General features: G+C 38.3%; 2 protein-coding genes, 1 non-coding gene and 1 pseudogene across 8 annotated transcripts; 3 read left to right on the top strand and 1 right to left on the bottom strand.

Annotated features, from left to right (window-relative positions):
* The first annotated feature begins 27164 nt into the window (after positions 1 to 27164).
* On the top strand, positions 27165 to 149108 carry GAB1 (GRB2 associated binding protein 1). 6 transcript variants are annotated; one of them, XR_015250196.1, is made up of 13 exons: positions 27165 to 28121; positions 109314 to 109608; positions 120574 to 120799; positions 121151 to 121231; positions 124829 to 125430; positions 126892 to 126977; positions 127157 to 127460; positions 136152 to 136241; positions 137945 to 138038; positions 139054 to 139177; positions 144126 to 144248; positions 147119 to 147362; positions 147930 to 149108. XR_015250196.1 is itself a non-coding variant. In XM_086704163.1 (12 exons), the coding sequence occupies exons 1-12, from the start codon at positions 28050 to 28052 to the stop codon at positions 147275 to 147277; spliced, it is 2256 nt and encodes a 751-aa protein (XP_086560289.1). In that variant the 5' UTR covers positions 27165 to 28049; the 3' UTR covers positions 147278 to 149108. The 6 variants fall into 6 exon arrangements, 5 of the variants coding, with proteins under 5 accessions (XP_086560289.1, XP_086560290.1, XP_025777678.1 ...); XM_086704163.1 differs by having other exon boundaries at positions 147119 to 149108; XM_086704165.1 differs by lacking the exon at positions 27165 to 28121 and adding an exon at positions 28144 to 35072 and having other exon boundaries at positions 147119 to 149108.
* A 5998-nt stretch (positions 149109 to 155106) lies between these two features.
* On the bottom strand, positions 155107 to 177068 carry LOC112858838 (large ribosomal subunit protein eL8-like; annotated as a pseudogene).
* Positions 177069 to 179953: 2885 nt separating this feature from the next.
* On the top strand, positions 179954 to 180060 carry LOC112859114 (U6 spliceosomal RNA). The gene has a single exon (XR_003223433.1). It is a non-coding gene; the product is annotated as a U6 spliceosomal RNA (small nuclear RNA).
* Positions 180061 to 208443: 28383 nt separating this feature from the next.
* On the top strand, positions 208444 to 247434 carry SMARCA5 (SNF2 related chromatin remodeling ATPase 5). Its single transcript, XM_025922448.2, has 24 exons — positions 208444 to 208620; positions 212067 to 212141; positions 216150 to 216316; positions 219780 to 219880; positions 221381 to 221481; positions 222206 to 222385; positions 223994 to 224149; positions 224244 to 224375; positions 226493 to 226561; positions 230344 to 230453; positions 232275 to 232501; positions 234186 to 234307; positions 234389 to 234541; positions 235727 to 235859; positions 238402 to 238550; positions 238959 to 239078; positions 239867 to 239977; positions 240879 to 240992; positions 241093 to 241215; positions 241943 to 242075; positions 242657 to 242775; positions 243197 to 243409; positions 245397 to 245504; positions 246176 to 247434. Exons 1-24 carry the CDS (start codon positions 208444 to 208446, stop codon positions 246239 to 246241), a joined length of 3159 nt encoding a protein of 1052 aa, XP_025778233.1. The 3' UTR covers positions 246242 to 247434.
* The last annotated feature ends 1087 nt before the right edge of the window (positions 247435 to 248521 follow it).

Below are 248521 nucleotides of genomic sequence, written 5' to 3'. Positions count from 1 at the left end.
CAGAGCACATACAACTGTAGTCAATGCAACTTTAAGAAACTGAAATGTTAAACTTGATATTTACATTCAAAGCAGAAGTTACATAAAGTTGTCTTTTACTTACTATGAAAGAAAAGTTGCCTGTATGTTTAAAAATCCAATGGTATGTTTTCCAAAGCAGAATGGATGTGGAGTCCCTTACCGGTAGTAAAAGCTAAGCTTGCTTCCTACTACAGTTGGAAATAGAAGGAGGGGTAAATACAAATAGTGGGGAGAGGAAAAGCAGGTGAGGTCACAGAAAACCCTACCACCTGTTTTTATCACTACTCTGTAATCCGCCCAATCACTGGCTCTTACGGCACCTGCTATAAGGCAGGCTTTTAGTGACATCGCAAGAGTGGGCTACTGCAGATGATTGCCCTGGAGGCCCTCTTCTGTCCATAACATGTATTTCAGTCCCACCAGCGTCCTAGCTATTTCTCTGGTGTACCTCAGGCCCATCTGTCCTTGGCCTACACTCAAGCCCTTTCCTCCTCCAGGTACACACTCAGCCCTCAATCTTCCTCTCACTCATTAAATATCAGTCATTTATCAAGGTCCATTCTTCAGAATGTCTTTCCTGGTCGTTCCCAACAGGAGCATATCTCTTCCTGTTGAGCCTTTCAAGCACTATCTTCATATTTATTGAACAGGACTCTGATATATTGTTCTTTTTGTTTCATATTGCCATATTCCCCCTACCAGAACTCCCACCAGAAGGGAAACCAAGGCATATCCATCCTTGTACTTTTATTTTATTGTTTTAAGTTTATTTATTTTTGGGAGAGAGAGAGAGTGGATGCGTGTGCAGGTGAGGGAGGGGCAGAGAAAGAGAGGGGGAGAGAGAATCCCAGGCAGTCTGTCAGCACAGAGCCAGACACAGGGCTCGAACCCACGAACCGTGGGATCATGACCTGAGCCGAAATCAAGAATCGGATGCTTAACTGACTGAGCCGCCCAGGCACCCCACCCTTGTACCTTCATCAATGCTTGTCACACTGTCTTGAACACAAAAGATAGTCAATAAGTGTGTTTTTTAATGGAAGTGAGAAGAAAATAGTAGCAGGCTAAGGAAGAGAAATAATCCTAGAATATTCCCTTCTTTCTCCCTTGGAAAAGGGAAAGAAGGATGGTTTTTAAGCTGTTCCCATATTTCAGGGAAGTGAAAGGGCTAAAGTCCTGAATATGAAATTCAAGTTATTGTTTTTGTGCTTTCCCCTCAGTTAGTTGTGATGCTGCCCAGGGATGACCACACTCATCCGGAGGGATAAGAGTGGGCACAGGCTAGCGTTCACCATGCAGAAAAAGAAGTAACAGGAGACTAGAATTTAGATAACCAGGATTGTTTATTCGTCTCCCACACTGACTTGCTTAGTGGTTTTGTAGGTTAATCCTACAAGGCTTTATATCTGGTCCAAAAAAATTATACTTGGTGACTTTCTCACCTCTGAGGACCTTCAACAGCAGAGTCTATCATCCTGTGCTTTAGTAATCCTTGCCAGGCAATAGTACAGACCAGCTTGATTTCTTTTGACCCCAATCAAAATGTCCGATTAAACGGCAATCAGGAAAGATTCTCCATGTGAAGTTTTTAAATTTTGCCCGATTACGCTTGAGGCATTTTAATTTTACTAAGTTATTTACCAGTTCACCTTACAGCAAGAGTGGACTTCCCCACCAGCCAGCCTCACCCAAGTTCTGCTGCAGAGACTTTTCCTCCCACACCACCACTGCCCATCAGGGGTCGGGGCCAGCCTTCTGTGCACAGGGTGCTAGCACTCCCAGATGGCCTCAACTGAAGGAGGAGAAGTCCATTTGCGGCAGTGTGCACAGTTTCCAGGAGACTTTGGCCCCTGTCCAAGGGTGATGTGAGGCTAAGGAGAGGCTTGCCCTTGGCTCTCATGCTTCTATCCCGGACATTGCCTCGCAGTATTTTCCAATGCAGCCTCCTTCCTCTTCCTTCCTCTCCGTCCCGCACACACTGTCAACCTCGGCTTCAACCAGTTAACTGTCATCTAGTCCCCCTTTGTTAAGGCATAAACTCCAGGATAATCTATTTCCATTATCTTAAGTCCAGCTTGGAAGTACACACTGAACAGTATCTGGTTATTCTTCAGCTTTCTCACTAACTAGTCCAGATGTTGTTATTGCCCATGACCTCTTGGTTTTCCTCAGAAACAGCCTAATCAGAGGCTCAGGGAACAGACCTGGGAGATCCAGATGATATGGTTAGTGTTCTCAGACTAGAGAATGAATCTTTCTTCAATGGGATCCCCAGGGGCACTTCCTAGACAAGTCAGACCTGAGAAAAGAAGAATCAATTCATTTTAGCTAGCTTGCACGTGTGCCTCTCCTGCATACCCCGAATCCCCCGCTCCCTGCCCATAACACCCATATCAGGTTTTGAACTTTCCAGCCTCAATCATCTCCTCTGTGAGTCTCTCTTCCCACGTGGACCCCCTCCTTTGTTGCCTGGCAATGAAAGCCTGTATAGCAAACTGCTGTCGCTTTCCTATAGGCCAGTGAGAAAACACCCAAAGCCCCCACATCAGCACACTTTCCACCCGTACAAAGAGTGGTGCTACCAAGTGATAGAAGGATGAGAGAGAAGCTGAGGGAGCCCAAGACAATGTCTATCTGCTTTGCAGTTTTTCCTGGGGTCACTCTTGAGAATCTTCAACCATTTCTCTTTAGCTCTCTCCAGTAGAACAAGCTGTTCACAAAGGTGCCATCCCATGCACATCACAGCACACTTTCAGTGGGCATGCTGGCTAGTATGTACAGAAGTGTCAATTACCGGGGCGCCTGGGTGGCTCAGTCGGTTAAGCGGCGGACTTCGGCTCAGGTCATGATCTCACGGTCCGTGAGTTCGAGCCCCACGTCGGGCTCTGTGCTGACAGCTCAGAGCCTGGAGCCTGTTTCAGATTCTGTGTCTCCCTCTCTCTGACCCTCCCCTGTTCATGCTCTGTCTCTCCCTGTCTCAAAAATAAATAAAACGTTAAAAAAAATTTAAAAAAAAAAGTGTCAATTACCTTGAAGCTCCTCAGACACACCTCCTGGGAACTTTTGCCTGGGATGGGAAGATGGATAATTGATCTCTTCCTCACCTGTTTCTCTAATTTGACTTGCTTTGGCACATTTACAAGTGCAAAGGAGTGTGAAGTACAAAGTGTAGTAGTTAAGTGCAAGGGTCTTGCCATAAAAAAAAATCTGGGTTCAAATTGTGACTCTGCAACTCATGAGCTTTATGGCTTTGAGCAGATTATTTTTGTTTTCTTGGCTTTTCTTTTTTCAAGTGAATAATGGAGGTAACGTCTAACCTGCCAGGTGCTGTAAAGATAATACACATCTTTAGCACAGTAAGGATTCAGCAATGGTCGTCATTAACAGTACTGAGTGAGGACTCACGTCCACATGGTAACATGGGTGAGAGATGCTCCCTGGAATTGATCAGCGCCATGCCTGCGGGGAAATTTTATTCTGTAACTCTGGAGAGATGTAAGTAAAAGGGGAGACCTTTCAAAGTCCATGTGAAGCAGAAGTTGAATAGCTAGTGGGCAATTCTCAGCAGCAACAATAGCACTTTCATTTTTGCCTAAGTGTAAATTTGGTTCAGGGCAATTCTGGAGCTAGGGAGGAAGTAACCCCCTTTTACTAATTTTCCCATATCAGGGGAATATAATGATACCTTGTAGAACTCACTTAAAGGAAAAGCTTGCACATTTAATCAAATAAACACCTTGGACTTTTCAAAAGAGGACTGTAAAAATAGAACTTTATTTTACTATAAGTTCACGTCAGGAAACACTAAGATTTTTAAGATGTAATGGGGTATTAGGCAAGAACAGGAGGAATATTATGCAGATTAGACATAATTAGATACAATGATTAGACATAATTGTTGCCATCAAGGAGCTTCCAGTATAAAGAGCAGGGATTCTTAACCTGAGGGTTACGGATGAGCCTCAGAAGATCCATGAACCTTCTGAAATTGTATACACAATTGCATGTGTATTTGTGGGCAATTTCTGTCAGAAGGTCTAGGGCTTTCTTCATAGTCTCAACGAAATAAAAAAAAAAAGGTTAAGAACCACAGATCAGGACTAAAGAATCATTTAATTGTAGTAATTTTTCTATGGAATGCTATAAGAATAGACTATTTACAGTCATCTAATTCTGGGTTTCTCACACTGGTTTGGATAAAGGACCAGCTTAATTCTTGGCCTGCTCAATTTAAAGACAGTCTGAGTCTTTCATTCTTCTGTAAACATGTGATTTTTCAATACATTTGGATTTCTCAGAAATTATTCACAAAACTTGTGCCAAGATCTATGGCCCCCTCGGTATTACATTTGGGCTGCCTTAAGCCGCACAGTAATTTATGACCAGCCCACTGTGTCGAGCCCTCCTCCCTGTATGACTAACAGGAAGAGAAGTTTGGCAGCAACACAGTCTTAATGAATGAAAAATGCAAACCTTGCAAATCCCTCAGCATTTAAATCCCCCAGAGTCCTGATGCAGACGCATTTCCAAAAAGCCTGCATTTCCAAGATGCAATTTACTGCCCTGACAGATTTGTTGTAGGCCACCCAAAGTAGATAGGCCTTATTAAAACAGAATTTTATCAGCCAAGCAGATATAGTGATTTTGATGATAAAATGGGAGAAATTTGTTGAAATGAGAAGCTTCAGTGAGAATGATAAGTCACATATTATCATTGCATATTTCAGCTTGATTTGCACACAACGTCAGGAGAGAGAATTGATCTCTGACTCCACATTGGTTTGCTGCATTCCACCACTGTACCTTGAGGAAGGAAGGAAACTTCCAGCTAGTTATACCCTTATGTGGAATTTTCTACATAAAAGTAAATGTGTGCCAAGGGAGAAGCTACCCCTGAATTCTCACGGGTAGTAGCCAGTAATTTCTTTTCATTTGTTGCTTTGAATTCAATGCCATGAAGACTCTGGGGAGATGCTGGTTACCGAAAGGCTGCTTCTTTGTTAGCATATGAAAAATAAGTTTTCCTGGAACATGGGGGTACTATTCACCCTAGAAACGAGATTTTGTTACCCTATGCAGGATACAAATTATAGTACAGGTCCAGGATCCATGATTCAAAACCCTGAAGGCCAGATGTGTTTCAGAATTTGGAATCTTTCAGATTTTTAAAAGGTTAATATGGGGCATATACACTACTCTCCAGAGAGGATGGGGCAGCACCCCATAATCAAACAGACTCCATTTTTCCCCTTCTTTGAACATTAGAGTGTTGGTTATGTCTCCCCTCATGGTCCCATGATGGGTACAACAACTACAAGAATATTGTTCTCACACAATGATATTTAAGAGCAGGGAGAGAGGGACATGGGTTTCTCCTCATGTGTCTTTCTTATCATGGAGAAAAGTTCTTTCCTAGAAGCCCCAAGGAGACTTTCCTCAAATACCTTTGCACAAAACTGGGTCTGAGATGTATTCAAATATGAATTCCAGACAACATATTCCTTATACTTGGGACGGATATATCCTTCCTGAACATGCTGCTGCCATAGCTGAACAAAAGATCCTTATTCAAGCACTAAGGAAGGAATAGTGTTGGCTAAGGCAACTAATGGTGACAACCACCCAGATTATATCAGAAAGTCAAGGCAGGGTCCTGGTTCCCAGGGGAGGAATGGCAGAAATGGCCTAACTGGCACCTAATTAAAGCATTAACTGTCTAGGATCCTAATCTCTGTGCTTCCTCTAAGAAGCCCCTGTAGACACGTGTTACTCAGGTACATAGATTGGTATAACCAGTGGTAATTAATGCCCTATCTTGGATTTGATGCTAAGGAATGGTGTTTGACTCTAAGCAATATAATAGGAGGGGATGACAATGGAGGAGATCAAAGTAAATGAGTAGAAAATGAAGCAATAAAGGCACAAGTTATAGACAAATCAGGGGGTCAGCGAACTACGGCTGCTGAGCCAAATCTAGCCTGTTACCTGTTTTATAAATAAAGATATATAGGTACACAATCATGCCCATTATTTTACACATTGTCTATGGTTGACTGTATGCCACAACAGTCGAGTTGAATAATTGTAATAGAGATCATATGGCCTGCAAAGCCTAAACATTTGTAATGTAGTCTTTTACAGGAAAAGTGTGCTGATCCCTGAGTTAGACCAACTCGCCAAAGCAAGGAAATAAAAGAACAAGCATAAGATGACATTCTCCATTCTCAGATCAAGGAAGGGTCCCGGAGGAATTAACAGGGATTACAATAGATGGCCTGCGTGGCAACAGGGAATCTAGGTTAAATGTCCTAAAATCTGGGCACAAGGCCATAAGCATGTGGGAACTTGGAAGAAGAAATAGCTAGATCCCAGAGCTCATTGCAGGACTGGAGGATTAAACAGATGACTTGGGTGGGAATTTAAAATGAAAGCCAAAGTAGATGCATGGTTCTTCCAAATGGGCTTTTGCACCAGGGAGTGGGGAAGGGTGTGTGTGTGTGTGTGTGTGTGTGTGTGTGTGTGTGTGTGTAAATTCAAAAATTTGAAAACAACAACCCCATAATTAGGGTGAGAGTCCCACAGACGAGCAAGCTACAAATCAGGAAATTTGGTGGTTAGTAAAGATTTGCAGCATAGAGTCAGCACTTGGATATTATGTTTGGGATAAACGTGTAAGAGAACTAAAAAGTAATCCTTTACTGGTTTGAGGGGAACCTGAGGCCCTTGAAATAATTCCTGCCTGCCTCAAGCCAGAATTGTTCTGGGAACTGACCAGAACACAGCCAGATGGCAAGAGACCAGTAGCTCATCGGAGGGTCACTGGGGGCACTATAGACAGGGACACTGGGTGGCTGAATAAATCTAATTGTTTTCATTGGGAGTAATTACCTGAAATTGTTGATCTAGAATCACCACCCTCTGCCTTAGATAGCACTAAAGAAAAAACAATTATTTCCCAATTCTCTTTTTTCAAGATTCCCTTCAATTTAAGTACAACATCAGCTACATCCCACTTCCCCACTCTGTACTCTAATGATGTTGTTGTAATGTGTTGTTGCAAGATTATATTTTAGGTTAATGTTTCCTGGTGGCAGCTGGAAAGGCACCTTAATACCGATATTAAAAATACTTGGAAATGGCATTGTAAGATGGGCTTCCTGTAGACAGTGAATCCACCCCACGGTGCAAGGATCATTACAGCTCCATCAAAGAGGGTGTTCCCTTCCGGGAGGCAGTGTCCTTGCCTCTTCCTGTTCTTCTGCAGCCCAGATCTCATAGGAAAGCCTCCATATCCCCTGGAGATTTAGGCAGACTTGGTTTGAACTCCCAGCTTGTGTGAATCCAGGGCCTCCTAATTTTTTCCCAAGAACTCCTGGCCTTTTAACCTCCTGGTTCCCTCTCTATCTTTGTTCCTACATCTGTTTGTATAATCTGGGTCTCATCTTGAATGAGTTGAATTACATCCCCCAAGAAAGATATGTCCCCCCAGAACCTCAGAATGTGACCTTATTTGGACATAGGGTCTTTGCGGACGTAGTCAAGTTAAGATGAAGTCATAAAGGTGGGCTTTAATCCAATATGACTGACGTCTTTATAAAAAGGGAAAATTTGGACACAGGGATAGACTTGCAGGAAGGGATGATGAAGTCAAGAGACATAGGAGAAGAAAACCATCTATAAGATAAGAAATTCCTAAAAATACCAGAAGCTAGGATGAATCCTTCCCTAGTGTCTTCAGAGGGAGAATAGCGCTGCTGACACCTGAGTTTTGGACTTCTGGGCTCCATAATGGTGGGACATTACATTTCTGTTGATCTAAACCATTTACTTTGTGGTACATTGTTACAGCAGCCGTAGAAAACTAACACACATGCCCAACAGGCCTGGGCTCAAGGCTCTGCCCATAGCCCACAGAAGACCAAATCTGCTCATGCCAGGCCTCTCCTGAGTTTGCCAGTTAGAGTTCCCCAGAGCAGTGACGTCCCATCCAATTACCCATAAGAGAAGCTGTCAGACACACCGTTCCCCGCCAAACCACCCTTCTCCCCACATTTTCTGGTCATCTCTACATCTTCACTTGCCTCCCCCCTAACTTAAGTCACTATTGACTTTCTGTAGCAGCCACCTAATGGGATTTACCTGTTTCCCAGTCTTGCCCCTCTAATCCATCCTGCAAACTGTAGCAAACTTAAAATACATAAGTCATCTCACTATGCAAACCCTCAAGACAGGGTCTGAAATCCCTAAGTTGATCCAATCCTTTCTCTGGCCTAAAACCCTTGATAATACTTCATTCATGTGGAAATCTCTTCAGTTCTTCACAAATTCTACCCCATCTCTCCTCCCCCAACTTTGCACGTACTGTTCTCCTTGCTTGGCACACTTCTACCTCCTCATCTAGTGAACTCCATCCAACTCATTCACCAAGTCCCAACTGTGAGTTCCCTTCTCTCAACCAGGGGATTCCCTGAACTGGAGACCAGGTTATGTTTCTGGCTCTACATTCCCTGCCCTTCTCCTACCATAGCACTCGTCCCTGGAATGTCTTGTTCAATGTCCGCTTCCCTCACTAGAAGAGGAACTAACTCCTGCTCACTGCTGTAGTCATCACTTCCAATAAAAAGCCCAGCATATCCTAGGTACTTAAGAAATATTTGTCAGAATTAATGAATTATTTAAATGAATTTGACCATAGAAGTACTTATTTGTTTATTAATTTCATTAATTCTAGGAAATGTTGTTCCACTTGTTTAAACTGACCTCCTGGGATTCAAGGCTCTTCAGAATCCTTCCACCTTCCTTATCAATGTTCTCTGTTCTTACCTTCCTGCATCTGGGTCCTAAGGATATTATTCTCTCTACTGGAATGCAAGATTCTGGCCCCTTATCTGCTCAAAATAGAACCACCCATCAAAGCCCAGCTCAGATTCAACCTCCTCCTTGGAGCCCGCTCTGCCTCTACAGCTAACTAACACTAATACCTCCCTTCTCTGAATACTTCTAAGAGCATGAAAAGTCCGCAAGAGTAATTTTGCATTTTGTGTTCATGGTCTTCATGTTTTACCATATATTAACCATTTTTTCATATATTAACCATGATTTTCTCCCTGGATTTTCATATATTAACCATTATTTTCTCCCTGGATTTTCCCAATTCTTTCCTCTCCCTGACCCACTCAAGCACATCATCAGACCTGAGCTCTGACCACAGAGAAGGATGCATCGGAAAATAAATCTCTGGGTTTTATTACCCATACAAGTAAATTTCCAGAATGTTTTAAAAATTAGGTCAAAGAGAAGAAGAGATGACCAAAAGATTCCCACAAACCAGATAGAAGAGTAAGGATGGAGAGGCCTTAAGCCAGGAGACCTCAGTGGATCCCCAAGACGGAGGGTTTCTCCACCTGTTTCAGGGAAGAACAAGACCTCTGAGAGGTATGGGGACTGAAAGCAGCAGTCATCTGCAGGATGCTTACTGCACAGAGCTCTAGGACTCCAGAAATCTGTCTGTAAGATGTGCCTGAGCAAATAAGGACATGAACGTCACAAATACACTTCATCTCAGTTTGGCAAGAAGGAAGCAGAATAATTCCTGGGTCTTCCAAGCATAGCATGGGAGTATCTGAGAGATTTGTAGGACCTAAAAACACCATCCAGGGGCGCCTGGGTGGCGTAGTCGGTTAAGCGTCCGACTTCAGCCAGGTCACGATCTCACGGTCTGTGAGTTCGAGCCCCGCGTCGGGCTCTGGGCTGATGGCTCAGAGCCTGGAGCCTGTTTCCGATTCTGTGTCTCCCTCTCTCTCTGCCCCTCCCCCGTTCATGCTCTGTCTCTCTCTGTCCCAAAAATAAATAAACGTTGAAAAAAAAAATTAAAAAAAAAAACCAAAACAAAACAAAAAAAACACCATCCAGACCCTTTTGGAATGAAGGACATCTTAGTGGCAATCTGTACACAAAAACAACTAGAACCATGGATCCCTCAGGGACAAATGATTCAAGGACAGATGGATCCTTTCCCAATATCCTGGCACTATTTACACCGTCTAAAAGTTAGACAAGCTGGAGATTAACACTACTAGACTATAGGCTTCTTGATGGCAAAGATTTCATAACATTTCCTTTTAGTATCTCCTCACACTGGTGTCTTTTACCAGAAAGGTAAATGAATAACTGAACAAATCATACTCCCTGGAAGGATATGTCCAGTTGTCTAATTAGAGTCTCCAAGAGGAATATACTCCCCTAAGTCCCAAAGTCTAGGTAACTGCACGTTGAATATGGGGACTCAGGAAAAAGACTACTTCATCCCAGAGTGGAATGAAAAAGATATGTGAGTCCTGAGAAGGCCCATTGGTTGCTCTAGAAAACAGGGACTGGTGAATGTGTATTTGGGGGCCATGTCTCACCTAATCCAGATTGTGCCTTCATTATGGACAGTAGGCCATGGAGAATTTTGTGATGATGGCCATTTCAAGTAGGCCTCAGAGCTCCTACTTTTCTCACAGATAACAGAGGAAGTGGACCAAGTGCCTTTACTGAATGTTCTCTTTCTATACTGTTGGCAATGTATGAGTTTCCATCAACTTACTAAAGATGTTTGTTTAGGTATCTAAGTGCAGAGATAAAAGAAAAGGGGGAAAGAGAAGGATTGTTGTTGGAATTCATTCGTGACTAAGTTTAAATAACCTGAGAAAAAATTTTAAAACTAAATCCTGAGAAAGTATGGACAGGTTGTAATGGTTTCATACTCTACTACAAGAGCATACATTTGTGTAGTGATTGCATGAAAAGTCTTAAGGTATGAAAGAAGAGGATGATAAAAATTTGACTAGAAAACAATGCCATTTTTGGAAATCACTGGTAGTGTACACATTTTAAACATGTTAATTTCCTTTTTAGTGACCCCAAATAGCTCACAATTGTAATAAGATAATAACTATGGTTTTGTTTTACTCTCTGCTCATCGCCAGCTTCAACTTTTTGTCGTGCAACTAGCAATCTGAAAATCATTAATCACTTATCCAGGACTTTAAAGATGCAACTATTTCCAGATAAATACATTAGTGCTTTTCAATGAGGAAATCTCTGGACTTAACATTTCATGAAAAGATAGAAAAGGAAAGAGAATCCCACAGTGAAACATGTTTCTAAACCACTCTAATTTGTGCAAGATAACTTTTACAATGAAAACAGTTAGATATTGGGTTCAGGAAAGCATACTTTTTAAACCACTGGGGAGGGAAGAGGGCTTAGAAGTCTGAGGAGGAAGAGCTGGCACCCACAAGCATCCCCAATGCAGCAAAACACTCTCAGGAGCTCCCATGGGTACTTTTCAGACCAGCACCTTGCATTCTCATTCCATTTGGATTCAGCATCTCCTTTTCTCTCATGCTTTCTGACCTCAACATTTTGTAGATTTATAGGCCTAGCAATATCCAGGTCTTTAGTGGCTTTGCTTGGATGTTTCCCTGATCTGTGTTTTTATCAAACAACTTGGAGGAAGGCTGAGGTGAGGGAGAGGGTTGTTCGTGGTGACCAGGTCAGTGAGGTCAATGAGGCAGAAAAGATCACTCATTCACATATACAAGAGCAGTTCTGGGCCGAGTCCTCTATCAGTATAACTGCTTTCCTCATCCTTCCCGTCTGGGTTACTAGAATTTATATCTGCAGTTCCCAATAGTGGTTATTCCATTTGGTTTGCAATTCAGCTTTGCTCCTGGCTGCAGACTTCTGACACCTCCTAAAACCCAGCTCAGTGCCTCTCATAAGAATACCTGTTGCCACCCCAATGTTCATAGCAGCACTCTCAACAATAGCCAAATTATGGAAAGAGCCTAAATGTCCATCAACTGATGAATGGATAAAGAAATTGTGGTTTATATACACAATGGAGTACTACGTGGCAATGAGAAAAAATGAAATATGGCCTTTTGTAGCAACGTGGATGGAACTGGAGAGTGTGATGCTAAGTGAAACAAGCCATACAGAGAAAGACAGATACCATATGGTTTCACTCTTATGTGGATCCTGAGAAACTTAAGAGAAACCCATGGGGGAGGGGAACAAAAAAAAAAAAAGAGGTTAGAGTGGGAGAGAGCCAAAGCATAAGAGACTGTTGAGAACTGAGAACAAACTAAGGGTTGATGGGGGGTGGGAGGGAGGAGAGGGTGGGTGACGGGTACTGAGGAGGGCACCTTTTGGGATGAGCACTGGGTGTTGTATGGAAACCAATTTGACAATAAATTTCATATATAAAAAAAAAAAAAAAAAAAAAAAGAATACCTGTTGCCAGCTCAGCTGTCTAACCGCAGTCCAGCCTTCTAGATATTGGGCAACATCTAATACTCAATCAAGACTCCAGTTGCTGACTGAGTATGCCCCCAGACTGGATCAGACAAGCCTAATCACGCTGGGATGCAATAAAGCCAAGTTTTCAAATCTGTGGATGACACAAAGCTAGGAGAGATGGCTCATATGATGAAGATATTTGAAGCTCTTGAGAGGTTGGAAGGCTGTTTCAAAAGCAACAAAATGAGATTTCAAAATTTTGAGTTTGGGTTCCAAATACCATTTCATAAATACAGACGATGGAAAAAATGGTTTGACTATTTTATGTGAAAGGACTGGGGCTTTTTGTTGATCATAAGTTCAGTGTGATATGACTTAGCTGCTCTAAAAGCTAATCCTCTGTGGGCTGCATTAATAGGATTGTGTCCAAATCACGCAAGGCAATAATCTCAGTAGATTCACCTTCAACTGGTCAGGCAACAGCTGACTACCCAGTTGTAACCTCCATTCTCTAAGAGTTGCTGTCAGCAACCACAGCCAACTCAGGGGAAGCAGACCAGGATGGAGAAGTATGAGCTCTCCACTGTGTAGGGAACAGTTGGGACAACTGCTTAGCCAGAGCAGGAGTTCTATATCAATTAAAACTCTTTTGCCACAGCAAAAACTCAGCTGGTTTAGGCAAAGAGGGGGTCATGAATCCTAACGATAGAGACAGGGCTGCCGTTCAGATGAGATACATAGGTATGGCTGAGCTAGTTGTTTATCTCTAGCATCTGCTCTGATTCATTGGTTCCCATAGAGTACCAGCTTTAAATATTTTGAATATCACCCCTAGAAACAGGAGTGCCTCATAGAATCCAAGGGTAGGAATATAGCTGAGCTTTAAGAAGGGCTAGAGCCAGGAAATGGAATGTCACTGGGAAGGCAGTATTGGCTCTCTCCTCCTCCCCTCTGCTTCATTATGCTTTGTCTCTGTGACACAGCTTTCTCCAGTTCCTAGTCTACTTGCCAAAAACTGGCTTTCTCTTTATCCTAGCTCCATGTTCCCGATAGAAGGGATTCTGTTTGATGTAGCATGGGTCAAGTACCTACCCCTATCCTTATCAATGTGGCCAAGTGGATGGAGTCCATTAGACAAACATGGATGCTAGAAACCCACCACTATGAATTGAGATGGAGATGATTAATGAAGTATTCTGTGGCAGGCAAATACCCAAAATGCTTTGTATCAGCTTCTTAACTTTCCTTGATGTCACATGCCTCTTTGAAAAGCTGAAGAAGCTTGTGTTTTCCTCTACATAAACACACACAATTTTCTTTACCTTTGCAAGAAGTTCCTAGAACCTTGGAATATTTCCAGGGATCCCCAAATAAGACACCCTGGCCAAGAGAATATATCTAGGGATCCCCAAATAAGAAACCCTAGCCCAGATAATGAGGGGAGAAAATATGAATATCTGCCTTCAACAGCTGAAGAATTGTTGCAGGAGGGGGTTAAATATGTAAATGTATGCATAGTAAGAAGTTTAGAATGCTATATAAAAATGAAAATGTGGTTCTCTTTGGGGATAGTAATGGATATTTACTAATGGATAATGGATAACTATCCATTTTTGGTTTGTTCAATCCCAGACGCACAGAACAGTGCCCAGCTAATAGTAGACACTCAGTAGACATTTGTTAAAAGAAGGGAAGAAGGGGCGCCTGGGTGGCGCAGTCGGTTAAGCGTCCGACTTCAGCCAGGTCACGATCTCGCGGTCCGTGAGTTTGAGCCCCGCGTCAGGCTCTGGGCTGATGGCTCAGAGCCTGGAGCCTGTTTCCGATTCTGTGTCTCCCTCTCTCTCTGCCCGTCCCCCGTTCATGCTCTGTCTCTCTCTGTCCCAAAAATAAATAAATGTTGAAAAAAAAATTAAAAAAAAAAAAAAAGAAGGGAAGGAGGCAAGGAGGGAAGGAGGGGAAAAAAGACTTGAAGTGATCAAGCAAAGACATAGCGGATCTCACAGAAAGAGTTCCTGAAATGGGAGGAAAGTGTGGCTTGGACCACTTGAAAGTTTCCTTACAAGTCTAAAATTCTACAGGATAGAGCTCTTCTCTTTTTGCACCACAACCCAGATTTTTACTTACTTAGATTTATTACTTGCCAAATTTCTCAGACAGGAGGCATTTGGTTACAAGGAAGAGAAACCTCCCAAGTTATATTAAATAAAAAGGGAAGTTTTAATTTCATGCATGGATTCTTATGGAGTCCAAGAACAAGAACTCCAGGGTGGCCCCTTGAGAGGCTAAAACCAGGATTGTCTCTTTGTCTTTCTGGTTCTTCATGAGATTCATCTCTCTTTCCCTCAGGGGCATCTCCTTTCTCCTTATTGGAGAATTGCAAGGCCTCTCTGCTCCCGGGCCCATCACTACCTATTACAGTCTCTGTCTCAAATCCAAATTCTTCAAGAGTGAATCTGATTGGCTTGGCACAGCTTATCAGTTGTTTTCCCATATGTCAAATGGTACCATCAGCTGTCATCAAAGACAACAGCATTAGAGGGCACAACTATGACCAAAGAAGCCACCCTGGTGGGCTTGGGAAGGGAGGCAGTTCTCAGAGAAGAAACACATGAGCTGAACAAGCAAACTGGCTAGCATGCCAAGGCACCACCCCACTGGAATCTAACTGCATTAACATTCTGAACAATCTAATTTCACTTCCCCAGCAATTTCCTGTCTGGAAGAGGTTGCTGATTTCTTTGAAGCTAAAATAGGCACATCCCTCACTTATAAAAATAATAAACAGCTTTCTGAGAAACTTCTGAGGAAATTTTTTTACCACCTGGAAAAGCACAATGAGAGGATTCATCTTCCAGAATAATAGTGGCAAAGACTTTACCCTGAAACAGACCTGCAACCTGTCACAAAATTCTGTACTATGATCACACACACACACACACACACACACACACAAATTGTTTTTTATAATAAATAAGCTTTTTTAAAATTGAAGTCTGACATAAATACAGAAGTGTGCACCAATCATGTTCAGCTTGATGAATTCCCAAAAGGAAACATTCATGTAACCAGCAACCACATCAAGAAATCAACATTACCACCCTCCTAAATGCAATTTCTCCCCTGTCCCAATACATAGCAACGATAACCATTCTCCTGACTTCCATAGATCAGCTTTTCCTAAATTTAAGTGTTTGACCCTTTTTTCCTATTAAGTTGCCTATCTTGTTTTTGTTGTTGTTTTAGTTTTCAAAGCAGCTTTATGGAGGTATAACTGATATGCAGTAATTGCATGTATTTAAAGTGTACAAATTTTGGGGGGTGCCTGGGTGCTTTAGTCCATTGAGCGTCTGACTTCAGCTCAGGTCATGATCTCATAATTCTTGAGTTTGAGCCCCGCATCAGGCTCTCTGCTATCAGCCTGTCAGCACGGACCTGCTTCAGATCCTCTGTTCACCTCTCTCTGCCCCTCCTCCCACTTGTGCTCTCCCAAAAGTAAATAAATATTTTTAAAAAGTGCACAATTTGATGAATTTGTACACCACAATCAGGATAGTGAACGTATCCATTCCTCCCAATCCCAGCTAACCACTGATTCACTTTCTGTCATTATAGATTCATTTGTATTTTCTAGAATTTTTTTATAAATGGTATCATACAGTATATCCTTATTTTTGCCTGGATTCTTTCACTCAGCATAATTATTTTAAGATTGATCCACATCATTACATGGATCATTCCTAGTTCATTTCTTTTTATTTCTGGGTAATATCCCATTGTATGGATATACCACACTTGGCTGATATAACCTGCTAATGGGCATTTGGGTTATTTTTAGTTTGAGGCTATTTAAAATAGAGCTAGTAAGAGCATTTGTGCACAAGTTATTGAATTAACATATGTTTTCATTTATCTTGGGTAGATGTGTAAGAGTGGAGTGTCTTGGTCCTATGTTATGTGTATGTTTAACATAAGAAATTACCAAAATGTCTTCCATTTTATACTCTCACAAATGGTCCATGAGGGTTTCAGTGGCTCCGCCTCCCACTAACACTTGATATGATCAATCTTTTTAATATTAGACATTCTAATAGGTGTATAGTGCTATCTCATTGTGATTTTAATTTCCATTTCCTTAATGATTAATGATCTTGAGCACATCTTTTGATGTGTTTATTTGTTATCCATATGCCTATTTTGGTGAAGTGTTGTACAAATATGCTCATGTTTTTATTAGGTTGTCTGTTCTCTTATTATTGAGTTCTGACAGTTATTTGTATTATCTGGATAGATGTTCTCTATCAAATATGTGATTTGCAAATAATTTCTCTTAGTTTGTGGCTTGTCTTTTCATTCTCTTAACAGTGCCTGATGAAGAGAAGAGATTTTTTATTTTGATTAAGTTCAATTTAGTAATTTTTGTCTTTCTTGGTCATACTCTGGGTGTCATATCTCAGAAACCTTTCCCTAACGCAACGTCACACAGATTTTCTTCTATATTTTCTTCCAGAACTTTTACTGTTCAGAGGTTTTACATTTAGGTCTATAATCTATCATGAGCATTTGAGCATGTTCTGCCAAAGTTGGGTTTTGTTTTTTGGGTTTTTTTTTTGGGGGGGGGGGTGGTTGTTTTGCATTTTTATATCCAATTGCTTCAGTATCAATTACTGAAAAGACTATCCTTTCTTTTTTTGAATTGCCTGTGTACCTTTGTCAAAAATCAATTGACCAAATACGTATGTGTATTTCTGGACTGTATTCTGTTCCATTAATCTATCTGTTTATCTTGATGCCAATACTACACTGTCATTACTTTTTTTTTAATGTTTATTTATTTTTGAGAGAGAGAGAGAGAAGGAGAGCACGTGTGTAGGCGCACAAGGGGGGAAGAGGTAGGGAGAGAGAGAGAGAGAGAGAGAGAGAGAGAGAGAAAATCTGAAGCAGGCTTCAGGCTCCAGGCTCAGTCTTAGCTGTCACCACAGAGCCAATGCTGGGCTGAAACCCACGAACCATGAGATCATGACCTTGGCCGAACCAGGGTCAGACGCTTGACCGACTGAGCCACCCAGAGCCCCTACGCTGTCATTACCGATGTGGCTTTATATAGATCTTGGGGTCAGGTATTATAAATTCTCTAACTTTGTTCTTTTTCAAAGTTGTTTTAGCTACTCTAGGTCCTTTGCATTTCAGAATTAGCTTATCAGTATTGCAAACAAACAAAAGCTTTGCTGAGGTATTGTGTTGAATTTATAGATCAATCTGGAGAAAAGTTGATAATAATATCATCTTGTGATTCATGAACTCAGCATATCTTATTTAGGTCTTTAATTTCTCCCACCAATTTGCATCTTTAATCTATGGGTTTACAGTTGCAATAAATTTGGATAATTTTTGGCCATTATCTGTTCAGATATTTTTCTGTGCCTCACCCCTCCTTTGGAGACTCCAATTACATGTACATTAGGCCAGTAGAAGTGGTCACATTTTTATTGATGTTCTGTTATTTCAATATTTTTCTCTCTGTGTTTCATATTGCTGTGTGTTCAAATTCACTACTCTTCTGTGATGTCTAATCTGCTGTTAATTTTATGCAGTATACTTTTCATGTCATTGCATTTTTCATCTCTAGAAGATTTATTTACATCTTTGTAATATCTTTTATGTCTCTACTTAAATGATGTCATCTCTCTATCTTCTTGAACATATAGGATATAGTTTTAATAACTTCTATTTTTATCAACTAATTTTATCATCTGCATCATCTCTGGGTTGGCTTCAGTTGATTTGTCTCTTCATTTTGGGTGATATTTACCTGTTTCTTTGTAATTTCTGATTGGATGTCAAACACTGCAAATTATATCTTGTTGAGTATTGGATATTTTCGTTTACATATAAATATATTGAACTCTTATTTGGGACATAGTTAAGTTACTTATAAACAGTTTGATTCCATAGAGTCTTGCTATTAAATTTTCTTAGACAAGACCAGAGCAGCATTTGGTGTAGTCTAATTTTGCCCCACTATTGAGACAAAATCCTTCAGAGTACCCTATAGCCCTGTGAATTACGATGTTTTTCTCTCTGGCTGGGTGAATAGGAACTCTTTCTACTGTATGTGACTCCCTGGTGATTTTTCCCTGTAATCTTTTCCAATGGTTCTTTCCCTAGTGTCAGGTACTTTCTTCACCTGTACCTGCTGATCAGTGTGCAGCTGAAGACTTGACGGGACCACTTGAGTAGGGGATCTCCAGGGCTCTCTCTCCCTGTAGCTATCTCCTGTCTAATGCTCTGTCCTGTAAGTTCTAACCACATTAGTCTCCTCAAATGCCTAGATCCATCTTCTCAACTCAGACAGAATGCAAGCTCCCAGTGCTGTGAACTAGAAAGTATCTGCAGACAGTAAGCCAGGACCATTGTAATAATCACCTTGTTTGTTTCCTGCCTCCATGTATTACTGTCCTTCAATGTTCGAGGTCCAATGTCATGAAAATTGTTGTTTCACATATTTTGTTCTCTTGTTAAAAAGTTGTTTCAGTACGGTAGGTAAATCTAGTCTCCTTTACGCAATCTTGTTTAGAAGCTGGAGTTTTGAATTGCCTATCATCTTCTTACTGGTTCCGAGGGTGTTTCATATATTCTGAATACAGGCTCTATGGCAAATAGAAGCAATCAAATGTCTTCTTCCATCCTGTCACTTGTTTTTATATTCCCTTAAACAGGGTTTTGATGAAGAGATGTTCTCAGTTTTGATGTTGCCCAATATATAACTTTTTTAATTTTAGGATTAGTGCTTTCTGTTTCTGTTGACTTATTCCAAAATCAAAAAGATAGATTTTTGTTTTTGTTTTGAAACATTCTGGGTTTTTTTCACTTTAATTTTTAAATCCACAGATCATCTGGCATTGATTTGTGCATATGTTGTGAGATAAGGATCAAGATTTTTTTTTTCCATATGAATGTCCAGCTGACCCAGGACCACTTATTGAAAAGTCTATCATTTCCCCACTGTACTGTACTATCAACTTTTGTCATCAATTTAATGACTACATGCATGGGTCTGTTTCTTGATTGTCTGTACACACAGTTTTTATCTCAGTCTGATAAGTAGTACTGTTATGAAGCAATCATTTGATAATTTTCAGTTTAAAAGAAAACTGAGTTGGGAGTGCCTAGTTGGCTCAGTCAGTAGGGCATGCTACTCTCGATCTCAGGGTTGTGAGTTTGAGCCCCATGTTGGGCATTGAGCTTAATTAAGATAATAAATAATAATAATAATAATAATAATAATAATAATAATTTAAGAAAAGAAGAAAAATAAAAGAAAATTGAGTTTTCTTAAGTATATATAACTTTGACTTAGTAGAATATTGTTGCTCATCCAAAATACAATTTTAACTCAAGACGTGTGAAATATAATTATTATATTAAATTACTCTAGTACCATTATATGTAATGGTTTCTTATGTTACAATGACAAAAGTAATTTGGTTTACATTTTACAAAATAAATACTTTCTTTTATCCCAGTTAATTACTTACATTTTGAAGTATTAGGCTAGAGATAAAATTATACAATTCAGGCAGTTTTATCATAATCTGTTTATATTTTTCATGGCCCATAATAATTATAATTGAAATATTCTAAAAACAAACAATATTTTATTCCTTTGTCAAAAGACTGTTTTCTCATTATATCTGTGTAAATCTTATTCCAAGGATATTTTCATTCCAAGAGTATTTAAATAGAACTTCCTTAGAAATGCTTAGGTGTATGAAAGTTTCAACTTTTAAAGTTGAGGTTTAAGTGTTTGTTAATCTAAAAATATTACATGTCTTTTTTTTAACTTGAAATAAAAACTTCCAATTACAAATTTTTGTTATAGAGAAATCATCAAATATACATAAGATAAATGGAAGAATTTTAAAAGAAAAAAATCCACCTTTGGATAATGATACAAAGCATGGTTTGTCACTTTTTGGGGTCTGGTTATTCAGGAGACAACGTCTACCTGTCTTAGTCCATTTGCACTGCTATAACAAAAATACCTTAAAGTGGGTGGCTTATAAATAACAGAAATTTATTTCTCACAGTCCTGGAGGCTGGAGAGTCAAATATCTAGGCACCAGCTGATCTGGTATCTAGAAAGGGCCCTATTTCTGGATCATAGTTGACGCCTTCCTGCTGGGTCCTCCTACGGTAGAAGGTGGTAAGGGAGCTTTTACTGACTTTTTATTAAAGTCACTGATCCTATTCATGAGGACTCTGCTCTTATGCCCTAAGTACTTCCCCAAAGCCCTACCTGCTGATATCATCACCTTGAGGACTAAGATTTTAACATGTGAACTTTGAGGGCACATAAACATTCAGACCATAGCACTGCACCTTGATGCCAGCACAATCTCTTGTTACCATGTCAGCAGTGAGCAAACTTCTGGTTCACTCAGCCACCTGATGAAAGCCCTTCACTTCATCTATTCAGTAACTCATTGGACAAGCATGTGTTTGGTGTCTATTATATGCCAGCATATAATATGTCTGTTGTATGCTATATGATAGGGGTACAAAGAAACTGAATAAACAAAATAGACATGGTCCTTTCCCTCTATAGAGTCCATTGTCTAGTGAGAAAGTAATTATCAATAAAATAACCTCAGAAACAGGTGCAAAATGACAACTGCCATATTTATTCAGAAGGAGAAGACAATAAATAGCGAGGTAAGAGGGTAGAATAGGGAATGTAACTGAACCAAGTTACCAGGAAAAGTTTCCCTGTGGGAGAAGAGGGTGACCCGAGATCTGAAGGGTGGGCAAGAATTAACCAGCCCCAATAAAACTAAATGAAAGTCACACAAGGGGGATGGTGGCATGCCAGGCATTGGAATAGCAAGAAAATAGGCCTTGTTGGAGGAAGGGAGAAGGGTGTATTTGCGGAACTGGAGGAAGGCTGAGTGATTTGGCACAGAAGGAGATAGGACAGTGGTACAAGATGAGGCTGGATACCTGTGGAGGGGAGAGGCCATACACATCTGTAGGCCATGTTAAAGAGTTTTGGTTCATCCTGTGATCAATGGGCTATCAATGAAGTAATTGTATTTGTGTTTTATAACAATTACTCTGGCTGAAAAGTGGAGAATCTACTGATCAGGGTAAATAAAATGTGGATACATTAAGAACATGACTAAAAGTCCAAGTGAGAGATGAAGTAGTTTTAAAAAGAGTGGTAGTACAGAAATGGATGAAATGGGAAATTATTCCACAGGAAGCTCATCTACATTTGGTAGTGGGCTGGTGATGGAAGGTGAGAGATATAAGGAATGACTCCAGGAGAAAAGGAAGGAATCGGAGAAGGACTAGATTTGGTGAGAGCTGGGAGCAGATCAGGATTTTTATTTTGTTGATTCTGTGGAGCCAAGTGGCATATAAAGATGGCAGTTAGATTCACAGAATGGTCTTTCAGAAGGGAAAATTCGGCTGGAATAGAAATTTGCGAAGTGTCTGTGTGGAGATAAAGACGCAGATACCACCACACAAGAGGAAGCATAGAATGAAAAGAGAGGTGAGCTGGACTTTAGAATGCCAAGAGGGAGTAGAAGAGCGTGCAGAGAGATCTAAGATGCAGCAAGGAGACAGGAAGGTTCAAAGCTGCAGTGTCTCAGGGAACAGGGGTACTGAGACTTTTAGGAAGGGGTGATCAAGAAATACGAAGACTGAAAATTTGGTCTGAGTTAGTGATGTGGGGGGTCACTAGTGACGTTGGCAACTAAAAGAGAGAAATTGGGATGGTAGCCAGATTCAAGGAGGTTGAGGAATGATGAAAGATGAACCAGAGAGAGAAACCATGGTAGCATTTAATAATAGTCTGGCTGTGAGAGAAGAGAGAAGAGCTGGTACCTGAAAAGAAACATAAAATGTAGAAGGTTTTTCACATTGTTTTGTTTTTAATATCTATCTATCTATCTATCTATCTATCTATCTATCTATCTATCATCTATCTTGAGAGAGAGAGAGAGTGTGAGTGGGGAAGGGGCAAAGAGGGAAAGAGAGAATCCCAAGGAGGCTCTGTGCTGTAAGCTTACAGCACAGAGCCCAATGAGGGGCTCGAACCCACGAACCATGAGATCGTGACCTGAGCCGAAATCAAGAGTCGGAAGCTTAACTGACTGAGCCACCAAGGTGCCCCTCACCTTGTTTTGTTTTAACAGAAGAGATATAGGTTTAAAATGCAATGGATAATTTAACTTGGTGATCAGTTAAAACTGAAGAGAACTGCAGTCTATTGCCTGTAATCCTTTTGTCACCTACAATGCAGCCAATTCTTATTTTAATTAGATGGTAGTTTATTCAGAAGAATAATGTTAACATTAGGGAAGAATTAAATAATCTGCAATTGCATGTTATCAGCAATTTCATATAAGATTCCCCTCACAATACCTATTTTAAAAGGCATTATAGTAATGGTTCATTTCCATTTTAAAAACGGTAGTGCGTCTTAATGTACACTTGATCAGATCATGATCACATAAAGCAAACTTTGGCAAACTATGGCCTGTTTGCCAAATCCAGCTGACCACTTGCTTTTGTAAATAAAGTTTTATTGGAATACATACATACACAAAAGGTGATGGAAAGGACTGCATTGAGTGTATTTAGATAAAGAAAGAAGAGATCATTTATAGGGTGAGGTTCTTGAGAAGGTGCAGTGGGATGAAATCCAAAGCATCAGTGGAGGGATTGGCCTCTCGTAGGAAGAAAGTGATGTTCTCTGTTTTCCATAGGAAGAAGGGAGAGTAGGAGGAGTGAAGATAGTATGCAGGTTTGCATATTTAATGGCTACAGGTTGAAGAAGTTTCCATCTAAGCACTCTGGCCTTCTGAGGATGCTGTAAGAAAGATCTTCTTCAGTTGATGGGGGGGAGGTAGGGGGGTTTGGAAACTTGAGAAGTCTGAAGGTTTAATTGTTATTGCAAGCATTATTTATAATAGCCAAAGAGTAGAAACAATCCAAATGCCCATCAACTGATAAATGGATAAGCAAAATATGGTATATCTATACAATGGAATATTATTTGATGATAGAAAGGAATGAGGTACTGATATATGCTACAACATGGATAAACCTTGAACACATTATGCTAATTGAAAGAAACCAGTCACAAAAGGCCACTTATTGTATTATTCCACTTATATAAATGTCCAAAAGAAGCCAACAGAAAGATTAAGTGGTTGTCAGGGGCCGGGGGGAGGGGGGTATGGGGAGTAACTACTAGTGGGAATTTCTTTGCTCATGGGGTTTATTTTGGGGGCACTGAAATATTCTGAAATAAGTGATAAGGTTGAAGAGTTTTGTAAGTATATTAAAAATCACTGAATTGTGTACTTCAAAAATGTGAATTTTACGGTATGTGAATTATATCTGAATAAAGCTGTTTGTTTTTTTTTTTTTAAGACAAGTTATTGCAGAGGGTAGGCTAGTGCACTGTCCATCCACTTAAAGAAAGTAGGACTGCTAGGTAGCAGGGACATCCATAACACTAATGTAACTTCAGCACTGGGCCACTCATTTTACAGGCTCCCGTGACAGCAGGGAGCTGCTGGGAGAGGTGGAGTGTCCTAGTCAGGAGGCAAAGCCAGGATGCATTCAGGAATCAAATCTGTGTAAGGATTCTGGTAAATCATTATAGAGCTCTCAAAAGAAAGGCTTCTGTATCTCCATGGCTCCAGTAATATGTTTGAGATTTATTTTTTCATTCCAAATACATATTCATCCTAATTTGTATTTGTTATTGTATATTCTATTGTCTGTTCTAACAAATTGTATATTTGTTATTGTATATTCTATATCTTTTAAAAGAACTCCCCAAACCATAAAAGCTACAGGGCCCAGAAAACTAAGATCTGCCCCTGCAGATAGTTGAGGATCTACTTGAGGTCTTTGGACATGAATTTATAGAGATGCCACTTATCCTGTTGGGTGATTCTCTCCAACAGCACTTGGTTGCTTGGGTGCAGAAGAAAGTAGAGTTGGGCTCATCCAGAGTTGGGTTTTGGGAGTTGGGACCATGTCATTAAAAATGTGCACCATGAAATTTAAACTGGGTAAGGGAGGAAAGTGGAGAAAGGAGAGGTCTGATGGATGGTGAGAAAGAAAAAAGTGTCAATAGGCTAGAAATAGACTAGAAAAGCTGTTAAGATTACATAGATCGTGAAAGGTCAAGTTGGAAGGTATGTGGTTAAAGTAGGATGCTGGAGGCGAATGACAAAGTCCATAGTGGCGATTCTTTGAGGTGATTTGAATCACAGGAAATTATATGATCATTTGCTCTAAGAAAAAGTTTAATCTTCAAGCATCTGGAACCTCACCCAGTCCAATGTCCCTCACATTTGCTTCACTGCTGCCTTCATTCAGGTCCTCAGGAGTTCCCTCTAGCCTGACGACTTGTGCACCTAGCAGTTTCTCTTTTGTGTGGAATACTCTGTTACTTTGCCAAGCTAACTCTACTCAACCTGAAGATCTCAGTTTAAAGTCGCTTCCTCAGGGAAGTCTATCCCTACCTAGCCATTCTCCTGCCTGGGGTAGATTCTCCTTTTATATGCCCAAATCAGTCTCTATTTTTCTTTTACCCCATTTCACACCACACATGACTGTATTGTAGAAGTTATGGGGCTTATTATCTGTAAAATGTTTTTTTCCAGGGTATTGAAGTGCAAGAGTAGGTCTGGCTTTCCTCCCTATTGTGTTCAGTCCTCAAGAACTTGTACATACTAGGATATACCATAAATATTTGTTGTATGAATGAAATTTAAGATACTCATGTATGATGGTTTTTTCTAGCATACATTTTAATGTATAAAGATATAAAATGTGATTTAACAGATAATCTAAAAATGGCATACAATGTAAAAATGCAAATTTTCTTTCTAAAATACATGCATGAAGATGTATCTATATTCAACCTTTCCTCAACCCTTATTTGACCTCTAGAAATACAAATCTAAAACAACACAGTTGAACATAGAGAATATACTTAAAGATTTCTTCAAACATTCTTCTCTCACAGAAATGAGATCATTGAATCCCTTATTTGAAATAAAGAAAAGATTATTTGAATTTTGAAAAGCTAAATAGTACAAGATATACTACAATTTTCCATTTAAAGGACTTTGTAACAGGAATGGATAGTGATAAATTTTCTAAAGCCAACAATTAACTACAGAACAGTGAACTAATGCATGTTAATTATAAATACTCTTGACTCTGTGTACAGACACAGTTCCAATGGGCAAAGTGAAAAACCAATTCCATGATTTATTTTCCTTTGGACTTGTGACAAAATCTGTATTCACACACTTTAAAAGAATTGCTTTGGTTTATTAGCTGCTGTAAAAATTATAATCACTGGTGTTCTAAAAAGGCCTACAATTTAAGAAAAGCAAGCCCCCTTGCTTGTTCTTTCCCTCTGCCCTCCTCATGGTTATCCCTTTTATTTTTTCATAAAACAAGTCTGATTCTCCCTTCTTCACACTATTTTACAAATCTGTCTAAATGCCCCTTCAAGGAAGACTTCCCTCTCATCCCATCTGAGTCCACCCCAGTATTCTTTCACATTACTGATTTGTTTCACATTACTGACTTGTTTCCCTCAGGGCACAACATTTATCACCATCTGTATGCCGACCCTTTGTTTAGGATCCTATGCCACCACAGGAATGCCACCTCCCTGAATGCAGGAATCTTTATCACCACCACAGCACCTAATTCTCCATTGCAATTGTACATCTTCAAAAATAGAGGAACTCCAGACTATGAATGTCATGTTAATAAACAAATCCCTGTGTTAACTTATCTAGTATTTTTAGCGCTTTTTATTTGATTATTTATATTCTGAAATTTGTTTCATAAATAAACTGGAAAAGATATTTCTACTACAGGACAATGTTAAGCTCAGGACCAGGTGTCATAATTGTAAAACACACACAAGTAGGCAAATAGAAGTAGGACATCCAGTAAGTGTCCCCGTTCTAGTCCAACATTCCAAGAGTAGATTTTAAACAAAGTCAAGTGGAAGAAACTGGCAACAAACGGAGGGAATGTGAGACTTTAAAATGTCCCATAGACAGAATCAGTCAAATACTCTGGCCACACAAGGCACTCCCACCACTCTGGCAGGCCTGCTCCCGGGACCAGCCCACGCCAGCCCGGGTGGGTACCCCTTTGTCCACCCGGCCAGGCTAGTCGCCATGGAACGCTCCCCCTGGCCCTCTCCCTCCTGTTCTCGCCCTTACGTCTCCCGGGCCGGGATCCGCGGGGTCGCGGTCTCCCTCCAGGCTGCTTTGATTTGCAGGCTGTCAAGTGGAGAAAACCCGCCCCCCCCCCCCCCAACTCCCGATCTTCCGTTCCGTACAAACTCTGAACTGACATTCGACAGAGCCAACATGGCAAACCACAAACTGACGCTCGAACGTTCCTCGCTCCTCCCAGGGCCCGAGCCCCGGCGGCGCCGGCCTCGCCAAGGCCTCGGCCGCCCTCCCAGACTAGGTGCCTGCTGGGGGCTCTGGCCGCAGCCGCAGCCGCAGCTGGGTGGCCGAGGACCCCGCTCCAGCTTCCTGAACTACAGATCCCAGGGTGCCTCTCGGACTCCCGCTCCCTCCCTCTCTCGCTCCCTCCCTCCCTCCGTCCGCTCCCTCCGCCCCCGGCCCTTGTTGTTTTGGCTGGAAGCGCTCGGCGGAGTTTCAGAGAAAGTCTGGGCTGTAACCTGAGCCGGCCCGAACGTGGGAAGGGGAGGAGGAAAGGAAGAGGGAACCGGGAGGCCGGGAGAGGGAGGGATCGGGACCGGGGGACGGGCCGTTCTGAACCTGCCGCGCGCCCCGCGGTGGGGGAGGCGGCGCGGGAGGAGCGTGAGGGGACGGGACAGTGGGGTCCGTCCCCGGAGCCGAGCAGCCGAGTACCTCGTTCCTCCGCCGCTCCCCGCCCTCTCCGGCGGTGGCGAGAACGGACCCACCCTCCGGCGGGACCTGCGCCCTGCCCTGCGCCCGCCGCCCAGCGACGCCCCGCGCTTCGCCGCCACCCGGGCGGCTCCTTGCGTGGCCCAGGACCTGCCCTGCGCCCGCACGAAATCCTCGCGGCTTCCCTGTTTTCCTCTGTGCGCCCCCCTCGCCGCGGGGAAGTGACCCACCCTCTCCAGAGGAGCGGGAAAGAGAGGATTTCGCCGGGCGCATCGAAACCGAGAGGGGCGAGCCAGAGTGGGCGCCACGCGGGGGCATTGTGTGTGTGTGTGTGTGTGTGTGTGTGTGTGTGTGTGTGCGCGTGCAACGTAGTGTCTGTTTCGGAAAGAGCTCTGGGGAGGTCCTGTTCCTAGGGGGCGGAGCGCAGGGGACCGAGGCTCAGCTCTGTGTCGGGGCACAGTGCCGCTGAGCCTGAGCGCTGCTGAGGCGGCCGGCGGGACGGCGCGCGTGGCGGCTAGGCGGGCGCACTGAAAGGAGGCCGGGGCGCCCTCGGCTCGGCGGCGACCCCTGCCCGGAGGTGCCGGCCTTGGCGGCTCTACCCGCTTCTGTTCACATCTGCGGACCCGCGCGGGAGACACTCGGACACTCAGAGCCAGCGCGCGGCGGAGCGTCCCGTCTGCTCCGGCTGCGCCTCGGAAGAGCGAGGTCCTCGCCACCGCGCCGGCGGCAGGCGTCGGCTTTGTCGGGAGCGCGCCCGCCCGCCCCTCAGCTGCCCGGCCGGGAGCCGGAGAGGCGCGCACCATGAGCGGCGGCGAAGTCGTCTGCTCGGGATGGCTCCGCAAGTCCCCCCCGGAGAAGAAGTTGAAACGTTATGTAAGTAGAGCTTCGGCCGCCGCTCCGTGGGCCTCCGCGCCCGCACCCCTGCCCTGGTCGCACGCGGGACTGGTTCTTCAGCTTAGTCCCCCATCTCTTTCCCCTCGGCCCCTTCCTCCGCAGGCTCGTGACCGAGGCTGTACACTCACGCCCTGGCTCCCTCCACTTTGCCGGCTAACTTTCTTCCTCCAGATTCCAGATGGCCTGCTTTGCGGGCCTCATCGGCCCGTGGGAGGCCCCGGGATTTCCACCTAATGCCTGCTGCGTGTTTTTATTATTCCTTGTAGCAGAGGTTAAGGGGAAGGGCATTCTCCTTTCTTTATATCTGCATTTAATCACAATGGGGCTGCTGTATCCTGAATTTCCCGCAATCGGAAAACCGCTGAGGTTTTAGAGCTCAGCAGCCCTCTGGTGCGCTCTCAGTCATACCCCTCGAGGTGCATTGCGTGCGGGAGGCTTGTGGACCTGAAAAGTTGGTGTTAGAAACCAGCATCTCCAATCCGTGCAAAAGAGAAAGAAAAGTTACTACGCGCCCTGCCGTTTGCTTAGCAAGGGTTCGCATTTTCGCGGTTTTGAATCCTGGGGACCGTGGAGTTTGGCCGGAGAATCTTGGCAGTTTGCTGCGAGAGGAGGGCACTGGGGGGAGCCTGGCGGCTGGTGTTTGGGCGCGTTGGACGCGCTGTCAAGCCTCGCAGGAGGGGGGACAGCTGCGGCCAGTAGGATTTCTGTGTGTTGCGGTCCTTTTCCAGGCCACCAGGGTTACATAAATGGCATTTGTGTAATTGATACAAGATACTGATTGTGTGTTAAGCTATTTTAGCTGTTAAAAATATTCCTTGAAAGAACCAACCTTACTTTGGTGGAAATCTGTGTCCTCTTCAGGGGTCTGGAATCTTATCCCCTTCTCACCCATTGGTTCTTTTGTTGCTGCCCTTTGCAAAGGAAAGAAATGACACGTTCGTCCTGGCGTATGGAGCCAATGTTTTTCTAGTACAGTGTGTTTTCAAAAGCAAAACTTATGCCCCCTTAAATATAAATTCATTGTCAGTGACCAGCACTTCGAATGGAACTTGAATCTTGTTGAAGGATTTTTACACCTGATATTAGAGCCCAAATTAATCCTATTAGTCACTGCTTGGATGGTGGAGTGAAGTGCAATAATTAACTTCAGGGACTCGCTGGAGTTTCTGGTTCACTTTCTGCCAGCCTTTGTTAAAGACAAGTAATTCTCATTTAAGGACTTGATGCCACACATCCGAAGAAAGTTCTCCAGAAATCTTGAACCCTTCCAAATCTTGTCTCCTTGTACTTACCACAGTTTGCCTGAATATTCTGGTGAAGATGCTAACTGTATTGCAAAATTTGGGGGGGGGGGGGTAAGTGGTTTTTTTCAGTTCTTGGTTCTAAAGAGAAGGTTGTGTATGTGTGAGAAGAGGGAGTAGGGAGAGGTGTGTTTGAGAGGCATAGGTTAGGCAACATATAGACCTAAGTAGGTTCTAGGAGGAAGCTTAAGGACAGTACCTTTGCCTAAAAAGTAGTGATTATAGAGACTTAAGGCATTCTTTCACACGGTTGGTTTATGGCTCTCTCAAAAGATGCCTAGCACTGGACTAGGCACCAAAAGGTTAGAAAATACAGTAGGGAAGAAGCCCTGCCTTTTGCCCTGCCTTTTGGGCTTGCAATTTAATGTAAAATGACCTAGGACGAAAATCAGCCTAAAAGATTGTCTTAACAAGGACAAAGAAAATGAAAAGTCCAAATTTAAAAAATGTATATTATTTTATTTGATCATTACACCGGTTTTATGAGGTAGGTGTTATCTCAGTTTTATAGATGAGAAAAGTTTTTGTATCCAGAATATGCCATGGATAGGATTTGAACCCAGATCTGCCTGACTGGGCTATATAAAAGGTTAATGACTCATCTAGTTCATTTCAAGTGGAGTGCAGACTAAATCATCTCTAAAGCTCCTTTCTGATTATAGCTTTCTAGGAGTGTATGAATATTAGTTGAGAATGCAAGGAAGAGGCGAGCTGGGGATCAGATGTGCAATGCTAAAGAAACATAAGACCCTTCAGGCAGTTTTCTGAGTCTTCGGGAAATGAGACAAGAATATGTGAAAAAGTGAGCCCACAACATAAAGTGGTTTCAGATTGTGTGCCCAAGCTGATTGTTATTTATTTTCTTAAATAGATGTTTTGAGGAACAAGCTCAGTGTAGTCTGAAACCGTGGGAATACTTTAGAGACCTAGCAGGATCCCTAAGTTGTGTTTTCAACAGGGGGAAGAATATGCTTTACAGCTGGGGGGAGGTGGGGTTTTTCTTGCTTGGCTGAGCGCTAGTGTTTTCTTTATACATGGCTATGGCCCAGGAAGACAGCGTGCAGGGTGCTACCAGAATTTAAGAGGTCCCTGAGGATGACCAGAATATTATAAGTTAAAGTGAGGTCGGTCTTAATATTTTAGCTGTCAGTTTGGTTGCCCAGAAGATTTTGACATTTCCAGAGTTTTGATCTTTTGGCTTTGGTATTCAGTTCGGATTGTTTTTGCTAAACTAGCTTTGACCCTCAAAGACATTCATATATATATGCATTTCCTATGCTTGTTTTCATATAAAATCTTTATGAAAATAAAGGGTAAAAGGAAACATTGTTGACCATCCAGTACGCAAAATGTTGCTTGATAATGGTTTTTAATGAATGAATTTGCTGTGAAAAGATATCTTGGATGAGTGGTACTGTAATCGTTAAACAAGACATCAGGGAGTTTGAGCATTGATTCTGTTGGGGAACTTTTGGCCCACGGAATTTTGACAGTTGTCTTGCTGTTTACAGTTTTTGTAGGGTATTCAAACATTGATTAAGATGATCCTTAAGGGCTTTTATGTGGCAAAAATTGTTGTAGTTTTATCATTAAAGTCATCTCATGTTATGGCCCCGTTGCATTCCCTATACAACTCCATTTTATGTTTACTGTTTCATAGTCAACTACACAGCATTGTTGTCTTTGCACACTAGTGTGCTCATCTGATATGAAGGCTTTTCTTGAATTTCCTAAAGAGAGTAAAAGGGACATAAAAGAGGAATACTGGAGTAGTGAGTAGTTCCTCTAGCCTTTTCATCTCGTTTTACTTTTTTCTGTATTTATTTGCAAAAGAGTAAGAACCTTTGTATGTGTTTCATTTCATCCTCTGTGAATTTTTTGAAGTCTACTTAAAGCGGAGGTGAAAGTGTTCATGCTTTCTTGCAATTTTGCTACTACCGTGTTTTAGTTTTTGTCCTGTGTTGTATATTAAACAGCTGCTTTTTTACTTTAAGGACCTGAATGGAATCATTTACAGATCACCGTTACTAGGGTTACAGAGAACAAGTAAACTCTCGGTAGTATGCACTAAACAGTGATGTTCAGATTTTTTAAAAGAGTTCTTTAAAGACAAATTGGATGGTTGAAATAATGGTAGGATTTTCATCAGGACTTGAAATTTCAGCTGAGAGAAAATGGAAGTCTGAAAACAAAGGATTGATTCAAGCCAGCTGGCTATCACCCTATCTCTGTAGGGGGAGCTTCCCTATGGCCTGCCTCAAGTCTGGACACTGAGTTTGCACTCCTCCATGGCCCAGCTGTCAGCATTGGGCAGGTATGCAATCTCAGCAGGAGAACCTACTTCTGAGGCTAGACCAAGGTGGCCTATTAGCTGCCAGCCAGCCTGGGAGTAAGACCTTGGCCAGTTCTTGGGTGTGTAATCTGTACCCAGCTTGGGCTCCACTCTTCCACTGTCACTTAATAGGATGGTTCTTGTCTAGAACATGCCCCTGGTTTTGGAAATGGGCCTAGAAACAGAAATAGCCTTTTCCTCCGGGTGGGCATCTGACATGTTACATGGAGGAGAGGGGCACAGACAGGCAGGCTGTCCTATTTAAGGACAGCCCAGGATCTGTGCTGAGCATTGTCTCTGCTCAATATTGTTGCTACAGCAAATGGGACTGTGATGTCTGGAAGCTCTTCTTGCACTTTTTTTTTTTTTTTTTTTTTTTTTTTTTTGCAATTACCAGTAACAATCAGGGGATTCTGAAGCTTTTGCTTGTAGTGACTGAAGGAACATAATTATTCTGTTGAAGGAATTTTTTTTCTGGAAAACTTCACTTTAGTAAACATTACACTCAAATTCTTAATGTTTTCTTTTTACTTTTTCTAATGTGGCAGGAACACTGTTTCTATTAACAAAGATCATCAACTACCAATTACATTAAGCCTTTATGATAGGTAATAATAGTTCATTCTTTGATTGTGTCTGGACTTAATGATGAGTACAAAATTCTCCATGTAAAACTTGCTGGATTCCTAAGTCTGATTGTTGTCTTTTGGGATTCAAAATAACCATTAGGAAGTTCTGTCAGTTTGGAGGGTGGTTTTAGAGTTCTGTGTTAAAAATTGGTTTTTAAATTTTTTAAAAAGATCATCTTTGGACAAAATACAGTAATACGACAAGAGTTACAGTTGGATAATCTGGTTGCCAGCTGACTTGGTTATTTCTGTGTGTTTTGTCATTGAGTCTGCTTTAAAAATAAGAAAGATATAAAATGACAAAGCACTTTTTATGACTAAATAAAATTCCATATTTTGTAGTCAACATAAAAAATATGTAGGTAGGTCTTGATAATTTGCAGATTGAGGAAGTTTAAGAGGTGATAGATTCAGAACAATAAGTGTCATTACTCCTAATTTTCTTACAGAAGCTAACACAGGAGAAGGGACAATACAGCAGGTGGACTACTGCTTTATTTTTTTTTGAGTTTGGGGTAAATTGTGCTGCTGTGGAAGGAACTCTGGACTGAGTGTCAGGACCCAGGATTCGACTTGACTTTGCCATTATCCACCTGATACTTTGACCATTCTGACCCTCAGTTTCCTCATCTGTAAAATGGAGAAATGTTGTAAAAATTTAGATTTTAAACTCTTGCGGCTTAACGTTCCTTAGATATTTGCTTGGAAATGAGAGGCAGAGTGGGGAGCTTCTCAGTAGGCCTCTGTTTTTGGGAAATAAATTTTAATTTCTTGTTCATCTTAAATAGTTTAGTGGATTTATTAGGAACTGCTTAAGCAGAGTTCTTTAGGGACCCTCCAGCATTTGCTTTAACAGAACACAGGCTCACTGAACACAGGCCTGCTGCATCCTGTTGTGGGTGCCTCAGTTGTGACTCTAGCACCCAGAGCAGTGCCTGGCTCAGAATAGAAGAGCAACAGGTACCTGTTGACTGAATAAACAGGTATTTCTGGAGCTTTTGTAATGTGTCTTGTGTGGAATACAATGGACGGAAAGGCCCACTCCCTGCCCTCAAGGAGTTTCTAATCTATTTGTGAAGACAAGCTGTAAATGCACCTACATTTAAATCATTTTCCAAGACATATGTTATAAGGCCATATATGATTACTTGCCAGATGAATGATTCAGATAATAATTGCTTAAGAGTTCAGACTGGGAGGGAATGGAAGGGGGCTGCCAGGGAAGATTTCACAGATGAATTTTTAGGCTCTGTTCTTGGAAGAACAGAGGTACTTACTGTTGGCAAAAATAGCAAATCCTAAGGGAAGCCTGGCTTTAAAGGAAGAACGAAGACTTTGTGTTGATTTTAGACCTCCTAGTTAAGGGACGGCTTTCCGAACACCTCAGTTTCAAGCATGGAGTTTGGATGTCAGCTGTGACATCTAGTTTGAGAAGTTTCTGTTTCTGCCATGACCTAATGCTTCTGATGGGATCCTGACCGCAAGTGAATTTTATGTGTCAGACAAGAAACAAACAAAACAACTCCTTTGGTCACCTGAGCTTATTCAAATTCCAAGGGCTATGTGTTATTTAAGATTTCTTTATGTCTGTTTTGAGCTAAATAATTCATTCTGGCAAGCGTTTAGTTTACAACAGAGAGGGAGCATGTTCTGGTGGGAGGGAGAATAAAGAGCCTTTGATTCCTTTGCTCCTGAGTTCCAGCAGGAGGGCCAGCGCTGCCTTGGGCTAGTGTCTTATTTTGGACTTTGGAAGCCATCTTAGCCCAGCTGTGTGAGTGCCAGCTAGTGTTGGAGGAAAGAGAAGAACACCACTGGGTCTCATTAAACCCCCTCTGACTGTTGATGGAAGGGGTTCTCTCATTTCACATTCCTCAAATTAACATGGTGGCTAATTTCCACCAACTTAGAGCTTCATCAGAATTTGCCATTTGAACTTTGGCTTGAAAGTCACAACGTTTCTGTGTGACTCCTTTTATCTCTGTGTGTGGATTTGAGTACAGGAAACTTATCAAGTCACAGGTCTTTTTTTTCCTCCCCTCTTTGGCTACAAGCACAAATGAAATTAGCATTCTTTTCTTCTTTAGATTACTCCTGGGGAAAAGTGGTTCTTTGTACCAAGGATTTCCACATCCATTAAATAAGTAGCCTCTTCAGTTGCCAACTAAATGGCTGGGGAGTCTTACTGAATAGTAGGTGGCAGTTCAGGCCTGTGGAATTACTGGGAAAAGTCACTTTAGGAACTGGGCGTTTTTGACCATTCCAGGCTTGTACGCGTGAGCACCTTAATACAAGAATAACTGGACTGGAAAAGAGAGTCTTTTATATTTTAAGCAGTTCTTTTATTCATATGTGCAAAATTCTGCTTAACTAAGGGAAGAATTCTCACTGTTAAATGCATATGAAGTAGAACCCAGCAGCTTTTGACTGTGTGATAGCCTGCTTTGTAAAAAATAGTTAACACGGTGCACCGAAATACATGTTTGGTTGTTATCTCTGTTACATTAGCTCTTGAAGCATTCTGATTACAACTTGTAGCTGCCAAGCCCTGTCCTGCAGTATTTATCTGGAACAAAAATTTTCCATGTGGTTGTTTTTAGCAGAGCTGCTATATGCAAACTGCACATGAAGATGTAAGTTGCAAAGAAATAGAGCTTCCAGAAGAGGAAATGTGAGTTATCTTAAATTTTTTCATTTAATATTCTTTCCTTTATGTGTATTTCAGAAATTTTTATTATCTTTCTAAACTGAGGGTTTTTTTTTTTTTTTTATCCTGGAAAGAATGCCAAGTTCACCACGAGTTTTTCTTATGGTGGTGTTTCTTTTTCTTTCTCAGCTTTTTACTTTGAAATCATACTTGGCCTAAAAAAATTCCTGTGTATTCAAAAAGAAAAAAAATATATATACTAAAAGGAAAAAAAACAAATGGGTACATTGTTCCATGAATTAAAAACAATATACAAGAGAGTCCAAACATGAGTCCAAACATTTCTTTTCAATGTAAAAATCTTAGGTCATTTTTTTTTTTAAAGGAAGAAAAACACTAACCTGTGCTTTAACTATCCTGTTCATTGTTTTTCTTTTCCCTTTTTAATTTTTCTTTGACTCATGTAGTTGAAATTTTTTTGAACATAGTTTTATATGTTCTTTAAGAATGGCACTCATGGAAAAAGAAAACCTCAAAATTCCACTTTACATTTCAAGAGAAAAGTGAGAGGAAGGCATCCATCCTGTGGTCTGAAGAGGGGAAAAATTGTCCTTTAGCGCCAAGGCTTTGTACATTACTTTCCTGTTGCTTGGTTGAGTTCAATATTTGTTGGTATTGTCCAGAGATATTTAACTATTATACATGAAATAAGCAGGTAAATATAATATTGATCAAGAGGGTTTGCTTTTGTGAAATGAAGACGTAGGACAGTAGAAGGTTGAGAATTCTGTTGTTGTTTTTATTTTTGTTTTGTTTTTAGTTTATTTTTATTTATTTTTTTAGTAATCTCCAAACCCGTTGTGAGGCTCAAACTCATAACCCCGAGATCAGGAGTCGCATGCTCCACCAACTGAGCCAGCTAGGCGTGCCCCTTTATTTTTGTTTTTAATACATCAATTAGCCAGTTGCCCTAATATTTTATTTGCTAACTTTTTTTAAGTGGGAGAAAGGTAAAGGCACTCTTTGTCCTGCGGTTCTCTATCTAACCTCTTGCTCTTTTCCTCTTTGTTTTCACTTCTTTCTCTCTAATATAAGCCCCGCCACCAGTATCAGAGAATGTTTGTGTTAGAATCTTTACACACACATTCTTTTATCTTTTCTTTAAAAGTGGGAAGTTATTTCTGTCCCTGTACCCTGGTAATCGAGACTGGGAATAATAATGTTCAACCCAGCATGCAGATTGTTTTTCTCTCCTGAAATGCAGTTTTTAGTTACTACTGTATTGGGAAATGTGGTCAGGCCACTTTCCGAGTAGCAGATCTCCTCCCTGAGATGACTACCTGATGAAAGAATTAAGTACCTGGTGTGCTTTCTCAACTCCAGTCCATCACACATTCCCTTTAGTGCCTTGGCCAGAGTCAGAGCAGCCAGGATGAAAGTGCTTCTGGTGGAGGGATGACCATTTGATTAGCGGGAGAGGAGTTTTAATCTTGCACTCTTGAAAGAGAAACACTCGGTAAAATGCTCCCTCCAGTGTTTTGAATTCCAATGGTGTTAGGTAGAACATGAAGAGGAACGATAACCTCATTCAGTTAAGGAGGTATTATTTGAACCCCCTTCCCTCTGGCAAAGTTATAATTGACCCTGAAGTTGTGTAGGAGTATTAAATTTTACAAGTTCTCCCTGACAGTTTCAGGTTTAAATATTTGAAGTGTTGAGAAAAGGTAAAAGGAAATACTGAACTGGTAAGAATGCAAACTATTTGGGAAGGTAATTTGATCCTAGTGATGCTGTTACATAAAACCAAAGCCTTCTGAGTAATCTTCATTTGGTATATAGGTCATTTATCTCCAAAAAACAGGCTGCAAAATTAAACTGGTGCTGTTGAACGGTATTCCTTTTTTTCTTTTTCTTCACTTAAGTAAATAGTCGAAACACGAAAAGAAAGCCTAATATAGTTAATATATTTTTCTAGATGCTTTTCATAATGACCCACAGTATACACAGTCGAAGGTGTGTACACATGATCTGCTTACAAAGAAAATTATGCCTTCATTTATCATTTTTTAGTGTTTGTGATAGGATATTAATTTCAGGAGGACAAAGATGGCATTTGTTCTGTGTCTAAATGTACAATGTGATCCTTTGCATAATCTCTTGAGCAGCATGACCAAATAATTACAGAATTTTAAACCTAAATTTATAAATCATCTAGTTTGTTGTTTCTCAACCTTTCTAACCCATTTCTCTTTCATGTATTGTTTGGATGTCCTTTGGCTTTTAATACAAAAGATTTGGATTTCTATGATTACCAGAGCAATAGCTATATTTCATAAATCTCCTTCTTCCCTAGTCAAGAACCCAACCTCTTCATTTTACAGGGAGTGAAAAATTAGCCTTTGGGAGACTAATTGATTTGTCCCAGGTCATACATGTTTACTACCTGTTAAGGCAGAGCCAGATCTCTCACCTCTTGGGTCACATCCTTCAGTCACCGAGGGAATACCCACTATGAGCAAGGTACTGTGAAGAATTCAGAGGTGGACCAAGAAGGCACTGTCTTCATTTTTTGGGAGTTTATATGCTACATAGGATGCACTCAGTATTGCTAATTATATTATGATCAGTGATGTTTGAGGCAAGACTCCAGAAGAATCTAGCAGAAGGAGGTAAACTCAGGGGCACTTGAAGGCTTAATGAAGGTGGTAAGAAATCTCTTACCACGACCTTAAATGGCGGATTCCATTTTCGAAGATGGAGCTGGAGTGAGACTCTTTTTATTGCTCCTTTTCTAGCCAGACTCTTGAGTAGGTTTTGTACGGTTGACTGCCCCTTCTTCCTCACCTGCCACTCATTTCGTAATGGAATAGAGCCTGGGTCCTTTTCCACTACTCTTACCTAAACAGTTCCCGCTGAGATCCCCAGTGACTCCTGGTTGCCAAATCTAGCAGAACTAGATTTGAACTTTTTAGCTCTTGCTTTTCATGGACCTTCTGACTACATTGTTGAAGAGATGACCAGTCCCTCTTTCCAAAATCTGTTCTTTCCCATGCCATCCTGATACCAGGCTTGGGTTTCCTTATATGTGCGTGTTCTTCAGTATTCTAGTGCTAGCCCTGGATGGCCCATTCTCCCCTCACATGCTGTTAGTGGTTTGTCATCCAATGTGTGTTTGTGAACCCCTATGAAAATTTGATAAAAGCTCTCAGCTCTCAGTTTCTGCAGAATTCTTACAAACTTACACACAAACATTATCATAGCCTTGAACATTTTCTAACCTTTAAAGCCCATCTCTGGATCTTAAATGGCCCTGAATTATACGTGTGGATGCTTTGTAGGCATTATCTCAATCCGTTTCTCACTCCGCATCTGTGGATCTAACTGCTTAGGTCGAGGACTGCTTAGATCTCCCACAGCAACTGAGACTCAGCATGTCCATGCCAGGTCTTATCATCCTGTCATTAAACCTGGTCCTCTTGTTGTTCCCTCAGTCAGTCACTCCACCAACCCTTGTGTATTGGCTTAAGCCAGAGGTGTTCTGTGTTGTCCTTCCCTCATTTTCCACACCCAGTGACAAATCCTATCAGTTTTACCTCCCAGATCTCTCTTTTTTTAATGTTTGTTTATTTTGAGAGAGAGAGAGAGAGAGAGACAGAGAGAGAGACAGGCGTGTGAGTGGGGAAGGGGCAGAGAAGGAGGGAGAGAGAGAGAATGCCAACAGGTTCTGTGCTGTCAGCACAGAGACCAACATGGGACTTGATCCCACGATCCATAAAATCATGACCTGAGCCAAGATCAAGAGTTAGATGCCCAACCTACTGAGCCACTTAGGTGCCTCCACCTCTCAAATATCTCTTGAGTTAATTGACCTCTGCTACCTAAGGTGCCTTTTGCCTTCTCAATTGCTGCAGAAACCAGTGGCCTCTACCTTTCCATTCTTTCACTTCTCCTCCAAACTGGCTTCATTGAGGCAGCCAGAATAGCCTTCTGAAACACCAGTCTGAGAAAGCTGTTCCCCAGTTTGAAGCTGCTCTGCTGTGTCCCTTTGCCCTTAGAAGTGCCCAAACCTTTTCTCTCAGCTTGCAAGGCCCGTTGTGATGAGGGGCCTGCGTGTGCCCCTGTAGTATTTGTTGCTGCCTTCTCACTCTTGCCCTTTGCTTCAGCTGTACCGAACTTCCGCGTCCCAGGCCGTGGGACCTGTCTGTGTGGCCTTTGCTCATGCTCTTCTCCGGAAGTTCTTGGTCCTCGCCTGTCTGCTTTCACACCAGGCTAAGTTCTGCTTGTTCTCTGCCCCCGAAGCCTCCTCTGAACTTCTACCACCACCGTTCCTCTCACACATAGAGCTGGTGGGCTGTGAGTATCTGCTTTATCCTCCTTTGATGCTCTGCTGTTTCCATGGCACGGTGCTTGTGACACCTGATCATACATGCTTGTTTTAATTGTTTACTGCCCTTCAGATGGTGGGACCATATGGTGACTTTTATGAACCCCAGGTAATTTTGCCTTCATGGGCCCCAGTTCCTCTACAAAAAAAAAAAAAAAAAAAAAGGAATAAAAATTGTACTTTGTATCTGTGTCACTATAAAGATGGATGTTCCAAGCTGGTATTGTTATTATATTCATTTTTTATTCTTATTTTTTTTTTTTTTTTAATTTTTTTTTCAACATTTATTTATTTTTGGGACAGAGAGAGACAGAGCATGAACGGGGGAGGGGCAGAGAGAGAGGGAGACACAGAATCGGAAACAGGCTCCAGGCTCTGAGCCATCAGCCCAGAGCCCGACGCGGGGCTCGAACTCCCGGACCGCGAGATCGCGACCTGGCCGAAGTCGGACGCCCAACCGACTGCGCCACCCAGGCGCCCCTTTATTCTTATTTTAAAAGAAATTAATATAAAAACACTTTTTCTGGGCTTCTAAAAAGTTTCATGGGCCCTAGCTCTGTGCCTCCTGTGCCTGATGGGTATGTTGGCTCTGTTACATGGGCATAAATACCTTGGGCCTACTCAGTTATTTTATTGTGTGTCCCTTTTCATAATGGCTTGGATAGCTTATTAAAACAATATTAAGATTTTGTGTTTTAGCCCCTGGTAATAGAAAAATTTATGGAAAAATAGGGTGATATACTCACAAGGCGTATATTTTATATTTATATTTATATTTAAAAGCAGAAATTGTAAGGTTTCTTATGATGTCAAAAATATGTTATATGAGCTATTTTACTAATATGAACTTTTCTTCATGCTGTTTCTGCATGGAACAGTGGTTTTTAGTGGGAGTGGGGAGGCTATTTTGCCTCAAGAGGGGACATTTGAGAATGTCTGGAGACATTTTTAGTTGTCACAACTGGGGGTACTACTGGCCACTAGTGAGTAGAGGCAGGGATGCTATTAAACATTCTGCATTGCACAGGACAACCCCAATAATAAAGAATTATCTAGCCCAAAATATCAGTAGTGCTGAAGTTGAGAAACCCTATGTAGACGAATTCTTCATAAAACCTAGTTTCTACATGTGTTTTATTTAGTTTATTTTCTTATGTCCATTAAAAGCTATACAGTTGACCCCTGAACAGCATGCCTTTGAACCAAGTGGGTCCACTTAGACATGGAATTTTTTCAGTGACTATATTGGAAGATTTTTGGAGATGTGCAACAATTTGAAAAACACACAAACCACGTGGCCTAGAATACCAAAAAAAAAAGAAGAAGGAAAAGGTACTATTGTAAGGATGCAGTATATAATACATATAACATACCAAGTATGTGTCAATCGATGGTTTTATCGGTAAGGCTTTTGGTCAACAGGAGGCTCTCAGTAAAGTTTTGGAGGAGTCAGAAGTTATATGCAAGATTTTCTCTAACAACCCCCGGGTTGTTCAAGAGTCAACTGTATTTTAGGTGTAGGATTGTGTTGTAGCACTGGAGCCAAACTTTTTTTTTTTTTTAACCTCAGTAAGGCTGAGGAGAACAGTCACTGAGATGGCTGAGCTTGTGAACACACCAGAAGCTGCTACCCAGTAACCTTTCACCAGGGTTTATTTGATAGAATTTCTGTCAAATGGTCTGTTGTCATTTAAATCATTACCCAAATACTCTTTTTTGTCCTTGCTAATCCTAGCCAGAATGCAACCAATTGTTGTCTGGGTGGGGAGGGGGATGTTGAGTCATTTATTCATGATTTTTATTACCTCTTGGCTTGAATATCCTCATTCATTGTTCGTAAGCCGCCCAGCTTGTTTACTTTTTATAAATTACATGTAATCAGTCCTCTTGCAGGTCTGGCTACTGTAATTGGCAGTAGCCACAGAGCTGGGCTGACGAGTCTGCATTTGTGCTGATGTCTCACATTCAGCTTATATTCTACTCTCTGTGCTTTCTTGCCTCTTCCATCTGCTTTTTAAAAGGAAGGTGAAGGGAGAATTGCCACCATGCTCTCTCTTCTCAGATGCTCTGATGGTACTAGTTTATAGTTTAGTCGAGTCCCTGTGTTTTGGGAAGAATCAAGGGTTTGGGACCGTGATCTTCAAGCTTTTGTAGTGTGTTTAACAATCACCTGGCTAACTTTTAACGTGAGGAATCTTGAGCCCTACCCACCTTCTGATATTTAGTAAATTTAGGTAGAAGTCCAGAACACTTTTTAACTCAAGGCCCTGCTGATTCTGATGGAGGTGGTCCCTTAAATTATCCTTCGAGAAATCCTGAGTTGGGCATGGAGGGAAAAAGGGAGAAGAAAGAAAATCCAATAGAAGTAAATACGTATAAAGAGTGGGATAGGAAGGCAAGAACCAAAACTCAGAAAGTAACTTTAGCCTCTCTACTGTAAGGTAAAGGAAGTATGCTGCGATTCTGTGTGCGTACTGTTTTCTAGCAGTGACTTAGATCAAACTGTCCCCTAAAGAGGACATATTTAGTGGAAGACAAAAGTGAAAGGGAAATTTTAAAAAGGTTAGCATGTGAGAATACCTGAGACTCTCAAAAGACATTATTAAATCAAGGAAGGTATTATGTAACTATTGATTTAAAAAAGAATGTGCATTCCCGAATCAAGTGTTTATGAATGACTTGAAGACAAAGGAGGGAAGGTGAAGAAGGATTAGCTCTTCACCAGAAGTTCTGGTTATTCTGGTTCTTGGATCTGAAAGCATATTATTAAAGTATGGTCCAGATTTCCTAGAATAGTTCTAATTTCAAACACTCTTTCCCATTGTCTTTATTATTCATGTCTTGTTCACCCTAATTTTGGTTAGTTGAGATGTGGTCGATTTATAAAAGAGCACCAAAGCAGTTATACGCGACTAGAGGTTCTCTTGTTTTTCAGTGTGTGTGTGTGTGTCTCTGTGTGTGTATATGAATGTTTAATCTAAACATTCTAATCTAGCTCTTTAAATCTAAACTTTGATTTTAAAGTCCATTTTAGAGAAAGAGAAGACAAGACAAACAGACAAGACAGACTCTATTTAGAAAACTGGTCAAGAAGTGGACTAGGTGGGAGTGGTTATTTAATCTTAGAGGAATAAAGTAAAACCCTTACTTTATTTCCAGCTGCCTACTGAACTTAATCCATTTCGAGAAAGCTGTCTCTGTTTTTTTGGCATAGGAGTTCCTTAGGGCAACTTTCTGATTCCATTCAGTTACCTTACAGAAAGCTTGTGACACCCGCCCTACCCCCCACCCATAGTAAAAGGATTTTGGAGAGTTACCTACAAAATGATGGCTATCAGATTTTGTTATATCATTCTTTTTTTTTTTAATGTTTATTAATTTTTGACAGAGAGAGAGAGACAGAGACAGAGCATGAATGGGGGAGGGGCAGAGAGAGAGAGAGAGAGAGAGAGGGAGACACAGAATCTGAAACAGGCTCCAGGCTCTGCTCTGAGCTGTCAGCACAGAGCCCGACGTGGGGCTCGAACTCACGGACAGTGAGATCGTGACCTGAGCCGAGGTTGGACACTCAACCGACTGAGCCACCCAGGTGCTCCTTTGTTAAGTTATTCTTTACCCTGCTCCAACCATCTCTGTGTCAGTATGCATTTTTCCATGCTAGGAACCCAGGCTGTTGTAAAGCTTTTCACCACTATGGTATCATATTGACTGGCTTGCTGATCTTTCCTCCCTCCCTTTTACCATCCTTCATGCGGTCTTCCTTCTCCACTTACTTGCTCAGGAATACTTCAGCCTCTTATGTACTCTGTGCATCTGCTTACAAGATCTTCTAGAATCTCCTCCACATCTGCTTTGTAAGTGTCGAGTATCATTACTGTTATTATATGAAGTGTCCACCACACCCTCTCGTTGCACTGTGAGTCCAAGTAAGTTTGGTTAGTAGATCAGTTGGCTCCTGAAGTGTGAGTAGAAGGGCTGTTGCTGGATATGGTGGGGACCTAGAGCCAGCTTCTGCCACTTACGCTTGGCAACCAAGAAAGGCTAGACTCCTGGGACCTCTACTCTGCAAAGAATTGAAAGCAGGACTCACGACTTGCTCTCTTCATTCCAGGTGACCTTATTTCCTTGCTTTCTTGTACTTTTTAAGCCTTATACTTGGTAAACCTCTTTTGTTATGAGTCTCTTAATATTTCTAGTTATTTTTTCAGATTTTTTCCTATAATTTATTCCAATCCATATGTTCTTTACCATAGTGATAGATGCTTCAGATTTTGAAGGATCTATGCTCTTAGGGAGCAAGGTTGAATGCTCTTAGGGAGAACTGTAACATTAAGTAGTCATACAAGTGCAGCATAAAAAAAATATATAGCTTATAAAGTTTCAGTGGGGTATTTTAAATTAAAATTTTCGGGTTTGGGTTTAACTTGGAAAATATATTAGAAAATCTTAGGTAAGCAGGTTTGTTGCCCTTTGCATAAGTTACTAGAGGGAAGTGTTTCTTTAATAATTACATATGATTTATTATTAAAGGAAATCTACATAGATGGACTTAAAATTTATAGTATGTTGATACTTTGGTTATTTATGTTTTAAGGTATAGTTTTTAATGCTCACACATATTTAAATGTTTAATATCTCCCTACTAATTTCAGTGATTCTTAAGCAATTCATGATACTCTTTTATGGTAAGTTTCGTACATACTAAATTTTTGAGGAAATTAGTTTTTATTCCTTAGAGAAATAGTACTTGTTGAGAAACCCATGTTTTTACTAAGGTAAATTGGAGCATGAATATTGAAATATTTTTACTCTTTCAAATAAGGTTCTATTCATTCATGTATGTTTTCAAATAGAATCTGTTGTGTTTCTAAACGATATATTTCCAAAGCAGAATACATTTTCATAGCTTTGAGATTTTTATTGAAAACCTTAGGGAGAAGAAAATGACTCAAGAAAGATAATGGCCAGGTTTTCTTAATGTGATGAAAGGAAAAACACTTTTATTACTCTTCCTATTCCTAATGGGAAAAAATGAGGCCCTAGCCAGTTGAACCTAGGAAATACCCTGAGTCCAAGGCCAGCTGGTTTCGGCAGACAGAGGCATGAGCACAGGCTTCTGACCCGGTGCCATTCCCAGCCTGCCATATCCCCCTCTGTCTGTAGTAGGTTGGTGTAATTTCTCACATTCAAACACTTAGACATTGTGAGAGCATTTTAGTTGTCCCTGAGAGCAATGGCAATATGGTAAGTTCACCGCAATCTCTCTTTTTAATTTTTATTTTTAATTGTAAAAAATACATACCATAAAAGGTACTGTCGTACCCATTTTTAAGTGCACAGTTCAGTAACGGTGAGTATATTCCCACTGTTGTGCCACCCCAGTGTCTCTTGCCTCTGTCTAATCTGTGTAGCATCAGAAACATCAGAAGGGGCTTCATACCAGCACCATCTGGGGAGGTTGTACACCTCACCTATGTTTACTCCTTCACTGTAGTAGGAAGTTAATTATGTGGGATTTGCTCACCTGAGCCACACAGAAGATCCTACTTGAGTGTACATTTGGAAATCCCATGCCCCTTTCTGCCCCTGAGGAAAAATTCTTTCCTGATCCAGAGTCAGTGTTGAATTTAATCCTGAGCGTATGAGAATGAGTCACCCTGGGGAAGTATGTAATCCCATTTATACCTTCCTTCCAACCTCCCTTTAATTTTTAAACTTAAGATACTAGAGCCTGATTTCCTGCGTAAGGTCTGGTGACTGGAGGACTAATTAGGGACTGGGCAATATTGAGATTGAGATTGTTTGTTAGGAACCAGCACTTTCTGTTCTACTGAAAATGAGTCTCTGTGGCCTAAGTTTTAAAATTCAGAGTATGTGTGGAATGTCTGTGTGGATGAAGAAACAAGTTAAATGCTTTTTTGGGAGGCAGGAGGAAAGAAGAGTGAAAATTTTAAGGTAGTCAGATTTTGGGGGGGTGCGATTTGGGGATTTTTAGGATTTATACAAACCAAAGATGACTGACTAGTTGCTCTGTTATTTCTTTATGTACACAAAAGAAATACTTGATTTCGGGCTAAAGGGATATTGTTGGATAGGTGTATTAACTGATAAAATAACTGAGTTCTGCTTTTCATTTCAGTTACTGTTATCCATACAATGTGTAACCACTACTTGCATTTCTTTATAGAAAAATATTTCTTTATAGAAAAATATTTCACTGGGAAATTATTTTAAAAGAATACTTGTGAAGTACTTTGTAATCTTCAAGGTACTTGGAATGTGGTACTTAAAGAATATAAATCGTTAACGTTTATATTTTTATACCCACAGAGGTATATGGGAGTGGAAGTGACTTGAACCTCACGATATCCATTTTTAAAGACAGCATACACTTGAACAAGCCACTCTCCCTAAATGCTTATTTTAAATTGGCAGTGGGTTAGCCAGCAGTCAGTAATTTCACATAGCAAGTGTTTGGCACGCCTGTTTTAACCTGTACAGGTTCACTTCACACAAAGAAAGGAGAGGTGGGGTTGCATGGTGGAAGCACCACGTTAGCCTCATTAACATATTTTGAATAACTGTATTTGAACATTTGCCAGCCAAGCTGGGCTATTTGGATGCCTGCCAAATGAGCAATGGGAATTTCTGAGAGGCCTATAGAGATACGAGCCTGTAAAATGTTTACTTTTTCTTCTTGGAAGGGAAACATTTTAGAAGTTACTATTAAGGATATTTCCCTTCCCCTTCCCACAGAACAGCTCCCCTCCACCCCCAAATGTTTGTTTATTTTTGATAGAGCGCTTGCATGGAGGAGGGGCAGAGGGAGGGAGACAGAGGATCTGAAGTAGGCTCTGTGCTGACAGCAGAGAACCTGATGCGGGGCTCGAATTCACAAACTGAGAGATCATGACCTGAGCTGAAGTCAGACACTTAACCTACTGAACCACTCAGGCGCCCTTTTTTTTTTTTCTTTTTTTTTTAATACTGCAGAAATTTGAGATCTTCTCTTCCCACCACCTTTGTGTATTGTTTTTAGAATATGTACTTTAGGATTTGTCTCAGAAATACCTTTGGTAATCTCTCTTGGATTAGATTGAGTTCCTACTCAGCCTGTTTTTGTTCTTTGCAAAATTAGTCCTAAAGCTCTTTCTGTGAGCTGAGCTGGAGAACCTCTTCTGCAGGCTTATCATGTGAACACAGATGGTTGGAACAGGACAGACAGGATAAGCTAGGGCACATGTAGAGTCAACTCCTACCCCGTGGATGCTTGGATGATTAAGATGCCAGCCTGGCTTGGCTCTATAGAGTACAGAAATGGTCTTTAAAAGGTTCTGGCTTTGTGGCCTACAACTGTGTCCAGAAATATTTTTTTGGCTTTATGTTGACACCTTCTGGCTGAAACCACAACTTGGGGCTCTAAAACTAGTTAAGGGAGTAGTCAGCTAAAACCAGGGGTTCTCAGATATTGTGATGTAGCAGATTATAAAGGTAAGAAAATGAGGCAGCACATATGCTTAGTTCTATAGTTCTTATTTTGGGGGCAGGTCAGGGGAGTATCAGAGTACCAGGGAGCTTTTTCAAAAACCATTCACCTTGATTGTTTTTTCCTGTTCACTTATTGCAGTAAAGGGTGGAATGACAATGTAATGAGGGGGCATTTGAATCTACAATCTGTTGAAACCATGGGTGCTTACCACTGTGTGGTAATTTCCATAGTTTAGGCCAGTTTGCAACCCTGTGTCTCTTATTTTTTTGAATGGAACGATGTAGCCTGGTAACACTAACTCTCACTGCTCCTATGAAAGATTTTAAAATAATATGTTAAATCTATCTTTAATAGGCTTGCCAAAAGAGGGTTTTTTTCCTACTTGGAGCTTTTTTTTTTTTTTCTTTGTCTCATCAAAGATGGTTCTTAAGACTGACTTTTTAAAATCACACAAATACAGTATATTGAAAACAGGAAAGAAAAATTTGATTATAGCTATTAAAAAAAAAAACAAACTTTAAAAAATGAGAACCTGGGGAAGAACTCTGGTACATTGTCAAGTCCTAAATTTTTAAGAAGTATTATAATGAGCGTATGTATTTATATTTTATATGCCAATCATGTATGTGTATATAAATATATATACTTTTAAATTTCTAGGCTGAAGTTACCACATTTCAGCTAGTTTTTGTTGAACTTCATTGATTTACTTGTAATTTTGTGAATAGTGTGTGTGATTTATATATTTACAAAATCACTATCTACTCTTAACCTAGTATATAAATATAACTGAGTCTTCATAGTTTTGTTTTGTTTTTTTTCTGGTTGATTCATAACAGCCCTTTTAAAAGAAGAAATTTATGGGTGAATGTAATCATGAAGCAATGTGATATTAATGAGTACCTTTGATCATCACTTCAGTATTTATCTTTTTTATCATAAAATGTTAAATATTGTGTTCGTGGAGTTTCTCTCTTATGTTAGTTTATTGTGTTATGGGAATAGTTATGGAATATTACCAGTTCCATGTTTTGTACATGTTTAACATCTCTGAGGGTGGTAGATATAAAATCTGTTTCTCAAACAAGTACATGCATGAAACAATTTATTCAAGTCCTGTAACAATGCTAGTGAAACTTGAGTTCTGGCACTAGGCCCACATTTAAGCTGATAGGGTGCGTGTGCTTGTGTGCGTGCGTGTGTGAAAAAGATACTAATCATTGATGGTTTCTTTAGAATGTGTTAATATTTTTAGGTCCAAATATGAGTCATTCAGTAGGTATATAAGATTTTAAAAACTGAATGAAATGTAGATACTGACTTTTGTGTCCCTTTTAATTAATTTTAGTGACTCATTAGGTGGTATTTGTGGGGATACATATAATAATTTCTTCATTGGTTTTTGCATTCTCCACATTTTAGTTACAAAGTGCTGGGAATGAAATGTGAATGAAGAGGCTACCTTCAGGTATAGTGAGGTTTAGCTCATTTAACCATTGCTCTGTCTTACCCTCCTGTTAGGTGCTCCCTAGCTCCCTGGCATATTTACATATTATATAATCCAGACTGGTTTGTCCTGTTTGGTAGGTTTGTTATAAACTGCAGGGCTAAGTAAATGGGTGATAACATTTTAAATGGCATTAGAAGTTAAACAGTACTTGAGGAGTGATGTAGCAGAGGGCCCCAGCTGTCAGGTGCTCTGGGGTCTGCCTTCTTTCAGGCCATTTCCGTTTTCTTGTGGGTAACAGTAAATAAACACGAAACTGTAGTAATGCCTGGCCAGAGGACCACTCCATTTTACAGATGACATCCCACGTGCATTTCTGATACTGAAAATGTCTGATTCTGAAAGTAGGTATTAACTGTGTCCATTAATTACTTGTATACATAGGCAGAAACCACCAAATTGAACTGGTAGAACCATTTTCATCTGGCTTTGCTCAGTATGAAAACAGTGAAGGAGGAAGGTAACTAGATGGGTTTTGTTCCCCTCCTCCCTCCGTGTATAATGAGAGAACATTTCTACATGCTTTGTGGTGAGCATTTCTTATGGCTGCACACTACTGGGTTAAGCCAACATATGGAGCTTAACTTATCCCCAGTTTATGGGGCTATTGGTTTTTTTAAAGCATCCTCTGACCTTACTTGTTTAACTTTGTGAAAGGTATTCATCTCATGCGAGTGCTCTAAACCCTCTGTAGGGCTGTGTCCCCGTGAGCAATGAGTACATCCTTCTCATGTTCACTCATCAGGTCCCCAGCTGGAAACTGGGATCTCCTGGTGGGTGTGGAAGTCTTTCCTGGAATGCCCCTCCCCTCCATACAGGGCTGCTTTGAGGTTTGCACTGTACCTAGTGCCTCAGGGTGTTTGTTAAACTTACAGTGGGTGGTGGTGGTGACAACCCTGCCCTGCCATGCTGCACGCTCCAGTCACTCTACTCTCTCACCTGTTTCAATCTCAGGGGTTCTCTTTGAGCCAAGAGACTGGGGACCCTAACATAGAAGATCCTCAGTTTAACAGCAGCCTGCTTTTTCCTTGTGATTCCATGCTTAGTTTGAAGTATGCTAAAAGAGATTCTCATTTCTGTAGGTCAGGCAGGTTGCAGCCTGCTTGAGTTTTTAGTATCTCTGGTTAATAATGTTTGAGCATAGAAGAGGAAATGGCTCTTTTATGAATGTCGCATAAAACTCTGTGGCCTTGTGCAAATGATCTAACTTCATGTGAATCCTGCCTTATAGACAGAATCTGCATTTGTGTGAGTCGATTCACCACCCTGTGTGCTAGTCTGAAATAATGAGGGTTGGAATCATCCCACATTTAGCACATACACTTATTTTATTTATTTTTATTTTATTTTATTATTTATAAATTTAAATCCAAGTTGGTTAACGTATAGTGTAATAATGGTTTCAGGAATAGAATTCAGTGATTCATCACTCACATATAACACCCGGTGCTCATCCCAACAGGTGCCCTCCTTAGTGCCCACCACCCATTTAGCCCATCCCCTCCACCCAACATCCCTCCAGCAACCCTCAGTTTGTTCTCTGTATTTAAGAGTCTTTTATGGTTTGCATCCCTCTCTGTTTTTATCTTATTTTTCCTTCCCTTCCCCTGTGTTCATCTGTTGTGTTTCTTGAATTCCACATATGAATGAAATCATACGATATTTGTCTTTTTGTCTTTCTCTGACTTATTTCGCTTAGCGTAATACACTCTAGTTCCATCCATGTTGTTGCAAATAGCAAGATTTCATTCTTTTTGATTGCTGAGTAGTAGTCCATTGTGTGTGTGTGTGTGTGTGTGTGTGTGTGTGTGTGTGTGTGTGTGTGTACATACACCACATCTTCTTTATTCAGCAGTTAGTGGACATTTGGGCTCTTTCCATAATTTGGCTAGCACATACATTTTCTTAAAAAAAACAGAACTCAGAGCTGGGAAAATTTTCAAACAGTTCACATTCTTCTGATTCTGATTTTTTTAATGTTATTTTTGCTATTTTAAATTTGCTTTTATTGGTTGAAATCAGAAATACATTTTTTATTCTAATTTTTTATTTTGGAACTGAAGATTTAAAACTTACATCCGTGGACTTATCATTGTGTCAGTGGTTAATTATCGTAATTTATAATCACAAGATGGTGAGACCTTTGGAGGATAAAATGGAAAATAAAATTAGGTTCGGACAAGGAATTCTACTTGGATATTGCAAAAATAGGAAAAAAAAAAAGGGAATGAATAACTGGCAACACAAACCCGTTTTCCTGTAAGTTCCTTTTTCCCAATCCCTTGCCATCATGCTAAAAAAAGTTTTCTTGCAAGTTGATTTTTCTCAGAATCCTGCTGCTTACTGTTAGTAATATTTTTTTTCATGTGCCAGAGTTTTGTTTTTCATGTGATTTCTGCAGTGTGATTTCTTACTGAAAATATTTTTTTAAGTGCAGTGGCAAAAGTTCTTGATAATAAGCCAAAAGGAAAATTTAATACGGACTTCTGTACAGTTTAGTTATAGTGATTAGGGGGAATTAAATGTATTATCCAAGGTGAATGAAGTTAAATTATTATAGGAGAAATAATTCTAATTGAAGAAGAACTATGAGTGCTCATTTTCAGTTTCAGAAATTACATTTTTCAGTTTCTACCTGGTCTTTCCCTCCAAGGATGCATATTTTTAAGATTTTTCTATCAGGCTAACGCAGGGTGATGCCACTAACTGAACCAGCTTAATGGGATGACATCATGGTTTCCTTGGGAATAATTAAGCAGGGTAAAAATTCAAGTTTTTAAGAGGGCGTGATTGGACTTCTTGAGCAGTATGATACTTTAAAATACTTCGAAGATACTCTAAAGTAACTGAATGCTTTTAAGGGGATAGCTAGTGTTCTGCATCTCTCAGTCTGATAGGAAAAAAGAAATCATGTTTTAGATACTGCTATTAAAACAGCATGTGATTTTTTTCCTCCTGTTATTCTTTTAAGAAATGATTTCAGAAATGGTCAAGAACATCTTGTTCAGCAGCTCACTCTGACTCCTTGACTTACTGGGAGGCTCTCACTACATTTGTTTACTTTATAAATCTTACAGTGGCCTTTGACCAAAAGTAATAAAATGTTACCTGACCTGTTATATCAGTCAGGATTCTCAGCTGTAAGCAACAAAAACCCCGGCTAATTTCATGAGAAAAGGAGTTTATTAAAGACATTAAGTAGTGTACAGTGTCTCTGGAAAGCTGAGGACCTAGCTTAGAAGCACATCAGTCAGGAACTCCCTCCACTGGGGGAACACATCATCCCTGCCTCACAGGCCATGACCATAGGCCCTGCGTCTCCTACTACCACCACCGTTGACAACTAGATACTGAACACTGCCATTGCTACCTCTGGAAGCTGCATTTGCTGCCCCAACCACAGACCCAGATTTTGTGCAGTTCTGATTTCTTGAGATTTAAAATCTGGAATGAATTTGGTAGAACCAGTGTACCTGATTGTGTACCTGCACTCTGTTGCATGGTAGCTAAGAAACCAATTATCTGGAATTTTCTGCCTTTGTAGTATTAGGGTTAATGATTTTCCGAAGATAGGGAGGGGAGTGCAGATGCTGGACATCCTAAAAGAATCCTATAAGCCTACAGTTCCAGGCATATTGGGGGTAGAGGTAGAAGGATTCAAAATAAGGACAACAGGGGCACCTGGGTGGCTCACTTAGTTAAGCATACAACTATTGATTTTGGCTCAGGTCATGATCTCAGGGTTTGTGAGTTGAGCCCCACATCTAGCTCTGTGCTGACAGTGTGGAGTCTGGAGTCTACTTGGGATTCTCTCTCTCTCCCTCTCTTTGCCCCTCCCCCACTGTGCTTGCGCACGCACGCTGTCTCTCTCAAGGTGAGTAAAATAAACTTAAAAAAAAAATAAGGACAACTACCCTCCTACAGAACTTACAATGTCTGCTAATAATAGGTATGAGGAAAAAATGTCATAACAAAACCCATAATTTCTCAGTATTCTCATCTCAGCAGCTTCCACAGACATAAAAGCAAGCACTCTGTTTATTAAACAGCTGTTGTGTGCTGAGTGGTGGTTTTTTTTTTTTTTTAATTTTATCTCTAATCCATAAAACAACCTTGAAAAGTAGACATTATTGCCCTTATTTTTACAGGTAAAGAAACTGGTGTTCTAAGGTAACTTCCCCAAATTACATAGCTGGTATATGTCAGTGCTGAAATTCAAACTCGTTTGTGTCTGTTCCAGAACCCCTCTTCTTTCTACTGTTCCGGCTTTGTCCTCCCAGAAATTTTGTGAAAGAGCACATACAGCCTCCCTGATTTAAACCAGAAGTTTTTGTGGGTGCTTCTGCATTGTTTCCCTTAATCCAGTACTTACCATTTATCATGAATTGGGAGACCCTCCTCGGCTCAGGAGAGGGACTGGGGCTAGAGCTGCAGATTCAGGAATGATAAGAGCCTAAGTGTCCCTGGGTGCTTTGGACATCTATGCCATCTTCCTGGAAGAATCTGTTGAGTGAGAGGAGTTGGTGAGACCTTGCAGAACACTAGTTTGTCAGGTGGATCAGGAGAGAGGAAGCAGCAAAAGACACAGTGACGGTCACTTGGTAGGAGGAGATCAGAATAGGGACTTGTTAGAAGAGTTTATAAGAAGGAGGGTGTGGTTGAGAGTCAGGTGCTTCAGAAATCGAAATAGAATGAGGTAGAAGATAGCCATTGAGGTGAACTGGCCAAGCAGGAAGGTATGGTGGCCTTTCATAATTTGGAATAATATTCTCCAAATCTTACCCCGCTCTGTTAACCTACCATAAAGTGCAGTGATGGAAACATCATCCTGTATTTTAGGTTCACATACTCCACGGACATGTAAAATTTTGTGTTTGAATTTTTAATTCCTTTTTAAATAATGCTTTGGTAGTCGTTGGGGCCACACCCGTATAGTGAACAGTCCAGGTGGACTAGAGTTTTCCCTACATCCCATTCCCTACATCACATTTATTTATTTAAAGGCCATCGTGCCTCAAGAGTGACTTAGATTGACTCCCCATCAGTCTTGTTATTTTATGTCTGCCCACATGGAAGCTAATTGTCCACTTTCCTTCCTACTCACGCGGACTTGTGAAATCTTCCAACCTCTTATGCTATTTGTTTGTCTTTTGCAAATCAGAGGAGCATCATGTCACCTTGAAACATCCTTCGAATTAAACTTCAGAAAGGATGAGTGATTAAAATTTAACTTTTTATAGTTTATTTAATTCTTCCCTCCCTAGAGAACCTCTTTAGAGTACACAGGCATAGGAGGAGTGAAAATAAAAGTATTCCTGAATGGGTTATAGAAAATTATGGGGAAAATTGGAGAAGTGTTGGAGTAGATTTTAAAAAACATTTTTTTTTAATGTTTTATTTATTTTTGAGAGAGAGAGTACGAGCGGGGGAAGGGCAGAGAGAGACACACACACACAGAATCTGAAGCAGGCTCCAGGCTCCAAGCTGACAGCACAGAGCCCGACGTGGGGCTCGAACTCACGAACCTGTGAGATCATGACGCGAGCCGAAGTCGATGCTCAACCGACTGAGCCACCTAGGTGCCCCTGGAGTAGATTTTAATGTCTATAAGGTTATATGTCCAGAGCAGAGTCTGTTTTGGATGAGCCCTGAGCAAGATAGCTTTTTCCTGATTGAGGTACAGCTTATCTTGTCTGTTCCTGATCACAGCACAATTTCTCCTTTGTTTCAGAGTGATGGTATTTCCCTCCTCTCAGACCTTTTTGGTTACTATACAGCCCTAGTGTTTGCTAGTTCACTCCTTAGCCCTTGGTCAATGCCAGTCATCTCTGCCCTACACTAGGACGCATTGGGATTTGTTAAAAGGGAGTAGGGGAGATGAAAATAAAAGTTCTCCCTGTATCTCCTTTTTAGTTATTTCTGTCCCTCATCTCTTCTCACCCCAATGATGAAATGAATGTAGGTAAAGGAAGAAAGAGAGGGAAATGATATCTAATATTTTAAAATTCTTTTCCTTTTCTGTTCATCAAACCTTTCCCCTCTCCCCCTCATCCCTATTCTTATTTCTTACCCTTCAATATCTGTCTTCCCTGTTAGAATGTAAGCTCCCGAGGTAGAAAAAAACCCATGTCACACCATGTCAGTTTTGGTCTCTGGTATGCCCCCCATTGCCTAGCATAGGGCCTGATGTATAGAAGGCACTGGGAATGTGCTTGCTTGGTCAACGAGTGAAGAAAGGAAGCCATGGGAGTAAACCATTATTTCTGTCAGTATCATTCTTGACAACTCTATCCTGGTCTGATTTCTTACTCTGCCCCCCAATTCTCTAATCCTGAAGGAACCTGCCTCCTGGACAACATCAAGAGGATGGCTCTCACAGTATGGTGCTGGACACATTTTCCTGTGGTGCATTTTTCTGCATAGTGATTAGTCTGTTGGAACTTTGTACTTAAGGAAGCTTTTGTGGGTTGGTCAGAGAAGTGAACCATTATGTTTACAACATTGTTTCAATGGGCAAATGCATTCGGAGTTCAAATGAATCTACTTATATACAGACTTTTGGATTACAACCTTTCCATTAGTTGGAGACTACCATTGCATGATCTCCCATTCAGACTTTTATTCATTACTAATATATAAATGAACAATAAGCCATTTCTTTGTAGAAGGACCAGAGCCAGAAGTCTTTCTTTCTGAGATTATAAACTATTACATTAAAATGAATTTCATTCATCCAACAAACATGGTAGTTTATTTCAAATGTATTTATAGAGTGCCTAGCACATACTGGGTTTTGTACAAAGGATTCACATGTGGATAAAATAGGGACTGTATCCTGGTAAGGTCACAGCCAGGTTTCCATTTAAATAGGAATTGGATTCATAGAGCCCACAAGGTCACTCCAGCTCTGAAATTCAGTAATTCCTGAGTTTTGAATTGCTCTATTCATTGACCTGTTTTCCTTGTCATATGTGGCTCTATTATAAAATGTATTTTTAGATAATACTAGAGAAAGCATTGGCATTCACGAGTAGCAATTAATGGCAGCAAACCCACCTTTACAGTTTTTAAGTAATTCTAAATCTGTTTTTATTATTAGCAATGAGAAATCTAGGGGGAAAAACACTTATTTTCATTCTCGCTTCTTTCATAGAAAGAATGAAGCAAGATACATCATGAAATTGACATAAAAATACACTGAATGACCGGGACTTTAGTTTGAAAGCATGTATATTCCACAAGGGTAACATATATAAGTGTTGGGATTAACAAATTATTTTTGTTTGTTTTTTCTGAATGCTCTTCTGCAATTTTTGAACAGTTTATAGCAAGTACGTGTCACTTTCCCACCGCCATCGTTGAACATACTCACGTTCATGTGCATACAACGCAGTATTTCTTCAGATAAGTAAACATATTAGTGAGGTATGTGTCTTTCCTCAAATCATTTACCCATGTGTCTTAATAAATAACTTGATGAACAAAATCTAGTTTCTGGGAATTGGAATGTGGAAAATTTGGATATTTAGATAAAAAATTCTATAGATATTTATAAAATATACTAAGAACTCTGTGGAGCAAAAAATAAGACTTTCTTGAGCTTTCTGACTTGTGACTTGAGTTCTGTCAAAACAGTCTTATTCTGCCCTGAAACTTAAAAAGTTACCTGGTAGTTAATTTCAAATATTGGAACCACAAACTTCCTTATTGATAGATCTCTGATTTTTATTGAAAGTTTGTAATTCAAGTAATATAACTTGTTTCTGGCAAGTGAGTTAATGACTGTTTCCTCCCAGCACCTGGAGAAAACAGGTACTATATCTAGCTTCTAGAATTCCGTGTTATGATCAGGGTTATCCCTGAATTAGTGTCTAGAGTTAAATTTGCAAATGCGTTTTAGAGTGTTATTTTTTTTCTCTACAATAACTAATAAACTACATGTTTTATTGCCTTATTGGTTTCCTATTCATCATTTTAGCAGTTTCTTTTAATGTAAAAATCACTAGCTAGAATATGGTCCCCATAATTACAGGAGATTGAAAACCCACATTTGAGGAGTAATTCGGTTTTAGAGAAAGAACAATTTATAAATTATTCATTAGTTGGCTTCTGTGGTCCTTTATTCTTTGTTATTTCATTTAATGCAGAATGGTAACTCATACAGGTATATAACGCAGTGCTTCTGTTGACAGAAAGAGATCATTATCTAGAGTTGGCAAGAATCTTGCATTACTAAAACAAACTGGGTGCATATTAACTTGGTTTAATCAGTACTTGTTAGTGTTTCACCATTATAGGAATTGAAAGTAGAGGCACTTCCACAAGTTTATTGGAAGATTGTTTTTAACTAAAGTTTCTGTTTTAGGAGAAAATCACATTGCAAAGTAATGATTCACATTTAAAATGAGAGGAATGCTTTTCTTGATGACTGGCAAATACTAGGTACACAATAAGTAATAGTTTCATTTACGACAGAGAAGGTAAATATTCAGATTTAGAAGTTAAGGTCACCTCACAGGTCACAGATCTGCACATCATGAGGCATTTTCCTTCAGTTTGTGTACATGGTGCAAAATTGGTAAGCTTTTAATCGTTTTACATGCACTCGTGTTTTTTTCTTTCATTTGCTTTTACTCTTTTTTTTAAAATTTTGTTTTAATGTTTATTCATTTCTGAGAGAGAGAGAGAGAGAGAGAGAGAGAACACGAGTGGGGGAGGAGCAGAGACATAGAGAGGGAGACACAGAATCCGAAGCAGGCTCCAGGCTCCGAGCAGTCAGCACAGAGCCCAACACAGGGTTCGAACTCAAGAACCATGAGATCGTGACCTGAGCCAAAGTCGGAAGCTTAACCGTGCCCCAATTTGCTTTTACTCTTAAAATGAACTTTTGCTTAAGCTAGGTTTTTGCTTGTGATGAGTCAAGCTTTGCTTATACTTAAGTTTTTCTAAGTTCACTGTGTATAGCAAAGCACACAATCAGAAATTTATGACAAATATGACCCTGAAGAGGAAATCTTGAGCTTTCTAAACTCTGAGTCTTTTTCAGGGAGACAGATTAAATTAAATACTAATATGAGGCCCACTTTGTGTAATTAAGAACAAATAAATCAGCTACCAACACAAAACAAAAACCAGCATCTGAAAATATGTGATTTGTCTTTTTTTATGCAGTCTTAGAAAACAACACTCCCAGTATAGAATGGAATGGAATGCAGCATTCCCAGGTTTCAAAAAACAATGCCATTTGAAAATTACACCTGATGCCATGTAAAAGAAACTGATTCTTTATACTAATACTTTTACCTTATGTTCAAATACTGAGCTTCATATAACTTGTGTTTACCATTTATTTAATACCTGAAATGAATCTTGAGTTGGGGGATTAAGAAGATAAGCAGATGCATTTCTTCTAGGAATATTCTAGTGCACTGAATCTTAAACTTAAAAATGTCAACCTGCTATTATGTTCTATGCATATGTGATGTCCTCTATACATAGTTAATACATATATCTGGTGAAAAATCTGTTAGGGCATTAACTAGGTATCAATTCTATATAAACATAAATATTCAAATGGATTAATTTTATTTTTTGTAACAGCTTTATTGAGATATAAATCATGTACTGTAAAGTGTACATGTACCCTTACGTAGTGTACAATTAAGTGGGTTTTAGTATATTCACAGGGTTATATATCTATCACCACTATCTAATTCCAGAACATTTTTATCACCTCAGAAAAGAAACCCCATAGCGTTAGCAGTCATTCTCCATATTGCGCCCCCAGCTAACCCCCCACCAGCCTTAGGCAGTCACTAATCCATCCATGTGGATTTGCCTATTCTACATATTTCATATGATGGAATTATATAATATGTGGTCTTTTGTGTCTGGCTTCTTTCGCTTGGCATAATGTTTTTAAAGTTCCACGTTGTGGCATATTTTAGAACCTCATTCCTTGCTATTGCATGGATATATCACAGTTTGTTTCTCCAAAGTAGATTAAATTATTTTTGAATTGAAAATTTGGCAATCCTCAAAGCCCTCTGTAACTTTCCCAGGCTTCTTTCTCTTTCTTCTCTCTCTCCACATCCCGCACCTTTCATGGCTGGGTTTTCACTGTACTATTTCCTTGTTTGAGGAACGTCTCAAATGCTACTTCCTTTCTGAAATTTTTTTCCTCAATTGCTTGAGTAATAAGTAATCTCTTTCCTTCAAATTCTCACGGCTCTTCGTCTTTGCCATAGTTTCAACTTGTGTTTTGGTTATTTATATACGTGTCTTTCATTTCATATCTTAATGCATCAGACCAGGGACATTTCTGTTGCCATCAGAAATAACCCTGCAGATAGCGAAAAATCAATACATAGTTTTTAACGTAATGAATGAGATCATTGAAGATCACTTGGGTGTCATAAACCAAGGCTGTCATTCATAGTTATTATTTCTAGTTGGGATGCCAAAAACTGTCTTAGGAATTAAAGAAGATGACTATGTTTTTGGAAAAACCTATCTTCTCATTATTAATGCAGTGACTTAGTGTCTGATACATAATTGGAACTCAGTAAATGTTTGTTGAATTGGACCTGGTATCCGGTAGCAGGACTGGGTAAATTTTCAATGTCTCTAGAAAGGAAATTCTGTATTTGTTTATAAAGACATTTAGAAACCCCAAGTTTAAAAGAGAGAGAGTGTGGGGCACCTGGGTGGCTCTGTTGGTTAAGCGTCAGACTCTTGATTTCGGCTCAGGTCGTGATCTCAACAGTTCATGAGATCAAATCCTACGTCAGGCTCTGTGCTGACAGTGAGGAGCCTGCTTGGGATTCTGTCTCCCCCTCTCTCTCTATGCTCCTCCCCTGCTCATGCTGTCTCTCTCTCTTTCTCTGAAAATAAATAAAATTAAAAATAAATAAAAGAGAAAGAGTGATAAAGTGAGAGCATATGTTGGTCAAATGAGGAAAAGGCTTGGAGAACCTCTTTGCAGGAGTGCCACGGAGGAGTTGCTTTTCACTGTCCTATTTACATATGTCAGTAATTATTTGCTTTTTTCTTTTTTCTTCCAGAGAAGTAAATTCTAGTTACTACATAAGACTTAATAAAACAGACTGCAATAAGTTGTCCTGTAAGTGCAAGGTCTGAAGGTACATCTTCTATCTTTTTTGAAGCCCTATTTGGACCAGTCTTACGTCAGGAGTACAATTGTAAATTTGGATGAAGGTCTTTACTTTCCGACAAGGGGGCAGTCCACAAAATGCTCTTCTAGGGTGTGGCAGGGATCTTGATTCTGAACTAGTACTTTCAGCCACATCCATAGGGCTTTGAAGGAAGGAAGATGTTATTGGTGGGTCTAGCTTTTGAAGAAAAAAAGTAAACGGGTTCCTGTCAGCATGGCAAACAATTTCTTATTTTCTAGTGTTTATTACTTTATGTGGTCAAAGATCAGAGAAAGGGAAGAAGTAAGCACCAGACTCTTGAGGTTCACTTAGTTTCTTTTTTCCCCATGACAGTTGTCCCCAGAATAGGACTGTGCTGTTTTTGGAGTAGGTGATGGTACTCCATCATTTTGTGATTATATCTAAAACTTAGATTAATTAAACAATTTGAAAACTCCTTATTGTAGGAATTGTAATATAAAAGTTTCATTTTTATCTTCTCTATTCCCACCCTTCTAAGTTACTATAGATATGCCAAATTTCTATAACTATATACAATCAAAATATTTTCATTATGAAACACATAAGCAGCTGTTCTTGGGAGTAGATTTCCTTTAGTGGTTTTTGGTTATATTTTGTGCAGCTCTCAAAACTTTGTTCCTCTTTATTTATTTATAATGTTTATTTATTTTGAGAGAGAGAGAGAGGGAGAGGGAGAATCCCAGGCAGGCTCCATGCTGTCAGGACAGAGCCCGATGTGGGGCTTGATCTCACAAACTGTGAGATCATGACCTGAGCCAAAATTAAGAGTCAGATGCTTAACCAACTGAGCCACCAGGTGCCCTTGTTCCTCTTCATTTAATAATAACTTACAAAGTTATCTTTATTTTCCTTTGTCTAAATTCATCTGTTTTTATGTGTAATTTTCCCACGTGATCTTTTATTTACTTAATTATTTGCTGTGACTCGAGGACATATAAAGAAACACCGACCCTTCCTAACATTTTCTTGCATTTTAAACCACTCTGTTGGCACTGAGAAAAGGCGGTTTTTTTCCCTCTTGGTACATTCTTTACAAGGTAAGAATCAGGGCAAGGAGAAAATATCCTATTGCTCTAGTAATTCCTGCAAAAGGTCAGCCTCAATAATGAAAGATGAAAAAGAAGTTTTGTAGTGTTTGTTCTTTTACAAATTCCTATCTGGAGAAAACATAATATATACATGATTTCCTGATAACTGCCTTTGGTGTCCAAAATTTGATATTGTTGCATGATAATGTGACATTGCTTCCTGTTTCTGAAGGAATGATTGGATGTGAAGCCAAACTGCTTGCTAAACCAGGAAACTGCTACTTCAAAATGCACAGGAAATCAGACTGCTTGAGCAGTTGTGCTGAGGCACAAGGCTAACTATAAACTGTATAGGCTGCATGTCTTCCCACTGTTGTGGCTGTTTTTAAAAACCAGCTTCAAGGGGCGCCTGGGTGGCCCATGATCTCATGGTTTGTGAGTTTGAGCCCTGCACTGGGGTCTGTGCTGACAGCTCAGAGCCTGGAGCCTGCTTCAGATTCTGTGTCTCCCTCTCTCTTTGCCCCTCCCCCGCTCATGATCTGTCTCTCTCTCTCTCTGTCTCATAAATATTAAAAATTAAAAAGTAAAAAAAAAACAGCTTCAAATAAGTGAAAGGCCTAGTGTTAGTATAATAGCACTAAAACTGATGAATAAGAATTACAGAGTTGACTGAATATAAAGGCGACATCTGTAACAATGAGAGCTGAGCAACAGAGCTCTCCAAAATCTAGCGTGCTCCCTGTCCATTCCTGTAAGCATTCATACAGGTCCTGGATGAGGACCTGCTTAGGTGGTGATTGGTTAGGGGCCTGATGAGATGAGAAGCAGGTGGCAACATCCATAATTTGAAGAGCATTCAATAAAAAGACTACTTCTTAAAATACTGAGTATAGTGAGAATATAAGGGCACATAAATGGGGTGGGCAAGGGCTAGTACCTATTCCTGAAGAGGACAGACGAAGGAATGTTACCAAACCCCCAGAAAGATGGCGATGTAGAAATAGCTGCCTTGTAGGAGTTGAGATCTCCAGTCAAGGGACATGTCCATCCATTGAAAACAGGGATGCAAGCCAATCAGTCCCCTGCCCTCAGGCTCCTCTCTCTATTATCCACATTGGCCAAAGCTGACTGAAAGCCAGAGAACAAGGGTTGAAGCAGTCGTTCATAGTTCAGCCCTCCAGGTTCAGAGCATGATGGAACATGATGGAGGGTGGATCTGGAGCGGTAGATGGCAACTACTACAGATGCCATAAAAGATTTCTGTATTGATTGGGGTATCCCTCTCATCCCTATTGATACAATGGAACTCATTTCTATGAAAAATCCTTGAATCTCAAAAATACATAAGGTTGCCTCATTAGTTCAAGCATGCAGAAAATGTACACTTCCTATTCATCCAACGTCTAGCTTAATGTTTTCAGTTATGGAGAACAAAATCTTCAAGAAGCAGCTTGTTCTGTTGTTAAACAGCTGTAATTATTAGGAAGGTTTTTCTTGCATTGAAACCTACCTTTCTGTAACTTGTAGCGGTTGCCAGTTCTCTCTTTTGGAGCCATGCAGGAAAGGCTACCCTCTTCCTATTTTTCTTTTATCCCCATTTAACTTTGTTGTTTAACAGTCATTCATGGGGCGCCTGGGTGGCGCAGTCGGTTAAGCGTCCGACTTCAGCTCAGGTCACGATCTTGCGGTCTGTGAGTTCGAGCCCCGCGTCAGGCTCTGGGCTGATGGCTCAGAGCCTGGAGCCTGCTTCCGATTCTGTGTCTCCTTCTCTCTCTGCCCCTCCCCCCTTCATGCTCTGTCTCTCTCTGTCTCAAAAATAAATAAACGTTAAAAAAAAATTTTTTTTTAATTAAAAAAAAAAATAACAGTCATTCATTTATCAATCTTGTATTTATTGAATGTCTGCTGTGGGCCAAGACTTGTAGGTGCTGGATATTCAGTGGTGAACAAGACAAAAAACTCCTCTATTCATGAAGCTTCTATTCTGGTGGGTAGAGACAGACGTTGAGCAAATATATAATGTGATGTCCAGCAGTGAAAAGTGCTGGAACTGTCAGCTGTTAGCCATCTTTCACAAGAGAAAACTCTGGTTGAGTTGAGGTCTAAATTCATTATGAGTCCGTTGTGTAATGCAGTTGCCAAAAAGCCTAATTCCATTTTAGGCTATGTACATAGAATGTCCAGCATTGGAGAGGTAGTGTTTCCTCCACTTTCTTCTTCTTCTTTTTTTTTCTTAAAGTTAATTTATTGTTTTGAGAGAGAGAAAGGGAGAGAGTACATGCATGTGCAAGTGGGGGAGGGGCAGAGAGCGAGGGAGAGAGTGAATCCCAACCAGGCTCCGTGCTGTCAGCACAGAGCCTGACTCAGGGTTCTATCCCAGGAACTGTGAGATCATGACCTAAGCCAAAATCTAGAGTCAGATGTTTAACCTCCTGAGCTACCCAGGTGCCCTTCCTCTGCTTTCTTATTGTCCACCTGGACTTGGAGTATTGCATTTACATTCTAGAGGGACATTGACAGACTGGGACTTGTTCAGGAGATGTCCTCATTATAGCCTTTTAAATAGTTGAGGAAGGCCACAGAGTATTCTTTAGGCCAGACTTTCCCAGTTTTTGTTAACAGTTTCTCATGTGATATCATCTGTCTACTTTTGGCCTTCCTAATCTTTCTCAGATAATTAATTTACCCTTAAAATTCTGCTTCTAGAATTTAACTCTGTTCTCTATATGTGGTTTTAACTTAGGTAATGCCTAATAAACTGTTTCTTCCCTTGATCTAGTTATTTAATTTTAGTAATGCAGCTGAGGATTGAATTTCCTGTTGTTGTTTTTTTAAACAGCTGTGTTACTTCTGACTCCCAACATTAAAGTACTGTTAAGCCAGGTTTCCAGCATTTCTGTTTGTACAATTTATGTTTATACTCAAATATAGGACGTAATATCTATCTTTATTAAAATATCATCTCATCCCTGTCCATACAGTATTCTACATTGAGATTCTTTTGAATATTGTCCTTTTTTTTAATGTTTATTTATTATTGAGAGATAGAGAGAGACAGAGTATGAGCATGGGAGGGGGAGAGAGGGGGAGACGCAGAATCTGAAGCAGGCTCCAGGCTCTGAGCTGTCAGCACAGAGCCTGACACGGGCTCGAACTCACAGGCCACGAGATCATGACCTGAGCTGAAGTCAGACGCTCAGCCAACTGAACCACCCAGGCGCCCCTGAATATTGTCTTTAATCGAACTTTTGGTCCTCTGCAAAATTATTAAGCATATTTCTCACACTTCATCTATGTGATTAATGTAACTGTTTAATTAAAGAAAAACAGTGACACCAGATCATTCCTTCAGATTATAACAGCTCAGTAATTAATATTCTCTTAGGATGGTGTTTCAGAGAACTGTGAACACCCTTAATTATGTCATCCATGTCATATTTCTCTCTTTTATCCAGACATTTTCAAGAAATGAAGATATATTCTGTTTACAGTATTTCTCTCTAATACCAGGCTTATCCAAAAGCATATTAAGATAATTGGACATGACATTGGAAATACAATGGGCTGTCGCTGCCCTTCCCATACTCAAGTGTTTATAATCTGTCTACTCGAAAACCCAAGGTAGAGTTTTGTTTGAGTTGATACCAAGCATCCATGTCTGTAATTTCCCCTTTTTGTATGTACCCTTTTCTTCTTTTCTGGAACTCTAGGGAACTTGCCAGTGCTGATTGTTTGGTTCCTGAAGATGAGATGAGGCTAAAATTTAGAAGTGGCCTTTGTTCCCTTTTTTAGGGAGGGCTACCATTTCCAGTTTTAAGTCTCTTCCTTGATCAAATCTATAACATGGAGGCAATACGGAAGCTAGATGATTCTACCCTCTCACTTTTCTGAGGGTTGTGTCATTTTCCCCAGGATTTTAAAAGAAAGTGGGAAGGAGAATGGATGTGTTGCTGTGGTTGCTGCTGCTGGCCATGCCTGAGGTCCTTCTGGGCCCTCTCTAGCCTCCCTGAAGCGCTTGCAGGGAGTACACTCTTACATTCAGCCCTAGGTATGTGTCTAGAGCATTAAGACATGTTTTTGGTTTGGTTTTTAATTTGTGAGCTCCTGTAAGACTACAGTATTTTTTTAGAGGCTTCCTTATTTATGGGTTGGAAAAAAGACAGTATTGACCATATTCTTCATGCTAGTGTTTTTGTTTTCCAAAGAGTTTGGTGTCCTGTTTTCTAGGATTTTCTAGATTTTAAATATATAACATGTTGACTCTACTCCAATGCCTAAGAGCACATACACCTTGCTGGCAGTGTGACTTTATAGGAAAGAGTTACTGAATGAAGCTGTGTCTTGCCTTGCACACAAGTGGCCGTGGACCTTGTAATTAAACATGCCAGACCTGTAAAGTCAAGTGACTTTTAACTCCCGGTGTGCATTGACTGCAAGTACTACAGATGTATGTGCCTCTGCTGATTGGAAGATCATGTATTAGCTAAGTTTCAAGACCAGAAGCTGTTTAACAATTTTTCTTGCTTTTCACATACTGCAGAGAAAAGGCTAACTCCATCTGGTGCATGCTATTGTGGGAACCTTATACATTAGATTCGTAAACAGCATGTTCAGGTTTTCTAGATTTGGCACTTCCCTGAGTGTGTTCTGTGTCAGTTTTATATAAGCATCAAATTTCTTTCCTTTTGACCATCACTGAATTTTAGTTGACTGAAAAGAGCAGAAGTTGTACTTCTGTTTAGTACCTGCAGCTGTAACAAGGCTTGCGTGGCATCGTTGTCCCCTTGGGGTTGCTTCACAAGTGCTGCCGTGGCTGTCATACTTTAGTGAACGCTTAACCCTGTTTTACACCATTATTCTGGCATAACTCCTTCTCAAAAGTGTCTTGGTTTGGAAGAAAAACTATATGGTTCCTTTGGATACATTCCAGAATATCCTAGAAAGCACATGCTTCTCACCATGCCATCATTGCCCTGACCTCTGGCCCTTTCTTACTCACCTTTCCTTACAACAAGAGCCCAGAATGACTTGTAGGACCAGAAAACCCAAAGATCGATGGAATACTGTTTGTCTTCTTGAAGGGGCATTTGATTCCATACTTCCTTAGAAGGATAGAGATGATATTCATGGCAGAGGAGCAACTTGCATCGTTTGGGAGATTGCAAACACATTTTCTTAATGTAACCAAACTTTTTTTGCTGAATGGATCTATTTGAGAACTTGCCAATGATGACTCCTTGGTAATGTCTGCTGTTTAAATGGAGGATCTTTTAAAGAACCATGAACTTTTGCAGGTCGCATTGCACCTTGCTCTGTCCACATACTGACCACCCTTTTCATTTATCTGTCCCCTTCTCTGGATGATAGCACCTGGAAGGCAGGGACCATACCTTATTCCTCTTGCCTCCAAGCACTGAGCATTCAGTAGATACGGCTGAGAGAAAGGGGAAGAAAGGGGGCTGTGAATAAGCCCTATTGCTTTCTCCTTCCCTTTTAGGAATGAAGCACCTGAGCTGCCTGTCTAGGAATATGAAAGGTAGTAAATATTTTAGGAAACGCCCTCTTCAATTTTCTAGATAGGGCACAGCACTTAGTTTCCCAGGGTTGTTACTCTGCCCCAGAGCTTCTCAACCTCTGCACTATTGACAGTGCTGGCCTGGATGCTTCTGTTGTAGGGCTGGCTGCCTGTGCATGGTAGGATGTCGAGTTAGCAGCACCCTTGCTCTCTACCCAGTAGATGCCAGTAGCACATCCCACCCCCAGCTGACGACCAAAAATGTCTCTAAACATTGCCAAGCGACTAGGGGGCAAAGTAGAGACCCACCCTACCCTTTTGAGAACTACTGCTGTACCAGAGCTCCTGTCTGAGATAAATGCTGAGACAAAGAAACCAGCAAATAATGGAAGTTTGGAGTTGGAAGGGAACTTAGAAATCATGTCACATATTACTCCTCTGGTTCTCCTCATCCCCACCCCCATTCCAACACATACCACTGTTTTTTTACCTGAACAAACTATGACCCAGGGGAATTAGTGAATATAAAAAAGAAAAAATAGAAGTATTTGAAGTAATACTGAAATTGGACTGTAGGCTTTAGTTTGTTCACAGACCCTTGGAAAAAGAAGTGTCTCCTTGTAGGCAATTCAAAATAAGAAAACATAACCTTATGATTCATATCACAGAAAAACTAAAGATTAGCACCACTAAAAAAGAATTAAAGATATACATTGAATACTTCTCAGATTAAAAAGAATAGAGCAACTCACTAGGATATGGCTAGATTTCTGGCACAGGCTTGTGAAGCTGTATGGGCTTCATATTAGACTATTTTAAGTGCACATATCTAAAAATAAACAGTGAAGAATATTTAAAGTAATAATAATTTGGCTTTTTCAAAATGACTTGCTTTTTACATCTAGATAATCATGATAATGGCCTACCTGATGAGATATTTCTACTGTAGGTTCTGTTTTATAAGGGTATTTTGTATCTTACTAAGAATTCTCACATAAAGGTAGGAACTCCAAATTAAATATTAGCTGCTTGTGGTTATTTTAAGACTCCTCTCAATAACCAAGAGAATTTGGTTCTCACACTTTGTACCTTTTGATTACAAACAGCTTTAAACAGGTTTATGTTGTACTTCATCAAAGATTATAGAGGATCGACAGACTGAGACGCTTTGGGACTGAAATTGGGCAATTCAGAGTTTCTCATGCATGTAAGCCGCCTTTTGTTTTGATCCCTATCATTCTGAGTCTGTATTTCTTAAGATTCTGCTGGAAGGACTGTCCTGAGTGAGGACACCAGAGAAAATAGCAGGGTACTGAGGCACTGGGGCCACACGATACCTGCTGTTTGAGGTAGGGTAAAATCCAGCTGGCAGACTTTTGTCAGAACTTTTCTGCTGAGAGTGTCCTATTTAGATGCAGATGGTTCTTTCTTGTTTTTGGTTGGGTTTAAGCACAATACAGTCGTGAACTTATACACAGTTAATGTTTCTGAAAAATTGTAGATAAGTCCATTTTTAATAAACTGTTTGAACTTGCCAATTGAATTTATCCTAATGTTCTTGTCCCCTGTTTCCATTAAAAGAACAGTGATTATAACCATGCTCTGATTTATTTCTTTATATAAGCTGGGTTTTTTTTTTGTTGTTGTTGTTTTTAATATTCTTAAACTGGGCACCTTGATTCTCAATGAAAACACTTTGAATCATGCATATTGGTGATTTCTTAAAAATTCATAACCAAAACCTACCATTCTGCTTTTAGTACTTGAAATCCTTTGGCAGGGAGACATTTTTCTCAAAACACATCTTTTGAAGGACCTCACAAAGTTCATTATTTTGGCAAGAAGTCCTTTCTGAACTTTGAATCATTATAATAGTATGCTATTTATGTAAAGAGTGGATTCCGACTTGAATAACTGTAGAGTCCTGGCAGACGTGAACATGTCAGATGTCTTGGCACAGTTTGGGGCAGAAGGGGACTTTCCCACTTCTTTATGTAATCCACAATCATAATATGTGGGAGTTTTATGAAATTTCTTCCGTTATACTGAAATGCTTAGCTTTTCATACCATACATGCTGCTCAGTGAGAAAAGGCTCTGTGTATGTATGCATATATTTAAATGAAATGAAAAAGAAAAATGAAATCCAAGAAATTCCTTAAGTTTGCAGTGGTGATTATTTTTAGACTATGTTCATGTGTTAAAAGATCTCTTTTAAATCAGTTGATTGGAACTTGGAACAGAACTTCCCACAGAAACAATAGTATAGTATGTGTGCTGGTAAATTTTCCAGATGAGGCCTCACAGCTTATTTAACCCATCATATGCTAACATGCTTTGCACTACAAGGGACAGTGATATATAGCTTATCAAAACACTGTTGAATGGTATTCAAACTGCAACCTATTTCAGTGCTAGAAATTAAAATTGAAAAATTTTTAAATAAATAATAAATAAATGTTATTTCTATGAAAAGATGGGCCTGCCAGAAAGTAACTTAAAGAGACTTGGTGATGTGGTAGATGAGCCCCAGACCAACCTAAAGATATAACATTTGTTAGTTTGGGCATCTTGGACAAGTAAATGAACCTCTCGAGCCTCAGTTTCTTCAAATGTTGTCATTGTGAGGGTCGGAACAAAAAGTGCACACGATGGCAATCTGTAATCTGTACAGCTCTTTACAAATATACAATGTAAGTTCTGGTTCTTTCCTTGAAAGAAAATGAAAATGCTATGACCTGATCTTCCTTTTCCTTGACATAGGTGTAGTGGTAGAACTCTTTATGCCTAACAATAATTAGTAAGGTCCCATTTAGCTCACAGACAAAATAAATACATATTATTTTGGCCCACTTGGAAGACAGTAACATTTGCTTTTTTGAGACTAATGAACTCCCACCATAACCTCTCTCTCTCTCTCTCTCTCTCCCTCCCTCCTTCCCTCCCTCCCCTCCCCCTCTCTCACAGACGTTTTTTTAGTCTCTAAATCTCTCCTGTTCTTTCCTTTTCAGAGTATCCCATTCTTAATCACCTTCTCAAGTTTCACACCAGGGCTCACACTCCAGGCTGGCCTTCCAGTGGCCTGGCCTCTCTCTGACCTGTGCCTCTGGCCTCAAACCAGCACCACACTGCCCGAAGACCCTGTAGTTGGCCAGCTCTGACTGGGGCCCTCTTCTGCTTAGGGTCTCACTGGATACCAACCAGAGGCCTAGCTGGGGGACCATGGCCTTGCTATAGTACTGCTGGTGTGACAGGTCCAGTCTTGAACCCTGATGCCAGGAATAAGGCTAGAAGTGCTTGGGCCTAATCTCCGTAGAAGTGGTACCAGGAAAGGAAATGGGGACTCTGGCCATCACACAGCAAAGCTTTCCCATTACCTGCCTGAGGAAGGATGGGCATGGGGATTACTTGTATACTTGTAAGAGTCATATTAACACACCAGACAAAGAGACAAATTGAAAGGGGGGCTGATTAAAGTATTATTTTGGGGGTCAAAGTTATAAATTTAAGATGAAACAAAATAATATTTAATACTAGAAGAAGTATTAGAGATCAGGAAATGCAACGAATTCATTTTAGAGTAGAGGAATCTTAAGGTGGACAGGTTAACTGATTTCCAGGTCTGTCGTGCCTTCCAATCCTAAAGGCTTTCATGGGACACTTTTAAGACACTGACACTTTTGCCAGTCCCCACTACCCCTCTGTTCTCTGTATGAGGTTGGCACTGATTTTGTACAGCTGTATACTGGGACCGTAGGATTTGCCTAACAGTTTACAAAGATCAGAAGGGAATCAGAGATGGTGTATCAGGCTACCCACCTCCTTCCCTTCCCCCACCATAGTGAGAATTAGTAATATTTATTAAGGCATTTTGTAGAGGTTGGAGAAACCAGAATCTTACCAGAAATCAGAACTTACAATACCGTATTATCTTACATCATTAGAGGGAGCTAATTCTGGACCATGTGGCACTCATTGAATTAGATATTAGTGCTCTGGGTTCTAGTTTTATTTCTTCCATTGATTCTCATTAAGACTTAGAAATGGTTTCGTTCTTGGGCCATAAAATGAGATTCAGTCCTGAAGTCCTTATATCTCATACCTTTTGTGAGTCACAGTCTCATGATACTTTTTTATTTTAGTCATCAGTCTCTTGAACCCTATTATTTGTTTCAAGAAATTTTTAGCCAGGATGTAGACACTAATTAAATTATATGCTGATGTGATAGGCAGCTTAACAGTTTATTGAACCACAGGCTGGAAAGAGTCTGGGAATGTATAATGGTCCATAGCTTCAATTTTAAGGCAGAACTAGATCCCAAACCTATGCAAAATAATTTGGGTTGTTATATATACCTCATTAGCTTTATAAAATAGAATATACCTGCTTTTGAGTATTCACAGACTTAGAGAGTAAACTAGAGAATAATTATTATAAAATAATATTTTATAATATTATTTTACAAAGGGATTTGACCACAGAATTCTTTTCAGTAGTGAGTCCTTGTGCACGTAAAATATAACATGATTTGCGGAAGCTTAGTTTATGTGCATCAGAAATACATGGTTTATATTTACGATGCATAGTTGTCTGCATAGTGCTGAGCATGTGCATGCCAAATGTACTTTCTGGGAATTTTCTATGGTTTGAGAGGCTTTTTTGCTGTTAGTTTGGAACTTTACACACCTTTCTTCCCTCACTCTTCGTGTTCCTCCCAGTCATTCAGGCAGCGTTTGTTTGTGAAGCGATTAGCTCAATATGGACAGCATCTCTGGTTGTCGAATGAATTGCCCAGTTAGGAGATGAACTTCTGCCTGGGGAGGTTGGATGCTTTCTGTAATGGCAGGAGCACGGACCGTGTACAAACAGGTTTAGGCTCACTAGCATTAAGCAAGATACTTAACCCTCAGAATCTCAGTTTTTCATTGGTAAAATGGGAATAATAATTATAGTAATAATAGTAAAGTTGATACTACATCATAGATGAGAATGTTTATCTTTTCCGAAGGAGACACTCTGCCTTTCCCCTCCAATCCAGGGAGCAGCCGGAAAGCAGGAACAAAATAGTAGCCCTGGGAGTAATAGCTTCTAAGGCCAGCCTCAGGTTTAGGCAAGCAGGGCTGCTGGTACTAGCAGGATTCAGTGTGAAATCGATAGCCTAGTGTGTTGGTTAAACCCTTGGCCTTCAGAGCAGAGCCTGGGTTCTACTGGACTAGCTCTGTGATCTTGGAAAGATCACTTATCTGGTTAGTGCCTCAGTTTCTTGATCTGTAAACTGAGGATAATAGCACCTGTTTCATCATGTTGGGAGATCACGAGTGTTAATCTGTGTACAAGGCTCAGAACAGTTCCTGGCATATGATAAGTCTTTGTGTTTGCTTCAGTCTGTTGCAGTGAAAATCTTTTTTTGTTAGAGTTTAATGCAAGCTTTAAAAACATTGCGTGGAATGACTACATGCTTTATAAAGATAACCGATATTTTCTATTGAGGAAGCTGTTCTTTCCCAACAGTGCTAGGCCAGGAGATACATTTGCTCTTAGAAGTCTGCATCAGCCTTTCATCTCTTCCTCTCTCCCTGCATGTCCACTCTGTACAGCTTTTGTTATTAATGTGGAGCAGTTGAAGTCACTGACTTGGGTGCAGGCCAGACCAGTGTTTCTGTGGGCATATATTACTTTCCTAGACTCTGGCAGGAGCAGGATGATGGAAGTCAGAGGTACGGGGAAGCTGTCGTTTTAGGCAGCCCACATAAAAGGTGTGTTTGCTGTCTTCGTCACACTGATGCTGATAGATCAGAATCTTATTTAGTGTATGTAATTTTTTTTTTTTTTTTTGTCTTACCCTACAGTCTATCTCTTTGAGCTGTCATTTTGCTTGTTCTCTGCCTGGACAGACTAATGCTGTTTTGTTATGCGTCTCTCTCCATTGTTGTTTCATTGTTGAAAATCTTCTCTTCAGTTAACTAAATATTTATTTAAGGCAGGTAAAATTTCTCCATAAAGCTGTGTATTTGTGTAGGATTTTATATATCCTATATAGGATATATATGACATTTGGGAATTATACAGTCTATATTGTCTTCTTTTTTTTTTTTTTCTCTGTAAATAAAATAATCCTGTGGGGAAATATTTATTGAAATAGCAAGTGAAAGTGTGTTTCCCTCAGGAATAGTGTAATTTGAGAACACATTTTTATTTTCAGCTCTGCTTTTGTGTTTGAGGCTGGGGAGACTTATGTTTTTGTTTTAGAAACGTGATGGAATTTTATCAGACATTTTCCTGAAACTCCCTCCCTTCACCTTTTCCTGAAATATTTCTTTCAAAGTCCTGGTTTCCTTTGTTCCGAGCCTCCATCGTTTAAAAAGTAAAGGAGTTTGGTTAGTTTAGGCCTTTTTGGTGATACCCTTGGCTTTACAAAAGAAGAGACTTTCTGAGAACAGCACTTGGAGGATCATATGACCATTAGAATGAAACTTGGGGCAGTGATTTGTTAGCTTGAGCCGTTAAGATTTTTTTTTTTTTTCATTATCTACAAACAAATAGGTTGCCCCAGATCCTGTTGTGCCTTGTGACTTGGGGAAGGAGATCCCTTCTCCAATTTTAGACTTTATTCTAACTTCTGTTTCCAACTTGTGGGGATTTTCTATGGTTTTAGTAACTCCCATTATGAAATAGAAAGTGATTTCTAGTTGATTTTAGCTACCGCTGCATTGTGACATGTGCGTATTTCTTTTTAATTTGACAGTTGTTTTCTCAATTTGAAAACAGTAATTGTGAATTAGAATTCCTGGAAATATTATTCTTCCATAATGACATGTCACAGATGTTTCAGTGCTACACACACTCCTCACACCATTTTTAATGTCGATTTAGTGGAGCTGAAGTGTGGAGAATAGCTGTGTGTTGTAATGAGTCTGGACCCTCTCCCCAGTGGCTCTTTCTCCGTATGTTATGGTTCTTCCTGAAATGTCCACTGTTGGAACATTGAGATTTGGTGTGTTTAGTATGAGTTTCTGAGATGTTCATATAGAGAGATTTGGACATAAAATAACTTGCACTATTCCCCAGACCACATTCTATATCCAGTTACAGAACACAATGAAAGGAGAAGCCTGTGCCTTTAGTGTTGTGATATTCTTTATATAGTCCAGCTCTTTTAAAAATGTGTACTTTTATGTTACATTCTAGAAGATATTGAAAATGCTGAGAAGAAAATAAAAACCACTTGTAATTTTACCACTCAGAGAAAAACTGCTATTAAAATGTAGAGGTATTTACTTCCGGACTAATTTTCTGTGTATGTTTATATAGATCCATAGTCATTCTTTTATAAGAATGTCTACATACGTTTTTGAAAACTGCTTTTTTTTTTTTTTTTTGGCATAGCAGTATATGTGAGAACATTTTCCAATCCCAAAATATTCTTTTAAAATAAGATTTTATTTTTTTATCTTTTAAAAATTAAAAAAAATATATTGATTGATTTGAGAGAGAGAGAGAGAGAGAGAACAAGCGGGGGGGGGGGCAGACAGAGAGGCAGAGACAGAATCCCAAGCAGGTTCTGCACCATGCACAGAGCCTGATGCAGGGCTCAAACTCATAAACCTTGAGATCATGACCTGCGCCAATATTAAGAGTCGGATGCTTAATCGACTGCGCCACCCAGGTGCCCCTGAAAATATGATTTTAAATGGCTGTATAATTTGGCATTCATTTGGCTCTGGAAATACTTAAAAATGTGCCAAATTAAAAAGTCTGTTTTGGGGGTAAGGTTCTTACTTCCTATTTTTAAATAATTGGTTTAAAAAGTAACTGAGAACATGTTAATTTTTTTGCCTTTACTCAAGATAGACTTATTTATTCTTCACTGCATTTCTGTAACAAAACATTTTCTTTTAACTACATAATCCTTAGTACGGTAACAATTAATTGTAATAATTAATTTTTAATTAGCCTTTTATAGCTGATTAAACATGTGAGGTTTTCAAAACTTATCCTATTAAAAATCACACTGTTTTGAAATAGCTCTTGCCTCCAAATTTGAAATAAGGTTAACATTTCTTGGAACTGAATTTTGGTTTCATCTACCATGAACAGTTGGTGCCATTGGCTATGCTTTAATTTTGGGGTGGATTTGACTTTCCTTGAGCCTCTAGGCTGTACAGAACAGGAAAGGCCATGTGGTCGGGGAAATGGAGCCAGATGGTCCCCAAACGAGTGCCAGGCCCCCAGCAGAGACGGATGCTACACCTGGCAGAGTAGGGTCAACGGCACATGTCGGTGGCATTTCTCACCCTTTCCTGGAGAGAAGAAAATCTTCCCCTCTGCTGGTATACTTTGAAACCACTATGCAGGCTCCGTTCAGCCTGGTATAACAGGTGTCCAGGCGGTTAACTTCTAATGGGCAGTGGAGGAGGAGGTGGTGGCCTTAGCCGGGACCAAGTTGGCAGCCCCCATGGCCGTCTCATCAAATCTGCACTCTGGCATTCTCAGAGTCTTTCAAAAGAATCTGGGTACGTTATTAAACTTGTGTCATTTTGGTTTACTTGGCTCTTTAAGGGGAATAGTAATTAAACCAAATGGAGCTGTCAGCAGATCTTAGTGGTGCTTTTCGGTTTGGAAATTGAAACTTGCAGTCACAGAGCCATCTCTAAATATCACCCTAGAATTGACTACCGTGGCTTGTCCTTGACACAAGGGAGCTGATTTGTGGAAAAGTGTATGTTTGAGAGTCACGTCCCCAAGTTTGTATATCTGTGCAGCTACTTTGGAGCAGTATGACTTTGGGTGTATTTCTTAATGCTGTCTGAACTTTGTCTATAAACATGATCATCATAATACTTGCTTTCAGGATAAATGAGAGCTTATGTTAGTGCATGCCACAGAATAAGCTTTCACTTGGTATTAGTTCCTGTGATGGTGGCAGATTCGTGCAGTCATCTGACCAGTGTGTGGGTTTGTGATTGATCATTTCATAGCCGTGCAACAAAGTCATTTCCCCTTCAGAATACGATCTCATATGCTGAGCTAAACCTGAAAATGCAAAGCTTTATAAAAAGATGAGCCAGAATATGGTGGCTTAATAGGCTAAGAGGTTTGGGGGGCTTTTTCCTTCTTATTCTGTCTTAGAATAGTCCAGATGGTCCGTACTGCTCCAGGACTAGTTAACGGTTCTTCACTAGATAGATTTCTGCCATCTTGTTTCTCTGCCATCCCAAGGATATTGCCCCATCTTCACAGTCAAAGATGACTCACCATGATCTCCTTTCAGCCCCAGAGAAGGGGGCTGATCTAGAAGTTGTACAGATCATTTTCACTCATATCCTATTAGCCAGAACAGAGTCACATGACCACAGCTAGCTGTAAAGGAGGCTGGAAAACATCATCTTTAGCAAGTCAGCCTCCCCGTGAAAGCTTCTGTTATTGTAGAACAGGGGTCAGCAAACAATGACCTGAGTGTCAAATCAGCCAGCTACCTGTCATTGTAAATAAAATTGTGTTGGAACACAGCCACTCCCATCTGTTCACGAATTGTCTATTGCTGCTTTCACACTACAATGAAAGAGTTGAATAGTTGTGCCAGAGACCATATTGCCTGCACAGCCTACGGAAGTTATTATCTAGTCCTTTATAGAAGAAGTTTGCTGGCTTACTATCGAAAAACAGTGTTACTGAATGATCTATCTCAGTTGCTAACTCAGAAAACAGGTAAGCCCTGGCACACTGCCCCAGCCAACTGCTCATTCTCTGGGGAATCCCGAAGGGGGTTGGGCAGATAGAAAGCATAGAATCTGGCTGGGCTTGTCAACACTGGCGAAGAAAATCGGATAAACGTTGCAAGAGAAGCCAATAACTCATGAGATGAGGGTTTGGAAAAGCAAAAAGAGAAATTTATTTTGGATGCCGGCAGATTCAAGCCTTAACAGTCAACCTCTCTGCCCATAAGATAGATACCTAGAGGTTTGTAGGGAAAGGTTCAGGGGATATGTGTGAGAGAGCAGGCAAGGAGCACTGTGATCATGGGTGGGGGTCAGTGTGTGTTCAGCTCATGATCATGGACAGAAAGGGATGTGTGGGTTGTTGTCTTCTAGGCATTAGGTTGCTATCAGGGCTTTTCTGGACTGGTGGTTGGAATCTTCCACCAATTGTCAATGCCTCAGGAAAGTGTCATAAGAAATAGTTGGTGTCTATAGTTGAACAAGAGGGCTCTCTGACAAGAGAAATGAATATAAGAGGAGCAACTGGTAGTCTCTACCCACAGGAAGGGGCCTGGTAAGCAGGATGAGTCACTGCCTTAGAAATTCAGAGTCAGGACTTTCTGCTTATGAAGTCTAGTGACCCATAGAGCAGAGAGTTGGTATGCAACTGACTGTTGAAGAAGCACTATTTAAGGAAAGATTTCAGGAGCTAAGCATAAAGTGATCTGGCAGAAGTAGACGAGGAGGGTACAGAAGTGAACTTCCATCTTTAAAGTAGAGCATGATAGGGGCGCCTGGGTGGCGCAGTCGGTTAAGCGTCCGACTTCAGCCAGGTCACGATCTCGCGGTCCGTGAGTTCGAGCCCCGCGTCGGGCTCTGGGCTGATGGCTCGGAGCCTGGAGCCTGTTTCCGATTCTGTGTCTCCCTCTCTCTCTGCCCCTCCCCTGTTCATGCTCTGTCTCTCTCTGTCCCAAAAATAAATAAATGTTGAAAAAAAAATTAAAAAAAAAAAAATAAATAAAGTAGAGCATGATAGCCCTTTCCCCCACGCTTCCTGCAGACCACTTCTCCATCTTGCATGTGGCTTTGCTGTATTTCCATGGCCAGGGCTGTAGGTCCAGTGTTCTTTCCCCACTGTCTTGTCACTGGTCTCCCGGCGCCTCAGCCTCTTCTATATCCTGCAAGGTAACCTTGTAAGTGTGGCTCTTAGGCTGCTCCCCTTTAAAGGATTTCCAGTAGATCCCATGACCTACTCAATAAGGGCCCAGTCCCTTGGGTTGTCACTCCAGGTCTTCCCACACTTTGGCCCTAATCTTAATTTCCTGTCCTGCTTTTCTTCACAGCTTTCCATTATGGGCTATAGCCTCAGAGAAACACCTCACACCCACTCTGCACTTTGCTGTCTCTGCTGTCTTTGTGTACTTCCTCTGGTTGTCTCCTTAGCCTCACTCCGTTGAAAGACTTTGGAGACCTAGAGACTGTGGCTAGCACACAGTAGGCACATTTACAGCTGAAGCAGATGAGGGCACTGACTTCTTTCTGTTACCTCCCACGTTTCTATTTCCCTTTCTAGCTGGGCCCCCTTCTCCCAACCTTGGTTCCTCCTTGAATGCCTTGTTTCTATCTCTTGTGGTGCTCACTGCTTTTCTGTGTGGTGTTAAGAGTTACTCTGTGTGTATTTCTAGTTTTGCAGAGCCTGCAACATCTCTGTGGCCAGGTTCAGAACTCACTGCGCTGTGCAGTCTTCGCTTTCATCCGGGACAGGTTGGTCAGTGTCACGGTGATGCTGTTTATAGACAGTGCCGTCTGCAAATTTAGGTGCAAATGAACACAGAGCTCTGACAATTGTGTTCAAAATGAGTGCCACTTAAGATCTTAAAAACCCAAAGCCATTTTTAACTAGTTTTTGGTGAAAGAACGCAGTATTTTTGAAGTGTTTTAAGACCTGAACGAGTATTTGAATGCAGTCATATTTGGAAGTTCCTTGGAAAGCCAAGGCTTAGCCAAAATGAGACCATGCTTTTGTGAGGCATAAGGGAGGAGCATGTGGGCAGAATCCCTGAGTGCAGATGGGCCACCTGCAGCAAAGCCAAGTAGGCCACTCCTGGTGCAGGATTGGGGCATTTTTTCAGCTGCGCTGCCAGGGACATACCTTACCACAGAGAAGACCCCTCTAAAATCACGCCTGTAATACTCACAGAAAGCAGTATTTTCACAGCTTCGTCTTTCCACAGTTGGTAATCAAAAGAGCTTTTATTTTTATAGGAATGATTGGCACTATGGAGTGCCAACTCGCTTTTCTTCCTCGGTCTTTTTCACCCAGCCTAAAATGAGGAGGCCCATCTAAATCACGAAACACTTGCTTATGCCGGCCAAGAACTCATACTGTTCGCTCATCTCCTGTTAATTAAAACCTAGTGAGGCTGGCGCCAGTGTTGGGAAGCAGATGGATAAGGATGAATTTTCAGTGTGTATTCGGACCTTGTGAAGGATTGGAAGGAAGGATACGACCTAGACAAAGTGGCAGGGCTTCCCCTGTAAGCCCAGGAGCTGATCCTGGAGGCATAAATACACAGTGCTCACAGCCCCTCTGACAGAGGCAGAAAAAGGCACAAAGAAGGGTTTTCTTTTCTTAGAGTCTCTGCATTTTGCAATTATTAGAATGTAAGGCAATTTATTCTGGAATTTTCACACAAGCTTGAGTTAGGGTAAAAAATCATTACCATTACAAGAAAGTCACGGCTTTACCTCTGTCTCCTAGCACTCTGCTTTTACTTACTGTTCTGTGTCCGTGTCTGATACAGACTCAACAAACAGTGTTCAGTACATATTTATTGAATGAATAAATAAATGGACTCTGGCACTTAATTATAAGAGCTTTCTGGAAGATTAAATGGATTGTTAAAAAAAAAATGGTTTTTTTAAGGCATGAAATACAAAGACAAAGTCCCCCTTGTCCCTTCACCCTGTCAGACCTCTCTAATACATAGATTTCTGGCAAATCTTCTGGTTTGAGTTCAAAAAGTTTGGAAGAAGTGAAGGTTGAAGGTGTGTGGCCTCATATTACTGAAAGGAAAACCCCAGTGTTGTGTAAGTGTTTCATGGGCCCTTTCATAACAAACACAATATTAAACACAGCCAAAAAAAGTTTGTTTTGAATTAATCCTGTGTCTTAACAGCATTGAACTGAGGTGTACAGACTTAGGCTTTGCGTGTAACATGATAGAGTTTTGGAAATGGAGTAAAAAGTTTCAACCAGAAGTTTCAACTTGGCCTGCTGATTCCTTTGAAGTTTCGGGGTTTTATACAAATTTAGATCTTTAGCATAGTAAATTAAAGGCATTTATGAACAAGCCAAAAATAATTTTTATTCCTCCTTTTTGAGCTCATAATGTTTCTGCTCTAGGTATATGAGAGATAACACGGAAGAAAAATCTCAGAGTGAGATACTTGCACAGTGATCATTAGTAGTTTCCTTTTAAGGAACACTGTAGTGTGGTTGGGCATCTGAACTTTGCATCATACAGATCTGCAGTTGACCACTGCACCATCCTTCCTGTTCTTTTCCCTTGGAAAAGCACTCACCCCTCAAGTCTGTTTCTTCAGCTGGGAAATGGGAATAATAACAGTACTTTCCTCAGAGGCGTGTTAATGAGATAATTCACGTAAAGCACTTAGAACAGAGCTACATACAGTGTTTGCATCAATTATGAGAAAGCCTGTGCTGCTGGAACAAAGAGCCCCAAACTATAATGAATTAAAGGAGATAGGACTTTATTTATTGCTCACGTAACAAAGTAAGCCTTCCAGGCTTTGCAAAACAGTCATGCCCCTTTGTGGAAGTTCAGGGAGCCAGGTTCCTTCTGCCTTGTTACTCCCCCCTCAACATTGCAGAATCCATCTATGTGGTTAAGGCAAGGTCATGGGCATGTCCTAGATTGAAGTTGGGGTGGGGGGAGATTGTGAAGACATCGTGTTCAGTGCCCTTAGACCCACACCCTGAAGTGGTACACATCCCTGCCAGTCACTCCACTGGGGAGAATTATGTCACCTGGCCAGATGTGGCTACTAGGGAGCCTAAGTGTCACTACTAGCTGGGACAGCCCTGTCCCATTAACATTGTTTATTTAGTAAAAAAGAACATTTTAATTAAGCGTTTAAATATCCTTGTTCTAGGGGAATCAAAGACCTGCTGCAGCTGAATTTTTTGCCCTGTAAGATGCTAGTTTTTGGGGGGGAAGGGGTCTTTCAAGTATTGAACCTCGAATTCAGGTAAGCCTAGGGGTAGAAAGGGTGGATACTGAGCCTGAGGGGTGGGATTGTGGGAAAGAGGAGTGAATGCTGATTTAAATATGGTCCTCCTTCCTTCAGCCAGCCACTACTGGAAAGGCCTGATGTGTAAATTCAACTTAAGCCTTTATCCGACCTGGCAAGGACAAAGTACACCAGCTTCTAAAGAAACTTTTTATAGGAGCAAGGTGATTATTTCAAAGCAGACAAAAGAAGGCAGGTTCATAGGGAGAACCTCCATCTTTGATTTTTCTCTTTAAAAGTTCTCCTTTGTAGTGTGTTAAGAAACAATTACATAAATAATTCATTGAAATTATCTCTCAGTTGTCACAGTTGTCAAAGAAAAAGCAAAGGTGAAAGGCACAAGTTTTTTGCATTTAGAAGAAAATGCTTCGGGTAAAAATTAACTATAAAGTAAGCAACTTTTCTCAGCAGAAGAAATGTACAGACTTTTTAAAATTTTTTTTAATGTTTAATTTTTGAGAGAGCATGAGGGAGGGGCAGAGAAAGAGGGAGACACAGAATCCAAAGCAGGCTCCAGGCTCTGAGCTGTCAGCACAGAGCCCAATGTGGGGCTCGAACCCATGAACCATGAGATCATGACCTGAGCCAAAGTCAGACACTCAACTGACTGAGGCACCCAGGCACCCCAGAAATGTACAGATTTTTAAGGACAGCCGAATTGGGAGTAAAGATGTAGTGTTACAGCAAATACTTTTAAATTCTTATAAAAATGACTTCTCCAGTCATTTTATTTGTGTGTATTTAGCAATTGCTAAGAAACGATTAGAAGGAATGAAATCATGTCCTGAGTTGCTCTATAGTATATATGTATATATATATATATATATTTTTTTTTTATCTGCATTTTTAGGCTTGGCGGGTAACTTGCACTGGACTCTTGTGTGCAAGTAATGCTCATATGTTTGATAACCCATCATCTTAAAGAGCAGGCATCTGTTTTTGTAAGTAACCCATTGCCTAATTGCTAAAAATAGTTGCAGTCATTTTAAACAGATGGTCCCAAGCTGATAAGAAAGACAGAAGTGAATCTGTTTTTCAGTTTTTATTTTCCCTCCACCAAAATGGCAAAAATAATTAACAGTAGTCCCTGAACCAAGGTTTATCTAGATGTTTACCTCTAAGGAGTTAGGTTTCCTAAGAGGTGGAATTTGTAGATTTATCTGGTTTGGTAGAGTCAAAAGCCAAAATAAAGTGCATAAATTCCTACTTTCTGATTGCATTTATCAAAATGAACACTGCATTGTTGAAATAGAGCTTTTGCTTTTTAAAAGAAAATTAAGCTGTGGTAAAATATATGGAGGCTAAAAATTTTAGAAAATTTTGAAATCATAAGACAGTGCTAAGTGGTGATAACATGTTAATGTGAGTAGAGGCTCCTGGTTGGCTCAGTCAGTTAAGAGTCTGACTTCAGCTCAGGTCACCATTTCACAGTTCATGGATTCGAACCCCACATTGGGCTCTGTGCTGTCAGTGCAGAATCCACTTCAGATCCTCTCTCTCTCTCTCTCTCTTCTCTCTCTCTCTCTCTCTCTCTCTCTCTCTCTCTCTCTCTCTCTCCCCCTCTCTCTCTCTCTCTCCCCCTCTCTCTCTCTCTCTCCCTCCCTCCCTCCCTCCCTCTCTCTCTCTCTCTCTCCCTCTCCCTCTCTCCCTCCCTCCCTCCCTCCCTCTCTCTCTCTCTCTCCCCCTCCCTCCCTCCCTCCCTCCCTCCATCTCTCCCTCCCCCTCTCTCCCTCTCTCCCTCTCCCTCTCTCCCTCTCTCCCTCTCCCTCCCCCTGCCCCCCCTCATGTGCGCACGTGTGCTCTCTCTTTCAAAAACAAACATTAAAAAAATATATATGTGAGTAGGACCTTGCCAGAGGACCTGAAGGAATACCAACTGAAGAAATTCATATTCTTATGGATTTCCAAATTCTTCAGGGGTTTTGAGCTAATAGCCAATTAGCTACTCTTCTTTAGTTTCTGACATGGAAGATCGTGAATATTTTGATAATGCAACGATGAATTAGTATTTAGGAGGGACTTTGAAAAAGACATTTCTTTCATACGCAGATGTTGTTCTTAGACATCAATGAGGAGATTACAATAGTAGTTCTGCCCAACAGATGAAGTAAGGAAGAGGCATATCCAGAGTTTTCTACTTATGAAATTAGGTTGTTGAAACTCACTTAGATTTTTGTTTTTTATTCCCATTTTAATAATCATACCTGGCTCATGTCTGTAAGCTATATGCTGTTGTGTGTGTCCACAAGCCACCTACAATGCTTTGAATTTGATGTTTGTATTTTCTTTACTGTTTCACTGGCAACCCACAATTGATAGCTCTTGGGCATTCATGGACTATGGATTGTAGACTACCTGTCTGGAATCTTTTACCGTTGCTTCTGTCCGAATTTGTCTAAATAAAAAGTAGTAGACTGGCTCGCAGGAAATAATAAAATCATAGCCCAGGAGTCAGCAAACTACAGTCTATAACCCTGATTATGTCTAAGAAGGTTTTTTGCATTTCTTAAAAGATTACTTAAAGAGACAAAGAAGAAAAAGACAATGAGATTAAGACCATGTGTAGCCTGCAAGGTCTGAAGTATTTACTGTCTGGCCCTTTACAAAAATGTTTGCCGCCCCCTGTCATAGATAGACAGTATAACAGTGGTTAAGGGCACGGGCTCTGGGGCCAGGCTGCACTGGTTCAAATCCCGACTTTACTACATCTGGTATGACCTGGGGCAAGTTGCTTAATCTCTCTGTGACTTGTTTTCTCTGTAAACCGGAGTAATTACAGTGCTGACTTCATAGAATTGTGGTGAGGACTATGTTAATGTGTAAAGTGCTTCAGACAATGCCTGGTATTTAGTATTCAATAAATGTTAACGATTATTTTATTGTAGTGGTGGTGGAAAGTCTTTAGAGGATCAAAACTAGTCCTTGCTTTTGACTGATGAATGTCCATATCAAAGATCATTTTCTATTTTCTGCATCAAGAATGAAGGGCCAGGGTTCCTGGGTGGCTGAGTTGGTTGAGCATCTGACTCTTGATTTTGGCTCGGGTCATGATCCCAGGGTCCTCAGATCGAGCCCCATGTTGTACTCTGTGTTCAGCATAGAATCTGCTTGGGATTCTGTCTCTTTCTTTCTCTGTCTTTCTCCTCTCCCCCTTCCCCACCCCTGTCCCTCTCCACAACTCCTGCTCTCAATCTCTCTCCCTGTCTCTTCCTGCCCCTACCTCCACTTTGTCCCCAGCTCATGCTCTCTAGTTCTGTCTCTAAAACAAACAAACAAACAAACAAAAAGAATGCAGGGCTATTTTATTTTTAACAGTGCCTGCTGTACTAAAAAAAGATGTCAAGATGACCCATACTCAAATGTAAAAAAATGCTTGAAAGCATGAGAAGAAATAATAAAGATACCTGTTTTTAAGTTAAGAAAAAGACATTAAATGTGACAGACACTTAACAAAAGCAAATTCTTTGATGTATATATGAAAAGTGTAAGAGGAAATGAACTGGATGAGAGACATGGTTAAAAAGAGAAAGAAAAAAAAGAAACAAGAATAGGAAAAGTAGTCAGTAGAAGAGGAGAAAAATTTAGATGAAAAGGAAGGCTGGGGGTGTCTCCAGCGTGTCCAGTGTTAACATTTCTACTTCCCTACGGAGCCCTCCTCAGTTATTCTCTCTGCCCAATTTAATTACTCCCATTTGAAGGAGAGTGTATTTCTTTCCGATTATTTTTCCTTGGCAGAAGTGAATTTTCAGCATCAAGTAATGTTTATTGAACACATGTGTGCAAGGTGTGTTCCCTCAGGAAACCTGCCATATATACAAAACTATAATACTTTGTTTATTTATTTTTGAGGCCAAGTAATGTTATTATCTTTAGCCACTTGCCTTATTATCATACAACATTTGTTTTTTTAATAACTTTCTTCATTGTCTCTAATACCTCTTTTAAAAAAAAAATTTAATGTTTTTATTTATTTTGAGAGAGCATGAGCAGGGAAGGGGCAGAGAGAGAGGGAGAGAATCCCAAGCAAGCACTGTGCATTAGTGCAGAGCCTGACCGACACGTGGCTTGAACTCACAAACTGTGAGATCATGAGCCGAGTTGAAACCAACAGTTGGACACTTACCCACATGAGCCACCCAGGCGCCCCTCTAATACCTCTTCATTCGCTCCCTTGCTCTCTCTCCAGTAGGAAAAGAGCCAACTTCGTTGGTTACAAAATGTAGAAAATGTTAAAAGAAACAAAAAAATGTAATGAAGGTTATTTCACGTTTTCTTTTTCCTTCTTTTTCACTTGAATTGTTTACTGTGTTTATGGATATTGGACCACAGCAATGAGTGTTCCAGGATTGGTATTCGATGATGTCAAGGGACTGAAGTAATAGCCTCGTGTGGAGATTACAGGGTGAAGCCGCGCATTGATTACTTCATCTCATTAGCTGATGGAAACCTTTGAGAAGACAAGATTGCAGACCTTTCAAGCCTGTCCTCACTCCCAGGATCTATCTGATCCTAAGAGCTTGGTAATTGTCACTGCCCGGTGGGACTGTGTTAAGAGTAGTGGTGGCTTAGAGTACTAAAATGCTTTCCATGAGAGTACTATAAAGTTCCATACACCCTTTGGATTATTTAAATAAGGTTAGGTATTCCAAATCAACTTTAGTTTTCCTTTATAGCAATTGTAGAACTCTAAAATCAGCCATGTTTGCTTGTTTTTGTCTTCCTCCACTAGGAAGTTTGCTGAGGTAGGTGAATTTTTGTTTCTTGAATTACTACTATTCCTCCAGTAGCCAGAGAAGGTAGTCAGTAAATATTTTTGGAGGAGTGAATGAATGAGTAAATTAAATACAGTTACTCATTTGCCACTGAAATACCCTCTTCACACTCCTGTAGATCACCAGTTGATATTATTTTAGATGTTTTTGTGCTAAGAAGAGTATTTTTGATTTTGAATGAATTCTGTTTAACAAGTATACAGTTGTACATAAAAGGGAAATTGAACATGAAGTCCGTGTTTTCATGGGTTAATATTATTGTAACTTAAATGGTAAATAATAAGATTATCAGATACACATGAGTTAGGCCTTTAGTTGCAGCTCAACCCCCAAAAAATGTTTGAAAGAACTTTTATAAATAGTTGTTTCCTTTATTCTAATAGAGTAGCATAACAAATACTCATTTTTTAAAAATGTTGTTTATTTTTGAGAGAGAGTGAGCATGAACTTGGGAGGGGCAGAGAGAGAGGGGGGCACAGAGGATCCGAAGTGGGCTCTGTGCTAACAGCAGAGAACCCAATTTAGGACTCGAACTCATGAACTATTAGATCATGACCGAGCTGAAGTTGGATGCTTAACAACTGAGCCACCCAGCCGCCCCTCCCAACAAATACTAATTTTTAAAACTGTTGTTTCAAATAGAAGTGAATTATGAACATTAGTAACCACTGTCCTGTGCTGTCTCCTTTAAGAATGCCTTCCATGTGCCCTTTGTCAGGATTTCAGTGTAACAAAATGAGGACTAAATCAAGAAGACATGGCGTGCAGGGGTTGGTGGACCCACCCTGGGGAAGCAGTATAGGAAATCCGCAGGTGAAAGCCACAACCAGGCCTCTTAGCACCCAGTCCTGGTGAAGGAGAAGGGTGAGGAGGGGGGAGAGTGGACCTACGAAAGGAAGGAAATTGATAAGAAGTGGAAGTTGAGAAAGACAGTTGGTGAGGTAAAAAACAGAATCTTTTAGACTTTGGCCATAGGAGCGTTCTCTGTTGTGGAACATGGGGTAGTGACACTGACACTGGACAAGTATAGAGGCAAATGCAGTCCTAGCCCCAACTTGAGACTGTAGGGGAACAACACACCTGTCATCATGATAGTGTAAGTACCCTTTGCTGATTTTAAACTCTTGGACTCAACCTATAGAGTGAAAAAACAGAGAAGTGAGGTGGTTATACAACAGCATGTAAATATTATCAGCCTTGACAGTGCAAAAGTATATGTATAGCAGGTGATAACTAGGCAATGGAGGGGGCAGAGGGAAGATGAAAGGAGGGGATGAAAACTGATGGTTCCAAGAAAGTTACACTCTAGGACTGATAACTAAAACCTGCTAAAGTATGTGGCTTGAAATCCCCTCTGTGAGAGACTGGAACTGGTGGTGTCTCTATGTTGGGAGGAAGAAGGAAAGAAGCAGTAGGGGGAAAGTGAGCTGATCGGCAGGGCTGGGTAGATAATGTTGAAAAGTAATAAGTTATATATAAGCATGGTATTTGGAAATATGAGGTATCTTTTAGTGTCTTGGTAAGAGGCTGAATTCAGCTCAGAAGATTCAAATGCAGATTTTAATAAAGGCCTACTTACGGTGCTGTGGGCTGGGTTTAGATGAGGGTCCTTACACCCTTAGGGCTGGAGGGACAAGGGAAGACACAATAAAAGCTAATTTAAAAAACGTACATAATGGGGCACCTGGGTGGCGCAGTCGGTTAAGCGTCCGACTTCAGCCAGGTCACGATCTCGCGGTCCGTGAGTTCGAGCCCCACGTCAGGCTCTGGGCTGATGGCTCAGAGCCTGGAGCCTGTTTCCGATTCTGTGTCTCCCTCTCTCTCTGCCCCTTCCCCGTTCATGCTCTGTCTCTCTCTGTCCCCAAAAAAATAAATAAACGTTGAAAAAAAAAATTAAAAAAAAAAAAAAAAACGTACATAAGACCTGCGAGCTCTGAAACAGTGGAGGAGCCACCGCCCAGGGGCACTGTGCTTAGGAATTAGGCAGCCACCACTGGAAACTAGGAGCTAAAGCCAGGGGAAAAGAGAGTAAATACATTCACCTCTTCCCCAAACACAGAGAAGGGCAGAGAATGGTTAGGGATAGAGCAAAGCGGGGTGGGGGTGGGGGGATTAAAACAAGAATAACCAGCTGGAGAAATTACCAAGAGAAGCCAAAATGAAGACATGTTTGCCTTTAGAACAGAACCGGGGATGTGGATGACACAAGTGGGGATTACTGTGTTAACTGATAGTGTAGAATTTGATGTTTACCCTCCTGTAGGTATGAATTTTATAGGCTATTTTCATATAAATACTCTTATTTATATTATTACTGTTTCATCTGTTGTGCTGTGAGCTTGGTAGCAGGAGTGTACTCAATCTCTGCTCTTAAGTCACTTGTATGTAGTCTACTTGGAGAAAGAAAATGCTAAACAAACCAGCAGAAAAGATAATAAATATGATTACAAATTGGATGAATGCTAAAGTTTAATTTTGTAGCACACAAAAAAGTTAGTGTTGCTTGTATAAACTTAAGTCTACTAACGATACTGCACAGATTTTAAAAATACAATTATTTGAGAGTGGGAACAATTCTGCCTTGAGTAGCTTATTTTGCTCTTTTTAACTATAAATACACAACATACTGCAAATGAGATACACAAATTGAACAGCTGCCTCTTCATTGTTTTGTTCCTTTGTTGTTCATTTTAATGAATAATTTGAGCAGACTCCAAAACATTAAATTAGATGTATAAGCATGCTTTAAGGGTTGTATCATAATGTTAGTGTATTTAAAACTTAGGAGTGATATCATTGCCTAAATATAGTAAATTTTTAAAGTCAATTATTTTAGCTGCTTTACCGTCTATAAATAATCTGGTAGTAAAACAGAAAAGAGATAAACATTAACCCATGGATCCATATCCAAGTACAGAGACTAGGGAAATTCCCCCCCCACCTCCTTTTTCCTGACATATGAACCTTGATGATTTGAATAAGTCTTTTGGGGGTCCCTGGTTGGGATTTGCCTTTTCCTGCTTTTCTAGTAGAGATCTGAGCAACAACAGAGAAATTGGGGAAAGCATTAAAAGCATAAGAGTTGTATCCTGTCTTCTTTGATACTTCCTGTCGCTCAGGGTGTTGTCCAGAGGGGAAAGATAAGCGAACGAGGAAGATGGATGTCAGCTGCCTCCTCCTTCCTCGCGCCTTTCATAGCCTTCACAGCAGTCTGAGAACAGAAAAACAATGTTAAGTCCTGTACTCCTGTATCTTGAGCATTTGCTTATTAAAATAAACCTTTGAACATTTTCTCTCTCCTGATTTAGGCTACTCTGTTTCCTCCATGAAAGAGCTCGTGAGGGTGTTTTAAGCTGATACGGCATACGTGTAAAACGTAGTCATAAATCACTGGAAGCTCACTGCTTTTAGAACCTGCCAGAATTAACGTACTAATGCACTTCTTCAAAGGTTGTTAAAAATGGTCATTAAGTTAACTGTTTTTGTGCCTTTCTTCATCTCAATGTTTTTCAATGGATCCTCTCATTTGATTTTGATACAGTTCTGGGAAACAGAATTCCTACTAATGCAGGAGGAGTCTTACATGTTCAAGTACTTAAATATGGGAGAAAATCTAGAATTGCTTCTCTAGAAATCATTTTGTTTATAATTATCATGAATTATGCATTCTTATTGCTCTAGAAGTTAAGAAATGGAACCACGAGATCACTGTAGCCCAGAAGCTGTGTCTAATACTTGCATCTCCCCTTCAGAGATCATTTTCTGATGTTTTCTTCAGTGAGTGTAATTTGTATATGCTGGCTGGTTGTCTTGCAAATGTGTGTCACCAGTCACGGGGGGATGGAGGGTGCCACATGATTGGTTATTTACATCTGTCATCTTCATATATAAAGAGTGTGCATGTTAGTGCGAAACTCTAGTATAAAATGGGCAGACAGTTTAGAGGAGAGTCGGTTGTTGCTGATGATGAGATCATAACCAAAACCCACACTCCTCTCTAGACAGACAGATCCCATGGAGATAAGCATGCTTTTTGAGAGGAGTCACTCAATCACGCCGCCACTGAACCCTGGTGTCTGTTTCACTTTACCTGTTCCTTGACTTGAAGTATGGCAAAAATCTATAGTTTTCAAGAATCTTTGTTATGGAAATGACTTTGTTTTTAGCTATTCATGTCTGAGATATCTGAAAACCAAAAATAGTGGCCAGATCATGTCAACTTAGAAACTAGCAGTGAGTTGTTTGGTCTTCTTAAACATTGAGAAAACCACGTACTACCTAGATTCAATTTAGAGATGCCAACTCTTCCTTAAAAGGCAATGATCAGAAGTCCAAAGGTACTCAAGGAAATAGTGAACCTACCTAGGTTGATACAAGAGTTTTGTCTTTGGATCATGGTGTTTAGTAGGAATTCATAAATTAACTTTGTGTTCTTGAGTGACTGATTTGTGGGAGTCCAAAGTAAGTGCATCCTGCTTTGTTCTGTTCTGTTCTGTTGTTTTTGTTTGGTTTTCATTTTTGTGCTGCTTTTTGGTTGTTGTTTTCTCTGCTCATAAGGACTCCACTAGGGGGCAGACAGAAGAATGGAGAAGAAACCCATACTGGTGTATGCATTGACTCTAACCTTGAGCCCTATGTTTGCTGCTCCCGGATAGCTTGGGGGAGAGTTTTTCTATTTAGCTGTATTTCATATAGTAGTACGTATTTAAAGTGATTCTTTTTTTTTTAATATTTTATTTATTTTTTGAAGGAGAGAGAGAGAGAGACAGAGCATGCGTGGGGGAGGAGCAGAGAGAGAGGGAGACACAGAATTCGAAGCAGGCTCCAGGCTCTATGCTGTCAGCACAGAGCCCGACGTGGGGCTCAAGCCCACGAACCATGAGATCATGACCTGAGCCGAAGTTGGACGCTCAACGGACTGAGCTACCCAGGCGCCCCTAAAGTGATTCTTAATATGCTTGTTTCTACATTTAAAATGTAAACATTTTTATACAAGTTTAATGATAATTTTTTTTTTTTTAATTTTTTTTTTCAACGTTTTTATTTATTTATGGGACAGACAGAGACAGAGCATGAACGGGGGAGGGGCAGAGAGAGAGGGAGACACAGAATCGGAAACAGGCTCCAGGCTCCGAGCCATCAGCCCAGAGCCTGACGCGGGGCTCGAACTCGCGGACCGCGAGATCGTGACCTGGCTGAAGTCGGACGCTTAACCGACTGCGCCACCCAGGCGCCCCAATGATAATTTTTTAATTAGTCGTCATCATGTTTGTTTTGCTTTCATAGCATGTTTCCACCATCAAATCACTTAATAATTATTTATGGATGACCATAATGATGATCCCTATAAGGTTCACCTTACACATGAAGACTCTCATTCATTTGTTCACCTAACTTTAAGTCCCTCCTTTTTGTCAGGCACTGTGTGTGTCGGGTTTTGAGAATAGAGCAGTGAAGAAAAGAGGTAGAGCCTGGGAAACTGGGCATAAACAAATGGTAAGTTTCGGTTTCCTTCTGAACCATTTGATGAAAGAACTAGGATGAGAGGAACCAGAAGAAATTCTTAATGGCTACAGTGCTGGACACTTTTTATTAATGACTTAATTTTTTTTAACTGCTCATAAATATTAGAATGCCATGTGGGATTGGAGTGGGGACTTCAGTTGTTACGTGAGACAACAAGCCCCTCCTCTTAATCTGTGTCTAGGAGGACAGCCAGAGATGTTGTGTTTTGTTCTTCTTAACCATTGTCTTTGCTCCACCAAGAATTGCATCTTAGTTACCAAAAAGTTGTTTACTTCAGGCAACCTTGGGTTATTTAATCTGTAAGTGAAAATCTCATTGCTTTGCCTTTTCTTGGCCAATCATTCAACAAAATAAAGAGCAGTGCTTTTGTTTATTTCATTTTTTAAAGTCAGTCAAATTTTCACTAGAGATACTTTGTTTCTCCCCAACTTTCCTTCGGTTTTTGGAACAAACTATCCTTTGTTCATTATAGATAATCTTATAAATCTTTTAGTTTTTAAGGTATAAACATGTAAATGGTCAAGAGGGAGAGGTATGTATTCCAGGAATGTCTTTAGGTTACAACGCCTAACATAAGTGAAATATCAAAAGATCTTTCTGGTGGCATAAATTCTTCATCTATTAGATTTAACAAATCGTTCTGTACAGTATGAGAAAGTAATTATTGGTAAAGCAAGTGATAGCCTTTCTGTCGAGGATTATACACATTTGTTCTGGTTATTATTTGTGTATAGCATAAACTGCATGCTGTCGTAAATTGGACAGGACTTAACAGGACATTCTTTGAGTTTATAATTAAATATCTTGGGACACCTTGGTGGCTCAGTCAGTTAAGCGTCCGACTTGAGCTTCAGGTCTTAATGTCACAGTTGGTGGGTTCGAGCCCCACATCAGGCTCTGTGCTGACAACTTAGGGCCTGGAGCCTGTCTCATTCTGTGTCTTCCTCTCTCTCTGCTCCTCTCCTGCTCATGCTGTCTGTCTCTCTCAAAAATAAATAAACATTACAAAAAATTTTTTTTTTAAATCTTAATTACTAACATGTATCTAGGATGCTGTGCTAAGAAAGTCCATGGTAAATAAGTATCTTGTGTTTGTACAGTCATTAAATATATTTTCTTTATCGGGTTTCAGAAAACATTTTAGCCAGGGCTTCACCTTCAATTTCCATAATTCTAGCATGATAAGACAGACCTGGGAAAAGTCACAATAAGTGAAATATTAATGGATTCAAATTTTAAACTTGAGAATTTTCAACCTCTGAAAGTTAAGAATGAAGCTCATGAAACCAGAGATACATTCGGGGCGCCTGGGTGGCTCATTCGGTTGAGCATCTGACTTTGGCTCAGGTCATGATCTTACAGTTGGTAGGTTCAAGCCCCATGTCAGGGTCTGTGCTAACAGTATGGAGCCCGCTTCAGGTCCTCCGTCCCCCTCTCCCTGCCCTCACCTACTGCACTCTGTCAAAAAAAAAAAACAAACAAACAAAAACAAAATAAACAAAATAAAAAAACACAAAAATACATTCATCTTATTTAAAAAGCTAGCTACCTAAAAAGTATATATGTACATGAATAAGAATTAGATGAATTTATGGAAAAAATGTTTTTTTGATATTGGTAGGATTATATAGAATTTCTCCCTAATTTTTCAGTTGAATTCATTGTTCCTTGTAGTTTAGTAATAATAAATTTAAGAAAATGCCTATGTGACTTACACCATTTTATTCTAGAGAACACTTCACTTGGAAATTGGATAACCTCCAGAAATAAAGATCCCACCACAGTACTTTAAATTTCTTTTAATGTTTATTTATTTTTGAGAGAGAGAAAGAGATCAAGCATGAGTGGGGGAGGAGCAGAGAGGGAAGAGACACAGAATCTGAAGCAGGCTTCAGGCTTGGAGCTGTCAGCACAGAGCCCGATGTGGAGCTTGAACTCACAGACCGCGAGATCATGACCTGAGCCAAAGTCGGACACCTAACCGACTGAGCCACCCAGGCGATCCCCACCACAGTACTTTAAAGTAAGAGGTGCAGGGGCACCTGGGTGGCTCGGTCGGTTAAGTATCCGACTTCGGCTCAGGTCATGATCTCACGGTCCGTGAGTTCGAGCCCTGCGTCGGGCTCTGTGCTGACCGCTCAGAGCCTGGACCCTGTTTCGGATTCTGTGTCTCCCTCTCTCTCTGCCCCTCCCCTGTTCATGCTCTGTCTCTCTCTGTCTCAAAAATAAATAAATGTTTAAAAAAAATAAAATAGAGGTGCAGACACTTGAAGTTTCTGACATGAAAGTATAGGGTGAAGTCTGTTGCAGGTTTTTCTTTCTCTTTATTTTTTAAATAGCTGCTACATTTTCAAGATGTCTAAGAATTAAAGGCAGAGGATAAAATTTAAACAAATCCTATCCAAAAATTAATATCAAAAATAATTTCACAGCGGTGCCTGGATGGCTCAGTCAGTTAAGCATCCAACTTTTGGTTTTGGTTCAGGTCATGATCTCACAGTTTGTGAGTTCGAGCCCGACACCAGGCTCCGTGCTGACAGTGCAGAGCCTGCTTGGGATTTTCTCTTTCCCTCGCTTTCTGCCCCTCCCCTGCTCTCTCTTTCTTTCTCTCAAAAATAAATAAATAACTTTACATAACTCACAGAGAACAAATGGACTTTTTTTCTGCACCAATAAAATGCTTCTTTGAATGTTCAAAAGTCTTAGTATAACCCACCCCACCCCCACCAATCCCAGTTGGTTTTTAGTTGGAAAATTTTCCATGTGTTTGGCTTATTTTTTTTTAATTTTTAAGTTTTTAATTGAAGTATAGTTGACCTATAATATTAAATTAGTTTCAGATGGGCAACATAGTGATTCAAGAATTATATACATTGCAAAATGCTCAGTGCAATAAATATATTACAATATTATTGATTGTATTCCCTATGCTGTACTTTTTATCCCCATGACTTATTTATTTTTAACTAGAAGTTTGTGCCTCTCAATCCCCTTCACCCGTTTTGCCTGTCTGCCTGCTCCCCTCCACTTTGGCAACCACCAGCTTGTTCTCTGCATTTATGAGTCTCTTTCTCTCTTCTTTGTTGCTGCTGTTGTTGTTTGTTTTGTTTTCAGATTTCACATTTGAGTGAAATTATAAATGGTGTTTGTCTTTCTCTGTCTGGATTGTATCTCTTAGCATAATACCTCTATGTCCATCCATGCATTCACAAATGGCAAGATTTCTTTCTTTTTTATAGCTGAGAAATATTCCACTGTATGTACATATGCCACATCTTCTTTATCCACTCATCTGTCCATGGACAGGTTGCTTCCATATTTTGACTATTGTAAATAATGCTACGATAAACATAGAAGTACATATATCTTTCCAAATTAGTGTTTTCATTTACTTCAGGTAAATACCCAGGATTGGAATTACTGTTGGTGGGATCGTATGGTACTTCTGTTTTTGGTTTTTTTTGAGGAACCTCCATACTGTTTTCCCATATTGATGCAGTGGCTGCATCAATTTGCATTCCCACCAGTGGTGCACAAGGGTTCCATTTTTCTCCACATCCTTGCCAACACTTGTTACTTCTTGTCTTTTTTGATAGTAGCCATTCTGACTGCTGTGAGGTGATATCTTATTGTGGCTTTGATTTGTATGTCCCTAATGATTAGTGATTTAGAATTACCTCACTTTTTAGGAATAGAATAAAAATTAAACATGCCTATGCTCAACATGCCTTCAACATGCCTACTTTCATGTAGCAGCTGGGATGTGGGGACTTTTTCATATATGTATATGTTCCACCTCACTTCCTGTCTACATTTATGTGTTGCAGCAGCATCTAAAGTCACAGGAATGTGGAAGGGGTAAGAGATTGGATCGGAGAATGAATAGGTTGAATGGAAAAATACAGACAGGATATCCTTTTTCAGAAGGTCATGTCCCACCATAAAGAGTTGGGGGTTTGTGGTATTCTGGAGCCCTCTAATTAACTGGGGGGAAGAGGTACCATCTTTTCCTTTTCTGCTCATCTTCCCCATTCCAAATCTGCCCCTCCTTCACTCTAGTTAAATACCACCAATTGCATATTGAAAATAAAATACTGAAATGTGAGTTTCTGTGGTGAAGTGTGGGATGTCTTGATGACGTCCCTGAAAACCCAAAGCCAATCCTTGTCCTCCAAACTCAAGGTTTATATTTAGAAGACACTGTGGATCCTGTAGTTTCAAAATGCTGTAAACATGTTTGTGTGGTTATTTTTAGCTCTTACAGACTTTACTGAACTTTCAAGTTGGCAAGTCAGACACAGTCAGTTGTCGTCTGTTACCTCAGATGGCAGCACTTTGTGAATGACTCTGATTGTCTCATAGTTTCTAACATATTTAAAGCAGATAAGTTATCTTGTGTTGACTGTGTGTGGTGTATCTATATATGTATGATTCTGCATACTCTACATAATTTTTAAGCTTTTATGAACTGTGTAACTTGGGTAACAGTTTTGCTTGGAGTTCAAAGATGACTTGGGGACTGCCAAATGGCACTGTTACTCCTCTGGCACAAATAGGTGGTCGTTTTCTCCTTCCCCCAGCCCTTTTCTACTAGTCCTCAAGCATTAAATCCTCATACAGAAGTCCTTACGGTCACTGTTATTTTCAACCCATTGTATCTATTTCCTGTGGGTCAAAGGTTATAAGGCTTGAGTGGTGTAGAGGGGGAGATAGAAAGTTGACAGAAAAAAAGAAAGCTAGGCTCATTTTAGGGCTGGCACATCACGAAATAGGTAAGATGGCATTGAATTGTTGAAAACAAAAAGAAGTCAATGATCAATAGCTTTTCTTGTATGAGGAGATCATTATCTGCATGTTACATGGATGAAAAAGTGATTTTACTCAAAGAATCATGTTTTGTGAAACGGTGACCCCCACCCCCAGTGCCATAGAGGGTAATGCGAAGTCACCAGCAGCAGCAGCAGCAGGAGTGCTTAGGCTGGGTCTTCCACGTTTGCATCAAAGATCTTCTTGATTTCATTTATCTGTGGCCTAACTTCTGTATCATGTTCAACTTTGTAGTCAGTTCCCTTCTTTGCATGAGGTTATTCTTCCTTGCATTTTGAACTTGATATGTTTTATAGTCAGTGACTTCAGAATGCGTAACTTATCTATTTGGAAGTGTCTTTCTAAGGGAAACTCTCATTGCCACATTTCTTTGGTTCTGGAAGCTTTGGTGTGAGTTTTATGTTTAGCAGAAAATTGTACTAAGCATTACTTTGGTTTATTATGTATAAATGTAATTATGGAAATTTGAAATTTGTTTCTGTAACACTTCAATGCTTTTCCTCTAGTTCTTAATATGAAAGTGTTGTTTTTGAGCTGTGATCCAAGTCTCAACGTATCTGTGTTTTGCTTTATTGTGAATTGTGAATGTTCAGTAAGAAACATAAAACAGAAAATGAGAACATTTTTTGTATGTTTTGCTGGGAACTCAAAATACAAGCCCTATTCCAGCATTAATTATTTTGGATTGGATAGCTGAACAAGAAATAGAGTTTAGAAATGTGTCAGTTTTATGGAAGATAAATTTCTTAAATTCCAGATTGTTATTGGTATTCACTTTTTAAAAAAATCTCTCTTGAAGCAAGCTTGTTCTTTTCCAAGAAATAATAACAACATAGATTACATGTATTTGTGGGGCATAGTAAGCTTGTGGAACACAGTAAAATGAGGAAATAAGTTCACATAATTGTTCCCATCTCCAGCACAATAACTTACAGTTGCGCTACATGGTTTAAACATTGGTTGTGGGTCTTATTATTTAGAGCTACAGCCTCTTCAGCATTTGGTATTGCCTCTCAAGTCAAAGAATGGACCTTAAAACTGCACTGTCCATATAATAGTTACTAGCCCCATGTGACTAAATTAAATAAATTAGAAAATCAAGGGCACCTGGGTAGCTCAGTCAGTTAAGCGTCTGACTTTGGCTCAGGTCATGATCTCGTAGTTCATGAGTTCGAGCCCTGTGTCAGGCTCTGTGCTGACAGCTTGGAACCTGGAGCCTGCTTCAGATTCTGTGTCTCCCTCTCTCTGCCCCTGCCCGCTCACACTCTTTCTCTCTCTTTCAAAATAAACACTAAAAAAAATAATAAAAAAAAAGAAAAGAAAAGAAAATCAGTTGCACCAGCCACTTTTCAAGTCTCCTATGGTGACATGTGGCTAGTAGCTGCTGGGATGGTCAGCACAGTCATTACCCAAGTTGCAGAAAGTTCTGTTGGACAGCACTGCTCCAAACTGCAATTTGAATTTGTATCTTTGCTGGAAATTTTTGTCACTTTAAGATGTGATATCACCTTCCTACCACTTAATAATGTTTGGCTAAAATTCTCACATCTTGTTCATCAGTTAAACATGTACATTGACATTACTTCGTAGCCCATGGCATTTTGCCCATATTCTCTCTGATGACATTACATTCTACCCTCAGGCACTGGAATATCATTTTACACACATATACGCATATGCGACAGTTCTGAATATATATCGGTATGTGTAGGGAGAAAGAGAATATAACTACGTATAGTTAAATCTACTTCCGCAAAGTAGATGTTCTCCTAATACTGTAGGCACTGTTTGAAGTGGTAGTTTCCTAAGTACATTGGCATGGTTTCATAATGAGTTATTTCTTGATTAAGCTAGTTTCACTTTTTGGTGACTGAACCTTGTGGAGGAGATTTGATAGGATTTATGGCTGTACTCTTACAGAATAAGAAGGCCCACTATTGCCTTTGGTGTATCATGCATTTATGTGGAGACTAAGTTAGTGAACAAAAGAGACAGCATCCTCAGGGTCACCAGGAGACATTAGTCCATTTGTTCAGGTAACAGTTGTCATATGTACCTTTTAAGCCTCCGAGTCCTGGCATGTTGTACCCTGTGCTAAGCACTTCGATTAAAGGGGAATAAGACAGGGTCTTGGGGAGGAAAGCAGCTAGAGAAAGGCCTGACTGACATGCAAGGTGAGAATGCTCTGATAGAAGTTTGCACAAAGTGCTGGGGACACCCTGGAACAGTCAGCTCTGCCTAGCACAGGTGACAGGTAGAACGATACAAAGGAAAGTTGCCAGTATTTCTTCACACCAGTTTCCAGTTACTCCAAAGGAAAAGATTAGTTCCTTGCCAAGATCTCTCAGTGTTTTGGAAACTTTATAAACCATGAGGGGAAAGTCTTCAAAATGCCTTTCAAAAGCATCATTTTAATGACTGTGTAAGACTGCTTTGTGGAGATGTATCCTAACTTATTTACTCGGTTCCCTTCTGTGACCTACCTTACTGGTCTGCTCAGGACTGAGGGGTTTCCCAACTTGTGGAACTTTCAGTGTTCTAAAACAGGGATGGTCATGGGAGAACTGGGATGGTTGGTCACCCTACCTATGGTTGAATATTTAAATTGTTTCAATTATATACTCACATTAACAACACTGTGTTGAATATTTCAGTGCCCACGTTTAGCTGCATTTTGCATTATTTCCTTAGATGAGATTCCTAGAAAGGAATTAATGGCTCAGTGACCCTGGATGTGTTTGGAGCTCATGATAATGCTCACAGCCCTTTATTGTATTTACTTTTTCTATTTTCAGCTAGGTTGATAAGAGTCTGCCTGGACATTTTGTGCTACCTCTGTGTCCACAGATTCTTAGGGAGATATGCAGAAGACAGAGATATGTATATGCTTGCTATATCACTAGCTGTGGCTCCCTTTCTAAATCGCTAACTGGCCAGACTACATATGACATTCCAACGACCTTTTCCTTTTTTTTTTTTTTTTTTTTTATCATTTAACACTCTCATTTTATTTCACATAAATATTTCTCTTTTTTTTTTAATTTTTTTAATGTTTATTTGTGAGAGAGAGACAGACAGTGTGAGTGGAGGAGGGGCAGAGAGAGAGGGAGACACAATCCGAAGCAGGCTCCAGGCTCTGAGCTGTTAGCACAGAGCCCAACACAGGGCTCGAACTCACGAACCATGAGATCATGACCTGAGCAGACGCTTAACCGACTGATCCACCCAGGCGCCCCTCACATAAGTATTTCTTGAAGTCCAGTTACATTTAACAAGTATTTATTACCTACTCTGTGTTTAGTTTCATGCTGAACAAAGTGTGGCAAAATATCAAATAAATATAAAATACTGTCCCAAATCACTGTTAGAGCACAAGACTAATAATAATTGCCGTAAGGCAGTCTAGTTTTTGTCTAGGCCAGAGGCAAGGCTGAAGTCTGATTCCCAAAAGATAGAGTGGACTTCCTGACTCCATTCTCCTATGACCCTTGCTCCTTCTCGGGGCACATCATAGTAAGAAAAGGATGAGATCACATGAAACCCAAAGCTGGCGATCTTTCTTCCCAGTACAGGTTCAGCTGTACGTCACCAAGGCCTCTACCCCTAGTCACTCAGGATGTTGCATACTTATCTTGGACCCACTGCCAGCCAGGATCCTGCCCCTCTTCAGCCCTGGTCAGGGTAAAGAAGCCATGAAAACCCCCAGACTTAGAGTGTGTCCCCTCAACCCTGACAGTTGGGAATATGATGAGATACTTGAACTAGCATTCACAAGTAAAAATATATTTGACTTGCCCCACCATGCTGTATTGAGAGTTAATGCTATGAGGTGACCTACTTTCCTGTGGAACTTCGGTAACTACATTTCCCTGGTTGGGGTCCAAGGTCTCATACCAAACTGTTCTTTGTAGTAAGAAATATTAAAGTGTTGTTCTATTTCAGACATTCTTAACATGTGCCTCAGAGGTCCTGTGAACCCCTAAAACTGTGTACAATGTTATTTATATGCCTTTTTCTAAGAAATGTTTCCATTGCTTTTGTCAGATTCTCAAAGCGATCTATGACCCAGAAAAGGTGTAAAAACTGCTTTGTATACACTGAACACTCAGCAGCTTTTGCTGTTGCTTCTTTCGTTTGTTTGTTTTATGTAGGACTTAGGCCAGGGCTTTGAGGTGGGCATCAGTTTAGCAATGATTTCAACAAGTAAATTATATGTACTTTTATTTAATTGCAAATTCCCTGACTTTCCTCCAGGTACTATAATATTTTTTTCTGAATTGAATTTGATTTTTTTTATTGTTGTTGTTATTAGTTTTGCTATTATGAAGTTGTTTCAGGTCCAGCAGTTTGTTTTTGTCCAGGCAATATATGTAAACTATTTAAAAGGTTTGTGGAACAGTTGTTAGCCTACATCTAGGTATTGTTTTGCATTATTTTTGGTGTATTCTTTTGTTTATATTACTAAGCTAAAGTTAGCACAGATAGCACCAGGCTAGAAAATGGTGACAATAGTTTGAAAACAGGAAATTTTAGGCTTGTGTGTGTTTGGAACAGATGATCATAATGATAGAGCCAGTGGAGTGGAAACTTCCACCGAGCCTGTTTTTTCCTTATTTTGCTCTATGAGAAAAGATGGTGTTTCCTGGAAAACAACTCAAGTCTTTTAAAGCAAATGGTTTTCTTTTGTCCTTGTTTCATGGCTAATTTGTTTTTCTTTATTTTATTTACCTTAGTTGTATTATTATGGAAATTTAATATTCTTACTAGGTAAAGTAATTCCTAAAGTGCTTATTTTTAGATATTTAAATATCTAAGTATGTTACCATTTGCTGACATGGTTTTTAAAGAAAATTAAAATATTAAGACTATTATAACTATCAAAACTTTATGGGAAATCTTTTAAGTGCTCCCAACTTGCCTTTTTTTTAACCCCCTAAATTCCAGTCATTGAAACAAAGTAGTTATACTTTGTCTAAACTATTTCCTGACTAAGAGCCCTTCCAGATGTATCCTGGAATTCTATATTTAAAAGAAAGGCTAAATTCATTCACTAATTTCAGAGTAAGAAGAAGAGTATACATTTCCATACATACGCAAACCCTTTTTGTTTTGTGTACATCGTTCCTAAATTTTTAAATATTAATAGACTTTCTTTTTAGGCATTTTTATTCATAAGCTTTTTAAATATGTAACTTTTACATTATAAGTAATAAATGGGAACTCCTTGAAAAAATCAGACTATACAAAACTATATAAAATGAAAATATGAAACTTGGGTGACCTTCCCATCCCTCTTCCTGGAATTAACCACAGTTAACACTGTCAATGTGTCTCCTTCCAGTCTTGTTATCTAAACATAGTTTGTGTGTATAAGCACACAATCATTTCAGACAAATGCAAGTCATACCATATGTGTAATTCAGAAAGTTGCTTTTTTTTTTTTATTTGATAGTTATCTTGTGGGTGTTTATCATATATATAAATCTATCTCACATTTTAAGTGTTTTGCATCTATTTGTTACCGTATAGAAGTCTCGTCATTTAATTTAACCATTAACCTTATGAAGAAGTTTAGATTAAAACCTGTCTTATTAAAAACAGCATTTTCATCTTATGAAACACATGTCTTCAACTCTAAAATTTTACACATTTCTATGATTATACATAAATTTTGAATTATAGCAAAGAATTCATGGTAATGATTTTCTTTCCTTAACTATCAGTTGTGAAATAAATATCTTTTAAGAGATTGCAAATAAGAACGTTCCACTGTCCTTGCTTTCCCAGTTTCCTAGGATGATGTAGGGTTAATAAAAGTACAGTGATGATGTTTCTTAGGTAGTTGGCTCAACAATGTAGAAACTGCTGTTCTTCAGCTTATTGGGTCCAGGCAAACTTTGGCAATGATGAGAGACCTAAATGCAGGCATCAGAGTTCTTTCTGAAGGGAATGGGCTTGCTAATGGGCTGCTTGGGACCTGTATGCTGAGAGCTCAGAAGAGTGTAGCAGGTAGATGCCTTTAATGAGGGGGAAGCTGAGGAAAGCTTCAAAGAATAGGTCTTGAGCTTGGTCTTGAAGAATGAGTGTGGGAGCTCATTGGGTGAGAGAGAGAGGGTGTGTTAGACTCCAGACAACATAACATGGGTGTTTGGTGCAAGTTGTCTGTGAAGGTGAGAGATTGGAGAGGTGAGGCGGCAGGTAAGTGTGACTTTAAAGAACCTTGTATGCTGTTGTATGAAAGGAGTTTGGAGTTTCCCCTAATAACAACTTTAGACTTTTTTTCTTTCCCTGAGATCTTTTCATTTAAGTTTGCTGACTCTGCAATCATTCTGATGAACAGAAAACTTTAAAAACATCCCATCAAGGCTCTGAGGACTTCACAAGTTGTAAAGTGCTATTGCTGATACAGAATAATTTAAGGAATGGTCTTGGCTTGCCTTTTTTTCTTTTTTTTAATGTTTTAAATCTTTATTTTTGAGAGAGAGAGCGCGAGTGGGGAGGAATAGAGACACACACACACACACACACACACACAGATTCCGAAGCAGGCTCCAGGCTCCAAGCCATTAGCACTGAGCCCGACTCGGGGCTCGAACCCACAAACTGCGAGATTGTGACCTGAGCCGAAGTCGGACGCCCAACCTACTGAGCCACCCATGCGCCCCTTGGAATGGTCTTGACTTTCAAGGAACTTGATGTCTAGTTGGGAAAATAATTCATAAACATTTGGAACATTTGGAAATGTATGTAGTAAAATAACAGATGGTTCCAAACTGAACTGTAGCAATGCAAGAGACATTTCAGAGCAGTAATTGATGAGTTGCCAAGAGTCCAGAGGGAAGGTGTGGAGAGGAAAGGGGAAGGTTAGGATAGAATCTTAAGGAATGGATTAGGTTTCCGACAACAGAAAGGAGTTCAAACGTTCACCAGTGGGATAAATACTCAACAAAAACAAGGAGGGAACTATATTTAACCTCACTGGCAAGAGTAGAAGGCATGAGGAATTAGATAGACATAAGCTTGAAAGGATCTCTGATTGTTTTTGAAATTCCGTTTCGTGGAGCAACCTAATTCTGTCTATTGATTGGACCAGTGGTTCTCAGTCTGGGTGGTACATTAGAATCATCTCTTTAGCATTTAAAACTATGTGCCAGGGCTAATGTCCCAGACCTACTATCTATCTGAGATGAGGCCCCAGGCATCATTTTTTTTTTAAAGTAAAATTCTCCAGATATTTCTTTTATTTATTTATTTATTTATTTATTTATTTATTTATTTATTTATTTTTCATGTTTATTTATTTTTGAGAGAGAGAGTGGGGGAGGGAAGAGGGAGAGGGTGATACAGAATCCAAAGTAGGCTCCAGGCTCTGAGGTGTCCACACAGAGCCCAATGCAGGGCTTCACGAATCCTGACATCTTGACCTGAGCCAAAGTTGGATGCTTCACTAACTGAGCCGCCTAGGTGCCCCCTCCAGATATTTCTTATGAGCAGTTAGAGTTGAGCATCACTGGACCACCCTGACCTCTTCCTTTTTGCCCACCCATATACTTATTTCTTTAATAATTAGTTCTTCCTGTAAAGGAAGGCACTAGGCAGTCTTGGCAAGGGTTACACCAGGCATGTTCTCTGTCAGTTATGCCACAGAGAAGTCAGAAAACATCAGTGCAGCAGTTACAGTGTATTTCTTTAAAACTGAGCCCACTTGCCATATTAGGCAAATTAGGCATATTTTGTGAATTTGTTAATATTATTGCAGGTGATGGTTTGAGGCTAATCTAGATTGAAATTTTTTTTTTCTTCTTCTCACTAGATAATGGGACTCCATCTGTACTTTCTAGCCAATGTATGCACACCGATACTCTGTAGGGTATATGATAAACCTATTTTAAGACCTTGCTTCAATGTGACAAGCTTATCTTCAATTTATGTAATTTGCTTAAATGCAGAAATATGCTTAATTTAAAAGAACAACTCCGGGGCGCCTGGGTGGCGCAGTCGGTTAAGCGTCCGACTTCAGCCAGGTCACGATCTCGCGGTCCGGGAGTTCGAGCCCCGCGTCGGGCTCTGGGCTGATGGCTCAGAGCCTGGAGCCTGTTTCCGATTCTGTGTCTCCCTCTCTCTCTGCCCCTCCCCCGTTCATGCTCTGTCTCTCTCTATCCCAAAAATAAATAAACGTTGAAAAAAAAAAAAATTAAAAGAACAACTCCTTTAAAATGAAGTTTAAAAATAACTATTATCTGTAGAGTTTTTAACACAAGTTAATTTATAGCTTATACACCTCTACCTTGCCCGACAGTTCTCCATTTACAAGTGGTTGGGCAGAGTATAGTTATATCATTATCCCCATGACACATAGGTAATGTGAGAAATTCTGTATTTTTATCCTTGCCTCCTATGATTGGCATATTCAGCAGATGTAGACTGAGTACTTCCTTGGGGTTGGGCAATGGAAAACAAAGATGAAAGGTGAAAAAATATGGCTTCAGCCCGCAGGAAACTCACTTTTGGGAATGTCAAACATCATAATTAGGATCAAGGTGGAAATGGAGAGCTTAGAGGGGTCCACTCAGGGATGGTGCCCTGAAGGGGTCTGAGTTGAGTCTAGAAGTAGATTATGTGCCACAGGGCAGCATGTATCAGGGCCAGAGGCAGGACAGAAGCAGAGCATTAGAGGAACTGCAATAATTTCCATTGTGGTTGGAAGGCAGAGAGGCAAGAAGTAAGGTTGGGGAGACAGAGAGAGGCGTGGAGGGCCCCATGTGCCCTGCCTACCAGAGAGTTTGGGCTTTATCCTGTAGGCAGTCACTGAATGTAGGGAATGGGTAAATGGCAATGCATTATGGACATTTAGTTTGTCATCTCATCTAAATAGATTTCCATTGGCATCCATGGACTGTACAGGCTCTTCTCTTTTGATGTTAATGTAGTAGCCAAAGTTATTCTTAAAACCCTGAGACAAGACCCGGGGACCAGAGTAGGGTGCTTTTAAGCTACTTTAAAACACAGACCTGCTGATGAAGTCTTATTACTGCATCATTTATTCAACTTGAAATGATTATTGCAACGTAAGGAAAGACAACAAAGTAGATTTTTGCATAGTTCCTCTTAAGCAGACCTGCTTGTAATGGAATGCCAGTAGTGAAAATGATTTTCCACATGAATTTTGTTGAAAATTGCTTTGAGTATTTTTTTTTTTTGAAGGTTTCTAGAAAACTTGTCCTCTTTTGTCTGCTACTGCTGCAGGATTGGTGAGGCAATGTACAGCTTTCTCTGGGGCTACCAAGGCAGCGAGGATAAAAATAGGGCAAACTTTAAGAATCCCAGATATTTTCAGATAACAAAGACTGATTTATGTGGGCCCATTTTGTGCTCTGACAAAACATAGAGAAGCTTTTGTGCTGTGATTAGCAAGGGCGCTGATGTCAGTTCTCTTGTCGAGCATCAAGCTTTATTCTGTGGCTAAATTGTGCTTTGTACCATAATCCAGAGAACCTTTGTATCTGCCTTATTAAAGTGTGTAGTTTATGTAATTGCTTTTGTTTTCCAGTTTAATCTGTGCCAGATTCAATAAGAGTGACTCATTTTGTGACTGAGACAAACATTCACATTTGGACCATGTTAAAAATAAATAAATAAGTGGCAGGTGCTGTTGGCTAAATTCTGTGTTTTAATGCTGTAATTTCCTGCTGTAAGGGTTCATCTCTTATCCTCTGTAATCGCCAGTACAGCCTAGCTAGTACTCCCTGATTCTACTCCTGTTCCCCAGTGCTACTCATGTCTTGGCTATTTATTTTAGTTTCCAAGGGCCTTTTACATTTTAACAATATCATTTCAACAGAGAAGCAAAGAAATGGCTGGGGAGCCACAGTTAACCAGAAGACAAAGAGTGACCCATAAGCTGTAGCAGAAGGACACATTCTTTTCCTTTCTTTTTGTCATTTTTTCCAAGGTGTTTTGTGCATGTGTTTTGGTAAAGCTGTCTTAGTTATGTTTATGTTATTATGTGTATGTTCAGTATCCAGGTCTTTTTCTCAAGTGGAAGAGTTTTTGAAAGCACGCCTTCTGTTCAACGTGGCCCTTATATCTAATCTAATATTCGCAAAATTTTACAACTTCAGAGTCTTAGGGGAAATTCTCCTTATCGTACAAGTATTTCTAGATACCAGGTGCTGTGTTATGCATGGAATATGTAATGACAAGTCACTATCTTTGTGGATTTTACAGTCTGCCTAGGGAGTTAGATACTAAATAAATAAATACAAAGAAAATTTAAATTGCAAAATGATAATAATCCTTTAGGTAGTAAGGTACCTTATTACATGGGTAATAAGGTCCCTAAAACTGTGCTCTACTTAAATTGGGGGTCGCTGGGAAGGGAAGGCCCAAAGGTCGGAGTCCGCCTGGCAAGAGAACATACTAGACTCAGGAAATGGCATGCGCAAAGTCTCTTGAGGCAGGAAGCAGTTTGGCATCCTATTAACTGTATTATTAGAAGAGAGAAGTGACAACTGACAAGGCTAACTGTATTAAAAAGATGATAGATCAACTACGCAGGCACAGCAGTAGGGCACTATTTAGTATAGCGGCAAATAGTTGAGCAGCCTCTCAGAGCTTCCCTGAAAGTGCAGTATAGAGATTGATGCCTATAGTACTTCGTCTGAGTCATTGGGGAATGGGTGGATTGTGTTCAATGAATTATGTAGTGAGGCATTGTAGAAAGATTTCGACAAGAGACATTAAAGTTTTAAAAAGTCATTTCTGCATTTAAAGACAGAATCTTTACTCTCTGGAGAAATCACTTACTAAAAGATATGATTCCTTGATGGCCCTAAAGAAGTGACATAATACTATATTTCGTCTCTCTTTTCTTCTCTATTACTTTTTCAGGCTTACCGCTTGATAGAGAGGTATGGCATAACTTTACTAAGAGATGATATTTATTTATTTTGAAGTAAATAAATGTCTTACTAACTAAATGGATTTTTGTAATCCAGAAACCAGTGCTAGAGTCATGTGAATTTAACATGTTAGGATTTTTCAGTGTTCTCTAAAGCATCTAGAAGAACTTCCTACTGCCATCTCTTTCTGGACACGACTAGTTCCTCTTTGCTTGGAGTTATAGTTGGACTGAGAAGTTAATTTAAAACCTTGTTGACATTAAAGAACTACATAATATTTTTAGGCTTTTGTGATATTTCTACTAAATCTTATTGAAGGATTGCATCCAGTTTTTCCATGAAGGAATGCCTCTCCATTTAGCAATAGTTCTGCAGGTATGTTGACAGGTTTGCTGTATTATCCAATATTTTCATGTATTGTAAATATTTGCTTCATGATTAGTCAACTCCTTAAGAGTAGCGATCATGAATTACCTACTTGTAGTTCTCCCCACAGGTATTTACAATAGAATCGATAACTTATTGACTGGTTAGCTCACTGATTTACCTTTTAATGTAGCTACATTTCCTTGAATGGATACAGTTTAGAGTCTATTAAAATGTTAAACCTAAAGTTATCGCCCAAGCTAATTCAGTTATAAGTACAGTTGTCCAGGTTTTAAGAAGGCGTTCGGGGTGTCTGGGTGGCTCAGTCGGTTAAGTGGCTGACTTTGGCTCAGGTCATGAATTCACAGTTCATGGGTTCGAGCCCCACTTCGAGCTCTGTGTTGACAGCTTAGAGCCTGGAGCCTGCTTCAGATTCTGCGTGTCTCTCTGTCTCTCTGCCCCTCCCCTGCTCATGCTCTGTCTCTTTCTGTCTCTCAAAAATAAATAAACATTAAAAAAATCTTTTTAAGAGAAAAAAAAAACATTCAAGGAGGATTAAGACTTAATATTGTTTCTGGGCAGAGTTGTTGGATTTAAAGACTGCTGAAGCACTGTTTCAGTCATTCAGTTCTGTTTTATTATTTAATCAACGAGATTTTAGAGAGTAATAGTAAAAGAATTTTAGGCCTGTTGAGGCATAGTATGAAACCCGTAATTGACCAAAATTTGTGGAGGAAGTACATGGTGAGTATAGATCTAGATTGCTAGTATATGTTTGTTGGGAAGAAAAGGGAAAAGAGAAAGAGAAAGGAGGAGGAAAATTGCAACCCATAAGAATACAGATCTTATCCATGTGGTCTTTGAAAACAGACTCACCGGAAGAAAGACACAGCCCATTTCTTTGCTTGCTTTTCAGGTGCGAAACGAGGAAAGCTTTTAAACTCTTTTTTCTCCATTCCCCTCACACAGGAGTGAGTGAGAAGCTTAAAATACAAAGGAGTCTTTTGAAGAAGTACCTTTATGTATTCTTTTTTTTTTAACATTTATTTATTTTTGAGAGACAGAGCATGAGTGGGGTAGGGGCAGAGGGAGAGAGAGAGGGCTGTCAGCCCAGAGCTGTACGCAAGGCTCGAACCCACGAACTGTGAGATTATGACCTAAGCTGAAGTCAGACACTTAACCGACTGAGCCACCCAGGTGCCCCCCGCCCTTTATGTACTTACTGATGGCTTGATAGTAAGGCATGAAAAACCTTGCCTTTTTTTTAATGTGGTAAGCTGTACCTAACATAAAGTTTACCATTTTAACCATTTTTAAGTGTTCAGCTTCAGTGGCATGAAGTACATTCACTTTGTTGTGCAACCGTCACCAGTATCTATCTCCAGAATTTCTTTATTATCCCATACTGAAACGCTGCCCACTAAACACTGTTATGCCCATCTTCCAACTACGGGCAACCACCATTCTGCATTTGGTCTCTAGATTTTGATTATTGTAAGTCCTCGTATAAGTGGAGTCATATACTTTATCCTTTTGTGACTGGCTTTTTTCAATTAGCATAACATCTCAAGATTCATCCATGTTATAGCGTGTGTCAGATTTTTCTTCCCTTTTAAGACTGAACAGTGTTCTTTGTATATTCCACATTTTGTTCATTTCTTCATTCATCAATGGACACTTGGGTTGCGCCTACCTTTTGACTGTTGTGAGTAATGCTATTATAAACATGGGGTGCAAATACCTGTTTGAGACCTTGTTTTCAATTCTTTTGGATATTTACAACTGGAATCTTTTGTGGAACTGCCATACCGTTTTCCATACTGGTTCTAATTTCTGCCATCCTGGCCAGCACTTGTTATTTTCTGTGGTTTTTATAAAAGACATTTTAATGTGTATGAAATTGTATCACATTGTGGTTTTGAAATCGCATTTCTCTGATGATAGGATGTTGAACATTTTTTCATGTGCTTATTGGCCATTTGTATATCTTCTTTGGAGACTCTGTTTAAGTCCTTTGCCCATTTTTAAACTAGGTTATTTTGTTGTTACTGAGTTGTAGGAATTCTTTATATATTCTAGACGTTAATCTTTTATGAGACAAAATATTTGCAGATACTTTCTCTCATTCTGTGAGCTGACTTTTTACTCTATTGATTGAGTCCTTCAATGTGTACATTTTAAATTTTGATGTAATCCAGTTTACCTATTTTTTTTCTTTTGTGTTTCTTCTGTGTTCTTAATGTCCTGTCAATTGCCTAATCTAATGTTATGAAGCTTTCCCCTGTGTTTTCTTCTAAGAGTTTTCTAATTTTAGCTCCTATGTGTAGGTCTTTGATGATCCATTTTGAGTTAATATTTGTATGATGTAGAGTCCAACTTCTTTTGCATGTGGATATCCAGTTTTCCCAGCACCATTTGTTGAAACCACTGTTTTTTTATATTTAGTAAAAACTCAGTCTTCCTTAGTTTATTGACCTGATATTACATTATGTAATACCATCTAATATAGATCAATATCTTCTAATATTCTATTAGATCTAATAGAAAATAATAAATATGTATACATAGACACATTTTTAAGTTGAGGCATCAGTAAAGAGTGGTAGATTATTCCCTGGAAACAAAGAAAACATGTGTGTGACTTTCAACAATTCATTTGTGAAATGTGCATTGATAAATGTGCATCTTCTTGAAAAATCTCTCTCAAATTAATACTAGATGGATATTTTTGTTTCATCCCTAGGCATGGAAGAGGAGATGGTTTGTGTTACGCAGTGGTCGCTTAACTGGAGATCCAGATGTCCTGGAGTATTACAAAAATGATCATGCCAAGAAGCCTATCCGTATTATTGATTTAAATTTATGTCAGCAAGTTGATGCTGGATTGACATTTAACAAAAAAGAGTTTGAAAACAGCTACATTTTTGATATCAACACCATTGACCGAATTTTCTACTTGGTAGCAGACAGTGAGGAAGAGATGAATAAGTGGGTTCGTTGCATTTGTGACATCTGTGGGTTTAATCCTACGGAGGAAGGTAAGTTCAAGATTTTATTATTCAACCTGAGTTCTCCTTTTTTGCTGCATTTTTAGAACTATTATAAAAGTCTTTGTTATTTCAGTTACTCAGTATAATATTTTCTTTTTTATAATAGCTAACACTATTATAAAATAGCTTTATTTTGGAAATAGCTTTTGAAGAAGCTTTTGAAGAAGAAGAGAGAGACAGAGCATGAACGGGGGAGGGTCAGAGAGAGTGGGAGACACAGAATCTGAAACAGGCTCCAGGCTCTGAGCTGTCAGCACAGAGCCCGACGCGGGGCTCAAACTCATGGACCTCAAGATCATGACCTGAGCCGAAGTCAGACACTTAACTGACTGAGCCACCCAGGCGCCCCAGGAAGTAGTATTTCTACATAAATGAAAAAAGGGATGTAGAACCCTCTAGGCTTAGGGGCAAGGGAGAGCAAGGACCCTGAGGTGGAACAGAATCATATGTGACTAGAGCAGGGGGCTGTGAATGATAAAAGTGGGGGTGGGAGGAGAGGAAAGAGAGTTGGTTGAGGCACTGAGTTCTGGAGTATCTGTCCTGGGAAGAACTGAATGATTGAGTAAAGGTCTCATAAAGAATTTTACACGTGGGGGCACCAGGGTGGCTCAGTCAGTTAAGCGTCAAACTTCGGCTCAGGTCATGATCTCACGGTTTGTGAGTTTGAGCCCTGCTAGGGCTCTGTGCTGATAGCTCACAGCCTGGAGCCTGCTTAGGATTCTCTGTCTCCCTCTCTCTCTGCCCTTCCCCTGCTCACCCTGTTCCCCTCTCCCTCTCAAAAATAAGTAAACATTAATAAAAAAATTTTTTAAAGATTTTTACAAGCAGAATTCCTCTTCAGGTGCTTATATAGCTGTCTTGACCACTTATTCCCCGTCCACTTCTCTACTTCTCTTACTTTGACAACAAACACATATCTAGGGGACCCCAACACAAATTTAGGTCTGTAAACCCAAAAATCAGAAAGAAAGGTGCCCTCAGGTCTTTGAACTTAGCATCTTCATGGTTATACTGCCATTTACAGTGTGCATTTCCAAATATCTATATTTAGGAGTGTTGGGGTTTCAGTGAGGGCTGGAAAAATTGCGTCAACAATCAACATCAAGTTTTGAATTGAAGTGAAACAGCAGTCATCTCTAATTAGCTCAGGTCAGCATGCTGCTTCCTCTCTGGCCAGTCAGCAGCCCACAAGGAGGAGCCTTCCAGGGCTGGGATTGGCCCAGTGGGGTGGGGAAACCCCTTGGTGAGAGAATCCAGAATCCTGAGAGGGAGCAGCACTGAAACAGGCAAGGAGGCATCCAGTTTAGACAGGAGGTGGCTGATGAACTAGAGCTTTTCAGCAGAGTTCTAGTGATTAAAAGCCTCAAGAAATTGTTTCACCTGTGGAATTAAGCTTTAGTGGTTTTTGTGAAATTACTAATAAGTATGTTCACATTTAAGTGCGTGTGGAGGTATGACTCCTAACTCCAGTTAAACTCCTTTCCATTCTTGCATATAAGGTCTATATTTGAGTGCAGTAGAGGATTTTTGGGGCGCCTGGGTGGCGCAGTCGGTTAAGCGTCCGACTTCAGCCAGGTCACGATCTCGCGGTCCGTGAGTTCGAGCCCCGCGTCAGGCTCTGGGCTGATGGCTCGGAGCCTGGAGCCTGTTTCCGATTCTGTGTCTCTCTCTCTGCCCCTCCCCCGTTCATGCTCTGTCTCTCTCTGTCCCAAAAATAAATAAAAAAAGTTGAAAAAAAAATTAAAAAAAAAAATAAAAAAGTTAAAGTCACAAATAAGATAGCTCTCTAATGGCTGTTTAATGACCATGCAGTAATGATAATTTTTGGATTAAGATACCACATTAATTTCATTATGTGATGGATTTTCAGTTAAAATAGTTTAAGTCCTTGTATACGCTTTTTGGTGATGACTTTCTTTTCAATTTAGATTTTGTTTTTAGGGACATAAAAGTAGACTTCTGTCTTCATCGGTTGCCTGTATAGATTTAGTTAATCTGAAAGACTAAGTAGTAGGGATTCTTCCGTCTCTTTTTGTTTTCTGTATAATTCTCCTAAATATATTACCAAAGGAAATGAGATACCCTCCAAGAGGAGATACATTCTTCAGTCAAGGAATATGTCTAATTTTTGGAAGCCCTTTCAGGGGTGGGTAGAGTTGAGAACCCCCAAAATAAGAATTTCAAATGCACAAGTATCTGAGATTAACTTTGTGAGTTTCAAGGTGTGGAGTCTGGTCCATTTGTCCACCTTAGAATGACTCTCATCTCATCATCTGGAAGTTTAATGAACACCCAGTCATCTCTGGGAAGAAGGAAGGTTTTATCTGTTTTGGAAATTGATTCATTAATTTACCAAATTACTGAATTTGCCAGCACTCTACTAGGCTTTGGATATTCGTTCAACCTATATATTATTAGGTGACTAGTTAGGGGGACAAATGGCAAACATTACAGATGTGGAACTGAGCGTCTAGTGGAGAAGGATTCATACTCAGAATAATAATTCATTACAGTTGATGAGTGCAAGATACATAATGTGTGTGGAAAAAATATATATATAATATATATAATTTAATATATTTAATAATTATATATAATATATAATTTAATATGATTATTAAAGTATGATTATATACATATATCAAAGTATGAAACTATGAGACTGTGTTAATACAGCTCTTGCCCTCATAGAGCTTATAGTCAGTCTAACAGAGACAGGAAAATAATCTAGGAATTATAATATTGTTAGATAAGTGTCCAGTTAAAGAAAAAATAAATAAGCATAGATAGCAGTTAATTTAGTTTTAAGAAGGTCAGGAAAAGCATAGGTAGTTTTAAATGGCTCTGTACTATAGCTGATAATGTACCGAGAACTTTATTTTATACTTAGTGAAACATTTTCATTGTATTTGTAGTCATAATCAGTCACAATGTCTGTTTTTTGCTTCATGAACTTACCAATATAGGGAGGGGCGCAAACTCCCAAATCCTTTTAAAATAGATTAGAAATGCATTTGTCTAGGGGCGCCTGGGTGGCTCAGTCGGTTAAGCGTCCAACTTTGGCTCAGGTCATGATCTTGTGGTTTGTGAGTTCGAGTCCCATGTCGGGCTGTGTGCTGACAGCTCAGAGCCTGGAGCATGCTTCGGATTCTGTGTCTCCCTCTCTCTCTGACCCATCCCCTGCTCATGCTCTGTCTCTGTCTGTCTGTCTCTCTCTCTCTCAAAAAAAAAATTAAAAAAAAATTTTTTTTAAATACATTTGTCTTGAATGAAACTCTTAATTTGTGAATGTTTTATCTTCACAATATCAATAAAAGGGGAGGTTGTGAGAAAATTTCCAGTATTGTTAATCAAATTTGATGGATATAAGGAGTTGGTTACCACAAACAGCTGTACTAATCATAACTCACTTTTATTTGTTCACATAACAGGCCGCTAAGGACTTCAATTTGCCAGTGATTTCTAAGTGTAGTTCATGAGCTATATCTAAATGCAACTACATTTGTTTTTTTAAGTTCTACAATATAGAATTTTTTGCAAGTTCATCCTGGCTTTCTCCCAAATAGCCACAATTAGAAATGTCTTACTATGATGTTGAAGACTTGAGTGTCTCATAAATTATGAACTTGTAAATAAATTAGTAGGTCATATATCAGTGAAAGATGAATAGTCCTTCATTGTGTAGTATCTAGGAGCCACAAAAAATTTTTCTCTATAATTTTGATTTTTCATGCATGGTAGCAAAACTGCAAAAACGCTTCAAAGTTAACCACTGCATTTTATTCATTGGTAGTAGCTGACTTTGCTAGATGCCTTAACAAAAATCTGCACATTTAAAGATTCAAACAGCAAAGAACTGCTATTATCTTTTGTGATCACAGTCATACAATTTAATATGACAAAGTAAATATCAGAATGTCTTTGTTCTTCCATTTGCTTTACCACCTGCTTTATATTCTCTTGCTTCTAAATAGATCTCCCCACCAATCACTAAATAATAGGTGTTTTTGTTTTTACCTAGAATCTGTCCCCTGAGCCCTGTGCTCTTCCCATTTCAAAGTTGAGTATGCTCTTACTCTTGGCTTAAAACTAATGACACGAAATCATTTTTCCCTATACTTGTGTCAGGCAAGATGTGGGAAGAAATATCCTATGCTTGGGTATTACAGTCTGAGAAAATAACTATCCCCAGTCCCTATGAGAATAACTACTTTTTGCTGAAAACAAAAGGAAAGGGGAAAAATCTGACCTGTGTTTTGATTCCAGGAACCTCTCAAAATATCGTTACCATGTTATTTCCGCTGCCCCAGGTGACCACTGCTATTATTGAATACTCAGAATGCTGGCAAGCTGAATCTGTTTTTAAATTGTAGCTCATTGAACTGTGTGCGGTTCCTATGAATGCTTTTATTTAGCAGATTTGAGGGTAGAGACTAATTTCTTTTGTTTTTCTTGGAAATGTGCAGATTTATTTTTGTTTCTACACCAAGGTGGAAGCTGTTAAATCTGCTTAACAAGTGCCAGGAAACACAGCCTAAGGGCTCTAAACAGCTAACTAACTTGGCGCAAAGGCTCCTGGTCTAATTTCAGGGTGCAAGATTAGAAAGTTGCCTCTTATCAATCAGTTGAGTTGCTTTTCTTAAAGTGCCCAGATAATAGTGGCTTAAAAATAGTCACTGTTTGATATTCTTCCCTTTAGAAAAGTAGGTAAACTAATGTAAGAATATACATATGCTCCCTTTTCCTGTAAAAGCAGTTCTTCTTAATTAGAGAACTGCTAGATTTATTTTTATTTACTTTTTATTCAGGTATGACACATTACTGTCGAAGGTACAGATCTTAAGTATACAGTACAATATAGTTGTATACATCCATCTATATCTATATATAGAAACATAAATCTGTGTAACTGCCACTCAGAGTTAAAAAAAGAGAATATGTCCAGCCCCCAGAAGGTTTTTTCATCCTTCTTTCCAGTACAAACCCAGAAAAAATTTTTTTGATTTTGATTCTATAACCATAGATTAGTATTGCCTGTATCTGAACTTTATATGAGCAAAACCATTGAATCTGGCTTCTTTTTTCCAATAGAAGTCTGTGAGATTCATCCATGTAGCATGTAGTGGGAGTTCTTCATCTTGTGTAGCATTCCATTTTATGAGTATATCACAAATTATGGATCTGTTTGAATGTTGATAGACATTTGGGTTATTTCTATTTTGATACAAATAAAGCTATTGTGAGCGTTGTTATATATATCTTTTGATGGACATAAACCCTTAGTTCTTATGGGTAAATAGCGATGGATGGAATTGCTACATCATAGGATCTGTACTGGTTGCTTTCCTACCAGCAGTGTAGGAGACTGCCAGTTATCTACATTCTCGTCAACATTTGGTCTTGTCAGTCATTAATTTTAGCCATCCTCATGAATGTGTACTGGTGTCTCATTGTAGTTTTATTATTTATTTTTATTTTTGAGAGAGAGAGGGAGAGAGACAGAATCTTAAGTGGGCTCCACGCTGTGCACAGAGCCCAACAGGGGACTGGATCTCACAACCCTGAGATCATGACCTGAGTGGAAATCAAGAGGTGGCTGCTTAACCCACCGAGCCATTCAGGTGCTCCTCATTGTGGTTTTAATTTGCATTTCCTTGAGGACCCGTTTAACTAGAGTTTATTCTGTGTTTTTGTTTTGTTTTCTTACACATTTTCGAGTTACTGCTCTTGAGATCTTGATTCATTGAGTCTCCTGGGATGGGGCTCCAGCACTTAGATCTTTAAAATCCCCGCAGTGATTCTGATGACAGGATGGATGCCTCTGGATTAAGAATTAAGACATTTTCAGCACTTCCTAGGGGTTTATTTAAAAAGTTTCCAAGAATGTTTGCACAACCTTTTAAGGAGATCATCAAAATAAAAAAATTTCTATTTGAAACACATTAAATAGATTGGGCTATGATTAAAGGTCTTCAATTTTTGAATAAATAAATTGAAATTGCAGGTTGCTTCACTAAAAATTGCAACTACTGATGTTTCTCATTTGTATACATTTGTTAGATTTACCTTTACAAAATGTTCTTCTATAAAAAATGATGTGTTCTGAAATGAGAAAACAGTTACTTTAGGATTGATGTTAATTGATGCATAATCTTTGTCGATAGACTCTTAATTTGTTAAGTTAATTAGGCATAGATCCAATCAAAATGCATCTCTTGACAAAAAAAAAAATTCTACAACAGACCAGGTAAATTAGTAATTAATAGAAACAGAGTAACCTTGACCTATTTGCCTGTTGACCTGTTTGTGAACATAAAGGTAAAATTTTTGCTGTAGAAACCAGAAAGTATCCTATCAGCAAATGTAGCCCAGCTTGAGAGAAAAGGATCTCATCTAGTCTCCTGACAAGGACATGAGCAACACTGCAGTTTTATTACCACATGCTAAATACAGTATGGCAGTAGTGACAAAATCAGAGGACCTGTCATATTAACTTTGAAATATTCTCCTTATCAATGAGAAAGAGTAGAATTGCTTCCCTGGGCTTGAGCTCTTGTGCCTTTATATATATATGTATGTATGTATGTACATATGTATGCATGTATATATGGGGTACCTGGGTGGCTCAGTTGGTTGAGCATCCAACTCTTGATTTTATCTCAGGTCATGATCCCAGGGTCATGGGATCCAGCCCCATATTGGGCTCCTTGCTGAGTGTGGAGCCTGCTTAAGATTGTCCCTCTCCTTCTGTCCCTCTCCCCGACTCACACGCTCGCTCTCTCTCTCGCTCTCTCTCTCTCTCTCTCAAATTAAAAGAAAAAATATATCGGTATATGTTATTTTGACTGTTTAGAGGCATTACGTAGGCACCCGACTTTTATGAGGGACAGTAACACCAGGGCATTATGGTTCCAACCAGGATAAAACTGTGCATTAAGCCAGGGTCATGTGGACCAATTTATTATTTGTAGTTCTCTTCACATAATAATATACTTCTCTTCACCAAAACCTGGTTGAAGCTTACCTTACCAGTACTTGTTACCTTTCTAAGTAAAATTTAGTTAAGAATTTGCTCCAGCAGCTTATTAGGCCTTTAACGAATGCTAATTATACTCTTTATGTTTTTTGAATTAAGACACAGGAAATGATTTTACACACATAAGCAAACCCTAAGCTGATATTTGGTTCTCAGAAACTTGATACCAGCATTACTTAGAAAGAGCAGTAAGTTAGAGACCCAGGTGAGGCAGAAAACAACAGACGGGATCTGCTCAACTACTTGTCGGGCAGAATTGGGTAAATCATGTGTCTTTATAAAGTGGAACAGAAGTTTTTCAGACCAATTGGTTAACTTTGACCAGAAATGAGAGTACTTAGACACACTGCAATGCTTGCATTAAAATATGCAGAGCTGAGTATATAGTCAAATTAATATGAGTAAAACAGCCCCAAAGACTAAAACTTTGAAGATAGTGCATTATCTGAGCCAAAGTGGCAGAGCATTGTTCCCTCTCCTTTTTTAAAAAAAAAAGTTTAATGTTTTATTTAATTTTTTTGAGAGACAGAGCACGAGCAGGGGAGGGGCAGAGAGAGAGGGAGACACAGAATCCGAAGCAGGCTCCAGGCTCTGAGCTGTCAGCACAGAGCCTGCCCCGGGGCTCGAACCCACGAACGCAAGATCATGACCTGAGCCGAAGTCAGACTCTTAACTGACTGAACCACCCAGGTGCCCCGGTTCCCTTTCCTTTTTAAGTTTTCATATGCCATCTTGTTTGGAATGGTTGGGCTTGCTTTTCATGGCTGTTTAAAAGTCTTTTCTTTCATGAGCTTGCTAGTGAACATAGTGGAAGTTCTCTCCAGTTCTTGCCTCTTAGAAGTAGATGCAAGCTTTCCCATATTGTGAACAAGATACTATATATTTTTTAAAAAGGAACCTTTGAATCCCAGTCTTTTTTTTTTTTCTTCCAGAAATTGAGAGGATCTTGCATCTCTAAAGAGGATAAAAAAACTTTAGTCATTCACAGGTAGAAGAAATGGAAGGTTAAAAATGAGATGGTCCCATTGTGTTAATAAAACAGGGTCAGATAAAAGGATTGCCTGGCCGGGTGATTCTTTTCCCACACTGAAGATGAATCACTGTGTTCATTTAGTGTGTAGCTATCAAGTTTAGAAAAAATATTAAAGGAAAAGTGTATCTCTAAAAACATCCACCTGAAAAACTTACTTTAGGAGTTACAGTGGAGAATTAGGTTTCAGACTGTTTTATTTAGTGATGTGTTTCCAGTGTTGAGTTTCATTTTGTTTTGGTCAGAACTAAAAATTGAATGGGATCATACGATTTTACCACATGTCTGTGGCACAAAAAGAAGTATGTAAAATGTATTTGTGAATACAGCCAATAGGATATGGTAACTGCTTTCTGACCTCTCGCCTCCCCCCCTTTTCTTCCTTGAAGTTGTATAGGTTTTTCTGAAAGCTCTTCAGAAAATATTTTTTCTGAAAATTTTTATATTTCAGGTAAATATTTTTCATAATTCTCTTAAGTTTAACAATGCACAAGGATTTACTGAATCACTGATGTAAAGTCCTCTTAACTAAATCTTTATATATTTGTAACTGAGTCAAAACAGTAAAACATTTCACAGAGTACATTATGTACACTATTGGCAATCAACATCTATTAGACCTAAATGAGGTATTTATGAGTTCCCACTGAAATTATGGCATTATGTTGTATAAATGTCCAAAAGAATATTTTTCTGTTCTCACCATTTTCTTTTCTCACCTTTCATAAATAAGAAGGAATTAACTCCTGGCATAAAGTATTAGATTTTATTAGATGAGCTTGTATGAAGACTTGACATTGCATGCAGCATAACAAAGAGAAAATGTTAGAAATTAGCTCAACTTCTATGTACTCAGGCCAAACTCTCCAAGTGAAAGAAGTCTTCATACTTAAATTAGCACCTAGTAGGGCTGACATAATGCTTGAGCAAATTCCAAACTGCACTTGCAGCTGAATGGATCTTGAAGATTTGGGAGTGCCCCTTGCCATAATCTCTTCCAGCATGACGTAGAGAAAGTGCCTAGTGGGGCACCTGGGTGGCTCAGTTGGTTAAGCTGAGTCTGACTTTGGCTCTGGTCATGATCTCACAGCTCATGAGTTTGAGCCCCGCATCGGGCTCTGTGCTGACAGCTCAGAACCTGGAGCCTGCTTCAGATTCTGTATCTTCCTCTCTCTCTGCCCCTCCCCTGCTCACACTATGTCTCTCTCTCCTTCAAAAATAAACATTATTTATTTATTTGTTTGTTTATTTATTTATTTATTTTAAATAAACATTTAAAAAAAGAGAGAGAGAGAAAGAAAGAAAGTGCTTAGTGAGTTTCTGCTAGGTGAATGAAACACTTTAAGCATCTACCACCTGTGGGGCACACTGATGCATAGGAGTTCTGATCCTTTGTGTTTGTTTTGGGGACCCATAAATAAAGGTAAACTTATATTTAGCCATACTAATGTGTTTATTCAAGCTTTATAATTATGAACTTTTTTAAAAAGTTTATTAATTTTGAGAAAGAGCATGCATGAGGGGCAGGGGGGGGAGAGAGAGAGAGAGAGAGAGAGAGAGAGAGAAAATTCCAAGCAGGTTCCACACTGTCAGCACAGAGCCCGGTTCAGGGCTCGATCCCATGAAGCCATGAGATCATGACCTGAGCTGAAACCAAGAGTTGGATGCTTAACCGACTGAGCCACCCAGGTGCCCCATGATATGAGCTTCTGTGCTTAGGAAGAACAGTTATAAAATATAAACTACATAAATTTTGCTGTGGTGCATATACAGATATTAAAGTTGAATACATAAAGACATTATCAAAACCATGTGGACTTATCCTGTAGTGTCTAGGGAAGCTAGAGCTGACATGTAGTTCCTTCCTGGTGAATTGACAGGTCATATGACCTCCCATTTGATTTTATTTGGTTGAACATATTAAATCCTTTACCACTTTTTAGTGTCTTTTAGATAATGTTTTGTTATTAAAAAAAAAATCTCCGTTTGAAGCCAGCCTTTTCTGTTCTAACATAAACAGACAGTAAATAAATTTGTTTATTCATATATGAGTATTTACCTTTTTATGGATTTTTAGTCTTGTATTCCTAACCACACTAACAGAGAATTTTTCTTCTGGGTTCTTGAAAATTTATTTGGTTGTGACAGTGATTAACGTGGGATTTTATCTCTAGGTTTTCAGTTTGTTTTCAGATTACTTAACTGTAAACAATTTAGCTAGCTTCATATATCTTCTCAGAACATTGTTAAGTGCTTAATAAATTACTCCCTCACTTGCTGACCCCTTTTGCCTGAAAATATTACAGAAACCCAATAAATGGTAAATGAGGCTATGAGCTGAGGGGAGAGGAGAAGCATTAAAGAAAATCTCTTTCCCTGAACATGAATCCCAGAATTTGAACTATTTCTCCTTAGTCTGCTGAGGAGTAGAAGGAAAAGAACGAACAGCAAAATAAAGATGGGGCGAAGAGGTGATCCTCATGCCTGTAAATGCCACATAATAAAATGGGCCTCCTTGGAAAGTTGGCTTGGCATGGGAAGCACTGTTTTTTTATTATGGAAAAAAAATCTACCTCTGGTGCTACGATTATATAACATCTTCATTGCCAGTAGCCTCAAAACTAAAGATTGTTCAAGGCAAAGTTAACATGGCTTTATTATAGCCCCTGGAAGAAAGAGCCTTTACTCTTCATATCTCTTTGACAAGAGCCAATAATTTCTTGTACAAATGTTGCTGTATAGGTAGAATTTGTTTTAACTGACATTGTCATGGTTTATCACTCTCCTGTGTGTTCAAACAGTTTGTCTTCAAACTTTCAAGGAGCTTTATTTAAGAAACAGCCCTTAAAATGGGATAGACGATGACAGTTCTACTTTGGTGTTGCAGATCTTGTGAAGCCCCCTGGCAACTCTGCCCAGGCGCCAGCCGATTTACCTTTGGCGGTCAACACAGCACCGCCGTCCACCCAGGTAGATTCATCCTCCGCTGCTCCACCTCCTCCCTATCAGCTAATTAATCTTCCACCACACCTGGAAACTGTTGGCATCCAAGAGGATCCTCAAGACTACCTCTTGCTAATCAACTGTCAAAGCAAGAAGCCTGAACCCACCAGGTAAATACCTGTGCGTGTGTGCATGCGTGCATGCGTGCGCACTTAGAATCTTGAAACTTTTTAAATTCTGATTTGAAGGCTTAACAGAAACCCAGCTATCTAGGGTTATAGTTTAGGCTTACTATATTTCAGGTTATATTCTTCTAATGGTTTCTGATATTCAGGAGTTTTATGGAAGAAACGCATTCTCTACTATCTTTGGCAAAAAACACTTGTACCTACAAGGCTCTTTTAGAAATCTGTCTCCTGTTTCATAGTCTTTGTTACAGACTCACAGTATTACTTGCTTAACAGATTGCACTGATTTATAAATGGTGATCTTGCTCCATTTCTTATGTGATTGTAAACCAGCCAAGGGTCATCTTTTGTTTCTGAAGAAGGAGAGGAATACCTACTACTAGAAGATTTTGAAAGCAAAACGATTCCGTTGCAGTGAGTGTGTTGTGGTTGCTTTGGATCTGTGTGAGAAATTAATTATACAGGTAAAATCCCAATATAGCAAATTCTATGGGAATATATAAATTGGGTTTTAGTGAAATTTGATGAAATCTAATCAATCAAGTATATTGCTAAAAACCGTAAAACTTTCCAGTCATCGTACCTAGCCGTGAAGCAGAGCTTACCTCAAGCTCTGAGTTTATACATTTCTAAGTAGAAACAAATCTGTGGACTTCAGTGCTTGCCCAAAGGTATCATAAAGCCTTCCCCAAATCCTTGGTTTCCCCATCATCTCCCTTCCTGCTTCTTTCTTTTCTTCTAAGCTGTGCAGTAGTTTCATTTGATCACTCTTTTCATTTTCTGTTAATTGGAAGGCCAGAGGTAACAGAATTGGAGCCAGAAAATGAAGACCAGGGAACCCGTGTCTGCCATCAGCAGTTGGTGGCAACTAGTAATGTTGGGGGTATTTATGTCCTCACTTGAGGAATATAAAAGTGGGAATTACATCGTAGATGTGAAAGATGCTTTTTAAATGGAGTGATTGGATATTAAGCATTATTTTATAACAAAAAATTGTTGTGATTGTTTTCATGGAGAAAGTGACTGTTACCGGACTAAGATGGTACAAAGTGCTTGTTCAACAATTTTTATATAGAATTTGTCAAGAACCACAGATTAGGTTGTTGTGAATGATTCCCCAAGATAATGGAATACAGACATTCCAAAGATGGGTTTCTAGATATTTGTTGTAATGGGATTTTACCTGTAAGAGCAAAAAAACAAAAACAAAAACAAACAAACAAAAATCTTTTTATAAATCAACACTAGTTAATAATATCAAATTCTAACTTGATTTTGCTTGTTTGCTGTGAGTATTTAAAATTATACATTCGCAACTTTGTTACCTCTGCTACTAACTAAGATTTTATTTTATAGAGATTCACAATTATTTTTCAGTAACAACTTTTTAAAAGCCGATAGCTAAGTCACAGTTTTCAGTGCATTTTCTTGTTATATGGTATCTTTCATTGATCTCATTGGTGTTACAGCTTTCCTGTTATAGTAGAAATTATGCTGAGAATCCCTGCTCAGATAGATTTTGTATCTATGTATTTTGCAGAAGTGACAGTTAATTGACAGATATTTATGAAGTACCCACTATGTGCCCACTGTCTTGGTAGGTGCTGTGAAGGAACAGACTAACTACATAAGCCGCCTCAGATACAGTCACCCTCAGAGTTTACAAGCAAAGCTTATGAAGAAGTCAAAACATGCGAACGTTAAGTGTCTGCAGGTGAAGGCAGGAGAATTGCTTTGCAAACTCTTGTTCATCTGGCAGGACTCAGGATTCAGCTGAGACATCTACTCCTCTAGGAAACATTCCTCCAAACTCCCAGCCTGAACTAAATGCCTCTGTGGGTTTTCATAGCATCCTGGTCATGCCTCCCTTTTATCACAGAATTGGAAATAGTTTGATATATATAGTTTATTGTTCGCTAAACCATAAGCTAGTCAAGAGCAGGGAACTTATTACTTGTGCTTCTAGCTTCTCTTAACCCACATGTTTGAATTAAATGAAGTGCAAATTTAGAATATGTGTAGATGCATTAGAAATTCCTAGAAGGGACAGTGCACGTGTTCTTAAAATGGGAGGTGAAACGTTTCCAAGGAGGTGTAGGATTTGAACTATACTTGTTGGTGAGAGAAGAGGACCCTGTCATTAGCAATCTGCGTAAAAAGCATTTGAGAGAAAGGCGAGGTGAGAGTGAGGGGCCAGAGGAAGCAAATGAGAGGAAAGCCTGCCCAGAGTAGAGGGTTCCACTGGGGGAGAGTAGGGCATAAGATAGGGCATGTCAGGTGGAGCCAGGAATGGTATAGCCTCAGCCAGGGATGGTATAGCCAGGGATGGTAAGTGGAGTTGCTTGTGGGCTTTTTTTGTAGTTCCCACAGCCTGCTGGGACCTTTAACAGTATTTTCTCCAAATAGATGAGTGATATGAAAACCATGTTCTGAAAATACTGACCTTATAGCAGCCTCGCAGTATGGTCCCTTGAGTTCACTGGAAGAGGGAGAAACTGGAGGAAGGAGGTCCACTGAGACTTCTTAGGAGGGTTCGGTGGTGTGGATCTTAGCAGAGACCCAGACCTGAACTTGGGGTGGGGACAGTGGGAACAGAGCAGGGAACAGTTACTTGGTTAGGAAGAAGGAGTCAGTGCCTGAAGGGGGATGGTGGAGATCAAAGAGAGTGAGTCAACACTGATTGCATTTTGAGCCTAGAGAATCTGGATAAAGACATTTCTTTTCATGGCAAGTCAGAAAGGACAATCAGTTTGAGAAGTAAGTTGAATTTGGCTTGGTATGCATAAGCAGGGTTAACACTGGGGTAACCATGTAGAAATATATTTGAACAGTTTGAAAATATGGGACTCAAGAGTTTGGTGAGATGATGGGAGTCATCAGCATTCAGTGGAATGTGAAGTCATGAGAAAGGAGGGTTTTTAAATGGTGTGTGTTGTCAAGAATCAGAATCCAGAAGACTGGATTCTGTTGGCTGTTCCCGGGTGGAGACACGGGGAGAAGGAGCCAGTCAGTGAAACAAGGGAGTAATCAGCGAGGGAGAATGGAAGTGAGGATGTTACAGTATGGGTTCCGTGACACCAGCGGTGGAGAGTTTGAATAAATACATGTGATACATAGTGCTAGGTGTTACTAAAAGATCAGGGGAGATCAGACCTTAAATAACTCTCACAAGTTACATTTTAAAAGATTAAATTCAAGTTCCTACCGGACTTTAGACATCACTCAAAAGAGGTTAAGTATCTTGTTAACCGTTAAGGAAGTGCAATGTGCTGGTATCGCTAGCTTCATTTTGGCTTTTACCCAAATTTTGTGATACCACAGAAAGCAAAGACTGGAAATGTACCCAAAACATTAAATATACTCTAATGAGATTTCTCAAGGTTAATTATTTTTTGGAGTTGGCGAACTCTGTGCGTTATATTTTGATCGTCTTTATAGTATTGGCTGAGTGTTTGTTAAAGAAAATTAGTAGAAAGGAAGATATACAAACCTTTCAAGTTGCCACCTCCTTGTAGGTCACATTGAATTTATTCAATACCAGGAAATCATTAGACTTATAGTCTTGCAGAACAACGAATTTGCCACAGGTGGGCTAAAGAGCAATGGACCAGCTTGATAAACTGCATTGGCACGAGGTTTCTGCATGCTCTTCAGGGGAAATGATTTTCCTTGTGTCTATGTCTTAATCATTTACCTTTCTCAGAGTTTTGTACCTTTCTAATTCCAGTGCTTCAGGGATCATGGATTTAATAGGTGGATTTGGGGGTGTGGGCACGTACAGGGCAGGAATTAGGGAGAATGCTTTTGGTGGTTTTGTGGTGGTGGTTTTATTGTCTGGTGTATAATCATAAAAACTAAGGAACATTCATGCTTTAAATCTTATGGATCACACAAAAAAATCTAATGAAAAAAGCCATGTAGTTTGATTGCTAAACTATAAATATATTTATTAAAATGTAGTCTTATGTCTTCACCGTGTTTTATTTTCTGTCATTAACAATTTTTATTTAGAACACATGCTGATTCTGCAAAATCCACCTCTTCTGAAACAGACTGCAATGATAACGTCCCTTCTCATAAAAATCCTGCTTCCTCCCAGAGCAAACATGGAGTGAATGGCTTTTTTCAGCAGCAAATGATGTATGACTCTCCACCGTCTCGTGCTGCATCTGTTTCTGTAGACTCCAGCCTTTATAACCTGCCCAGAAGTTACTCCCACGATGTTTTACCAAAGGTGTCTCCATCAAGTACCGAGGCAGATGGAGAACTCTATGTTTTTAATACCCCATCTGGGACATCAAGTGTAGAGACTCAAATGAGGCATGTATCTATTAGTTATGACATTCCTCCAACACCTGGTAATACTTATCAGATTCCACGAACATTTCCAGAAGGAACTTTGGGACAGACGTCAAAGCTAGACACTATTCCAGATATTCCTCCACCTCGGCCACCGAAACCACATCCGGCTCATGACCGATCGCCTGTGGAAACGTGTAGTATCACACGCACGGCCTCAGATACTGACAGTAGTTACTGTATCCCTACAGCAGGGATGCCACCATCACGTAGTAATACCATTTCCACTGTGGATTTGAACAAATTGCGAAAAGGTCAGCTCTAACTGGCTTCTACTGTGTTAGAAGTTAACGATAGAAAATCTGTTTATCTGAATATTTGTTCTTTTCAGCATAGAATGATGGTAAATGATAGTCCTTTTTTTCCTCAGCTCTGCAGTCACCCACTCATGTAGGAAGATGGCAGAGTCTCAGTAGATCCTTTGAAGGGTGTTTGTGCATGCAGCGAGTGCCTGTGTGCATGCTCTGCTGGAAGGGAGAAAGAGGTGGAGTTTTCCATCCCTGAAGAAGTATGGCCTTAGTAATACCTTCCTGCCAAAGGAAGTGTGCACCCCTCTTTCCTGCTTTCCATGTATCCTGGGTGTGTAGACTCTAATGGGACAGAGGAGCAGGAAAAGGACCAGCCACAAAGCCTCTCCGAGTCATCCCTTTCCTGTATTTGTGTGCCATCATAGCTGCTTCCGCGTCACATCTGTTGGGCTCCGTTTCCTTCCTTCCTCGATAAGCAATTTATATGTTGTACCCAACGAGTATACTCAGTCCTAATCAGTTGTTTGTTTGGTTTTATTTATTTTTAAAGCTCTGAATCTTCTCTCCCCTTACCCTAGCCACTTCACTGAGTCCTATACCATCTCCTAGAGCCTGCCAAAAATTACAGACCTTGAGAGGGGAAAAATTCAGTCTGGGTTCCAATCTGAGGTTCTTAAAGTCCTAAAAAATAGAAGGCCAGAGTTTAAGAGGCACATACCCTATAAACTATGTGCTAACGTTTCTGTGTTTTGTGGTAGTTATCCACCTGTCCTAAAGAAAATGAAGATTTAATGCACCGTGAATAGTACTAATATGGATACTCTATTTGGCCATTCAATACCAGTTTTTTTTTTTTTTTTAATTTTTTTTTTTCAACGTTTATTTATTTTTGGGACAGAGAGAGACAGAGCATGAACGGGGGAGGGGCAGAGAGAGAGGGAGACACAGAATGTGAAACAGGCTCCAGGCTCTGAGCCATCAGCCCAGAGCCTGATGCGGGGCTCGAACTCACGGACCGCGAGATCGTGACCTGGCTGAAGTCGGACGCTCAACCGACTGCGCCACCCAGGCGCCCCTCAATACCAGTTTTTAATTCCCTACTTGAAGTAGCTCTGTAATCTAATTATAGGTTACTGAGATATAAGTTAGGCCCAATGTGGTGCAAAAGATGGGAAAATAGAAGTATTTCTTTTCTCCGTCATTAAATACCCATCTCATCCCAGGCTTAGACAATCATTCATTGCCATAATCAAATGCTGGTACTGGTTAGCATATCAGTGAGTGTCTGTTTTCTGGTGGTTTAATGTGCCCATTCAAGATACTGTTCTGTGAGCATCTTTTTAAAAATCTGCGCATGTGCATGCTTACCTGCATGCATGCGTGTAAAGAAAGAGAACAGATCATTCTGAGAATCCTAAGAGATGGCAAAGATGGGAAGAAATGCTTATAGTTTGTTTTCTATTTTAGATGCTAGTTCTCAAGACTGCTATGATATTCCACGAACATTTCCAAGTGACAGATCTAGTTCACTTGAAGGCTTCCATAACCACTTTGTAAGTATAACTGACCTTGGTATCAAGTGTGTTTCATTGTCAGGATCTTCACACTTAGTGCCCTGAAACTAAATGAGATCATGAAATAAAAGTCCTTTCAGATCCATATGAATAGGTGTGACTTACAACTGTGTTTTCCTGTTTGATAATAGTTTTTGTTTAATGTATGTGTGTTTTAGAAAATCAAAAATATATTGACAGTGGGAAGCGTATCAAGTGAAGAACTGGATGAAAATTATGTCCCAATGAATCCCAATTCTCCTCCACGACAACATTCCAGCAGTTTTACGGAACCAATTCAGGAAGCAAATTATGTGCCAATGACTCCGGGAACATTTGATTTTTCTTCGTTTGGAATGCAAGTTCCTCCTCCAGCTCATATGGGCTTCCGGTCCAGCCCAAAGACCCCTCCCCGAAGGCCAGTTCCTGTTGCAGACTGTGAACCACCCCCTGTGGATAGGAACCTCAAGCCCGACAGAAAAGGTAAGAAGGGCCTTGGCATAGTGAAAGGGCCAGGGACTGCCAGCTTAGATCTGCACTTAACTGTCGTTAAATCCAAAATGGAATTGGGACTAGAAATTCTGAAGTATTTCATAGTACCTTAGTTATCAATCTGTTCATGTGCGGTGTTGCTATTTGTAGATTAATAATTGTTGTATGTTGATGGCCCAGGTGAGATTTCTGCCTCCTGTCTCTAGAGCAGAGGTTACAAACTGAAATACTCACAAGGTTTGGCAAGCAACAGGAGAAAATTAGGAGAAACTGGAATGCACTTGTCCATTCTAAATGGAATAACTAACTCCTTGGCTATAATCCTTTGTTGACTTGTGAAAATAATACAGGCCCATATGGGCAAATCATCTGATGTATCAAAAGAAGCCAAAAATTTCAGCACTTACATATAAGTATTATCTTTTGATTTTGGAGTTCGATCAGCTAGTTTAATTTAAAAACAACCAAATAAAAACATTGCAGACCAAACCAAACACTTCTATAGGCTAGATTGGTCTTTGACTGCTGTTTTGTAACCTCTTCTCCGGAATATAGAATATCCAATCAGATTTGAGATTATTAGTGCATTTGCTAAAATTCTTTAAGAATAGTGAGGTTGCTTGCACAATTTTTTCCAGTCCATATGACAACTTAAAAATTATTCTGCCTTTGCTGGGTTATTATAAATGCTTCTAGTCTGTTCTTTCACACTGGCCCTCCTAAGTAACATAAAATTCTACGGTAGCATGGTTTGCTAAGAACTCAATATAAAAGAAAATTCTCAAACTGGTAATACATACCCAGGTTTTGGGTTTGAGTGGTTAAAACCCAGACAGCTAGCAGTGCTGCAGCATGCTGTTAGTGTGATTTAATCTTGACAACGAAGTAAGTTAGTATATTGGCTCTGTGATAAGTTGGCACCATTTCTGGGGAATTCAGCACATTTGAAAAGTCTCATGTGCTGTATATAGCTTTTTAAGAGCATGTAATATTTGTGTAAATTTCTCATTAACCTCGGTTTAGATCATTAATAATAATTCTAATTAAGTTCCAATTGTGGGGAACAGAGTGTGAGACTCACTCAGGGTATATGAAGAAAATGAGTTTTGTTTTATTTTGCCTTTAAGTAAGTAAGGATGGTCCTGTGCTGAAATGAGAAAGTTACTGGAAACAGAGGCACTCCCAGGGGACTGTCCCTTTGTCCTGCTGTCTGCATTTCTGTCCTCTGGGAAGTCTTTGCATCTGCTTTGTTCTATCTCACATTATTTCCTTCTTTTCTGTTTCCTGTTCTATATCCTCTGCACAATTTTTTGCTTTCCTAGAGCTTTGGCCTACAGTGCCCCTCTGTGGCCTTGGTTCTGCCTCAGGGCCCCTTTTTAATGCCCTTGCAGCTTCCACATCTGCTGCTAATTGCCTTGATCATTATTCACTCACTTTAGAGTGCTCATGGATAATCCGATTGCTGTTATTTGTCTTTTCACACCAGACCATGTGATTAATTGCAGGCCAGCCCATAGACTGGCTGCCACTGGTCAGCTGCCCACCTTTGGTCTCACAGCTGGAAAGATAACCATGCGCAACACCCACAGCCACCCAGACAGCCCCAGCAGCAGGGCCATAGTCAGGAATAGTTACCTTAGAAAGGGTGTGAGCATCACAGGCTTTTTATTTGACAACTTTTCCTTTTGCTTCTCTTTGTCCTCATTTGTCTTTAAATCTATTTAGACATTTTTAGTCATTTTCTTCTTTGCATACAATATGCAAAAGATCCCCTTATTTATATGTTAGAAAAGTTTTAAGATCTTTTAGTATTCTCTAGGTCTGACAGCTCGTGTACCCCATTTTATAATATGTATTATCCTATGTATATATCATGATAATATGGCATGTATGCTATGTATCATTTATATTACATATATGTATAATTATACCTCCCTATTTATATGGTGAAAGTACAGTATATTCTAAGTACATTAGAGATTAATTGCCCCAGTACTCTAAACCAACCTGAAGTGACTTTATCGTAGAACAGAACAAAGTAGGTTCTTAGTTACTTCTGGAGGTTGTGTTCAGTCTTAAAAGTTAAGTGAACTATTGAGAGACAATCCTGAGTTCATTGGCCAGTTGCTTATTTGGTATCTATGCTTAGATACAAAATGAACTGAGAAAGCACCCAGAATAAAATATATAGTTTAGGCAAAATCAAGAAGAATTGGTTTAGCAAAACAGTAAAGAGATTACTAAAATCATAGTAATTTAAAAAAAAATAAGGATTTGCTTTTCGTTAGTACTATTCTACTTTTTAAATAAATATACAAGAAAGGAAGCATGAGAGACTATTTAACTTGGCAGTTTGTCAACTCACTTTAGAAAGTTAAAGCGATTCAAGAAAAATATATTTTAAAACCCAAGTAAAGATCTTGGAGCAGTTTGTCTTTAAAAACTTAAGCTGTAAAACAAATGTCTTTTTTGTTCTTCTTCTCATGAAATTCTTCTCATGCATAGCAGCAGATGAGTCTGTTTTACTTTCACATTTTGTGACATCAGATGCATGTCTCAATCTATTGTTCTAGTATCTCTTATTAACTAAACTTCATAATTAGCAAACCGAATTCTATCAAATATGGCTTGATTCGTTTCAAAGCCCAATATAACTGGTTCAACACCCAATATAACCAATTTCTGTGATTGTCTTCTTTAGAAGAGTCTGCAACAAATGAGTGACATTCTGGCCTTGTTTATAACCCCAAATATAGATGTCAGCTGCTGTAGTTAGCAGTTCAGATACGTTTTTCAAATACTTCTGAGTAACTGAAGCTTCAGAAATACATAGATGTTCTTAACATTTATGTTTAATGTATTTTCATGGACCCTTTGCCCGTCACCCAACTTGTGGTAGCTATATTTTCAGCCATACTATTTCTGTCATGATAGTATTTGTTTTGAACCAAGTTTTGGGTATATTAATAGAGGAGAAAAAGCATAATTTATATAGGTTGTATTAAATATAGAAGATCATATGAGTCATTGTAAATGCAGAGCAAATTGTTTTGATTGCTTCCACTAAAATTTATATTTTACTTGAAAATCAAGTTTATAAAGTTTTAGAAATTTCTGTATTTATTGTGGCTTCTCTTAAAGTAAATCATTACATGAACCTACCATATTTAATCACTGCACTGACCTAGGTCCCCCCTACTTCCATCCAGTCTCCTTCTAACATGACGCGGCAGCCATTTGAGCCTCAGATGCTATCTTTATAGTTTGTTTTCTTCAGCTTTGTCCATCCATGGCTTTCTGCAGTAGTTCTGACCATTAGTTATTGTATTGATTTTGATTTATTTCTGGTATTTTTGTACATTAGTCTGATTAGAGTATCTTCAGGTCTTCACCTCAGTATAGGTGAAGACCAGTCCAGATCCAGAAGACGAGTCCCAAGGATATTCCCTAGATGGGTCTTTTTGGCACAGTTGACATATGGGCTCTAAATGTTTTTTCAAGAGATCTTTTAAAGTTTTTGACTGTGACTAAAAATTAACATACTTTTTATTTTTATTTTTTTAATGTTTATTTATTTATTTATTCACTCTGTTTAGAGACAGAGTGAGCTTGAGCATGAGCCGAGGGAGGGGCAGAGAGAGGAAGAGAGAGGATCCCAAGCAGGCTCCATGCTGAACATGGAGCCTAACTCGGGGCTCGATCTCATGACCTGAGCTGAAATCAAGAGCTGGATGCTTAACTGACTGAGCCACCCAGGTGCCCCAACATGCTCTTTAAAAATTACTTTTATACTATAATAAATGTTTGGGAGTTGGATGAATGATACTAGTAAATAAAACTAGATTTTTAATAAACAAGTATTAAGTTTGAATCTCAAGTCAGATTTTTGGTTTAGAGTTAGAATTTAAAAGAAATGAGAATGGAGTGCATTTTTGGAGAGCCTTGCTGGCTCAGTCAGAAGAGCATGAGAGCCTTGATTTTGGGGTCATGAATATGAGTCCCACATTAGGTATAGAGAGGACTTAAATAAATCACACTTTTTAGAACAATGGAGTGCATTTTTATAGCATAACTTTTACATGCAGGGTTTTTTTTTTTTCCTGAAAATTCTTTACCTTCCAATATATAAGTATCATTATTATATTCCTCTTCATACAATGAGACTATTAAAACAGGTGTAAAAGTTTTTCACGATACTACCCGGATTACTTTTTGGAATTTAGCAAAGGATAATAATGTTGTGAATTATCTTTCTTCTTTCTTAATTTTCGAGATGCCTAATGGAAACAAAATGATCTGTAAAACTGCAGAAGAGTAAATATTTTAGGCTAAGATAAACCTGTAATTATACACAAAATAAATGTTCTACTTTGTGCTGAATTTATGTAAGCAGTGCCTATTAAAATAATACTTGATAGTGTACGGACTTTCCAAAAAAGATTACATCTGCTTATTTGAAACGTGACCTCGTGTGACTTCCTTGACCATATTTGGGGTGACCAACTTTTGAAACAACATTCAGTTGCTCTTAGTTTCCATTTAAAGGACAACAAAAAATTATGGTGTTGATCAAACACCACCAGCTGTAAGAGAACTGCAGTTCATCCACATAGATTTATGTGCCTGCCATTATAGGATATAGTCTTTGCTGGGTCTTGGGTCTTCGACTACAAGGAAGGTATAAATGGCTTCCCTGAAGAAGCTCACTGTCTAGTGGAGGAGGTTGAAAAGTAAACACATTATCATAATTAGCGTGGAAAGGACTGTGGTTGAGGTAAGCTTTTGGCACTGTTATCTAAGCTCCCCTGAGGAAAGTCTGAGGGGGTGAATGGCAATTAAACGATGGTAGAGGAGGGGAGGATGGCAGAGATTGTTTTAGTCCGAATAAATGGCATACCCAGATCCTTTAAAAGAGGACAGATGGGACTGGCTGAGTCGCGAGTGGGAGGGAGGAAATCAGATGGGAAGGGAGGACGGGAGTAAAGTATGAATGGAGGAGGGAATGCCAAATGCCTTGCAGGTGCCTGGTCCTGAGGGTGTTATAATCCATGCTAATGAGTCTGGGCTTTATTCTGGGTACACCATTAAAGGGTTTTATGCAGGCAAGTAACATAATCAGGTTAGCCCCTAGAAAGCTCAGTTTAAGATTTAAGGATATGATAGAAAAAAGAAAAAAACCTGTATTCTCTAAAATGTTATAAAAATCACATTTTTTCAGCATCTTCCTCAGAGAGTGCTTCGCTCAGTTTTCCAAATCCAAGGTTCTCAAAGCCTTGGTTTAGAAGTGATTAGATGGGTAAAGGCATAACAAAATCCCTTTCCTCGCTCTCATGGTCCCTCAACTTGGGGACTTAAGTGATTTTTACAAGTTTTAAGGGCATTTAGAATATAGGTGGAAGTCATTTAGCCATACAGTGTGAGCTCTTCACTTTCAGGGAAACAAACCAGGTAAGTGAAGTGCACTTTAAAAACAGGGAGTTTTAAAGAATGGACTTCAGACTTGCAGATTTTTTTATTTTTTTAGGTAAATGAAACAGACTATTGTCATTATAAATATAAATTAAAACTTACAGAATAAAGATTAGAGAGAAAGTAGAAGCTAGAAAGACTCCTAAGAGATCTGCCATGGCAGCTGCTAATAGAGAAAACAAAGCAGGTTTGTGGTGCTGAGTCAAAGGATAAATTCCGTTTTGAACATGTAGTGTGAATGCTGGCGGAATATCCATATGGGGTAGTCGTGCAGAGGTGTAGGTTAGGATCTTCCAGGGAAAGATCTAAACCAGAGATGAAGATTTATTAATTTGTACTCCAAATGAGGGAATAAGTCACATGATCCAGAGATTGACCCCCTCAAGGGTTAAAGTCCAATAGGAATTTCGCCAGTAGTGAACGGCTGTCTGCAAAAGAAATAATGTTGCTTTATCTGTTCAAATTTAGTGTAGCTGAAATCAGGTTGCAAACTGCCTTGGATTTAAAAGTTAACGCTCAAATGAGTTCCTCTGCTTACTCTCAGCATTTGAGAATCAATGTATCTCCAAAGTTGGTTTATTTTTGCCTTTACTTTATTATTCTTATTTCTTCTTATTTCATACTTTTCTCCAACAATCAGGGAAACATTCAAATATTTGCCAGTAGACAGTAGAGAAGACAGGGCCACGACAGGCATACCAACACCTTGGATCCGTTTTCACCTTTCTCTCCTCATAAGCAATAACTGGGCTCTCATTTGGGTATGACGTTCATTTCTTTCCGGAACATGAATGTCGAATTGAGTTTGGAGGGATGTAAAGAAATAAAGCTAACAAAATGCCTAAGTGACTCACTACAATTCACTGCCACATTTCCACATTGCGCCTTGAGCCCTAAAATCATCCTCAAGCTTTGCATGAAGTGGAAAATACAGGTAAATTTTATAAATACACTTTTAAAACCACACTTGATACAATATTTTCTTTTTATTTTTTTAACATTTATTGCTGAGAGACAGAGACAGATCACGAGCAGGGGAGGGGCAGAGAAAGAGGGAGACACAGAATCTGAAGCAGGCTCCAGGCTCTGAGCGGTCAGCACAGAGCCCGATAAAGAGCTCGAACCCACAAACTGTGAGATCATGACCTGAGCTGAAGTCGGACGCTTAATCAACTGAGCCACCCAGACTCTCCAATACAGTATTTTTTATTAAGAAAACCAAGGAGTACCCTTGAGATACTTAAAAAAAAAACAAGTAGAATTGGTTTGGAGAAGAGATGATCATTTCAGGGTCAGGTATTAGAAAGATCACTATGGGGACTTGTCAGACAATGGAAGAATGGAGAGTTCACAGGCAGGTGGATTTAGCAGTCACATGACCTTGAGTATTTAACTGTAAACATAGATGAACATAACTGAGGGTGCAAAGTTGAGAGGTGCTGAGGGTGACCACTGGGAGATAACCACACTGAAAACTCGGAAGGAGGCTGAGAGCTAATGAAAGTGGGTCTTGCTGAAAAGGAGCAGAGCAAAAGACACTGAGTGAACACCACCAAACCAAAAGTTGCTCTGAAAAGCAATTTGTAATTATTAAATGTCACATTACTCACGAATCAATTATCTGTGGCTTTAAGTAGATGTAAGATCTCAAACTGAACTTAGCAGTTCAAAACTGACCTCTAAACACTGGTTTCTTCGGATTTTCTATTCCCAAAGGGATAGACAATGTGGCCAGCACAGGAGCATACACCAGCAGTGGGAGGTTAGGGGAAGCCTTCATTTGGCCTCCAGTTAATGTTGTGACCCAAGCAAGTCACTTAACCTCTTTCGTCCTTTAAGGGTATCTCATCCATAAAATGAAGAAGCTGGATTTGATCTGTAAAAGCCTTTCGGCTGTAAAATAAGTGTATTTTTCTGTAGTAAACCTTACCCTCTGCCTCTTACTTTTTTTTTTTGAAGGGAAGTACATTATTTGGGGGAGTTTATAAAAAGCTGACATCCTCCATTGTTTTAGGAAGGTGCCCTGCCATTGGGGGCCCTGGATAGGTCAACATTAGGGGTAGGATCATGGCCTCAAATTTTATCACTCACATTTTAAACTAAGCCTGCCCCCTTTCTGAATAAACTCAAAGTATTAATTACCTAACTCAGAAAATTGGTTCATTAGAGAAGTCTTCCTATTTTATAACCTAGAGACTCATATTTTCAGAAACTTTAGCTTTTGGTAGATCAGGTACTAGATATTGTCATTTAGTCGGCAAATTCTGATTTTGCCATCTATTAGATGCTGACTAAATTTTGTAATTGCCAAAAAAGAAGTAAATTTGGTGCCACTGAGAAGAGAGCAAATAACTGATTTAATAATCAAGTAACTGATTTAAACGATGTTGCTGCTCTAGCGTCCAAGCTTCCTGTGGGAATAAGTGAGGCCACTGCTGGGTGTTAACTCTGTACTTTTCATAAGGCTTTTCAGCAGTACTTACATGTGGCAGAGAGTAAATGAAAAGAAAATAATGGCAACTGAATTTATGCTTTCAAATACTTAAATCAAAGCTAGACAGTCAGCAGTTCCAGAACCTAGCTTCTGATCCTTGCAAAATTATGTCACCAGGCAGCTACCAGTATATCCAGGGGAGACAAATGTCAGTCTTGGCTTTAATGTTGGGTTAGCATACACCATGGCATCAACCTGCTTTTCTCAAAGGGCTTTGGTCAAGAGGTAAAGGAATAGTCAGATTAAGGTTATTTAAACACCTGAATAAAATTAAGAAAATAATACTATTGGAAAGTACGCCCCGGTACTTTCATATCAGACATCAGACTTCAAAGAAAAGATGTACTTGAGGTCTGATGGAGGTATTTTACAATTATTTAGTCCGGTTTTCTAAGGCATGTTAGAAGAGTAACACGGCACATGGCTTTCCTCCCTTCCCCCAAGTAAAGATAACCACTAACCAGTCTGGTTACCCCACGAACACCCTGCCATCTTTTATAACACTTTGCTTGTTACCCTGTTGCATGCAGCTTCATCCTTTCCCTTGGACTGAGCATGAGTGATGTGTGGCAAGGTTAAAATATTCTCCACAATGAAACTTATGTTTATGCTTTTGAGGTGTGACATTTCTGCTCAGGGCTCTGTGGCTTTTTTACAGAATCCATTTTTCCAATTAAAAAATAACATTATATTAAGAGCATCTTCTTTTTACCAATTAGGTCAAAGTCCTAAAATTTTAAGACCCAAACCCCCTGGTTTAGAGCGAACTGATTCACAAACCATAGGTGACTTTGCTACAAGAAGAAAGGGTATGTACTTTAGCACCGCATGCTGGATGGGGCATTGGGAATTTCTTTATTTTGTGATGTTTTTTCTTAAAAAGTAAAGGAGAAGAGACTTAAATACTACCGCTGTTGTAAATAAAGTTTCCTAGCACGTTATTTCTAAAGTGAATGCTTCCCATAATGTGTGTCTTCCCATTGTCTTTCCATAGACGTAGTAAGTCTACTTGTTATGCCATTAACAGCAGCATGTTAAGTTTGATAATACATGGTATTCAGTCTTGTTCTTTTACATTATTCTCTTAACCTTTTAGACATCAGTGCATTGTTTCTTTAAGCTTGTTAGCTACTTGTGAATTCCAAATGTGTCCTTTATTTATATATAATGTTGTATGTATTCTATTCTAAGACAAAATACAGAACCACTTCCATAGATTCATTATTTTATGGCATTATTTAGAATTTGACTGCTAAACTGCCATTAGCCTTTGGGTTTCAAAAAAGTGAAACATAAGGAGTTAAAGAAATACGTTCACTTAGCACAGTATTCTGTGCTGGTCCATTTTAAGGGTATAGATGAGCAAGATTTAAATTTAATCTAGTCTTTAGAAAATCGCACTGAGTTTTTCGTATCGAACAGACAAAAATACTTATAAGCCCCAGTGAATCGACATTGCCCTTTAAAATGACCGCCTATTTTATAGTTTGATTGTAATTATAACATAGTTGATTAAAAATACGAGTTGAGTAAAAGTATGTCTATATATAGACAAAGACTAGAAGAAAGAAACCTAGAAAAATGAAAACTTTTCTTTGGAGTGGCAGAATGAAATGTAATTGGAATATTTACCTAATATGTTTAAATAATCTCCTAAAATATAATTAGCATTAACACGTAATATTGTTTTAGTTCTTCTGAAAAATGTTTCACTCTCATGAAAAAAATGAGAGCTCTGTGGTATGCACTAGCGTGGTAATTGCCTATTGTGATAATGAGGTAAATAAACAAAGACCACTTATAAATCAGGCTAATAAGAATATTATTAGTGTGTTTATTATTTAATTTGATATAAAGGATATTGTTGGTTAAATTAAGCTGAAAATTCAAGGTAATTGTTCAATTAGGCCTTCTCTCAGCTGAGTGTGAGTCTTAAAATATTATTACTTTCTTTTATTTGTTTTCAGACTGGGCTTGAATTAATTTAAAAGATTTAGTGAATTCTGTTTTCAGTTTTTGATTTTATCAGAGTTTTGTATTTAATACTTTTTTGTACGTCATACGTATAGCTGTACAACTGATGCTTCAATATTGAATAGAAATGTTTTTACATAGATTAAATCTCCATACTTGAGAATAAAATTATTAAAAAAAAAAAAGAAATAAGGAAGTAATGAAAACTGTACATCAAATAACTGTTAAGGAATTGGGTCACATTACCCTTTCTTTAGTTTATATTCATAAAATATTAAATTAAGGAGCAACATGATGTAATAGAGTTTTAGACTTTGAATCAACAATCGTGAAACATTATCTGATTTAGCTTTTGTCACTAATTATTTAGCTCGGTAACCTTGGGCAAATCACTTAACACCCATGAACTTCGTTTCATGTATGAAACCATTGGTCTTAGGTGTGTTTGGCTATAACACATAAGTAGAGACATAGAGGATCTTGTTTTGTTTTTCAAATGTCTGTATACTGAAGCCTCTTTTTCTCTCTTTCATTTCAGCCAAGCCAGCACCTTTAGAAATAAAACCTTTGCCAGAATGGGAAGAACTGCAAGCCCCAGTTAGATCTCCCATCACTAGGAGTTTTGCTCGAGAGTAAGTCTTTGTTTGAAATGTGTACCTTGATTGTTCACTATGACGGAAAATACCTGAAACAGTGGTTCCCAAAGTATAGTCTGGGGACCCCCCCCTTTTTTGGGGTTCTGTGAGGTGAAAACTATTTTCATTAAGATTCTAAGATGGCATTTGCCTTTCCACTCCTGCTTCTCTCATGAGTGCACACTGGAGTTTTCTAGGGACCGCGTAACGTATGATCACATCCCCGAGACAGCTAATAAATAGAATGTGTATTTGTGTACTCTGGGTTTTAAAAAAAATGTTCTATTATTTGTAATACAGTAAATAGATACAACCTATATAAACAAAAAGTTCCTCAGGGTTCCTGGTAATGTTCAAGGGTATAAAGCATTCATGAGGCTAGAAATTTCTCAGAACTACTGATCTGGCAAATACGGTAGTTTCTTGGCAGAGGTTATTTAATCAGAATTTGCTAAAATGTACATAGAAGAGGCGCCTGTCTGGCTCAGTCAGAAGAGTATGCAATTCTTAATCTCTGGGTCGTGAGTTCAAGCCCAACATTGGGTGCGGAGATTATAAATATAAATTTATATATTTAAATTATGTATTTATACAGAGATATAAACAAACAAATATATATAGGTAATTAAAGGATATGTGAAGTTATAAACTTGCGTTAAATATGTGTTCATGTTTTATGTTTACATATAGGTAGCTGTATTTAATAGAAACTTAAATCTTCCTTTTCATGTCTGTGACTTTCTACTTGTCCCCCAAATCATTAGCAATACTTCTTTTGTTTTACACAGGAATTTGATGCCCAAAGGCCTACTTTTTACAATATAGCTATAAATATTAGGTGTGCATTTGAGGGTTTGCAGTAAGTTGTAATGAATAAATGTGTACAATAAATGATTGTAAACTTTAGTGACTGTTGGTGAAAGAATGTAAACGATCACTCATTTTTATCTTGGAAGTGATTTTAGAAATTGTTGTCAAGGTTTAGGTTTGTAACGGTAATCTCTTTAATTAGTTCCTCTAGATTTCCCTTGTCTCCCCGACCGGATTCAGTGCATAGCACAACTTCAAGCAGTGACTCACACGACAGTGAAGAGAATTATGTTCCCATGAACCCAAACCTATCCAGCGAAGACTCAGTATGTAAAATTTGCACCTTAACTTCTGTCTTCCTGAGCAGCCCTTCCAAGTCGTGCACCTTTCTTCCAGTCTCTAAATCTGGCCCTTACATCCTTCTTTATATACTTAAGGAAACAGGATAGAAGACAACTTTTTAAAATGCTTTTTAAAAATAGCATTGTAAAATTTGAAGCCGATAATGGGTCAAAGTGTAATGCCAGTATTTATAAAGTAGATTAAAAATGAGTTAAAAATCATAAAAGCTTTCTAGTTATATTTATTTTTGAGAAATAATTGATTTTGAAACTGTTCAAGAAAATATACTAGAAGCATTTCATAATGCAGTTCTCCAGAACCTCTTCATGGCACTCTTATAGTGAAGTGATCTTCTATAGGAGGTCTTTTGATAATCTTCAATAATACACTCTTAGATAAGGCTTAAAGATTAAAGACCTGTTACAAACCTAACTTGTTTCATATTGGCTGTATTACCACAAGGCACAAGAATTTTGTAATCATAGCAAGCCTGCGTTCCCCAGAAATTAGATAGTTGCCAGAAAATACTTCAGATACTTAAGAATACAAACCCATTTTAATTTTTAAAAATATTTTGCTTATGTTTTCCCTCTAATCAAATTCAATTCTTGCTCTGCTATTTGTATTTTAGTAGATGAGTGTATTGGTACTGATTAGGTTCACCTCTGAGTAACAGACATTTGTCTCTTTCTCGTGTAAATAAGTCCAGAGAGGGTCTAGCCAGGGTTGTGTGGCAGCCCTGTCCTAGGAAGCCCTTAGGGATGCCTGCCCCTTCCAGCTCTCCAGTCCACCATCTTCTGGGTGTGGCTCACATGCTCCTAGAACAAGATGCTGCTGCACCAACACTTCACATCCCAAGCTACAAAACAGAGGAAAGGAAGAAGAAGCAAGGGTACAGCCTAACTAACTGCCTTATAAAGAAGGTTCCCAGAAACCGCCATACACACAGAGACACAAAGGGGCTGGGAACCATAGCTTTTCTTCTGAGGGACAGCGGGCCTGACTAAAAATCCCATTCATGTGAGAGAGGGGAGGGCAGATATTATCAGGGCACAACCAGGTAGTATCTGCCAGGAGAAGCAGAAATCTGATGTCAAAATTTGGAAGGATTAACATTTTAGTGGCTTTATTTTCTTTAATTTTTTTTTTAACGTTTATTTATTATTGAGAGACAGAGAGACACAGAGCGTGAAGAGGGGAGGGGCAGAGAGAGGGGGACACACAGAATCTGAAGCAGGCTCCAGGCTCTGAGCTGTCAGCACAGAGCCCGACGCGGGTCTCGAACTCACAAACTGCGAGATCATGACCTGAGCCGAAGTTGGTCGCCTAACCAGCTGAGCCACCCAGGCGCCCCAGCTTTATTTTTTTTAAAACAATACTCTTTAGGGATTCAAAATACAAAGTCCATTTCTCTCGACATGTTTTACGTCTTTAATGTACTTTAGGCAAAAAGAGATTCCTCACAACCCTATGTTGTCAGGAAACAAAATTAAGTGATTTGAAAAGCTTGATTTGGTGCTTAAACTCACTTTAAAATACCAAATTTTGGCAGTGCTCAGTATGAATAAGATAATGTAAAATATTTACATCAGCCTGGATTAGAATACAAACCAGCTATATCAATAACACTTTCCCTAATTTTAAGGCACAGCAATTTTTATTAATTGGCTTCTGTTTTGGGATTCACTGTTTTTCAACTTGATAAGTGGTGTTTTATTATTTTTATTACCTTATTTTTTTCTCATTATAGCAAATAGACTGGGAAAAGTCTACATAAATCCTCAGTGCTACAACAGAGTACATATTATCATCAATTTTAATCTTTAGGTGGCTGAATGGACTTTTTATTACAAAAGTAACTTTTTTCTGAGATACTAAAGCGTGTCCTTTTGCCTGAAATAGTAAATTACCATAAAAATTTTGCAAAGGGCATGTAATAGGAAAGTTTGGAAGTGTGATTTATCATGAAGGGAAAAGACTAGAAAGAAAAATATTACAATCAAAAAGTCAAAGGAAATAAAAATATGAAATTGTTTGTTCTTTTATACCTCGTAAGATATAAAACATTAAGCCAGAAAGGTATTTTTGCCTGCCAGCTGGTGAATTTCTGAAATACTTAGGTCCTAAGTGTTAGAAAAAGCAAAAATGTTCTGGGTGAAAATATCTGCCCACCATTCACAATAGAAAAACCAGCCACCATTTCCATCTCTTCACACTGCCAGCTGCAAGGGTTGATCATAATCCGGACAACTCTTCCTTAGAAAAGAATGTGATAGTTACAGGATTATTTTCCACACCTCTTTGTAGTTAGTGCATTAAAGGTATACCATAGAAATTCACAAGATGTCATTGTGTCTGGATTGATCAGTAAAAAAAATTTGTCTTGGAGAAGTTGAGACAGGATCAGATCAAACCTGGCTTATACCTACAATGAAGATTAAAGTCTATACATTGACGTTTTGAAGCATGACTTATTTCTCATACTAGTGATCATGGAGCAGGCGGTGTTTAATGAAACAGTGAATTGGTGGTGCTGCCTGTTAATTTATAAAAAGATCCAAAGTCAGGCATTCGTGAGGTGAACCCTTAATGTGACACCTAAAATGTGAGGTACCACACGTCACTATTAAAGACATGAATATTGTTATACAACAGTAACAACAAAAATACCTTCAATAACTTTTCACATTTTAAAAAGAATTTTAGAAAAACAAAGCACAACTGTTATCTTTTTTCTTAATTCACAGAACATTTGTGATAACTCCTAGAATCTTAGGGTTTTTCTAAACTGTTTTGGGAAAATACTGGGTTAAAGGCTAGAACGCAGAGACAGGCTGTTCGTTGTTGAAATCAGATCTAAAGCAAATGGACTGCCTTGCAGGGACACAAATTTTAACAATATTTAAAGATGAAAAATTTCCAATTCTAATAATAACTAGACAGAAAACAGTTTAACCAGCAATTCTGAGACATTTCTCTGTAGGAACAACTTACTGAAAGTAAATGTGTACATCATATGAGCTCGTGTGTTCCTTTCACGAGCCTTGCAATAGTATGAACAACCGTAGGCATTTCCAATTAGGGGTATTCCAGGTGGGGGTTCTTTCACAAGTCACATTTGAATACAAAATTGTACACACACACCACTCCCCTGCTTGATATTTTTATATGAGAATGAAATGTAGAGTCATTCAGAAAAAAACCCAAAAAACTAGTTTCTTTATAAATTAAAAAAAAAGGGGGGGGGAGAGGGGAATGGCTATTTGTACATCACCTTTTTTGTGCCTTACATGTTATTGTTAAAATTTTTTTTTAGTGTTTTATCACCAGTAGTTGGTAAATTCAGTTTAAAACTCTGTTCCCACAGGGGTGCCTGGGTGGCTCAGTCAGTTAAGCGTCTGACTTCAGCTCAGGTCATGATCTCATGGTTCGTGGGTTCGAACCCCATGTGGGACTCTGTGCTGACAGCTTAGAGCTCGGAGCCTGGAGCCTGCTTCAGATTCTGTATCTCCCTCTCTCTCTGCCCCTCCCCTGCTCATGCTCTGTCTCTCTCTGTCTCTCAAAAATAAAACAGCGTTCCCACAAATAGAGCCCTCACATTCCAGCATGCAGGTTGCTTGCTCACATTACACACAGTATGTAATGTGTCGAGTAGACTGCATAGTACTGCATTCATGAGTACATGCAGTTCAGACCATGTCCTGCTCACTAAGCTGTGGGCCCTGGCACAGAGCTGGGTAGCCCCACAGGAAGGAGCACCATTTTCTAATTCACAAAAATGTTTCACACAGGCTGTCAGCAGCCCTGCTTCAAATGAGGGAATAGAGTCAATATTGAAAATTCTAGCAATTATCTTTTTCCTAAATCACAGCTTACTCTGTGTGACTTGAGCAAAGACAAAAGGAGTAGTGATATATAAAAGGATTAGCAGATCCAGGTTTATGCAGTTTCCAAATTGTTTTGTTCATCATAACAAGTATAATTTTAAGTATATCACATCGTTAAGGTTTTCTTCAAAAGTATGTGAGTATTCCTATCTCTGTGATAGAAGACAAAAGAATGCTAGCTGCTAGTAAATATATAGTCTCGCCTATGAGAAGTCCAGAACATTTCTGGGTGAGGTTCAAAGCAGCAAGGCAGAGAAACAAGGCATTTGTTGGCACACCTTGGGAAGGATTGTCGTAATTCACATAGAGGTCGTATGTAGGGGCGTCAGTTCGTGTCATGCTTTCCTTCTTATGAGCATTGATCTTGAAGTTCCTAACATCCTGTTGATTTTGCATTTTTCTGCCTTAAGCTTTTTTGTTTTTGTCATGTATTGCTGTCCTCTATCTGTCCTTTATCTGTTTATGGAGAGTAACCCTTGTATTGTACAATTCCTAGTAGGACAGAAGGGATAAGGCTAAAGAGAAGACAGAAGAAATTAAGAGCTAAAAATTCCAGGTTGAAACAAAGCGGACTTTGCCAGTGCAGTCATTGTTTGTAGGCTTTAGTTAACATACATATTCTAAGCTAAATTTTAGCGTGAAAGTCTTAAAATACAGAACTTTTTAAAAATTTTAATTAGAAAGCAAGGAATGAAAGGATCCAGTAGTTTAAAAATATAATCGAGTAAAGATATCATTTAAATAATGTTCAGTTGGAGCTATTGCAGCCAACTCTAGCTTGATGTTTTGGTCTTAGTTTGAACCCAGTTTGACTCTTGAAACCATGTTTAGCTTACTCTAAAGCCTAGTTGTAATCAGTTCTGTTATATCACATATGTTCCTCCAATCCTAAAAGCAGATTTAATTTTCTCAGAAGACATTTTTTTTTTTTTATTAAACCATAGCCTCTTAAAATAAATATTTTGGCTTTGGTAGATGGCAGACAAAATAAGCAACAGGTCTCGTGGATGTTCAATAGTAGATTTCATTGTATCACCATTTTCAGAATCTTTTTGGCAGTAACAGCCTTGATGGGAGAAGCAGTCCTATGGTCAAGCCCAAAGGAGACAAACAAGTAGAATACCTAGATCTGGATTTAGATTCTGGGAAATCCACACCACCACGTAAGGTAAGTGAAATCTCATTCTATAGACAAAATTAGCTCACCTTTTAAAGCCAAAGAATCATGTTTCCTTTGGGGAAATTTTATTAGTATGTTTAATTTAAATTTAGTAAAGTCTATTACTTAATATTGTTTCATAAGTCACAATTAACAAAGTCATGGAGAGTAATCCCTAATGGTATATAATAGAAATTATACACGTTCTCCTCTTTTAGTGGTTACTGTTGAAATGCCTACTTAACAAAATCTTGTCTTCATTCTCTTTCCAGTGTTAGCTCACATTATTCCCCTTTTGATTTACATGCTATTTTTGTCCAAAGTTTTGGTTTTTTACTTTTGTTAAACCACAGATTACACATTAGTAGTATTCTGGGTTGTTTTTTCTTTTAATGTTTATTTATTTTTGAGAAAGAGAGAGACAGAGTGTGAGCAGGGAAGGGCAGAGAGGGAGGGAGAACACAGAATCTGAAGTAGGCTCCAGGCTCCGAGCTGTCAGCAGAGTGCGACATGAGGTTCAAACTCACTGACCGCGAGATCATGACCTGAGTCACAGGACGCTTAACCAACTGAGCCACCCGGGCGCCCCAGTAGTATTCTTATTATATAGGTAGTGCTTACTTAACATTGTCCTACATATTTACCACCTTCCCTTTCTTATCATTCCATCTTGTTCCTCAGTCTTTCCTGTCATAATAATTTTTTCTTCCTCCTGAAATACATTCTTTAGAAGTTCCTCTTGTGGAGGTCTGTTAGTAGTAAATTCTTGCAATTTTTGTTTGAGGGAAATGTCTATATTGTGCCCTCATTTTTGAAAAAGAGTTTTTTTGCATTCACAGTTCTTGATTGGCAATATACTTCTTTCAACACATGGAAGATACTATTCACTATCATCTGGCTTCCATTGTTCCTACTGAAAAGTATGTTGTCAATCTAGTTACAGTTACTCTATAGATAATTTGTCTTTTCTGTCTGGCTGATGTTAACATCTTTTCTGTATCTTTGGTATTCTGCAGGTTTACTACAGTGTGTCTAGACATCTAGACGTAGATTTCTTTTTATCTATCATGCTTGATGGAAGTTGTGCTGTTCTTATTTCTGGATTTGTATTTTTTATCAGTTCTGGCAAAGTCCCAATCATCTCTTTAAATATATAGCTTTTCCACTCTTCCTTTTATCCTCTCATTTGAGGTTTCTTATTAAAGATTAGTCAGAACATATTCTATTTTCTGTGCCTCTTTTCACTTTTTCATATTTTGTCTTTATTCATCTCTTTGTTCTTACTTGGATTATTTCTTTAGTTCTATCACCAGGTACACTAATTCTCAATTATTCTGTTTAACCCATTGTTTAATTTTTAATTTCAATTATTTTTAGTTCTAACATGGAATTTTGCTCTTTTGTTTCCAATATGCATAGCTGTTTTGAATAGCTTATTTCTTTCATGATATTTTATTCCTTTTATTTAGTTTTATTTTTTAATTCCTTTGAATATTTTATATACACATAATTTATTCTGTTTATGCAATCATTTCAATATCTGAAGTCCTTGGAGGTCTGAATCTGTTTATTGTTTCTGCTCACACTCTTGATGGCTTGTTTCCTTCCATGTTTTATACATTTTTTTGCAAATTCATTTTGCTGAGTCTATCTGAGAATCCTGCAGACTTCAGTTTCCTTCAGAATAGATTTACATTTTCTTCTGCTGGGAAGCAATGTGCTACAACTATAGGACCACCTCAGTTTGTTTCATTGGTCCCTAGCTTAACAGGATAGCCTCAGATTCGACACACCCTCCCACTGCGGGCCTCCTGATTGCATTGCTGAGATTGACATTCATCTGAAGACAACAGTTCCTGTAAAGTTTACATTGAACAGCTCTTCATGCCCTGTTTCCCTCACACATTGGGTATTTCTCTTACTTTCTAGAGAGCCCAGCAACACATTAATAATTCTGTTTGGGGACGCCTGGGTGGCTCAATCAGTTAAGCGTCTGACTTTGGCTCTGGGCAAGATCTCACCGTCTGTGGGTTCGAACCCCACGTCGGGATCTGTGCTGACAGCTCAGAGCCTGGAGCCTGCTTCAGATTCTGTGTCTCTGTCTCTCTGCCCCTCCCCCGCTCACACTCTGTCTCTCAAAAATAAATGTTCAAAAAAAATTTTTTTTATTGTTTGTTTATTTTTTGAGAGAGAGAGAGAGAGAGAGAGAGAGAGACAAGAGCACAAGCAGGGGAGGAGCAGAGAGAGAGGGAGACACAAAATCCGAAGTAGGCTCCAGGCTCTGAGCTGTCAGCACAGAGCCCGACATGGGACTCGAACCCACAAACCGTGAGATCATGACCTGAGCTGAAGTCTGGTGCTTTAAGCAACTGAGCCAACCAGGTGCCCCAATAATTATATTTGTTTTAAGTTAGTTAGTATCTACTTGTATTTTAGAGTAAGAGGTCGTGTCATCCTATGTAGTTTGCCATTCTTGAAATACTGTTTTTCAAAAAACATTTCTCAGCTCTGCAAGTCAACACTGGTACATGTTCTGAGGATTTGAAAAGGTCAAGGTTAAGCTAAAGGGAGAAGCAAGCTGTGTATCTTAAGATGAACCAAGTGTCTGTGATCCTTATTTTATAAGAATTTCATCTGTGTTGGGAGCATTCATCTAAATTCTTACATACAGTGATTTTAAATTTAAGGGGAAAACAGTGTACAGTGAGGAGAAAAACAACATTGTTAAATTGAAGTAATGTTATTTTTGTATGTATGTGACCCAGTAGAACTTCAAGAGTTATTTACAGGGCATGAGTGTCTATGTTTTAAGGCTAAATTTCACCAAGAAGAACTCTCTTATACGTGGGGTTTTATGGTTTTCTTTCTTTGCTTTTTAGCAAAAGAGCAGTGGCTCAGGCAGCAGTGTAGCTGATGAGAGAGTAGATTATGTTGTGGTTGACCAACAGAAGACTCTGGCTCTAAAGAGCACTCGGGAAGCCTGGACAGATGGGAGACAGTCCACAGAATCTGAAACACCAGCCAAGAATGTGAAATGAAAATATTGCTTCGCTGTTTCTGAATAACGAGAACTGAATTGTAAACATAAATCCTGTTTGAGATGACCTGACACTTCTATTCTAGGTAGATCCTCAACTGAGTACAATTGAAGTCAGAGGACTTTTCACACATAATCAAGCAATTTAGACTGTAAATGGTGCTTTGTGGTATCTCAACAATCCATAACATGTAAATAATGTGGGAAAATACTATTGTTTAGCTCCCAGAGAAACATTTGTTCCATAGTTAACACACTTGTAGTATTACTGTATTTATGCACTTTTTCATTTAAAACGTTGGTTTGGGTATTCCCAAATGTTCCTTAACATAATTCCTTTGGGAGTTCTTGTTTTTCCTCACACTACTCTATATAACAATACTAAGTTAACTAAGCTACTTTTAGATTTGGAAATTGCTCTTTAAACTGCACTCTAACAACATTAAAATGAGAAGTAGATTTACAATTTACCTGTCTACCTGAAACATCAGGTGATAGCCATTAGCCTAAACTACACAGTATAGACGGGCTCATCATTCACTGCGTTCCAAAGTGCTGAGGATAATATATGTACTGGTGTCAGGAACTAATTCTCTGGTTCATGTACATTTAGTTTTCAATGGTGGAACTTTATTATATTTTGTTAATTACAGTGTTTTTGGTTCATTGAGTGAAGATTCTGCCAGGTGGGATCTTGCACCTTGGGAAGACTGAATAATTACACTATCAAGTAAGCCTACAGATCACTTAACCGGCATGCAGTGATGATGTGCTCTCACACTTGTTAACATGTATTAAACTTTACATTATTTGCAAAGATAGATTATATAACCAGGTACGTACCAGGCACTGATGTGCTAATACACTGATCAGGTTTAGACAATGAGCTTTAGTTGTGTTCTTGTTAGTCCTAATATTGGTTTCCAATTTGGACTTAAGGAAACATTCACTGTTAGTTATAGCAACATACTGTGATTTTTTTTTAATTAGACAGTAATTCAGATTTATTACTCTAAGAATGAAATTCTATCTTTTGACACCATAGTGCCCTTTCTATGATTTTTTTAACTTTACTTAATATTCTTCTTGGCCTTATATTTAAATCCCTATGCAATTAATATTTTATATCTACATTTTTTTAAAAAAATAGATGTTCTATAAGTGATTCTTGTATGTAGCACCAGTTGCTTTTCCAGTAAAAGAATTAAGGATTTTGTACTGTGATTTATATTCACTGCCCTAATTTGAGAAATTTTGGAGTATTGTTATAATGTGAAATCTTAGAGTCATGAACCTCTTCCAACCAGATGTCTGAAATCACCAGAGGAATTATATAATTCTGTCTCACCTGTAATACGGTCCTGTGATACGGATATCAAAACCACAAATTATATATAGTGAGACTACAGTTGTATTTATCTGTTTTGGCTTTGCAGTGTAATTTAGAAAGCAGGTATAATTTGTTTGTTTGCTTGTTTTTTTAACTAAGTTACAAACAATCTCTTATGTATTGATTTGGGACTTACTAACAGTTTTTGGAGGAGGCAGAGATAAGAGTACCCACAGCTGAGGCATGACTCCCTCCATTCAGACCTCTAACTGTTGCCTGAACACACAGATGTGCCCTGATTTCTGGTCTTTTGGCCATAGTACTGTGCCTAATCAATGTAATGGGTTTATTTCCCCAATCCACGAACTAAAATTGTTCATAACAAGATGAATTGTAGACTAGTAACATTTGATGCTTTTAAATGTTTGCTTCTTTTTAAACAAAAACTAAAACTCAGAAGTGAATTTTCAGATGGATTTTTAAATAAAAAAGATTGTTTGAATTTGGTGTGCACAAGCTGTTTTGTAGTGAAACCACAAAATAAAATCCAAAGTTACTGAAATGTGCCTAAACCATTAAAACACACAACACAGTTGATGTGTGAAGATGCTAAATTGTGTTATGTGGAAGATGAATGTATTTTCAGAATTATAACACAATAAGTATATTATTAATTCAAAAATGGAATCTTATCAGAAGAGTTCTAAGGCAAATAGACTTTCAGTGCAGTTTTTCAATTTTTTACAAGTTACCTTTTTGAAGAGCTGCAGCATTCTAATTGGTCGAAGTTTTTCCCATTGTGCAGAGTAATCTAATAACTGAAATGTGTTAGACAGTTTTAGCAAATGAAATCACATTATACATCGTATTAACAGATTAAAAGATAGTTTCTTACAGAGCATTATTTTCCAAACATTTGTTGAATAAAATTTTGTGTAACCCCAACACATAAAGCCTGAAAAGTTCGTTTTGTCAGTATAAATATTTTGGGTTCACATTTAAGTTTATTTTAGTCCATTACTAGGAATAGAATTTGTGAATAACACAAATGTGTAATTGGCATTATAGAGTTGGTGGAAAACCTCAGCAGCCCATTTATTTTTATATCTTATTTTATTTGCATACTATCAAGAAAATTTGGGTTCACACAAACATAAGTAAGTGTAAATAATAGCAGGTTTTAAACACACATCTCAGGAGGTTCTTTAATTAGAGATAGCTGAAGTTATATTCCAAGGTTTAAAAAAAATAAATTATTCTGGTAGTAGAAGTTAATACATAAGCATTCTCCAGTATGGTTTAAAAAAAGGTGGGGGGGATATTTAACACATTAGAATGTGCATTTTTATTAAGTTTTCAAAACTTAATTTTATTCAAACCTTTTGAAAACCCTAATCACCTCCAAGAAGCTGAGTTTTGGCCCAGTGAGAGTTGAAAGCCACTGGTTAATCATGTGACAAAAGTCAGAAGTCTTTTTCTCCCACATGTTTGATGTTCTTACTTTCTATTCCTTATTTTGAAAAACTGTAAAATCTTATGAAGGTTTGAATACCAAAGCACAGTTCTGCTTTCAAGAATTGAAATTTAAACTTGAATAATTTAAGCTACTTAAGCCACAAAAGGTATCACTTAGTAAGCTATAAAAGATGATTTTTATCTACACTCTAGTTTATACAGTTTCATGTTTATTTTCATCAATACCTTGTAAGCTACTGTGAGCATTTTAGAGAATTCCATAAAGGTACTATGAATGTGTGTGTGTGTGTGTGTGTGTGTGTGTGTAGCATTGTATTTAATCCTAGACTAAATTTGATACAGAAAATACTGCTATACTTGCATCTTAAGGTCATGCATCAATTTCTTCTGGACTCTTTGTATTTAATTAATGGGGGTCACAATCTTCGTATTCATAAATGCATTTAAACTGGAAATTGAACACCAGTGTTTGTCTTTCTTTTTCTACTAGTAGGAAGTTGTCTGCTTACCCCCTTTAGTGAAAACGGTATTTTTGATGTTTTTTAAAATGTTAGCTACTTTATGCCTGTACTATAGACACTGATCATAATTCTTGGATGCTTTCAAACACTCTTAGTGCCTCTTTCTTTGGCCCATTGAAAGTGCTGGTTAGTAGTATTTTGAATGAATACAAAGCCAGTAAAGTTATAGAGACAACGAGGTGATCCTGTACCTCCTAATCCTGTCCTGGGTCATTCCCATAGGTCTTGTCCTTTATTGTCAGATAAGCAATCAGCTCCATAGCAGGGATTGTACATATGACCAAATCAAGTGATTACAGGGAGAGAGACTTCTATCCTAGGGTAAGACTTCTTGTCAGTAACATCTGATATGTTATATGTAAATCTGTATGTAATTTAAAATACAGCTCTTAGATGAAAAGCCATGGTGTATATAAATAATGTAGACATTATGGACTTGATAAGATGAAAAGTTGATTGTTGGGTTGTGGAGATAATTGGTTTTTACTCTGACTAAATATGTTTATTACTACAACTTGAAATAATTTAGTTTGTCTTCTCTTCCATAGACGTAACTTTCTTTCGGTTCATTATAATGTCTGTTATGAGTCTCAACAAACTGTTTAGTCAACGGATTAACGTAGCTTCTACTTTCTTAACATAGAAAGACATGGACTTGTGTGAGTTGTTGTAATCTGAATCAATTGTTGATAATCATCCCAAATTTCAACAGCAAAATCTTATGTATAAGTTTATTTTTCCCTCTTGCACAACTTCTTTTGTAAAGATCCAATTGTAGATATTTTCTGCTACCAAATAAAACTTTTCAAACAGTTTGGTTTCAAGACTTTAGTCAGTTTGGATACTGAGATTGTAAACCAAAGACATATAAATTTATATTTCTAACCCTTCCTCAGAGTCTTTATCTAAATCAAAAACCCAACTCTGCCATTAACTATATGTTGTCCCTTGAACAACATGGGTTTGAACTGTGTGAGTCCACTTATTCACAGATTTTTTTCAGCAAATACAGAGCAGTATTCTAAATGTAATTTCCTTATGATTTTCCTAATAGCATTTTTCTAGCTTATTTATTGTAAGAATACGGTATCTAGTACATGTAACACAAAATAGGAGTTAATTGTTTATATTATCAGTAAGACATTAGGTCAACGGTGGGTTATTAGTAGTTAAGTTTTAGGGGAATCAAAAGTTATATGCATATTTTTGATTGTGCAAGGGGTCCGTGCCCCTGAGTCTTGTTCAAGGGTCAGCTGCACTTCCCAGCCTTACGTCTATAGGGGTCACTCATTTTCTGCAACAAAGATTGCACTAGATCATGCTAAAGTACAATAAACACACCCTAAATAGGAAAAGCTTCTGAGACGGTTGCCACATGCATATGCTCTTGTTATTCCCTCATCTAACCAGTACAACCAGCCTTTTGTTGAAGAGAAGGCCGAGAAGTAAGGGTCTGCATGCAACCTTCTCCATCAGAAAATACTTTTTATGTATAAAACACGACTTGGGAAATGATAACTGGCTGGGCTTTTTCATTTCTATGAGAGTTTCCAAACACCTCTACTACTTCATAAAACCCCAAGAAGGACCATGTGAGTCCTTTGGCCACTCATTCCAGCATTTTGCAACTTTGACTCATTAAATCGTATTTGGGAAGTTCTGGGAGGGTGAGGTTATCTTCTCTGAGATCATTCTCTCCTCATCTGTGTTTGTATCACCTTGTAAATGATGAAATTTCTGACTATTTGCATATTATTTCTTTGGGAAAAAAAGCTGCTTTGTCTGATAAACACTTTCTGAGTTTTATTAGGAGAGTTTTATGGAGAATAACTTGGCAATTCTGTGAATGTGTGTTGTTGCATATTTAAAAACTGAGTCAATGATAGGAGGCATTTTATTAACTGTCGTGATGGGTAACATTCCTCCCTTCAGTTCCCTGTTTTGTTACAAAAAGTGTTTTTGTAATAAAATAAGTGGAACATATATAGAAAACTAAGTTTCTAAGATGTGTTTCTATACTTCATTAGACAGAATTTTATTACTATTGCCGTGGTTATCTTGGTGATTAACTCTTAGCATAATGTAGCTCTGATTTTGTGTTCTGTGTAATGCCTAGAACATTTATAACACGCAGTGTGAGGGATGTAGAGTGTACAGAAAAGAAAAAAAAAATGCCCCCAAAAGCCCACTTTCTCAAGTACCAGTATTGTGATGGTTATGTCATCGTGGCTAGGCTGTGGTGCCCATGTGTTTGTTCAAACACTAGTCTAGATGTTGCTGTGAAGGTATTTTGTAGATGTGGTTAAAGCAGATCACCATCCATAATGTGGATAGGCGTCATCCAATCAGTTGAAGGTTTTAAGAGCAAAAACTGAGGTTTCCCACAGAAGAAGGATTTCTGCCTCAAGACTAGCGTAGAAATCCTGCCTGGATTTCCACCCTGTCAGCCTGCCCTACAAATCTCAAACTTGCTGGCACACAGTTGTGTGAACCAATTCCTTAAAATAAATGTCTCCGATGGATGGATGGATAGATCAGTTGATTGATTCTCTTGGCTCCTTCCTCTTAGAGTAACAAAATTGGTAACCCCACCTATTTTTCTTATTTGGTTTTTATGATGGTGTATTAGTTTGCTAGGGCTGCCATGACAAAGTATCATCAACCAGGTGGGTTAAAAACAGAAACTTAATTTCTCACAGGTCTGGAGGCTGGAAGTCCAGTTATCAAGGTGTTGACAGGTTTGGTTTCTTCTGTCTTCTCTCTATGACCATCTCTTCATGCACATCCTGGTGTCTTTCTTATAAGGACACTAGCAGCATTAGATTAGCACTTATGCTTATTAGAGCATAGGATCCCTTATGACTTTATTCAACCTTAATTACCTCTTTAAAGACCCTATCTCTAAAAGCAGTTACTCTCTGAGGTACTTGGGATTAGGATTTCAACATTAGTTTATGGGAGGGGGAGAGGTGTGGACAGAATTCGTTCCATAATAGATGGCTATAATATTCTCATCTACCTGACCGAATGCACTTTGGAATAAAAATTATGTCTTATCCATCATTATTTCAGTGACATTCCTGGCAGAAAAAGATGGAACACTAGAAGAAGTAATTGAAGAGAGTCAAATGAAGGAATTACTGCATATCTGGATCCGGTTAAGGGAACAAACAAGGAGTGGTTAAAAACCACTTAGCAGCAGTCAGAAGGCATTAATATTTCTAGAAGTAAGAAGGCAAGTGGAGGGTACTGTAACTGATCTCCAGTTAGCAAGATAGCAAGAACTATCCACCAGCAGGTGCCTTACTCTTAGATAGAAGGACACAGCCACTACCAAAGTCAGACCAGAAGGGAGGAAGTCCGATTACATCTTCCATGATTTGCCATTGGCTAAAATTGGCTAGCAGCCAGAAATAACCCAGGAAATGAAATATAGGGGTCAGCCTCCCATGGCACATGTCAAGGCAGAGAAAGGTAGAGGGCATCATCAGATCAGGTGGGTCAAACAGAGAAAATCTTTAACAATATTTATAATTATCGTGTCAAACCATCAAGGAAATAAAGGGCCTGTGAAAGATTGGATTGCTAAACAGTTGATCCAAGCTCTTTTTGGAGTGCCATCCTGTACTACAGGAGCTGTAAGTATAAAAACTACATTTCCCAGACTTCCTTGCAGCTTGACTTTTGCCTATATTTGACCTCTAGGCTAGTTGCATTCACTCAAACTCAGAAATCGAGTCAGTGAAGAGGGAGGCAGAACTTTGTAGGGGCATCAATCTTGTTAAATCTAGCAGTTTGCATTTAGTAAATGAAGCAGTGAGTTCCTGATATTTGGTTCATAGCTAAGGTAAGGTATTCACCTTCATGACGCCATGGGCACGTGATCCTGGATTCAACCATTGGTACAGTGGTGTCCTAAACCCAGACTCCCGATTGTTCCCATGTCTGGTGGTTCTATGGCATTGTTCTGAGAGTCATCCCTAAAGACCCTTCACACCTGTCAGCGATTGTAAACTCTTAATTCTCTAGCTTAAATTCCCTTTTGTTTAAAATTAATTGGAGTGACTTAAGTCTGGTGAAAGTGATGCAGGGGCCAACCTTCTTGCATTCTGGATTTTTTTTTCTTACCCGCATATTGTAAAACTGTGATGAAAGAAAATTTGGGGGGAGAAACAGGAAAATTCCTCACAAACTATGTTACTTCATTATCTTTTCCTGAAAGTGCAGTTGGATTCTGGGTTTCTTTGCATTGACTGCTGTCAAATATTCCCTCAGGTGTGAAGGATCTGAATCGTCATCTTTAAAGACTGAATAATACTCCTTCCAGTATTTTCAAATACTCAATGATAATATCCAATGTTGATTCAGGTGTGGAGGGTACACTGGGATCATAAATTGGTACAACTTTTTAAACCAGCACTTTATCAATACAATCTTAAAGTCTTAAAACTGTACATAACCTTTTACCCAGCAATTGCGTTTCCAGGAATTAACTCTAAAGCATTAATTTAAGAGGTGCACAGGGCATGTGGGGAGCACACTGGCAGGGGACAGTGTGGTCGCTCCCCGCAGGCTCTCCAGTTGCCCGCAGTCCCCAGGGCTGGGGCCTCCCCCCACCTCCCACTCTCTCTCCACCACCACTGGGGAGACTGGCTGCTGCAGTGAGGCTGTCACTCTCTTGTGACCCGAGAGCCCCGCCTGCCAGGGATAGACATGGAGCCATGAGCCTCCTGCCTGGGAAGGTGGTGGCGCTACTTAAAAAACAAAACAGAAAGTGTGCGCAAAAGTTTAAGGAGTTAGAAGCATCCAACAATGGAAGGTTGGTTAAATTGCACATACATACATATGTATATGCATATGTATAATATAGAATATAATTCTCAGCGTGTTCTTCCAACAGGAGAGACCTCCAACGAAAGGGAGCCCAAGTATTTGAGAGATCCAAACACCCCTTCACTTTGCTTTAATCAGGCTACCTCCACTTTTTCTGTTTCTACATTGAAAGATAATAATACTTTATTGGAAAAATAGGTTCCACGGCATGAAAAAGTTCAAGGTGGTGCAATGAAACAATATTTTATATCATTAATGGTTTTTCAAGATACACTGCTGTGTAAAACTTAAGGCTATGTAACTAAATATAGTAAATCCTATGTTTACCTGTAACGACAGGATATCACCACAGATATCACAGACATTTAAAAGGTAAAAAAAGATGGACGACCTTAGGCCAGTATTTTAGAAATTATATAAAATCAACAGATTGCTAGAAAAAAAACAAGCTGCCAAAACTGAAAAAAAAAAAAAGAAAGAAAAGAAAATTTGAATAGTTCTGTATCAACTCAAATGAATTTGTTATTAAACACTTTTACAGGGGCACCTGGGTGGCTGAGTCGGTTGAGCGTTGGACTTCTGCTCAGGTCATGATCTCTCAATTCACACTGGGCTTGCTGCTGTCAACACAGAGCCTGCTTTGGATCCTCTTTCCCCTCTCTCTCTGCCCCACCCATGCTTATTCTCTCTCTGTCTCTCTCTCTCTCTCTCTCTCTCTCTCTCAAAAATAAATAAAACATTAAAACGGTGGGGGGGACTCTGGGCTCAGATAAATGGATTTTACCAAACAGTTAAGAAATAAATAATGCCAATTTTATGCAAGTTCAAGAATGAAAGGTAAGATACCAAATCAATAAAATGAAAGGGAAAAATTATACAATCATCTCAATTGATGCAGAAAGATGGTGATAAATTTGAACATCTATGCACGATTTTAAAAACAAAATTCTTAGCAACATGAAGTAAAAGGGAAATTTATTACAAATAAATAAATTGTGGTGGCTCAGTCGGTTAAGGACATCGGCTCAAGTCATGATCTTGCAGTTTGTGAGTTCAAGCCCCACCTCAGGCTCTGTGCTGACAGTTCAGTGCCTAGAGCCTACTTCAAATCCTATGTCTCCATCTGTCTCTGCCCCTTCCCTTCTTACATTCTGTCTCTCTCTCTCAAAAATAAAATAAACATCAAAGAAAATAGTATCTATTTTTAAAAATCCATCAGCAAACCTCACACTTAACTGGTGAAATATTTACAACTTTCCCTTTGAGACCTAAACAAGACTAGTGTATTCACTGTTACCATTTCTGTGTTCATTATTGTACTGAGGGACCCAGCCAGTGAAAAGTATAATATTTGGACATAATAAATAAAACTGCCCTTGTTCACAGATGATATGATTGTGCATGTAGAAAATCCAAAAGAAATCTACAGATTAAAGATTGCTGCACACAAGGTCTATATGTAAAAAATAATTTTTTTATGTACCTACAACAAAAAATGCAAATATGAAACTTTTGTGAAAGTTGGAGATTATGATAGCATAAAAAATCAAATACTTAGGAATACACTTAAAATAGGATGTTAAAAATCTCTAGTGTAAAACACTGTTAAGAATATATAAAACCAGAATGAAGGAGTATGCAACATGCATGGATTGGGAAATTGGGTAGTCAGTACTGTAAGGATGTCAGTCTTCCCCCAAATTTAACCCTTAAATTCAGTGCAATCTCATTCAAAATCCCAGGAGGATTTTTATTTGTTTTTTAATGAACCTGAGAAACTGATTTCTTCAATATTTATAGAAGTGCAAAAGGGGCGCCTGGGTGGCTCAGTCGGTTAAGCATCCGACTTCGGCTCAAGTCACGATCTCACGATCCGTGAGTTCGAGCCCTGCGTCGGGCTCTGGGCTGATGGCTCAGAGCCTGGAGCCTGCTTCTGATTCTGTGTCTCCCTCTCTCTCTGCCCCTCCCCCGTTCATGCTCTGTCTCTCTCTGTCTCAAAAATAAATAAAAACGTTAAAAAAAAAAAAAGAAGTGCAAAAGACTAAGCATAGTCAAACACTCTTGAAAAAAACAATGTGAAATACACTACACAAAATTTATGAGTTACTATAAAGAGACAGCAATTAATGCAGTGTAATATTGGTACAAGGAAAGAAAAATATACTAATGAATCTCAAGACAGAACACAAAAACAGAAGGCCACAAAAATGGATACTTATGACAAGGCAGTCTGCAGAGCAGTGGGCAAATAATGTCATTTTCAACAAATTGTGGTGGAAAAACCAAATATCCATGTAATTAAAGATCATTGACTTTATTCTTTATTTGTATTTGACAAATATCAGTTCCCAGTAAATCATAGACATTGTGGGAGGCAAAACAATAAAGCTAATATAGGATTATTTTATCATGATTTGAAGAGAAGATTTTTTTTTTTTAATTTTTTTTTAACGTTTATTTATTTTTGAGACAGAGACAGAGCATGAACGGGGGAGGGTCAGAGAGAGAGGGAGACACAGAATCGGAAGCAGGCTCCAGGCTCTGAGCCATCAGCCCAGAGCCCGACACGGGGCTCGAACCCACGGACCGTGAGATCGTGACCTGAGCCGAAGTCGGACGCTCAACCGACTGAGCTACCCAGGCGCCCCAGAAGAGAAGATTTTTTAAAGAAGACAAGGAAGAATTAACCAAAAAAGGAAAGATTGATAGGTTGGATTACATCAAAATTAAGAACATCTGTTCATCAATAGGCACCATGAAGAGAATCAAAAGCAAAACACACTGTGGATTATGTTTGCAACTCATGTAATTAACAAAGGACTCATACCCCAAAAATATTTAGGTTAAGGATCAAAAAGAAATACGGTAATCCAAAGAAGGGAGGAAGAAGATAAGAGAAATAAACAGAATTTTCACAAAAACATGCAAAAAGGCTGAAACATGAATGGTTCAACCTTTCTAAAAAGAGGAAATGCAATTAAAACCACAATGTCATATTACTGTACCTCCACCAGAATGATTAAAATTAAAACTGCCAGTACCAAGTGCTGACAAGGATATACAGCAACAGTTATTCTCATACAATGTTAATGGGAGTTCAAACTGGTACAGTTACTTTGAAGACCATCATCTTTTATGAAAGTTGGACATATGCATACCCCGTGGGCCAATAGTGATATTCCTGAATATAAGCCCAACTGAAATGCATGCACATGTGTACCAAGAGAAAGACACAAGAACATTCATAGTAGCATTATTTATAAAAACCAAGTATGTGAAATAAGCCAAGTGTCCATGAACACTGGAAAAACATGAATTATATATTCTTACAACGCAGCTATGTAAATGAATGAACTACAACTATTCACACACACACAGATGATCTCACAAAGACAACGTTCACTACAAGAAGCCAGACATGAAAGAACACTTAATCTATGGTTTTAATCATAAAGTTCAAAAACCAGGAAAACGAAATCATGGCATTTCATGCATGTTTGGATGGTAAAATTACAAAGAAAGTAAGGAATCAATTTCCATAAAAAGAATAGTGATCATGTTGGATGGGGAGAGAGGAGTAAAGAGTTATGAAGGGGTCCATGGAGGGTTTCTGGGGTGCTGACAGTGTTCTATGTTTTGATTAGGACAGCAGCTATAAAAGTGTGTTTATCTTGTAATAATTCATTATACTGCTTTTTTGTTTTTGTTTTATGTATTTTGTTTTATAATACAAATGTTAAAAACTGTCAAAAAATTTTAACCTGAATCTAATTTCCAGAGAGCAGAGGAACAATTCAAATGATACCACTAGGAAATGATCAAATGTTCCATATAACACAACTTGCCTGGTCTCTACAAAAAATTAGTCATTAAAACAATGAGGGAATGCTCTAAAACAAAAGAGACTGAAGAGACATAACAACCACAGTACTTTGTCTTTTTTTTTTTTTTAATTTTTTTTTTTTCAACGTTTATTTATTTCTGGGACAGAGACAGACAGAGCATGAACGGGGGAGGGGCAGAGAGAGAGGGAGACACAGAATCGGAAACAGGCTCCAGGCTCTGAGCCATCAGCCCAGAGCCCGACGCGGGGCTCGAATTCCCAGACCGAGATCGTGACCTGAGCTGAAGTCAGACGCTTAACCGACTGCGCCACCCAGGCGCCCCCACAGTACTTTGTCTAAACCTTGATGCTGGGCGGCAGACTTTTAGGCCCAAATACAAAATTTTAAATGGACTGGATAATAAACTATATTAAAAACTACCCTTGGGGCACCTGGGTGGCTAAGTCGGTCGAGCGTCCAACTCGTGCTTTTAGGTCAAAATCTCACGGTTTCATGAGCTTGAGCCCTCTGTGCTAGCAGTGAGGAGTCAGCTTGGGATTCTTTCTTTCTCTCTCTCTGTCCCTCACCCACTCATGCCTTTCTCTGTCTCTCTCAAAATAAATAAACAGGGGCGCCTGGGTGGCTCAGTCAGTTAAGCATCCGACTTCGGCTGAGGTCATGATCTTGAAGTTTGTGAGTTTAAGCCCCACGTAGGGCTCTGTGCTGACAGCTCAGAGCCTGGAGCCCGCTTCAGATTCTGTGTCTCCCTCTCTCTCTCTGCTCTTCCCCCACTCACACTCTGTCTCTCAGAAAATGAATAAACATTAAAAAATAATAAATAAATAAATATACTTTAAATAAACTTAAAAAAACTACCCTTAATTTTCTCAGGTGTGGTAATAGCATTATGGTGTAATTGAATATCTTTCATCAAATAGCTGCATACTGAAATATTTAAGGTTAGAGTATCTGAAAAAAAAAACTTGAAAAAATGCTCACCTTACAAGTATATGTAGAGAAACAGTTTTAAACAAAACAAAAAATTATTATTGTCAAAATGGTGAGTACTTACTGTAAACTTTTTTCAAACTTTCCTTTGAAGAGTTTGGTAGTAGAAAATTGAAAAATAATTAAAAATTAAATAATCTTTCCTATACCTGGAAGGAAAGAAAGAGGAAAAAAGGAAGGAGGAAGGGAAAGAAAGAAGGGGAAAGAGAAAGAAAACAATGGCAATAATAAATAACACATGGGAAGATTCTTGAGTTCATTAGAAGAATGTTTTTTAAAAAGCTATTAGTATAAATTGGCAATCATTTATTAAAATATTTTAAAATCATCTGTCTAAATTTTGTACATATTCTCCACATCCTTTTTTATCAAATTTGTATATTAATCGAAATAGGCACAAAATAATTTTCCTAGTAAGGTAACATTTCGCACAAACAATACAACCACATAGTTCAGAACATAAAAAGCATAAAATATTCAACAAAAAGTATCCCTCTCAAGAGAAGAAAAGGAAACCCATGTGCAGTGTAGGTGGGAATGCAAGCTGGTGCAACCACTGTGGAAAACAGTATGAAGGTTCCTCAAAAAATTAAAAATAGAAATACCATACGATCCAATAATTCCACTACTAGATATTTATCCAAAGAAGATGAAAACACTAAGTTGAAAAGATACATGCACCATTATGTTCATTGCAGCATTATTTACAGTAGCGAGGATGTGGAAACAACCTAAATGTCCATCAGTAGATGATGAATGGATAAAAAAGATGTGTATATATACACAATGGACTTTCACTTGGCCATTTAAAAGAGTGAAATCTTGCCATTTGTGACAACCTGGGTGGACCGAGAGGGTATTATGAAATAAGTGAAATAAGTCAGACAGAGAAAGACAGATACCATATGATTTCACTTTTGTATGAGGAACGTGAAAAAATGAACAAACAACAATAAAACAACAAAACAAACCCATAGATACAGAGAACAAATTGAGAGGAGACTGGAGGTGGTGGAGAGTGAGTGAAATAGGTGAAAGGGATTAAGGTACAAATTTACAGTTGTAAAATAAATGTCAGGAGATGAAAAGTACAGCATAAGGATAAACGTTAAGAAAAATTTTTAAAAAGGCGGGGGGTGGGGGGCAGGGGGCGCCTGGGTGACTCAGTCGGTTAAGCGTCGGACTTTGGCTCAGGTCTGATCTCACCATTGGTGAGCTTGAGCCCCACATCAGGCCCTGTGCTGACAGCTCAGAGCCTGCAGCCTGCTTCGGATTCTGTGTCTCCCTCTCTCTCTGCCCCTCCCCTGCTCACGCTCTGTCTCTCTCTCTGTCTCTCAAAAATAAATAAAACATTAAAAAAAATTTTTTTAAGTAAGAAAAAATAAGAAAAGTACAGCATAGGGATATAGTCACTAATATTGTAGTAACATTTATGCTGACAGATGGTAACTACACTTATTGTGGTGAGTTGCACAAAATTGTCAAATCAGTATGTTGTGTACCTGAAACTAATATAGCATCTTATGTCAACTATACTTAAATAATAAAAATTAAAACAAACCCCCCAATGTATCCCTCTCATCCATGTCCATGTTATTTGCCCTTCTAGATATTGTGCACTCATAAGCAAATTCATATATATATATGAATATATACATATTTTTATATATATGGTACTTATAAATATTAGTTGGTTTTTTTTTTTTTCTATGACACTTTGGTTTTTTCTGAGATTTTGTTTACTTTCCTGCAGCTTTGAACAAGTTTGTCATTTGGTGGACAGTGCCCTCTTGTGTATAAAACTGAATCTGCATGTCAAGTTCCGACAAAAAGTGGAATAAACTCGAAATTCTTTTACAGTTGTAAAAGCTCCTTGAGGTCATATGGTGTGTCTTCACATCAATTATTTAGTTAAGGCCAACTCTAAAATATTAGACCTTTTTTTTAAGCCCTTAAAAAAGGTGTCCCCATGCTTGCCTTAGTGATTTCATATGTATTTGGCACTTTTTGGTTTCCCAAGTATTGTCACATCCATATTTTGTTTGATTAGACCAGGAGTTACTGTCCTTTTCTACTGAGGTATAATTCACATACCATAGAATTCACCCAATTAAAAAAATTTTTTTTATTTATTTATTTTGAGAGAGAAGGACCGCGTGTGCGTGAGAGTGCATGCACATCAGTGGGGAAGCGTCAGAGAGAAGGAGAGACAGAGTCCCAAGCAGGGTCCGTAACATCACCAAGTTGATTTATTACATACTTCTCAATAATAATAATTACAAATGAGTCATACATAAAGTCAACACAAAACCTTCTAAATAAATTTATACATCAAATTTTAACATGAAGTTAAAAGATATTTAAAATTGTAATTAAAATAATTGGGAACTCATTCATCATGAAATTATCAGTATTTTTAAAATTAATCATAACAATCAAGAATTTGAAACAACTATGAAGTAATAATTTTAAAAATAGTAATCTAGGGGTGCCTGGGTGGCTCTGTGAGTTCAGTGTCTGACTCTTGATTTCGGCTCAGGTCATGATCTCAGGATGCTGAGATCAAGCCCTGCATCAAGCTCCATGGAGCTTGTTTGGGATTCTCTCTTCCTCTCTCTGCCCCTCCCCCGTTCACATACATGTGCTCTCTCTCAAAATAAACTTAAAAAATAATAATCTATTAAAATCATAGAAATAAAATTCTTTTTTAAAATTAAAAAAATTAATGTTTATTTATTTTATGAGAGAGAGAATGAAGGAGAGAAAGAGAGAGAGAGCAAGCAGGGGAAAGGTAGAGAGAGGGAGAGAAAATCCCAACTAGCTTTCACACTGTCAGTGCAGAGCCAATTCGGTGCTCAACCTCACAAACCATGAGCTGAAATCAAGAGTCAGAGGCTTAACTGAGTCACCCAGGTGCCCTGAAATAAAATTCTTTAGAACTATTTCAGTGCTTACTTACTCTCACATCTCATTTTCCATAATAGTTACCCGATTCATGGTCTTTCTTGCCACATTATAGGCTTAAGTAGTTTGCAAACATTTTAAATTTTGCAAATTTAGCCAGTCTCACTGACTAATAATACTGGAAAAGAAAAATATCCCTGAGAGCTCCAACAGTATTTGGAAATGTGTTCAGTAAAGTCTTGCCATAAATATATTGTAATAATTAAACAGAATTCATACTAGATTTTAGAAAATAACAAGGTTTTCAGGTATGCATCAATGAACCATTCTTATTACATTTATGGCATCAGAATCTGCTTTTTTTGTTTTTATCTGTTTGTTTTATGAATGAATACTTAAGCTTCAGCATTTTGTGTGTGTGCAATGCATGTAAGATTATTACCTACAACAATGTTGAAAACATTGTTGTAAACATTAGGAAATAATCAAGTAAAGTTCATTGCATGGTGCCTAGTATATACAAGAATCTCAGCAAACTTTAGCCATTATTCTTATCACTGTTATTTTCTGATGTTTTAGATACATTGTCAAAACTTAACTTTTTGTCAGCAGTTCTTTTACCCCAAAGGTCTTTTTTTTTAATTCAAATATAATTAACATACAATGTTATATTCATTTCAGGTGTATAATATTCAATAATTCTGTATATTACTCAGTGCTGTTCATGGTAAGTGCACTCTTAGTCCCCTTCGCCTATTTCACCCACCCTCCACCTGCCTCCCCTCTGGTAACTATCAGTTTGTTCTCTATAGTTATGTATTTGGGGGTTTTTTTGTTTTCTTTTTTTATTTGTTTCTTAAATTCCACTTATGAGTGAAGCCATATGGTATTTGCCTTTCTCTGATTGACTTATTTCACTTAGAAATATTCCCCTCAACATCCATCCATATTATTGCAAATGGCAAGATTTCATCTTTTTAATGACTGAGTAATATTTCACTCTGTGTGTGTGTGTGTGTGTGTGTGTGTGTGTGTGTGTGTGTGTGTTTATCCATTCATCTATGAATGGACACCCAGGTTGTTTCCATATCTTGCCTACTGTAAATAATGTTTCAATAAGCATAGGGGTGCATATATCTTTTCAAATTAGTGTTTTCATTCTGTTGTGAAATAGTGGCTCATACAGTAATTTTATGAATTTGTTTTTTAATATGATCCAGTAGTGATTCACATGTACACTAAAGTTTGAGAAGCACTGAACCAGAAAAACCATGATATTTCAGTATTGTAAGCTAATCTTTTTATGTAAAGATAGGAGAGCTTTAGTGAGGTATAATTGATGTATATGAAGCTGTACATATTTAAAGTTTATAAATGATGAGCTTTGATGTATGTATACATCAAGGAAATCACCATCACAATCTTTCTTTTGAAGGTATTATTGTTGTCGGGTGCCTGGGTGGCTCAGTAAGTTGAATGTCTGACTCTTGATTTTGGCTCAGGCCATGATCTTAGTTTTGTGGGATCAAGCCCTACATGGGGCTCTGCACCAATAGTCCAAAGCCTGCTTGGGATTCTCTCTCTCTCTCTCTCTCTGTCTCTCCCACCCTCTTCCCTCCCCTGCTCATGCACTCTCTCTCTCAAAATAAATAAATAAATAAATAAACTTAAAAAAAAAAAGATATTGCTGTATCTAATGTACAAACAAACCAAACAAATGTGTAAACAGTTTGATGTTGGATCAAAGACAGCTTGATTGTGACATTTGCTATCAAAACGATTTCTCACCCTTCTAGATCTTCTTTTTTTTTTTTTTAATGTTTTTATTTATTCTTGAGAGAGAGATAGAGACAGAGCACAAGCAGAGGAGAGGCAGAGAGAAAGGGAGACACAGAACCCGAAGCAGGCTCCAGGCTCTGAGCTGTCAGCACAGAGCCTGATGTGGGGCTCGAACTCACAAACCGTGAGATCATGATCTGAGCCAAAGTCAGATGTTTAACTGACTGAGCCACCCAGGCACCCCAGTAACATTTTTTATTGTGGTAGGAAAACACATAGGGGTGCCTAGGTGGCTCAGTCAGTTGGTCATCTGACTTTGGTTCAGGTCATGATCTCACGGTTTGGTTCATGAGTTCAAGTACGACATCTGGCTTGCTGCTGTCAGGACACAGCCCACATAGGATCCTCTGTTCCCCACCCCCGCCCCGTCCCTCCCTCGCTCACACTCTCTCTCTCAAAAATAAATTTAAAAAATTTACAAAAAGAAAAAAACCCACATAATATAAAATTTACCATCTTAATCATTTTTAAAGTGCATAGTTCAGTCGTATTAAGTACATGCACATTATTGTGAAACAAATCTCCAGAACCTTTTTATCTGCACATCTGAACATCTATACCAATTAACAACATCCGTAATATTCCAATTTTTATATACATGATGTTAAAGCAAGCACAATAACGTATGCCTTTGTAAATTTCGTCACTGTGTTTATCTTTGTGGATAAAGGGCATTATTTACAAAGTCTTGTATCATTTTGGCTATACCATACTTTTTACTTAAAATAGTCAAGTTTATCCTGAGAAAACAAATTTAAAGGGGACATTTTCAATTTATGCCTATAGCTTGAGTTTTAGAATCTCCATCTTTATTCATGACATCAATAATGTCTACAAAAGGATTGCATATTAGCTATAATTGAGTTTTTAATGGCCTGGTGGTATCATCTCAATTTTCCCATGATGTATTGGCAGTAGTTTCAATTTCTGTTTAGCAAATGTGTTTTTGATACATTTCAATGTGTTATGGAAACCAAAAAGTAGTTGTAAAATTAGTGTGTAAAATTCAGGGTATAAAAGACATTCTTCTGTTGCTTCGTTTATTACCAAGTTTAAAGAATAAATAGAACAAGGACCTTAATCCCTAGAATGTTTTTGAGTGTCTGTTTTTGCATCAGATGCATGGCCTTGTCATATCCCTGAACTCCCAATTTTTTTTAATGTTTATTCGTTTACTTTGAGAGAGAAAGAGTGAGCAGGGGAGGGGCAGAGAGAGGGAGAGAGAGAATCCCAAGCAGGCTCCACACCGTCAGTGCAGAGCCCAATGCAGGGTTTGAATCCACTAACTGTGAGATCATCACCTGAGCCAAAATCAAGAGTCATACACTTAACCAGCTGAGCCACCCAGGAGCTTCCCAATTTATTTTTAATAAGATTGAAATTTAAGTAGTCTACTAAAAACTGTTCAAGGTAGAAATAATGGCACTTTTAAATCCATGAATCTAACAATAATTTTAAACTATTTCACATGATTTACATCTACTACTTCAACTGAAAAATAATCAGGTAATAGCACGTCTTACTTCATTGAAAATGATTTTGCGAATCACAGTTGCTATTATTTTAGTTGTTTTTTTATTTCACTCTCTCTATGTATTATGTCGTATTAGCTCATGTCAGTGTTTGTATTTTGCATAAATATATACCATAATGTTATGAATTGTTGCTGTGGTTTGTGTGATATGAAAAAACATTCTCAGTATCTCACACTAACATTTATTGGACAATTCTCTGACGGTTAAACATAGCCTTGCCAAAAACCGCATCATCTATGTCATAGACTGGACACTGTCTTACCAGTACAACCTGTTTTGCTGCAAAGTTAGATTCCTATCAACTTTGAACACTTTACAATGTTCATTTCACTTCATGTTTACTAAGAATATAATACAAAATCTAACAGCCTTTATGTCTGTTCTCATTCTTCAGTTGCTTTTCCCCTCATTCCCAAAGAGTTTGCAAAACAGACAAAATACACAATCCTCTAAGCTAATGTAATAAAGACCAATTTTTCCCCTGCTTGGTTCCCCTCCCCTGCCCCCGCCACCACCATTAGGAAAAATATATCTATAATAAATTTCTGAAAAATCCCAGTCTGAACTATCCTTTGAAAAGTTAAAACTTATCACTTGAGGTGTATTATTTTCAACAAGAGTGCACCATTGTTTAACATTCAAATTACTTGACTATTACCTGGAAAGATTTAATAGTCTCTGTGAATAACGAGAAATACGAATTTGGTCTCTGCCCAGGTTCCTGACACAGAGCTCCTTTTAAAAGACTCGTGGGGCGCTTGGTGGCTCAGTCGGTTAACCATCTGACTTTGGCTCAGGTCATGATCTTACAGCTTGTGGGTTTGAGCCCCACATTCGGCTCTGTGCTGACAGCTCAGATCCTGGAGCCTGATTCAGATTCTATGTCTCTCTCTCTCTCCTTCTTTCTCTTTTCCCCTCCCCTGCTAGCACTCTGTCTCTCTCTCTCTCTCTCTCAAAAATAAATAAACTTAATTTTTTTGTTTTTAAATACGCTTGTAATTTCTGGGGTGGTAAGAGCTCTAGAAGCATCTTTTGGTCTAATATTTGGTGTTTGACCCCAGTTCCTGACACAGAGCTCCTAAGTCCCTCACAATTTCCTGGACGGTAGGGGCATCTTTTGTTCTGATGAGGCAATTCTTGATGGGCTCCTGGAGAGCTTGGGGGTGGGGTGGGGTGGGGGCTGGGTCTTGTCAGGAGAAACACCAAGCCCTGATTAGAAGTTTGGATCTTTCAGCCCCACCCTCAGCCTCCCAGGAGACAGCGTTAATCATTGAAAACACCATAAAATTCCCTAAATTGTAGGGTTTGGAGAGCTTCCGGGTTGGTGAATACATACACATGCCAGGAGGGTGTTGCACCCCAACTCCATGGGCACAAAGGCAGCTGTGGGGGAGACCTTTCCAGACCTCACCCTACATAGACCTTCATCTGGCTGTTCATCTGTATCCTTTATTATATCACTTATAGTAAGCCAGTAAATGTGTTTCCCTGGGTTCTGTGAGCCATTATAGCAAATTATCGACCCTGAGGAGAAGGTTGTGGGAATCCCCAACTCATAGATCTGTGTAGCCAGTTGGTCACAAGTACGAGTGACAACCTGGGACTTTCAACTGGCATCTGAAGTGGGGGCAGTCTTGTGGGACTGAGCCCATGAATAACGAACACAGGAATAAATATGTCTTAGAATTAATGAAATGTAGTAATTTTCTTTCATGTCTTTTCTGATGGCTTTATATTTTTCCTTTTCTGATATGTATATATATTTTTAAAAATTCTTTCTGACATTACGGAAATGTAACATATAGCTTAATATTTTAACTTAGCATTTGTAGCATTTTGATATAATATGCAAACAATATACCAGTGAAATTTTAATACCAATTAATTTTTGTATTGAAGAAAAGTTCATAAAAAAAAAACAATTTTTACAATTACTTACCAACCTTTCCTTTATATCTTTATAGTTTATTATAGTAATATATCTGTATAACACATGTATTTATAATAATATGTTATCATTATAAGTATATTATAAATATATAATACAAATATGTATTTATGCTATATATTTATAAATATAAATATTTATTATGTATCTATGTTGTATGTTATATTTTTCAAAATATATATTACTTATGTGATGTTTATTTATACATAAAAACATTATACATGTATACGATGTATAATACTTTCATGTAATATATTATCTCCATTAGGATAATACACACACTACCTATAGCATGTAGTAATATATTTTATAATATAATTTTATATTTATATATGTCTACATTTATAAAGAATTACCCTGTATCCATATATATTTATAAAAATATATTATTGACATATGTATAACATCATACATATTATTAAAATATTTATATTATGAATACATAATTTTTATTATAGTTACTTTTTTATTCATTAAAGATGATTTGTCATATAGTGAAAATTTTTGTTGATTTAAACTGGGACTCACCAATAGCATTTGGTACAGCAAACAGAGGAATATCTGAACCACTACATGAGTTGTTAAATTTAACCAGTGCAACCAGTACCAAGAAGAGATTTCTCTCTCTCTCTCTTAAAAATTTTCATTATCTTTGATAATCATTCTATCAGCCAGAAAAACCGTTTTTTATGATAAGCACATATTATTTTAGATAATAAATCAGTGAGATTTTTCAGTTATCAAATTCTTGCCTCTTTCATAAAATGGAATGCAAAATATCAATCAGGTTAGAAAATGACCCTTAACTTTCATCTGTTGGATGACTATAATATAGTGATTTTGTTAGCATAAGACACATCAGTGCTGTCTGTTGGAAAATTATCACTATAATTTTGCAACTCATCCAAAGTAATAAAGATATCTGTATTAGTTATTTATTGCTGCCTAACAAATTACCCGGAAACTTAGTGGCCTTGGACAACAATGTACATTTATCATCTCACACAGTTTCTGTGGACCAGAAACTTGAAAGCAGCTTGGGTGGTTAATTCTGGCTGGAGGTCTCTCCTAGGATTGCAGTCAAGATGTCAGCCAAGGCTACAGGGACCTGAAGGCCTCACTGAAGCTGGAAAATCTGCTTCCAACGTGACTCTCTCATGTGTATCGGCCAGAGGCATAGTTCCTCACTCTGAGGCCCTCTCCTTAGGTCTACGTGAGTCTCCTAAAATCCTGACATCTAGCTTCTTCCAAAGCAAGTGATTTGAGGAAGAACATGGATGGCTCAATATGTTGTAAGACTCATCCTCTGAAGTCATACACTATCATTTTTACAATATCCTATCGGTTGGTTATTCCCACTAAGCATGGAGGAAACTATACAAGGACATGGTACCAGGAGGCTAGGATTATTGGAAGCCATCTTAGAGGCTGGTTACCACAATATCTATGATGTAAATGTAGCGCTCTTGTATAGTGCACAACTTGAACAACCATGCATGGCAGCCTTGAGCAGTTACATTGAACAATATACAGTGTTTTTAGAGAAGATGTTTTCTTTCTCTCTGAGCAATAAACTAGTTTGATAGGTACGATTTCTTCCTAACTTCTGTGGTTTTTAAATTTAATTTGTATATTTTCCCCTATATTATCCTATCCTAATGTGTTCTTTTCCTGATACTGTATCTTATAATATGGTAGATGGTCTTCATAAATACTTTTTTCTCTTTCCTCTTGGTTCTAATATATCTTGTTTCTTCTTTACTCTTTTCTTTTTCTCTTTTAGTCCTACTCCATTTTCCCTTTTTGACTGTCTACTTCATTCAAACAAATAGTGAATAATTTTAAAGCTACCCTTGAATAAGCGTTCTAAAACCATCAGTTCTATACAAACTGCTTCTCTGATTAGGATGACATACAGACCACATCCCACCGTAGGATGATGTCTACCTTCTGCTTTATACCTGTTGAACTGGTGTAATTTTTTTTAATATGAAATTTATTGTCAAATTGATTTCCATACAACACCCAGTGCTCATCTCAACAGGTGCCCTCCTCAATGCCCATCACCCACTTTCCCCTCCCTCCCACCTCCCATCAACCCTCAGTTTATTCTCAGTATTTAAGAGTCTCTTATGGTTTGCCTCCCTCCCTCTCTAACTTATTTTTTTCCTTCCCCTCCCCCCATGGTCTTCTGTTGAGTTTCTCAGGATCCACATAGGAGTGAAAACTATGGTATCTGTTGTTCTCTATATGACTTATTTCACTTAGCATAACACTCTCCAGTTCCATTCACGTTGCTACAAAAGGCCATATTTCATTCGTTCTCATTGCCACGTAGTATTCCATTGTGTATATAAACCACAATTTTTTTATCCATTCATCAGTTGATGGACATTTGGGCTCTTTCCATAATTTGGCTATTGTTGAAAGTGCTACTATAAACATTGGGGTACAAGTGCCCCTATGCATCAGCACTCCTGTATCCCTTGGATAAATTCCTAGCAGTCCTATTGTTGGGTCATAAGGTAGATCTATTTTTAATTTTTTGAGGAACCTCCACACTGTTTTCCAGAGTGGCTGCACCAGTTTGCATTCCCACCAACAGTGCAAGAAGGTTCCCGTTTCTCCACATCCTCTCCAGCATCTATAGTCTCCTGACTGGTTCATTTTAGCTACTCTGACCGGCATGAGGTAATATCTCAGTGTGGTTTTGATTTGTATTTCCCTGATGAGAGTGACGTTGAGCATCTTTTCATGTGCCTGTTGGCCATCTAGATGTTTTCTTTAGAGAAGTTTCTATTCATGTCTTCTGCCCATTTCTTAGTGGATTATTTGTTTTTCTGGGTGTGGAGTTTGGTGAGTTCTTTATAGATTGTGGATATTAGCCCTTTGTCTGATATGTCATTTGTGAATATCTTTTCCCATTCCCTCGGTTGCCTTTTAGTTTTGTTGGTTGTTTCCTTTGCTGTGCAGAAGCTTTTTATCTTGATGAGGTCCCAATAGTTCATTTTTGCTTTTAATTCCCTTGCCTTTGGAGATGTGTCAAGTAAGAAATTTCTGTGGCTGAGGTCAGAGAGGTTTTTTCCTGCTTTCTCCTCTAGGGTTTTGATGGTTTCCTGTCTCACATTCAGATCCTTCATCCATTTTGAGTTAAGAAAGTGGTCTAGTTTCATTCTTCTGCATGTTGCTGTCCATGAACTGGTACAATTTTAAAAAGCTTTCTGGGGGCGCCTGGGTGGCGTAGTCGGTTAAGCGTCCGACTTCAGCCAGGTCACGATCTCGCGGTCCGGGAGTTCGAGCCCCGCGTCGGGCTCTGGGCTGATGGCTCAGAGCCTGGAGCCTGTTTCCGATTCTGTGTCTCCCTCTCTCTCTGCCCCTCCCCCGTTCGTGCTCTGTCTCTCTCTGTCCCAAAAATAAAAATAAACGTTGAAAAAAAAAATTTAAAAAAAAAAAAAAAAAAAAAAAAAAAAAGCTTTCTGTGTCTCGTAAGCATCCCGAAGTAGACGATAAATTGTATGGTATAAAACTGACAGGGAATACTAATAGGGAATTTATGTCTATTTTAGGCAATTTTATACAAGTATTATTCTTAGACGAGTCAGTTGGTTTTATGAATATTAAAAATAACTGACAATTTTCCTAGAAGATGGCTGCATTTGGGTAAAGTGTGAAAACCAAAGTGGCCTGACTGTTAATGCATCATGAAAGATTGGGTGCTCTTTGTGGTTGCACTTAGTCTTATTTAAAAGTGCTCTTTAACTATTATTGAAGCCATGCATATTTAGCAGTAGGAGGTGGGCCTATTCTATTGATGGAGGAACAATAGTTTAAAACAAGTCAAAAACATTCTGCTAACTGTGGCTTGCATGATTTTAAAATGTATAACCTGCTTAATGAGGTTTTAGTCATCAGTGTGGTTGGTTTATAACTCTGATTTGGATAAAAGACTCAGAGTCTTTAATGAGCCTAGTGGTGCTAATTCAGAGAGACTGTCAGGTGGAGAAAGGGGAAGAAAGACCTGGTTGGAAGAGTGTCCAGAGAATTAAAAGAAAACTAAAGAATTCCCTGTGGTAAGGCACCTGATAAAAGCCAGCTGCTGGTGGGCGTCCTAACCTCCTTCCCTCTCTCTTTTCTCCCTCCCTTCCTCCTTTCCACCCTTCTTCCTTCCTCTTTCTTTCTCCTTTTCATCTTCCTCTTTCTCTCCCTCCCTAACCCTCTGTTTCTGTTTTCTTTCTCCCTCCCCCACTTCCCATTTCTTGCTTGCCTGCCTTCTTACCATAACTTAATGGAATTAAGAGTGATTTTTATCTCAGATTTGAACATGCTCAGAAATGTTTCTCACAATTAGTTTTCGTGTGATTTAATTATGACCCATCAGATTCTACTTTTTTTTTTTAAGTTTATTTATTTTGAGGGAGACAGCAAGCGAAGGAGGGAAAGTTTGTTTATTAATTAATTTATTTATTTAGAGAGAGAAAGAGAATCCCAATCCCAAGCAGGCTGCACACTGTCAGTGCAGAGCCCGAGGCGGGCTTGAACCCGTGAACTGTGAGATCATGACCTTGAACCGAAACTAAGAGTCGGACGCTTAACCAGCCGACCCACTCAGGCACCCCCACCCACCCTTTATTTATTTATTTTTCCTTTTGACACTGGCTGAAAGACAGTTTTTATTACTTTTATGTACCAAAAACCCAACAGTGTGCCCTTAGCCCAGTTTGGTGGACAGTTCTTTGCCTTTTCCATCTTGGCAGTGTGACCCACCCACTCTGAACTTGGGTGTTGCCTCCCCAGTGACGGTGGATCTCAACGTACCTATTGTCATCATTGGTCCTGCTAGCTTCCACCTGCTGAGCCAGTGCTCTCCTGGCTTCCAAGTTTACCTGGGTGAGGGTGACAGTGGTGCAGGTCTTCCTGTGGACCAGACGCCCCCGCCTGGCCTTCCCCTTGATGATGCAGTAGGGAGCCCCCATCTTACCACACAAGGCAGATAGGAAGACGACCAGCTCAATGGGATCCTGTGCAATCACTACCGGCTGAGGCTTCTTGTTTTCCACTACGGTGGTGACACTATTAACCCTTGCTTGAAGGAGAGGTGGCATCTTTGTGAGGACATCCCCTTAGACAGCAGCTTTCTTCTCTGTCTGGGTCAACAATCTCTGTTCTTCTCTTGCTTTGTCTCTGGTCTGTATTTGTGGGTCAGTTTCAGCTGTTGAATAGCTGCTTGGTGGCCCAAGGCCTGAGTGAACTGAATGGCCGCAGGCACTTTCAGAAGCTTATAGAGAAGAGCCATCTGTTGAGGCAGCCGGATGTAGTAGGGCCATTTGACAAAGCAGCACATGAGGTCCCTTTGGGGCTGGATGTACTGTCCAATGTCAAAATTCTTGGGCCTTTTCTGTCAGGGGATGGAATACCTTCTTGGCCTCCTGTGTCTTCCTCCCATCAGCCCTCTTTCCTTTTGCATCTTGGGCAGCAGGAGGAGAGCTGATTCTACTTCTTTTTAAAAAAACATTGGTGATAGGTTGACAGTCATCAAAATGCTGTTCCTTGACCTCTGAACTTTGCGTTGTGACCTCTGAACTTCAGGTTCTCTGTAAGCACATTTCCAAACACCCGAAAGTACTTACGTACCTTCTTCCCTCCACCCCTTTATTTTTAGTACCGCTTCCACGATTTTCTCCTTCTTCAATGCTTTTATAACCCTAAAATAAGATTCCTGTTCTTGTACTTCCTCTTTTCTGCTTTTTGGCCATAAATTCTGTTCCTAGTCATGGATACAATATATTCTTGTGTTCCATTTGATGTGTTTTTATGTGTTCTCACATGTTAAGAATTGAAATTACTAACTTTATAAATCCTAACTTATTTACTTCTTAGTTTTCCACTGTAGTTGTGCAAGATTAAAAATTAGAGCACTCTCTTCTTTGTGAAAATTCTGTATCCTGGGTATCTGTCCTAACCTGGGCTCGTATAAAACTCATTTTGCATCGACACTTCTTGGCATACTCTGCAGGATATAGAACAACTCTCCTGAGACCACCTGGGGGTTCTCTGGAACTTGGTGCTTGGTACCAGCAAAGGCCCTATGTGCCCCTTCGACATCTCAGTACCTCACAGGTATATGAGGTGAGTTCTCCTGCTATCTGGACCTCCTCAATTTGAGTTGATGGTCTTGACTTTTATTCATACTCTTGAGGGTTACCAGGAATGTTCTGTAGGTGGAAATAGCTTGGAGGGGTTGGAGTTGGTGTGTTGGTTGTTGTAATGTGGCATTATACTGATGTTATTAATGTAAGGTTTGAGTAAATTTACTGTCTAGAAATATGACAGACTGAATCACTGAGCTCCAAAGAGCGGGGACACTTGCTCCTTCCTGCCAAATGGTGCTTTCAGGTGACTGAAAGCCTAGTGGAAGTGTCTGAGGATATTCCTGGAGATGTGGTCCCACAGGAATTTCCCATCTCATAAGATACTTAATGATTGGCTAGTTCAGGGATGCACCCATAGGACTGATCTGTCAGTGCTCTGAGCCCCCTTGATGGTCTTAGACCTCACTGAGAGAAACCGAGACAAATAAGAAAGTCTATAACGACCATTTGGAAGTGATTGTCATAAGTAGCACCCTCTTGACTCACCACACTTGATATCCTTGGATCTTATTCAAGCCTTATTCTAAAAGCTGAGACTGAAAGAAATGGGGAACCGTGCTTCCAAGTTTGGAACAGCTCCCAGAAAACCAGCATCCACCCATGGAAAACTGCAGCAGGCTGTATGTACAATGCATATGGAACCTATACTTGCAAGTGGTTACTTCAATGGGAAAATTTAAGGATAACCTGGGTCTCAGCTGACCCAAATAATGTTCTTTCAACATGTCTGAATTAGTTTTCTTATATGCACAATTAGAGAAACCCAGCTAGAAGACCAAGTACCCAGAAACTAGGGAGTTACTTGGTCGAGTCAGTGAAGCCCCCAGCTTAAGGGGAGTCGTCTCCAGTTATAGAGATTCTCAGGGCTTGTTTGTTCGTGTTTGTTCCTGCGGCTTTTGGTATCTTTGCACAAAATGGCCGTGTTCTAACTAGAAATGAAAAATAATTAAGGGCTCCATAAATTATGACGCTGTCTCATTATTAGTTTTGTTTTAATAAAAGGGGGCTATTTGGCAATTGGGTCTTTAATGTCCTCTACACAAATATTAGTGAAACAAAGGCTAAATTTTGTCTGCATCTTGTTTGTGCCCATGTGTGTTATAAATGTGAGATATTTTCTTTACCTCCGGGTAGTATGCAGCTAAAATGAACTTTTAACGGAGCACTATTTAATTGATTTAAAGGCGAGCGCATGTCAAAAGTGGGCATTCTAAAACTCAAAAAGATAAAAACTAACTCAAATATTTTTCAATGATGTTTTCACACGATCTGGGATAAAACTCCCTACATTTAGACTTTATGTGACTCCATAATAAAGATGCATCACAGGAAGGGACCTAACTGGTGGTCCAAGGAGATAAAGATGAACAAAAATTTTAGACACCTCAATACTGTCCCTCCCGAATAGTCAGGATAATGAGGAAGAGGAGGAGGAAGACAGGCAGACACTAGAAATCCTAAATCCAGCCCCACCTCCAGGCACAAGCCCCAGAACCAATGCCCAGCCCGCTGCCTGCTCCTCTTGGCTCTTCCAGAAGGCTGAAAGTCAACCAGAGAAAAAGCCTGTTCTGTAGGAGGAAAAGAGAGGAGATGGAAATTATGTTCTTTTAATGTTTTTATTTATTTTTGAGAGAGAGACAGAGCACGAGTTGGGGAGAGGCGGGGGGGGGGGGGGGTGGGGGAGGAGAGGGAGAGAGAGAGGGAGACACAGAATCCGAGGCAGGCTCCAGGCTCTGAGCGGTCAGCACAGAGCCGGACGCTGAGCTGGAACTCCTGAACCACGAGATCATGACCTGAGCTGAAATTAGAAGCTTAACCGACTGAGCAACCCAGGCGCCCCTATTTTTTTTTTAATTTTTTTTTTTTAAGTTTATTCATTCTTGAGAGACAGAGACAGGGGCGCAAGCGGGGGAGGGGCAGAGAGAGAGGGAGACAGAATCTGAAGCAGCCTCCAGGCTCCGAGCTGTCAGCACAGAGCCTGGTGCAGGGCTCAAACCACGAACTGTGAGATCATGACCTAAGCCACCCAGGCGCCCCAGGAGATGGAAATTATTAAAGAGAAAAAAAAAAAATGTCGTTAGTCCCAAAGTTTCAATCTGCCTCCGGCCTTGCCAGCAGCACACCTGATGCTTCCTCCTCCCCCTCCTCCTACACCGGCACCTGGGTGCTCACACAGCCCCGCCCCATTCCATCATCAGTGTCTCCACGTCACAGGCTCCCGCTCCTCCCACCCTCACTATCAAGGAGCAAAAAGCACCCCAAGCCGCTGGGCCACCTCCCTATGAGGTTCAAACTGGAGGACCTCCTCCATCAGCATGAAGTGGCCCACGTGCTCCCCTGGACCAAAGCGCCCCGCGGAAGCCCCAGGTAACACTGACTGTAGGGAACCAGTGGATTGACTTGTGAGCGGACACAGGTGCAACATATTTGGTATTAAAGCTGCTTCAAGGTTGTTGGCTTAATGAAAATCAACGTGTCTTTTGAGTTATCCTCATGAATGTAAAACCTTTATTTTACCAAGGTTTACTCAAGTCAAATAAGCTTGTGTTATCTCAGTTGCAATTTGCCAACAAAAAGTGACTGAAAATGATGGTTGATTTTTGTCTGTCTCATAAAGTTTTCATGGGTAATTGTTAAGAGCCAGTAGGTTAGGTAAAAAAGTTTACGGATACACTTTTAAATAACTTCCAAAATCTTTGGTAACCCAAAACTTTGGGGGTTTTGCTACATTAAATGATAAATTGGGTTGAATTCATTGGATTTCTAAGTCTCTTGTAAATAAGATAAAATACTGAAACATTAATGACTAAATCACAAGGTTTGTCTGTGTTGTCTCATTACAGAAAAGCTAAAGATATTTGGGTCTGTTAGGAAACATATAAAAACATTGCTGAAAACAATGTATGTTGTATGAAAACAACAAACATTGCTGGTTCTCTACTGTTTGCGTTTCCAGATTCAGGGAAACTTTTTCTCTTAAGACATCTATGAGTTACAAAATTTGATAAAATATTCCTTTATGAAAAAAATATAAGCATTTACCTTTTCTCCATAACTGAACCCTCCAGAATTAAAAAACTCTCAATGAATATTCTTCTTTCTCTTACGGAATTATAATTATTTGGATTAGTTCAATAAAAGTATGTTCTTATAACACGACACCATTGGAAACATTGGCTATATTACTAAGGCTTTGACTGAAATGTCATATTTGAGAGATGCATGCATAGACTCAGATATGACCATATGACTTTAAGGAGCTCAGGTCGATTTTAAGGAACCAATAGAGCTCTTGGAAATGTTGGCCTGACACCTTGCTTACAGAGTTCCCAGCAGACTTACCAAGTGAGTAGAAGATGTCACTTCCTGGCAGGTGCAGGAACCTCAGGATATTTTGGGGACCTTGAGAAGAGAGGAATTCACCCAATCTACAAGTATTGCAGATGAATCTAATGGCAAGTTATTTGGCTTGGTGTCTGGCCTTAAAAAGCTGTTAGAGTCTCCATTTGAAATTCTTTATAAAAAGGTCTAGCAAAGCAAATGAAAAAAAAAAAAAACCTATATGGTCAATCACTATTCTTACTGTGCATATGCAAATAATTTGGCCAAGTTTGTAAAAACTAGACTTATTTCACAAACAAATTAGTCTTTAAAAATTTTTTTAAAAACGTTTATTTATTTTTGAGTGAGAGAGACAGAGTGTGAGTGGGGGAGGGGCAGAGAGAAGGAGACACAGAATCCAAAGCAGGCTCCAGGCTATCAGTGCAGAACCAGAGGTGGGGTTGAACCCACAAACCGTGAGATCATGACCTGAGCTGAAGTCAGATGCTTTGCCCCTTATGAGCAAATTACCCTTAATTTGGCTACCTTTGACAGGAAAGAAGATGAGTTTAAAGAGAAAGGTTGTATTTCAATAACACATTTTTGTGCATGTTAGGTTCTACGTCTGGTTAATTATCTTTGAATGTTTGTTGTTTGCCTATAAAACTGGACTGACACTGAATTCTCGTTTCCTCAAATATCTGACCATGACTCTCCAAACTAAAGATTACAATCTTCTCCTGTTCTCTTATTTTAAAATCATTAAGAACTAAAACTTTCTTTTTCCTGAAGTCCTGCAAACTGAAGTTGGACAACTTGAGATAAACTTCAGAAAAATTGCCACAATAGCTCATGTATAGACAATGTTCACGCCTGTTCTCTATGAGCCACTCAAAAGGAGCACCAGAGACATTTGAACTACAAAACAGAAAAATCCATCAGATTGCTGCTGTGTGCTCCCACTCTTTCTGAGGATGCTTCAAGCCTGACACCTAAAAATCTTCTCTCTAGGACTTGGACTCAGACACTGGGCCTATAGTTTGCTCCAACAATTAACCTGTGTTTCTTTTATTTCCATTGAAATGCCTCTTGTTAATTACTGATTGCTTGCTGAAAAAGGCAGAATCTGTACGATGTCTAATACCACTTGCTTTCACCCATATTAACTCCTCCTGGGAAATAAGAATCCATATAAAATCAAGCAGGAACGGGGCGCCTGGGTGGCGCAGTCGGTTAAGCGTCCGACTTCAGCCAGGTCATGATCTCGCGCTCCGTGAGTTCGAGCCCCACGTCGGGCTCTGGGCTGATGGCTCAGAGCCTGGAGCCTGTTTCTGATTCTGTGTCTCCCTCTCTCTCTGCCCCTCCCCCGTTCATGCTGTGTCTCTCTCTGTCCCAAAAATAAATAAACGTTGGAAAAAAACAAAAAAAAAAATCAAGCAGGAAGCCACTTGGCTACAAGAAACCATTGACCACCATACCCCCCTCCCCCTTTTCCAAGGTGGCTGGGACTGGTTTACTGATCTGTTGGATACCCATCAATATCAGATCAGTTTTAGAGGGAATGAAAAACTGGATTTGACTCTACTGTTAATATTTCTGGGAGTATACTTGGGGATAAAACTAATAATGCCATATAGTGCCAAACCATGCAGAAAAATATCCAAGTTCTCAGATAAGGAAAGATCTGTGATACCCCATCCCTTAGAATAAGGGAGTTACAACCTGTACCATGTTAAATCCTTCCATTCCAAAGCCCTTCTGTGCCCTATTTTGGCTTGAAGCAGTTACAGAAGACCATTTTTGTGTTCTGCCCCTGTTCCATAGAAATGGAATAAAGATTGACAATGGAAAATTATAACAGGAGAAAATTTAGCATGTCTGACTCTTTGTTGCTTCTATTTCCCTTGCTGCTAAGACCTATAGATTAAAAACTTCTGCTTAGTCCTGCATATAGGCATGTTACAGCTCAGATTTACAAATAAAAAATGTGTGCTTTCTTTGGCAGTACATATACTAAAATTGGAACAATACAGAGAAGATTAGTATGGCCTCTGCAGAAGGATGACATGAAAATTCATGAAGTTTTTCATATGTTTACCATGAAGGTAGACTTAGGGAACTTAGCGACTTACTAAAACATAATAACATAGGAGTCCCAGAAGATGAAGAGAGGAAAAAGGGGGCAGAAGGTTTGTTTGAGCAAATAACAGCTGAAAACTTCCCTAATCTGGGGAAGGACACAGACATCAAAATCCAAGAAGCACAGAGAACTCCCATTAAATTCAACAAAAGCCAGCCATCACCAGGCATATCATAGTCAAATTCACAAAATACACAAATAAAGAAAGAATCCTGAAAGCAGCAAGGGAAAAAAAATTCTTTAACCTACAGGGGAAGACAGATCATGTTTGCAGATCTGTCCACAAAAACTTGTCAGGCCAGGAGGGAATGGCAGGAAACACTCGATGTGCCAAATGGGAAAAATATGCAGCCAAGAATACTTTATCTGGCAAGGCTGTCATTCAGAATAGAAGGAGAGATAGAGTTTCCCAGACAAACCAAAAACTTAAGGAGATTGTGACCACTAAACCAGACCTGAAGGAAATATTAAGGGATACTCTTTGAGTGAGGTGGGGGGAGACCAAAAGCAACAAAGACTAGAAAGGAACATAGATGACCAAAACATCAACTCTACAGGTAACACAATGGCATTAAATTTGTATCTTTTAATAATCACGCTGAATGTAATGGACTAAATGCTCCAATCAAAAGACATAGGGTGTCAGGGGTGCGTGAGTGGCTTAGTTGCTTAATCTACTAATTCTTGACAGCTCAGGTCATGAGCTCATGGTTCATGAGATCAAGCTCCACATCAGACTCTGCAGTGACAATGTGGAGTCTGCTTGGGATTCTCTCTCTCCCTCTCCCTCTGCCCCTCTCCAGCTCACACACACTCTCTCTCTCTCAAAATAAATAAATAAACATTAAAAAAAAGACACAGGTTATCAGAATGGATTAAAAAAAAAAAACAAGATAAATCTATATGCTGCCTACAAGAGACTCATTTTAGATCTAAAGACACCTGCAGATGGAAGGTGGGGGGATGGAGAACCATCTATCATGCTAATGGACATCAAAGAAAGCTGAAGTAGCCATACTTATATCAGACAAACTAGATTTTAAAGTAAGGACTGTAACAAGAGATGAAGAAGGGTATTATATCATAATCAAGGGGTCTATCCATCAAGAAGATCTAACAGTTGTAAATATTTATGCCCCAACTTGTAAATACCCAATATATAAATCAATTAATAACAAACATAAAGAAACTCATTGATAATAATACAATAATAGTAGGGGACTTTAACACCCCACGTACAACAATGGACGGCAGATCATTTAAGCAGAAAATCAACAAGGAAACAATGGTTTTGAAAATTAAAAATAGAACTACCCTACAACCCAGCAATTGCACTACTAGGTATCTATCCAAGGGATATAGGTGTGCTGTTTCAAAGGGTCACATGCACCCCAGTGTTTATAGCAGCGCTATCAACAATAGCCAAAGCATGGAAAGAACTCAAATGTCCATCGACGGATGAGTGGATAAAGAAGATGTGGTATATATACAAAGTGGAGTATTACTTGGCAATCAAAAAGAATGAAATCTTGCCATTTGCAACTACATGGATAGAACTGGAGTGTATTATGCTAAGCGAAAGTAGTCAGAGAAAGACAAATATCATATGACTTCACTCATATGTGGACTTTAAGATAGAAAACAGACGAACATAAGGGAAGGGAAACAAAAATAATATAAAACCAGGGAGGAGAACAAAACATAAAAGACTCTGAAATATAGAGAACAAACAGAGGGTTGCTAAAGTGGTTGTCGGAGGGGGGTGGTCTAAATGGGTAAGGAGCATTAAGGAATCTACTCCTGAAATCATTGTTGCACCATATGCTCTTTGGATGTAAATTAAACAATAAATAATTTTTTTTAAAAAAAGGAAACAATGGGGCGCCTGGGTGGCGCAGTCGGTTAAGCGTCCGACTTCAGCCAGGTCACGATCTCGCGGTCCGTGAGTTCGAGCCCCGCGTCGGGCTCTGGGCTGATGGCTCAGAGCCTGGAGCCTGTTTCCGATTCTGTGTCTCCCTCTCTCTCTGCCCCTCCCCCGTTCATGCTCTGTCTCTCTCTCTGTCCCAAAAATAAATAAACGTTGAAAAAAAAAATTTAAAAAAAAAAAAAAAAAAAAAAAAAAAGGAAACAATAGTTTTGAATGACACACTTCACTGGATGGACTTAACAGACATTTTCAGAAGATTTCATCCTAAAGCAGCAGAGTACACATTCTTTTCAAGTGCACATGAAACATTTTCCAGAATAGATCACATACTTGGTCACAAATCAGTCCTCAACAAATACAAAAAGACTGAAATCATACCATGCATATTTTCAGACCACAATGCTATGAAACATGAAGGCAACCACAAGAAAAATTTTAGAAAGACCACAAATACATGGAGGTTAAAGAATATCCTACTTGGGGCGTCTGGGTGACTCAGTTGGCTAAGCGTCTGACTTAGGCTCAGGTCATGATCTTGCAGTCCATGAGCTTGAGTCCCACATCAGGCTCTGTGCTGACAGCTCAGAGCCTGAGGCCTGCTTTAGATTCTGTGTCTCCCTCTCTCTTGCCCCTCCCCTGCTCATGCTCTATCTCAAAAATAAATATTTAAAAAATTAAAAAAAAGAATATCCTACTAAAGAATGAATGGGTTAACCAGGAATTAAAGACAAATAAAAAAAGTACATAGAAGCAAATGAAAATGAAAACACAGTAATCCAAAACCTTTGGGATGCAGCAAAGGCAGTCCTAAGAGAGAAATATTTTGCAATACAGGCCTACATCAAGAAGCAACAAAAGTCTCAAGTATACAACCTAACCCTATGCCTAAAGGAACTAGAAAAGGAATAGCAAATTAAGCCTAAAGCAAACAGAAGAAGGGAAATAATAAAGATTAGAGCAGAAGTAACTGGTACAGAAACAACAACAAAAAGAGCAACAACAAAACAGTGGAAGATGATCCTGGCAATAGATGCAGAAAAAGCATTTGACAAAGTACAGCATCTATTCTTGATAAAAACCTTCAAAAAAGTAATGATAGATGCACCATACCTCACCGTCATAAAGGCCATATATGAAAGACCCACAGCTAATATCATCCTCAATGGGGAAAAATTGAGAGCCTTTCCCCTTTGGTCAGGAACAAGACAAGGATGTCCACTGTCACCATTACTATTTAACATAGTACTGGAAGTCTTAGCCTCAGCAATAAGACAGCAAAAAGAAATAAAAGGCATCCAGATCAGCAAGGAAGACATCAAACTTTCACTATTTGCAGACGACATGATACTTTATGTGGAAAACCCAAAAGACTTCACCAAAAAATTGCTAGCACTAATACATGAATTTAGCAGTCAAAGGATATAAAATCAACATGCAGAAATCTGTTGCATTTTATACACCAAAAATGAAGCATCAGAGAAAGAAATCAAGGAATCAATCCCATTTGCAATTGCACCAAAAACAGATACCTAGGAATAAACCTCACCAAAGAGATAAAAGATCTGTACTCTGAAAACTGTAGAACACTTATGAAAGAAATTGAAGAGAACACAAAGAAATGGAAAAGCATTCCATGCTCACGGATTAGAAGAACCAAATATTGTTAAAATGTCTATACTAGCCAAAGCAATCTACACATTTAATGCAATCCCTATCAAAATACCACCAGCATTTTTCACGGAGCTAGAACAAACAATCCTAAAATTTGTAAGGAAACACAAAAGACCCCAAATAACCAAAGCAATCCTGAAAAAGAAAAATAAAATGGAGTCATCACAATTCTGGATTTCAAGCTATATCACAAAGCTGTAGTCATCAAGATAGTATGGTACTGGTACAGAAACAGATACATAGATGGATACAGATACATAGTGGAACAGAACAGAAAACCCAGAAATGGACCCACAATTCTTTGGTCGGCTAATCTTTGACAAAGCAGAAAAAAATTGCCAATGGAAAAAAGACAGTGTCTTTAAAAAGTGGTGTTGGGAAAACTGGACAGCAACATGCAGAAGAATGAAACTGGACTTTCTTTCACTATACATAAAAATAAGTCAAAATGGATTAAAGACCTAAATGTGAGACAAGAAACCATCAAAACCCTAGAGGAGAACACAGGAGCAACCTCTTTGACCTTGACCATAGCAACTTCTTACTAGACATGTCTCTGGAGGCAAGGGAAACAAACAAAACAAACAAACAAACAAACAAACAAACAAAAAAGAACTATTGGGACTTCACAGGATAAAAAACTTATACATAGTGAAGGAAACAATCAACAAAACTAAAAGGCAGCCTAATAGGAGAAGATATATGCAAATGACATATCTGATAAAGGGTTGGTATCCAAAGTCTACAAAAAACTTATCAAACCCAGCACCCAAAAAACAAACAATCCAGTGAAGAAATGAGAAGACATGAATTGACACTTTTCCAAAGAAAACATCCAGATGGCTAACAGACACATGAAAAAATGTTCAACATCACTCATCATCAGGGAAACATAAATCAAAAGCAAAATGAGATACCACTCACACATGTCAGAATGGCTAAAATTAACAACACAAGAAACAATAGGTGTTGGTGAGGATGTGGAGAGAGGGGAACCCTCTTGAATTGTTGGTGGAAATGCAAACTGGTACAGCAACTCTGGAAAACAGTATGAAGTTTCCTCACAAAATTAAAAATAGAACTACCTCACAACCTAGCAATTGCACTAATAGGTATGTACTCGAAGGATACAAAAATACAGATTTGAAGGGGTACATGTACCCAATGTTTATAGCAGCATTATCAACAATAGCCAAACTATGGCAAAAACCCAAATGTCCATTGACTGATGAATGAATAAGAAGATGTGACATATATATATATATATATATATATATATATATATATTTATACTATATATATACTATATATAGTAATATTTCATTCTGTGTATATATATACATATATATACATATACATATATGTGTGTGTGTGTATATATATATATATATATATATATATATACAATGAAATATTACTAAGCCATCAAAAAGAATGAAATCTTGCTGTTTGCAATGACATGGTGGAGCTAGAGTGTGTTGTGCTAAGCAAAATACGTCAGTCAGAGAAAGACAAATATATGGTTTCACTCATCTATGTGGAATTTATGAAGCAAAATAGATGAACATATGGGAAAGATGAAAAAGAGAACAAACTGAGGGTTGGTGGAGGGATGTGGGTGGGGGATGAACTAGATGGGTGATGGGTATTAAGAAGGGTGCTTGTGATGAGCACTGGGTGTTGTATATAAGTGATGAATTACTGAATTCTGCTCCTGAAACCAATATTGCACTGTATGTTAACTAAGTAGAAGTCAACTAAAAATTAAAAAAAAAAAAAAAAAAGACTTACAAAAAATTCTCTTTACCCAAAACTTACCTTATCTGAGGCAATGAGGAAGTAGCCAGAGAGGTCATCATCCCAATTCTTCAAGATTGAAAAGTGATCAAAACTCAGGGGGGAACTGAAACTGTGCCCCATAGAGTTAATGAGATTAAACTACCAGAAAGTTTAAAGTTTGTTTTTCAGATAACTGTTTCCCCCGGATCAGCTATTATGTCTTTTCAGACCCCACCCACAAACTCATTAGCTGTCTCTGCAAGGGCCTGGACTCCAGGTCCACTGATACGGTTCCAGCCTAGGAACAAGCAAGGCCCTGCATGCCTTAACCTAGACCACAAGCCTAAGACCCATCTAGGTTATACCAGCTCTTGGAGCAAATCCATAGCCCCTTCTCTGTTCTAAAGTAATCTCCTGATGTCAGGGACTGAACTTTGCCTTGTTCTGATGTCAAGTCTCCACCCCAAAGTGAACATGGGAATATACATTACATACATGTTTGTTCAATCCACATACTCCATCTTTCCTCATAAATAATCATAAATTTCCTTACCCTTTATCAAGATGTATGTAAAGGATTCTTTGGATTTTTTTCTCCTGTCTGTTCAAGTCTATTCCAATGTTGCACTGTTCCTTCACATTGTACTTACTGGAATTCTTTTGTTATCCATGCACTCTGTTAAAAATGCTTCACCAAATGCAAAAACAGATGATCTAAGACAAACACAAACATGTTTGTTTGTCAATGGGACTTAACAGAGAATATATATCACTTTTAAGCTTTCCATCATTTGTGTTACACTAAGTTCTCCCCAATAGCAACACTAGGTTAAAAAATATATGGGGGCGCCTGGGTGGCGCAGTCGGTTAAGCGTCCGACTTCAGCCAGGTCACGATCTCGCGGTCCGTGAGTTCGAGCCCCGCGTCAGGCTCTGGGCCGATGGCTCGGAGACTGGAGCCTGTTTCCGATTCTGTGTCTCCCTCTCTCTCTGCCCCTCCCCCGTTCATGCTCTGTCTCTCTCTGTTCCAAAAATAAATAAATAAACGTTGAAAAAAAATTTTTGTTAAATATATGTATTCATATCTAGCAATGAGGGGCTCGATGGACTCGGGGAAGATCAGTCACCCTGTCACCAAGGGACATAAAAACATAAGTTTGATCATCAGTGCTTTCTGAGGAAAGATTACTGATCAACAAGGGGAAATGATAAAGGACATTTTCAACTTTTAATGTGTGTGGGACCTGTTCCTGGGCTCTTAGAGACGCTACACTTTAATGTTTATCAAAAACAAAATGACTCAGCAAAACCTCAAAGTGTGGGCTCCATTTCTGCCCCAAGCACACATTGTTCATCTGCTTCGTTAAAAAAAGAAAATAACCAAAAAGGGGCTTTCTGAACATAAAGATGGTAAAAACAAAGAAAACTCTCTTGTTCCCATCAGATTAAAGTCATACAGCCTTGCATATACTAAACACGTAAGATAAAGTCTGTAACTTTCTAGAATGTCCTTCATCATGATAATTTGTAACTCTTTATGTAAAAAATATATATAACCCTGCATCAAATGTCCCTTTCCTGGAGCACTCTCTTCTTTGTGAAGATTGTGTATCCCTGGCAGCTGTCCTAATGTGGGCTGGAATAAAACTCTTTTCCTTTCTCTTTAAAATTTTTAAAAAGGTTTGTTCATTTTGCGTCAACAATCCTGGCCCATGGAAATTGTGAGACAATAAATATATGTTATTGTAAGGCTACAAATTTGTGTGTGTGTGTGTGTGTGTGTGTGTGTGTTTAATGTCGTAATAGAATACAAATATGTTTCCTCTCTGGCCTCATTTTCTTTTATGTCTCCAAATGCTCTTCCCTTTCTCTCTTCCTCTACTTTAATACAGCCCCAGGTGTCCCTGGTTTTCCTGGGGCTCTAGGGTCATTCAGCCCTTCCTGGGATGAACTGCAGGCTGTGCCTGTCCTAGGAAGGCTGTCCCATCCAAACCTGACCCAGAGGCTGGGATTTAGATGGCACGGAAGGAGAGAGGAAATGCACTCAAATATGCATCCGAGGTGGTCAGAGAATCCTAGCATACGATTCTCATTCAAAAAAGAACAAGCAATTCCAAGGAACTAGAGCACACAGCATTTAGGATACCTCTTCAGTTTAGCGCTTCACATCATCATGGCTCCTGCAAGTGCTCAGACTTTCAGGGGAGCCTGTGTGTTTGGTAATTATTATGTATATGAGGGCTTTTAAATGATGAGACAATTATGTCAAATAAAAGCTATATTTTCTAAAATTTACAGTTCTGTAAGTATACATGGAAAGTCGTAAACTGATTGTTACCAAGGGGATTTGATTGTTGTCATACACCTCCTCTACTAAAGTGATCTCAGTTTAATCTAAATGACTTTTCAACACTGGTTTCCAGACATACATGAAACAGAAGTTACAACTGTTATCATTTAACCACTGTTGTGTGATTCCTTAAAGTATGACACCTATTGATTAATGTCATTGTTCCTTTCGTGTCAAAAATAATTAGGAGAGTTTGTAACAATAAAAAGCAAATTACTACAAAGCTGTACTCAAAACATTATGGTACTGGCACAAAGATAGACACATAGATTAATAGAACAGAAAGGGAACCCAGAAATAAACCTACACTTATATGATCAATTAATCTATGACAAAGGAGGCAAGAATATGCGATGGGGAAAAGACAGTGTCTTCAATAAATGGTGTTAGGAAAACGAACACTTTCTTCCACCATACCCAAAAATAAACTCAAAATGGATTAAGGATCTAAATGCAAGTCCTGAAACCATAAAAATCCTAGAAGAGAACATAGGATCAGTAATTTCTTTGATATCAGCTGTAGAAACATTGTTCTAGATCTATTTCTTCAGACACAGGAAACAAAAGCAAAATTGAACTGCTGGGATTATAACAAAATAAAAAGCTCTTGCACAACAAAGGAAACCATCAATAAAACAAAAAGTCAACCTACTGAATGAGAGTACGTTTGCAAATGACATATCTGATAAGGGGTTAATACCCAAAATATATAGAGAACTTCTACAACTCGACATCAAAAAAAACTTAACAATCTGATTAAAAATGGGTGTAGGACCTGAATACACATTTTTCCATACAGATAGCCAATGGACCAATGAAAAAATGCTCAACCTAATTAATTAGCAGGGAAATGCAAATTAAAGCCACAATGAGATATTACCTCACTCCTGTAAGAATAGCTAAGATCAAAAACACAAGAAATAACAAGTGTTGGCCAGGATGCAGAGGAAAAAGAACCCTCATGCACTGTTGGTAGGAATGCAAATTGGTGCAGCCACTGTGGAAAAAAGTACGGATGTTCCTTAAAAACTTAAAAGTAGAACTGCCGTTCCATTACTGGATATTTACCCAAAGAAAACAAACAAAAAAACACATTATTGGTGCATATAACAACCTGGATGAATCTTCGGAGAATTATGCTGAGTGAAATAAACCAATCCCAAAAGGTTACTTACTGTATGATTCCATTTACACAACATTCTTAAAATAACAATGTATAGAAATGGAGAAGAGACTCATGGTTGCCAGGACATCAGTAAGGGTTGGGGGTAGGACAGAGTGGGTGTGGATATGAAAAGACACAAGATGATTCTGTGGTGATGCAAATCTTCTATATCTTGCCTATATCAATGTCAAGATCCTGGTTGTGACATTGTACTATAGTTGCCCAATGAGATTTTTGTTGTGATCCCCAAACTCCATAAAGTCTTACATAATACTTAGTATAACGTGAATCACTTAGACTATACTAAATAATATAAAAAAAAATAAACACAACTCATAGTGGTAACAGTAAAGGACAGTTTTAGTGATTTACCAATAAAGTTTAGGATTTAAAAATCTATATTAATAAATTTGAAGAGGGAAATAATAATTTAAAAATTGAGAAGAGCACTAGACTTGGAGTCCAAATGGTTGAAGGGTTGAGAGGATCACGAATTGCCCATAGAACTTTGGACAATTAATCTTAATTTGCTCAGATGAAAAATGATTGTGCCAGATCACAGAGCTTTTATAATTTAAATAGAACTCAAAAAGTGCTAGCTGTAAAACAAAAGACTGAAAGATAAAATTATTAACTTGCAATACATTAAAATTAGGAACTCTTGTTTATTAAAACATACTATTACCGAATGAAAAGCCAAGCCACTAGAGGGAAAAGAAATATATGTAAATGATAAGGACTCACATCTAAACTATATAATAAACTCCTACAAATCAATTAGAAAAGGCAAACAGCTCCGTAGAAAAGTAGACAAAAGACTTGAATTGGCACTTAAGAGATATGGCAACACATTCAACTTTTCCCTACTTTATTATTTTCAAGTAAAACAAATTAAAATCACATTATGATTTACTATACACCTATCAGAATGATTAAAATTAGAAAGACTGACAATATCAAGTATTGGCAAGGAGTAGAGTTACTGGAATTGTCACATAATGAATGGTCTTACAAATTGGCCCAGCCACTTTGGAAAACTATCTGATAGTATTTGCTAATGCTCAGCAATGCATTCCTTGAAGCCCAGCAATTCTACTCCTTAGATACTTACAGAATAGAAATGCATATGTGTATTGCTCAAAACACATGGATAAAATATTCACAGCAGCATTATTCACAATAGCCAAAAAACTGGGTATACCCAAATGTTCATAAACAGTAGGATGGTTTAAGAAAACAGTGGTATATTAATCCAATGGAATACTATACAGAAACAAAAATGAATGAACTGCTTCTGCATGCACTGGGATGTAGGAATCTCTTAAGCGATATTTTTTCAAGCTTTATTGAATTATAATTGACATATGGCATTGTGTAAGTTTAAGCTGTACAATATGATGATTTGATATAGGTATATATTGTGAAATGATTACTGCATCAAGGTTAGTTAAAACTTTTATCACCTCACATGGCTACCGTGTGTGTGTGTGTATGTGTGTGTGTGTGTCTTGAGAACTTTTAAGATCTACTGTCTTAGCAACTTGGAAGTATAGAATGCAGTATTGTTAACTGTAGTCACCATGCTATATATTACATCCCCAGAACTTACTCATCTTATAACCAGAAGTTTGTTTCCTTGGACCACTTTCACACGTTTCCGTACCCTCCCCCCTACTCTAACTACCCCCCATTCCCACTGGCAACCAAATAAATGAGATTGACCCATGGGAACTGTGGGATAATAAATGTGACAGCTACTGATCTTGTGGTAATTTGTTAAGCAGAAATAGATAATTGATGCAATCAATTTGAGATTTGTAGTGAAGTGTAGTGAATAAGCTAGAGAGTGGCATATGATGATGTTCAAAAGTAGGCAGGAAGAACTATATTGTACAGGATGTCATTCTAAATTTAAAGAAGTCATTGGATGGGGTTTAAGTATGTAAATGACATGATCTAAGTTTTAAAATGATTGCTCTGGGTACTATGTGGGGAATACTTTTACAGGGCAAGAGCCAAAGTAAAAAGGCTAGTTAGGAGTTTCAGTAATCGAGGCAAGAGATGATGTTGCCTTGGACTAGCACATGGAAAGAAGTGAATGGATTCAGGATATATTTAGGATACATTCAACAGGAGGTCCTGAGAGATTAGAAGTCAGGTGTGATTAACTGGCTAGATTGTGCACCCATTTATGGGACGGGATAGACTTGAGGTTTGAGGACAAAGTTCTGTTTTGCCATTTTAAGTTTGAGATATGTTCTAAATATTCTTATAAAAAAGATAAATATGCTGTTGAATGTGATAGAGTTTCAGGGGGAAAGCAAGGATCAAGATAGAGATTTGGGAGTTCTCAAAATATAGATGTGTAAATCTAAAAAATGGATGAGGGTGCCTAAGGAGAATGCATAATTAGAAAAGAGAATTCGTCACAGAACTAAATTCAACATGTAGAAATCAAGCAGAGGACAAGTAATCAGTAAAGGAGACTGAGAAAGAACAGGTAGTAAAGTAGAAAGGAAACCGGGACTGTGTGGTCTCATGGAAGAGTATTTCAGGAAAAAGGGAGTGGTTGAAAGTGTGAAATCCTACAGAGAGTTTAAAGTAAGATAAGAACATAGAAGCATCCAGTTGATTTGGCTCCATGAAAATGGTTGGTTGTCAAGAGCACTTTTAGTATAGCAGTGAAGACAACAGCATGGTTATGGCGGTCCAGATGGGGCCAAAGTAGAGACATCAGTATCATGGCTCCTTTCAAGGAGTTTTTCTATGAAAAGACTCAGAAATATTGAGGAGTGGGAGTGTATGATATCAAAGATGTGGGGTTTTCCTTTTTTAAGAGTATTAGACATGGAGCGCCTGGGTGGCTCAGTTGGTTAAGCATCTGACTTTGGCTCAGGTCATGCCCCTGCCTTGGGCTCTGTGCTGACCAGTTCAGAGCCTGGAGCCTGCTTCAGAGTCTGTGTCCCCCTCTTTCTCTGCCCTTTCCCTGCTAGCACCCTGTCTCTCTCTCTCTCAAAAATAAACACTAAAAAAACTTTTAAAAAAAGTAAAAAAAAAAGAAAAGAAAGAGTATTAGACATGAGCCCATGTTTACATGCTGATAGCAAGGATCCAGGAAAAATAGCTATGATATTGGGAAAAGAAAGAATAACTTTAGGAGCAAACTCTTTGAAACGGCTACAGTTGGAATTCAGAGCCCAAGTAGACTTTGATAGGAGCAGAGATACCTTATGTAGACTTAAAATTATTCAACATTCCTATTTCTATTTCTCCTTTTGTTGGTTTTAGATTTCATGTTTTTCTAGGATTTTGTACATTTCAAATAAAATTTTCAAATTTACTGATAAAATGTTCATAATAAGCTTTAATCATTTCAATGCCAAGTGGCTTTGTAGTGACATTCTTTTTTCATTCCTGGTATTTTATTTGTCCTTTTTCTTTTCTTGAAGTTTATCATGAAACTTATAATTATTAATGTATTTTAACCAAACATTTACCTTTTTTCTAGATAGGTGACACATACACATTCATATAGAAATTTTAAAAAGAAATTAATTGGGGCACCTGGGTGGCTCAGTCGGTTGGGCGGCTGATTTCGGCTCAGTTCATGATCTCATAGATCGTGAGTTCAAGCCCCGCGTCGGGCTCTGTGCTGACAGCTCAGAGCCCGGAGCCTGCTTCATATTCTGTGTCTCCCTCTCTCTCTACCCCTCCCATGCTCACGCTCTGTCTCTCTCTCTCTCAAAAATAAACTTAAAAAAAAAATTAAAAAATAAAATAAAATAAAATAAAATAAAAAGAAATTAATTTTCAGACACTTGAAAAGTATCTTTTGTTTTCTACTAAAGGGTACCTGCTCCATGTAAAAAACCACTTTTGAGTATTTATCTGTAAATAACTTTATTTCCCTTGATTTCAATTAGTTACAAAAAATCACAGTATCAAGGCCAGAACTGTGCACAAAAGAAAAATTAAACTTTGTATTATTGAGTGTAGATTCGTAGAGCGTAACAGGGGCTCAACATAACAGTGGCTTACAGAAGATAGAAGTTTATTTCTCTCTCAGCTAAGTGGAGCATGAGAAACTGTGCTCATCCTTCACTTACATGGCCACCTGGCTGCACAGGAGGATGGGAAATGCTGTCTTCACTCAGCATGATCACATGCCTAACTAAAATGAGAGTACTGGAGAATGGTTTTTGGAGAAGAACTCAAAGTCCATCATAATTACACATTTTAAAATGAACCTTCTCAGGAAAAAATTATATAGGAACTAGTAGAGGTACCAACCTTTTCATTTTTCTTAGAATTAGCCTTTTTCCACAATTATACACACACACAGACACACACACACACACACACACACATACATGTATATATTATACATGTATAATATTACAAGTGTGTGTGTGTGTATATGCATATACTTTGTAGTATTTATTTACCTTTTGATTGTAGGAAACCTCACAGCATGCATATATAGCATGATAATGTAAATAGCATTTTATCAACATTACCATTAAACAGAACCAGACTATTATTAGCGGAATAGAACAAATTGGGTGACTTCCTGAGAGACTGAATATATGAACTGATCAAATATGACAATGTAACTCTGACCCACAAGTCTGTAGCAACCAGTCTGAGAAGCTAAACCACAACTTCTACAGTAATCTGCCCAGAATGATCAGGACTTGGTCAATACTGTCAGCTTCCCTATTTTTTTTTTTTTTTTTTTTTTTTTGCCTCAAACTCAGGACCAACCAGAGAAAGGCAAACATTCTCCCCAAACCAATCATATAAGATGCCCTGCTTCTAGTTAGTTCTCCTCTAGCTTTTCCCTCCGACAGTCTCTAATCAGAGCTTATCACCGTGAAGTTTTCCACTCCCCACTCTGCCACTTTCCCACCATGCCAAGTGCAAGTGATGGTACCTAACTCCCTAACTCTCCCTTGGTAGAGAGTAGGCTCTGAATAAATAGCCTCTGGGTGTTCTCATCTGGGTGGCCTTCATTTACTTCTTCACTCAAAATAAGCTACCAGCCCTGAGCTAGAGGTTTCGTCTTTACTCTTGTGCAATTTGGTCTAATTAATTGGCAATATCACACACTGGTGGTACAATGCTCTGCAAGCCACTCTACCTTCTCTGTCTGTTACTCCTTCTGCAAAATGGGGACAAACATTACCCACTTCACAAGGGCTAACATGAAGGCCAAATAAGTCAGTACATGCAAAACTCCCAGACCACTACATGGCACAATACATGTGATAACAAATAAATGTTAATTGTCGTCATCATCATCATCATCAAAGTCCAAGTCTTCTTTCATCTAAATTTTTTCTAACTCTGAGTACCTTAAGGATCTTTGTGAGTACAAATAAGGGTTCAACGATAAGTTTATGTTTTATTTTTCCACCCTGAAGATTGTGTAGTGTGTGAGTACATATACATGTGTGAACAAAATCAGTTGAAATTTGGGGCGCCTGGGTGGCTCAGTCGGTTAAGCGTCTGACTTTGGCTCAGGTCACGATCTCGCGGTCCATGAGTTTGAGCCCCGCGTCGGGCTCTGTGCTGACAGCCCAGAGCCTGGAGCCTGTTTCAGATTCTGTGTCTCCCTCTCTCTCTGGCCCTCCCCCATTCATGCTCTGTCTCTGTCTCAAAAATAAATTAAAAAAACGTTAAAAAAATAAAAAAAAAACAAAATCAGTTGAAATTAGTCAATTAAAATTAGAAGACAAATTTATTAAAAGTACGTATTATTCTCTTTCCAAAATATGTCATATATATTTGTGGTGACTGTAGGGAGAAAAAAGTTCTTTTTCCTTCTACCTCTCAGGTTCTCTGGCTGGACGCTTGTAAAGTTAGATTGGCAAACGATAGATTAACAAGAAAAAAAACAAACAATTTATCAACATGCACAGGGCACATCATGCAGGAGAAACCCCAATGATGAGTAACTCAAAGGGGTGGTTAGAACTTGGGCTTATATAGCATCTTAACCAAAGAACAATACATTTGTAGAGAAGTGACAAGACAAAGAAAAAGTGTTTTAGGCTTTCAAGTGTGGCAAACTGTGAGAAGGTAATATATAGGGGAAACTAACGGAGTAGGATATTTTTTGTGTAGATCCATCTGGGTGCTGACCTTTAGTCTTTTTCATAGCCCTAAGACTTCCCTGGAGAGAGGGGATTTGCAGCACTCCTCATTTTTCAGATGTTTCTGCTTTTAGTCAGAGAAGAGAAGCCCTGGGATGGCTTTTTTGTGCATCTCTTGATTCACATTTACCTTTAGCTCAAAATAATCCTCAGGCTGAAGTGGTGTATTTTAAAGTGTCATGTTCTGGCCTCCTACATCACCGTGACACCTTGACCTCAGCTCTACTGTGGTAGGCCCAACCTCTGTTCTTCTGGATCAAACTCCATAACCCCTTCATCTTCTCCTCACTACAACCCCCATAAAAAACCTCACCCCTGTGTTCTGCTTAAAGCACACTTCTTCCAGGGGGTTCCAGCAGGCAGTGGTGCTGTAACAGGAGCATTACCATGGAACATGGGACTTATCTAACAGGAGACTATGGCTTGAGGACTCCACAACGGTGTGGTCAAAACTCTCTTAGAGATCTGCTATAAATGGAATTCCTCCTTCCCAGCCCTCCATTTTACTTTCTTCTGCACAAGTATTAGCTCTGCATCTTCTCCTGAAGTTGCTCCCTGCCTGCTCCTACTTCCCCCCTTAGCAGGTATTTCCTACCCAAAAAATCTTTTGCATGTTCAATCCTATCCTAGTGCCTGCTTCTGTGAGGACATGGACACAATATATAAATAAAATGCCAACCAGCTGGAAGATACCATTCCTAACACAATTTCCACCTTAAGGTTCTGATTTGGAATCAAGTACTTAAGATTTACTAGTTTAGTAAGGGAAATTACAGCATCATAAATAACTACTTCCTTGTGAGCTTAACTAAAATCCGGAATTAAAATTCAGTCTATTTCCAAATATAATGGTTCATCAATTCAGAGTACTGAAAGAATGTAAAACAAGAAAATTCAATGGTAAAAGAACTTGGATTTTAATGGCCATGAAAAGGAGTGACCAAAGTATCAAGCAGGAGCAGCCTGCAAAGTTCTTATTGTCAAGGTCCTTGTGTGGTAATTCCTGACTCTCTTGCAAAAGAATAAGTGGAAGCCTCCTTTGACATCCCCTCCTTCTCTTTTATTTCTGAATGTGAGACTTACAAAATCTCCACTTCCTTCCACTAGGTAGGATCTGAAGTGGCCCATCTTCCTAGGGCAGAACCAAAAGTTGTGCCATTTTCTTAAGAATGCAACTCAGTGGGTCTTCTGACTGGTAACAGAGACTTAACAGAATTTTTCCCCTTACATGCACCCTGGGACATCTACTATAGACAGAAGATAAAGTTCAACACTATAAAGAGCTTCTATTTTGAGATACATCAAAAACTGAAAAGAATTTTTTAGAATTTATAAGATACTAAGTTCTTATTGTCTTTCATGATGAGTTATTATAGAATAACCTAAAAAGTTAAGAATCAAATTTCAAATGGGTGAAATTAATCTCTAGCTCTCACAAAAACATATTTCAAATACAATTTGGCTGAATGTCTTTCAAGTACCAATGAGCTTAGAATTGACACCTTTAATGAAATTTAAACTGTATTATAAAAATTAAAAAGATCATAGTGCTATGTAATGTGTACATGCACACACACTGAAATATTACTCAGCCATAAAAAAAGAATGAAATCTTGACATTTACAATAACATGGATGGAGCTAGATAATATGCTAAGTGAAAGTAAGAAAAAGACAGGCACCACATTATTTCACTCAAATGTGGAATTTAAGAAACAAAATGAATGAACAAACAAAGAAAAAGACAGACAAACAGACTTAAATACAGAGAGCAAACTGGTGGTTGTCAGGGGGAAGTGGGTGAGGGAATGGGTGAAATAGGGGCTGGGGATTAAGAGTACACTTATCATGATAAGCACTGAGTAAGGTATACAATTGTTGAATCACTATATTGTACACCTGAGACTGATTTAACACTGTGTGTTAATTATACTTCAATTAAAAAAAGAAAAATAGGTGACTTAGTTGGTTGAGCTTCCAACTGTTGATTTTGTTTCAGGTCATGATCCAATGGTCATGGGATTGAGCCCCACATCGAGCTCTGCACTAAGCATAGAGTCTGCTTAGGTTTCTCTCTCTCTCCTCCGCCCCTCCCCACTTGTGCTTTCTCTCTCTAAAATCAAAAATAAAGGGACGCCTGGGTGGCTCAATCGATTGAGTGTCCGACTTTGGCTCAGGTCATGATCTCACAGCTCGTGGGTTTGAGCCCCGTGTCGGGCTCTGTGCTGATGGCTTGGAGCCTGGAGCCTGCTTCGGATTCTGGGTCTCCCTCTCTCTCTGCCCCTAACCCACTCACATTCTGTCTCTGTCTCTTTAAAAAAATAAATAAACATTAAAAAAATGTTTTAAAAATAAGTAAAATAAAATAAAAAATAAAATAAAATAAAAATAAATAAAAGTTTATTTTAAAAAAAAGACCACAGGGGCGCCTGGGTGGCTTGGTTGGTTAAGCGTCCGACTTCGGCTCAGGTCATGATCTCACGGTCCGTGAGTTCGAGCCCCGCGTCGGGCTCTGTGCTGACAGCTCAGAGCCTGGAGCCTGTTTAAGATTCTGTGTCTCCCTCTCTCTCTGCTCCTCCCCTGTTCATGCTCTGTCTCTCTCTGTCTCAAAAATAAATAAACGTTAAAAAAAAAAAAAAGAAAAAAAAGACCACAGTGCTGAAATGGGAACATTAGTAGGTTTTTCTATAAAAAATAATTTACTTTCTGTGGCATAGACTGTAGACATATGTTGGAGATGCCAGACTTTGTGTTGACCAATCTCTTTTTAAAGAAAACCTGCCTCCTGAGGCACCTGGGTGGCTCAGTCGGTTAAGCTTCCGACTGCAGCTCAGATCATGATCTCACGTGGGTTCGAGCCCTGCATCAGGCTCTGTGCTGACAGCTCAGAACTTGGAGCCTGCTTCAGATTCTGTGTCTCCCTCTCTCTCTGCCCCTCCCCAGCTCACACTCCCTGCCCCCCCTCCTGTCTCAAAAATAAATAAACATTTGAAATTGGAATACAGATAGTAATCTATGAGGTACTACAATGCATAGCCCATTGGAATGCACTTAACTGGGGGCAGGGAAACAAAAAGAAAGTAGAGAAAGCTATCCTAGAGAGATGAAGGAGAATGGCAAAAATAGTGGTTACCAGCATGGACTTGAGTTGAATTTCAGTTCTTACACTTAATGCAAAATGAAGAAGAATTAACCAGTTAGGAGGCTACTTAACAGTCCAAATGAAAATATTTATAATAATCTAAGGCAGTGGTATATAGGGAAAAATGTGCTTCAGTGACAATTATGAATTATCTAGAGTGTAGAGGACAACACTCTAGGTATTCTGATTCTATGGACTATTTTAGAATTCTAAATTGCAAATAACTGATACAAATGCAAAATAATTCTTATCCAGAGCAATGCAAATCCTGTCCTATTCAGTAAACAGTAAACTGACATTCCACCCCCACTGTGAAAGAAACTAGTTTTACCTCCATTTGTACGTTCCTGTCATCGTTCCTTTACTCCATAGAAATTTGTGCTGTTTTGACTTCCTTAAACTGGTTCTAACACCTCATTAATTGTTTCACTGTTAAGTTAAAGAAAGCACACATCTAACATGCATTCTTTTTCAGATCTATATGAGAGTCATGGTTTTACTTTAAAAAAGTTTTTTCTTTAATCAGTTTCAAAAGTCTTCCACCATGATGTCCAATGAATTCCTATTAGGACCAGGTAACTTGGTTCCTGGAGAAGTGCACCTCATGGGTGGGTTAAGCCCATGTATGTCTTTTCTTGGTTCTTAGAAGTGGATCCCAAACAACAAATTTGTGGTGCTGTTTTTTCTATTTAAAATTTACCTCTCCACTAATTCTGTGCTTTGTTTTGGTTCGTTTGCATCTGATAAACTTCTTTCTATTGGTGGCAGCAATGATTGCTGATTTGGTTTTGTGGTCTGATCGTTTGATGATTTCTCTAAAAGAATTAGGGTTTTGTAGAGACCTATTCTCTGCTGGGTGAGAGACAACAGAGTATTAGGTTTGGTAGTGTTTTGTATATTTATCTATTGTGAGCTCAAATCAATTAAGAATTTCCTGGGGCACCTGGGTGGCTCAGTGGGTTAAGCGCCGACTTTGGCTCAGGTCATGAGTTTGGCTCAGGTTTGAGAGTTTGAGCCCCGCATCGGGTTCTGTGCTGACAGTGCGGAGGCCTAGAGCCTGATTCAGATTCTGTTTCTCCCTCTCTCTCTGTCCCTGCCTTGCTCGTGCTCTTTCTCTCTCAAGAATGAATAAACATTTTTAAAAATTTAAATAATAAAAAAAAAGAATTTCCTGCCCAACACTAGGAAAAATACCTCTTTGATATTTGGACCAGACATTTACTGTGATGTTGTGTTTATTCTTGCTTGCCTTGAGGCCAAAATTTTAGAAGTGAAACTGTAAGCGCTCTCTATTTGTCTATAATTCAGAAAGATCTTTACTTTTCATCATGTGAGTATGTAATGCTTTTCCATCTCAGGATGCTATTGACAGATGAGATCATAAACTCTGAAACAGTCCTGTTCTGATTGGTGGATAGAGGTAAATAAGCACTTACATGGATTGAATATTCCTAAAATTCCTAGAAAACAATGAAATTCTAATACTTTAAATGTGTTAGAATCTTAAAGGAAAGAAAAAGTATTCTTAGCAAAACTAACAGATAACTTTTGAAGAAGGCAAGTTCACAAAATTTAAGAGAATCTCAAGCAAACAAAAGTAGTTCAATATTTTTGGTTTAATAAGTTCAGCTATGTCTTCTCTGGTTTATCACTGTTAAGTATAGTACAAGTCTGTATCTTATTCTGGTTGGGAATGTTCTTTCTAAATTTACACTGGTTTATTGATCAAATAAGCTAGCATTACTTCCACTTAATCTTTAAGATTATAAAAAAATACAAATTTGTGTTTAGCCAAATTGAATCATTAGTCTCATTTTCAATAGTAGTTACATTGTACAGTATGTTAGCTTGGAGGTAATTTCTTTAGGTGACTTAAAAACTTGGACTTCGATGCACCTGAGTGGTTTAGTTGGTTAAGCATCTGACTTCGGCTCAGGTCATGATCTTGTGGTTTGTGGGTTCGAGCCCCGGATTGGGCTCTGTGCTGACAGCTCATAACCTGGAGCCTGCTTTGGATTTTGTGTCTCCCTCTTGCTCTGTCCCTACCCTGCTAGTACTCTGTCTCTCTCTCAAAAATAAATAAAAACATTAACAACTTAAAAAAAAAAAACCTTGGACTTATATTAAATTACTTTTCATTGGATGTTGAAATCATTTCTAAGATACAACACTAAAACATTGATTACTAAGCATAGTTTTTAGTTTATACGCTTCTATTTGTATTTTAAGTGCTATAAAGAGGTTATCACTGAGGGCTTATTAGTAAATGTACTTATTTTTGCCACTTAGAGAAGCCTTATAAAGGATGTATATGGCTGTAAAATATCATGTTATGTGTATTCATGAGTTTTGTCGGTCTGCTAAAATGTCAGTGTATGACATACAGTTTATAATTACTTACTTCTAGTTTTGTGTGAAATAAAAGTTACTTTGGTTAAAATAATAAAATAATACAAGTTACAATTAATACAAATGATTGAAACTATACCTAGGAGCAATAGTTTCAGAGACATAATTGTGCACATGCTTTTGTTTTTCAAGGAAAATATTTTTTCCAAAAGCAGCCATTCTCAGAGTTTTTTGGTCTATAAACTCTACACTACATTTCCACCAGCAATGTATGAGTGATTCAGTTTCTCTCTATCCTCACCAGCATTTGGTGTTATCATTATTTTTTATCTTAGTCATTCTGTTAGGTGTGAAGTGATATCTCATTTGGTTTTAATTTGCATTTTTCAAATGGCTAATGATGTTGAACATCTTTTCATGTGCTGATTTGCCATGTGTATATCTTCTTCGGTGAATTGTCTCTTCATTTCTTTTCCTTGTGTTCTAAATAAACTCTTTGCTTTTCTATTTGTTGAATTTTCAGAGTTCTTTGTATATTGTAGATACTCATCCTTTGCCTGATACGTATTTTGCGAATATGTTCTCCTACTCTGTAGCTTGTCTTCTCATCTTCTTAACAGTCTTTCACAAGAGCAAATCTTTTTAATTTTGTTATTTGGTTTATCAGTTTTTCCTTTCATTGGTCATACTTTTGGTTTCAGTTTAGGAACTCTATGCTTAGCCTTAGGTCCTTAGTATTTTCTTTTTTCTTTTTCTAAAAGTTTTTTACAGTTTTCTGTTTTACATTAAATGTATCATCCATTTTCAGCTAATTTTTGTACAAACTGTGAAACCTAGGTCAAGGTGTTGTCTTTGTTTGTTTTTATTTATCGATGTTTCTCCAGGACCATTTGTTGAAAAGCCTATTTGCACTGAGTCCACATGTTCATTGGTAATTTATAGAAATACAGTTGAGTTTTGAATGTTTATCTTGTATCCTGAACCTTGCGTAATTCACTTACCAGGCATTAAGATGTTCTATGTAGATTTCTTGGGATTTTTCTATGTCAATAATCATGTCATTTGCAAATAAGGACAGTTTTATTTTTCCTTTCCAGTTCTGTATTGAATATTAGTGGTGTGAGCAGAATTCTTGCCTATTTCTGATCTTAGGGGGAAAGCATTCAGTCTCATCAAGCATAATGTTTGCTGTAGGTATTGTGAATGTCCTTTGTCAAGTAAGCGGAGGAAGTTTCCCTCTATTTTTTTCCTGAGAGTTTTTATCATGAATGGGTGTTGAGATTTTGTTAAATGCCTTTTCTGCATTGGTTGATATGATCATTTGAGTTATAGGCAAATAACATTAGTTGACTTTCAAATATCAAACCAGTCTCGCATCTCTGGAATACATTCTACTTGGTCAGGGTGCACAATTTTTTTATATATTGCATAACTGTATTTGCTAATATTTGGTAAGCATTTTTGTGTCTATATGCATCAGTGATATTTCTTTTTAATAGTGTCTTTGTTTGATTTGGTATCAGGGTTATTATAGTAGTGTCATAAAATGAATTGGGTAGTGTACCCTCTTCTATTTTCTGAAGGAGATTGTGTAGAATTGGTATAAAATTGTGCAAAAATATTTGGTGGAATTCTCCAGGATACTATCTGAGTCTGGAGATTTCTTTTGGGAAATTATTAAGTTATAAATTTTATTTCCTAAATATTTATAGTGCTATTCAAATTGCCAATTTCATATTGTCTGAATCATGGTAGCTTGAATTTTTCAAGAAAATGATTTATTTAAGTTGTCAAATTTATGTTTGTGGTAGTCCCTTGTTATCCTTTTGATGTCTTCAGAATCTGTAGCAATAAGTAAGTTCTGTTTCATTCTTAACATTGGTGATTTGTGTACTTTGTCAGTTTTCCTAGAAACTGTCATTTTTTTTCTGTTCAAAGAACCCGTTCTTTGTTTCATTTTATTTTATTTAAGTTTTTTATGATTTTAATTTCATCAATGTCTGCTTCTGCCTTTATTATTTCCTTCCTTTTGCTTACTTTGGATTTACTTTGCTCCTGTTTTTCTAGGTTTTTGAGATGGAAGCTTAAACATTTTTTTTTTAATTTTTTTTTTTCAACGTTTATTTATTTTTGGGACAGAGAGAGACAGAGCATGAACGGGGGAGGGGCAGAGAAAGAGGAAGACACAGAATCGGAAACAGGCTCCAGGCTCTGAGCCATCAGCCCAGAGCCTGACGCGGGGCTCGAACTCACGGACCGCGAGATCGTGATCTGGCTGAAGTCGGACGCTTAACCGACTGCGCCACCCAGGCGCCCCTTAAACATTTTTTTTAATGTTTATTTTTGAGAGACAGAGACAGAGACAGAGACAGAGACAGGGAATGAGCAGGGAAGGGGCAGAGAGAGAGACACAGAATCTGAAGTGGGCTCCAGGCTCTGAGCTGACAGCACAGAGCCTGACGTGGGACTCGAACTCACAAACCCCGAGATTGTGACCTGAGCTGAAGTTGGACGCTTAACTGACTGAACCACCCAGGTGCCCCAAGAGAGGGAAGCTTAGATTTGAGACTATTCCCTTTTCTTGAATATAAGTATTTAATACTATAATTTCCCTCTCATCACTTCATCTGTGTTCCACAAACTTTGATATATTATATTTTCATTAATATCAATTTACTTTTTCTCTTAAGCCCTCCTCTGAGACCCATGGATTACTTAGAAGCGTGTTGTTTAGTTGGAGATATTTCTTGTAACTTTCAGTTATTGATTTCTAGCTCAATTCTGCGGGTGAAGAACACACACTTCTGTATGATTTCAATTTTTAAAATTTGTTGAGGTTTGTTTCATGGCCTATCTTGTTATATTTTCTGTGGGTTCTTGAAAAAAATGTGTATTTTTCTATTGTTGTGTGGAATGTCCTATAAATGTCAGGTAGATTCTGCTGGTTGGCAGTGTTGTTGAGCTCTTCTATATCCTTGCTGGTTTGCTGCCTGGTTGTTCTTTTTTTTTTTTTTTTTTAACACTCTTTTAAAGTTTATTTATTTTAAAAAAGAGAGAGAGAGAGAGAGAGAGAGAGAATGTGCACAGGAGTGGGGGAGGGGCAGAAAGAGAGGGAGAAGGACAATCCCAAGCAGGCTCTGGGCTGTCAGTAGGAGGCCCTACAAAGGGCTTGGGTCCACAAACCAACTGTGAGATCATGACCTGAGCGGAAATCAAGAATTGGATGCTTAACCAACTGAGCCACCCAAGTGCCCCACTGCCTAATTGTTCTACCAGTTATTGAGAGATGCTGTAGTCTTCACTTATAATTGTGGATTTGTTATTTTTTATTTCAGTTCTGTCAGTTTTTGCTTTCCATATTTTGCTGTGTTGTCTCATGCATACATATTTACAATTGTTGTATTTTCTTGGTAGATTGACACTTCTTGGTAGATTGACACTCTCTTTGTAATTTTCTTTGCTCTGAAGTCTACTTTACTTGATAATGATGTAGCCACTCTTGCTTTCTTTTGAATAATGTTGGAAGCATATCTTTTTCCATTACTTTCAATATTTTGAGCAAAGGTATCCCAAATTTCTTAACCATAGTTTTGACCATAGTTAATTCTTTTGAAAATATTTCAGGAGTGGTAGTAGTTAAAATTTAACTTTGGATTATATTTAGCTTCCTAGGAGTATTTTACCTAGAGCAAATTCAATAAAGAAGAAAATATTTTTCACAAGTAGGAAAAAATGTGCAGGGAACTTGAATTTTTAACTTGTATACAGTAAGGAAAAGGTAACTTTAAATGATCACATAAGTATATGTATAAACACCTAATGGATACAAAGTCACCCACTGTGTGTTAGTAACCAAATATGAGGAAAATATACTTAAACCTTATTTATCTTTTTTATTTAGAGCTGAGCTAATGTTTTTGTTTAATCAAAATGTTCTTACATGGCAAATGACCCATGTAAGAGAATTCTGAAAAAAGATACATAGAAGATGTGATCATTGGTATCTAGTGTTGGAAATCTCCACAGATACAAACTCAATCAATACTGTTTGATTATTGTCATGTAGTAACAGACTTTATTTTCTTAGACTTTCACAAAATAAAATAAGTATGTGACGAAGAGAGGCTCAGCATTCCTACTTTGTCCTTGATAAATGTAACTCCTTTCTGTTATCATTCAAGGCCAAAATGTTGAGTCCTGGCTCTTGAGAATATTTTGTCCTCTGGCAACATCTCTTTGTTCTACTCTCCAGCACAGAGCATGCTGTTCGGGTACACTAAATCTAACAGAGGAAATTTTAGGTGTAAACAATATATATTTGCATATTTGAGATAGAACACTGACATGTTTTCACATTATGACATTCTATTTCTGGGAACATGGTTAAAGCAGCATTTTTTTTCTGGAATTTTCTTGACATGATTCATCTTCCCTTCCTCTTATTAAAAAAAATTAGATTACCATCCCTCCAACTGGACTGATGCTTTGGCTTATGATTCTTCAGGATTTGAATACCTAACACTTGAACATAGAGCTCACTCCATGTCAGGCACTGTATTAAACACATTACACACACTATCTCTTTAATTTTATGATGTCATTGCAAGAATATTACCCCAATATAAAGTTGAGATAATAATAAAAAGATGAGAAGACTGGTTTCAAAGAAGTTGAAAGGTAACTTGCGGGCATTCATGCTGCTACTAAGTTCTTGAGCCTGCATTGGAATCTATGTTGGCCTGACTCCCCAGTTACCTTCCTACCACTATACTAATCCATGTTATACTATCAGTTCCAGAACTATTACTTTAACCTACTAGTCTTTGAAGAAAAATAGGTCTTTGTGATTTGGCCACCAGATAAGTACTATATGCCTAACTTAGCTAATGTCCCTATAGCTCATTGTCCAGGCATCCTGTGTTTTCTGCAGCTTCTCTCTCCTCTTTCTCTCTGCTTCTATATCCTGCTCAAAATTTCTCTGTCCCTAATGTTAGATTAGTGGATTTAAACATTCTGTCTTCTCTTCCTCCTTTCTTCTAAATACCTTTCCTCTACAATTCTTAAGATTCTTATATAGCTTTTGGGGCGCCTGGGTGGCGCAGTCGGTTAAGCGTCCGACTTCAGCCAGGTCACGATCTCATGGTCCGTGAGTTCAAGCCCCGCGTCGGGCTCTGGGCTGATGGCTCAGAGCCTGGAGCCTGTTTCCGATTCTGTGTCTCCCTCTCTCTCTGCCCCTCCCCCGTTCATGCTCTGTCTCTCTCTGTCCCAAAAATAAATAAACGTTGAAAAAAAAAATTAAAAAAAAAAAAAGATTCTTATATAGCTTTCATATGTTCATATGAGAAACTCACAGTATAAATGCACATGTTAAAATACAATTGTCATTTTAAAGGAAATTTTGCTTATTGCTTTTCTTGCTATTTACTGCTTTCCTTAAACAGTTGTCTGGCTTAGGAACCTTCCATTTATATACTTCAGTATATAATTTTTAGAGTTTTCAAACCAGGACCCAAGATAGTTACCATCACTATAGAGTAGAGAAATATACTGAATACTAAACAAATGTTATATTCTTCCTACTTAACAATACTAAATAAATTTTTGTCAATAACTACTTGTTGCATGTCTATATGTCAGGTACCACCCTAAACACTACTACCTTTTACTCTTCCACCCAAATCTTTTTAGGTAAAAGAACATTTTAAAAAATTAAAAAAAATATATTGTAGCGAGAGCAAGAGTGCACAACCAGGGGAAAGGAGCAAAGGGACAGAGAGAGACAGAGAAAGAGAGAAGAGAGAGAGAGAGAGAGAGAGAGAGAGAGAGAGAGAGGGAGAGAGAATCTTAAGCAGGCTCCTGACTTGGGGCTCAATCCCATGACTCTGGGATCATGACCTGAGCTGAGATCAAGAGTTGGATGCTCAACTGCCTGAGCCACCTAGGCACCCCAAAGAACATTTTTTAATATTAAAAATAAGTTTTCTCAGTATAATAATATAGAAACCCATTTTAGAAAAATAAAAAATACAAACAAAGAAGACTTAGGAAATATACACCAGCAATACTTTCAATACTTTGATGTATATCCTTCCAATTTTTATCTATATTTTTGAACTGTTAAATTTTTTTCAATTAACACCATGTAATAAACATTCTTCTATGTTTATCATTGCTAAACGATTAATTTTGTGGGTGTACAGCATAGTTTTAAAAACAGTTCAATGTTGAATTCAGCCTACTGCTAGCTTTATGTAATTATATGTGAAGACTATGTTGAATGCCATTGTAGGTATTTCTGTCATATATCCTTAGGCAGTTTTTTACAGTCTTAGAAATAGCATTTCTAAGGGACTGGTGGACATTTTCTAGATCTCAAAGAATTATCATTTAGTTAAAAGTTTGTAGTCTTTGCGTTCTAAGGAGGTCCTTCGTATGTGAAATTTAACATAATTAACCAGTTAGCTAAAACCTTAATTCTTGAAAAGCATGTCTCCTCCATTCACTGATGGAATACTTGACAGGGGGATGCAAAAATGAATAAAACCTTGTGCAGTGCAAGCAATAATTTACTGTAATATGCAGATTTGTTATCAAATAGAATACAATGTGCTTAAAATCTGTACTGGATGGATGCACTAAGACCCTTAGGCTGTGTTGAGAGCCTAAGGTAGTGTACAAAACAGTGGTTACTTGCAACATTTCTTAATGAGAAAATAATGTATTTTTTATTAAGTATTTGGTGGTTGAGGAACAATACAACCCACCACCTCTCTTCCTTGATTACTCATGTTTCTCACTCAGAAGGCAGCGTGCACAGTTTGCTTACTTTTAGCATGTAAATTTGGAGGCAATGTACCGAAGTAGAAGAAATTTAGAAATGACTGATACAGCTAACATGGGAAGACCAAAAAAAAAAAAAAAAAAAAAAAAAAAAAAAAAAAAAATCACACTAACGGACAACTTTCCTGAGAAAACAAACAAGATGTCACTTGGGATAACCATAACGTCAACACTACGGTGTCATGCCATAAGCGGAGGCGGTACAAGTGTTAAAGTCAGCACAGGCCTCCACGTTTCAACAGACGCCGCAAAACCTGGGCAAGTTTTCAGGGGGTGACACCGACCCCCGGCCAGGCCCAGAAGACAGGGCAGATGAGGACAGCCGTTAGGAACTGCGTTCGCGTCACGCCGGGGAGCCGACGCACAAAGCTACGTCCCCAAGCTCTCCCTCGGGGCCCCGCCCACTCCTCGTCCTAGAGCCTGCTGGGGGCCCAGAGGGGGCGTGGCCAAGGGTGAGGAGAGGAGACCGCGCAAGCGCACTCAGAACCGAGTCAATTAGCCAACTATTAATCTCGCGAGGGTTGAAAGTCGGTGGCGTAGGTAGTTGTCCTGGATGCTGGCGAGATAGATGATTTCTACCAGAGGAAGAAAAGGAGGCGGCGAAACTAGTTCCTCGCGTCGGTCTCTTTCGCTTTCCTTTCCCCTTACCCAACCCTCCGCCCTCCCGTAAATTAACCCGCCTTCCCTGACCTCGGTGACCCAGGTGGCCCCGCCCACTCTCGTCGACGTGATTCCCGCCGTGAGGTAAGCGCCGGTCGAATCCCGAGCCCCGCGGAAGAGGAGGAAGACGAGACCGGGAGGCTGCTGGGCAGGGCTTAGGCTCTTAGCTGAGCCGCGGCGCAGGGGCGCATTCGGGTGGTCCTCTCGCGCTTCCGTCAGCTCGTTGCGACGTAGCCACCCAGGCCTAGGCCTCCTCATCTCTGCCGGGCCTCTGGCAGCAGCGGGTGACGCAGACGGAACATCATGTCGTCCGCGGCCGAGCCTCCGCCACCCCCGCCTCCCGAGAGCGCGCCTTCCAAGCCAGCAGCCTCGGCCGCCGGCAGCGTGAGCAACAGCAGCAACAAAGGCGGCCCCGAGGGTGTCGCGGCCCAGGCGGCTCCCTCTGCGGCCAGCTCCGGCCCCGCGGACTCCGAGATGGAGGTGAGGGTGGCTTGTGGCGCGGGGAGAGCGTGCAGGGGGGCGAGGAGCTGGTTCCCTCGCCCAGATTTTAGTGCTCAGACGCAGAGCAGTACTCCACCCCTTCGGCACTCAAACTCGGCCTCAGACCCTTTGGAACCGGAATGATTCTTTCACCCTTTCACCCTTGCGCCCTTGTGCTTAACCTACCCACGCCGACTCCTATGGATTTCTGGCATTTCACATTTACATTACTTATCTCTTTAGCGGACCTTGCCAAATCCTCGAACCCTTTTATTAAACAGATGTTAGTGATTACTGAGGCAGAGAGGAATCTACCCGTTTTTGGTTTTTTGGTTTTTTTTGTTTTTTCCCGGTAGACTCCCATAATTCCTTGGCCCATCCGATTCTTGGTTTTAGTTTCCACTAAACTTGCGGGATGGGCGAGGGAGATGCCCCTTAGTAGTCAGGGAAGGATGCACCGGGTGGGGAAGGCATTTAAAAGCTGCGCATCCGAGGATTCAGGCCTCCTTTTCTTAATCCCGGTCCTTGTGGGGGCGGTATCTGTTCTGGGCAGAAACAATGGCTAGAGCTGGATGGCCGAGTGCGCAGTGGGGATAAGCGGGGCGCAGCTGCTCCTGTGAAGGGAACGGAGGCTCCTCCCAAGCACTGTTCCTTTGGGAGGGAAGCGACCGAGGTAGCAGCAGCCGTCGTGGACGCCCATTTAATTTTGAGTCGGGGGATGGATGGGAGGATGGATGAATTGATGAATCTGGGGCGGTTAGCTTTCAGTCCAGCGCAATTCCTCTTTTGAGGCCTTGGCCTTTTTTATTCACTTATTTTTTTATTTTTTGAAAATTGGTACCGCTCGCTGCCGAGCCTGCTTTAAGGACTGGGGTTGGCCAGGGTATGGTGACAGTGCTGCGGGGGTGGAAAGTTTGGGGAGTTGCCAGGCGGGTCTCTTGGGTATGCTCCAAGACTGTGCGATGTCTGGGAACAAAGTGATTGCTTGCTCCTTCCAAATTTTATTCCTGGCCTTCGATCGGTTTTGAGATATTTTAAAGTCGTAGCCCAAAGATTTCTGGGATTTTTCCATTCTTAAGATACAAGGGGTGAAGGTAATACTGCTCTAAAAAAAATGATCTTTTATGCAGTATTAACAAGTCAGTAAATGGAAGTGCAGTTTACCACTGAAGCGTTTTTGGCACAGCAGAGTTCTATTTGGGCACCCAAGGTCTAATCTAGAGTGAAGTAACATGTTAATAGTTTATGAGCGAACTTTTAGTGGTGAGGGTAGGTTTTGGTGCAATAGAACATTGATATCCTGTACTTTCAAGTGATTTTAGATCTGTTTCAAATTCCTCACTAGTGTTGCCTTACTTTTCTTACTTAAGGTTTAAAGTGGTTCTTCGGATTACTAGGGCTGTTTAACTTGGATTCCAGCTCCATGGTGTGGGGGTTTGAAGATCCGTCACACTGAAAGCAGTTGTGTGTAAATGGACAATTCTCTGCACAGTGCTGTCCATAGTTTCTGTAAGCTTCTCAAAAGAGTCTCCATTCAAATTTTGGAATAACAACCAGTGTCTCACTAGAGATGTTATTTAAATATCAGAAAGAGTAATAAAGCCTAATTTGGCTTTTATTTGCTGTTTTTAAACTAAAGTGGAATTTAAGTATGGACATTCGTGTTTGATAGCCAGTACCAAATGAAAGTCCAGGGTATTTTTATTTGCTCTTTGAGGAAATTAGTCTTCTGATAAGTAGAACCTGTGGTAGAACCCAGGTCTGGCTCTGAAACTGATCCATTTCCCACATATTTTACTCTCATATTCTTTCAAGAAGGATGTTTGACAATTTCATTTCTTAAAGAATGACAGTTATTTTAACCTTCTCAGTACAGGAACATTAGTAATTTCATCTTTCATAAGTTTCTTCACTGACTAATTTTACCCTGGATTTTTTTTCTCTGCATGTTATAGTGTGATTAAAAAAATTTTTTTAAGTAAATGTACTTTCAGTCTTTTCTGAACTGAATTCGGAAGTCATTGAAGTTCCCTGGTAAAAAACAGATTTGAGCAAAAATATGTAATATATTTGGCAGTCTTAAATGCCTTTTTCTTGTTTGAAAGTAGAATTTAAGGTGGGTGTTTTTCAAAATTAGAAAACAAATGAAATCTTGCATTCACGAACTTTTTTTGACAAGGCTGATCTTCCCAGAAATGTTAGCTAGCTTTCACATGTATTCAGTTAAGTTTTCATTTTTGCTTGGATACTGATAAGTCAAGGGAGTAATTCCAGTTTTTGTTTATTATGATCTTTTTGGAGTTGTAGATTGAGCCTATCTTTGCCTTTTTTCGCTATTGACTAGACTGATTGATAGATAGGTACACTAAATGCCGACAGACTAGGCAGATAGACACACTGTATATGTGTGTCATGTGACCTCAAGAGTCTTGGAGTCCAAATCCCCCCCCCTTTTTTTTTTTTTTAACTATGGAAGAAATAATGACTACTATTGGAAACCACATTTTATTTTTTTAGGGTGTATTTGGCCTTTCTTGACATCCAATACTATTTTGTGAAGTAGGCTTACAGGTGGCTTTATCCTTTTTACTTGTGGAAACCAGAGATTTGTGATGAGCTTAAGTTACGGTTACACAGGTACCTAAAGCTCTTAGCAATGAAGTTAGACTAGAATTTAGGTCATTTGACCTCTTTACTACTCTACCACCTCCAGCCCGCCCAATTTTTTAATCACAGGTAGCTTTATTATAATACATAGTACCAAGCCCAGATTTGTACATTGTTAGTGAAAATTATTCTTTTACCATCTATTCTTAGTTGCTGTTTTGATAGGTGAGTGGAACTTTGCAGTATAGTGGTTGCTGTTTTTTGTTTGTGGCATTTTGAATGTCAGGGTGAATAAATTCACAAGATAGGATATTTACTACCAATTTAGGAATCAGATTGTTAAAGAGTATTTAATTTAGGATGCATGAAATTTTTTTATATTTTTCCAGAAGATGGAAATCAGCATGACTAATGATGCTGTATTTCAGGTTTGTAGTTACATACAAGCAAGGTAGATACTGCAGTTTTATAATTAAAAAGGAACATGATTTCTTCATAGTATATACTATTTAATTTGGTTTCATAATTATTGAGTAAAAAAAGAGACAGATTTGTTGAAAGTTATTCTTTTATTCTAGGATGATGTAGATAATAGTCTTGTGTTGTTTAAATCTTGGCCAGTAGCCATGTAGTTTACATATTTGGGTTAAATAGGTTGTTTTCATCATGGCGTTTAATTTCATCAAGATATCCTATCAGGTTAGATAACAGCCATTTGAGTATCTAGCAAGTTTGCAGTAGAAATGTATTACTTAGAATGTGTTTTCAGCAGAAATTAGTTTAATAATGATGTGTTGACTATTTTTGAAGAACAATCCATGATTTTTCTTTCCTACCAGGAAGTATTTGATGATGCATCTCCTGGAAAGCAAAAAGAAATCCAAGAACCAGATCCCACTTACGAAGAAAAAATGGTATGCTTTAGGTATATGAATAGAGTCTATAATTACTTAAATTAAGTGACTGAATGGACCAAATTTCTGCATTTAATTTTTATAGTTGAGGTACAGATATTCAGTTGAAGTGTGTGTAACAGGATACTGTAACTTTTGTTGTTTGCATACGTAAAGTACTTCTATACAAATATAGAAGTACTACATAAACACACAAAATAATATCATATAAATATTTGGGTTATTTTATCTCCCTTTATTTTATGATTTAGTATCAGAGAGTGGGGAGAGTAAAAGACCAGAGAAGTAGTTATTCAAGATGTGTGTATTCTGCATCTATTTACCATTGTACTCTAACATTTCTTCTTGAATAGTTCGATCCTTGTCTTTGGTCTTTTTCTTTTTCTTTTTCTTTTTCTTTTTCTTTTTCTTTTTCTTTTTCTTTTTCTTTTTCTTTTCTAAGGTTTTATTTCTAGGTAATCTCTGCGTCCAATGTGGGGCTTGAACTCACAACCTCAAGATCAGGTGTCAAATGCTGTATTAACTGAGCCAGTCAGGCGACCTCATCATTGGTTTTCTCTAAACTGAATTCTTCTCAATATTTACCTCTAGCCCAGATGCTTCCAACCAATGTATTTTCATTTTTTGTTGGACATTTAAGTCCCTTTGGTACCTCTTACTTAGGAATATCCAAAATTGAATTTATTCTGTGCCTCACACATATACTTAGTGTTACCTCAATCAATGACAGTTCCTCTTAATATATACCCAAGCTGTCTATAGCACTACTTCATAATTTTAATAATCTTGCAAGTTAAACATCATAAATACTTCTCTTTTTCCCTTATTGCCCTAATTCATTTTTCTTCTGTTGCATGGGTTATTTCGTTGGCTTCTGTATTTGCTTCCTTTCTTATGATCGGGCCTCTTCCAGATCTCTTCATACATTTTTCCAAATTTTTCAGTCTCCTAATCATTTCCTTTTTCAACATCATGGTCTTGACTAACATTTTCTTTTTTTAATCAAGCTCCCCTGTCATCTGCTAGCTCCTAACTATAGGTAAGTAAGTCTCAGTATCCACACTTTATTCTTGAACCAAGGATACTGAATACTACTTGAGAAAACTGAATAATAGTGCTGATTGGTACCAAAATAAATTTATGGTTTTTACTCTCAGGCTTTCGGTATTTATCGCTCAACAATCCCATTTAGCCATTTTAAAACTTTACTTACTATTCTGGTTAAACTTTCTATTCCATTTCTGCCACAGCCTTATTTTCAGTCTTCCTCCACAAAGAATTACAGGCTTTTCTTCAGTTTATTTCCTATTTCCAAACATGTATGGCCTCTGCTACCCTGTGTCATTTCCTTTTGTTTCAGAGAGAGAAACTGGTTTAAAGCTATTGATTTTAATCTTCCATTTGATTTTATGATTCATGTCCTTCAGGTTCCTAATCTTACTCTATTTTTACTTTTTAAGGATCTGTTTTTTCCCTTTAAGATCTCACATCATTTTGGGGCGCCTGGGTGGCGCAGTCGGTTAAGCGTCCGACTTCAGCCAGGTCACGATCTCGCGGTCCGTGAGTTCGAGCCCCGCGTCGGGCTCTGGGCTGATGGCTCGGAGCCTGGAGCCTGTTTCCGATTCTGTGTCTCCCTCTCTCTCTGCCCCTCCCCCGTTCATGCTCTGTCTCTCTCTGTCCCAAAAAAAATAAATAAAAAAACGTTGAAAAAAAAAAAATTAAAAAAAAGATCTCACATCATTTTATGTTAATACTTTCATTCACAACCAAGGTCTTTGCCTGTTTTTCCCTCAATGTTTGCCATAATTATTCTGTAAATGTTGTTCTGAACTCCTTGGTTCTTTGCAACTAGTTTATAATCCTACTACTACTTGAATGAATGAGTATTGAGAATTTTGAAGTCATTGATCATGTGTAGAACTATGGTGAACTCTGTACTTAATTCCTTAAGGCTGTAGTTTCAAAACTTGATCATGCAGATCAAGTTTTGGATATTTTTGCTCTGATGGGTTGTGAAGCGCTTTGAAAATCTTAAGACATCTAGAGCCATTAAGGTTTTTGAGCATTAGAGATATGTGGTAAGATCTAAGAATGGGGGTGGAGGGGACCCTCTTCTCTGTTGAAACATCATGTCTTAGGACTTTTCTGGTCATCCCCGTTAAAATTTTAGTGCCATTCCCAGTTCCTTTTATCTTGCTTTATTTTCCAAGCATTTACCTTCTGACCATCTTAAATAATGCCTTACGTTTATTTTTGATACTGGAATTTGATGAACAAATGTGCCTTTTCTGGTAGATACACAAAAGTAGTTGCTGAATTGAAAAGCTATTTAAGAAGATAATGTTGATTGAAAACTTTGGAAGAAGTGAAGACTACTTAGTGATTTTTAAATACTGCAGAATAGCACTTCCCTTAAAATGTCTAGCTCTGACCTATCTGAATTAATTTCCATAGCTTAATTTATCTTGATTCCAAATATAATTACAATAAGTGAATAGATTTTTTTCAGGCCCAACATCTGCTAGTTGCTTGCCTTTTTTATTATATACATATAAAGAAATGAAATACTGTAAAATACACATAAGTATATTATCAGTACTTTAAAATAATTTTTAATCTTCATAGGGTACCTGGGTGGCTCCGTCAGTTAAACATCTGACTCTTGATTTCAGCTCAGGTCATGATCTCATGGTTTGTGAGATCGAACCCCACATCGGGCTCTAGGCTGACAGTGCAGAGTCTGGTGGGGATTCTTGGTCTCCTCTATCTCTCTCTGCCCCCTCCCCCCTTGCATGCTCTCTTGTGCAACCTCTCTGTCTCTCAAAATAAGTAAGCTTAAAATTATAAAATAGTTTGTAATTTTCAAAAACAAAAAACTGAAGCTTGTCTTCTATAGGAAATTATCATGGAGAGAAGTATGCTGATTTCAGTGATCTTAAGTTTTTTTGGTTGAAATTCTTCCATTCTCTTAGTGTGGTAATAGAGAAGATTTCAAATGGCAGGTGTTAGAAATGAAAGGAAGAAATAGTATTAATAACTGCATTGGGTTAGTGAGTATTTCATGAACTTAATAGTTTTTGTTTTAAAGTAAGCTCTGTGCCCACCCAGCATAGGGCTCGAACTCATGACCCTGAGATTAAGAGTCTCGTGCTCTACTGACTGAGCCAGTCAGGAGCACCTTAAACATTTTCTTTCTTTCTTTATTTCTTTTTTAATGTTTTATTTATTTTTGCAAGAGAGACAGAGCATGGATGGAGGAGGGGCAGAGAGAGAAGGAGACACAGAATCGGAAGCAGGCTCCAGACTCTGAGCTGTCAGCACAGAGCCCGACGCGGGGCTTGAACTCACGAACCGTGAGATTATGACCTGAGTCGAAGTGAGGTGCTCAACCGACTGAGCCACCCAAGCGCCCCTGGTCAGGAGCACCTTAATAGATGTATTTCAACCTGATGCCTTTTTAAAATTTGGCACAGCTTAACTGATGAATGACCAACACATTTTTTTCCATTTCTGAATAAATTCACTTCTTTGAAAACTGTTTTAATTTTTTAATGTTTTTTGGTCAGCCAAATTGCTGTATAATTGACACACAACAGTTTTAATTTTAAGTTAATGAGGTTTGGCAAATTTATGCAATTAGTTAGCCACCTTATAGTCATGATGTAGGACATTTTTATTATCCCGCCCAAAATGAGCTCTTGTCCTTATCCCCTTGAACACTCCAGATAAGCTTTCTATCTCTAGCTATAATTTCGTGTAAGTAAAATCATAGTACACAGTCTGTGTTTGTCTTCTTTCACTTAGTATAATGCTTTTTTATGTGTGTGTGTGTGTGTGTGTGTGTGTGTGTGTGTATACATATAAGGTATAATGCTTTTGAAACTCATCTATGTTGTATGTCTCAGTAGTTCCTTTTTGCTGAGTTTATTGTATAGGGGAATGTTGAAGCTTTGATTTCTGAAGTTGTATTAATATTCTGATAAAATGTGTCTTAAAAACTTTTTGCAGCAAACCGACCGAGCAAATAGATTTGAGTATTTATTAAAGCAGACAGAACTGTTTGCACATTTCATTCAGCCTGCTGCTCAGAAGACTCCAACCTCACCTTTGAAGATGAAACCAGGGCGCCCACGAATAAAAAAGGATGAGAAACAAAACTTGCTATCAGTTGGCGAGTGAGTAAGAGTTTGTATTTCATAGTTGAAACAAACTTATTTTTGTAATCTTTATTAGAAACATTAAAATCACTTCATTAAGATTTACTTCATTAAGAAAATTGTTTTAGGGCGGTTACTTATTTGGCCCCAGTTGTTGGCTTGATAAGATGTAGCCATACGTGTATAAATAATTAAGAATAATGCATAATGCCTTAGCTGTTACAGCATTATACTGTTTATGGAATTCAGATGTCATCCATTCCTTGGAGAGAAAACAAATGCAGAGTGTAAGCAACCTGTTTAGCATCCCTTAGAAGTAACTAGAATAGTCCAAGCTTGACTTTCGGTCTGATTTGGGATAGGCCCTAGTCATAATCCTCAAACATGCATCAAGTGGATTGCTTTTGTCTGAAGTCTGTGCTTGTGTATGGAATATAGTGATGATTTATAACACAGCAGTTTGTTTAAAATTTTTTATTATACTTAGTTGTCCTTCTGTAAATGGAAGTGCCAGATTGTATCCTGCTCTTAGGTGGTTGTTTAAAATGTGTAAAATACCTCTTAACATGTTTGGTTTATAAATACTGCCTTGGAATTTTTGTGCTGGTTGGATAATCAGGATGTTTAATTAGTAATAACTAATAGATTTAATATTAATAGATTTAGGGCAATCTCAGTTCTCTGGAATGACCATGTAATTCCCAAGGTGAAAAATGAAAAATAATCAGTAAATAAATACACTTAAAAGAGGAAATTACAAACTCACCAATAACATTAAGTTTACCACACAATTTACAGAAACACGGAAGTGTGAGCTATATCTTGAAGGGATTATGGTCAAAAAGCATAAGCATAATACCTTAATCTTACTTGGATATTCCAGTCATCTAATCTATCTTCTTACCCATTGTGTGTAATCAGAGTGCTTTTGTTTTAATACTTATGAAACTTTATAAGAGACCCTTGTACTTCAGGTGTATTTAAATTGTTCTGACTTGAGAAGTTTCAGCTATTTAAATAGCATCAGATGTCGTGCTCTGGAAATGTGAACTACTATAATGGGTATTTTATAGTGTAGTTAATACGTGATGGAAAGAAACACTTGTATTAAGATTATATAACATAAAGGTATTCTATAGTAAATATATATTGTTTAGCTTGGTCTTACTAGTGTTATTGGGGACAAGGAGTCTTGGTTTAGCACATTTCTTCTTTAACCTTTAGACCGTCTTAAATGGAAATTTAGCTTATGTGAACTAATTAGGGTGATGGTACTGTCCTTAAGTATAAGGATGTGTGTGTGTGTGTGTATATATATATATATATGTATTTATTTATTTTAATCCATCATCCACAGTTATGTTCAGTTAACCCTCAATTTGAAGTAATAAGCACATTCTAGCCTTTATCTTCAGTTTCATGACCATAATAATCAATCATCTTGATAATAGCCTGTGGGGAGATTTTATTTAAAAAAAAAAAAAATAAGAAAAGAAAGTTAAAGTTCTTTCCTAGTTGGAAGTGCCTGGATGGCTCAGTCAGTTAAGCATCTGACTCTTGATTTTGGCTCAGGTCGTGATCTTACGAACCAGTTCCTGAGATCGATGCAGTGCCCTGTGTTGACAGCAGAGTCTGCTTGGGATTCTCTCTCTCCCTCTCTCTGCCCCTCCCCTTTCTCTCTCTCAAAATAAACGTTTAAAAAAAAAAGTTCTTTTCTAGTTTATGGAGAATAAATTGGAATTGAGGGTAGATCTTTGTATTAAGATTTATAGGGCTAAAAGGAGGAGAAGTATGAAAAATAACTAAGACATTCTACTTTGAAGCACATGAAACAAGAATATTCTTGCATATATTTACTGCCTTGGTCTGAGTTTCTGAAGAATTCTTCTGAAAAGGCTAATTATCCTCTTCTTTCAAGCATGTAGTTTTGGTACAGATCAAACTAGCACTTAGATTTAGAAGTTACAAGAGTGGCATAATCTACTGTTTTCTAACTTAAATGAAAATATTTGTTGGAAGTATGAAGGTTCAAAATTGGAAGCTTCAGAATTGGAGAATTGAAGTACTTCTAACATGAGCCCTTTAGAGATTAAGAAATTTGGCAATATTAAAACTGCAGAAAATTAGTTTTTAAGGGGCTGTATCTGATTCTCTTGGGATGTAGAATCTGGGCATTTGTAATAGGCTTTGAGTAGTTCTGATGAAATCTTGGATGAAGAGTCATTGCTTAAGCACTAAATTTCTGTTCTGCATATTCTGCAGCTTTTGCTGAAAATGGTAGATTTAAGTATATTTATTTTTAATGGCATAGTTGACATACAATGTTACATTACTTTCAGGTGTGCAACAGTGATTCCACAACTCTATACATTATGCTATATTATTATCACAGTGAAAGTCACAGTTATATTTTTAATTTTTATTTTTGAGTGTAGTTGACATACAGTTGACATTAGTTTTGGGTGTACAGCTTAATGACTGGACAGATTTATACATTATGCTGTGTTCCCCATAAGTATAGTTACCATCGGTTCCATTGCATCACTGTTAACAATATTATTGATTGTGTTCCTGTGCTCTGCTTTTTCATTCTGTGACCTACTCACAGCATAACTGGAGGCCTATATGTCTCTCCCATTCACCCATTTTGTCCAGTGCCCCACCCTTTTTTCCTCTGGCAACTCAGTTCTCTGTATTTACAGTTCTGATTTTGCTTTTTGTTTATTTCTTATTTATTTTTTTAGGTTTCATTTATGAGTGAAGTCATATGGTATTTGTCTTTCTCAGTCTTATTTCACTTAACATAATACCCTCTAGGTCCAACCATATTGTCTCAGATGGCACAATCTTATCCTTTTGAAAGTTGTAGTTTTTAAAATGTGATTTCTGGAGCTTTTTTTTTTTTTTTTTCTTTTTCCTGGTGGAAATACTTTTTTTTTTTTATAATTTTTTTTTTTTCCCAACGTTTATTTATTTTTGGGACAGAGAGAGACAGAGCATGAACGGGGGAGGGGCAGAGAGAGAGGGAGACACAGAATTGGAAACAGGCTCCAGGCTCTGAGCCATCAGCCCAGAGCCCGACGCGGGCCTCGAACTCACGGACCGCGAGATCGTGACCTGGCTGAAGTCGGACGCTTAAGCGACTGCGCCACCCAGGCGCCCCGGAAATACTTTAAAATATAACTTCAAATTACAAATTATGAAATTTTTCTGACTGCGTAGTTCCTTGAAATGAGATTATCACATTACTTCAGGTGTTACACTGTTGTAATAATTACATTATATGTATTTTAGAAAGCCATGTAAAATATTTCAGGTTTAAATTTACTAATATCTATTGTTCCACTTTTCTGGTCTTAATGTAAATGCCTCTTAAAAATTATTGTGGAATCTTGGTCAGCCACTTGACTACTATGTTGAAATAGTAGCTGGTAGTTAAAACTAAAGTGCTAATCAGTTGATTTTATCATGAACTTGACAGCTACCGACATCGTAGAACTGAGCAAGAGGAGGATGAAGAACTCTTAACCGAAAGCTCTAAAGCAACCAATGTTTGCACTAGATTTGAAGACTCTCCATCATGTATGTTATACATATTTATAACTACTTGATTTTTTCCAGAATCCCCTTTGAAACATTCTTTGGTTAATGTTTTGGATTTGTTTTGATTGTAATTTATAAAGGGAATTTTTAGTAATCTTTTGAAATTTATTGAACGTGAAATAAATTTCAGATTTTTTTTGGATGGGAGTGGTAGCATATTAATAGCGATGCTGTATTTCAAAGGGGCATAAAATGCCATTGTGTTTGTTGTTGCCTGAATGTATGTGTAAAACTAGAATGGATTTTGCCTTGTTTTTGCCCCAGATAAGAAAACTTAATGTGTAAAGAAAAGCACTTCATGAACACTTTGGTTAACTGATCTCAGGATTTTGTATTAAGTTAGTTTTAAATTTTTTTCTGAAACATTTGTTTTTTAATGGTTTTCCTAAAGAAAACCTGGTTAACCAGATTTAAGTTTTACATATGTATAATTTTGTCTGGTGGCATGTTTGTCTTTACTGAAGCCTATAGTTTTTTGGGTTTTTTTTTTGTTTTTTTTCCTGATCTCCTTTCTCTTACTACTGGATAACTTGTTTGTGTGGTCATAATGGTTGTTAACCAACAGCAAAACTTTATAAAGGTCACTATAGGACCTACAGTTTGGACTTGTTATTTAAATTAACTGTAATTTTAACTCTTAGCAAGTTGAACTTCAGACAAGACAGGATCTGGTTAGAAATTCAGCGATCTGTTTAAAGTATGTATTTTCAGGGTTTTTTTTGGCTGTGGAATACCCAGTTTTCATATCTTTTCATGAAGTTAGAAAATAGAGCCAGGTGTTTGGTGCAAAGGGAGAAGGAAATTTGAATTATTTGGGTTGTTTCTTTCTCACATTTCTACATTGTAGCTAGTTTTCCCAGAAAGCAGTGGTTTTTGAAAGACGATAGGGTATAGAGGTGCATATTTAAAAAAAAAATCTGGTGATTATGATGTATATACTTAGTAATTTTTCTGGGGTGGGAAATGTGTAGTAAACCCCAGAAGAGATATTGTCTCTTTTGAGCCTGTTAAAAAAGTAACTTATAAAAGGTAAAGGAAAAACAATTTCTGTATATCTTGTCTTATTTCTCCTTTGTTAGGAGGAAAACTAAATCCCCAGAGAATGTCTATGGGTTATCATGGAAGGTGAAAACACTTGGTTTAAAAACATTTGTGTTAACATTAAAAAAAGGATATAAAGAGCAAAGAGAGTCTCTAGTACCAATATATATTGGTAACGTAAGAACTGAGTGATTGGGGTAGGTAATCTGATGCTTTGCAGTCATGTTTTTTGCACTTGGTTATTCTCCTTATCCGTCCGCTCCTTCTCGGCTCCAGATCACAGTGGTTGCTTCCAATGACTTGCAAATTGAAGACAGGAAAGTCACAGAGTAAACCTGTGCAAGTCCAAGTTAAACCCAAGTATCAGATGAAAGGGACAGCCTTTCTTTATTTCTTGTGTCTTTAAAATGTGCATTGTGTTTTCTCTCTTATTCTCAGATGTAAAATGGGGTAAACTGAGAGATTATCAGGTCCGAGGATTGAATTGGCTCATTTCTTTGTATGAGAATGGCATCAATGGTATCCTTGCAGATGAAATGGTATGTGTTTCATAGTTTTTTAGAAGGCCATATTTTTGTAATTAAATCCTTTGTACCATGAAATTTATACAAGTTAAGACAGTAGAACATAATTTTTGTTGATTACAATCTAGAACTGTTAGCAAACTAAACTCTGTCAGACTTGCTTTAGTTGCAGAAGCAGAATCTATACTTCAGTTGTGAGAAATTATTATTTATAAAAGTGTAATAAATTTAAAAGTAATACATTTTGAGAAACATGTTTTTGACAGACTTTTGTAATAAAATGTTTTGGCTGTTTCCCTCTACTTCTGTAAAACACAAGTAGGCTCATTGATTTCTCATCAATGAATATTTTCTCAATGTGGCAGCTTGTATAATTCTGTCTCAAAACATTTACCTCGTTTACTACTTATTAGTTATGTAGTGAAATGTTTCAAAATTTCCATACAGCGATAGTGCTAAAACACTTAATTGCATGGAGTCAAAAGAAATGGGTCTTCTAGCCCCGCTATGCGACTTTGGGAAAGTCACTTATGGGCCTTATGGCATGGTAGTAGTACCTCCTTATAGACCTCTGAAGATTAAAAAACAACACTGCTGAGCTTGACACATATCATGTGCTTGCAATTTGTTAGTTATTACAAACACAGCTTTGCTTTTGAATATTTTTGTATGTCGGGAAATGCAAATATGGATGTCTACTTTGTTTTTGTTTTTCATTGCTTTGTGGTTACTCTTTCAGGGCTTGGGAAAGACTCTTCAAACAATTTCTCTTCTTGGGTACATGAAACACTATAGAAACATTCCCGGTCCTCATATGGTTTTGGTTCCTAAGTCTACATTACACAACTGGATGAGTGAATTCAAGAGATGGGTACCAACACTTAGATCTGTTTGCTTGATAGGAGATAAAGAACAAAGAGTAAGCTTTTCATGTTCCTTTACATTTTTGATATTAAAACAATTTGAATTTAGGTTTAGGGGAGGGGGGTAACTAGAAGAGGATAAAAGAGAAGGAGTCCAATAGTGAACTTGGGTCTTCACAAATATTCGTAATTTACAGATGTCATATTATCTTGGTGGTCAAGAATCCTACTGGGGAAAAGGAGTTGTAGACTGTATGATGCCATATGAATATAGTTTCTTTTATTTTGAGATTGGTTGTATAAAATCAAAGGGCATGTTCTCATTCTAGAAGCAAAATCCTTGTTTAAAGAAGTTTTGAGTTTGAGAAGTGGTTGGAAATTTGAGGAGCCAGATTTTGTTTAGATTGATATGCATAATGGTAATTAATAGTCACGGTATTTTTTATTTTTTTTTTTTTAAATTTTTTTTTTTTTCCAACGTTTATTTATTTTTGGGACAGAGAGAGACAGAGCATGAACGGGGGAGGGGCAGAGAGAGAGGGAGACACAGAATTGGAAACAGGCTCCAGGCTCTGAGCCATCAGCCCAGAGCCCGACGCGGGGCTCGAACTCCCGGACCGTGAGATCGTGACCTGGCTGAAGTCGGACGCCCAACCGACTGCGCCACCCAGGCGCCCCAGTCACGGTATTTTTTAAAGATGGATTGAGCCAATCACAGTATTTTGGTTAGCTGGTGTGGTATTTATTGAAATAAGTTAAAATGTTGGTTAGTTGAAATTTTTTGGAAGGAAATAATGATACTTTTGAGAATATAAAGTTCAGATTTTAAAGTGTACTATGTTAAAAGTAAATGTACTTAATTTTGTTTCCTCTTCATTTAGCAATCAGTGATTATTCTAGATTTCTTTTTCTCCTTGTATAGATATTTTGGGTATTTTAAGTTACCAAATTCCTTTTTATGTTTTGGAGCCCAATTTAAACCACTTCTTGCTTTACTTTCTTGTAAAATAAGACTTACAATAGCAAAGCCTTAATAGATTGTAAATATGAAAGGAGTGAAAATGGTTACTGCAAACCATCCTTGAGTCTTCACTTTATGGCACAAACCATACACTCCTTTGCCTAAACCTGTCTCTCCTAAGAATTTTAGCACCTGTTGGAAATGAAAAAAGACATTTAAGAGTTATTTAGTTTATTGAATTTTGCACTGATCAATTCGTCAATTATTTTTTTACTAAATGGCTCTGACACTTAAAAATGATTAGTGAGGGGCGCCTGGGTGGCGCAGTCGGTTAAGCGTCTGACTTCAGCCAGGTCACGATCTCACGCTCCGTGAGTTCGAGCCCCGCGTCGGGCTCTGGGCTGATGGCTCAGAGCCTGGAGCCTGTTTCCGATTCTGTGTCTCCCTCTCTCTCTGCCCCTCCCCCGTTCATGCTCTGTCTCTCTCTGTCCCCAAAATAAATAAACGTTGAAAAAAAAAAAAAAATGATTAGTGAAAATGATTAATGAAGTTAGTTTGAGCCATTTCTGGATGCTTTCATACTATAGGTAACTATCTCTTTTTAATATTTCTACCCTCTTTTATGTATTAGATTACTTGTCATCAATAAATTTAATCTATAGTTTATTTCTGCCTGATGTAATTTTTTTCTCTTGCTGCACAGGCTGCTTTTGTCAGAGATGTTTTATTACCAGGAGAATGGGATGTATGTGTAACATCTTATGAAATGCTTATAAAAGAGAAGTCTGTTTTCAAAAAATTTAATTGGAGATACTTAGTTATAGATGAAGCTCACAGGATCAAAAATGAAAAATCCAAGGTAATTTGGTATTTGGAAATGAAAATCATTTGTATCTTCATTTAGAATTTGATCAGTGTGTAGAATCTTCTAATGATGAATTTGGTTCTTTTAGTTGTCAGAAATAGTGAGGGAATTCAAGACTACAAATCGACTATTATTAACTGGAACACCTCTTCAAAACAACTTGCACGAGCTCTGGTCACTTCTTAATTTTTTGTTGCCAGATGTCTTTAATTCAGCAGACGTAAGTATGTCTTACCGTTTGGTTGGAATGTTAATGTTTTTGTTTAATGCTATACATTTTTATAATAAAATTGACCTTTCAGCCCTGCTTGAGATAATTGTTAATTTTTCATCTTTTATATGGCCTGGTATAACCTACCAAATTTTTTCTATGCCTCCTGAGAGTTTACTTGTTTGTGTCTTTGGGTTTCTTTTTCTTTTTTTTTAACTTCTTTTTTTAAAGTTTATTTATTTTTGAGGGAGGGAGGGAGAGAGAGAGAACACGAGCTGGGGAAGGGCAGAGAAAGAGAGGGAGACACAGAATCTGAAACAGACTCCAGGCTCCCAACTGTCAGCACAGAGCCCTATGTGGGGCTCAAACACACAAACAGTGACATCATGACTTAAGCTGAAGTCTCATGCTCAACCAACGGAGCCACCCAGACAAATATCATTTTACAAACCATTGTTTTCCCCCTCTGGAATATCATAGATTCATACACCAAACAGGTAGTCACGGCCTGAATTTCAGCGGCTGTCGGTGGACTGCCTGTGTTCTTAAGTACTGCTCAGGTTATACCCCAGGTGAATTTGTGAGCTTCACATTGATTGTGTTTTAAGTCCCATAAATGTACTCTTCCCAAGATTGTCTTCAAATTCGGTAAAACCTGTCTAGCCATCTTTTTTTATGGTCTGACAAACATTGAACCTAAGTTACCTTTTAATAGATTATTTGCACTCATAAAAATGGTTAGGTACTCAAACTGTTGGCTGTACCTAAGAATATAATATGTATATTGAAAGTCTATGCCGTTTGTAATTTCAATGTTTTGCTGAACCAGAGTTCATTTGTTCATTTTTTAACTTTGTTTCCATGGCTGGAGAGAGCAAGAGATACAGAGAGCATGCGCGCTAGAGTGTGTGTGTGTGTGTGTGTGTGTGTGTGTGTGTGTGTGTGTGTGTGCTTTGAAGAACTCAATTAAGAGCAAGAGATACAGAGAGCATGCGCGCTAGCGTGTGTGTGTGTGTGTGTGTGTGTGTGTGTGTGTGTGTGTGTGTGGCTTTGAAGAACTCAATTAAGTTCCAAAAGGGATAATTTTGGATTGTTGTGTTAAGGATCATTTTATTTTTTATTATTATTTTTTTTTAATTTGCATATTAGCAGCTTTATTTATTTATTTTTTTTAATTTTTTTTTTTTTTTAACGTTTATTTATTTTTTTGGGACAGAGAGAGACAGAGCATGAACGGGGGAGGGGCAGAGAGAGAGGGAGACACAGAATCAGAAACAGGCTCCAGGCTCTGAGCCATCAGCCCAGAGCCCGACGCGGGGCTTGAACTCACGGAGCGCGAGATCGTGACCTGGCTGAAGTCGGACGCTTAACCGACTGCGCCACCCAGGCGCCCCAAGGATCATTTTAAAAGAATAGAGAAATTTGTGTTCTTGGAAGACATTTAACTCAGAAAAATACTTTAGTTCTGCTTTTATGTATTTAGACGCTTTTGTTTGAGATCATTTCTTTTTCTTAGTGCATTGATACTTTGTTTAGCAATAAGTTAAAGTTTTCTTGTAGTTAACACCGTTAATTCTAAGATTATGCTTACTAACAGAGCACAAATATATACCAGATATGCTAAAGAGGTAAGAATATGGAAATGTTACCCTTTTTCAGATCCTACCCAAATACTAATGAAATGTTGGTAATTTAAATTAATTTAGTTAAAATTGACTATTCTGCAAACTTTGTGTTTGAGTAGTCTGAGTAGCCTTAGAGAACAAACTAAAGTGATTTTAATTTTTAAGCTTTTCTAAAGAAAGATATTTTTCAAGAATATTAATTCTCTAATTCTACAGAATTTCTCTTCCAACTATTGTTTTTTTCATTGTGAAACTTGTCATATTTGTTTTTGAGAAAATTGTTTAGGAAGTAATCTGATTCTCAAAGTAGTTCTAAAATTAATTGCTAACAGTGACACGTGAAATGTATGGGATTGAACCAAATGATTTTTTGCAATCTACAACTCAAATACTCAATTAATTCTAGAAATCATTGTTATCTCTAGCATAAATAGGGTATTTGTAGTTAATGCTGGTAGTTAATATTTCTGATCTTAATATATTTTTGGTTTGTTAATCTAGGACTTTGATTCATGGTTTGATACAAACAATTGCCTTGGCGATCAAAAGCTGGTTGAGAGGCTTCATATGGTAAGTATTTTGGAATAAGGTTAAAGCATATTTCTAATGGGAAACATGAGTAGAGAGGTTTAAATTAGTGGATTATTTTTCTGTTAACCAACAAAACATAGTGACCAGAATCAGATCTATTTGTTTTTATTTTTATTTATTTATTTTTTTTTTAAGTTTATTTCTTTATTTTTGAGAGAGAGACACACCCAGTGGGGCTGGGGCAGAGAGAGAGGGAGAGAGAAAGAATCTCAAGCAGGCTCCGCACCCACAGCACAGAGCCCGATGCGGGCTCAATCTCACAAATCGTGAGATCACGACCTGAGCTGAAATTAAGAGTTGGTTGCTTAACCAGGTGAGCCGCCCAGGTGTGCTGCAGAATCAGATCTATTTGAATCCTATCACTTAACCATTTGATCTTACAGTAAGGGGGAGCAGGGTGAGGTACGGTGCTTTTAATGTTAGAACCTAGGATGAAATCCTAATTTAATAAATGCAAAAGTAATCTGAATTTAAGACGTGGTTCTCAAAGGCTAAGGGGGTCAGTCTTTTGTTTTTAAATCCATTGACTGTATAAGCAACCACTAATAGTGCATTGTGAGCAGAGTTGGTAATTTTTTGTTTTGATATGTAGCTTTGTTCCTTCTTCATGAAGGTTCACAAGTGAAAGTTGGTAGGTAATTTCTCAAATAGAACCCAGATTAAGATAGCGTGTCGAGCAGAATAAAGCCAGACCTTGTAAACATGGCATACAAGGCCTTTCATGACCTAACTCATGGGTTCTCAACTCATATTGACATTTTGGTCTAAATAGTTTTAGGTGGTTTTCCTGTTTAACAGCATTTTTGACACTTCCATCCACTATATGCCAATAGCATGTCCCCATTTGTGACAACCAAACGTGTTGCTGGGCATTGTAGGTGCCCCCTGGCGGGGTGTGGGCAGCTCTCCTCCCCAACCCCCATGATTTAACTTTTCTGACATTCTCTAACTTCTGTTACACTTCTTACATCAATTTAATTTGTTAGAATTCCTGACCTCACTGTCAATTTTCTGTAAACATTGTGCTAATGGCAGTTTCTTTGTCTTTGCCTATCCTTTCTGGTACATCTAGTGTCCCCTTTCCTACTCTCCCCCTCTTTCCCTACCTAGTCCAGCACTCAGTGGTAATGTCGCCTTTTCCACTGAATACCCAGGACAAGGCCAGCCTAGAAATTTCTTTGTATCCCATCTTTAATAATCATGGCATTCTAACTAGAATAGGACTTTGCATAGAGTTTTGAAATGTTTAATCTACAAATGTTTTTCCTGCTGTGCCTTGTAAACACAAAGTCAGGAAACATGTCTTACATTTGTATCTCCAGCACAGTGCCTCATTCATAGTGGATATTTGAACAGAGGAATAATTAAGTTTATGAATGTTCAAATACTTGTTTCTATATAAATTAATTATGTGTTTTAAAATTCTCATGTACTGAAATTTAATTATATTAAGTATTTGAAGGTGATAATCTCCTAGATCTCTTTGTTTCAATTTAGGTGGCATTTAAGCATGTAAGCACCCAATTTAGATTTACTTACTAGGAGTGTGGGGTATATATGTAGACTTTGCTTTAATAAATAGGTACATGTACATAAAGCAAACTAAAACAATCCACATAACAAAACCATCCACTTTTGGCATCTATGTTTTGTTCAGAGTAGTATGAAGATGCTTACCAAGTTGGGGCCTGGTAGCTACCTTTCTGTACTCTGTCTTGAAGTTCCCACTGTAGTTCCTGTGGTCTCATGATGAAAGAGGATATTCAGAGTCAGCATAGGTATACTTAGAAATGAGATTTTTCTTACTTGATGTATTAGTTACCTATTATTGCAAAATACTCCTAACATCCTCCCCCCCCCCCCCAAAAAAAAAACCCTTAATAGTATATATTTTAGTAACTCCAGAATTTATGGGTTGGCTGAGTGGTTTCTTTGCTGGTTTTACCTGGATTTGTCCAGCTGCGTTTACCTGGACAATTCTAGAAAAGGGCCAGTGGGGCTGAAGGTCTTCACTAACATGTCTGGCAGTTGGTGCTGGCTGTCAGCTAAGACTATACTAGCTTCCTTACATGATGATATTAGAGAAGTGTTGCTGATTCTTTCACCAGTTTTTAATTTGTTACATATTTTTATAGGCTAGTATAAATAGAACATAGGAAGATAAAAATAAAAAATCTTTAGTTTTGTAGATGTTTTAAATTTCATGAAAATGAACTACGTACAATATAACATGGGTAGGTTTACAAACATGCTGAATAAAAGAAATGAGATAAAATGTATAAAAATACACATATACTGTATATATGTGGGTAAAGTTAAAAATAACAGGCAAAACTAATCTAGGATGTTAAAATAATAAGATCATTGTTTACCCTTGGGGACAAAAAAGAATAGTGACTGGGATGGTTCTAAGAGGGATTTCTGCAGTATTCTATTTTTATCTAGGTGGTAATTGGTTACATGGGTATGTTTACTTGATTAAAATTTATTCAGTTGTATAGTCATGATTTGTGTACTTTATGTATGGTCTACTTCTGTAAAAAATAGAGTAGTAAAATTTTTTTTACTAAGTTTTTATTTTAATGGTATAGTATAGTGTACCATACAGTGTTATATTAGTTTTGGGTGTACAGTATAGTGATCCAACAATTCAGTACATCACCAGTGCTTATCATAAGTGCACTCCTTAATCCCCATCATCTATTTCACCCATCTGCCCACCCACCAAAAGGGTGGTAAACTTAAAAACTGTAACCATAAAAACATTTAAATGTGAGCATAGCTTTAAGTACTGTTGGACGGGGGCGCCTGGGTGGCACAGTCGGTTAAGCGTCCGACTTCAACCAGGTCACGATCTTGCGGTCCGCAAGTTCGAGCCCCGCGTCGGGCTCTGGGCTGATGGCTCAGAGCCTGGAGCCTGTTTCCGATTCTGTGTCTCCCTCTCTCTCTGCCCCTCCCCCGTTCATGCTCTGTCTCTCTCTGTCCCAAAAATGAATAAACGTTGAAAAAAAAAAATTTAAGTACTGTTGGACAAACTACCTGCAAGTACAGTAGTCCTGTCCCGTCCCGTCCCTCCCCCTCCTTCCCCACCACCTCTTGTCTGCAGGTGATATGTTCCAAGATTCCCAGTGGATGCCTGAAACCACAGATAGTACCAAACCCCATACATACGGGTTTGTTTTTATACATACATACCTGTGATAGTTCAATTCATAAATTAGTCCAGGTAAGAGATTAACAGCAGTAATTATAACATAGGATAATTGTAAATATTCTGTAACATAAGTTGTATAAATATGGTCTCTCAAAATACCTTACTGTACTGTTGTGATAAGATGATAAAAATGCCTACATGATGAGATGAAGTGAAATGAAGGACATTAGGCATTGTGCTATAGGGTTAGGCTACTACTGACCTTATGATATATGTTAGGAGGAGGATCATCTGCTTCCAGACTGTGGTTAATACACAGATAAGGGAGTACTATGACTAGTTTTAAACCTGAAAGTCAGTGACTATTGAAAGCATCAATACTTCAATGTTTTCAGTATTTTGTGACAATATGGCAAGTATATATTCATTGTATGTGTTGAATAAGTAATGATCTTGTATTACCCTTTAGGAATTTGGTAATAAGAAATTACATATTTAGAAGGGAGAAGTCCTAAAAAATAGATAAATTTCCATGTAATAAACAATCTTGAGATCCTGAAATAATACTTATAAATAAGGTCATCTCCATTTCTTTTTGATCTGAAAGGTTTTGCGTCCATTCCTCCTTCGTCGAATTAAAGCTGATGTTGAAAAGAGTTTGCCTCCAAAGAAGGAAGTAAAAATCTATGTGGGTCTCAGCAAAATGCAAAGGGAATGGTATGTGTTCTTAGATGTTTTGAAATCACTATTGATTCTTCACTAACTTTTGTTTGTACCTTGTTTTCCTAATTGTGTCTTCAAGGAATTCCTGTTTGCTCTCTGAACTCAGACTGAAGAGTTTTCTGGTAAAGACTTAGGACTTGCTAATCAAATTTATAATACAAAGACTTGAAACTAGCTGACAGAATCAGAGTGGGAGGTTCATGAATCCAAGGATTAAACTTCACATTTAACTAAACAGGCGTATATGTATAAACCCTTCTACTTGGATTTTTTAAAAAGAAACTGATGGCACGGATGTAGGCATAATGTTAAGTTGGTGGTTCACAAATACTGGATTGTGGATTAGTGCTAATCTCTGATGAAGTTGGAGATTGTAGAGATAGAAAATTCAGGTCTTTCTTTTAAATTTTAAAGCTACATGTGTTTAATTTATAAGACTCCATTCTGAGTTGATGTGTTATTTTAGGCAGGATAAAATGGCCTTTTGTGAATTTATGGTGGTAATACATGGTAGCTATTTTTAAACGTCTCTCTAGGGCGTAATAAAAATGTTGAAAACCTGGTAAGTTTTCTCTTTTCTTAGGTTTTACGTGTGTATGAAATCCAAAAGGCTATAAACCACTAACTTAATATTAAAAAAAAATTTTTTTATAGATAGGTCACCATGAATCTACAAAGTGAAGTGGCTGTAAAAAAAAAAAAAAAGACATTATTATCTTAGCATCTATTAATATAAGTATAGTGTTCAAAGGAGGGAAATAAACAGCGCCCTTTTCTTCACTGGTTACAGTATATTTCAAGTGTATTTAATTCTGTACTTGATAAGTATTTGCAAAGGGCTGGAGTTGTTGATAAAAGGACAGAAAAGATAGAATGTAAGAAATGGGCACATTATCTGGGAAAGAGGTAACTACTGTGGAAGGTAGTCCATCCTAAATGTCCTCAAAACTTTTGGAAGGCTTTTATAAGGTTCAAAGCTATTAGGCTTTGTCTTCTGTGGCTCTAAAATAACTACAACATTGAGTCCATGTTAAGGGAAGAGAAGTCTTTTTTTTAGTTAAAAACTTTGGTGAACTTCGTATCAGTCAGAAATGTGATGGAAAGGTCTACCATGAATATTTTCTGCCTAGTAATTGGAATTGTTAAGCATAGATGGCTTTAGGTTATTGAAATTATTTTGTTCAGAGGATTCAAGGTCTTGAAACTTTGGTATTTAGACAGATTACTCTTACCTGCAGGATGTTTAAGTTCTTGATATGCATTCAAGGCTTTTTACAATACATATATGGCTATAGCTTTACTGCCCTCATATCTCCTTCTCCCCCCATGTACTTCTGTTTATATTTAAATCACATTGTATTCATTTTTTTCTCATCATCATGCCTTACCCTAACATGATTCTTTCCCCCTCCCCAGATCCTCACATTCTTACCCAAATTCTACACTAGCTACATTGAATAGTGGTACTCTTCCATTAGGAAAAGACTACGAATTAAAATTACATTTAAAGCTTAAGTGTTAGTTTTGATTAGTTAATGTTGTGTCATACTGCTTCTTTTAATTCATCCCAAGGAGACATACTGTTTTGGACCTCAAGGCCCAAAGCCTAAGTGAACATTGGAACAGTGGGGGCAATAAAGAAAAACAAGAAAAAAGAAAGATGTTATAATAGATGGTAAACTCCTAACCACATCTTAGAAGTTGATTGGTTCTTTACAGATAATTTTGGGTTGAGGTGGGGGAGGGAATTAAGTATCTAACAGGGACTGGTCAGGGAAAACTTGAGCGCTTTTAAAATGTTTTTCTTCTCAATAGGTATACTCGGATATTAATGAAGGATATAGATATACTAAACTCTGCAGGGAAGATGGACAAAATGAGGTTATTGAACATTCTGATGCAGTTGAGGAAATGCTGTAATCATCCATATCTCTTTGATGGAGCTGAACCTGGTCCACCTTATACGACAGATATGCATCTAGTTACCAACAGTGGCAAAATGGTGGTGTTAGACAAGCTGCTCCCTAAATTAAAAGAACAAGGTATCTATGTTCTTAGTATCAAATTGAGAAGTGATGAAAACTGTTTTAAAATTTCTAATGTAAAATGAGGGACCACTACAATTTGAAATTACTAATCTGGTACTTGTAAAGTTGAAGTGTGGGACATTTACAAATTTCTATCCATTATCTGAGCTTCACTTCTACCCCCTAATTTTAGGCTTATAAATCTTCTTAGTGATCAGTAATTAGGGCAGTTATACTCCTGGACTTTGGGAGAGAGTTCTCATTTTATGGATGCTTTCCTGCATATATCAGCTTTTTGTTATAAAATGCCACGAATATGCTTTCCACCTTACACAGGTCCCAGATACTTTGGTAGACAGTGTTGTGTTCATGGTATTGTTCAATTATTTATATGGGTATTTACATAATTATTAAATAATAAATTATTTAAATTTAAACAAGTTAAACAATAAATTATAAATTATTAAATATGTGCATGAACCCAAAGCAGTTTTGTTTATAACATGTTGACTTTTTATATGAAAATGAGTATGTCTGTAGTATATGTGTAGAGATGTGTTTAAAATACATGACTATAGAACAAATTTAGTATGATGCCAGCTGCAACAATTACAAACTTATGGCAAAACTTGTTTATACATATCTGCTTTTCTCCTAGATTATTTTGAAGGAAGCCCTAGACATCAAAGCATTTCGTACACAAATTATTCTGTAATGTGAAATAATAGAAATTTCAAATTTTTCAATTTGTGTTTCTCGGTGTGTTTTGATAAGAATGATTTTTGTACCAGTCTCCTTTAGGATATTGACTATCAAAAACCTTCTAAGAGTTGTCAGTGAATTGGTTTGCTTTTTTCTTACTGCTTTTATACCTTTTTGTGGAAATGTATTTTCTAAAAATGTTTTCTTTGAAAGCTAAGTAGTAATTAAAGGATTGAATTGGTGGAGAGAAATAGCAAGAACTTGGTAGGAATACTCAGATATTAATGCAAGCTGTATTAAACCCTGTAAGAAAAATGGGGGCCTACTGAACATCCTTAGTATTTCAGGTGTAAGAAGGTGAGACAACAGCAGATTATTGGCGTCAGCTTCCAAAACAAGATAATTGTATAATCATTTTTTATAATGATCCCTTGATCTTCATACATTCCACTGAAGGCATTGTGCAGCTGGCTGAAAAAGTGGAAGGCAGTTGGATAACTTGAATCATGGCATAAGTGAAGGATGACCAATGTAGATGTGAGGCCACATTTATATTCTAGTCTTTTGATCTGGATTTGGGTCTTTAGAACCACAAGGAGATGGTTTTGAATGTGTTAGGGGATGTTTGGGGCCATCATGTGGGAGAATTACAGTGGTGGTGATGGAAAGTTATTTTTAAATGTATGTGGAATAAAAAGAATGGTTCTCTCAGCCTTGGGATGGCAAGACCTCCCATGCCAGAACAGATAACCTTTTCTGTTTACTTTAGTGTGTTGTACAGATTTTCCCCTTTTTCATTTGTGCCACAATGGGAAAAATGTGGAAATGACTGACTTGGGTAAATAAATAATGTGTAGTTTTCTTCTTATGACCAACTAGGTAACTTGGAATTAAGGGGGGTAATTGGTTAGTCTTAGTTTTGGTTAGCCTTAAATTTTTAAATAATTTTTTTTTACTTTTGAAGCTTCTGAAACTAGGATATTCTGTTTGCTAACAGGTTCACGAGTACTAATCTTCAGTCAGATGACAAGGGTATTGGATATTTTGGAAGATTATTGCATGTGGAGAAATTATGAGTACTGTAGATTGGATGGGCAGACACCCCATGATGAGAGACAAGTAAGTAAAACCCAAGGAGGGAAGATGAAAAATAATCAGATAAAACAATTTCCTGACATTTGTTTTATTTTATATCTATAGGAGTCCATCAATGCGTACAATGAACCAAACAGCACAAAGTTTGTTTTCATGTTAAGTACACGTGCTGGTGGTCTGGGCATTAATCTTGCTACTGCTGATGTAGTAATTTTGTATGATTCAGATTGGAATCCCCAAGTAGATCTCCAGGCTATGGTAAGAGATGTTCTATGCTTAACATTTTCATTGGCGCAAGATTATAGTCTACAACTGTCAGTGATTTAAACCCAGTAGCATTTTATTTTTCTCTGACTTAATAATTCAGTGAGGGTATTTTATAGATCTTTCATCTAAAGCAGGATATTTCCGTCTTTATAGCTTTGCCATATCTTAGGACCTTGGAGTCCAGCTATATCCTGTATATACTGATGACAGAAGGGGTATGACAGAGAGCTGAGGATTGCCTAGGAAATTTTTTCTGAGTCAGACCTGAAAGTGTTCCCACATTCATTGGCCAGCACTCAATCACATAGCATAACTGGGTTGCGAGAGAATTGATAAATGATAGTATAGTTGTGCCTTGGGGGGAAAGGGAAACAGGTTTGGTGAGCTACAAACCTCCCTGTTTGGGAGTGTGGGAGTACTTTGGCTAGATCAGGAAGATCATTTCTAGGTTGAGAAAATTTGTGATTTGTAGATAAATATGAAAACTTACGAATTCTTAAGTTTGGTACCATTAATGACCCATAATGTTGTTGACCATAACTCATGTTGGTTGCTTTTATCCTATACTATTTATAGGGGTAGATGGGGAATGTTGATCAATTAGAAATAAGGGATATTTTATAAAAATGTGTTTGTTGAACTTAACAGGAGTTAAACAGAAATGGAATTTAAATTAATTTGACTACTTACATGTAGTTAATTGGGTTATATTGTTGTGGAGTTCTTTTATTCATGTTACTTCTTTTCCTAATCAATGAAAATTTATATATGATTTAGGTGGAAAGGCAATTTGAATGTAAACATAAAAATAGATTTAGGAAAGATTTTTATTATCCAACCTAAAAATGATAATTTTTTCTGTTTTAGCTAGAGACGTGAATTTTATGTCAGTATAACCTAGTAAAAGTAACCAGGTAGTTTCTCACAGATTTAGCATCTGATGTATTCCATACCTCTTAAAAGTTTCCCTTGTGAGATAACCAATTAATCTTATTGAAATGGAGAATCTTTGAGAATCTAAAAAATATTAATCTAATAGAAATCTATTTTTAGAGTAGTTTTGTTACCTTAAAAACTGTTTCATTCTTGAGAATATTTTATTTGCCAGTGTACATAATTAAATGTTATTTATGTGAATTTTTAACTGTATTCAAAGTAACATAGTAATTTACCTAGGACCGGGCACATAGAATTGGACAAACCAAGACAGTCCGAGTGTTCCGCTTTATAACTGATAATACTGTGGAAGAAAGAATAGTGGAACGTGCTGAGATGAAACTCAGACTGGATTCAATAGTCATTCAACAAGGTGAGCCTTAGAACTTTGAAAAATTTACCAAGTTGGATTGACACATTTGCTTCCTAGATTTTTTAGGAGGTTCTTGTTATTGAGCACCTATGGAATCAAGCTAGCAGCCTGGACGGTATTTATATTCCAGAGAAAAGTGAGCTTTAGTTTTATTAAGATTGGTTTGGGCTCAGGAAGGTTGAAGTTTGCATGTTGACTTTGTCAGCAGTTTTTTTATACCATCTGAGCCTATTTTCTCATCTGTTAGATGGGGATAATGGCAATACTGTTTAGGACTATTAAGGATTAAAGGGGATAATGCATATAAAAAACCCAGCATTTAGTGTGGTACACATTAAATAGAGCTGTGGTGAGTATGATTTACATGTACTAATAAGCACTCTATTAATTACTCTGGGGTAAAATGAAGAAATACAAATGAAACTCAAAGAATCTGATGTTATTCTTTTTTCTAGTCTGCCAACTATTTACTGAACAGCCACCAGATGCCAGGCATTGTTCTTATTGCTGAGAATACAGTGGTGAATGAAAGCAACAAGTGTGTTTACTTCCATAGAGTTTATAATTTAGTGAGAGGGTGGGTGATGTAATGTTACAGTGTAATGTTTATTACATTAATGTAAATAAGACTAGAGGGTAAGAGTGGGATTTTATTTTGGGTTGATTGAAGAGAGTGAAGTTCTTGTGCCAGATTAGCTTTTAAGGAAGACATTTACATTTTCATGGAGCTATATCACAGTAAGGTTGGTGATGGGATGTGTAACACGGAAAAATAGGGGGGAAAACCTCATTAACCTTGGAATCATATTGGTTTCTTTCCTTCTCAAATTTGCATTATGAGCATGTACTTTTTATCTGTCTATAAAGCCCAGAGATACACTGGTTAATACTGCTCACTGATGATTCCATGTTACCTGTCTTCGTTTTGTCAACCAGCTTTTAATTTTCATGTGAGTAAGGGACTGTTACATTTCTTTGATATCCCATTAATGCCAGCCATAGTGTTAGTCATGTCTCTGCATATGTGGCAATAAATGATGGCTTATTAATTGTTTTTATTAATAATTACTATCATGTGCTTACTTTGTGCTTCTTGTAGTCTTCATGCCAGCTTGAGGTTGGCATAAGTAGAGGCAAGTCACTAGTTTACCATTCGTATAGCTAGGAGGTGACTCGTCAAGGACCAAGAACTATATTAACTATTAGAGTGAAGTGTTTAATTATGAAAGTCTCTGGGGCCTGCCCAACAGTGAGTTTTCTCATGGGTAATGTAATGGCTAGTTCTTTTTTTCCCCCTCACATTCTTCATCCATGTTTTTAGAAAAACACCTGCCTTGTGTTGTTTTTAATTCTCATCTTTGAAACACTTTTTAAAAAAGATTAAAAATTAGTTGACAGCTCAGAAAAGCTGTTTGAGTTTTTTACTTAGTTGGGTTTATTGTGGAGAAGGGTGTCAAATTTTGGAGCACATTTTGTGCTAATAGCTTTACAGGAATTAGTCAAACAGTAAGCCTCAGGTGTTTACTTTTGTATTACTGTCTCGTGGAGTAAGGAACATAATTAAAAATATAAGAAACCATAGAATACTTTATGTCTGAATAGCTCCCCCTGTCCAATAGGGAAGTAGTTTTAATAAGGCTAAGAACATTTTGATAGTGAGATAGCTTTCAGTCCAAAGAAACAAGTTCTGTAGGTCTGTCCTAACTTTGTAACTCATAGATGTTTGTGCATTCTGTTAGGGATCCAAAGCCATGATACATAAGCATTTAAGATCTGAGAGAACAACTTGGATCTTTATTCACTTATTACAAGTTGATTGGAATACAAAACTTGACGCTTGTATGTTGTATGTGAATGGCCCTTCTGGGTGAAAGTAATTTTTTGTATTTTGGCTTGTTTTGTTTTGATGCCTGCATTTTTTAATACAGTTACAGTATTGGCCAGATTCCTACCAACTGAAGATCTTAATTTTCTTATGTTGAATTTGTTCTACAATCAAAAAATACTTTCAGGAATTTCAGTTCTTAAAATTAGGAAATTTTCAGAAATTGATGTATGTTTCAGACCTTAAAGTTTGGCAATGTAAAAGTTTTTTAGTACTTCACTTTTTGTTTTCTTTTTTTTTTACTTTTCTAGGTAGAAAAAGCTGATTGGGGAGTTAATATTAATGCTTTTCTGCTTATCAGAAATTTCTTGTGTTTATAATCTCATCTGTTGATACTTAAAAACCTTGCTAATTTGATTTTCAAAAATCCCAGATTGCTTTTATTCAGCCCATATAAGAATGTATTTTATTGAGATGGTATACAGTAGGCTTCATTATGTAATAGATAAACTTTAGAATATTTCAAAGTTTACAACTACGAATTTGGCATTGTTTATGTGAAAATGAAAATTATCAGAAATGAATAAACAGAAATGATTGATGCTTGAGGCAGAATACATGGTATTACATCTAACATTTAAAATACCAAGTTTCCAGTAAAATATAGTTTAACATTATATAACATGTGTTTTGTTTGTTTTTGTTTTTTATTTCCAGGAAGGCTTGTGGATCAGAATCTGAACAAAATTGGGAAAGATGAAATGCTTCAAATGATTAGACATGGGGCAACACATGTATTTGCTTCAAAGGAAAGTGAGATTACGGATGAGGATATTGATGGTATTTTGGAAAGAGGTGCAAAGAAGGTGAGGTACAGATTAAATGACAATGTTTTTATTTTTTTAAGTTATTTATTTTGAGAGAGAGATGCACAAGCAGGGGAGGGGCAGAGAGAGAGGGAGAGAGAATTCCAAGTAGGCTTCACGCTGTCAGCACAAAGCTGGACACGGGGCTTGAACTCACAAACTGAGATCACGACCTGAGCCGAAATCAAGAGTCAGACCCTTAACCAGTTAGTTGAGCCACTCAGGTACCCCTAAATGTGATAATGTTTTTAATATATAAACTGTTTTAAATCAGAACTGTTTGAGGAAGTATTTGTTAATGTGAACCATAAAAAGAAGTTTTTGTGTACTGTAAAGCCTAATTTTGACTACAATTCTTCTGGGTTTTTTTTTTTTTTTTTTTGGTCTCTAATCTGTTTTTTTCCCTAGACTGCAGAGATGAATGAAAAGCTCTCCAAGATGGGTGAAAGCTCCCTTAGAAACTTCACAATGGATACAGAGTCGAGTGTTTATAACTTTGAAGGAGAGGATTATAGAGAAAAACAAAAGGTAATTTTGAAAGACATTTTGGTTACTTGAACACTTTTACTTGAAACTTGCAATTTTAAGTGTTAGGTGTAATGCCTTGTAAATTTGTCTCAAAGCAGTCATTTCTGTATATTCACATCTAAATTATTTTCAGTTAGTAATCTGAAATGTTTTAAAAATTTAATGAGGCTTACTGTATATACTATTATAGTTGAAATATGGGGTGATTATAGTTTGGAATCTTTGAAAATTAAAATAATTGGCAAAGAAATTTGTCACAACCTTACTAGATTTTTTTTTTTTAAACAAAATTGGCTGGTAATTAAAGGGAAAAACTTCCTAATTCCTTAAACAATACTTGTTTTTATTGTAGAGAAATTTAAAAATACCTACAGGTTGGAAGAAAAAAAGAATTCTACTCACTGTTTTTTCTGTTAACATTTAGACCTGTATATCCTCTGAATGTTTTCTGGGCTAAGTACACACCTACATTTTTCTCCTAGTTTGGGTTATAGCACATTCTGTAATATTTTTCCCCCTACCCAATAGAATGTTCTTCATTTGATCAAGAGGTACTTACTATGTATATATGTTATTTACTGGACACTGTCCCATGTATTGATTACATAGTTTTGAGCAAAGTAGCATAGTTCCTATCCTCCTAGAGCTTATAGTCCAGCATTTTATGAATGTCTTTCCATTACAAACAAGAGTTGTAATGTACACAGTAAGAGAAGAGTTGCATTCGTATAAGATTTGTGACTGTATATAATAAAAATAGGTAATATGAATTATTTCTCATATACTAGATAGCATTCACAGAGTGGATTGAACCACCAAAACGAGAAAGAAAAGCCAACTATGCTGTTGATGCCTATTTTAGGGAAGCTCTTCGTGTCAGTGAACCTAAAGCACCCAAGGTGAGTTGACAGAGCAATAAAACATTTAAAAGTACCGGAAATGGAATTTTTTTCTTATATTCTTGCAGTAAAATCAGATTGAGAATTAGGTATTTTTGTCACTTCTTACAGTGTATTTTCTTCAGTTTTTGTTAAAAAATTTTCTAAAAATTAGTTGTGAATGTATGCATTTAAAATTTGATTAATGTTCTAAAAATAGAACTACCCTATGACCCAGCAGTTGCACTACTAGGCATTTATCCAAGGGATATATATAGGTGTGCTCTTTCGAAGGGATACATGCACCCCCATGTTTATAGCAGCACTATCAACAATAGCCAAAGTTTGGAAAGAGCCCAAATGTCCATCGATGGATGAATGGGTAAAGAAGGTGTGGTATATATATATACAATGGAGTATTACTCGGCAATCAAAAACAATGAAATCTTGCCATTTGCAACCACGTGGATGGAACTGGAGGGTATTATGCTAAGTGAAATTAGAGAAAGACAAAAATCATATGACTTCATTCATATGAGGACTTTAAGAGACAAAACAGATGAATGTAAGGGAAGGGAAACAAAAATAATGCAAAAACAGGGAGAGGGACAAAACAGAAGAGACTCATAAATATGGAGAACAAACTGAGGGTTACAGTAGGGGTTGTGGAAGGGGGGATAGGCTAATGGGTAAGGGGCCCTGAGGAATCTACTCCTGAAATCGTTGCACTGTATGCTAACTAATTTGGATGTAAACTTTTAAAAATAAAAAGTAAAATTAAAAAAAAAATAAAAAATTTGATTTATGTTCAATGTTAATAATTGATCAGTTGCTTAGAGAATTGGCTGTTACGGTGTATGGAAACAGGAAGGTTACCATTAATTAAAACAGGTTTTTTAAATGAACCATGTTTTTGTCTTAGGCTCCTCGACCTCCGAAACAACCTAACGTTCAGGATTTCCAGTTCTTTCCTCCGCGTTTATTTGAATTATTGGAAAAAGAAATTCTGTATTACAGAAAAACTATTGGGTACAAGGTAATGGGAGTAACACTTTGTTCGTAACTAATCTGGTTTGTTTTTAACAAATGGTATATAGCAGTATTTTTTTTCATGGTTGGATTATTTTTTTTTTTAGGTGCCTCGAAATCCTGACCTACCAAATGCAGCACAGGCACAAAAAGAAGAACAGCTTAAGATTGATGAAGCTGAACCCCTTAATGATGAAGAGTTAGAGGAAAAAGAGAAGCTTCTAACACAGGTATAGTCTTCAATCAACATAAAACTTATTAACTATCATTTTGTAAGGTACTGTGTTTAGGTTGTGTTGGGGTATACAAAGTACAAGTCTTCTTTAAAAAATGGAGTAATTGGAGATGATAAAAGCATGCTACATTTTGATTGTTATGAGTTGTTGAGGTAGTTTAGAAGAGGAGAGATTTGCACCAGCCTTGGTAGAGTGGATAACCTTTTGATCACCTTTCTTTCAGTATTCTCATTTCCTTTTCCTGTGAATCTTCCACACTGGTATTAAGTTACTATTCTCAAACACAAGTTTCTACTTAACAACCGTTAGGGTTTAATCAGGGTCTTTCAGAATCTGGCCTTACTATAGGCCAGTATCTGGCCTACTTTTGAAGCTCTGGTTTTCTTCTGTTTTCCCACTTGTTAGGTCTTTGCTCTTTGCTATATGTTTTTCATTCCTTTTTGCAAAGTCCTGCTAATCCTCAGCACTCAGCAAAAAGGTCACCTTTGCATGCAGCATTCCTTACTCTCTTCCACTCAGATTTAATTGCTTGGTTATCTAAGCAATATATGACATATTGCTAAAAATGCACATCTGTGTGTATGAAAAGTTACCACTTTAAAAACTTAAAAACAAGGAGTAGTTGAAAATTTACCAATTTTTCTTAAGTGTTACAGAAAAGTGTAGTAGCGTCTTATCCATGTTCAGTGTGTGTTAATATTTTGTTTCTGCTGCCTTGAAGGGATTTACCAATTGGAATAAGAGAGATTTTAACCAGTTTATCAAAGCTAATGAGAAGTGGGGTCGTGATGATATTGAAAATATTGCAAGAGAAGTAGAAGGAAAAACTCCAGAAGAAGTTATAGAATATTCAGGTAATTTTCTTATTATTTTAATAGATACAAGAATGTTCTCAGGTTCTTTGGAGAGCTATTGGGGAGGTTTAGTTTTTTTGTGTTTTTAAAAAATCAAGTTAGGTCTTTTAAAAAATCAATTTAGAAAATGTTCTTTAGAAAAAAAAAAGATACTTTTATTTTTTACCCTAGTGAACTGGCTATAGCCAAGAAAATAATAGGGTACTGAATACACTGAATAATTGTGCTTTCATTTTATTTTTCTCTGTAATGACTCAAGTATTACATGCCTCTGTTTCCTGAAGTCACTTGGATTGTCATATCAATAGGTCTGGTTGTGCTGTGATGAGTCTGCTTAGGGTTCAATAATAGGAATTTAAGAGTTGGGAGATACTTAAATCATCCAGCTCTTTTTTTTTTTTTTTTTTTTTTACAGTTAAGAAAATTAAATAATTGACTTATTTACTTTGTAGTATTAGATACGAGAGAAATGGAAATATTTCTTAATCCTTAGCAAGTTAAATAAATGAGAGCATTTGTGAGAAATTATTTATATCTTCCCCCTTCTTCCACCTGTCCCATCTGTCCAACTTTTTTACCAGCTGTATTCTGGGAAAGATGCAATGAACTCCAGGACATAGAGAAGATTATGGCTCAGATTGAAAGGGGAGAGGCAAGAATTCAAAGAAGAATTAGTATCAAAAAAGCCCTTGACACGAAGGTACTTTGTGTATTAATAAATCTGGCAGTCAGTAATATAACTTCTCCCTGAGAATATGCGAGTTAAAGTAACTTTTTAAAAGGAAATGAAATGATGGTTTCAAATGTAAATTTTCTTCAAAGAACAACATTCAAATGAAGTCTCAACAGAATTTACCTTAGTACGTTAGTTGATGGATCTTGGTCAGCAACCCTATGATTTTGCTCTTTCCTACATAGTATCAGAAAGTCTCAGCCTATATTTCTCTTTAGAATAATAAAGACTATAAGGTTGTTTCACAACAAAGGTTATATAACATAGTTGAGGTGCTTTGGATAGAAAATTCTGATTTGGAACATAACATTTTTAGCTAATTTTACTAATGCTGATTTGAAATATGTATTATACAGGATTTATATAATATAAAATTTAACTTTGATAGATTGGACGGTACAAAGCACCTTTTCATCAGCTGAGAATATCGTATGGTACTAACAAAGGAAAAAACTATACTGAAGAAGAGGATCGTTTTCTAATCTGTATGCTTCACAAACTTGGATTCGACAAAGAAAACGTTTATGATGAATTACGACAGTGTATTCGCAACTCTCCTCAGTTCAGATTTGACTGGTTTTTGAAGTCCAGAACTGCAATGGTGAGTGCTTGGGCCTTTTTGTGTAACGTAGCAAACCATTCAGAGTAAGTATTGCTTAATAGGTAAAATTGTGGTTTCATTCCATCTTTGGAGTACATTTTAGTTACAGTATTGTAAGTATTAGAGGTTAAATCAGATCATGAGAAAACAGTTATCTATAGTTAAAAAGCTGTTATGGAGGGGCGCCTGGGTGGCTCAGTCGGTTGAGCATCTGACTTCAGCTCCGGTCATGATTTTGCGGTTTATGAGTTCAAGCCCCGTGTCAGGCTCTGTGCTGACAGCTCAGAGCCTGGAGCCTGTTTCAGATTCTGTGTCCCCCCCCCTCTTTCTCTCTCTCTGCCCCACCCCTGCTTGTGCTCTGTCTTTCAAAAATGAATAAACATTAAAAAAAATTAAACTGTTATCATGGATAACTTAAAAAATTTCCTGGTTCTATCCTTTAGTATCACATATCTTATAACATCACTACGTCTGATAAGCACTAGTTTTTGATATTAATTTTAATCAGGTTCTAAATGGGAAGCATCACCATCAGTTCCACCTTTTGAATGTGATGATCATAATTTAAAAGTTGAATTGTTCAGAAAATTTTGGTTTTCTAAATGAACATTTTTTTTAATTTTATTTTTTAAAATTTGCATCCAAATTAGCATATAGTGCAACAATGATTTCAAGAGTAGATTCCCTAGTGCCCCTTTACCCATTTAGCCCCCCTCCCACAACCCCTGTAGTAACCCTGTTTGTTCTCCATATTTATGAGTCTCTTCTGTTTTGTCCCCCTTCCCTGTTTTTATATTTTTCTTTCCCTTATGTTCATTTGTTTTGTCTCTTAAAGTCCTCATATGAGTGAAGTTCTATGATTTTTGTCTTTCTCTAATTTCACTTAGCATAATACCCTCCAGTTCCATCCCCGTGGTTGCAAATGGCAAGATTTCATCCCTTTTGATTGCTGAGTAATACTCCATTGTGTGTATGTATATATACATATACATATATATATATACCATATCTTTATCCATTCATCCATTGATGGACATTTGGGCTCTTTCCATACTTTGGCTGTTGTTGATAGTCTGCTGTAAACATGGGCGTGCATGTGTCCCTTCAAAACAGCACACTTGTATCCCATGGATAAGTGCCTAATAGTGCAACTGCTGGGTCGTAGGGTAGTTCTATTTTTAGTTTTTTGAGGAACCTCCATACTATTTTCGGCTGCACCAGCTTGCATTCCCATAAATGAACACATTTCTATAAAGAAAGAACTTGTACTTAGGCCTCTGCCCATTTGGATGTTGAGTCTGGATTATTTTAAAAAGCTGTTTTTGATAAGCAAGTTCCTAAAGTTATAATTCAGGAAAGTTGGGCTTCAGTGAATTAATTCCTCTTTTTATTGTGCATTTTACTGCTTCTGAGCTTTTAACTTCCATCTTGTTTTATTTAGGATGAAAATGCTAAAAATGTTCTGTAGTTTTAGGTTTGGGATATACAAGGATAAGCAAAGTTTAAGCATCTTTCATAGTAAGATTTCTCTCAGCGTATTTATGTTGTCACTCTTTAAGATGGAGGACGGTGCACAGTCTTTTCGTGTTTGACCTCTGGAGGTTATTTTTCACTAAGGGCGTCTCTTATGTATCTTTGTTTGGGAAATGTTGCACTATAAATGCATTATAAATATAATTAAAGAGTGATTCAGTTGCTGTTAGGTCTGTTTTATACATTTTATCTATGGGGGGTGTATAAATGATTTTATATTACATTAAAACATTACAATTTTCTTTTTATTTTAGGGAGTACATGAGTGGGGGGAGAGGGAGAAAGAATCTCAAGCAGGTTCCATGCTAAGCATAGAGCCTGACCCTGAGCTGAAATCAAGAGTTAGACACTCGAGCCACTCAGGCACCCCAAAACATTATAGCTTTATAACTTGGGTATTATGAAAACAATGGAAAATACATGTTTACCATATAAATTTATTTTTACAATTCAGGAACTCCAGAGGAGGTGTAACACCTTAATTACCTTGATTGAAAGAGAAAACATGGAACTAGAAGAAAAAGAGAAGGCAGAGAAAAAGAAGAGAGGACCAAAACCTTCTGTAAGTATTCATGAATATGTAAATAACATTCTTAGAGACTTTTCTTTGTAAAATTTGAACATTACTTAGCTATCATTGAGGTGTTAGTCCTTTTTTTTTTTTTAAATAAGCTGCTTTATGCATTCTGTGGGGAATCGGATGGTAGTTCATAATTTGGGCATTCATGAAAACCTAGGAAGGCCTGTCCTGTGAATGCCAGGAGCTTACAGTTGACATTGAGGAGTAGAAGTTACAATTTTAGTATATGTAAACTTCCACGATTTGGCTTATTGTCCCAGTGATATCTTAGCAATGTGAATACAGATATTTTAAGAGAAAAAAATGTCATATTTTTATTTAGGTTTAATAATTTAAAAAGTCATGAATAAATGAATGCCTCTAATGTCCTTGGTATTTATGTAACTTCATAAAGTAGTACTGCATTCTTTTGGTAGGGCATGTTATACTGGTTTGATGTGTTGACTCACTATTGCTTATTGTAAATCGTTTCATTAGCAATAAAATTTGTGTTAGTAAAGTGAGTAGATAAGACTATTTGGAGTATTAAGATTATAATAGGTAAGAAAGGCTAAATACATATTACTATGTAGCAATTATTAATAAAGTAAAAATAGTCTAGGTTTTACCTTTATTGTCTTGTGCTGAAAAGCAGTCCTTCTGTTCATTTGTAGACACAGAAACGTAAAATGGATGGAGCACCTGATGGTCGAGGAAGAAAAAAGAAGCTGAAACTATGAATACATATTTGTTTCATAATCACTAACTTTAAACCAGTAGTTCGTTAATTTACGGGTCTTCATAAGATGTACTGTACAATGCTCAATTGTTATGTCATTCAAAGACATCAGGTTCATCTGTTTACTGAGCTAGAAACATAGTATGTAGTTTCACTTTTTTAAATGCAACAGCTGTGCTGAAATTTTTTTTATCATTAACACTTGAAGTAATAAAACAGGCTTCATTTATTAATAAATGTTTCATTTGATTTATTTTTCTATTGTTTCATTTGTGAAGATTGTGACTTTTTGTTTATCAGCTATGATTTCTACACTCAAAGCTTAAAAAAAGAAGCTTAAAAAAACAAGCAAACAACTAAAATTGCAGATAACAAGCATTTGTCCCTTTGGTCTTAGTTGTGTAATTGTTTTAATTCACTTTGCCTTTGCAGAAATTTGGGTATCTTTGTAGTGCTATATGGAGTCTCATCTGGGAAGATTATGTAAATTGCATTCTCCTTGATTATTATATGGGTAGAATGGAAGAAAAGGCAAGACAAATTATCCTTAAATTCTATGCATATTTCTGTTATGCTTTGTGTCTGTAGTTGGTTCTGAGGTGTGAATATGCCCTATTCTGTTGGAAGACTGGCCTTTTAGTTGTATAGCCAAAGACATTTAGTATTTTCTGGTTCTGTAATGTGTTATTGTACCATTTTGTAAAAGGAATATTATTTTTACTGTTTAGTAAATGTTTTGACATACTACCTTCTTGAAGCAGCCACAACTTAGAAAGAATGTCAAAACTAAGGTGATAGTTTTTTTTAAAAAGACCCAGCCAAAATAAGGTATGAATTTGTCATACTGTTAAATTGAAATCGGTAACAAAGTGTGTCCCCTTCCAGTTTACCTTTTTTGAGTTTTTAGAGTGAAAATTTTATATTTTAAAATAATTTCTAAGTGTGAATGGCAAGATTGAGTATAATACCAGTGTTTATTTTCTCTGAACAGACTTGATAAACTGGAGACCCTGAAGCAGGATTTACCCAAATTGTAGTGTCAGGATTTTAGCTGTACCAGAGGCCTTTATGTGCTACACATAATTTGTATAAAGTTTTATATGTGCAAATTGGGTACATAAACAGTTCTCCATTTTTCTAAGGGAATGCAATAAATGTAGCATCGTGAATAAATATAACTTTTATAATCCTTAAGTGGTCTTTTCTTTCCATTTCTTCAATTTTCTCATTTGATTTTTACCTTTTTTCCTTAGGACATTATCTCTTTCCTTTAGATTTCTTCTAAAATTCCTATCACTTGTCATCTGCCCATACATTGAGATTTTTATTTTCAGTGTTGATTTTTTTAAAGTATTACTAATACTGCTCACTTTTCCAAAATGTGGAATTGTTGCTATCGGTGTCCAGCAAAATTCAGTGTCTAAGACAGGCTGTAATTTGAGTTTGTGTTCCCCTCCATATTGACCTCATTTTAACTTTGGGTTCTGAAAACAGTTTTGGGTCACCATTAAGTGTGGGAGCCTCATTTTTGAAGAAATACTTAGAAAAATATAAGGCTAGAGGTAACTGTTGAAAGTCACCAAAGACAAGAGGAAGAGAAACAGCCTAATAGCATCTGGTGCTAATGGGTTAGGGATGGGAAGAAGTAAACTGTGTGATAGAAGATAAACAGCAATATATATTGACTAGTTTTTGGTATCTACCAACCAATTAATTGACTTACCAATTTAGTGGCTTCAAATCTTTGTCAAGTAGAATTACACTTTTTAAGTACTACAAAACATTATGAAGATGATATATATATGATTATAAAATTATAAACATACAGAATTTTAAAGATCTGCATGTCCTAAAGGGTGGTAGATGGGTTTAGTTCTCCCATTTTAAGGAATATTTAAAAATTTCCTTTCTAAGGAGCTGCCAGCCCTTAACACTTCTGTTAGTGTTTTAGTGGGCCAATTCAGTGGGCAGTCTCAAGCTGAAAAGATTTGAAGAGGTTGAATCAAGTGCCGAATGATGGACTTGCTCATAGAACATGGTTGACCTGATTCCCAAAGACCATTTTCAAGGAAGGAGCAGCTTTTTATAAATATAGTGTAACCTATTTCAGTATACAGGCCTACCTCAGAGATACTGGGGATTCAGTTCCAGACCACTGCAATAAAGTGAATGTTGTAGTAAAGGGAGTCAAATGGCTATTTTGGTTTCCTAGTGCATACGTTTACAATGTAGTATAATAGCATTGTGTTTAAAGAAGCAACGCACATGCCTTAATATGTGG

The sequence above is a fragment of the Puma concolor genome, chromosome B1, assembly GCF_028749965.1.
Source record: "Puma concolor isolate L17-30 chromosome B1, mPumCon1.1.hap2, whole genome shotgun sequence".
Classification (NCBI taxonomy): Eukaryota; Metazoa; Chordata; class Mammalia; order Carnivora; family Felidae; genus Puma; species Puma concolor.
The sequence above is the reverse complement of the archived record's forward strand: the minus strand, read 5'-3'. Positions and strand labels throughout refer to the sequence as shown.

Bases quoted from the DNA above. Each gene is read 5' to 3' on its own strand.
- SMARCA5 (XM_025922448.2), top strand. From the start codon at position 208,444: ATGTCGTCCGCGGCCGAGCCTCCGCCACCCCCGCCTCCCGAGAGCGCG. The intron at 226,562-230,343 runs GTAAGTATTTTG...TTGATCTGAAAG, and splicing joins TGGTTGAGAGGCTTCATATG to GTTTTGCGTCCATTCCTCCT. The intron at 242,776-243,196 runs GTACTTTGTGTA...TAACTTTGATAG, and splicing joins AAAAAGCCCTTGACACGAAG to ATTGGACGGTACAAAGCACC.
- GAB1 (XM_086704163.1), top strand. From the start codon at position 28,050: ATGAGCGGCGGCGAAGTCGTCTGCTCGGGATGGCTCCGCAAGTCCCCC. The intron at 28,122-109,313 runs GTAAGTAGAGCT...TTTCATCCCTAG, and splicing joins AGAAGAAGTTGAAACGTTAT to GCATGGAAGAGGAGATGGTT. The intron at 126,978-127,156 runs GTAAGTATAACT...TGTGTGTTTTAG, and splicing joins AAGGCTTCCATAACCACTTT to AAAATCAAAAATATATTGAC.